Source organism: Chrysemys picta, chromosome 3 (genome assembly GCF_011386835.1).
Source record: "Chrysemys picta bellii isolate R12L10 chromosome 3, ASM1138683v2, whole genome shotgun sequence".
NCBI lineage: Eukaryota > Metazoa > Chordata > Testudines > Emydidae > Chrysemys > Chrysemys picta.
Window position 1 is genome coordinate 34,111,088 of NC_088793.1, and position 245,024 is coordinate 34,356,111.

Here is a 245,024-nt window from a genome sequence, read left to right on the forward strand (position 1 = left end):
TGTATAACAGGGAAGTCAATTAGAAGTTATACAGCATTGGGCAAAATATTGTAAACCGTAATGACAGATTTTACCTACTGGGCAATCCTTAAGGAAAGAAAGGGGTTGCATTCATACAGATTTATTTTAGTTTAGTGATAAAGTGAAGAAATGAGGCTAATGTTTGCAATCAAGTATGCTTATGTTATCAACTTAGTGAAATACATCTGTGCTGAAAGAGGCAATAAATAAAACCAAATAGTATTTGAAATCTTGGTATAGGCTCATTAGATGGAGATGATAAAACTGTTAATGATGCAGAAAAGACATGTTCAATAAATATTTCTGTATTTGGAAAGAAGGAGGCTGATGTGCTTGCATCACATGAGGCTTATGAAGATGAATTTGGTACCAGATCTGCAGATGTAGACTGCGCTGGAATTATCGGTGTGCATCTATGTGGGCAGGAGGCTGATGAAAACCCAAGGCCCTGGCTATAAGGCAGCACAGATGATAGTGACCACATCGAAAAGTCAGTCACCAGTACAGGGGGCTCCAAAGGCACCGAAGATGAGGCCACCACAGACGAATGCTCTTGAATGAGTGGCAAGTCAGGAACAGACTGGCACAGCAAGTCCATTGCTGCCTGATACATCCTCAGTGCACAAACTTTCGGTGCCGACATCACTATTGTTGATACCAGATTCAATTGTCACTCTAGGGGCGGTACCAGCATTGATACTATGGAGTCTAATTGATCAAGCCTCAGTACCAGCAATATGGTTGTAACAGGTTTGGTCACAGAGATCCCCTTGGGACTGTCACCTGACTTGCTGAAATTACCTCTGAGCTTCTCCCTGCCAGCTTGGGACTCCAGAACCCTGCCTTGTTGATCCAGACACGCTAGTCTGCTGCAACACAGACCCAGATCTGGTCCACGCCCCCAAAGCTGCAGACTTAACTGAAAACTGCTTAGCAGGTTACCTGCCTCCAGCACCCAGACACCCAGCTCCCAATGGGATCCAACTCCCAAATAAATCTGTTTTACTCTGTATAAAGTTTATACAGGGTAAACTCATAAATTGTCCACCCTCTATAACACTGATAGAGAGATATGCACAGCTGTTTGCTCCCTGAGGTATTAATCACTTACTCTGGGTTTTCTAATAAACAAGAGTGATTTTATTAAGTAGGATTTAAGTGGTTTCAAGTAATCCGAGGCAGAACAAAGTAAGTTACCGAGCAAAATAAAGCAAAAACATGCAAGTCTAAGCCTAGTACATGAAGAAACTGATTACAGGTAATATCTCACCTTCAGAAATGTTCCAATAAGCTTCTTTCACAGACTAGACTTCTTCCTAGTCTGAGCCCAATCCTTTCCCCTGGTACAGTCCTTGTTATTTCCAGCAGACATCTTACGTGTTAACTAAGGGTTTTCTCATGACTGGCCCCCTTTGTTCTGCTCCACCCCTTTTTATAGCTTTGGCACAAGGCGGGAATCTTTTGTCTCTCTGGGTCCCCACCCCTTCCTCTAAATGGAACTCTTTCTCTTGGGTGATCAATCTGAGTCCAGATGTGGAGCTGCAGGCCGCATCACTCAGGCACTCTTTGTGTGGGTGTGGGGATAAACATCCCTGGTGGTGATGAAGTGGACCTCATGGCCTGCTCCACAAAGTGCTGCTTCAAATGCAAGTCCCATCCACCTCCATTCTGTTCTTAAAAGACTTGCAAATAGAGCACTTAACCTTCCTGAAGGCACAATAAACATTGAGTTTGGAGGTTACTAGTAGATATAGCAACCCGGATGGACAATGTCTGAAATCCAGAAAAGTCATTACCCCTGGCTAAACTCTAATAACTACACTACACTAAACCAACCCTTAAGTTATTTTTTTATAGAATAAACCTCAGAAATGCTGTGATAATGAACATGAGGTTAAGACCACACTGAACGCTCCCACTCAAGCCACAAGTGGTGGGAAGGAAGTGCGGGAGGGGTAAGGGTTTGTGCAGTGCTGCCCTTATATAGCTATGAGAGGGGCTACAAGGGCCAGAGGCTGTGAGACTGCGGGTACTACTAAGCGAAGTTCTCTGGCTTAGGTGTGCTGGGTATTCATACACCCGAGTGGCATACATCTCTGCCACCACTCGAAGAACTATATTTTTCAGATCTAATAAATTGGACCCTTGGAAGGGGAATATTACTTTAAGTATTTTTGGCTGTGAACAAGTTACTTGTGAGAAGCAAGAGGGACTGATGGTGGTGTGCCTGCAAAGCCATGAGGGTTTGTGCGCTGGGATGGCAACCCTGTCACATATATTTTTAAAATAGTTTCTTGGAATACTAATCTATTATGTAACCTGTAACTGCTCTGATGGATATGTAGACCATCTCACAAAGACAATGCAGCACCACTTTATACAATATATTTTGAGGTTTAATTTGAAACTGATATTTTCTTTGTTTTAAAATAGTTTGGCTCTAAATCAAATGGATCCACTAAAGATGATAACCCATACATTTACCAGCACAAAAACTATATACATCTGATTTGTTGCTATTCTATCTCTCTAAACTGAATGGTGATGTCACAATGAAGTTATACAGCAGTGCCTCTTGGTGGCAAAAATAAATTCTGCAGCTATTTAATTATTACTTGTACAATTGGTTGCCTATTTAAGAGTCAAGTTAAATATTTTCTTTTTCTTTTTCTCCTCTGATTTTAAAATCAGCCCCACAACATATATACAGTGCTATCTATATGTAACTATATGTACATTGCACTATTTCTTGTACATTTAACTGTTTATCTAATGCTAGCTCTTTCTAGTTTCTTTCCCCCATTTTGGTGAAAAGCTCCATATTTGGTTTATGGAGATCTCTTTAAGTGTTTCCTGTGTGATCCCCTCTGCCTACTCAGGAGACTTGAACCAGTGGTCTCCCATATTCCACATGAGTACCCTATCCACTGGGCTAAATATTAGAAGGGAGACCCTTCTCCTGCCAGCTGTTTTGTGTGAAGTCAGATGGTCTCTGAGCATGCCTATCACATTGGGCCCCACACCTGAGTTAGGCAAAGGAACTGCCCATTTTCCCTCAGTTTGTGGATCCTTCTGGAGCTTAGACAGGAGATGGGTGTCTGGATGCCTAGAATGAGGCAGCAGCACACGGGGCCAGAGGCAGAAACATAAGCACTTAGGAGCTTTTACGGCAAAAACATAGGCGCTGAGTGGGTTTAGGTGCCTACAGGGTTAGGTGGCAGGGTTAGGTGTGGGTTTTGTGGATTACAGTGGCACAAAAAACCCCAGAACTTAGGTGCCTAAATATGGGGGTTGGGAATCTAAGTACATTTGTAGATCTCAGCTTTGGCTATCTCTAAGGCCCTACCAAATTTATGGCCCATTTTGGTCAATTTCATGATCATAGAATTTTTAAAATAGTAAATTTTATGATTTTAGCTATTTAAATCTGAAATTTCACAGTGTTGTAATTGTAGGGGTTCTGACTCAAAAAGGAGTTGTAGGAGGGGGGATCGCCAGGTTATTTTAGGGGGGGTTGTGGTACTGCTACCCTTATTTCTGCACTGCTACTGGTGGTGGCACTGCCTTGGGTGCTGGCTGGGAGCCCGGCTCTGAAGGCAGAGCTGCCACCAGCAGCAGCACAGAAGGATGGCATGATATGGTATTGACACCCTTACTTCTGCGCTGCTGCTGGCAGGGCGCTGCCTTCAGAGCTGGGTACCCAGCCACTAGCTGCCACTCTCTGGCCGCCCAGCTCTGAAGGCAGCACAGAAGTAAGGGTGGCAATACCCGCGACACCCCCACCCCCCAAATAACCTTGTGACCTCCGTGCAACTCCCTTTTGGGTCAGGACTTCCAATTTGAGAAATGCTGGTCTCCCCCGTGAAACCTGTATAGTATAGGATAAAAGTACACAAAAGACCAGATTTCACGGTCCGTGATACATTTTTCATGGCCATGAATTTGGTAGGGCCTGCCCTAGCTATCTCTCTGAGGCAAAGGGCACGCCTAGCAAAGGATTGCTCCCTACCCTCATGTAGCCACCCAGGAGGTGTGGAAAAAGAGAAGAAACTAAGACCCAACCAGCTCATTGATTCTCTAGATTGCAGCAGGTGGGGTGGGGGAATGCTCTAACTTGCATCAACTGGCAACAGTTCCTAAGACACCATACAACAAATGGGGATAGCTCAAGCACAGTGCACTACAGCCACTTGCCCTCCCCACCCTGACATATCCCATGTGGTGAATGCTGTTTGGAGGGAGGTATAAGGAGCTGGATATAGTGGCTCTATACACTGGAGACTGCCTCACAGCTGAGGACTTGTAGGTAGCTTCTACTCCAGGGGTTCTCAACCTTTTTCTTTCTGAGCCCTCCCCACCACCGCAACATGCTATAAAAACTCCATGGCCCACCTGTGCCACAACAACTGCTTTTCTGCATATCAGAGCCAGGGCCAGCATTAGCGGGTACCAAGCAGGGCAATTGCCCGGATCCCACACCACAGAGGGCCCAATGAATCTAAATTGCTCAGGCTTCGACTTGAGTCTCATGTGGGCCCTGAAAGCTGCTCACATTCTCCCGAGGACCGAGGCCCCCAGCTGAGAACAGCTGTTCTTCTCTATAAAAGCTGTCTGCTTCGGTGGTGCAAAGAAAGTGGACCTGGGCAGAGAATTCACCCCAAAGTACTGACTGTTGTCCCTTGACTTTTTTTAAATAATATTTGGCTGCCAGGGTGGAAAGGTTGGTCACCACTAAGCTACAGTATACAACAAAGTCATATTATTATATCCCTTTACTGGATGGTGCAAGCTTTTTTGTTTTGTTTTTTTGTTTTTGTTTTTTAAGACTCCAGAGGCGATCCCAGCAATTACAAGCCAATAAGCCAAACTTCAGTACTAGGCATATTGTTGAAACTATAGTAAAGGACAGAATTATCAGACACATAGATGAACACAATTTGTTGGGGAAGAGTTAACATGTTTTTTGTAAAGGGAAGTCATGCTTCACCAATCTACTAGAATTCTTTGAGGGGGTCAGTTATAGCATGTGGCAAGGGTGATTCAGTAGATATAGTTGTACTTAGATTTTCAGAAAGCCTTTGACAATGTCCCTCACCAAAAACTCTTAAGCAAAGTAAGCAGTCATGGAATAAGAGGGAAGGTCCTCTAATGGATCAAAGCTGGTTAAAAAATAGGAAACAAAGGATAGGAATAAATTATCAGTTTTCAGAATGGAGAGGGGTAAATAGTGGTGTCCCCCAGGGGTCTGTACTAGGACCAGTACTGTTCAACATATTCATAAATGATCTGGAAAAAGGGGTTAAAGAGCGCAGTGGCAAAATTTGCAGATGATGAAAAACTACTCAAGATAGTTAAGTCCAAAGCTGACTGTGAAGAGTTACAAAGGGATCTCTCAAAACTGGGTGACTGGGCAACAAAATGGCAGATGAAATTCAATGTTGATAAATGCAAAGTAATGTATATCGGAAAACATAATCCTAACTATACGCATAAAATGATGGGGTCTAAATTAGCTGTTACCACTCAAGAAAGAGAACTTTGAGTCATTGTGGATAGTTCTCTGAAAACATCCACTCAATGTGCAGTGGCAGTCAAAAAAGCTAACAGAATGTTGAGAAAATATCATAGTGCCTCTGTGTAAATCCATGGTATACCCACATTTTGAATACTGTGTGCAGATGTGGTTGCCCCATCTCAAAAAATATATATTGGAATTAGAAAAGGTACAGAAAAGGACAACAAAAATGATCAGGGGTATGTAACAGTTCCATATGAGGAGAGATTAATAAGACTGGGACTTTTCAGCTAGGAAAAGAGATGACTAAGGGGGGATATGATAGAGGTCTATAAAATCATGACTTGTGTGGAGAAAGTAAATAAGGAAGTGTTATTTACTCCTTCTCATAACACAAGAACTAGGGGTCACCAAATGAAATTAATAGGCACCTGGTTTAAAACAAACAAACAAAAGGAAATATTTCTTCACACAATGCACAGTCAACCTGTGGAACTTTTTGCCAGGGGATATTGTGAAGGCCAAGACTATAACAGGGTTCAAAAAAGAACTAGATAAGTTCATGGAAGATAGGTCCATCAATCAGTGGTCCCTCTAATTTTTCCCACACATATGCAAAATTCATGTGGTGGGGTGGGGCCAAAGGGTTCGAGTGTGGGAGGGGGCTCAGGGCTGGGGCAGAGTGTTGGAGTGCAGGGGTGTGGGGGCTCCGGCTGGGGTGCAGGCTCTGGGGTGGAGCTGGGTATGAGGGGCTCAGGGCTAGGGCAAAGCAGCTGTGAAGCACCTGGAATTGGCCACTGTCAGAAGACAGGATATTGGGCTAGATGGACCATTGGTCTGACCCAGTATGACTGTTCTTATGTTATGTTAGTTAACTTGCCCAATCTCACAGAGAAGATCAGCTGCAGAACCAGAAACTCATGACTCCCGATTCTCAGTGCTGATTTATATTCACAAGATTGAGGGGTGCCAGGCTCAGAGTGCTGTTTTTGTTGTTAGCGACAAAAGGGAAAACAGAATGTTTGAAGTAAAATGTTTCAGGTATTCCATATGTGGATTCATTTCACACTACCCTCCTAGAATGTTCTGGATCTTGGTAGAATCTTCCGGACTTTATGAGAACTACATTTTCCTTGAACTTCTTAGAATGTTGTCAGCCATGGCCTCGTGGGTATATGTGGGGCAGGACGTCACCAATCAGTGAGATATAAGAACAAAGTGAAGTGAAGTGAGAGTCCAACTGGAATATTGTGAACCTTGTTTTGTTGTGTAATTATGAGTGTACTTGTGTTTTAAGACTGGAAGAGTGTAAGTAGCAACTTATAAAGGATGTATTTAATGAGATGCCAGAGATATCTATCAAACCCCTATCTACCCAACAATATCAAAGAAATACTGTTACTTCTTTTGCCATGCTTAACACATAATGTTTGATGACTTTCTAAGTCTGCAGAACATAGACTTTTGCTCTCCCTAATATGGTCTGTCTTCTCCCGTAGAAAATAAAAGATGCCCCCAAAGAAGCCTTCAGGAGCTCAATTGCAATCCAGTTAGCACCAACGGGCACATTTCAAGGGAAAATATCTGAAATAGAATAACGGAGCCCGGGCTTTAGGCAGTAGCAATTGTCCCAGTGCAAAAGAAATTGAGGAGCAAAGTGTAAACGATGGAAGTCTTATTACTAAGGAATTAGCAGATTTACCTGAAGCTAAGGAATGGAAATGTGAGTAAAGTGATGGAGAATCGTCCAGTTTTCCTGGTGGCAGAAAGGAGAGTGATGATAAAGAAGAATGTGGCTCACATGAAAAGGAGAGTAATGACAAAGAAAAATCTGGTTTACAAGAAAAGGAGAGAAACAATAAAGAAGAATCAGCCTCACATGATGACAGAAACAGCAATGAGAAAACGGCACACTACAAATTGATATATCTGATCCTGCTTTATGGCAATCCTCATCTCTGCTGATATCGATCATACAATTTTGAATGGGCCAGGCAAAACTGAGGATATGACGTTTCCAGTAAATGAGCAGAACCGACACTTTTCAAAGTCACACTGCAAAAGAGTGCTCAAAAATTGTGAGAAATTGAATTTGATGTTGGCTACTTTACTTGAAATCAACTGACAAAGTGTTCTGGTTTTGTTGCAAAATATTTGACAAAAATGTGACATCATTGCTTGTGTTTTCTGGATACAATTACTGGCATAATTTAGCTGATGCTCTGAAGCAACATGAAAATTCACCTGACCAATTTATGGCCTACTCCAAATGGATGGCGATCAAGTCCAAGCTAAAGCTAAATAAATGCATAGACGCAAAAAAACAGCGCATTATTAATGTAGAAACCCTGCATTGGCGGAACGTGCTTAAGCCTCTGATCTTAATTACCCTCTTCTTTGCAAAGAATAATTTGGGTTTCCAGGGCTCATCAGATAAGTTGTTCACTGAACATAATGGTAATTTTCTTGGCTTGGTAGAACTCCTTGGGAAATACGACGATGTCATGTGTGAGCACCTACATCAAGTAGTTTGTAAAGAAGCTATGGACCATTACTGCTGCAAAACAATTCAAAATGAATTGATTGACCTTATGGCAAGGAAGGTGCGTGATAACATATAGATGCAGCTTGGCAAAGCCAAGTACTACACTGTAATAATGGACTGCACTCCCAACATTAGTCGCAGTGAAAAGATGTCATTTACAGTAAGATTTGTCGATGATGAGGATGGCTGTATCCAAGTAAAGAAACACTATCTGTTTCCAGTCTGTGGACGACTCTACTGGAAAAGGCCTAACAGAACTGTTTATGAACGCTTTGAATGAGAATAAAATAAAGGTTCAGGACTACCGCTTCAGGCTACGACAACAGTGCAAACATGAAGGGAAGAAACAGTGGTGTCCAGGTAAGGATATCTGTGCTGAATCCAAGAGCTTTCAGATGCAACATTATCTTTTTTAGATTCAGTATCTCTCTTCAGAGTACTGCAAAGCATATATGTCCTTTTTCAGCATCAACTATCAGACAATGTTACAAATCTGACCGTGAAGCCACTAAGTGACACTTGCTGGGAGAGCTGCATTGACAACATAAGGCCAGTGAGGTACCAAGTGACTGAGGTTTACGATTCCTTGATGGAATTGGCGCAGTTGAGTAAAGCCGAGGCTGGAATCCGACATGAGGCGCAAAACCTGGCAAACCAGATCACAGACTTCAAACTTCTGGTCTCAATTGTGGTTTGGTGAGAAAAAATATGGAACGATATCCTGTTCAAAGTAAACGCTGTAAGCAAGGCATGACAAACTAAGTGGATGGACATCGCACCCACTACTACTTTGATGAGAAGCTGCATTGATTTTGTTGTGACCTAGAGAGACAATGGATTTGAAGATGCCATCACTGCTGCCAAAGAAATGGCAGAAAACTTAGGAGTTGAGCCTGTCTTCAAGGAAACTTGTGTTCATCAAAAAAGAAACAATTTGGTTACAAGGACAGAGATGAGGTGATGGGACGCTCAGAAGAAAAATTTAAGAGGGAGCTTTTTGCTCACTTGTTGACACTGCTTGAGTCTCCATCGACGAAAGGTCTGGACAAATTAAGCACCACAAAAAGACCTGGGGCTTTTTGTATGACCTTAGTAAGCTGCCAGCTGACAGGAAAACACTCTTGAACAATTGTATGGACCTTCACTGGACGCTACCACATGGAAAATGTTTGGACATCAATGATAAAGACCTCTATGTTGAATTGGACAACATACGCACATTTTGCAACACAGGAAGCTCTCTCCACTCCAAGTTCTCCAATTCATTCATGATGCAGAGCTGAAGGACACTTTTCCTAATGTCTGGATAGCTTTGAGGATTCTGTTCACACCACCAATCACAGTCATGAGTGGTGAGCGCAGCTTTTCAAAATTGAGGCTCATTAAAACATATCTTTGCTCGATGATGGCTGATGAGAGACTGACATGGTTTGCTGTTTTATTGCCTGAAAAGGCCATTGGCCAGTCTTTGGATCTCTCGGATACTGTGCTTCAGTTTGCGAGGGCAAAGGTGAGAAAAGCAACCTTTTGAACTAAAGGACGAGGGTTAACATTCTAAGGCTGTTACCTACTGTAACACTATTTAATACTGGTCTACGCAATGTTGGCGCACAGTTCCATTTCTTCACGTTCGTATATTTCAGTTATTCTTAACATTAAAAAGTTTCTATAAACTTAGAGGAAATATATTTTTATTTGCTTATATATGTCATGAATAAATACAGATTCACAGATCCTCGCATGCAAATTTATCATTTTATATGACGTATAAATCATGCATCAAAGTCATGAAATGGGCTGCATATGCAATAAAATAAGGTATTCAAAAGTTTAACAAATGGAGACACTCTTCGCCTGGGGGGCCATTTGATCTAAGGTTGACCCTGTTCATTGTGATATTATATATCAAACCAAGAGGGGTTATTTTTTCTGTCTATATAGGGTCTGGTCACCACAGTGGTTCATCCAACCATATCGTCAATCCAGTGACCAGCAATGAATTTTTGTAATTAGCATATTTCCAAAAATGGAAGGCTAAAAAATAATAAGACAGGTTTACAGATTTATATGAGTAAACATGTAGGCATAGAGATGTGAAATTAGGGAGGGAGGGAGAAGATAACTTTATTAGATGAGAGAATAGAGTTACACAAGAAAAAGGTGCATTTTGAGCCTCACTGTGGGGCACATCTTTGATGATATTCTGAAGAATGATTTGCTAACGTGAGGCCTACCTTAACGTGCAGAACAAATAAACAGGTCTTGGCTTCTTTCAGGCAACAACCTGATGACAGACTGGAGTGAAACCATAGAAGAGAGGGACAGTGTGGTCCCTCGTGGAATACTTAATCAAAACCCTCCTCAGCATGGATTCAAAAACATTGGCTGACCTGGTTTTGAAGAGCAGGAAGTGCCTAGCTGGTCCAAGTACTGTCAGTTTCAAATGCAGCTGTTTCTTCTGACCACTTGCCAGCTCCGGTCATCAATCAAGGAGTACATCTGAGGAGCCCTCCTTGGTAAAGGGCCAAAGACAACTCACTGATTTGGATTAGTTTGTAGGGATAGACAGTCTTCATCTGTCCCTGTCCTCACAAGCCCAATCTCAGCTAATTGGTCTTCCCAACTTGCTTCAGACCTCACCCTGGGACTATCTTTGGGGTTGGTTTGGCAACAGTCTGCTGATCTGGAGCATACCATCCCATGTCAGATTGAGCAAAATGGTCTTGGCTTCTTCAGGCAATGGTTGTCAGACATCAGATTTCCAGGAGCTGGGGTAGATCTATCCAAAGGACTTCTCCTTGATAGTCCCTCTGACGCAATGGGTGCTTGAAGTTGATGTAGATATTGTTTTATAACAACCCCTAGCAGTTCTTCTAATGCAATGTTATGGTTTTGGCCTTCTAGCTTATTGTATAGCCATGTTGTCTCACTTCATATATGCAGTATATCAAGTACAAGGTGATGAGGGACACACACACCTAGCAGGGATTCAGACATCTGAGTCTCTGCTGGCCACCTCCTTGAAGACAGCATTATCAACAGGAAACCCAGGAAGATCAAGATCTCATTATTGCTGACCATTTAACTAGATTCCCCTAAGAGAATCAGCAAACATCAAGAAGAGGCATGCTCGATCCTGGCAGAAGGGGTGACCATATCATTTATCTGCCCTTCACGAGTTACTTAATGTTGCTAGGACCTTACCTGGTGTAAGGAGAACTCATTGTGTGAAAGTTACTAGTGACCCCCCCTTAATAGCTAGTAGCCATTATGTCAGCCAGCGGCCATTAGGGAGAAGCAGACACCTTAAATACACAGTAGCCTGAACTCTTCAACTGTCTTCCCTTTCAAGGCCTTAAGGTAGTTTGGAGCTGGTCCCAAGCCGGTTTTCACTGACCAGATAGCAAAAGCACGAGTCTGACAACCACCAATCAAGTGTTAACACGGCAAGGACCTTTGTCTGAATGTGTATAAAGGATCTGTAAAATGTGTGTAAGGCAGAGTTTTTGTACTCCTTTTTTCTGCAGAATAAAGCAATTCTTCCTTATCCCTGTCTGGCTGTTATTGGCTCTCAGCTAGGTGGACCCGATATTTCGGTGACAATTGTATGTTAAAGTGCTTAAGTTCTACTTCATTTTTAAACTCTGGATAACCTTTTTACTCTTTGTTTTTATTGGCATTCACAAACCTGACAGATTTTTAGTCTTTTATTCTCTTGGCAGCTAGATTCTGCCTGCTGAGAGCTTCCTTCACACATTGCAGGATGGTTACAAGTATTCTATATTCTTACTTTGAAATTTCTTTTACTCTGAGCATCTAATCCCTTACTCAGACTGACAGTTCAGACTTTTTTGAGTCACATTGCTGCAAGAATATTTCCTGAAGGATTTTCGTCCTAATAAGGAACTGTCAGCAAAGTATCACATACTGGTCTAGAAACCACATTCCCAAAACTAAAGCTCTGATCCTGCAAACACTTACACACAAGTATCCCCATACAACTTACTTGAATGAGTACTTGTTTGCAGGGTCTTAAAAACCACAGCAGAAATCTGGGCCCTGATGATCATAAGTAAACAGATCAGCACAATCAGGACATGGCTTAGTAGATGGGTGAAAACTCAAATGTAAACTCGATTCTTTATTTATGATATATTGATGCAGAATGTTAATAGGTAAAATCAGTGTAGTGATAAGGATCTGGTCTGAGTATTCTATTTTTTGCATATGAAGTAAAAAACAATAAAACAGGGCATGAAAAGCCTCAGAGAAAATGTTGCCCAAAGGCTCCTTCTGTGAAAGCATTTTTTAGCAGGAACAATTGCCTTTAGCTTTTAGTGTTTTGCAAAATGTAACTAGAATTTGTATGTTACACTCTTACAGATCTTGGTATCATATTCTTCTCTTTATTCAACAAAAAGTGCAGTCATAGTCTCAGTGAACAGCTACAATATCCAAAGAGTTGGGATAAGATTTTGTCATGGAGGCCACGGATTCTGTGACTTTTAGAGACCTCCGTGACATTTTCACTTCAGCTTCAGACCTGTGCCTCAGGTTCTCATCCCCCTACCTGCAGCGGGGCTCAGGCTTCATTCATCCCCCCATCAATCCTCTCCCATTATTTTTAGTAAAAGTCACAAACAGTTTGTGGGCTTCCATTAATTTTTATTTCCCGAAACCTGTCAATTACTTTTATTAAAAATAAGTATGACAAAATCTTAATCTTACCAATGAGCAAAGCCTTGAAAAAGAGTAGGACCAGGGAATTTATGTAAACTCTTATTGGCCTTACACAGGCTTAAAAAAAAGTACATTGATTTAAGATGGGTTTTTGTTTTGGATTAAAAAATATTTAATGCAGTACTCTTGACAAAACTTTGCAAAATAAATAGCATTCTCACTGCATGACACTTATTTTATTAGAGAAACAAGATGGCTGAAGTAATATCTTTTATTGGACCAACATCTGTTGGCAAAAGGAACAAGCTTTTGAGCTACACTGAGCTCTGACCTAAAGAAGAACTCTGTGTAAGCTTGAAAGCTTGTCTCTTGGCTTTCACCATCAGTCCAATACAAGATATGCTATCACCCACCTTGTCTCACTAATATCCTGGGCCCAACACAGCTACAGCAACACAGCCCACATTTATTTGGTTGGCAACGTCAAGTGTGGGTTGCTGGCTGGCCTTTAAGGAGAGTTGGGCTCAGCCTTGCCTTTGATAGATCAGTTACCACCCCACAGCTGATCCTGATGGACTGGAGATCAGATGTCTTGGGTCAATTATTAGACCCAGCTGGGAAGGAATCAGGTGATTTCCATAAAGGGCTGGGAGAGCTCAGTTGGGGAGGTGTGCTATTTCCTGTGAATGGCCCTGAGAGGAGAGGGCGACGGCAAGGTGAGGGTTTGGCTCCTGTGGCAGGCTCCACAGAGGGCCAAACCCCAGTCAGATGGCCTAGAGGTAGATTTGGAATAACAATCCCCCAGACTGGGGACAAGACTCAGGGAGGAAGCCAGGAGGATCAGGAGTCAGAAACTTGGGTAGGAAGGTTAAACCAGAGGGTCAGCACTTGAGAGAGCAAGGTGGAAGGCCCTTCTATTTTATGTTTCCACTGGCACTATTGCTCATCAGTAAAGTTAAGATTTTGTCACAGTTATTTTTAGTAAAAGTCACAGACAGGTTGCAGGCAAGCAACAAAAATTCACTGAAGCCCGAGACCTGTCCCTGACCTTTACTAAAAATAACTGTGACAAAATGGGGAGGGTGGAGGGTCCAGCACTCACTGCTGCTGTGGCTCTGGGATCCTTCCAGTGCCTGCGGCAGCTCACAGATCAGGGTCCTGCCACTCGCAAAGTCCCAGGGTCCCTCCCACTGCCTGCGGTGGCTGCAAGCTCCAGGGTCCACTCTGCCGCCTGTGATGGCTGGGAGCTGTGGGCCCCCACACTGCAGCTCAGGGCTCTGGGGACAGTGGCTGGGAGCTGCAAGAGCCCCAATTGCCCACAGCAGCTGAGAGCTGTGGGGTCCCTGCCGGTTGACAGTTCTAGCCCTGTTGCCCGTGGCTGAAGTGGAAAATGTAATGGAGATCTCTGGAAGTCATGGATTCCGTGACTAGGGTTACCAGATAGCAACTGTAAAAAAACGGGACAGGGGGTGAGGGATAATAGGTGCCTTTATAAGAAAAAGTCCCCAAAAATGGGACTGTCCCTTTAAAAACAAGACATCTGGTCACCCTATCTGTGACATAATCTTAGCCTTACTCATCAGTGACCTGCCTGAGATTGCTGAGATGGTAAGCCATGCGTAGGCCCTGTAGATGTTGACCCTGCCATAGAGGGCCAGAAAGCTTTGAATTTAGCTTAGACAGATAGAGAATATGGCCTTTTTATTTGGGAGGCCCCAATATCTGTGGAATTTCCCTACAAATCTCAGAGTATCCTTAAAAAGGCTAAGATTTCTGCTGAGGAACACTGCCTCTATGCTACTTGCTGGTCCATCAGCCTCCTGTAATTTCCTTCAGGATGAAGAAGAGACAGATTTGAGTGCAGTAAATATAGGGGATCTTTACTAAAGCTGTTGGGAATGCAGAGACAGTAGTTCTTCCAGACTAGGGAATCATCTTGTTCTACACAATAATCAGACAGGATCTATTTAAATCCTAGACCAGAGTAGGCATGGACAAGATTAATCAAGCCTATAAACAATAAATGTGTGATTTAATTAAATCCTATCTACCCTTACCTAGGAATATAAACATATATACTGATAGAAATTTTTTACAAAATGTTTTAGTGGTATAATAAACCAGAATGTCAATACCTCTGTCTCTGTGGAGTCAGTGATATCTCAGGATGAAGGTCTATACTGTATAGTAAGTCCTTTGGGGTCACCATTTTGTTGATGCCATAGTTTCTAGCACTGCTTGTCAATAGATGTCACCATCCTCCTCTTACTTGGCCAAAGGCTGCATCTGACCTCTGCTCTGAGGACTTTAATGTGCAATACATTGTTAGTTAGATAATGTCAACTCCTCTAGGCAGTCATGAGTTAAGACTTTGACATGGGTGACTATATAAAGAAGTCTGAATGGTGTCATTAATTTTCCTTCTAGTACAGAATCACCATTGTCAATACAAAGTGACAATGTTCAATATTTCGGATTAATGGTCTGTTGTATTTTAAGCTTATATAAATGATCAGTGTTATAAAGTGCTGTACTGTAACCTTAGGATGGAATATTTGGCAATTTGAAGCCATTTATTACTATGTTAAGCATAACCATCATGCTGGGTCCAGACATGCTTTGGACTTTGCATCTTTAGTCTAAATATATGTGGGTTTCCACAAAGTAATAAGTGAGAAAAGACTAGCTCTCTGTTCTATAATACCATGAAATCACATTGACTTCAATGGGATTGTACTGGAATGATATTAAACATCAGGGCCTGATTCTCTTCTCACACATGTGAAACCACTGACATCAGTGAAATTACTTTGGATTTACACCACGGAAAAAGAGGAATCAGGCCCTAGTGTCTAGTGAAACAGACGGAGTATGTAAAGTACAGAAGTATCAGAGCATAGGAAGAGATGAGACTGAGAACCTAACAGTTTTAAAGTAGCAGTTTTGGTAAATCAAACTTTAATTAGTTGTATCCAATGACCAAGCTCCTGGAGCTTGTCTTGGCAAACTTCATGCACTTGCTTAGCAGGATGGAAAAACATGATTCCTCTGTGGATTAAACTAGTGTCGCACTGCAGGGTGCTGATGTTTTGCTCACAAGAAACACCGTACTGTGCCCTTTTTTCAAGCAGGGCATCATGCTAACACAGAAGCTGATTATGATGAATTATGCATGCTCCTTTCTGATGCAAGCTACCATCTCCTAGCAATTCTGCAGACTCCATTTATTTGCAAAGGGGACACAAACAGACAGGAGTCTGACAAACAAACTCTTTTTTATCTACTTGATCACTCCATGCCTCAAAGAAGCTGTTTTATACAGAGATATAACTATCACAGAGACAAAGTGGGTGAGGTAATATCTATCTTTTATGGGACCAACTTCTGTTGGTGAAAGAAAAGCTCTTAAGCTACATAGAGCTCTTCTTCACCTACTAACATGGCTACAACAACACAGCAAACAAATATAGGTACCATGGCAGTTTCACTTACAGATTTGTTTGGAGGGTCATAGCCTAAGGAACCTTCCATTTTTGTCCTGCTTTTGTACTTTTCACCTCTAGCGCTCACAGCCACCATCCTTCCAGCTAAGGAAGGCTAGACTCCTTTCAGAGGCTGTCAAGGCTACACTCAATCTCAGTCACCCAGAGGGGTTTCCATCAAGTGACACTATTAGCAAAAATAACAGGAGTACTTGTGGCACCTTAGAGACTAACAAATTTATTAGAGCACAAGCTTTCGTGGACTACAGCCCACTTCTTCGGACCGAAGAAGTGGGCTGTAGTCCACGAAAGCTTATGCTCTAATAAATTTGTTAGTCTCTAAGGTGCCACAAGTACTCCTGTTCTTTTTGCGGATACAGACTAACACGGCTGCTACTCTGAAACCTGACACTATTAGGTTGACCATATTTCCTAAAGTAAAAATGGGAGGGCCAGGGCTCCCCCAAACCACACACCAACTCCCTCCCCCCATGCGCAGTGCTCACCACAGCTGCCTCCCAGGCTGAGTGCCTGAGCCCTGTGCTGCCCACGGCTGGGGCTGGGCGCTAGGAATGTAAAATGTTAACCTGTTAACCGGTAAGCATTAGTTTTACTGGTTAACCTGCCTTAACTGTTAACCCCCAACCCTAACGGCCCTGCGCCACCTGGAGCGGCCCCAACCGTGCTGCCCGGCCGGAGTGAGCCCAGCCCCAGCAGTGCCAGCCGGAGCAGCCCCAGCCCCAGCCATGCTGGCCGTATCGGCCCCAGCCGTAGCAGCCAGCTGGTCCTTTAATTGGTTAACCGTTTAAATGAAATATTTTAATAGTTTAAACAGTTAACATTTTAAATGATATTTATATCCCTACTGAGTGCCCGAACTCCATGCTGCCTGTGACTGGGGCTGACCCCCAAGCCTTGTGCTGCCCACGGCTGGGGCTGAGTGCCCCCCCCAAAGCCCTGTGCCACCTGGGGCTGAGGCTGACCCCGAGCTCCATGCCACGCAGGGCTGGGGCTGACCCTCCGGGACCCCATGCTGTCTGGGGCTGACCATCCCCCGAGCTCCGCGCCATCTGAGGCTGACCCCGAGCCCCACTGCCTGGCACCTCGCGTCGCACCCCCCAACATTCCTCCATGCTCCGAGCCACCCTCGGGGGTGCACCCAACTTTTTTAGTAAACTGGGCATTTGTTCATTTGCTTATGCCAACCGATCAGTTAGCAAGAGCAAACAGGACAAATGCCCATTTGTCAAAAAAGTTGACATGTCCAGGACAGGGCTTAAAAAGGGTACTGTCCCGGCCAGAATGGGACATATGGTCACCCTAAACATTATGTACCATACTCCAATCCCCACACACCCTTCCTCTCTCCAATCCAGGAAAACTGTGACCAGTCCAGTACTTTGATTAATTGGTGTAGTTTCCATGTGGTATAACAAAACAAATTGAAACCTCTCACTCCTATTCACTACTTCATTTTAATGTGCATCTACACAGGGGGTTGGCAACCTTTCAGCAGTGGTGTGCCGAGTCTTCATTTATTCACTCTAATTTAAGGTTTTGCGTGCCGGTAATACACGTTAAAATACCCCCATGCGCCCCCCGGCTCCCCCCTCGCCTAGGGTTACCATATTTCAACAATCAAAAGAGAGGACGGGGGGAGGGAGAGCCCTGCCCCTTTCCACTCCCTCCCACTTCCCACCCCCTGACTGCCCCCTTCAGAACGCCCAACCCTGCTCCTTGTCCTGACTGCCCCCTCCTGAGGCCCCCCCCTACCCTAACTGTCGCCCAGGACCCTACCTGTCCCCTGACTGCCCCGACCCTTATCCACACCCCCACCTCCAGACAGACCCCCGGGACTCCCACGCCCCATCCAACCACTCCCCACCCCCTGACAGGACCCCCAGAACTCCCGACCCTTCCAACCCTCCCCCTGCTCCCTGACTGCCCCCCAGGACTCCCCTTACTATGCTCATGCCAGTCAGACGCTGTCTCCATATGGAGGCAAAACATGCTGCCGGGCTGTCGCATGCACAGCCCCTCCCCCACAGAGTGCTGCGGCAGCGGGGGGGAGGGGAGCTCCGGGAGGGGCAGCGGCAGCAGCGGCTCACTTTCCGGGAGCCACAGAACCCAAGCGCAGTGGGGGGGGAGGCGCCGGGACACGCGCCTGCCCAGGCTGCGGCCCGGTGCCCCCCCTGGGAGGGGCTCCTGCAATGGATGCATGCAGGCAGTGGTCCCCGTGCACCCCCCCGGCTCTCCCCTCACCGCACTCAGGCTCTGCAGCTCCTGGGAGTGTGAGCCGCTGCCCCTCCCGGAGCAGGCTCAGAGCCCCGCGCCCTGGCGCCTCACGCTTCTGGGAGCCGCAGAACCCGAGCGTGGTGAGGAGGAAGATGGGGGGCGTGCCTGCTGCTGGTCTGGGGTTCCGTTCACTCAGCCGGCAGTGGCTGAGCGGGGCCGGCGGACGGGACCCTAGCTAGCAGTCGTGTGCCAGGCAAAATCGGCACACGTGCCGTAGGTTGCCGACCCCTGATCTACACTATCAGTTCTCTTTAGAAAGTAAGCTTTCCCAGTTTGTTGGATCCTGCCCTATCTCATATGGGCAACACTGTATCTCTGACTCTTAATTGGTTACCCTTTCCTCCCAACCTCAGAGCCCCAGTCTCTTCGGTAGAAAGGTGTTGTTTCTGTTAATTTTTAGACTAGTTTACTGTATTAATGTAAAATGTTTATTTCTTGTAACTTAAGGAGGTGAGAGGGTGGTGATGTGGAACATAGGAACAGTACAAGCATTCTGAAAGGTGTAAACATAAGAACTAGGGCTGTCAAATGATTAAAACAATCCCAGATAAAAAAATTAATCGCGATTAATTGCACTGTTAAACAATAATAGAATACCATTGTTTAAATATTTTTGGACGTTTTCTACATTTCAATTAGAACACAGAATACAAAGTGTACAGTGCTCATTTTATATTTATTTTTGATTACAACTTAATACAAGTTACTGTAGTGCAATCTCTTTATAATGAAAGTTGAACTTACAAAATATATTATGTACACAATATAACTGCATTTAAAAATAAAAACATGTAAAACTTTAGAACATACAAGTCCACTCAGTCCTACTTCAGCCAATCGCTCAAACAAACAAGTTTGTTTACATTTGCAGGAGATAATGCTGCCCACATCTTGTTTACAATGTCACCTGAAAGTGAGAACAGGCTTCCGCATGGCACTGTTGTAGCCAGCATCGCAAGATGTTTACGTGCCAGATGCACTAAAGATTCATATGTCCCTTCATGCTTCAACCACCATTCCAGAAAACATGCGTCCATGCTGATGACGAGTTCTGCTCGATAATGATCCAAAGCAGAGCGGATCGATGCATGTTCATTTTCATCATCTGATGCCACCAGCAGAAGGTTGATTTTCTTTTTTGGTGGTTCAGGTTCTGTAGTTTCCGCATTGGAGTGTTGCTCCTTTAAGATATCTGAAAGCATTCTCAACACCTTGTCCCTCTCAGATTTTGGAAGGCACTTCAGATTCTTAAACCTTGGGTCGAGTGCTGTAGCTATTTTTAGAAATCTCACATTGGTACCTTCTTTGCGTTTTGTCAAATCTGCTGTGAAAGTATTCTTAAAACGAACATGTGCTGTGTCATCATCCGAGACTGCTATGACATGAAATACATGACAGAATGTAGGTAAAACAGAACTGGAGCCATACTATTCTCCCCCAAGGAGTTCAGTCACAAATTTAATTAACGCATTTTTTTTTTAACAAGCATCATCAGCATGGAAGCATGTCCTCTGGAATGCGGGCCAAAGCATGAAGGGGCATATGAATGTTTAGTATATCTGGCATGTAAATACCTTGCAACGCGGCTACAAAAGTGCCATGCAAACGCCTGTTCTCACTGTCAGGTGACATTGTAAATAAGAAGCAGTCAGCAGTATCCCCCATAAATGTAAACAAACTTGTTTGTCTTAGCAATTGGCTGAACAAGAAGTAGGACTGAGTGGACTTGTAGGCGCTAAAGTTTTACATTGTTTTGTTTTTGAGTGCAGTTATGTAACCAAAAAAATATAATAATCTACATTTGTAAGTTACACTTTCACGATAAAGAGATTGCACTACAGTACTTATATGAGGTGAATTAAAAATAGTATTTCTTTTGTTTACCATTTTTACAGTGTAAATATTTCTAATAAAAATAATAATATAAAGTGAGCACTGTACACTTTGAATTCTGTATTGTAATAGAAATCAATATTTTTGAAAATGTAGAATAATATCCAAAAATATTTAATACATTTCAATTGGTATTCTATTGTTTAACAGTGCTATTAATTGTGATTCATTTTTTTAATCACAGTTCATTTTTTTGAGTTAATTGCGTGAGTTTACTGCGATTAATCGATAACCCTAATAAGAACATAAGAACAGCCATACTGGGTCAGACCAAAAGGTCCATCTAGCCCAGTATCCTGTCTTCCGACAGTGGCCAATGCCAGGTGCCCAGAGGAAATGAACAGAACAGGTAATCCTCAAGTGATCCATCCCGTGTCGCCCAGAGGGAGAATAATAATAAAAAGGAGCATAATTAGGGATAACAGGAAAAAACTAGGTTGAATATGAGGAAAATAACTGTTAGTTTGTGAAATAATCTCCCAAGGGAAATGATGATCACCCCTCCCCCCACACCAATGACATGGCACATTTAGAACTGATAGAACCCTACTGAAAGTACAATAGGGGATAATCCTGTACTGACAAGGATATGGACTTGATTACGTAACAACTGCGTTTCATCGCTGTAGCCTGATTGTTTTTCTTGAGTAGGGAACTAAACATGCAACTCGTGTTAGTGCCATTCCTCTTTGTTCTTTGGCTCTTGTCCTAGCTTGTGTTTTGACAATCTTATTTTGGACCCTGCTCCATCAGTTTCTTGTAGCTTCATACATGTGTCATAAATAGACTGTATTTCTGCATATTGTCTGTACAGCATCTCCACCTAGTCATTGACATGACTGAGGGGATGTAGGAGTGAAAAGTCCATTTGACCTGTTTTTTCTATATTTGTCCACTAAGGACTCTAGAAGTAGTCCTGGGAAGTACAGGTAGAATTCTGCTCCCCATGGCTGCAGAGTGGTAGCAGAATCCACCCCATTTGCCTCGCTATGACCAAATGTACCCTAGGGATGTAAAATGTTAACTAGTTAACTGGTTAAGCAGTAAGCATGAGTCTTACTGGTTAACCAGCCTTAACCATTAACCTCCGGGCCGGCCAGCCCCAGCAGCCCTGCACTACCTGGAGCGGCCCAGTCCCAGCTCCATCTGCATTGCATCGCTGGCACAGCCACACCAGTCGGAGCAACCCCAGCCGTGCCAGCCGGCTAACCCTTTAATCGGTTAACCATTTAAATGAATTTTTTAAATAATTTAACCGGTTAACTTTTAAAATGATATTTACATCCCTAATGCACCCCCGTATTCATACCCTGCACACTAATGTGCCTTGTGAGGTATCCTTTGAAAACTAATAACTCAATGGTCAATAATATCATGGTGAAAATGTGTATAGAATATTATATGTAGAATTATGAACGTAAACTGAAATGTATTTACCAGACAAGTCTGGGAGGGGGTAAACATGTTTCGCAAAGGCAAAGGATAAGCTAATGCCTCTAACTGTCATCAAAACTAATTGGCAATCATCAGTCAAATGACCATTCTTTGGCAACACAGGGGGAAGGAACAGATTGATCTGCATTTTAACAACCAGCAACACGGAGCTTCTTTCACTATGAGACTCCATGTCTTTGTCCTCACAGTAGGAGGGAACTTTATCTAGGGGTAACCCTCAGGAACGTGCAATTCAAAGGGTGACTGGACTATAAAAGTGAGGGGCAAGCACACCTCAAGTATTCTCTCTATCACCTAAGATGACAAAGGAACCAGCCTGTGGATTCTGGGAGGGGTTCTGACCTGAGAATTTGGTCAGCCCAGTTGCTGGGAACATGTGATAAGGATTTTACCTTGAATTGAGTCTAGATTGTTAAATTTTTGTTAGCAGATAGCCTTTTATCTTTATTTCTTTCATAACCACTTCAAACTTTTATGCCTTATACTTGTACTCACTTCAAATCTCTCTCTCTCTGCAGTTAAATAAACTTATTTTATTCTTTAATCAAAACTAGTCCACTGTTATGTTTAAACTGAACTGTTTGGGTAACTCCAGTTAAAAGCAAACTTTTGAATATTGGCCCATTACAAGGGCAACGGACCTCTAATATCTGAACTGTACAGGAGAAAGCTGGACAGTGAAGAACAGGTTTTTGGGGGAAATTCTGGACTGGGAGTGTGTTGGGGTCATCCTCCAGGTATTAACCAAGGGTGCTGAAAGCCAGAGTTTGACTGGAGTGTTGCTGACAGGCTTCTGGGGTCAGCGTTGCTGGACCAGGGCTGTGGTTCTGGGTGTGACCTGTGACCTGCGTGTGACACTCAGAGTGTGACCTGCATGCTGGCAAGCTGATTGTGAGGGACCCAAGTTGGGAACTACAACAGAAAAGTATTGTGAGGCACCCAAGGTTGCAAGCAAGTGGTGACACAACCCCTCACTGGTCTGGACTTCACCCTGGAATGTGACATTCCCCATCAGTTGGGGGCAATGGCCCTGGCTATTTTTATTCCCAAGCACCTACTACATGGTGTGGAGGCAGACCCTGAAGGGCTACAGCCCCTTGTGCTGTAGGAATTGTGCATGAACTCAGATGGAATCACAGTAGTTCCACTGTAGGCAGTAGTGTTAGTCCACAGAGAAGTAGTCAGGATTTATTTCTCTACGTGTATACAGTGCATTTTAAAACTTCAAGGTATAAAAACACTAGCAGTCCTGTAGCTAGAATTCTCTGACTGGAAATCTAACTAATAGTCAGAGTTTCAAGGCAACTGCACCTGTACTCCCCATCCATATGGGGTCCACTAAGGGCACTCACTTTAAGCTACCAGCTCCCAGCTGCCACCTCTCTTGGGCAGACTCACATCTCACTCCCTCCTGACCGGGAATTTTAAGGCTACACAGCTCCCTGCCTTACACTGTGATATCCCCGGCAAGCCAGACTGCCTAAAAGGCCAGAACTTGCACTTTGCTTTTTCTCTGAGGGCTATGACCAGTGTGTTATCTGCAATGATAAGTTAGCACACAGCTCCTTCTAAGCAAACATATTCATTCGTAAGGTAAAAGCATTACAGAGAAAACATTGTAACAATAAAAGAACTCACAAACATGCTAAAAAGCTTATCAGTGGTCACACCCAACTCCAACCTAGGGCTCTGGTAGGTTTCAGTCATTCAAAACCCACAGCTGGGTTTTTTCCATGGTTACAAATTCATATCTATCTTAGGAAAAACAATGAGGAGTCCTTGTGGCACCTTAGAGACTAACAAATTTCTTTGGGCATAAGCTTTCGTGGGCTAGAACCCACTTCATCAGATGCATGGAGTGGAAAATACAGGAGCAGGTATAAATACATGAAAAGATGGGAGTTGCCTTACCAAGTGTGAGGTCAGTCTAACGAGACAATTCAATTAACAGTAGGATACCAAAGGAGGAAAAATAACTTTTGTAGTGGTAATGAGAGTGGCCCATTTCAAACAGTTGACAAGAAGGTGTGAGTAACAAGTAGGGGGAAATTAGTATGAAGGAAATTAGGTTTAGGTTTTGTAATGACCCAACCACTCCCAGTTTTTATTCAGGCCTAATTTGATGGTGGCCAGTTTGCAAATTAATTCCAGTTCTGCAGTTTCATGTTGGAGTCTGTATTTTAGCCATCTATAAAATGGACGCAATGGGCCTCAAACTTACCTGCTTACATTAAGAAGGATGAACAATTTTTTTTCAAAATAAAACTAACTAAACTAAATAAAATTAAGTAGCAACGTACAGCCCCATTTGCTCTGTGTTAACCAGAGTGCACAGCTGGGGGTGCTGAATTAAGAGATTTTTCCAAGGGCCATTGTCCCACAAGAAGCGAGGTGGTTTGCAGGACAGAGTTTTTTTAATTTCTGTAGCATCTAGGCTGTGCTTATCTGTTTGAAAGAGAAAGGGGATATATGGTACATGACGGGCAGAAAAGTAGCAATTAGAGCTGTGTAGAGGATAGAAGTTGTTTCATGAAGGATTTTGAGATTCTGAAATTTTGGCTTCATTCTGAATCAGAACAATCCCCCTCAAATTTTGAAATTCTCCTGAGGAAAAAAATTGTTTTGGATTAATCTAAATGTTTAACTTTGACAAAATCAAAATATTTTGTTTTGATTATGACTTTATTTTGTATTATATAGTTCAAGATAACATTCAAAATGAGGAAACTTGTTTCAAAATGAAAAAAATCAAAACATTTTGCAACAATGTCAAAATAGTATGTTTTATCATTGTGCAAACTTTCTTCCGGTTTTCTTCCTAAATGAAATTCTCTTGAAATCGGCCTGATTTTTGTGAAGCGTTTCAATTTTGATGAAAGAAGAACAGGAGTACTTGTGGCACCTTAGAGACTAACAAATTTATTAGAGCATAAGCTTTCGTGGACTACAGCCCACTTCTTCGGATGCATATCTGTATCTGTACGAGTTTTTTCATGAGGTTGATGGATTTCCACTCCATACGGCTAAATGCAGTGCCTTGCATAATGATACAGACTAACACGGCTGCTACTCTGAAACCTGTCAATTTTGATGGAATGGCATATTCCAGCCAATCCACTGTGGCTCTATCCACGCTGGATTAGAGACTGGGAATGGATGAACAAGCAGCGAACTAGCAAAGGTTGCTCACCTGCTAGGTTTCCCAAATGCTGACAGAGAAAGTCACATAGAACCCATTCACACTCTTGCCTGCAGCATAATGAAGTGGATAGGGCATTAGAGTAGGATTCAAGAGACTGGAGTTCTATCCCTGGCTCTGACACTGACACAAGTATTGCCATAATTGATTAGACAAATATTCCATCATTCTGTCTCAGACAATAGCCAACTCTGGATGCTTCAGAGGAAAGCAGAAAAAATCCTGTAGTGAACAATAATGGAATAACTTGCCCACAAGGCCATTTTTTTCCTAACTTTCAATAATTATTGGTTGGTGTATGGCCTGCGCTAGAGCACTATGGTTTACATCCCTTTTAAAACAGTTTTTAATCCTACCTAATGAAACTGTGGATGTCCTCATTATTCATACAGATGTATAAGCCTGAAGTTTAGAACTGAAAACAAATACTTAATAGAGTGCATAGTTAACCTGTGGAACTCTCTGCCACAAGATATCACTGAGTCTAAGACATTAGTAGGATTAAAAAAGATCCAGACATTTATGACCTGGCATGTGAGCTTGGGCAAATCACTTCATCTTTCTATAACTCACTTTCTAAATGGGGATAATGACACTTACCCTCCTCTGTAAAAAGCAACAAAGAGTCCTGTGGCACCTTAAAGACTAACAGATGTATTGGAGCATAAGCTTTCGTGGGTGAATGCCCACTTCGTCAGACGCATGCAATGAAAATTTCCAGAGGCAGGTATAAATATGCAGGCAAGAATCAGTCTGGAGATAACGAGGTTTACCCTCCCCGATTGAACTAACCTCATTATCTCCAGACTGATTCTTGCCTGCATATTTATACCTGCCTCTGGAAATTTTCATTACATGCGTCTGACGAAGTGGGCATTCACCCACGAAAGCTTATGCTCCAATACATCTGTTAGTCTTTAAGGTGCCACAGGACTCTTTGTTGCTTTTTACAGATCCAGACTAACGCGGCTACCCCTCTCCTCCTCTGTAAAGTGTTTTGAAATCTAAACATAGAAAGCACAATATATGACTTACACATTATTCTCAGCTCAAGCACGGGAGTGTATTCTAAGGGTAACAGGAAAGGAAACTACAGGATGTCTCCAGTCCTAACTGGGGAAATAGGAAGGTGGTCTTTCTTCTCTTACCACTTTCCTTGAATGTTGTGACAGGAATATTTCAGATCTTCACTATCATCAGATGGCTCACTTTGTCCAGCACGACTGCCTCTCAAATACCAGCTAAGGAAATAGAACTGACTTCTCCTTCAATTGACTCCTTAGTTTGTTCCAGCATCAGGCAGAAAACTTGATTTACTAATGTGCTGTCTTGGGTTTCAATGATCAGCACACATTATTGTGCAAAACTTAAAAGCAGTAACTTAGCACTGGAATGTCAAACAGCGAACAAACCTACCCCTTTACTCAGGTGAGGTTTGTCATGTTCTTCTGTACCTGATATGGACTGGCTATAGAGCACCAGATGTGGTCATCATAAGATCCTTTAATGCTCTGCCAGGCATGGCTAAGGTTCATTTAAATAAGTTATTTTACACACAGTGATATATAATGGCTGAACAATCTGATACAGCTTATTACATCTCCCCCTTAAAGTTCTACATTCCTACCACTATCAATATTTACACTATCACACTGTCTTTAAAGTTAAGTACAGATCAGTCTGTTATGTGTCTCTGAATTGTACTGGTTTTCTAGTTACATGACTCCAATTCATAACAACTTGGTCATCTGGCTGTCCATTAGTTGCAACTAGGGTGACCAGATGTCCCGATTTTATAGAGAGAGTCCCGAAATTTGGGGCTTTTTCTTATAGCACCTATTGCCCCCCACCCCAGTCCCGATTTTTCACACTTGCTATCTGGTCACCCTTATTGCAACAATTGGCTATGGTTGGTTTGGAATCCCCAAGTTGTCATCTTCTTGTTCTCCATCTGACATCTGTAGAGAGTTTGATACATTGATTGTACTGAGGAAGAAACTGTAGATGTTGATGCTTTCTGTTGAAATCTCCACTATTAGTCTCAATCACAAATGAGCTTGGTGATGAATTCTTTTTTACGGGGGCTGGAGTTGTCCACCCTTTTTCTCCATCCAATTTGACATGAACAGGGTTGCCAGGTTCTAGATCTGGCAGTTTTCTGAGAGATATTTGTTGTAAAAGTGTTCCTGAGCTCTTTTAGCTGTTCCGTCCAATTTGGCTCTCTCTTCATGTCTGGCCACTTTGGAAATAGGCTCTTTTCCAAAGTAGGAACAGTAGTTCTGAATTCTTCCCATAAGGAGCTGTGCTCGACTATATCCATTAGCTACTATTGGTGTTGATCTGTAACTCAGAAGAGCAAGGACTGGATCTTCCTCCTGTAGGATTTTCTTGGTTGCCTAAACAGCTATCTCAGCCAGCTTGTGGATAATGTGGGCTTATTGTTTGGATGACTTAAATTCTGCTGCAGTGAATTGTGGTTCATTGCTCAGCTCTAATTGTTCTGAAATACTGAAGTGAGCAAAAGTGCACTTCAGTTTCTCGTTTACTCTGAGACATTATATCTTTCAAGTACATTATTTATATATACCTGGAAAAACAGTTCATGAACACCAGGTAATGATGTCTTCTGAATTCACATAAATCTGCAACTAGTCTCTTCCAAGATTTGTATGATAGAGTGTTGTTCTTAAAGGTTCTTTGCATTATGTTGGTCTGTTAGTTCTGCAATTTCCACATGCAGATACTTTATTCTTTATGTCTTTACTGATGCCCAGCCACCACACTGACTGGTTGGCTCATTTGCAGCATTTAGTTAATCCGCTATGTCCTTCATGGATGATTTCTCCTTTCATTTTGTTTGGAATTATGATGCAATTGCCTTTAATCATGAGTCTATTTGGCTTACTAAATTGTCCATGCACTGCAAAAAAGTCTCTTGTCCCTTCCTTAGTGACCTTTAGATACTTGGGCCAGACGCCCAAAGGGCGTGATAAATGTTGTCAGTTTAGCACTTTGTTTGGCTACAGGAATTTGGCAGAATCTGCTTGAGGGATGTAGCTTGGAGAATACTTTAGCTCCTTTCACTTTGGGAAGGAAGTCATCCAGTTTTGGGAGGATATATTTTTCTCTCACAACTGTTTCATTAAGTCTCTTAAGAGATACACAAATTAATATTTTCCCATTATTCTTTGTAATTGGTACCATTGGGGCACACCATGCTGTTGGCTCAGATTTTCTCAAATATGACAATCTCTTTTATTCTCTTCAACTCAATTTTCCATTCTATGGAATAATGGGATAGGAATCCTGGGAGGTGTGTATACACTATATAGATCAGCATTTGTACTGAATCTCCTTTCAGAAGTCCAAATATCACCAAATGTTCCAAGTTTCTCACTAGGCCCATGACAACTGCCACGCAGTGGCTGAGAAGGCTGTTGGTCTGTGGTCCTTTGATCACAAAGACAAAAGCTATGCATTCAGAGTGTAAGCTGTTTCTGTGGTGAACTGGCCCATGCAGTTCAGAATACCTCCAGGGCTAATTAGAGCTGTGTCAAGTGACCTCAGCTCTGGGAGGGGTTGAAGGTGATTGTAAAGTCCCTTCTGAGATGACTGTGATGTCTGTTGGGATATCCTATGTCTTCAGACACGACCAATGGACACACACAGGAACACACAGAGACTGGAGTCTTTGGTTACGGCTCAGTTTATTGTAGCAGAAGCTCAACTACACCCTGCAGAAGCATAGCTGTACCACACGTTCACCTCCCCCACATCATACAGGTTCTGCCCGTGGTTACCTACATTTCCCCTATGTCAATATACTTGAAACTAGTCTCTGGAAGAGGCTGTGCTGAGTGGGCATGGTCTGTAAACATAGCACTGTCCCTTATGACTCGTGCAGCTACCACCAAATCTTCCACCTTTGACACCAATTAATTGGGGACTAGCTGAGGCACAGTAGTGTAGTTTAAACACTGAAGATTGAGTATGGCCTAATGAGACTTGTAGTAGGGCTAGGGTGACCAGACGTCCCGATTTTATCGGGACAGTCCCGATATTTCCTTCTTTGTCCCGCGTCCCGACCGATGTTCGGTCGGGACACTGGACAAAAAAGCAATTTTGCCCTCCGCTCCGGCGCTCACACACCCCCCACCCCGACTCCGCCCCCTCCTTCCCCCATTGGATCTCTCCATGGAGGGAGGAGGTTAGGAGGAGGGTCGGGCAACTACCAGGAGTGTGGGAGGGGAAGGGAAAGTTGCCGCGGCTGCCGGGGGCTAGCTGGGCATGGCCCGGGCTGCGTGCAGGCAGCAGCCGGGGCTGGCTCTGGCCCAGGTGGGCAGCGTGGGCCGCCGGAGACACGCGGCGAAGAGGGGCTGCGGGGGCGAGACTTGTCCCAGGCAGGGAGGCCGGCGGACAGGGGCGAGGGGCCAGCCGGGGTCCCCATAAACTTCCCCGCCGCTGCCAGGGAGCCCCGCGCCTCTCTTGCTCGGCTGCGCTCCAGTGGCTCGCCCCGCCGGGAAGGAGCCGCTGGAGCGCAGCCGAGCGGGAGAGGTGCGGGGCTCCCTGCCGGCGGCGGGACGCGCCGCATGTGCCCATGGCGGGCTGGGGGGCGGGAGGCTCTGCGGGGCTGGGAAAAGCCCTGGCTCCTGCCGTTGCCCAGCCTGGAGCCCCGGGGAGCCCCTCAAGAGACCGGCCGCTGCTGTGGCTCGGCTGTGCCAGCCCTGGCCCCCTGCACGCCCGCGCCGCGCTGCCCCCGGGGTCCCCGGCTTACATGCACTGCCGCTGCCCCGCGGCCAGCCCCGGACTTCACAGTGCTTCTTATCGGTGTCCCCCCCAGCCCCTTCTGCATCGGGGCCAGCTTTCGCCCTGGGGTGGGCAGCCTGCTAATGCCCCCCGCCCCTGCGAAACTGCTTTTTTTTTTTGCTCCGCCGCCATTTTTTTTTTGCTCCGCCCCCCCTCCGCCCCTCCCCGCGTCCCGATATTTCATCCCTGTGATCTGGTCACCCTAAGTAGGGCTGTAGCAGGGCTGAAGAGAGAAATTCACTAGAGGCTCAGGTGAGCCATCTGTAGGCTGGAGTTTTATTGCCAAGGTTTTGGTTTAAACCCAAACTGACACCAATTTGGCAAAAATCTCTAGCTCTATTTCTTCCATACAGTGTAAAAAGTAGTAAGCTCAAAAATATAGAAAGAAGTAAAGTAGTTTCTGTTTTTCCCCAGAACTCTCGGTCTTGGTTTTAGCCAGCACAACCTTTGTATTTGTCTCTCTCCTGAAAGCAACACACTCTTCTCTGAAGAGATTGAGGCTAAAGTCAGGCCTACACTTGGAAGGCTTTGTTGGTATAGCTATACAGGTATACTATACCGGCAAAGCACTCCTAGTGTGGACACAGCTTATACAGGCAAAACTGCATTTTTGCTGGCACAGCTTATTCCATCCTCATAAAGTGATATAAGTTAGTACATTAGGAGCTTTTGTCGGCACAGCTATCTCCATCATGAATTATACCTCATCACACCCTTGACCAACATAGCTATGTCTACCAAAGTCTGTAATACAGACCTGGCCTAAATAGGCTGAGATCCACCTAATTTACCTCTGGCTGGAAGTAGACTCTGCTTGGCCTCTCCAACCAGGCTGGACATTAACTCCTGAAATTCCATTCTATTGTCTGACCCAACAGAGCCTTTTCGTAGGGCCAGAAGCCTCAGAGTCCTTACTGGGGGCACCCAAAGATGTCTTTTCTATCACTGTGCTTTGAAGGGGTACTGTAGAGTTTAATTCATGTTCGTCAAGTAGTGATTCTGGGGTGAAAAAGCATCACACAACCATCATTAATAGGAAACAGGTTTAGAATTCTGTACAGAAATGTAATTTTGAGGGGCAATAAAAACAAACATAAGCTTTAGCAATCCCCACTAAATCCAGGACTCTATTTTTCCCCAAACCCATCTTCCATGCTTATTAAAACAAATCCCATTACTTTCTTAAGTACCAATAAGACATGACAGGCAATGTATTTCTGGGGGATTATTGCACTTCTTGTATAGTTGAAAGCCTTTGGCTTTGCCTTACTGTTTACCGAAGGCATGCAATAATCCCCCCACAATGCATTGCCTGTCATGTTTTATTGCTTAATTAAGTGAACAGGGTGAGCTCATTAGCACTATAATTAAAATCCATTACCTGTTGTTCAACTTTAGTAATAAATCTTTTAGTATATTATTCTGATTTCAGTATCCCAACTCTCTGCTTTTCAGATGTTAACTCTTAAGGTTGTAGGTCAACAACAACATATTATAGAACATATAACTGTAAACCTTAGTGCTATTACACAGCCCATAGTCACTATTCAGAGCCCACCAGTGTGGTATCTGAAAAAATATCTGTGTCCTTACTTATATGTAAAAGAGCCATGACACCATACTGGTGATTTCTGATCCATCATGGCCTGACAGCATCTTGGTGACTGGCATGTCTCTAGGCCAATCAGAAAGATGATTGATATTGATATAGCATTAGATATTGCTAACACCACACTTTATGGTAACCCTAAAGCTGCAATTTGAACTGAGGAAACTCACTGCTCAAGAATGAGGAATGATCATGTGCAAGGAAAAAAACCAACAAAACCCCAAACTTTAAAAAATGTTCATGGATGAATTATTGACCAGATACATATAATAGGGTTACCATATTTCAACAATCAAAAAAGAGGACGGGAGGAGCCCCGCCCTAGCCCCGCCCCCGTCCTGTCCTAGCCCCGCCCCCATCCTGTCCTAGCCCCGCCCCTGCCCCTTCCACTCCCTCCCACTTCCTGCCCCCTCAGAACCCCCAACCCTCCCCCCCACTCCTTGTCCCCTGACTGCCCCCCAGGACTCCACCCCCTCCCTAAGCCTCCCTGCCTCTTGTCCCCTGACTGCCCCCTCCTGAGACCTTCCCCACATCCTAACTGGCCCCCTAGGACCCTACCCCCTACCTGTCCCCTGACTGCCCCAACCCTTATCCACACCCCCACCCCCTGACAGCCCCCCCCAGAACTCCTGACCCATCTAAACCCCTCTGCTCCCTGTCCCCTGACTGCCCCCTCCTGGGACCCCTGCTCCTAACTGCCCTCCAGAACCCCACCCCCTACCTAAGCCTCCCTGTTCCTTATCCCCTAACTGCCCCTTCCTAAGACCCCTCTCCCTAACTGCCCCCCAGGACCCTACCTCCTACCTGTACCCTGACTGCCCAAAACCTTATCCGCCCCCCCAGAAAGCCCCCCCCGAACTCCCGACCCCCCCCTCCACTCCTTGTCCCCTGACTGCCCCCTCCTGGGACCCCTGCTCCTAACTGCCCTCCAGAACCCCACCCCCTACCTAAGCCTCCCTGTTCCTTGTCCCCTAACTGCCCCCTCCTGAGACCCCCCCACCTGTACCCTGACTGCCCAAAACCTTACACCCCCAACCCCCAGACAGCCCCCCCCGAACTCCTGACCCATCCAACCCTCCCCCCTGCTCCCTGTCTCTTGACTACCCCCCCCCACCCCAGAACCTCCCTGCCGCTTCTCTGGCCCCCGGCCCCCTTACTGTGCTGCAGAGCAGCGCGCTTGGCAGCGGGGGAGGGGAGCAGGGTCGGAGCTCCAGACGGCCGGAGGCCGAGGCGATCTGTGAATGCAGGGAGGGAGGGGGAGGGAGGGAGAGGAGGGGAGTGGTGTCAAGTTTCAGGAGAGAGGAGGGGGGAAGTGCAGGAAGGGCTCTGGCTCTGGCTGTCGGAGCCCCGGCTGCTCTGTAAGCCGCGCGCACGCTCTGTTTGGGGGGGGGAGGAGGGGAAGTCCGGACATTGACAAATTCCCCCCGGACGCTATTTTTAACTCGAAAAAGCCGGACATGTCCGGGGGAATCCGGACGAATGGTAACCCTAACATATAACTAAAATAAGCATGAACAGTGTCAAGAGCTGTTGAGGCTCCTAGATGAGAAAATCTTAGCATAGATCCTAACAACTTTGACACAAAGCTTCCCTCCTTTAGCTCACCTGTTGGTTCTGCTGTCTAAAGCCATGAAGTACCCAGATGTTGTCTGCAGTGGTGATTGTATCACACCTACTGCAAGATCATTTGAAGGGCAGAGGACTCTGCTAACAAGCTGAAGGTCTTGGCTGGTGAGTACAGTGGCTCTAGGGAAGAGAGAAAATGTTCAATGTCTCAGTGCAGTTTACACATATTATTTAAAACCAAAAGACTTCTATTTAAAATTCAGCATAAGGGATAACACAACAGCATGAAAAGGCAGAAGTTCTAATTAATTAGCCATCATTACTCTGTTAGCTAGATGATAGTGTTATCTGCATCTTATTTTTGTTTAAGTACTATATACTCCTATTACCAGGGACCATAACATATTAACCTTTTCACTACTGTAGAGCATCCATTTGAGTAGGCGGCACAAAATGTCTATTAAAATTAATCAATGCCTTTCCTGAATGTACTGGAGCAGCATAAAAGCTGTTATAGAACATTCAACTTTGCGCAAAATCTTTCTTGGGCACTATTCTTTCTGATGGTCTATATTTTACTCCTATTTTATTTGCAAAATAATAACCCTCCCCATAATTGAAAGGGTTTTTAACAAGTTATTTACATTTTAATGAAATAGGATTATTGATTACATATTCGTTAATTAACTTTGCAAATATTACATGGAACAATGATACACAAGCACAAGGACCTAGAATATACAACCTGGGAAAGCACAAGAGGCATCATGGAAAAAAATAATTAAGGAAGGATTTGAAAGAGGAGAAGGGAGGATATTAGTGCACAGGGTATAATAGCAAGGCAGAACGTGAATAAATGCATACTAGGGAAAAATTAAGTGTTGATGGGAGGTCAGCTAGATCAGTGGTTTTAATTTTTTTTTTTTCTGGTGACCCAGTTGAAGAAAATTGTTGATGCCCGTGACCCAATGGAGCTGGGGATGAAGGGTTTGGAGTGTGGGAGGGGGCTCAGTGCTGGGGCAGAGGGTTGGGGTGCAGCAGTGAGGGCTGCAGGGTGGGGCCAGGAATGAGGGGTTCAGGGTGTGGGGGAGATCTGGGCTAGGGCAGGGGGTTGGGGTGCAGGAGGGAGTCAGGGCTCTGGGCTGGACGGGGGTGCAGACTCTGGGGTGGGTCCAGGGATTAGGGTTTTGGGGTGCAGGAGGGGGCTCCATATTTGGGGGGGCTTAAGGCTGGGGCAGGGGGTTGGGGTGACTTAGGAAGGGATCAGCTACATGGGAAGGAAGGTGGACAGGACAATGAGGAGAGGGGAGAAAGGGCAGGAGTAGAGTGAAACTGAGGTGAAGAGACTGTAGTTGAGTCCCCATTGTGTTACTAGTGCGAGCTTCAGCGGCACTTGAGCAACAACCCACCCACCCCCTTCCCCAATGGGCCAATCAACTCTAATTTAAAGCCACAATTACCTCAAGCTAGAGGGGGGCTGGAACCCCAAGCTCCGAGTAGGGCTGAAGCACAGAGGTGAAAGTGGGCTGGTACAGCGTACCGGTAAGAAGTGGCCGCTAGTACGGGCCCATACACAGTTGACGTTAAAGTGCTGCTGCGGCAGTACTTTAAGGATCCTCCTTGCCCAAGGCAGGGGGGCAAAAGAGGCAGCTGCCCCGGGGCCCAGCGATTTAAAAGGTCCCGGGGCACCCGGCTGCCGTTGCTACCGCAACCTTCCACCTGAGCACCTGCCCCTTCTGTCCAAGTCCCTGCCCCTTCTGGGGCCCCGGAGCCAGGCCCCCGTACCGGTAAGACTTTTAAGTTACTTTCACCCCTGACCAAGCCCTGAGAGGGACCGAAGCCCAGAGCTCTGGAACCCCAACCAAGGCTGAATCCCAAAGCCCCAGCCTATATTTGAAAATACAGAAAACCTCCAAAAATATTTCAATAAATGGTATTAAATTATTGTTTAAGAGTGCGATTAAAACTGCGATTAATCATGATTAATTTTTAAAATCTCGTGATTAATTTTTTAAATTTCTTGACCGCGCTACTTTGAACTAATGAGTTCAAATCTTGTGGCAGTTATATTTCTGGTAAAATTTATATAAACTTATTTTAGAGTCATTAAATTCTTACCAGTGTTCTCAAGCATAATAAAACAAAAATCTGATCTAAAATGTTTCATATGTAAATAGAAACAATCCAAGTTAGAAAAATAACAGTTCAGTCATAAAGATGGCAGCTACAAAAAAGCCACGTGAAAAAGGTTAGCTACTTAATTGGTCAAGTCAGACAATTCAGAACTGCCATGTGTCAGCTTAATGCTTGGGAAGCTTATGTGCATAACTTCTAATTTTGTTTGAAGTTAGTAACTTTTATAAATATTTCATGCAGTAATGGAAGGATTAATCCCAAACTTTATATCTTTGCATAGTTTCATATAGTTTATATATATTTAGCCATAGGTGACTCAAAGAAACACTAATTTCAGACTGTCCTTATCTCTGTTCCAAATCTGTTCAATTTCACTTTGTACACCAATGTCTTGATTACATTATTTCAGTTAATTACAACATTATTTACACTGACAATCTTTGTATCACATGTCAACAAGATGCTTAGAGTACACAAAGAATCTACTATAAAATGCTAGTTTTAGGTCCTGAGCAACACAAACTCAAAGAATGTGCTTGGAAAACTGCTAAGATATGACAGAAATACAAAAAATGGAATTTTATATTTTTGTCCACTGGATTTTATCATGTTAGAACATAAGAATGGCCGTACTGGGTCAGACCAAAGGTCCATCTAGTCCAGTATCCTGTCTTCCGAAAGTGGCCAATGCCAGGTGCCCCAGAGGGAATGAACAGAACAGGTCATCATCAAGTGATCCATCCCGTCGCCCATTCTCAGCTTCTGGCAAACAGAGGCTAGGGACACCATCCCTGCCCATCCTAGCTAATAGCCATTGATGGACCTATCCTCCATGAACTTATCTAGTTCTTTTTTGAACCCTGTTATAGTCTTGGCCTTCACAACATCCTCTGGCAAGGAGTTCCACAGGTTGACTGTGCGTTGTGTGAAAAAATACTTCCTCTTATTTGTTTTAAACCTGCTGCCCCCTAGTTCTTGTGTTATGAGACGGAGAAAATAACACTTCCTTATTTACTTTCTCCACACCAATCAAGATTTTATAGACCTCTATCATATCCCCCGTTAGTCGTCTATTTCCCAAGCTGAAAAGTCCCGATTTTATTAATCTCTCCTCATACAGTAGCCGTTCCATACCCCTAATCATAATGTTGACAGAATTTCTGGAAAAGAATAAATCTAATTAATCACTTAATTTAATTATCTATAATTAAATCAATCAGTTAATACCAATTACTCCCTGTAGAGTGGAGGACAGCAATTGACATAACATAGAACACTCTCAGTCTTGGGCCTTAGCTGTTAGCTGGCATTGCAAGGTATTTACATGCCAGATATGCTAAACATTTGTATGCCCCTTCATGCTTCGGACACCATTCCAGAGGACATGTTTCCATGCTGATGACGCTCTTTAAAAAATAATATGTTAATTACATTTGTGACTGAACTCCTTGGGGGAGACTTGTATGTCCCCTGCTCTATTTTACCTGCATTCTGCCATATATTTCATGCTATAGCAGTCTTGGATGATGACCCAGCACGTTATTCGTTTTAAGAACACTTTCACTGCAGATTTCACAAAAAGCAAAGAAGGTACAAATGTGATATTTCTAAAGAAAGCTACAGCACTCGACCCAAGGTTTAAGAATTTGGAGTCCCTTGCAAAATCTGAGAGGGACGAAGTGTGGAGCATACTTTCAGAAGTCTTAAAAGAGCAACACTCTGATGTGGAAACTACAGAACCCGAATCACCAAAAAAGAAAAATCAACCTTCTGCTGGTGGCATCTGACTCAGATAATAAAAAGGAACACGTGTCAGTCCACACCACTTTGGATTGTTATCGAGCAGAACCCATCATCAGAATGGACGCATGTCCCCTGGAATGGTGGTTGAAGAATGAAGGGGCAACCGAATGTTTAGCATATCTGGCATGTAAATACCTTGCAATGCCGGCTACAAAAGTGCTATGCAAATGCTTGTTCACACTTTCTGGTGACGTAACCAAGAAGCGGGCAGCATTATCTCCTGCAAATGTAACTAAACTTGTTTGTCTGAGCGATTGGCTGAATAAGAAGTAGGACTGAGTGGACTTGCAGGCTCTAAAATTTTACATTGTTTTATTTTTGAATGCCGTTTTTTGTACATAATTCTACATTTGTAAGTTCAACTTTCATGATGAAGAGATTGTACTACAGTACTGGTATTAGATGAATTGAAAAATACTATTTGTTTTTTTTTTTACTATTTAAATACCTGTAATAAAAAAAAATATAAAGTGAGCACTGTACACTTTGTATTCTGTGTTGTAATTGAAATTAATATATTTGAATACGTAGAAAACACCCAAAATATTAAAATAAATGATATTCTATTATTGTTTAACAGCACAATTAATCGCACAATTAATTTTTTTAATCGCTTGACAGCCCTTGTATTTTTGTTCTGTTCATATTTAGGGTCTCTGATCTGTATCCTACTCAGCAAGTCCCCAGAAATAATCCTGCTGCTATTGAAGCCAATGGTAATTCTCCTATTCATTTTGATGGGACCAGGATCAAGATTTAAATCATATTAATTATTATTAAAGAAAGTGCTAAGTAACCAGAACTAGAAGTACAGATTAGCTACATGACTAGAAATGGTTTTAATAGAAATTACTGGGTAATAGAAACAAATTACAGTGTGAAAAATTACTATGAAGTATGTCACCTAAGTTATTTTTCAATGTTAGCTAACTTGTTTAATACCACCAGAAGATATAATTATATTAAGACAATTAATTTGAAAAAGCTGATGTCTACGAATGCTCGAATGATCAGTATTTAATACTCTCTGCTTGTCTCTATCTATTATTCCATTGATGTCCTCTGGATATTTTTGATGATTCAAGCATTTAACATCTTCACCCCTAATAATGTGTTTTATAATAATTGTACCCTTCTAAGAAGTATTTTCTCCTCTCAGTGACAGCATATATTATAGTTCGCATTAACCCTCTCCCGTCGTCCCCAAGAGGAGTATACACACTAACGATGTGCTTAACTTTATGTTTGAATAATCCCATTAAAATCAATGGATTACTTGTCTGTTTATAGTTAGGCCTTAATCCTACAAACACACAAATGTTTAAAAGTGAATTAAGGTGCCTGCTGGTCATATTATAATATTAATTGCACTTATATAACATTTGCATAACATCACTAAGATATGGCCTTTCCTATCTATCCATACAGCTAAAACCCATCCAAGCTTTCATCATCTCTTGGTTGGATTACTGCAACATCCTTCCCTCTGGCCTTGACAAATGCCATTTTGTCTCACTTTCAAGGCCCTTCATACCCAATTCCCATTCTACTGATCATCTCTCATTCGCTATCGAGCTGATAGGCTCATGATGCCAGACTCTACTGCCCACTTGTTAAATTTTCAAACACCTTCATGCTTTCTCCCATGCTGCCCACATATTCAGTGGGGGCTCTTTGTAAACATCTGCAAAGCTACCTTATTATACTCCTCCAAATATCTCCTCAAAGCTCTTCTTTGCCATGATGCCTACAAAAAGCTTGACGACAGTTAGGCTGCTTATGTGCAGAGATGCTGCCTGGCATGCTAACCAATACTGTCTCATTGTTTACTTGTACTCCCCCATCTGTTGTCTCTTGTCTTATACTTAGATTGTATGCCCCTTTGGGCAGGGACCATCTTTTTGCTTTGTGTTTGTACAGCAGAATGGGGTCCAACCAGTGGTCCATGTCTAGTGCCCCAGGTGCTACAGTAATACAAATAATAAATGATAATATCTGTCACCTAAGAATCTCCAAGCACTTTATAAATATTAACTATCTAAGGCTTGGTCTACACTACCCCCCCTAATTCGAACTAAGGTACGCAACTTCAGCTACGTGAATAACGTAGCTGAAGTTCGAAGTACCTTAGTTCGAATTAGTTCAAACTTACCTTGGTCCACACTCGGCAGGCAGGCTCCCCCGTCGACTCCGCGGTACTCCTCTCGGCGAGCTGGAGTACCGCAGTCGACGGCGAGCACTTCCGGGTTCGACTTATCGCGTCCAGACTAGACGCGATAAGTCGAACCCAGAAGTTCGATTTCCAGCCGTCGAACTTGCGGGTAAGTGTAGCCAAGGCCTAAATGTCCGTTCATGCTCCTATTGAAGTCTCCAATTGACTTCAATGAGAGCAGGAGCAAGCCCTAAGCTTTGTAATACCTACAAAGTAGGTAAGGAAGTTGTATTCATTTTAGAGACTGACTTGTTCAAGGTCACACCATGAACAGGAAGCAGAGCTGTGAACAGAACCCAGCAGTCCTGACTGAGTACCTTCCCTGAACCACAAGACTATATTTCCATTGAAGTAAGTGTAACTTAACATTAGGGCCCCAAAATAAACCAGAAAGAAGCAGCTGCTCAGAAAGACATACACTAGCACTGTTCCAGTATGTGACTTTTTCCATCTCTCCAAAAATAGCAAACAAAACTGGCTGGCCTTCTTGGGATACTCTTCTCAACTGGCTACAATTGTCCTTTAAGTAGCACTCACAGTGAGGGTGCTATATCTTCCTTTCTCTCTGAAATCTATTTTATTTATTGGCTTTTTCACTTCTCTCTTTTAAACTTGCAAACATGTTTTTATGGTTCATTTTGAGAGTTGGGAAGAGCTTGTGTATGTGTGTTGTGTAGGGGAAGATATTAGAATCTAGTATTAGAAGAGTCTCTAGTAAAGGTATCCGGCTGCTTTTTAAACGGAAACTCTTAATGGAACTAATCCACTGATTAAGCTTTGTAATTTCATAGTGGCCTTCTCCTCTTCCTCACATTGGAGTGGTTAAATTGTAGCATTAATTACTGCTGCTGCTGGTGGTGATGATGGTGAGGTGGCAATTAATTTTTTTTTAAAATCCCATGAATCATGTTTATAATGGAATAATGTTTTATTCAGTCTAGGGGACTACTTCAGGGCATTGGCAATGAAAGAGGAAAACAGAATACTTTAAGGATCATTTAAAAGGTTAAAATGTAGAAATAGCTTTGAGAGCATATGCTGGAAGCTCTGTTGTGCTACTCCATGCAAAGTTAACAACACAATTCGAATATGTACGTTTAACTCAAGAAATCTCAAGATAGAAATCTAGAAAGAATAAGTGTGGTCTCATGATTGGGGATTCACATATTATTTAGGTTCCTATTCCCAGCCCTAGCACTCACTTGCTACATAACGCTCTCTGTGCTTCAGTTTCCTAATCTTTAAAACAGACAATATTACTTTGAGCAGGTGCCTGTCCCACCCTGCTCTACAACATAGTCCAACCAATATAACTCACTCTTTCTTGATCTTTTGCTTTATTAACAATAAAATTAATTACAATTAAATAAAACAGTAGAGGTAAGGTAAAGGTCAGCTCAGACATTCTACGCAGTTCTCATACGTTTCCTACCTCTCAATTTAGCCCTGGTCTACACTACGAGTTTAGGTCGACTTTAGCAGGGTTAAATCCAATTAACCCTGGACACGTCCACATGACGAAGCCCTTTCTTTCGACTTAAAGGGCCCTTTAAACCGGTTTCTTTACTCCACCTCCGACAAGGGGATTAGCGCTAAAATTGGCCTTTGCGGGTCGGATTTGGGGTAGTGTGGACGGAATTCAACGTTATTGGCCTCCGGGAGCTATCCCACAGTGCTTCATTGTGACCGCTCTGGACAGCACTCTCAACTCAGATGCACTGACCAGGTAGACAGGAAAAGCCCCACGAACTTTTGAATTTCATTTCCTGTTTGCCCAGCGTGGAGAGCACAGGTGACCACGCGGAGCTCATCAGCACAGGTAACCATGATGGAGTCCCAGGATCACAAAAGAGCTCCAGTATGGACAGAACGGGAGGTACGGGATCTGCTCGCCATATGGGGAGACGAATCAGTGCTAGCTGAACTCCGTAGCAGTAAACGAAATGGCAAAATATTAGAAAAGGTCTCAAAGGCCATGAAGGACAGAGGCCATAACAGGGACGCACAGCAGTGCGGAGTGAAAATTAAGGAGCTAAGGCAAGCCTACCACAAAGCCAGAGAGGCAAACGGAAGGTGTGGGGCAGAGCCGCAAACATGGTGCTTCTACGCGGAGCTGCATGCCATTCTAGGGCGTGCAGCCACCACTACCCCAACCGTATGCTTTGACTCCATCAATGGAGAAATACGCAACAGGGAAGCGGGTTCAGGGTATGCGGAAGATGATGATGATGATGAAGACAATGAAGATAGCTCACAGCAAGGAAACGGAGAAACCGGTTTCCCCAACAGCCAGGATATGTTTATCACCCTGGACCTGGAACCAGTAACCCCCCCAACTCACCCAAGGCGTGCTCCCAGACCCTGAGGGCACACAAGGGATCTCTGGTGAGTGTACCTTTGTAAATATTACACATGGTTTAAAAGCAAGCATGTTTAATGATTAATGATTAATTTGCCCTGGCAATCACGGCAAGTACAGCTACTGGAAAAGTCTGTTAACGTGTATGGGGCTGGAGCGGAAATCCTCCAGGGACATCTCCAGAAAGCTCTCCTTCATGTACTCCCAAAGCCTTTGCAAAAAGTTTCTGGGGAGGGCTGCCTTATCCCGTCCGCCATGGTAGGACACTTTACCATGCCAGACCAGTAGCACGTAGTCTGGAATCATTGCATAACAAAGCATGGCAGCATATGGTCCTGGTGTTTGCTGGCATGCAGACAACATCCATTCCTTATCTCTCTTTGTTATCCTCAGGAGAGTGATATCATTCACGGTCACCTGGTTGAAATGGAGTGATTTTATTAAGGAGGCATTCAGAGGTGCCCGTTCCTGCTCGGCTGAACAGAAATGTTCCCCGCTGTTAGCCACGCGGTGGGGGAGGGAGGGCTGAAGGGATCATCCCAGAGAATTTGGGTGTGTGTGTGTGTGGGGGGGTAGTTGGGTTTGTGCTGCATGTTAACCCGGAAACCCCAGCCCCTCCTTTTACATTGCAAACCCATTTTAAATGGCCAACCCAATGGGTCCTTGGTATGGGAAATGAGGGTGCTACTGTTTGAAACTATTCCCACATGTTATGAGGGTTAAAAAAGCCAAAAGACTGTGGCTTACCATGGCTGCCTACAAGCCGAATTCTGTTGCCTGGCACCGCGTGAGTGATCTCTCACACCAAACCGGCAATATAAGAGGAAAAATGTGACCTTGTAACAAAAGCACATGTGCTGTGCAATGTGAACAGCAAAATTTAACGTGAAAGAGTGTACCCATTGTTCTCTAAAATGTGTCTTTTTTTAACCACCTCTCCCTTGTCCTCCACCAGCTACAAATGTTTCTCCTTCGCAGAGGCTAGCAAAGATTAGAAGGAGAAAATGGCGGACTCGGGATGATATGTTCACGGAGCTCCAGATGTCCTCCCACACTGACAGAGCACAGCAGAATGCGTGGAGGCAGTCAATGTCAGACTACAGAAAAGCACAATATGAATGAGAGGAGAGGTGGTGGGCTGAATTGCGGGATGAACAGAGCAAGTGGCGGGCTGAAGATGATAGGTGGCGTCAGCTTGCAGACAGAAGGCAAGAGTCGATCCTCCGGCTGCTGGAGCATCAAACTGATATGCTCCAGCGTATGGTTGAGCTGCAGGAAAGGCAGCAGAGCAGAGACTGCCACTACAGCCCCTGTGTAACCAACAGCCCTCCTCCCCAAGTCCCATTGCCTCCTCACCCAGACGCCCAAGAACACAGTGGGGGGGCCTCCGACCACCCAGTCACTCCACCCCAGATGATTGCCCAAGCATCGGAAGGCTGGCCTTCAATAAGTGTTAAAGTTTTAAACTGCAGTGTGTCCTTTTCCTTCCCTCCTCCCCCACCCCTCTCGGGCTACCTTGGCAATTATCCCCCTAGTTGTGTGATGAATTAATAAAGAATGCATGAATGTGAAGTAATAATGACTTTATTGCCTCTGCAAGCGGTGCTCAAAGGTGGGAGGGGAGGGTGGGGTGGTTGGTTTACAGGGAAGTAGAGTGAACCGGGTGGTGGTGGGGGGGCGGAGGGTTCATCAAGGAGAAACAAACAAACAGAAGTTTCACACCATAGCCTGGCCAGTCACAAAACTCGTTTTCAAAGCTTCTCTGATGAGCACCGCGCCCTGCTGTACTCTTCTAACCGCCCTGGTGTCTGGCTGCGCATAATCAGCAGCCAGGCGATTTGCCTCAACCTCCCACCCCACCATAAATGTCTCCCCCTTACTCTCACAGATATTGTGGAGCGCACAGCAAGCAGCAATAACAATGGGGATATTCTTTTCGCTGAGGTCTGAGCGAGTCAGTAAGCTGCGCCAGCGCGCTTTTAAACGTCCAAATGCACATTCCACCACCATTCGGCACTTGCTCAGCCTGTAGTTGAACAGGTCCTGACTACTGTCCAGGCTGCCTGTGTACGGCTTCATGAGCCAGGCCATTAAGGGGTAGGCTGGGTCCCCAAGGATCACGATAGGCATTTCAACATCCCCAACAGTTATTTTCTGGTCCGGGAAGAAAGTCCCTTCCTCCAGCTTTCAAAACAGACCAGAGTGCCTGAAGACATGAGCATCATGTACCTTTCCCGGCCATCCCACGTTGATGTTGGTGAAACGTCCCTTGTGATCCACCAGGGCTTGCAGCAGCATTGAAAAGTATCCCTTGCGGTTTATGTACTCGGTGGCTTGGTGCTCCAGTGCCAAGATAGGGATATGGGTTCCATCTATCGCCTCACCACAGTTTGGGAATCCCACTGCAGCAAAGCCATCCACAGGACTATCGCCACTCGCTTCTCAACTGTGAGGGCTGCTCTCATCCTGGTATTCTGGCGCTTCAGGGCAGGGGAAAGCAAGTCACAAAGTTCCATGAAAGTGCCCTTACGCATGCGAAAGTTTCACAGCCACTGGGAATCGTCCCAGACCTGCAACACGATGCGGTCCCACCAGTCTGTGCTTGTTTCCCGGGCCCAGAATCGGCATTCCACAGCATGAACCTGCCCCAGTAACACCATGATTTGCACATTGCTGGGGCCCGTACCTTGCGTGAGGGCTGTGTCCATGTCAATTTCCTCATCACTCTCGTCGCCACGCTGCAATCGCCTCATCGGCTGGTCCTGGTTTTGCTTTGGCATGTCCTGGCTCTGCATATACTCCAGGACAATGCGCGTGGTGTTCACAGTGCTCATAACTGCCGCGGTGATCTGAGCGGGCTCCATGATCCCAGTGCTATGGCGTCTGGTCTGAAAAAAGGCGTTAAACTGACGGAGGGAGGGAGGGGCGACTGACGACATGGTGTACAGGTACAGGGAATTAAAATCAACAAAGGTGGCTGTGCATCAGGGAGAAACACAAACAACTGTCACACAGAATGGCCCCCCCTTGATTGAACTCAAAACCCTGGGTTTTGCAGGCCTTTGATTTCACGGAGGGAGGGGGAAGCAAATGAATACATCTATTTTTTACATCTTAAGCTGGCAGCAGACGATGCAGCATGACTGATAGCCCTCGGCATCTTCTGGATGCTTGGCAGAAGATACTGTACTACGACTGCTAGCCATCATCGTCAAGACGGTTCAATCGGACTGCCGGCAGGACTGAGTCTCCAGGAGACAAAGCATGTCTGCCCAGGTGCCTCTGATTGAACTGGAATACGATGACGACAGATATCAGTCTTAGTACACCATCTATTGCCAAAAGGCAAGGGGCTGCTGCTGTGTAGCAATGCAGCCCCACGTCTGCCAGCACCCAGATAGCCGATAAAGGCTACCAGTCATACTGCACCGTCTACTGCCAAAAGGCAATTAGCTGCTGCTGTGTAGCAATGCAGTACCACGTCTGCCGGCACCCAGATGACATATGGTGACGGTGAGCTGAGCTGAGCGGACTCCATGCTTGCCATGGTATGTTGTCTGCACAGTAACTCAGGTAAAAAGGCGCGAATCGATTGTCTGCCGTTGCTCTGACGGAGGGGCAGGGGCCTGACGGAATGTACCCAGAACCCCCCGCGACACTGTTTTGCATCATCAGGCATTGGGATCTCAACCCAAAATTCCAATGGGCGGCGGAGACTGAGGGAACTGTGGGATAGCTACCCACAGTGCAACACTCCGGAAGTCGACGCTAGCCTCGGTACTGTGGACGCGGTACACCGGCTTCATGCACTTAGAGCATTTTATGTGGGGACACACACAATCGACTGTATAAAACCGATATCTATAAAACCGGCTTCTATAAATTCGACCTAATTTCGTAGTGTAGACATACCCTCAGTCACTCTTAATACACACCTCAAACACTCCTAGCCCCAGAGCGTCGTTCCCACCTTCTTTAATCCTAGGTGGGGTAATAAGTCAACTGCCTTGGCAAATAAACAAAAATCATTAACTATTTCACTAGAGAATATGACATGGTATCAGGAAACATCTTCATACTGAGACTGTCCCCAACTGAAAAGTTTCTGATCTGTGTTAGAAAATTGATATATTATGTAGGCAGTGGCAGATTAGCCACTGGGCCAACGGGGCCTGTGCCCAGGGGCCCTGGCCAATTGTGGTGCCCCTGCGCCCTGACCCGTTCCACCCAGCACTCCTGCTGGGGGGCAGCGGGTCAGGGCGCAGGGGTTGCTCCACTCCACCCGGCGCTCCTACTGGGGAGCAGGGTCGGGGTGCGGGAGCTTGCTCCACTCCACCCATCCAGTGCTCCTGCCGGGGAGTGGGGGAAGCCCCCGCTCCCCAGCAGGAGCACTGGGGTGGGTACGAGGGGACTGCAGGCAGAAGGGGTGAGGAGGGGTTCCCATTTGCTCTAGCCCTGGGTCCCACAAAACTGTAAACCACCTCTGCATACAGGACTCAAATTCCTGTTACTGTGGTGTTAAGGAAGTGTCCTGATTTACTGCAATGAAATGAAGATAAAACAAATTCCTGTTTAGAATCCTGCTGACTGCAGCCAGTCAGACCCAAACAGTTTATGGGAGGCCTGCTGCAGAATAGAGTTCCACACAGGCACAGGAGTCCATCAGCATGCTATCAGTTGCAGAATCCAGGTCTTAATGTATTTCAGCATTATGGATACAAAACCAAATACCCACTATAGAAATATGGTTGAATAAAATAATTAAAAGAGAAATTGTGCCTAATGGGAAAATAGATCAATGGTTCATCTAATTCAGTATCCTCTCTCAAATGGTGGTTAAGATGTTTCAAAGAAAGGTGCAAGTAACCTTATAATGGTTAATCACATAATAACCAATCCAGGAGGGAAATTTCTCCCAAATCTCATTGTTAGTGTTTGTCTTATTAATACTAATTATTAAGCCCTGGAGAATAAGGATTTATATCTCTTATAACTGTATATCCTGTATAATATAATTATGTTCTTATTATTCATATTCATGTCTAACTCTTTTCTTTCAATCTTGTTAAGCTCTGAGCTTCTACATTGTGGCAGTGGGCTCCATAGATTAATTACATATTGTGTAAAAAAAAATACTGTTTTACATTTCTTTACTTAATTTCATTGGGTGTGCCCTTAAACTATTTTTGAGAGAAAAGGTATCTAGTAACTCTTTACTAACTTTTTCCACAGCAATAATTATATAACTCCCTCACAGTTAAAATCAAAACAGGAAATATAGTCCAAGGCAATGTTGCTATGGGAGCTTTAATTTTTACATTTCATTATTTTAGGAAAACTCCCTTTGTAACCAGAATATGGTATTGCCATAATTTTAAAAATGTCAGTGCAAAATAAAGCAAAACCCACACACAGTTAAATAAAATAATAATGAAGAAGTAAGGTGTCATGGTGGTTTTCTCACTATGACTATGCATGTGGAATGTTACGCACTGGAGTTGAACGTGGAGGGTGGAGTTGATTGTCATTACGAATTGTTTTTGTTGTAGGCAGATACAGAGATTTAATTTTTTTTTTAGGAAAAAATGAAGCTGTCAATTTAGAGTGAGAGATGAAATGATGCCAACTGACTCATGCTATTTAACCTTTCAATGCACCATTTAGAATGCTCTCCTCTTATTATACTATTTAGAAACAAGCAGATAAAGAATTCCAGATAAAGATAGCATTATAAACATTAATAAGGAAAATGGTGGAGGATATACTGAGCCAAATAATTCTGTTCTCATACACCGTGTATGTGCATCAACTCATATTTAATGCAGTACTTGCAGAAAAAAAGGTCTCATAATGATAATTTAATTGAACTGCCAGGACAAAAGTTTAACTTACCTTTATGTATAAATTAGTACATTTGCTGACTTATCAAACTGCATCCTCTTCTTTCTTAAATAGGTTTTTTTTTTTGTATACTGTAGATCTAGAGACAGAAAAGACTTACTGGATCACTGGGGCCAGGCTAACGAGCTACTTTAGCAAATGTCTAGCTTTAAGCACAAGTAGTCCCATTGACTTCAATGGAATGTCTGCCTTAGTCTATATGCAGCCTGAAACTCTCAGAGGTGTGCACTCTCCTATTCATCTTAGGCTTTGTCTACACACAAATGCCGTAGTGCTTTAACTATACTTGTATAGCTTTAACTATACTTGTATAGTTAAAGCGTAAACCACATGCCTCCCTAGGTATGTATGTAGTTATACAAGTTTAAATGTGTTTAGACTGGTATAACATTCTCATAATGGAAGGGGAATATTCTATACCTGCGTTTCTCAAACTGGGGTCCCTGATGGTGTCCCAGAGGGTCCACCGGCCCCACTGATCAACTCCTCCCACTCCCTCCCAGCACCTTCTGCATGTTAAAAGTCTCACGGCACAGCGGGCCTAATGCAGGCTTCCTATTTGACCCAGCTCTGCACCCCATAGTGAAAGTGAGTGAGGGTGGGAGAGAGCGGCGGAGGGAGGGCGGATGGAGTGAGCAGGGACAGGGCCTCAGAAAGGGGGCAAGGCAAGGGCTGAGCAGGGGGGACTTGGGGGTCCCTGAAAATTTTTAAAACAAAATGGGGGTCCTCGGGTTGCTAAAGTTTGAGAACCGCTGAGCTATACCATTATAAGGCCATTTATACCAGTATTATTGTGTCCACAATAGGAGTTGTACTGGTACAACTGTTATCAGTAAAAATCATGTCTAACTGCCCTAATTATCCTAGCACAAAAAGTGTGTGTAGGCCAGGCTTAAATGTGCTGCTAGCCCACTACTCTTGGGGCAGGGGATTATGACACCACCCCGGCAGAGGACTCCATCTGTGTGAGTGCCTTGTTTCCACCGCAACATGGCTATATTTGTGTGGTGTTGGCAAGGGACCCTATGCATGAAGTCCTCTAATCAGGTGGGTGGGGGCTAGTCCTCCCTTGTGAGATAGACCTCAGGTTGTCTGTGTAGCCTGATTTAGGGTGTAGTGATAATATTAATTTGGATAATATGGGAATTTAATTCGTTAATTTAATATTAATAATCAATCATCATCATCAATATTAATTAGTATGGGTCTTAGGCTCGCCAATCTGTTTGATCAGAAGATAAAAGTTCTTGTCCTGAATCAGGCTCCACAGAATTTACAAAGAACCCTCGGGGGTATGACAGGAAGCTCACACTGAGACAGATATAGTCTTAAAGACTTTTTATTAAAATCAATAATAGCAAGTAAATGGTAAAATACCCAGAGTTACAAAGTTACAATTGCATTACTGCTATTCAAAAGATACATATGATAATATAGTATTATATGCAACAAAGATTTGGTTAATATACTCACACCCTTCCTTGATAACCTGGTGGTAAGAGACACAGGAATAGCCTTGTGGTTCAGGTTTCTTAATTTTTGAGTGAGGGATGCAGTGCTTAGAAGAAACTAATGCTACGAGCAATTAAAAGTGAACTTAGGGTTTACGTGACTAACTTAAACTTAAAATCAAAACCTAACAAACAAACCAAGAACAAAACTTAGGGAAACCAAGCTTAGCCTAGTTCCCTTGAAACCTAAAGTTTAAAAAGAACAAGTACAGCCTACTAATAGTAGCAGTCATCGTAGATAGAGTGGAGGAAGTAAGTAAGTGAGAATGGAGATGGAGTAAAGTGAGAACTGGAGTACTCTATTGAGATGAAAGAACAGGAGTACTTGTGGCACCTTAGAGACTAACAAATTTATTAGAGCATAAGCTTTCGTGGACTACAGCCCACTTCTTCAGATGCATATAGAGTGAAACATATATTGAGGAAATATATATACACACATACAGAGAGAGCATGAACAGGTGGGAGTTGTCTTACCAACTCTAAGAGGCCAATTAAGTAAGAGAAAAAAACTTTTGAAGTGATAATCAAGATAGCCCAGTACAGACAGTTTGATAAGAAGTGTGAGAATACTTACAAGGGGAGATAGATTCAATGTTTGTAATGGCTCAGCCATTCCCAGTCCTTATTCAATCCTGAGTTGATTGTATCTACTTTCCATATCAATTCCAGCTCAGCAGTCTCTCGTTGGAGTCTGTTTTTGAAGTTTTTCTGTTGTAAGATAGCCACCCGCAGCTCTGTCAGGGGCTCGTTCACCTGCACATCTACCAATGTGATATATGCCATCATGTGCCAGCAATGCCCTTCTGCCATGTACATTGGCCAAACCGGACAGTCTCTCCGCAAAAGAATTAATGGACACAAATCTGACATCAGGAATCATAATACTCAAAAACCAGTGGGAGAACACTTTAACCTGTCTGGCCATTCAATGACAGACCTGCGGGTGGCTATCTTACAACAGAAAAACTGTTGTCACAAGTATTCCTGTTCTTTTTGCGGATTCAGACTAACACGGCTGCTACTCTGAAATCTATTGAGATGGGTCATCTCTTTTATAGGGCAAATGCCGGAAATCCTTCCTCTTATGCCCAAATTTCATTCCTCACCCACAGAAATGCTAGGGCACACCCACCCCACAGGCCAATATGTATGTGCGTATTGATGACAGGTACATACGCACATCAGTCTCTTGTGGTGTACTTGTTAAGTCCGTTGGCACAACATTGAAAAAACCCCTATCCATTCTCCATTAGTCTAAATAAAAAGTCATAGACAAAGGCGAAGGTACTCCATCTATTTGGGTATAGGATAAACAAGACAAAGGTCAGCTTTGCTTTCTGAGTAAAAGGTCTCAATATAGATATGCTATCTTTGCCTAAGCTTAACATACAGGATATGGCCTTTAGGTTTCTTGCATTACAGCCAAACTTACTTTAATATAAATCTATAAACCAAATACTTAAACTATAAGAAAAGATATATATATGCAAGCAAGCAGGTTAGTCCTATAGGCTACATCTGAAGATGGAGTGATGGATCAGCCTGCTCAAAGAGTGGTGATGGTGTTGGAACCCCACCACACAGCTCAGATGTGGGTGGCTCCTGTCACTACCACCCCAATCTGGAGTGGTGCCACAGTGCTAGGGGCAAGACTTACGGGGGGCCTCCTTGGGGAGGTTTGCCTAGGGGCACAGACAGCCTTAATTCAAAGTCCTCCTGCCTCCAGATGGCAAGAGGATGGGCATGGTAGTCCATGCCACCTTGAGGCAGGAAGACTTTGAAGCAGCCACATCTAAAAGGTCAGAAGTGATGAAGGGAACAGCTACTTCCCAGTCCTTCTGCTCCAAGATAGCAAGGACAGGGTGATAGTGACACATTTATTAATTAAATAATATGAAGAACATTCATATTTGCCTGTAGTGAAAGACATTACACTAAGTAAGTAGTGTCTTTGCAGAATTATTTATTACTATTTTACAATCCCATAAGTGCACATACTTAATAAATATTACAGTTTCAGATTCCATATGCTACCCACCATCTTATATTTTATGTCATAAAGCATTTTAAGATATATTCTGTAAAAAACTCTACAAAATATTTTTAAGTAATAGTTTGATGTTGTTAGTGTCAAATTTGATTTGCTCAAGGGCTTCTTGTCATGCAATAACTCCTATATAGTCTCATTTAAAATGTTTTATTCTGATGATGAACCTAACATCTCTATTGTCTATGAGCTGTCTGTCTCTAAGGTCTGTTTTCCTAGCTGGAAGGTTGGTGAGCTTTTGTGAATGATTCTTTTGTGTAAGTGCGTCTTGATTTCATTAGAGAGACAAGGTGGGTGAGGTGATATCTTTTATTGGACAAAATTCTCTCTCTAATTAAGGCAGTTGCAACCTTAATTATGGAGAGGCTATCACCTGTCCATAATAAAATAGACAAACCAGTAAGGCTGGACAAGGAGCCCAATAATTTAAACTCCAAAAAACACAGGTTTCCATTATGTGAGCTAAAGGAAGATCTCTGTTAGCTGCTGAAGGATGTTTATGTTCTTTCTAAAAAGCAAACAGACAATAGAGGCCAAGGTTAGGCTTATACACACATCTCAACTTGATTCTGCTACCACAGAAGACTGGCAAACAATTTCTATTGGCATCCGTGGGAGAAGGTTTGGGCCCCAAACTGTCCATGAAAAAAACCAACTCTAATTACAGCCTATATTATCTCAGAAATAGCGGGCACTCACATTTTGAAGGAGACTTTATTATATGGAATGTTTCAAGGGGGGATAGTAACAAGTAGCTTTTGAGCTAGACAGTGAAAAAGACATCAGACAAAAGTCAACATTTCAAATCAGGATATTATTTTACTACTCTGTACCTCAGTTTGCAAAGTCAGAAGAAAATTAAAAACCTTTTTCTTTACTTCACAGCAGATCTGACAATTTCCAGCCAAATTAATTTTCCAAACCAAAAGCTATAAGGGGGCTAAGTTAGGACTTTATAATGAAGACCTGCAACCACCTTTCTATATTAATCTATATAGCTACTTTTGAGAGGATTTTTTTCCTCCTCTTTATGCACTAGGCCCCCTCAAACTAGATTATTAAAATTAGGGCTGTCATTTAATCGCAGTTAACTCATGTGATTAACTCAAAAAAATTAATTGCGATTAATCACACTGTTAAGCAATAGAATACCAATTGAAATTTATTTAATATTTTGGATGTTTTTCTACATTTTCAAATATATTGATATCAATTACAACACAGAATACAGTCCTCAGTGCTCACTTTATATTATTCTTTTTGATTACAAATATTTGCACAGTAAAAATGATAAATATTATTTTTCAATTCACCTCATACAAGTACAGTAGTGCAATCTCTTTACGTAAATATCTTGTGACACCAGCTACAACAGTGCCATGAGAACGCCTGTTCTCACTTTCAGGTGACATTGTAAACAAGAAGCGGGCAGCATTATCTGCTGCAAATTGTAACCAAACTTGTTTGTCTGAGCGATTGGCTATAGTAGGACTGAGTGGACGTGTAGGCGCTAAAGTTTTACAATGTTTTATTTTTTAAATGCAGGGTTTTTTGTACATAATTCTACATTTTTAAGTTCAACTTTCATGATAAAGAGATTGCACTACAGTACTTCTATTAGGTGAATTGAAAAATACTATTTATTTTGTTTTTTACAGTGCAAATATTTGTAATAAAAAATAAATATGAAGAGAGCACATGACCTAATTAAAATATGTACATGTAATATAAACAGAGGAACAGGATGTGTATATGATGGATGTCATAATCTTCCACTGTTGTAACCCTGGTCTTCACCATATCCTTTCCTTGTCATCCCATCCTGTCAAATTTAAGGATTGTTCCTGCACAGTGATGAGCATCCTCAACTGTCACTGAACTAAATGCAATTTTCAGGAAGCACTCAAAACCTTCTTGGATTGGGCCCACGGGGTGATTGTAATCTCTTTAGGGTCGGGACTTGCCTTTATATTTTTCTGTAAAATGCCAATGAACACCTATGGCATGGTAGAAAGTTAAATAATAATAGAAGCACTTTGGCAGAGGTTTGTGTTATACGGAGTTATTTTCCTGTGATTAATCAATCAGCATAAATCTCTCCATATAGACACACCTTTTCTTCAAAGAGGGCCTTTGGTGCACAGATCTTTTTCCTAACTGGATATGTAACTGTTTTAAACAATTTAAAAAAAATATACCCTTTCCCCCAATTTGAGAGTGAATTGAATGCTTGTGGAATCGCTTGAAAGCAAAAGCCAAATTTCCCAGGCTTATAACTCTGACCACATCAGACCGCTCTTCTCATGAGTACAATGGTTCCCCCTTGTCCCCTAAATCAAATGCACAATTTGTTTATGTCTTTAAGTCCCTTCAAGATTTAGCCTTGCCCTACCTGCTTACTCTACTGATTTGTTGTGATGTCAACTGCCACCTTTGCTCTACCAAGATTCTCAGCTTCTCCCTCAAATACCTTGGTGTCTTCCCCCCCCCCAGGAAACTCCTCAAAAACATCCTAAAGCTATCTTCTTTCAAATCCCACCTAAGACTCATTTCTGCTGTGATATCTGCAAAAACCCTGTCCATTGACAATGGGTAGACAACTAGAAAATTGTTACTTCTCTTTCTCATTCAAAATGTGCTTGTTTCGCTGTAAACCTTGTTTGCCACTCACACCTGGTGTGTCTTATTATGAACCTAGAATGTAAGTTATTTGGGGAAGGGATTATTTTTTACTTCATGTAAACAGAACAACCAGTTTCCCTGGTTAGGTGCAAGGCACTATTGTTTTGAGACCTGTAATACACATTCCTGTAACTCCTGTCATAAGATGTCAGCCCAATTTGGTGCTGAAACATACTTTTCATACTTTCTGAGTACAGATAGAGCACATATACTGACAGAAGAGTATCAGAGGGGTAGCCGTGTTAGTCTGGATCTGTAAAAAGCAACAGAGAGTCCTCAGGCACCTTTAAGACTAACAGATGTATTGGAGCATAAGCTTTCGTGGATGAATGCCCACTTCGTCGGATGCATGTAATGGAAATTTCCAGGGGCAAATATAAATTTATACCTGCTCCTGGAAATTTCCATTACATGCATCCGACGAAGTGGGTATTCACCCACAAAAGCTTATGTGCCAATACATCTGTTAGTCTTAAAGATACCACACGACTCTCTGACAGAAGAGTATAAATTAAATTTTTATATTAAAATGACAGGCTATTAAGATACCTCTAAAAATGGCACTTTTTGTTGTGGCATGGTGAGTTTTCTTAAAGACAATTTGAGAATGAGAAATAAGGGCTACATTCATTGGGTAAATTATTTGCTATGAATAGTTTATGCATCATGTAATAACTATCAACACCTCTGTAAATTTCCATGTACTAGAATAACAACACTGATTGAGTCATTGTCTAGTGGCAGAGTTAGCTAAAGCTGTCTCTAAAGCAGTCCTTCTGAAACTTTACCCCAAAATCTCTAACTAAAGATTTCTAAATAGTTGTGCTTTAAATAGCTGGATTCCAGTAAAAAGTAGAAAATAACGTCTCAATCCTGTAGACACACCTTTGCTCCCTTTGACTTTAATGGGATTATTCACTGTATAAAGTTTAGGTGGGATTAGAATTTAGTTGTTCTTGGCTTCCAAACCTGTACGCATTTCTGTAAACCACACTGCATCTGCCTCACACTTTGTGTAACTTCTTTTTCAAAGTTCAGAATTTTTATCATCACTAATTTATAGCAATAATAAGCAGTGACACCAGACCAAGTTTGTTTGACAAAGGTACATTTGGGTCTACAATGAGTGATTGTACTTTGTTATCAGATACAGTTGAAAGCTATGAGTTTAACACCAAATGAATTTCTCAATAGAATCTGCCTTAGGCTGCAGGAAGAATTAAATAAAATATGAATGCAAAAACCAGGTAGGTATGTTGGGTCAATTCATCTCTGGTATAACTCCAATAAAATTCATGGAGGGTTAGCAGTAGGCACTTTTGTCCATATGGTATATGTGTCAGTGAATATTATGATGCTTAAACAGTCTCATTACTTGTTAATACTTTTTAGAAGAACTAATCTCTGTGCAATATTATGTCATGGAGTATATTTTTGCAGTAACTATGTGTGTGGTCTGAAGTCATGTTTCCAGATATATAACCAGCAGCATAAAATACAAAGGAACATACTTAAAAGAGCAAAGTATTCTGGTACTAGCAAACTTATTATACACCTTTTAAAAAGTCTTGTTGCTACTCTAAAAAACATTGTGTAATTTGGTTCTGAAATTAGAAACTCAGATACTATATTGATGAGTGGTATAGAAACAAATGGATTATCTTATTATGGATCAAATTATGTTCATCCTACTAATGCATGTACTCCCAAAGACTTCAAACTAACTACTTTTATGAATTAAGTAAACAGAATTATAGTATTTTTTGAATAACATGCAACCATCAGTGGCTTGCTTGATTATACATCCCAGAGGGAGAGGTAGTACTTCTGAAAATCAGGACAATCACACTTTTTTGAGTGGTGCTCTTTCATTGGTTCTCACTTCTTATCTAGCTTTTACCCATGGCTCCAAGTAGTTGCTAGTATGAAGTAGCGGCCAGATCCTGGAACACTGGTGAGCTAAACCAGGGAGAGACTAGCCATGAGAGGAAATGCCTATTCCCAGCATACTAAGTCTGCTTTGGCAGACCAGGTGAGGGATACCTCTTGGATCAACAGATGGAAAGGTATTGCAACAACATATTGTAGAGTATGTAATGCCTGACAAGGCACAAAAGATATCAACAGCTATCCACTGCAGCTAATGATGTTCTCAGTCATTGTGACCTTTTATGTCACTGGCCTTCGACTCCAGCAGGCAAGAGAGTGAGATTGCCTTTGTGCAATGGTGGTCTTACTTAAAACAAACCCCTCACACACAGGCATTCATGCATCATTAAGAAAGTCCTGCAGCGATGAGCAAGAGGTGTAGATCAGGGTTCTCAACCTTTTTCTTTCTGAGGCCCCCACAACATGCTATAAAAACTCCACGGCCCACTTGTGCCACAGCAACTGGTTTTCTGCATATAAAAGCCAGGGCTGGCATTAGGTAGTAGCAAGCAGGGCAACTGTCTGGCGCCCCATGCCACAGGGCTCCAGGCTTCAGCTCCATGCGGTAGGACTTGGGCTTTCTGCCAGGGACTCTAGTGAGTCTAAAACTGGCCCTGCTTGGAGGACCCCCTGAAACCTGCTCGTGGCCCCCCAGGTGGCCCTGGACCCCTGGTTGCGAACCACTAGTGTAGATGAACACTGGGAGTCACACTCACAAACCTGCACATAAGTAACCTGGGACTCTGTTTGCTCATCTTTGAATCATGGGCAGCAAGGATGTCTGACAACACCCCAGGTGACCGAGTAGCTCTTTTTCAACATTTCTAGAAAGGAAAGGGACTAGAAAAGGTGCCCTAAATATTGCCAATTTTAATTGGACCTATTGACCATGACTAATGTGCAGTCAGGGGGTGACATCATCAGCTAATGGTTTTCAGTGGCAACTAGAGTAAGGCAAAAGGTGTGTTATGCCCCACAATTGTTTGCACTGGTCATTGACTATGTCATGAGGAAAGTAATTGCAGAAGGCAACTGAGGAATTTTATGGACAAATGATAAAGCACAATTAGATGACCTCATTTTTGCTGATGATACTGTCCTGCTTAGTTCTACACATTGCTTAATGGGAAAGAGAAAGAAAGAAAGAAAGAAAGAAAGAAAGAAAAGACCAAGCTTTTGGCAGATGCAGCATAAACAAGTTGGTTTGTTTTCAAAAAGGGAAAGACAAAATATATGGCTATCAATGTCCCAAATGCAACCACCAGAGTAGATGGAAAAATACTAAAAGAATGAAGTCATGTTATCTATCTAAGGAATGATATGTGCAATGATGGTGACACCATACTAGATGTTAAGCAACAAACATCAAAAGCAGCAATCAACTTTTATAAACTTGAAAAAAGATTTAGAAAAAGTAGCATGATTGGCACCGATACAAATATATGAATTTTAAACATCAGCATCATGTCTGTACTCCTTTATGGAGCAGAGTCATGTAAACCTACAACAGAAATTGATAAGAAGATCAACTCATTCGAAAGTACATGCCTGCAGAAGATCTTCAGAATCCATTGGAAAAGGGTTTCTTGCAACATGAGAAATTCTAAGTAGAGCAAATGAATCCCAAGTAACAAACATGGTAAGAAGAAGATAAACACATTTAGGACATGATACCAACATGGCTTCCACATCAAGTGATAACATGAACATCACCTGAGAAGACAAAAAGAGGGCAACTTAGAGAAACATTATGCAGAACAATAGAGAAAGAGGCTAAATCCATCAACATGATACACAGAAGTCTGAACAGACCAGCACAAGACTGAAATAAATGGTGGAAACTATGGATGCCCAATGCAGGAGGATAAATGAAAGAAGAGTTCATTGCAGTTTGTGGATCATTTACACTGTGGTCGTTCTATAAGAAAAACAAAAGCTCTCACTGTGGGCAACTTGGAACATACAGATCCTAATGGACTGAGAGAACACATCAAGATTGAAAGATGTATACTGCATTAACTGCAAGGGAACTTGCTAGATATAGCACTGACATAGCTGCCATCAGCAAACCAGACTTTCAAAGGCTCCATAAAAGAATTAAAAGATGGCTATACATTCATGGAGGAGGGATAGCTCAGTGGTTTGAGCATTGGCCTGCTAAACCCAAGGTTGTGAGTTTAATCCTTGAGGGGGCCACTTAGGAATCTGGCGCAAAATCAGTACTTGGTCCTGCTAGTGAAGGCAGGGGGCTGGACTCGATGACCTTTCAAGATCCCTTCCAGTTCTAGGAGATAGGATATCTCCATTTGGAAAAGGAAGACAGAATATATAGCATTGGTTTTGCCATTAAACGCAGCCTCCTGAAATCACTGAAAGTCTTATCTATGGCTAAAAATGAATGCCTAATGACTCTGACTTCCCACTGGAAATTTATACTTTGTGATTCTTATCAGTGCTTATGCTCCAACCATGAGCAGCACAGAAGAAATAAAAGAAGAGCTGTATTCTGATTTGGATGACAATCAAATCTATACCCAGTGAAGACATGCTTCTAACAGACTTTAATGCCAGTGTTGAAAAGAGTGAAGCTTGGAGCGGTGTAATAAAGAACAATGGAATCAGGCATCTGAACGCAATGGTTTCCTTTTACTCAGCAAGTGTGCTGACCACGAGCTCGTTATTACGAACACAAATATTTGTCAGCCAAGTTGACAAATATAAAACGTTGTGGATGGATCCAAGATCAAAGCACTGTCACGTGATTGACTGTCATCCTATGGCCAAGGGACATCAACAGTATCAAAGCAACGTGAAGATCAGATTGCTGGATCAACCATAGAATGGATCAGAACCATTTTCAGTCTACATGTTGCTGCCCCCAACAAAACAATGCTGAACAGATTAAATCAAAATTAAGCATAGCAAAATTGAAAGGTGTTTCAATCAAGAAAAAACTGAGGTAAAATTTAAGAGGAAAAATTTGGTTGTACTGTATCATTATCCAGTTACTCACTTGAAAAGTGGAATATATTCAAGTTGGCCATCAGTCAAGCCTTAAAACAGGGGTGGGGAACCTTTTTTCTATCAGGGGCCATTGATCCACAGGAAAAAATCAGGCAGGGACCACACACAGCCCTGCGGGGGGTGGGGGGGTTGGCACGGAGGCTCGAGGCTTCCTCTAGGCTCTGGGGTGGGGCTGGGGATGAGGGGTTTGGGGTGCAGCAGGAGGCTCCGGGCTGGGGCCAAGGGGTTTGAAGTGTGGGAGCAGGCTCAGGGCTGTGGCAGGGGGTTGGGGTGCGGGAGCGGGTGTGAGTTCCGCAAGGGAGTTAGGGTGCGGGGGGGGGAGGGGGTTCTGACCTGGGCAGGGGACTGAGGTGAGGGAGGGGGTTTGGGATCTGGCTGAGCGGCGCTTACCTAAGATGGCTTCCAGTCGATGGTGCAGCAGGGCTAAGACAGTCTCCCTGCCTGCCCTGGCTCTGCGCTGCTCCTGGAAGTGGCCGGCATGTCTAGCCCCTAGGTGGAGGGGCCAGGTGGCTCTGTGTGGTGCGTGCTACCTGTGGCCGCACCCCCGCAGCTCCCATTGGCCACGGTTTCTGACCAATGGGAACGTGGAGCTGGCACTTGGGGTGGGGGCAGCACACGGAGCTTCCCTGGTCACCCTCCACCTAAGGGCTGCAGGGACATGCCAGCGAGCTGGAGCTCGCGACTCCTGCCCGGCGGGGGGTTGCCAAGGCTTGGGGCTTTCGGCCCACAGTGTGAAGACTTGCCGCAGGCTGGATGAAATGAAGCAGTGGGTCAGATCTGTCCCGCGGGCCGGAAGTTCCCCAGCCCTGCCTTAGAAGAAACTCTGAGCAAAAATCAGAGACAGCACCAGGATTGGTTTGATGAAAATGATGATGAAAAGAAAGCATTATGCCAATACTAAAAACAAAGTTGTTTTATGATTCCCTGAAGGCCATTTATGGCCTATTGAAATTGGGACCAGCTCCACTAAAGAGTTTAGAAAAATATTCCTTAATCAAGAACAAAAGAGGGATCTGAGAGATGGGTGCAGCACTTTACTAAGCTGCTCATCTATCCCTTTACTGTCAATCACAGTGCTAGCGGAGCTAACTCAGTACCCCATACATGAAGAAATCGCCCATTTACCTACAGCCAAGGAAGTGAAAAAAGCTATCAAACAAATTAAGTCAAGTAAATCATCAAACAAAGATTGCATGTCCCCCAAACTGTCAACTATTCATAAGAAATTACTGAAGATAGCTTGCAAATGGAAAATTCCTCAGGATTTCAAAGATGCAATCATAGTAACACTAAACAAAAGTAAAGCTAACAAATCTGACTGCGGCAATTATCGAGGTATCTCCCTACTATCTGCAGATGGTAAAATCCTTGCTAGGATTTGCTCTATTAGCTTGCTGAAACAGTATCAGGGAAGCTTCTACCCAAGACCCAATGTGGATTTAGATCAGGATGGAGCAACAAAAACATGATTTTTGTTAAGACACGAATTCACAAAAAAATGTATTGATGAAAACATGGAATTGCATGCTATCTTCATTGATCTAAAAAAAGCATTCAACACTGTAAGCAGAAATGGACTCTGAAAAATTCTAGAAAATTTGGCTGCCCAACCAAATTTGTTAACATCATACCTCAATTCCATGAAGATATGACTAGTCAAGTACTCTCAGATGCTGGTCATTCTAAGCCATTTCCCCCATCTAATGAGGTGAAACAAGTCTGTGTGCTGGCACCAATCATCCTTAAAAAGAAGAACAGGAGTACTTGTGGCACCTTAGAGACTAACAAATTTATTAGAGCATAAGCTTTCGTGGACTACAGCCCCATTCTAGAAGTGGGCTGTAGTCCACGAAAGCTTATGCTCTAATAAATTTGTTAGTCTCTAAGGTGCCACAAGTACTCCTGTTCTTCTTTTTGCGGATACAGACTAACACGGCTGCTACTCTGAATCCTCCTTAGTCTCTTTTTTGCAGCCATTTTGAATTATGCAACTGAGAGCCTTCAAAAGGGCAGCCATACAATATACAGAACTGATGGAATTCTCCTCAGTCTCCAAAGATTTACTGCAGAGACAAAAGTCCTTGAGAAACTCATGTGCGAAGCCCTTTTTGCTATGACTGTGCTCTACTCAATCAGTGAAAGTGACCTATAGCTTATCCCTGACAGGTTCTCAGAGGCAACTAAACAGTTTGGACTCACTATCAGCCTGGAAAAAAACTCATTCCTATTCCAACTGGCACCATAAACCACTACCATTTAGTCAAACATCACCATCAAGGGTACAAAATTAAAGAATGTCAATCACTGTACAAACCTTGGTAGTACCATCTGAAGTGACCGTTCCCTGGATCAAGAAATATAAAACAGAATACAAAAGGCAGACTTTTTCGAAGACTTCACCATAGGATATTCGACCAGCATACCATCAAACTATTCTTGGGATTTTGTGGTTCCCAATGAGTCAGATGCTGGGCAGAATCAAGGGACTTTGATGCGATGCGATTCACTTCAATGTGATTCAACAAGGCTTTATTCAATGTGCACAAAGGGAGAGCCCCGGTACAAAAATCAGGCAGAGTCCCTCCAGCAAGGAGCCCCTCCCATTGTTATTTTATAGCACATGGCTCTTACATAACAAGTTACAGAACACAAACCTTTAACCAAACAAATTTAACCTATCCATATATGGATTTGTTCATCAGATGCTTATACTTCTCCACTCCACATGCTGAGCTCACCCCCCTCCCTTTGGCCTTCTCTAGAATGTTCCTAGGGTGGTGAGCCACAGCATGCTTCCCTGCAAACCACATTTTATCCAAAATGAACACAAGCATACCCTTCACTGTCAACAAAATTGATGATATATGATACAGAAATGATGGCATTCCGTTCATACAGGTCTGAAACATGGACAGTGTACTGCAGGCATACCAGGCAACTTGAAAAATTTCACATGTGCTGTCTTTGCTCTATTGTGAAGGCCTGCTGGGAAGATAAAGTATCAAACATGAACATCCATGAAAGAGCAAAAACAGCCACCATGGAGGCAATGATCATCAAAACTTAGCTCAGCTGAACATATCATTTTATCAGGATGGGTGATGGTAGACTCCGCCAAAAAAGTCCTTTATGGTGAACTGAAACTCTAGGATTGGAGACAATTTAAGATAAGCTCCAAATCTGCCATTTAGTGGCCTAAGTCAAGCATCCACAAATCAAAGAATTAATGAATACCTATGATACTACTGTACAGAGTTCAGGGGTTCATTCATTGTTGTTGCTTGACTACACAGGGCACCGAAAACTCTATGGCAGCTTCACTTCACTTCCTAAGAGTTTTACTTTTGTAGTTTGTTGAATTCATCCTTATTCTGAGGCTTAACTTAGAAGTTGTTTCACCATTTCATTACAGTTGCTGGAAATAATCTAGTTAGTCATGGTGCACTGTAGTCCCTGGCTGACATTTTTTGAATCACACATAGCTGCTGAATATTAAGCAAAATGATAAATTAACTTCTGTAAAAGCAGGAAGAGAATATTTGTATTTTCTGGTATGTTCTAACCTTTTATGTCCTCCAAAACATATGGTTACAGTGTGAAGAAAACAACAGTTTCATATTATTCAGGCCATTGAGTGTCAATAAATATACACAGCTATCCATTTGTAATGTCATCATCAGAAGTACTCTTGATATGATGTTCCAGACAAGTCACTCTTTTGCTTGAGCTGCAGATGAACATTGCTGTTTTTGTAGCTATACCCCAACAATTATGAGTTTACAGGAACCTTATTAGATTTACTGATCACCAAATTTTGAGTGACAACTGGATACTCACTGTGAATATGTCCTTGAGCTCCAGTAAAGTCAGTGAAAACCACTTCATAGCAATAATTGGAGGATCTAGATAAAAACAGCGCACTCCTCCATAAACTCCTTCATTACACAAATTAGGAGAATGAAATATTTAATAAAGATAACCTTTAATACATAGGAGAAATCTAGCACTAACAGATTTCAGTGGGGTAGCCGTGTTAGTCTGTATCAGTAAAAACAACGAGGAATCCTTGTGGCACCTTAGAGACTAACAAATGCCACAAGGACTCCTCATTGTTAGCAACTAACAGAGTATGAAGAGGTAAAAAAGGTAGGCATATGAATACAGACTATTCTAATATATGTAACAACCCTGAGTGCTAGAGTATGTCTGTCCAGTAGCACAAAGGTTGCTGCAAGCCCAACTGCCTCCTAGCTCCACTGGTCACTGAAGACATCATTCTTGGTCTTACATATATGTACTCGACTTATGCAACCACTATATTAGTCATTGAACTGTCACCATAGGTTGACATACCTACATTGCTTTTAGTATCCCAAAAGGAAATTCCACTACCATCTTGCAACTACTAAGTAAATAAGTGGTGTCACTCTAAGTTTGGGTACTCAGGAAATAGCTTCTTTAGCAGTGGGTAAAAGTGAGTATGTAGCATAACACCTTTAGGAAGACTTTGTTAATATCAGTGTTGTTCAGTGGGAACAGAGTCCCCTTTGCCATCTTTTTTTTTTTTAAATTCTGTTACCAGGAACTTTGCTTGGCCATCGTATAACATGTAAAGATCCAAAATCTTACCACAATGATCCACTAATGTCTGCATAACCATGGAGTAATATTCCTTCCTGTGGAGCACATAAACTCTTGGACATTTGAGAGGAATTAGGAGAAGAATAGGCACATTGCTCCTGCACTGTTAGAAACAGCCAATTGTTTATATTCCTTAATAATCTCTGGTATCTTGTCCACCTTTATCCCATCCACATGCTCCTGCAACAAACAGTTTTGCAAACCTCCACCACAGTAGCATCCACTGTGATTTTACTAGCCCAAACTGGGCAATAGCTATTAGGGTAGCAGTTAGGTCCTCAGGCAATTGCTATTTCCTTTTCAGTAGGGACCAGTATTCTCAACCTTTCTAATACTGTGGCTCCCAAGCTTTTCCCATCCCATTGTGTCAAGGTACCAAACTCCTGTCAAGTGCTGATACCAATGTAATCTTTAGGGTAGGTACTACCCTCTATCTAGTGCTGCTGCCGCAGCACTCCCAGACTTGTCCCCCTCAAGTGCTGATATCCTCCACAGTTCAACCCTCCCAAGTACTCTCCTTAATCTACTGTCCCTTCTGCTCAGTGCTGGTGGCCCTCATTAACTTTGCTATTGCTGGTAAAGGCCCATTAACCCCACCATTGCCAGTACCACTGCCAATGCACAAACTTCCCCATAACCAGCCCTCTCCATTGCCTCCCCCAATTGCCAGTACCCCCCTCCAATGCTGAGACATCCTCATTAACCCCTCCCCCCATAGCCAGCACCCTCTCCCCATTGTCAGTGTCCCCTCTGCCATGCTGGGGTCTCATTACCTCCCCATTGTCAGTGCCCCCTCTCCAATGCTGGGGTGGGGCCTCCATTAACCCCCCCACTGCCACGCCCCCCATGCTGGGGTCTCCTCATTACCTCCCCATTGTCAGTGCCCCCTCTCCAATGCTGGGGTGGGGCCTCCATTAACCCCCCCCCACTGCCACGCCCCCCATGCTGGGGTCTCCTCATTACCCTTCCCATGGCATTGCCGTGGCCCCCTGTTCTGTTGACTCTTCTCCATTGTCCGCAGCCGCTCCCCGGCAGAAGGCAAAGGGGGTCACTATCCAACCCAGCCCAACTGCCCCAAACCCGGTCCCGCGGCCACCCTCGGCGCTGGGGGGAGGTGACGACTGGTGGCTTTGTCCCACCCTGCTGCTGGGCGGGGATTGGGAGACGCCGCCTGTCACTCTACCGCCTGGCCGCGTGTGGAGTGGGCAGCGGGACTGTCACTCCGCGGCTGGGCCGCTCCCGTTGCCTCCTCCGGCCCCTTGTTGTCACGACGTAGGTCGGGCTCTTCGCGCTGCTGCCGCTGTAGTGGGGAGACGGGAGGGAAAAGCGGCTTCTCCTCCTCCCCCCCCCGACCAGTCCCCATTCTCCCGGGCCGGGGGCGGCGCCCTCGCCATGGCCACCAGCACCACGGGCTCCACGCTGCTGCAGCCCCTCAGCAACGCCGTGCGGCTGCCCATAGACCAGGTGAGGATGGGGAGGCGCCCACCCTGCCCGGCTTCCTGTGGGGAGAGGGGGCTGGCTGGGTTTAGCCCCCTCCACTCCATCCCATCCCCCATCCCATCCCACCTCTCCCCTCCTCATCCCAGCCATGGCATCTCTCCCCGCATGCACCCCCCCGCAGCCCATGGCACGTCTGTGTGTGTGTCTGGGGACAGCCCCCAGCACCTTCTCCCGTGCGTGCCCAGGCACCGGAGTGCCTGTGTGTGCATAATCCAGCCCTTTGTGTGTGCAGGAACGCTTGTGCCTGCATCCACCCATCTCTGACACTAGTGTGTGTGTGTGTGTGTAAAATGTGATGAACATGGGTATGCATCTGGTATGAGAATAGGCGATAACAATGCTATTTGTGCAGGTGCACATGGTGTTTTGATAAATACAAAAGGGTACATTAGATGGTATTTTTAATTGCAACGCTTGTTCTAAACTGTATTACAGATCTGTAATAAAATTGTGTACATAATATAGTTATATGTGTATTTATAAATTGTTATGGTGGTGGTTGACCCCTGTGCGTGTGGGTTAGTAGTTATACCAAGGGACTAGTAGAAACCATACGTTCTTTTCCTGGCTTTGTAATTACCCATGTGGCCTCGGGGAAGACATTTAACCTCTTTTTTTTTTTCATCTGGAAAGGGGGGATAATATTGACTTGACCTCCCAGGAGTGTCATGAGTGTTAGTTAATTTCTGCAATTCATGGAACACGCGTACTCTGCATTTATGTATTACTTATTTTGTGCATATATGTATCTGTTTATATAAACAAAATGTTTAATAATTATTATATACACATGGGCACTACACTTCCCTAGTGGCTTTTATCTCAGGATGTGTAAATACCTGATGCCTTATGTCTCTTAACACATGTAAAGTAGAAAGTGTTATCCTTATCTTATGGGTGGGGAAACTGAGATGTACAGGTTGAGTGACTTATCCAAGGTCTTATAGTATGTTTGTGAAAGAAATGGAAATAAAACTTGGATCTTCTAACTCCAAGGATAAACAGTTTTATAAATATATATGTAATGTTCATAAGAAGTGTAGTGATACTGTGATGTATGGGTAGAGAAACAATTTTAGAAGGAAGAATAATAAGAAAAAACATGGTGTAAATGTGTAAAGGCTGATCTGGGGCAGTGTGTCCAAGTTTCTAAGGTGATAGTATGCAAACAAAGGAAACAAGGTAAGGAAAATAGAAGAACTCCTATTATATGTACATAGAAGGAGTGTTACATTTAAGGGGCGTCACCAAACTTCACAAGAAAAAATCAGTGGGGACTAAATATTGAGGAAAGGAAACTCTCTAGAAAAAAGAGTTTTAGTTTTAAATTTTTCTACTCCACTAATACAAGAGTCTAAAAATACCCTAATTCTGTGGCTACATATATATATAAAGATATGGCTGTTACAAAAACTCCCAAAAGCAGACAATTCTAGTGAATTCTGACACCAGGAGCTAGATCAGGGGTCGGCAACCTTTCAGAAGTGGTGTGCCGAGTCTTCATTTATTCACTCTAATTTAAGGTTTCACGTGCCAGTAATACATTTTAATGTTTTTAGAATGTCTCTTTCTATAAGTCTAAAATATATAACTAAACTATTGTTGTATGTAAAGTGAATAAGGTTTTTAAAATGTTTAAAAAGCTTAATTTAAAAATTTAAATAAAATGCAGAGCCCCCCGGACTGGTGACCAGGACCTGGGCAGTGTGAGTGCCACTGAAAATCTGTTCATGTGCCGCCTTCGGCTCGTGTGCCATAGGTTGCCTACCCCTGAACTAGATACTATGTAGAACTTCAGTTGATTTGGTATGCATCTCGTACAGGTAGCAAGGTCGGTATATGGCCTAGTGTCTGAACTCTCTTATTTCTAGATTTTAAGTTCTTAAAGCACGAACCACGCCTTCTCTATTTCTGTAAAGCACCTAGAACTCACTTGGATGTTGTAAAACAAAGAATAATAGATAACTCCTCACTTATGGCATGATTCCAGGATGTTGGCATTCGTTATAACTTTCATCACTTCGTGGCATATGGTCACTTGTTCAAACTCGTTTTTGTAAACATTGCTGATACATCACTTAAAATTATTTATCCAAAAGACTGGAAGGCCTCCATCTAGAATCTTAATCAATATACGGCTTATAACCTGTATTGTTCTAGTGTTCTGCAACAGATGCTTCTGTAAGATAGGTGCTTTATGAAAATTACCTTGCCCTTATCTAGCAAGCTACATGGAAGCTTCCAGGGCAATTTCAATGAAAACTGTGTGTAGTTTTAGAAGGTTTTTAACAAGAATGTTAAAATACTCCCTCCCCCCCTCATTTTTATATTGCCCTGCCCTATAGACAATTAATGTTGATATGTAGATGTGTACAAAGGAAAATTGCTGTGTATTTTCATTAGCCATGATTTAAGCAATAGTAATGTTGATTAGAGTATAGATTCAAGGCTTTGTGAAATTATACAACTTTGTAAGAAGTTGTATTTATTGGAGTACTTATTATACAAAAATCTCAGCTTTAAAGATTTTTTTTTAAACAAGTCTCATCACAAGACACATGCATAAAGATAAGTGTAATTAGGGAGAGAACATGAATGTTGGATGTAATCAAATGGGATGGAGCAGTGGAGGGAAAGGACTAAAAGGAAACAGAAAGTGTTCAGATCAATTGCTGTATGTGCAAAGGTTATGTATGCCATTCAACAATATTGTACAAACACTAGGGATTATAAAAAGCAGATCTGGCTGAACAAGGAAGTACAAAAGGAGTAAGAGCTTTTTGTTTATACTGGTATAGTTAAAGCTACACAAATCCCTTTTGTGGGAATTGTACCAGTTTGGCTGTGTCTTCACTGCCAAAAAAGGTGAGTTTTTACAGTGAGATAGGTAATGTGTGTTAACTATTTGCTGTAAAAATCATAGTGGAGACAAGGCTCTGTAGTTTTTATATTGATGTCGCTAGGTGAGATTAAACCCAGGTGGGGGGTATAATGTTGACTTTGTCTAACTATACTTTAGTAAAAATCTCTTGTGTCTTGTCTCCAGTAAAATCTTACAGAAATATGGCTAACACGTGTTGCTGTTAAAATAAATTTAAAGAAAAATATTTTTTGTCTGTGAAAACAGCCTAAAACTTGGATTAAGGGTATGATTTTTACAGAAATAGTTATACGAAAATATGCATGTAGACCAGGCTTTAAAAGGGATTTAGAGGTACTACTTAGAACAGGGGTTGGCAACGTTTGGCACGCAGCTTGCCAGGGTAAGCACCGTAGCAGGCCGGGCCAGTTTATTTACCTGCTGACGTGGCAGGTTTGGCCAATCGCGGCCCCCACTTGCCGTGGTTCGCCGTCCCGGGCCAATGGGGGTGGCGGGAAGCGGCGCGGACGAGGGATGTGCTGGCCGCGGCTTCCCGCTGCCCCTATTGGCCCAGGACGGCGAACCGCGGCCAGTGGGGGCCGTGATCAGCCGAACCTGCCGTGTCAGCAGGTAAATAAACTGGCCCGGCCTGCTAGGGTGCTTACCCTGGCGAGCCGCGTGCCAAATGTTGCCGACCCCTGACTTAGAAAAACACTCAGCACAGCCAAGGCTTGAAAAATTTAGGGGGGTCATGGTATTGCTACCCTTATTTCTGCACTGCCTTCAGAGCTGGGTGGCCAAGGAGAGTTGGCTGCTGGCCAGGCGCCCAGCTCTGAAGGCAGTGCCCTGTCAGCAGCAGCACAGAAGTAAGGGTGGCAATACCATACTATGCCATCCTTACTTCTGCGCTGCTGCTGGCAGCGGTATTGCCTTCAGAACTGGACTCCCAGCCAGCAGCTGCCGCTCTTCAGCCATCCAGCTATGAAGGCAACACAACCACCAGCAGCAGCGCAGAAGTAGGGGTAGCAGTACTGCAACCACCCTACAATAACCTTGCAACCCTACCCACAACTCCTTTTTGGGTCAGGACCCCTACAATTACAACACCATGAAATTTCAAATTTAAATTTCTGAAATCATGAAATTTATGATTTTAAAAATCCTATGACCAGGAAATTGGCCAAAATGGACCGTGAATTTGGTAGGGCCCTATTTATGTATTACTGTGGGCTGGGATTGTATGGAACCTCTCAAGAGTGGGAGATGTGACAAATGTCAGACCTGTGGTTTCAGAAAACTACATTGAACAATGTGCCAGACAAAAATGGACTCGTGGAACAAAAAGTGTTGTTTTCCTGGGGAATATCTAGGGGGAGGTGATTGCAAATTCCCCACTGCTGGTTATGCAAAAACACAGCCTTATGAAGCTATGCCCTGTGGAGTGGACTGTTGTTTGCTGATCCTCTTACCTGAGGCCAACATTAAAGACCCAAGCCGTATAAAGGAAAGCCTGATCTATTTATGGGTGTTCTGGTTCTAAATCTGTGACAGTTATAAATGTGTAACCATGATGAAAACCATGTTGTGGCTTTTGAAGGACTGACACCTACCAGAGCCCGAGGTTGGAATTGGTGTTGTCTCTAGTAAGCTGTTTAATGTGCATGTAGGTTCTTCTGTTGTCTTTAATATTTTTTCTCTGTAGTACTTTCACCTTATGAATAAATGTACTTGCTTATAAAGAGCCGTGTGGTAAAGTTTGTGAGTGTTGGCAGTGACAGTTGTTCATAGCCTTCGGAGAGAAAGTAAAGAGCAGCCTCTGACCTATTAAGGCATTCTGGCTTGCTGGGGAACTCACAGTATAGGCAGAGAATTGGGCAGCCTGAAAAAACCCTGATCGGGAGGAAGAGAGACGCAGGTCTCCTCTCAAAATGGATGACTGAGGGGCCGGGAGCCTAGACTGGGTGCCCTTGTTGTTGGGTGAAATACAGATGCATTTTCCCTGAACTGTCACAGCTGGGATTTTTATAAATTTGAAGTTCCAACTTCTCCAGTTGTTGGAAGGGTCAGGAGCTTTCTGTTTCGTTTCCCCCAACCCCATACATAGCCCCCTGATATCAGGATGGGAGTTTCTACTGCGCTACCTCTCCCAAAGGCTCTATTTTTAAGTCCTCCTGTTCTGGTTAACTGAAGTTGCTGCTTCAGAATGCTAATATGTTTCTTGATAGTTGCACTGCTCCTTGAAGGGTTTTGGATATCAGCAGAGAACCTGAGCAGAGTTTTGCTAATTTCACTCTGGTGATGCTTGGCAAAGTTCTGAGCAGTGGCAAAATCACCAGAGCTTTCTCTCTACAGATTTGGGAAGACAATTTGACATAAGTCATATATGAAATAAGGCATAAGGATTTGCATGTGGAAAGTTATAATTGCAATCTAGGGACTAGAAATGTAACTCTATTAAAAATAAAAACTTAAATTCTGCAGAAATTGATAGTGGAAGTCCCCTAACTCGTCTGGGAGACCGTCTCATTGGCCACTGTTGAGTGGATTTTCAAGCCTTGAAAATTACAGAATTAATCTGAATACATAAAGATACCAGGGCTTTATTTTAACTTTTGTTCGGAGCGTTTTTGCGGCCATCTCTGATAGTCCTGCAGATAAGTGTGGGATGGGTGAGAATTAAAAAAGAAAATCTGGGAGAGAATTAATATTTGAAGGGGATCGAACTTTAAGTACAGTAACTCCTCACTTAACATCATCCCGGTTAACGTTGTTATGTCGCTGATCTATTAGGGAGCATACTCATTTAAAGTTGTGCAATGTTTGGTTATAACGTTACTTGGCCATAGGGGCTTGGAGCCAGGGTGGGCCAGCAGCCTCGCTCTCGGGTTCCTCTCCCCTCCCCCCCGCAGCATCCCCCACCCACCGGCGGTCCCGTGGATCAGCAACTTCCCCCTTCGTCCCCACAGCAATCAGTTGTTTCGTGGTGTTCAGGAGGCTCTGGGGAGGAGGAGGGAGGAGCAAGGACGTGACACGCAGCCTCCTCCTCCCCCCCCCCCCCGAGCCGCCTGAATGCTGTGAAACAGCTGATTGCTGCGAGCAGGAGGTGCAGGGAGGGGAGGGAGGCTGCGCGCTTCCTGCCCGTAGCAAACAGCTGTTTGGAGGCGTTCAGGAGGCTGGGGGAGGGGAGAGGAGTGAGGACGTGGTGTGCTCAGGGGAGGGGGTGGAGCAGAGGTGGGAAGAGGTGGGGTGGGGCCCTGGGGGAAGGGGTGGAGTGCGGGCAGGCCTGGGGCAGAGCCGGGGGTTGAACACACCCTGGCACTTTGAAAAGAACAGCAAGAGGAACCGCCGGATGATGTACCCTCTTTCACCCTCTGACTCCACCACCTCAACCAAGCTTCACAATCATCATTGCTGAGTACGGTATTGCATTGTTTGTTTAAAATTGTTTAAAACTTATACTGTATATGTATATAATGTCTTTTTTGTCTGGCAAAAATAATTTCCCTGGAACCTAACCCCTCCCCCCATTTACATTAATTTTTATGAGGAACTTGGATTAGCTTAACATCGTTTCGCTTAAAGTCACATTTTTCAAGAACACAACTACAACGTTAAGCGAGGAGTTACTGTATTTACCTTCTTTCCCAATCTTCTTTCTCCTACAAGTCTGTGTTCCCTTTTTCATTGGCCTTCTGCCTCCACCATCCCATCCATACCCTTTCCCCTTGTCTTTGCTCATGGAAGAGGCTCCTGTATTGATTCTAGGTCTCTGTAGAGTGACACTTTGTCTATTGAAGGCATAGTGCCTCCCCCAGTGGCAGATAAAGATGACTTGTGGCATTTTTGCCTTTGTTGCCATAGACACAGGCAGCAGTGGTGGAGGAGATGCCAGGAAATATGGAGATGAGCTATGTGGTAGTTGGGAAGGTCACTGGGGGAGTGGAGGCAGAAGGAGAAGCCACTGGGCCTCATAGGGAGTTAGCTCCCCAGAAGGACTCATGAGTCCAGCACAAACTGGGTGTGGGTGGACAAAAGTTCCTCTGAGGATCATGGAAACCTCAAAAGGTCCTCAAATCTAGCTCTCTGCACTGAGGCAGGATAAAGTAAACCTAAACTATCCCTGACAAGTGTTTGTCCAGCCTGTTTGTAAAAACCTCCAATGGTGGGAATTCTACAGGCTTTCTTGGAGGGATATTTTGGAGCTAACTATGCCTGCATTTATCTATTGAACTGGGTATGTGGGTCTTATGATGACTGGAGAAACTCCAGCCCTCTTGTGAATTTCAGCTCTCTCAGGGAGAGGAGAGCTCTTCTGATTGGCTGGCTGCCTCCCTTGCAGCCCTGTCTCCTGGGGAAAAGCAGCCGATCAGGACTGCTGCAGAAAGCCTGAAGAACTTTCTGCCCTCCCTCCTCCTCTCAGGAGCCCACGCTATTCTAATAGGAAAGGTCAGGAGGGAAGGAGAAGAAAGAGCCCAGCAACTCTGCTCCGTCCTCTCCTTCTTATTCAAAATTTTGTAGATTCTAAGACCAGAAGGGGCCACTATGACCATCCAGTCTGACCTCCTGTATAACACAGGCCAGAGGATTTCCCTGAATTAATTCCTGTGTGAACTAGAACAAATCTTTTAGAAATGTGTCCAATCTTGATTTTAAAATTTCCAGATGCAGAATCCACCACAGCCTTTGGTAAGTTGTTTCAATGGCTAATTATCTTCACTACTAAAAAATTGTGTCTTGTTTCCGGTCTGAATTTGTTTAGCTTCAACTTCCAGCCACTGGATCTTGTTATACTTTTTGTCTGCTAGACTGAAGATCCCATTATCAAATATTGGTTCCCCAAGTAGGTACTTATCAATTGATCAAATCACCCTGAAACCTATTCTTTGATAAACTGACTAGATTGAGCTCCTTGTGTCTTTTACTATAAGACTTGATCTTTAATCCTTTGATCATTCTTGTGGCTCTTCTCTGAACCCTCTCCAATTTATCAGCATCCCTCTTAAATGATGAAAACTAGGGCTGGACACAGTATCCCAGAATCGGTTGCATCAGTGCAGAATACAGAGGCAATATAATCTCTCTGCTCCTATTTGAGATTCCCCTATGTATGCGTCCAAGGATTGCATTAGACCTCTTGGCTCTAGCATTGGGAGGGGAAGTCTGGGAGTTCATGTGCAGCTGATGATGCACCACAACCTCCAAATCTGGTTGAGGCACTACTTCCCAGGATAGAGTCCCCCATCCTGCAAGTATGGCCTGTGTTTTTTATTCTTGTATATATATTTGGCCATATTAAAATGCATATTATTTGCTTGAGTCCAGCTTACCAAGCCGTCCAGATCACTCTGTATCTGTAACCTGGCCTCTTCACTATTTACTACTCCTTCGATCTTTGTGCCCTTCATCAGTGATTTTATATTTTCTTCCAGGTCACTGATAAAAATGTTAAATAGCATGGGATCAAGAACTGATCCCTGCAGGATGCCTGTGACCAAAGGGGTGGCTTCTCTTCCCCTCCTCTCTCTCCCTCCCTGCAACATCATGACTGGGAAAGAGCAGGAAGAGAGGAGTGAAGAGCTTCAGGAGTAGGGTGACCAGATGTCTCGATTTTATGTGGACAGTCCTGATTTTTGGGTCTTTTTCTTATATAGGCTCCTATTTACCCCCCTCCCCCATCCCAATTTTTCACATTAGCTGTCTGGTCACCCTATTCAGGGGGCGTGGAAGTGAGGTGGGGGGAGCAGAATTGATGGAGGTTCTGGGCAGAACTGATGAGGGTAGAATTGATGGAGGGTTAGGGGAAGAATTAATTGCTGGGCAGGAGGAAGGGCTGATGTAGGGGTGAGAGCTTTGCAGCAGGAGCCAAAGTCATCTGGAACACTGGAATGCGTTACCTAGGGAGGTGGTGGAGTCTCCTTCCTTGGAGGTTTTTAAGGCCCGGCTTGACAAAGCCCTGGCTGGGATGATTTAGCTGGGAATTGGTCCTGCTTTGAGCAGGGGGTTGGACTAGATGACCTCTTGAGGTCCCTTCCAACTCTGATATTCTATGATTCTATGATCTTTATAAACTTGGAAGCGTAGGCAACACAAATTGTCACTGTCAGTGGCATTGGAGGGGGGTGTGGGGTTCAAAAATCAAGAAAACCAAAAACATGATATAATTTTTATTTAGCCCAAAAATCATGATTTTTTTTTTTAATCTCATGATTTTTGGAGGTTTGACTTGAGCTTTTTGAAACTTAAGGTTAACAATATTGAGTTACAATGCTACAGCTATAGCAGTGTGATTATATAGCTATAGTTCTGCCAGTCAGTTTTCCCATGTAGACAAGTCCTTTAAGTGCTTTTTTTCTGGTTTTGTTTAAGCAACATAAACTAAATCAGAAAAAGGCATCCTTATTCTGGAATAAGTGTGTCCACACAGGGAGCAATAGCAGAATACTCTAGTGACAAGATGCCGGTAAATTTCCCTGTATAGACATGTCTCTTGTCTCTGGTCTCTCTGACCCACCTGTTTGCTGAGCTCTTGATCTTAAGGCTTCCTGTCTCTCTGTGTTAAAAGAAACAGTAAAAGAAGCAGTAAGGATTAAGAGTGGCACCTGTATAAGGGGAGCTGAAGATCTGATACAGCTTGTGGGTTTGCCAGAATCTATGGTAATGTGAAGGAAAGGTGATGTGTATGGCCCCTTGCCAGTTGTGGCAACAAGTTGTATAAAGGGTCTAGCCTTAAACTACATGAACAAGTACGTGTCTTTAAAGGTATTATATGGACATAGATTAAGAATCATATTTCAAAAATACTATTACTAAAACCTTAGATTATGAAAACTGAATTCATTGTCTGTGAAGGTGGTGTAGGGGGAAACAACCCTAAATAATTTTCTGCTGCTTCTGTGGTTTGTTTTGTTTTTTTCATTTCACTAGGATGGTGGAAATAAACTATTTATTGCAGGAATACTGTGTGTGACTGATTAACAATCAGATCTCATCCCCAGGGAACAAATACTTCAGCAAGATGATTTTAAAAGGATAAATAGAAGGCTGACATTTGATAATAGAATAGATGGGGTCTGAGTTGGGGGCAGAGCAATGGAGCAGGCGCTTATGGACAAGCTTGAGTAAGCTGTGTGTGAGCATGTCAGGCACAGTCTTAAGTGAATTTCTGAAGCTAGTCTATTTAGTACACTTCATTCTATGGCTTCTGTGCATTAGCACAGTTGTTCAGTACTTGGATTGCAAACACTTATATGGAATGTTGAAACGATAATAAAAACAACAAAAGCTCTTCATCGAAAGTGTAAAAACCCATTTCCATTAGATTTTATGTAAAACTATTTAATCTCTTTTTTTCTTTTGCCTAGACCACTTAACATCATGTCCTTTTAACTTAGCTGTTAGAGATCATCCCTATTTTTTTCTTGAGACAACAAACCTGTTAAGAATTACAAGGACAAAATGAATAATATATATAAAAATGACTTGGTATGGAAAGGATAAAAGTTTTATAGGAAAATCTTCATATAATTACAGGTCTCACAGAACTGGATTTTGGTTTCTTTTCAATATGAAATAAGAACTATATCACTACATAACTCAGTAAGTGAAGCCATCTATAAAACTTGCCAGGTGTTAAATTAGTTATTAGAAGGGCTCCTTGATTGCAGCTGCAGTAAATGTATAATTATAGTTAAACATGTAACAAAGCATTTAATATAAGTACAAATAACTATATTAAGATAATGTAGATGCTGAATGATTAAGAACCCGAAAGTCAGGAAATTGCAAAGTTAGGGTTGCATATGGAACAATAACTTTACCTTTTGTGCAGTTAATTTACATGTAGAGCTTCACTGTTGACATTGCTTGCCTCTTGGGTGGTTAACTATTCAAGTGTAACATTATTTATGTAGCTTTCATACTGAATCTTCTAGTCTGTTGGAGGTTTATACACCTCTACCTCGATATAACGCTGTCCTCGGGAGCCAAAAAATCTTACCGTGTTATCGGTGAAACCACATTATATCGAACTTGCTTTGATCTGCCGGAGTACAAAGCCCCACCCCCTCGGAGCACTGCTTTACCGTGTTATATCAGAATTCATGTTATATCGGGACGCGTTATATCGAGGTAGAAGTGTACCTAATCTGAAGGTGGAAGAAGGCATTTCTTGCCACTGTTACTTCCAGGATGTCCAGAGCTAGCAAAGGGTCCAACAGAAAGCAGGAGACAACTGAGGGAGATGGAAAGTGAGTGGGCTGGGAAGAACAGGAGGTGACCAGAAATGAGGGGATGGCAGCAATGGAGAAGAGCAGTAGTCAGTCAAGGGAGGGAAATAATTAAAATGCCTCTCTATAATGGAATTGGGAAAAGGAGAAGTCAGGTTCTGCATTTTACAATCAGGATTTTGTCTAATACCTTTTTGCTGCTACGCGTATCTTGGATGAGTTTGACTTTCAGGTTCTCATGCATTAGTAGGATGTGGCAATATTCACATTGCAAACATTGAAGGAGGAATGTTAATTTCCCATAGGATTTAAAAAGGAAAAAAGAGAATATTTCTATAAATACTAAATTTTGTATAAACTTATTTTACAAAACCTAAATTTTGGGCCACATTTGACCTGACAAATTTGTTAGAATTTTATGCACTTAAATTTTTTTTTTATTAAATTAAAATAATAGGTTCTGATCCAGAAAATGAATATTTGAGTGACTTTTCAGATCAGTGGCATTCCTATATTGAAGTGTTTGCAGGATCAGGGTCCTAGTAGGTACTTATGTACTCCTTTGGTAGACTTATTCAGGTCTGTTAGACTTGTTCATGCAGATTGCCCCAACAGCTTTTATGGGACAGCTTGCTCAAAAAGTTCACTTGTAGGATATGGCCCAATGTAAACACATAACTAAGCATTTTTTAAAAAATGCAATGTTAACCAGGTTGCGTAAATCTATATTTATGGAGTTCATATATAGTACGAAGTATCTGGACAAACTGCCACATCAAGGCCTAGTCTAAGAAGAAAAGGAGAATATGAAATAAACATTGATATTTTTTCATGATACATTTTATCTCTGTTTCACACTTACTGTTTATTGTAGTCAATGATGAAGTTGGGCTAAGGAAATAGAAGAAGTAGTAATCTATGAACTACACGGAATAAGAAATGTTACTGTCGACTGGCTATGTGCCACTTCATAATCTGGACATATACAGTTAATTATGTTGCAGAGTATTGAAAATATAACTTTATTTCTCTAGCTTTCAATAATTAATTTGTAATTGTATATGCTTCTGCCCATTAGTCAAATAACTGTCCACAAATGTCACTGTTTGACTTACACCAGTAGTTGCAGGTTTTGCATGTGGAAATAGATTTGCCTGACATAGAGGCTTGTTGAACATTTGATGTAGCCTTTTATAATCTAATTTATGGGGTTTAATCAAATCATGGTTTACACTTTACACTGTAGTGGTGATTGATGCAGGTTTGTGCTCTCAATTGGCTACAGTATGAAGAGCCATAAGGTCAGAATCACCCACAGGACTATCATTAGAGTGAGGCTATGTCTACACTACAGACCTTACAGCAGCATTGCTGCAGCTGCACCACTGTAAGGCCTCCCTTGTAGTCGCTCTATGCCAATGAGAGAGCTCTCTGGCCGGCATAATTAACCCCCCTCCCTCCCCAATAAGCGGGAGTAGCTTTATTGGCGGGAGAACATCTCCCGCCTGACATGGAGCTGTCCGCACAACCCTGACTGACAAAAATTTTAGCAGCAAAAGTGCTAGTGTAGGCATAGCCTGAGAGACTCTAGAAACACCTCAGGAAACACACGTCCATTTATTAATAATTTTAGTAAGCAGATAATAAATGCCACAGTCAGAGAACCATAACAGAAGAAAGTGAGATAATAATGAACGTCCAGCATTAATACGTTTCTGTGTTGGGAACTCCAGAGCCTGGATGATCATCAGGTGATGGTCAGTTGAGCATCTTCTGATGTGTTTCCCCCCCCCCCCCCCCCCACAGGCCGAGTGACACCTTTTATGAGTTATGCTAATACCCACTGAGCTTCATACCTCTGCATGAAGCTTTCCGCCTCTTTTCCTTGTTTGTACTTCTAATTTAGTGTACCCATTAATTCATGGGTGCCCTGTTTTTACATAGGCTAAGTCATCAATTCCTTTATGTTAGTTAATATTTACATCAATTAATCACCATAGCAACTTGCAGTTAGCATATTGCTAACACCCTATTTTTACAAAAATTCCCCAAATGATACAGCTGGCTTTATTATGATTTGGACTGGTACATTGCAGTACATTTTCCTAAACATCAGCACTCAACACATCTATTTACTGTAACAGCATATTTTATAGTACAAAGTTTTTCATTGGTTATTGAGTCATGTTGACCTATTCTCAGGCCTGAGCCCTTATTTGGCTAAGCTAAATATCACATAGGAAGAACAGAGTTGGTATGTGGCTCAATTGGATGCAAGAATTAAGATGTTACCTAGCTGAACAGTAGTCCAGTATAAACTGCTGATACTTGTTTTGGTTCTTGACAAATTGAAACTTTAAATCACTTTGGGAAGCCTGCACTTGTTAATATCTATACCCTGTTAGACTTTGCAATCTTTCTTGTGGTTAATGCAAATAGCCTTCCAAATGCTGCATTTGCATCTAAGGTTATAGAAAATGGTGCCGTTCCTTTGTATATAATATTGTAGTATTTTATCAAATACTATGTCACACATCTGCTATTGTGTGATAATGCAATGTGTTGATGGGACCTCAGAAGAGTCAAAGGTTAATTTTCTTTTCTTTTTTGATGAGATCACACGTCCAGATGAGCACAGCTGATATGAGCTTCCCCTTCCCCCACTTGGCACTGTATTAACAATCTTTCTGAGTGAGTAAAGCAGGTCTGTCATCCTGCTGTGTGCAAGAATCTTCTTGATGAAAAGGCCTCTTTTGGACAGCAAGGTTCCCTATGCTGTCTCATCAGTTTGCCTAAACTCTAGCTATCAGTAGCAGGAAGAGAAAACAGTCAGCTATGGATTGGGGTCTTCAGTTGTTCTTTGCAAATAAAGATTGGGAAAGATGGGCCAATTGTACTCTAGGTTATGAACAGTAGCAGTTAGTAAGGAGACTTGAGCTAGGAATAAAAACATAGTTTTCTTGGACTAAGTTTTAAAAGGGACAGTTTTATTGGAGGCAAAACAAAAAAAGTCCTCTCCCCATCCCCGTTCCCAACAGCCGGAGTCTGGGGGAAGTTTTTGACACTCTTCTAGCAGCATGTGATTGGGCCTGCTGCATTTTGAAAGTGGACTGCTGTTGGGCCTGTCTGGCAGTGGTTTTACAAGGTACATGGGGCTTGGATAATCCCAGAAAAGATACGTTTCCGGCGGTTGTGCCGTTCTCCTCTTGCCTCCCTTGAAACCGTGGATTACATGCCATTTGGAGCTTTTCAGACTCTGTATATTCAAATGGGTCTCTCAAAGGTTAATCCTAAAAGGGAGCTGTGTAACAGGAAGCAGAGGTTTCTTCTTTTCTTTGTAACTCTTGTCTTTACTCCCCCCTCCCAAAAGTAGTACACAACATCCACATGATGCATGCCATCTATATGCAGCTCCCATTCCCTTCTTAGGCTGGTTAGTTACTGTATGTGCCGACTACATGTTGGCCAGCAACTCTTTTGGGTCTCCCCATTGCTCTTCTCAGCCTTAGGCTTCTGCTGTGCCCACTGCTCCTTTCTTCTCTCCTAACTCTGTCAGGTACCCCACATTAACTAAACCAAAGCCTGATAAGGAATGAAGGGGTTATGCTTGATGCATAAGGATAAGAGTTTAAACAAGCTCTTAACATTCTTTAACTAAGTTGGTAAGTTTAATTGCCTTAGTACTGCGTTAATAAGGTTTTCACAAGGAATTTCCTTGGGTTTAAATAAAAGTAACAACTGTCCAACATCCTCCTCCCTCGCCCTCTAACAAATTGCCTGTGTCCCTGTGCTAAACCTCCCAAATATGAGACGGGGAAATAATGTAGCCAGGGCTGCAGGGAAGTGTTCTGTCAGAGAGGGAAATAATTGCTGCAATCGGTTTTTAAGATAGGAATCTGTGGAAGGCATGTTTTGGAAGTTTCCCATCCATGTACGGACAGAGCTTTTGTTAATGTGCTTTCAGGATCTGGCAGTGCCTGGATTGTTCACTTTGGGATTTGTGTGTGGTGGGCTACTTTGTTCATGGATCTCCCCCTGCTGGTATAGAGAGGGAATGAGTGCTAACTTCATGGCACAGTCGCTCATAGACTTTAAGGTCAGAAGGGACCATCATGATCATCTAGTCTGACCTCCTGCGCATTACAGGCCACAGAACCTCACCCACCCATTTATTCTTCATTGTAGAAGTCCCTTTGCTGAGGCCCTTGGAGGGTTTGGAGCAGAGGAACAGTCATGTTTTGTGGCACTGCTACCTGCAGTCTCACTGGATTTCTGTGTTGAAATCGAATTGAGGCTGAATGATGGTCAGAGTTTCATTTCCACTGTGTCCCCTCCAAAGGCTGGTATCCCTTCTCCTCAAAGGGATAATTTGCAGAGACTTATGGGATATGCTTCTTACTAAGTTATCATGTCCCCTCTGCCATGTCCTGTGCAGGATGGGGTCTTCTGGCCTAATGTACTGTGTATTTTCTCCTTGCCTCTGTGGAGAAAATTTCTAGTGGACTCCATAGATAGATTAGCATGGGCATATCAAGCAGTGAATTTCAGAGGCAGAAGAGCTGACAACTTTTGGTATTGTACAGGGCTTCCTTCATGCTCCCCAAGACAGTAAAATCAAATGTCTTTCTATCCTCTTATTTTCTACACCCATGATTTGCCATCAGTCCTTTTTTAAACTTAGTCCAAGAAAAGCATTTTTTTTTAAAATTCCTGGCTCAAATCTCCTTCTTGAGGGGGGGCCTGGAATATATTTTATCAACTCTCTATCATTAATTGAATGGAGAGGCAGATAGAAATTCTAACAAACATTGTCTTCCAAGTGTTCATCAAGCATAGCAGTAAAGTGCATGTTGATGTGTTCTTGTTTTTTTTTTTTTTTTAAATCACTTCCCATCTCATTTGCCCCCCTTTACATTTCTTGTATTTACCCCAGCATCTCTATTTTGGAAGACTATAGTTATATTTTGATAACTAGTGAAGATTTAAATTTCTAATGTTAATTCTGTTTTAATGGACCTTTATGTATAAAATGGCAAAAAAGTCACAAGTTCATCTTTTTTTCCCCCTCCCTTTCAAGTCACCCTTGTAAAAAGCCAGGTTAATATGGATACTGTGAGTCTGTATTTCATGCCTAAATCTTTTTAAAGTTATGGTATAGTTAGGCTTGGCAGAATTTAATTTTTATTTTTAATAATTTTTATGAATATCAGTGTTTAAGCATTTTTAATTTTTTTTTATTATTTACATTTTCAAAGTTGCAGGAAATTGTGTGTGTGTGTGGGAAATCGGACAATAATTATTTCACGAGAGTAACCATTGAGATTCAAAAAGCCTTATAAGTATTAAAACACACATTGTCATTATTATGTCAAAAATATACAAAGTAAATATCCTTAAATCAAATTCTAATAAAGGTTCTCAAGCAGCGTTTTCCTCACTTTTCCTATCTGTAAATTTCTGTTACTATAGAGGGAAATATTTTTTGTTTGTTTGTGTGTGTGTACAGGGAAATGGACGTTAACTGACATTTTACTCATAAAAATCTAATCCTTCCAAGCCTAAAATGACTGGGAGCTGACTTACGCCATGTTATGTTAGATAGTCCCAGTATATTAGATAGACTAGGTTGGACCAACTTCTGTTGGTGAGAGAAACAAACTTTTGAGCTACACGAAACTCTTTTTCAGGTCTGGGAAATGTACTCAGAATGATTTTGCATTTAGCTATGACAAACAGATAGTTTAGCATAAGTAGTTAGCACATATTGTAAGGGACCATTCGAGATGATGTGGCCCATTAATACTCCTGTAGTCGTAGGACAAAAAACAGGGTTAGTAGGATACAGATTGTTGTAATAAGCCGTAAATCCAGATTCTTTATTAAGAGACATGATTTTTAGTGTCTAGCAGAATTGTGAATTTAAGCACCCAGGCTCGTCTTTTGGAAGTGCTATGCAGGTTTTCTTTGAGGATGAGGATTAATAAGTCAGATATAGAGTGATCACTTTGTAAAAAGTGTTCACCCACAGGTGATATGCTTTTTTTAATCTCTTTCCTGTGTGAGTTCATTCGAGAGCATAGTGATGGTCAGGTTTCACCAACATAGTTGTTATTGGTGCATTTAATGCACTGGATGAGGTGCGCTACATGCTGTGAGAGACACACATGTAAGACACCTGGATCTTGAAAGATATGTCATGTGGGGTATTGATCATTGTAGGAGTGGAGATATGTCTGCAGGTTTTGCATCTATTGTTCTGGCAGGATCTGGTGCTGCTTTGAGTTGGTGTGTCCTGGTCTGTGGAGAGCTTGCTTCGGATGATGAGGGTGGAGAGGTTGGAGGGTTGTTTTGAAGGCCAGAAGTGGGGGCTCAGGAAAGATTTCTTTTAGGATAGGGTCCCCATTGAATATAGGTTGTAGTTGTTTGATACCCCATATGAGTTTGAGTGTGAGGTAGTAGGTGACAACTAGGGGTGTGTGGTCAGAAGGAGTTTTATTTCTATATATCTCATGTTCTTTTGGGGTATTTGGGTGCTGACTTAGCAATTATTACTACTTGTTATTGTTAGTTTACCTCCCTCCTCATTGCTATGCCTGCCCAAAAACCAGGTAGAAAAGTGTTTGGCAAATGTTTAAGTGATATTAATCAGTTGCTTAAAGAATCCTAATATAGAGGCTGCTAAGAAAGGATAAAATGGAAAAAATCAGTGAATGTTAATTAAAAATTATGTAAGTACCGTTTTTTCTTTCCAGACAGATTCATACTACTTTGAAAAAAAGTTTTTAAATTTTGCTGTCCTTTCAGTCGCTTTGGGTATATCTGCATAGCATCTGGGAAGCTGCTTTCCAGAGTCAGTAGACATATGTGCTAGCTCTACTTGAGATAGCACACTAAAAATAGAAGTATGGCTGTGGTGGCATTGGCATTGGCTTAAGCTAGCCTCCCAAGTACAAGCCTGCCTGACCCCCTGGGTACACGTACTTGGGTGTCTAACCTGAGCCACTGTGGCCACAGACATTGCTATTTTTAGTGTGCATCTATTACTGCGCCAAAAAATAAAAAAATCAGCGCACAGTATTTTAAAATTTTATATTTTATTTGTCAAAATAACACAATATAATCACACCAGTTTCAATTATTTTGGTAATTTATTTAAAAATACCTGTCAGCAAGTATGTCCGTTACAATACGGACAATGAAAAAGATTCAGGAAATGGTTTTTGACAAATAGATTCCTTTCTAGGCATATTAATACAGAACTCTGAGTAATAATTCATTTAAACTACAATACAGAGCTGTATTTCCCCATCATTCAGAAACAGTGCAAAGGATTGGGGGAGTCAGGGGTAATGGAGGAGCTGAGGGAGAGGGAAGTAATTGCTGGGAAGGAGCCTGGGTGTGAACTTGAGGGTTGTTGGGTGTGGGTGGGAGAAATATGGAACAGGTTTTTTTGGGGAGTGGGGAGGGATTGTTAGGGAGCCTCTTCCATGCAGATCCTCGCTGACGCATAGCCTCTCCTATGCAGTCAGGTTCATCTGCCCGCTGTTCCCATGTGTACCTGCATCCCCACTCAGACATCCTCACTCAGACACCACATGTGTCACTGTGCACCTACTCAGCCACCCCCTATCTCCATGTGGCCCTGCCCCCCCACTCAGCCAACCCGCTCCCCTGCCCATCCCCTGTCCCCATTTGGCCCTGCACTCCTCCCCCATCCCTATGTGGCCCTGCACCTCCACTCCCGTTTAACCCCTGCCGCTGTCTGTCCTACCCCCATAACCCCAGCTTCCTGACCTGGCCCCACTGGGAAAGTGCTGCCTTCTTTTCCCTATCAGCAACTGGGGCTGGCTCGAGAATGTCTGCTCTGTTCTAGTGCCACAGCAGCCCCGGGTGAGCAAAAGGCACACCTGCAGCAACTTTCCAGTAGAAAGTTATTTTCTGTGGGGGGAAAAAAAATCTGCTCAGCACATGAATTCTGCACTTGCATAGTGACGCAGAATTCCCCCAGGAGTAATTTGTCTATCCTGCACTGGAAAGCATGGTCCCAGTTACTTTGTAGACATACCCTCAAAGTCTTTCTTTGTTTCTTTGTATCATACTCTTGACTATCAAACTGAGTTTGGGTTAGGCTTTTTGTACTAGAATGTTCATTTGTATCACAGTATTAAGGAATCCTAAAAACCCCATGTCTTTCAGTTACTATAAGTTAACATATATAAGGCCTAATAGTGGGTGATTTGTTAAGAAATACATAATTGTTTCCCTGACCATTTGACTACTCTGATCAAAATATAAATAACAATTTTCAGTATATTGTTTCTCAGTGAAATTCCATAACTTGTTTATGTAGGTGACAAAACGCATTTCTCTCTGTGAATTCAGTAGTTAAATTACTTTGCTTGGAAATGCATCTTGATCATTTAAACCGTACTCGTTTGTGTATTGAAGATGTAAATACTTTTCATTTGCAATCTGGGTTACTCAGCCCTTAACTGGCCAAACCAGTTTCCTTTCAGAAAAAGCACTACCATAGGTCATATTTTTCTTCTGTCTTATTGTTTTTAAAAAAGCATCAGCAGTCTTACTCCAATTCCACTTTTAAACCAAATTGGTTTCCTAGGATTTGGCTGTTCCTGTGCATAGGTAGCTGCATGGAGCCACATATGATTGCTGAGAACCAACGATGCTGAGTCACTGAGAGATTGGCTTACTGATCAGGGTTATTACCTTCTGCTTGACTCTCATCTCCCCTGATGAGTCTGAATATTGGCTTGTTCTCACTCTGAAAATGTATAAACCTACTTTTGCTCAAAATGACACATCGTTTTAAATCCTTAGTTATACATTTTTCTTTCCTTCCTCTTTTGAATAAAGACTTAGTAAGCCCTATTTAAAAGCCTCATTGGAATTGATGCTCATTTATTGCACAAACCAGATTATTAGTGCCTAGATCATATTCTTCATTACTTGTTCCCAGCATACTTAAAGAATTATTTGCCAAAAATTGAAAAAGTTAAACAGAAATAGAAATATATAGTTAACAAATTGTCTGTCTGTTTTTTCTGTATGTTCTTTTGGACTAAAATCAGCAAATACTGGAAAAGAAACATTAAGAATATGAATGAGATTGGCTAGCGATCCTGATGTCTGCCAACAAATTTATTTTAAAATGATAGGGTTTATTATTAGTTGGACAAAAAAAGCTGCTGCCAGTCTTGGTAAAGTTGAGCAAGACTAGTGGCGACTGCAGATCTTTAAAAAGCTATTTTATTTTATTTATTTATTTATTTATTTATTTATATTTTATGATTAAAGTAGGGCCTCCAAACTGAAATCGGGAGGGGGGTTCCCATCATGCTGGGCGCGACACAGACACCTGGCATGATGCTCTTTTTCTCCAAAGAACTTAGTCTAAATAATTTGGTTCAATTTCTTCCACCTCTGGACCCCCAAAATCTAGGAAAGGCAGGTTATTTGCAACCCACTGGTATCTGCTTGAGACCCTCCAGATTGAGAACCTACGCCGTAATATTTCATCATTGGAGAGAAGCTTTCAGACATGTAGAGTAAGGAAAATCCTTGCTTCATCTCTGAGCTTGACCACATGATTTAAAAATTTGCCACATTAAATCCAATGAAGTCTATTTTGGAAGAAGGACTGCTGATTTACACAATGAGTGTACTAATACCAATACAGTGATTGCAGACACCTTTCTTCAAGAGCCGATTGTTATAAAGCTTCAAATATCTTTTTTCCTATAGCATGTTCTGTCAAGCAGGCCTCATGTATGGCTCCTTCCAACTCATTCTGGAATAATGTAAAATGTTGAGTGGAATAAGACACACTTGTGGTTTTATCCTGTTGTGTGGAAAACTAGTGGTTCTCCTGATTTCTAAGCAGCTGTTCACAAATATCTGCAGCCATGTCATGAATCCATCAACTGACTACTTCATTGGAGAGGAAAATTGCATTGACTTAACTGACAGCAACAGATCCCAATCTAATGCTGATATTTGAGAGAAAAGATAGTCCATGTTTCCCTAATTATAATGAGGCTTGGCAGTTTTTGTTGTTTGCCGTGTCACCAAGTATGATGCCATTAATGAAATGGTTTTAGAATTTACATCACTGGAAGCTTTTGCTTGAAGAATTCCGTGGCTTTCTTCAGAAAGACTGCTTGCTCTACAAATGGCTTAATGCCTCCTTCCTTTTAATGGCCATGTGTGTGCCATGTAATTCTTCACCAGCTGCTTCAGAAAAGTTGTTTTGATATCATGGCAGCTGATAAGTATTCTGGGGCATGTTTCCTCAACTTTACCAGAGAGGAAAGGCAGGCTGCAAGCAGGGATATATTGTTGTTAATGATTTGGGATATTAAATAGCTTTTGCAGGTTGTGGGGTTTGGGTTTGTTAAAACTTAGTTCATTTTTAAGAAAAAGTGTTTGGCTTAATTGTGGGAAAGCATTTTTTAGAATGTATACTATTGATTGGGTTTCTTTCCTTAAGCCAAAAAGGCTGTACACAAAGTTGTTGCAAAGTCTTCTTTTCTTTTCTTTTCTTTTCTTTTCTTTTCTTTTCTTTTCTTTTCTTTAAAAACCCAGCTGTAGAAATATATGAAGATAGAAATAAATGGAAGGGGTGGGAGTGTGAGAGCAATTAATTTAACATCTCCCCAAATGATTTAGTTGGGGATTGGTCCTGCGTTGAGCAGAGGGTTGGACTAGATGACCTCCTGAAGTCCCTTCCAACCCTGATATTCTATGATTCTGTGATTCACAAAAGAGAAATCAAGGGAGTGTGCATCGCCAGTAGCACCCCGCATAAATGCCCGGCACCAGAGGGCACTAGAGCTGGCCCAATGAATACCACTGAGGGAGAAATCTCCAGCAACAGTGCATGCGACATGCACACACCTAATGTGGAATGGACATGAGCAACACCTCTCGAAGAACAACAGTTAGGAAAGGTTAGTAACTGTTTTTTCTGCTGTTGCTGCCAAGCTGTTAACTACAGTTTTGCTGCTGTGACATTGCAGGTCCTTAGTGAAATGTACCCTCTGCAGTCTGGGACACGTAATCTGTACCATCCAATTAACAACCATGTGTACAAGTAAATTTACTTTATTTTATTTTTTTCAATTGGGCAGGTGCCCCTTCAGTGATTCCTCCATTATGAAGTAGTGTGGGAGATTGGAGGGGTTTCTAGTAACTCCTGGCTACACGCAGACTGTACAGCTGCTGTTGAAAGGATAATGAGTCTAAACTCTTAGGCTTGGTCTACACGACAGAGTTAGGTCGATGTAAGGCAACTTATGTCAACCTAGCTCTGTAAATGTCTACACTACAATGTTGCTCCCATTGATGTAAGTTGCCCACTACACCAACCTAATAACTTCATCTCTGCAAGAGGTGTAGCGCTTAGGTCAATGTAGTTAGGGTGTAGACACTGTGTTACGTACTGTGTTACATACGTTGCCTGTCTGGAGTCTGGCCACCCTGCGCAGGCTGTCATCCCCGGGACAGGAAGCGGTGGAGCTCCAATTTTCAGTACCCAACACTTAAGTTGGAGGAATTGCTCCTGGTGAGGACGCAAACCAGGTTGCCCGTTCAAATTTTATTCAGCTATCTTGAGTGCATGCATTATGATGTAGTCTTTAATTACATGATCACTTAGCTTTTTAGAGCAGTGAAGTGGATTTATCGCTGCCTCTACCAGAGTACTTAAGTGATCTGGGCATGCCACTTAACCAAAACATTCACAGTCGGCCACTAATGATGTTCCTTGTTTTCTGGATGCCCAACATGAAACACCTGCGGCCAGATTTTCAGAAGTGCTGAATGCTCATAACTGCAACATTTGGAACTGTGCTTTGACATATAAAGTGGTAATAAAAATGCTAAGTACTCTGAAAAAATCAGGCCCTAGGTGTCTCAAGTTGGGCACCAAAAATTAGTAGACACTTTGGTCTTAATCACTCTGTACTTCAGATGCCAGTCTGTAAAATTGGGGTAGTAGCACCTAATTTTACAGGGGTGTTATAAAGGTGAATTCATTGTTTGTGCAGCACTCAGTCTGGTGAGAACTCCATGGAAATGAGGGTTGAGTGATGTGTGTTTTAAATAAGGCCTGAGGTCACACATAGAACGAGAAGGAAGAAACTGTGACTAAAGTAACTGTTCACTGAATGAGGCAGAGGTTCTGTGGAGGGGGGGAGGGGGAGTATTCGGTTGTGTAGTTAAAGACAATATCATAATGTGTATGTCCAAGAAGGGTGAATTGAGGTTCCATAGGCAACCTTAATTCTTACATTTTCTAACTTTTGAGTGCTGGATTTTGCAAACTTAAGATTCTTTTTAACATAGACATGCTATAATTAACTACAAGTATCTTGAAAACACAGTCTCTGCCCAGGAGAGATTGTAATCTAAGGGTATGTCTACACTATGAAATTAGGTCGATTTTATAGAAGTCAATTTTTAGAAATCTATTTTATACAGTCGATTGTGTATGTCCCCACTAAGTGCATTAAGTCGGCGGAGTGCGTCCTCACTACCGTGGCTAGCAATGACTCACGGAGCGGTGCACTGTGGGAAGCAGTATGTGCAGAACCTGGCTAAGAGACGGCAACATGAGGACGATTGTGATGAGGACATGAACACAGATGTTCCTGAAAGAACGGGCTGTGGCAATTGGAACATCATGGCGGCAGTGGGGCTGGTTGATACAGTGGAACCCCAATTCTCGGCCCGGCAATCAAGCACAGGCTGGTGGGACCACATAGTGTTGCAGGGATGGGATGATTCCAAGTGCCTGCGAAACTTTTGGATGCATAAGGCCACTTTCTAGGAACTCTGTGAGTTGCTTTCCCCCGCCCTGAAGCGCAGGAATACCAAGATGAGAGCTGCCCTGACTGTTGAGAAGCGAGTGGTGATAGCACTGTGGAAGCTTGCAATGCCTGACTGCTACCGGTCAGTCAGGAATCAATTTGGAGTGGGCAAATCTACCGTGGGGACTGCTATGATTCAAGTAGCCAATGCAATCACTGATGTTCTGCTATCAAGGGTAGTGAGTCTGGGAAATGTGCAGGTCATAGTGGATGGCTTTGCTGCAATGAGTTTCCCTAACTGTGGTGGGGCAATAGGTGGAACCCATATCCCTATCTGGCACCGGAGCACCAGGGCAGCCAGCACTGATGGGTCACAAGGGATGTTTCACCGACACCAACGTGGGATGGCCGGGAAAGCTGCATGACGCTTGCATCTTTAGGAATTCTGGGTTGTTTGAGCAGCTGCAAGAAGGGACTTACTTCCCAGATCAGAAAATTACTGTTGGGGATGTTGAAATGTCAATAGTTATCCTTGGAGACCCAGCCTACTCCTTGCTCCCATGGCTCATGAAGCCATACACAGGCAGCCTGGACAGTAGTAAGGAGCAGTTCAACTATAGGCTGAGCAAGTGCAGAATGGTCGTAGAATGCGCCTTTGGATGTTTAAAAGCTCGCTGGCGCTGTTTGCTGACTAGGTTAGACCTCAGCTCAACCAATATTCCCATTGTTATTACTGCTTGCTGTGTGCTCCATAATATCTGTGATAGTAAGGGGGAGACGTTTCTGGCGGGGAGGGAGGTTGAAGCAAATCACCTGGCTAACAATTTTGAACAGCAGACACGAGGGTGATTAGAAGAGTACAGGTAGGCGTGCTGTGCATCAGAGAGGCTTTGAAAACCAGTTTCATGACTGGCCAGGCTATGGTGTGACAGTTGTGTATATTTCTCCTTGATGCAAACCTGCCCCTTTGTTGATTTTAACTCCCTGTAAGCCAACCACCTTCCCCCCTTCGTTCACAGCTGGCAAAGGAAATAAAGTCACTATTGTTTGGAAACCATGCATTCTTTCTTTATTAATTAAAAAAAAAAAGGGAGATAACTGATAAGGTATCCCGGGTGGGGTGGGGGAGGAGGGAAGGACAAGGCCACATTGCTTATTGTAGCCACACTACAAATCAAAACTGTTTGAATGACAGCCTTCTGTTGCTTGGGCCATCCTCTGGAGTGCAGTGGCTGGGTTCCCGGAGCCTGCTCCCCTACCCCCCAGGTTCTTGGGCGTCTGGGTGAGGAGGATATGGAACTCGGGGAAGAGGCCAGACAGTTGTACGGTGGATGCAGCGGCGGTATGTGCTCTTGTTGGCTTTCCTGCAGCTCCCCCATTAGCTTCAGCATTGCATCCTGCCTCTTCTCATCATGCTCACTTAATGCTTTCATGGACACTGCCACTGAATGTCTCCATGCATTCAGCTGTGCCCTATCAGTGCAGGAGGCCTGCATGAGCTCGGAAAACAAGTCATCGTGAGTGTGTTTTTTTTTTTTTTTTTTTTTGCCTTCTAATCTGCGATAACCTCAGGGACGGAGATGATGGGGGAGCATAGAAACATTTATCCTACGGGGGGATAAAAAGGGAGAGTAAAATTTAAGATGATACATTTCTGAGAACAAAAGGGAGACTCTTTCACAGTGAATCAAGCAATTCACAGCAGACAGCATATTCGCCTTAGGTACAAGGTCGCATTTTGCCTTTTATATTGAGCGCCTGCCGGTATGGTGACACATCACACACAGCTGGGTAACAGAATTCGGTTTCCAGGCAGCCATGGTAAGCCACAGGGTACGTGGGTTTGGCTTCTAACACCTTCATAACAAGTGGGAATGTTTTCAAACTGCAATGTCCTCCTTTCCCTTAGCAAGTAATGCCGGTTGGGTTTTCCATTTAAAAGGAGGGGCTGCGGTTTTCAGGTGGATGTGCAGCACACACCTCCCCCGACCCCTGCACATGGCTATTTGGGATGATCCCTTTTAGCCAAGTGCAAACAGCCCAGCATGAACGGGGTCCTTTTACCGTTCCCTTACAAAAATTCCCCTGTTTCAACCAGATGACCATGAATGATATCACTCTCCTGAGGCTAACACAGAAAGATATAGACCGAATGTTGCTTGAATGTGACCAAAACCCAGGGCTATTCACTCCCATGCTTTGTGCTGCAATGATTCCAGACTACTTGCTACTGGCTTGGCGCGGTAAAGTGTCCTACCGTGGAGGACAAAACAAGGCAGCCCTCCCCAGAAACCTTCTACAAAGTCTTTCAGAGTACCTCCAGGAGAGCTTCATGGAGATGTCCCTGGAGGATTCCCACTCCATCTCCAGACACGTTAACAGACTTTTCCAGTAGCAGTACTGGCCGTGAATGCATCCCAAGTTTTCAGGGCAAATCATACATTAAACACTATTGCTTTTAAACCCTGTACTGTAGTTACAAATGTGCACTCACTAGAGGTGCCCTCTCTGCCTTCAGGGTCGGGGATCCCGCCTTGGGTGGGTATTTGCTCCAGAGTGATGAAAAGGTCCTGGCTGCCGGGGAGAACGGATTCACCACTTGCCTACTGCGCATTTTCCTCCTCCTCTTCCTCATCCACAAAATGCTCCTCTGTGTTGCATGAGACTCCCCCCTTGCAGGTGTCCACAGACAGTGGTGGGATAGTGGTAGGGTCCCCCCCTAGAATGCCATGCAGTTGATCATAGAAGCAGCATGTATGGGGCTCTGACCCAGAGCGACCGTTTGCCTTCTTTGTCTTTTGGTAGACTTGCATGAGCTCCTTGACTTTCATGCGGCACTGCTGCGTGTCCCTGTTGTAGCCTCTGTCCATCAAGGCCTGTGTGATTTTGGCATATATGTTAGCATTTCTTCTTTTTGATTGGAGTTCTGCCTGCACAGATTCTTCTCCCCATACAGCAATCAGATCCAGTGTCTCCTGTTCGCTCCATGCTGGAGCTCGTTTGCGATTCTGGGGGGACTGCATGGTCACCTGTGCTGCTGAGCTCGCCACGCTGACCAAACAGGAAATGAAATTCAAAATTTCCTGGGGCTTTTCTTGTTTACCTAGCTAGTGCATCGGAGTTGAAAGTGCTGTCCAGAGCAGTCACATTGGAGCACTCTGGGCAGGGTCAGCTCTAGCTTTTTTGCCGCCCCAAGCGGCGAAGGGAAAAAAAACAACAGGCTGCGATCGGCGACACTTCGGCGGCAGCTCTATCGCGCCGCTTCAGTCTTCAGCGGCAGTTCAGCAGCCGGTTCTTCCCTCCGAGAGGGACCGAGGGACCCGCCGCCGAATTGCCGCCGAAGACCCGGATGTGCCGCCCCTTCCCATTGGCTGCCCCAAGCACCTGCTTCCTGTGCTGGTGCCTGGAGCCAGCCCTGACTCTGGGATAGCTCCCTGAGGCCAATAACGTTAATTTGCGTCCGCACTACCCCAAATTCAACTCAGCAAGGTCAATTTTTAGCGCTACTCCCCTCTACTGACCAGGGCTAAGTGTCAGACAAGATGGAGTGAGGTATGTGTAATGAACCGGTGAAAAGAAACACAAGGTTGTGTACACATCTTGATTCCATTTTTGTGTGCATGTATGTGAATGTTTGTGGACTTTAGGTAGGGTTACCATATTTCAACACTGAAAAAAGAGGACACTCCATGGGGGCCCAGGCCCCACCCCAACTCCGCCCCTTCCCCGACCCCAGCCCTGCCCCAACTCCGCCCCTTCCCTGCCCCCATTCCAACCCCTTCCCCAAAGTCCCTGCCCCAACTCCGCCCCCTCCCCTGAGCACCCCGCATTCCCCCTCCTCCCTCCCGCCCCCCGGGCTCCGGCTGCTGCTGCACTGGGGAAGTTGCTTTGGCCCCCACCGCGGTGGAGAGCAGCGGGAGCCGGGAAAGTTGGAGCCCAGGGAGGAGGCGGCTGCGCGCTCAGATGCCACCGCCGCCTCTGTGCCCCGGCAGATTGGGGGAGATGTAAGTTTTGCTGCAGCCACTCGCACTCGGGGTCCCTTACCGTGTCTCCCTATTTTCCTGGACATGTTCGGCTTTTTGGAAATTCCTCCCGGACGGGGATTTGAGGACCAAAAAGTCGGACATGTCCGGGAAAATCCGGACGTATGGTAACCCTAGGTTGAGACACAGCTGCAGGAATGGGCAAGGTACAGGCCCCAGGAACTAGCTACATCCAGCTGGGAGATCTCTGGAAGTTGCAAAACTTCCATCAGTCAGGTTGTGGTTTTGCAAAAAAATAGCAAACTCAGCAACGGCTCCGATCCGAGCTCCATTTTATCCAGACTTCAGGAAGGATCAGATAAAAGACTCCAGTTGGGGGCCATCTCTGCACAGGATCAGCCATTTCCAAGAGAGACAGATCTAGGAGCGAATGGGAAGCGAGGGAAAGGCTCTGCTGTGTGGTGGGGTGGCAGGGAGCAGCACGGATGCACGGCAAAGATTGCTAACTAGCACACACAGTGCTTTGCCATTTATTATTTCCTAAGTGCTGCAAGGGTGCATGGTGCTGTGCAGCCCCATTGAAATAGCAAGTCTCTGCCCACAATTGTTTACAATCTAATGGCCCCAAGGACGGTGTACAAGGAAGCAGGGAGCTTCCCCCAATTTCTTGCACCCGCATGCCACAAGCTGACTCCTCTCTGCTAATGCCTCCAGGAGTGCTAGCTGCTTATAAGCAGATAGGGAGAGGGCAGGATGAGGGTGGAGTCGTGACCCCAACACCTCCTTCCCAATCAGTGAAGCTGGCCTGAAACAAAGGGGAGTGAAGATGCTTCTTCTTCAGCGTGCATGTCTCTGTTGCAGCAACCAGAATTCCTCCCTTCGGCTCTGTTTAAGAGCCGAGCTGCCCGAGCGCTACCGGCTTCGGGCAGCCCCCATGCCTCCGGACCCTGAGCCGCTGGCCGGGCACTTCCCCTCCCAGGCTCCGGGGGCGCAGGGTCCGGAGGCATGGGGGCTGCCCGAAGGCGGTAGCGCTTGGGCAGCTCGGCTCTTAAACAGAGCCGAAGAGTCAGGGCAGGAGCACAGCAGCCGCCGCCGGAGCCCGGGAGGGGAAGTGCCTGGCCGGCGGTATTTTTCCCGGACATGTTCGGCTTTTTGGAAATTCCCCCTGGACGGGGGTTTGATTACCAAAAAGCCGGACATGTCCGGGAAAAAACGGACGTATAGTAACCCTACTTTAGGACATATACAGCTAAAAATGCTCACTGTGAACTTCTGAGTCATTTTGGGTAGCTTTTAAGGAATAAGTTCAACAATATAACATTGGTAACAGTCCTACAACTCTGCACTTGGAACTTCTGTTGACATCAGTAGGAGTGTTTGCATGTGGAATGGATGCAGGCTTTGGCTCTGCTGTTCCTGAGGAAAGGTATGAAATCCTACACTCTTACTATGCTGTTTTCTCAAATAAAAATATCTTGAGGTGGGGGTGGTATTTGTTTCAGTTCCATCACATTTGATATTAACCAGGATGAATGTTGGTGTTTTCATTTGTTGTAATTACTCAGTTTAGCTCTACTTTATAAAATACAACTCAAGTCCATATTATTTTTTTTCAATGACGCCATACAAGATTTCCTCCTTTTACAAGAACAAGAATTTTTGTTTTTTTGTTTCCAGACTTGCAAACTCATCCTGGGCTATGACAGTCAAGCTAGGTCTCTTGTTTCTCTTGCTTCATCACCAGTAATGAAGATGCTGCAGTTCAGATTATGGCCTTAATTGACACCCTGTGCAACATCATTGTCTTCATTTAGGGTTGTGCAGGTGTTGCTGATAACATAATCTAGGGCAGTGCGGGTTGCACAGGTGTATATGAGGACTTAACTTAAAAAGACTGATCCTGGCAATTTACTATCCCATAACTCCTAACTACCTTCTCTACTAACATAATGAAATAGAAAATGGCAGGGGAACACAATATCTGCAGGATAATGTTAATATGGTTTTATAAAGAACATAATATGGCAGTCAAGTTTGTGTGACTTTGTTCGGTTAAAAATTAATTGAAGGAAAGCAATAGATATAAAATTTGAATTTACAACATCCTAGCTATAATAAACTTTGCACTTACATAACAGTTCATCTGAAGGTCTCAGTGTGGCTTACAAGGGTGGGCATTGTCTACATTTGTAAAAATGGGGAATCTGTGATACAGATTAAATGAGGGTTATAGAGGAAGCTGATGGTATTCAATTTCTACTTGAAAAACTAATCCAAATTAATTTAATATATGCACAGTCATAGATTGAAAACTGGCTGAGTGGCCATAAATACAGGGTCCTTACAAAGTTTGTATTTTGTTGTCAGAGATGTTTAGTGTGGTATTCCAGGCATCCATGTTAGGCCTGTTTTTATGAAACATCTTTAATCTGTTTTATCTGGATTGATCTTGAGCCAACTAGATTTAATTCAAGCATCTTTCTGTGCCAGACTGAAAAAACTGAGCAAATCTCCATCTGGGTCTGGAGAAACGGAGATGTAGAACAAAGTGTCATCAAAAATACAGATGGCTTTGCAACCCACCCACTCTTATGTATTAATAATATTTGACATGTATATTGGTGCCAAGTGGCTTCAACCAGGTTAGTGGCCCATTATGCTATGTACTGTACAAACATATAGTACATGACAGTCCCTGCCCCAAAGAGCTTAGAGTCTAAAGACAGTGCAGGTGGAGGAAACAAAGATGTGGTGATGGGGAAAGGGGTGGACAGAGAGAACAGGGCAACAAAAATAATAGTATGTTTTAGCAAAAACTAGCTTTGACTATTGTGTGAAATTGGTAGCAGTAATCACTACTCACTGCTTTCCTAGCTGTTGTCAGATTGCACTTTTGAAATGAGTTTTATGGAGGTATTGAAGATGGATGTGGGGTTGGCTTCCCCTATTTAATGGGAGAATGCATGGAGGCACTTATGAGTGAAATAGACAAGCTGGTGATTGAGGCTGGCGCGGATGTTGGAGTGAAGGCTGGGTAGCTGTTGAAAAGTTAAAATGGAGTATTTTGAAGTAAGATAAGAGAATGGATAAATGTGGATCAGACTTTCTTTTGTTGGCTGATTGTTGAGAGGAGGGTGATGCACCTGAACCCTTCAGTACCACCCATGAGAGAAGCTTTGGGGCAATGAACAGATTCTCAATGCTGGCCTCTGTGGCTTCCCAGAGAGGAAAGAAATGAGCCAATCCAATGCTACCCTTTAATTTGCTGCCAGGTTACCATGGCATATGAACAAGACTTCCATGTTCAGTTGAGTCTCAGCTTTCTGGAAGACCTGAGGGTCTGCATGGATATTTGATCTGTGTATGTCACCAGGAGATTGTCTAGCAACAAGACTAGAGCAGATTGAAAGGTGTTAAGGAAGTTTGAGGACTCTGGGTACACAGTTCCCAAAAAAGGAAGACTACAGAGTGTCAACAATAAGTGAAATGGCTTAACAGTTTCTCATATCTGATGTCGATACCATGTTTTCTCGAAGGAAAGCACAATAGTCTCTGCCAGTAAGAGCAGTGTATCAATGTAAACTTCAACCATTTTTATGAAAAGGAGGGGCGCGTATCCACATTTCAATTGCAGGTTGAAGCTACACAAACACCTACAGAACTTGTGTGGAAATGTAAATAGAGAAGAGACCACATTTCTCCCCAACCTGAAAGTGTTCATCTGCTATAAAAATAGATTTGGAATAATTGGATGAATAATCTGGTCTGCAAAATAGATGGAAAATTTGTGACCGTGAGAAACAGTCTATTCTGAGTAAAGAGAACTAGGTTTATCAGGCTGTCCATAGCCCAAGTCTCTGTGATTGCTATGGTAGAGGAAGAGAACCACTTCATCACAGCCTTGGCATAAGACTTTGACAACTCTTCATTCTACAATCAGTCTGACTCAGAATGTAACTTCTGTTTCCAGTGGTATGGCCGCCTTCCTAATCGTTTCACCCATAGCAGAATAGCAGGTCACCAGTATTATAAGTCAACTTGCCTGTGAGGACAGCAAAGTAAAAGGAGAGGGGTCTTTAGCAAGTCAAAGAACGTAAGAAAAACATAGTATCCAGCCATGCTGTTGATGTGAGGATCTGGCTGCACAACACCCTGCCTCTATTCAGCTCCAAAACTTCAACTGGTTCTTTTAGATCTGAGGACAGACCATCAAAGTAGGTTCTCTGCCCTATGGGAGCAAAGGTCAGTCTAGTCTCAGACTAAAGAAGGCAACATTCTAAAAATGATATCCCAATTCAAAAACAAAGTCGAGTTATCAGAAGTGGAAGAATGACCTTTGTGGTTAAGGCACTGGTCTGGGATTTATGCTATTTTGGTTCAGTTTCTGGATCTGTCACAGACTTCCTTTGTAATCTTGATGAATCAGCCTTTCTGCCCCTTTTAGTTTTCCATCTGTAAAATGGGTATAGACTTTCCTACCTTAGAAATGTGGTGTGAAGATTAATTCTTTAAAATTGTGAGATGCTTCAGTAATTCAGTGGTATAGAATATAGTACTTCGTTTTCAGAACTTTTGGTCCTATCATTAGTGGATGAGTGTTGTTGGTAAGGTTTTTGATTTGGAAGCAAGGAAGTATATGATTGTGTCGAATAACAGCTGTCTTTTCTCTGCAGGTTAACTTCGTAGTGTGCCAACTCTTTGCCTTGCTTGCAGCTATTTGGTTTCGAACATACCTTCATTCAAGCAAAACTAGCTCCTTTATAAGACATGTTGTTGCCACGCTTTTAGGCCTTTATCTTGCACTTTTTTGTTTTGGATGGTAAGTAACATTTTATCTTCTTTTTCAACCGTTTCATGTGTTTTGTTACATACATTTTGGTATTTAGTGCTGCTGAAGTTTATTACAGTTACATTTACTACTTTCTGTGTTCTCTTTTGGTTGTTGTCCACAAATGTACTGAAAGAATCAAAGTAATATATGCTCCATCCAATGTAACTGAGATGGAAAGTACTCTAAATGCCATATTATTTAATTCTCTGAAGGTCTTTTCAAAGGATTGTATCTTGCAGCTGTTTTTGGGAGGAGAGAGGAAGAGCTAAAATAAAAACTAATTTTGTAACTTGTACAACTTGTGACAAATTTGTGTAACATACTGCTCTGAGTAGGTGTGGCAGAAAGTAATTTTTTTTTATAGCTTCAATGGATAATTTCAGTGTCTATTTTTCCTGTTTTGATTGATTTAAATTTTCACAATTGCAGGAAATTATTTAATGACAGACATTGAGATTAAAAAAGTTAAAGCTCTATAACTGTTAAAACGCAAACTGTCAACATCACAGGTCAAAGTATACCAAATAAGTATTCTGAAATCAAACTCTGATAAATTCTCAAGCAGTATTTTTCTTACTTTGCTTGCGTGTAAATTTTGATTATCATTTATGGACATACTTTTGTGTGTGTGTATGTGTACAGTGAAATCAATATTTACCAACACTTATCAATAAAACTAGTACATCCAAGCATAGCTATGAGTCTATACTAAATTAATCACATGCCTAGATACCACTCCTTAATCTCAAAATATCAATTAGCTTGCATTGTTTTTTGTAAATACTGAATACAGATCTGAATACCATGGGCGAGGGCGGTGAACAGAATTGTTGCTATAGAGTGTTTCTCTGGCACCAGGAAGGGCCTGGAAGGAAGTTGGACTCCGGCGGGTATCTTTTAAGATTAAGTTGTGACTGCTGTTAGAATATCTCAATATATGATATTCTATATAGGTTCTTCTGCCACACTCTTCACCGTTGTACATACTCAAGGTGTAATTGGCCAGAACAGCAGGAGGGGCGATACAAGAAATGCATTTACTTTTATGTATGTAAATTACACTACAGACTGTATAATCTAGTTGTTTCGGTGCAGTGTGGTTCAGTACTTATCAGGCTAGTTCAGGATGAAATAAGAGGGAGTTGGCTTAATTGGTGTGTGGCACAACAGCTAGTCCAACTTTCTCTTGAGGCACCGGTATATAGGCTAAGGCATTTTCTTAATTGACTAAAATATTCTGGCAATGTTTTAAAAACATTAAGAAGATAGGATGAGCTAATGCCCCTCCCCCTTCTCTTTGCATAGTTCTTGAATTCTGAACTACAATTGTGGCCCCTATATTCAGTTTAGTCACACAGGTACCTAAACATTTGCTTGCTGCAGACATTGTTTATAGATTCAGGAAATCAGAAAGTTAGGCTTATTCTTAATTAATATTATCTTTCAGTTTTATGTGTATAAGTTTGCAGTTTATTTATACACATGCACATAATCATGGAAGTGTAGGTCTGGAAGGGACCTCGAGAGGTGATCTAGTTCAGTCCCCTTCACTTAAAGCAGGGCCAAGTATTATCTAGACCACCCCTGAAATGCATTTGTCTAACCTGCTCTTAAAAATCTCCAGTGATGGAGATTCCACAACTGCCCTTGTTACCTGTGGTTCTTTCAACCCAAAGCTCTTGGTAGCTTTACTCTGTGAAAGGTGGTGTCAGGAAATAAATCAATGGAGACATGGCTGTCCGACCGATAGATGATTGGCACAAACGGGACAATACAAGAGTGCTCTCACTTAAAGATATACTTAACTTAGTGTCAAGCACTTACACATGTCCGCAACAGGTTAATAAAACACCCTCAACCCCCAATAATTACTGAAGTTGGGTGTGGCTCTTGAGTGGCACAGTGGCAGCCTTCCGATGGCCAATCTTGCGTCTGCTGGTGAGACCCCCAAGATGTGTCCAGAAGAAGAGTCCCTGAAGAATCCAACTACGCCAAACTTTCTTCCCTTATTTATTCATTAGTATTATAACAACACGTCACTCAAATAAAACTTGTTAAGCAAGCAATTTCAAAGGTTAAGCAAGAGAATTCCCTCTGATTATCAATTTGCCAGATGTGTTTTTGCAGAGTTTGCGTGCCTTGAGCCCCTGACAGATACATTCCTGAGGGCACATATAGATAAGCTTCTTGTTTTTCTTAAACACATACCTCAGCAATTTCAACAGAGATGTTATCAGGAAGGACTCTGGGTCAAGCTGTCCTTTTTGTGGTAGTCCAAAACCCCTCCCTTCCTGACTCGGTCATGCTAAGGCTGCTGCATAGGCTCACTTATGGCCTGCTGGCTTGGTTAACGTTAGCAGTAAGCAGTAGTGGTCTGTGCACTTTACCTGTCCGCCAAGATCTCCCCATATATCCTCTGCAATCTATTCCGGTGCTTAACCACTCTGACAGGTTTTCCTAATGTCCAATCTAAACTGCCCTTGCTGAATTGAAGCCCATTGCTTCTTGCCCTCTCCTCAGAGGTTAACGAAAACAAATTTTCTCCTTCTCCTTGTAACAACCTTTTACGTACTTGAAAATTGTTATCATGTCCCCTGCCAATCTTCTCTTTTTCAGACTAAATAAACCCAATTTTTTCAATCTTTCCTCATAGGCCATGTTTTCTAGACCTTTAATCATTTCTGTTGCTCTTCTCTGGACTTTCTCCAATTTGTCCACAAATGAAATGCGGCACCCAGAACAATTCTCCAGTTGAGGCCTAATCAGTGCAGAGTAGAGCGGAAGAATTACTTCTCGTGTCTTGCTTACAATACTCCTGCTAATACATCCCAGAATGATGTTTGCTTTTTTTTGCAACAGTGTTATACTGTTGACTCATATTTAGCTTGTGATCCACTATGTCCCCCAGATTCCTTTCTGCAGTACTCCTTCCAAGGCAGTCATTTTCTGTTTTTTTAATGTGTGTAACTGATTGTTCCTTCCTAAATGGAGGACTCTTCCAGATTGGCTGTGAACCACCGATAACTACTCTCTGGGAAAGGTTTTCCAACCAGTTATGCACCCACCTTATAGTAGCTCCATCTAGGTTGTATTTCCCTAATTTGTTTATGAGACGGTCATGCAAGATAGTATCAAAAGCTTTACTAAAGTCAAGATATATCACATCTACTGTTTTTTCCCCCTATCCACAAGGCTTGTTACCCTGTCAAAGAAAGCTATCAGGTTGGTTTGACATGATTTGTTCTTGACAAATCCATGCTGACTGTTACTTATCACCTTATTATCTTCTAGGTATTTTTCAAATTGATTGCTTAATTATTTGCTCCATTATCTTTCTGGGTGCTGAAGTTAAGATGAGTGGTCTGTAATTCCCTGGATTGTCCTTATTCCTCTTTTTATAGGCACTATATTTGCCCTTTTCCAGTCCTCTGGAATTTCTCCCGTCTTCCATGACTTTTCAAAGATAATCACTACTGGTTCAATTATCTCCTCTATCAGCTCCTTGAGAATTCTAGGATGCATTTCATCAGGCCCTGGTGAATGAAGACATCTAACTTGTCCAAGTAATTTTTAACTTGTTCTTTCCCTATTTTAGCCTCTGATTCTACCTCATTGTCACTGGCATTCACTATGTTAGACATCCAATTGCTACTAACTTTTTTGGTGAAAACCAGAACAAAAAAGCCATTTAGCACTTAAGTAAGTACAGAGCTTCATTGGCAATCAGGTGAGAAATGAAATAACATAAAAAATTAGGCAGTAATATCAGTCAAAATTCATCCAGACTGATGAATTAGGGTGTCATTGGTTTTGACTTGGCTTCACTGAATGTGGTCCTAAGTAATTATCTCTTGCTTTAGAAAATAATAAATAATTTAAATAATTTGCAATCCGAAATGCTGGATATGAGGTTTGTCTTATGCATATTCTGATATTTTATTCATATTTAACTACTGGAAACTAACTTCATCTTTTTCCAAGGAAATAATTAAGCATGTTAGTTTACAAATTTCTGCTGCCTCTCATCTCAGCCAAAAACATCAGTCCTCTCTTAATTTAGGAGAAAAAAATAACTTTTTTTTTCTGTCTTTGATCCTTTCTGTTAGTCCAAATAGTTTGGTATCATTCCTGCCTGCAGATGGAGACAGTACAGAAAATATCTTTCGTTATGTCATCACCTATATACAGATTAGAGAGAACCTTAACCTATTATCTTCTACAGTGTTTAAAATTCAAAGACTCTCAAAAAGAAAAATTACATTTTAAAATGAATACAATTCCAGTACACTCAAATTTCACTTTAATAAAATCTACCAACCTCCTCTCCAGCTATTCAGTTGTCTGATTAGATGGCAGTTTATGGTCAATCCAGCTCCAGAGGGGAGTAATGCTTCTTTTTTCTGTCCTGAATCCCCAATTGCACTCTCAGAAACTCCAAATGCAGGGAACGGTTTGGAATCTGCCATCCTCCAAGAATGTACTTGATTAATAATATAACCTGCTTGCCTCAAGTGAACTCCACAGAGTCTTAAATCACCTTTATTACACTGGCATGGTGATTTGGGGTACAAAGAAAGGTCATAGTGTCCTCTTTGAAAGTATTGAAGCACCCTTAGATTGTACCTAGCACATAGCTAAAATGGGTTAATTAAAATATTTAGGTTTATAGTTTTCTATTCATTTGAATGCTATTGTAATTGAATTGCATATGACTCAAAGATCAATCACACTGCTAATATTACTTTTCTGTTCTTATATAAAAGAATTAATACTTTTAGAGACTGAGTGTTAACATACTAATATGGATTGCAATTCCACCACAAGGCATGCTTTTTACAATAAAGTATTTGTCGGGTTTCTTGAAGATACATAATCTTGTTCCTGATCTTTAGCTTTTGAATTAAAAAAGAAAATATAGTTATGGAATTCATTGTAACTAATAAGGACTTGAAATAGAAAATAGAATTGATAATTTTAGATTTGTTTTAAAAGAAATGCTTTTCCTTCTTAGTATTAATTGCCATAAAACGAGACGGATAAGTGGATAAAACATCTTTACAATACTCTTTTAAAATATTCAGTATAGCATTTCTTTCTTTAAAAAAAGTTGCAACAGTGTTACATCAAAGCCAATATGAATATTAACCTTCTTATATCTCTAATAGGCTAACTCCTGGTGATGCAAGGATCTTTTTGTAATAATGGAGATCCATGTGAATTGGACCTGCTTTTATATCAAAAAGGCCAAGCAGTTTTTGGAAGAAATGAATGCCCAAGATTTATAGGAAAACTTGCCTTATAAATGTCTGTGATAACTGAGCTGAAGGTGACTAGCAACAGCAGCTGATTTTTAGGCTGTATTTGTATGGGAAAGAAAATTTCCAAATAAATTAGTGGTATTTTAGCCATTTGATCTCTTTTGATTAAGATGGTCCCAAAATGAGAGAGAGTCTGCCTAATGAAGATCAAACACATTTTCCTCATAGATAATACTGTGACACGTTGACCCCCCCCTTCAGGGAGCCACCTGATGTACTGGGGTCCTACTGAGCCCGCCCGTTCCACCAGCCTGGGCTCACTCACCCTGTCTTGCTGTGCCAGGCCCTTAAGCCTCCTCTAATACACACACAGATGGGACCACACCCAGCTGCAAAAGGACACAGACACTGAGATCAGCTCTGTGTGGGAAGACTCAGCTTGGGGATTGCCCAGCATTCAAGTGCACCTCTCTCTGGAGTGCAAAATTGTATTGTCTTGCACTGCACAGAGATCTGTACCATGTAAGCTCATGAAAATCACGCCCTCCCTCAATGTGGAGGAAGATATGCACAGCTTTTTGCCCCCCCTCCCTGAGTTATGAATTGCACAAACTGACTGATAGAAAACAAAAACAAGTTTATTAACTACAAAGAACAGATTTTAAGTGATTATAAGGGATAGCAAACAGATCCAAATAGATTACTGAGCAAATAAAGCAAACACATCAACTAAACTTAATGCACTACTGGCTACAAGTTGTAATTTCTCACCCTAAATGTCATTTTAAGCAGGTTGCGGAGATTCTTGAAAACAAACTTTTCTTGCTTGCAGCTTAGAATTCCAGATATTCCTTTCATGGGCCAGACACCTTCTAGCCTGGTTCCAGTTGTTCTCTTCCCGAGATCAGTTTTAGGTGTTTCTAGCAGTCAACTTGGTTGGCGCTTCATTAAAGAACCAACCCTGATTACCTAACTTCACTGCCTTAAAAAAGGTTTACATATGGTGGGAATCTTTTTGTGTCTCAGTGGGATTCTCCCTCCCTTCCCCCAGTGAAAAAATACTAGTAATCCAAGATGGAATCCAGTAACAGGTGGTATGATCACATGTCCCTGCAGTGTCAAAGCAGCATCCCAGGAAACTTCTCAGGAAGGTGGGGGATTAGCATGTTCAAAGTCCTATCATTCTCCCTAATGGCCCATCCAGACCGATTGCATTCTTTCTGGTGGGTGTTCCCCAGATGTAAACACTTTTATAATTGATACATAGTTAATATTCCTAACTTCAGATACAGAAATGATACATGCATAGTAAATCATAACCTTTCCAATGAAATCTCACATGACCCATCTTGCATAAAATACATCTTAGTTATGCCATATTCATATCATACACCTATTTCTATGAAGAATATGGGGCATAGTGTCACAAATACTATTAAGAAAATAAACTTAAGAGGGAAATTTGTTACCAACGTCCTACTTCCCTGTTGAAAAATGACTTTCTACCACCACATTATTTGTAAAAACAATGAGGAAAATGCACAGATAGTCAAAACTGTTTTAATCACTGAATCTTCACCAACTGATGGTGATTTGGTTGCCAGTATGAAATAACTTGCTGGCACTGGCCTGGCCAGGGAATGATGAACTGTGGCCACTGGGAGCTGCAAGTGGCCGTACCTGCGGACGCTCAGGTAAACAAAGCGTCTTGCGGCCCACCAGGGGCTTACCCTGAACCAGCTGCGAACCAAGTTTGGGAACCCCTGCCGAAAGTTGCTGACCCCTGGTCTAGGAAAACATCATCGTTGCTGCCATGCTGTACCTGTTCTTTGGATAAGTAGAACATTAGTCTCCATGACTGTCAGTGTGGAACTTCAATTATCATATTTTGCCTTTATGTGAAAAGTGAACTGCAAAATGTGAACTTTACTTTCACCCTCTACTGTTTGTGTATGATGTGCAAAGACTAATTCTCACAATTCAAGCTGCCAGAATGCTCTTCTTCCTCAGATAAGGGAGAGCTCCACTCAGGTTATAGGCTTATGTAAGACAACTGTTCAGATCATTTAAAGATGTCAAGGTCCTCTGTAAAAGAGAGTGGATAAGGGACCTGATATTTTGAATGCAAAAAACCCTCAAACAGATACTTTTATAAGAAAATAGTAAAGGGCAAAAGTTGGTGGGTTTTTTTGCTTTTCAGTTACCTACCTTAAAGTAGGTTTAAAGGAGATCTTCTTGTTAAGCGTGTAACAACAACTGATGGCTTAAAAATCTAACTATCTTTTCATTTCAAGTAAGGAAAACATATATATGTGCTAGACTGTTGGTAATGAAAAATGATTGCCTGGAGTGACTATTATAATTTTTTCTAGGTATGCCTTACATTTTGTTGTACAAAGTGGAATTTCCTACTATATCATGATCATAATAGGAGTGGAAAATATGCACAAGTAAGTATTGGGTTTCTTTATTTAAATTTAAAGTTATTTAAATGAAGAATATAAACAGTTATTTAGAAAGTCGTTGTATAGCTGTTTATAAGAACAAATTAGGTTTATATCTGCATACATTTCTCTTACTGACACACTTTATGTCTTGTAACTATGCCTAGTATGTTATATTGCTATTGGCATTAGAATATCAGAACATTTCAGTATTTGAATTGCGCTAAAGATGGCTTGTTTGTAGGGAAAAACACTGCCCTTTTTGTCTGCTTTGTCTGTTTGAAATGCTGAGCACTTATTCCACTTACTGTCTGCAGAAAGAAACCCTAAGGCAGCATTGGTAATTCTCAATGTATAGCTGTTAATACATTTCTCATTGCTTAATCATAAATAGTCTTAGATTGCAAATACATGGTTAATCCATATTAATACAATTTTATAACTCTCAATACCAATGGAAGGAAAAGATCTGGGCATGAGAAGAGGGTTTGTGTGATGAAAGTGAATATTAATTCATTTAAAATGCCACTGTTTTTTGTTTGCTCTGTTTATAAAAAGGAAAAAGCAACACGTGAAAAGGTATTCACATTAGGACACTATTTTAGTCTGATAATAATAGTATCATAGAAATGTAGAATTGGAAGGGACCTTGAAAGGTCATCTAGTCCAATCCCTTGCACTGAGGCAGGACTAAGTATTATCTACATCATCTCTGACCAATATATTTGTCTACCCTGTTCTTAAAAAGCTCCAGTGACAGAGATTCCACAACCTCCCTAGGTGATTTATTCCAGTGCTTAACTACCCTTACAGTTAGGAAGTTTTGCCACAGCCTAACCTGAATCTACTTTGCTGCAATTTAAAGCTAAAATAGAGACCTAATTATGTAATAGCATTCACGTGTTTTTTCTTTTTCTTTAAAGGGAACAAACGAAAAAGGATATTTTAAAAATGAATTATGTGTTTACATTAGATAAAGGCCCCAACTGAGTTTAGGGCCCCATTGTACTAGGCATCATACAAATGCATAGTAAGAGACTTAATCCCCTGAAGAGGATACTTAAAAAAACAACACAGGCAAAACAAGGGAGGGGAAACAGAAAGGAGATGTAATTTTGGTCTTGTACTGCTGATGTCTCTCAATTGCCCCAGATTGTCTTTGAGGGGAAAGGGAGAGTCTAAGTGTTCAGTTCCGTGTGTGTGTGTTTGTGTGTGTGTGAGATACATGCGCACATGCACTTTATATTCCTGTGTTGGAGTCAACAGAACCCACCTAGTTTGATTTAGCAGCAAAAACTCTCCGCAAGATTTTAGAATCTGGCACCCTATTAACCTATTATACTTTCTTACTCCCGACCCCCACACAGGTTGGGGGTTCCTCTGTCAGAGCCCCAAGGTTCCTCAAAGTTCAACTCTCTGGTTTCTTGCCCCAACTCATTGTGGCTATGAAATTTTCATGTCAAAAGGACGGAATGGAGATCCCTTGAGAGCCAATCAATGCCATGTCCAAAACAGTTGCCATGTCATGCAGCACAAGAATCTCCCTTCCACTGTGGGCCGCATACATGTACCCTGTACCATTTCCTGCCACCGCCGAGAAACCCATATTTGATTTAGTGGTCTTGATTTCCTGCATGACAGGTGCAGGTATTTACTAGATTACAATTTAGATAACACCATGCAGCTTTTATCTTTTAATGAAAAATATTAATTTGTGCATATGAAATGTTCTTTTTTTCAAAGCTGATGCCAAAGGACAAAAGAAATATGCAGTTAATGTTTCATCTTAATCTTTTTTGTTCATAAAAAGCTCTGTCAATTGCAGTAAATCCCAAAGAGAATACATTTGAAATAAATAAATGGAAACATAAATTATTTTAGTATTGAAACATAGCTTCCTTTTAGTTAGCACAAATGCTGAAGGATTAAAGGAAAAATATTCAATCAGTATTTTTGTTTCAGCACCCTCTCATTTTAATTACCATTTTTAATTTAACTGTACGCACCCTAGTGAATCAAGTTCATCCCTAGTGTAAGGAGGCACAACTCCCTTGAAATCAGTGGAGTTGTGGTAAATTAAATCTGGGATAAATATGGCCCAGTGCGATGGAATATCTTCACTGCGTTAGGGCAAGAAACTACATCAGTATGCATGTAGAAATCAGTATTTGGACCTTACAGTAGGTAGCCTTTAAATGTACTAAAGCATCTGTACTATAACCGATTTAAAGCTAATATATATACTTGCACATCTTGTTTGGTGACTAGAATTATTGACATATTTCATGGTTCTGCTTCTGATAAAGGTAAAAAACTATGAATGAAACACCACGGTTGAGATTTTAAAAACCCAGGAGTGTGGAAGTTCAGTTATGGATTTCCTGCAAGAGAAAGTTGTTTTTTATTCTGTAATGCTCTATAGGGGAGAAAAGGAGTTGCTTCTGTTGCCAGTGCTTTCAGCCTTTAATGCACATAAGATGCCCTTGTATTTAAAAAATGCTCCTGGGTGTTGTACAACTGTTTTCAGTACTGGTCCAAGTTTATCTTCTCAGGGTAAGCCTGCTTCCTCTGCCTGCTGTGCTGTTGTCTATGCTAGTGTAACACCAATTTGGATGGCGAAACACATGAAGCCACACCTTGTGGTCCTCCCCAGTGCAGTCCAACAATGCTGCTTCCCACGCTGCACTTTAATGGTCATTCTGTTAGTGAACTGGATCAGCATCTGCAAGAGGTATCTGCTTTTGTTTAGTCTTGTTGATGGAGACAGATAACTACAGCTCAGTTACCTGTTCTTATTGGAATGTTTTTTATTTGTACCATGATAGGACGGTCAGCAGAGCCAGTCTAACTACCCAAAGTTTGAGTAGGTTTATGCAGAATATTTTCACCCGTTGAGAGCATGCTCTCTGGGCTGACTGTGATCCCATGCCTCCAATGCTTTTAGTCTTTCTTTGGTAATGTGCACTCTGGGTGAATCTTGAAGTCTTTAGATAACGGCAGTGAGAAGTGCATTTGTTAAGAAAGGGGAACTTTGAATTTCATTCCATGGTATCTAGCAGGGTGGATTTGATTTAAATCAAATTGATTTAAATCATGATTTAAATCACTAGTCAGGAAGACTTGATTTAATCATAGTTTTCTACATAAAAGTGCATTCTTCTTGGTTGTTATAACCTTAATACATATTCTTCACAACTCAGAGGTAGATGTAGGTTTCATTTTTAGAAGGTACAGTACACACTATACATTTTTAAACAGTGATTTATTTTGTTTAAGATTAGTTTTTCAGCTATATCAGAAAATGAATGATTGTTTGGTTATTTCATTTACCAAAGGTAATTGAAGCAGATATTCATGAAGTCATCAGGAGGTGGACTATCTCCAATTCAACAGGTTAATCATTAATATTTGGAGGATTTTCTTGCCATGCTGTATTAGGAGGAGAACATCACAGACAGACACTTAAATTGTTTTATTTAACTAAAACAACAATGTTAAGTATTCTGGATTTTTTTCTTCAACAGCAAATGTACAATATTTAACAAAACAAGCATATGTCCCTCGCTTCTCACATTTATCTCCAGACTTCTTCTCCTTGTCCAGATCTATTCTGCCCCCCAACAATCTTCTATTCATTGAACTTTTTGAAACTTTGCACTTTTAGAGAGAGATAAAGATTGACTCTCCGTACACAAATTTGCAGAAGGACAATAGAGTTGAGGTCTGTTATTTCTCACCTCTATATATTATTTATTTATTTAAAATTTTTTTTGCTGTTGACAAGCATGTTACCTCTGTAGACACAAATCCACAGTTTGAGAACTGCAAAACTAAGCACCTCTGATAGTATCTTCTAGACTGAGCTCTGAGTCCCATTGGGTAGATAGAAATATTAACCTGGGAATCTATACAGAATCTCCTGGAATCCCATAAAATTGGGTACCTAATCCATGAACTATTGGAACTAATTTACAAAACTGTTCTTAAACATTACATTAATATATTGTCTTATACTATAGAATTAGAATTTATAATCCCTATTCCATGGTGAGATATCTTTGATCTATAATGTATTTTAATTTAAACTATCTTTTTTTCCTCAAAAAGCATTTTATCAAAAAAAAATCCTATTTTTTGAAATTAAAAAAAAAAAATCCTTGATATATATATTTTTTTATCCATGCTGCTATCTAGACATTTGTAGCTTCTGTTAGTTAACCATCTGTAGCATTACATCAGACACTCAGGTTTGGCTATCAAATGTTAATCTATGTATTCTAACTTGGCTACATTTAAATCATGTTATATTGGTAGAATAAAAAAGCTGAAGGGTTAAACTGATGTTTTGAGAAGTTGTAGTATTCACAAGCTCAAATGTTTGGATTGATGGTGACTAAATTGTAGTAATGTTTGTTGATTGCCCTTACATGAAACAATGAATCTTGAAACTGAGGTGTTATTTTGAAAAGAAAATACATTCCTTTGGAATTAAGAAGTTTTAGAAGGCAAATGGCTCAGTAAGGTAATTGTAAATTTTCTGCATATGTTGCAGAACTCCTCTGTCTTGCTCTATGGTTGTGAAGTGCCCTTTATAGCTGAGTTATATACATTCTTCACTCCCCCTCCCCCTGCGGTGCTTGATTTTAAAAGGAAGTGTCTTTGTTCACTGCTCGAAAAGAGCTATATTAGCTGTTCTGACCCAGGTGACTTGATCAGGGCAGTTAAAGAAGCAAGAGGTTCCTAGGCAACTGTTTCTTTTCTGCATAATTACTCATTTTATGGTCAGTAAATAAGCTGCATGTGCTTATGGGGAAATGGAATTTAGTGTCAATAGCAGTCAGACTTTAAGGACGCAGTACTGTTCTGATGAAATCAATGGATGTTGTGTCATTGTCTTGAGTAGGAGTAGGAACAGGTCCAGGGAGCACTTGTGGTTTTTTGTATGTTTATTTTTTAAATGAGAAATTGCTAAAGTTGGTGTCTTATTAGAAGGTAATCTGTTGGTTGATGCTCATCCATGTTATTTAGGCCTGTCATTAGGAGAAGCCTGTGTTCTGCTTTGTGCTGAAAGTCTTAGGAATATTATGGGTCTCTTGCTTGTGGTGCTGAAAACGTAGGGTTAGGCTGTTTTTAATTTATATTAGAGTGACTTTCTGATTTTTAAACTGCTTACTGCATGGATTTGTGTTTTATCAATACATCTCAATTTGTTTTAATAACTGAAAAAGAAAGATAAGCTGCATTTATAAATCATTGAGAGGTTTGAAATATCTAGTGGCTATGCACAATTTTTCCTGTACCTATTTCATATGTTTTGTTTTTAGCAGACCTTGATTGTTGTCAATATATATAATATAAAATTTCCCCAGCATTTCACACAGTCTCTAGGTCAGAGGATTGTTAAATTGGTCCACACAAAGAGAGTTTTAATAGAGAGAGAGTCTTATGGACTGTCTTTCTTCCCACTCACTATCGTGTGGAACACCTCTCATTCAGAACTTGTGTATCCTAGAACTTGTGTATCCTCACTGTGGAACTACAGCAATTGCTTATGTGGAAAAGTACTATTAGAAAACTTGTTAATATATTTTAGCTATCTCTTAATCAGGGCTGCCGGGGGGGGGGGGGGGGCAAGAGGGGCAATCTGCCCCGGGCCCCACAGGGGCCCCCAAGAGAGTTTTTCGGGGCCCCTGGAGCGGGGTCCTTCACTCGCTCCGGGGGCCCTGGAAAACTCTTGCGGGGCCCGGACTCCCCGCCGCCAAAGACCCCAGCTCCCCTGAATCCTCTGGGTGGCCCTGCTCGTAATGCAATTTAGCAACTGGAAGTAAGGCAGAGATGTCAACACAATGTGCCTGCTTTTCATGGACCACGGTTCAAGAATCTCTGTTCTAGGTTACTTATCAGGTATGGATTCTGAAGTGTTGGTTGAACAGAACACTGTGCACTTTGCAGTGGTGCTTGAGTGGTGTTTTTGAGCTCTGTTATTGTTTTAAACAGATTACAAATAAAGCCTCTGGCAAATCCCTGTTTTTTACCTTTTATGGTAGAAGTACAGCTACAATTAGCACCTGAGAAATCTGTACAAATGGGCATTGAATGAAATTGGAGTCCTGCAACATCACTTTCTTATTGTGAATATTGGGGGGGGGGGGGACAAGTGTGCTGTTACATTTTTTAAGTGGATAAAGGCACAGAAAGACAAGGAGGCTGGAGATAGCGGTCTAGATGCACACACTTCTGCAGGTAGGTCAAAATGAAAATATTTTTCCTAGGTTTGTTTCTCGTAATCTTTTTAAAAATTTGGCATTAGAATTTTATATTACCCAGCTCAAAGAGCAAAATTACAGTCAATGAAAGATTTTTAAAAGTCTTGGAGTACACAGAAAAAATCATTGTTTAATGCCTAAAGTCAGGTTAAGCTGGAACAAGCAAAAGCCTTGTTCCTCAATTTGAACTAGCTCGCTTAGCAAGCTAAATGAGGTGCTTTATTGAACAAATAAAGCACTTAACTGACAAATTTCACTAAATGTCATGGGCTCAATGACAGACAAGTTTAACTGTAGGATAGAATATAATTTGAATTGCTGTGAAAGCTAAGATGGGAGTGAAATTTCTTTTTTCTTAAGTCATACTTGGAATGAAATATAGAATGGGCCAAGCAAACATTCCCAGCTTTGATTAAGGATAACAAGATGCGCCCCTCTCCCCTCCCCCCCCCCCAAAATCCCAACCCGGACAACAGCTGCAGAAGGAGAAAAGCATTAGAAATCTTAGCCTCTTGGAGCATGTTAAATGGAACAAACCTTTTTGTGTAAAGCAGATATTGTGCAGTTAGAGTCAAATTGTGATCATATATAGGTGGGAAACCTTTACTACAAAGCTCCCAAGGAATCTCACAAAGATAACTGAGGAACCTGACTAAGATGACTAGGGCAATAAATCTCTGGCTGCCAGGAAGAAGATGGAGATACTTTCTAAAAAACAAGATTATTTTCCCCCTGAACATCAGGCATTTGATCTGTGTTAAATGTGAGGGAGCTTTTAACAGTTAACTGTACTCTACAGGAAAAAAATATCTGAAATAGCCTTGCTACTTCCCCCCAAGTTGCAGTTATTCTCCTCCTCTTATGTCCCTCAGATATTTGGATCAATTTGCAAGTCAAGATTTTGGTGCTCCCCGGAGCAACATACTGGCACAGGCGCCAGTGTTCCTTCTGTTCTTCCTCTTTTAAGATTCAGATTTCTCTGTCCTCTGGACTCTTTCAACATGATGGCTTCTTCTAAACAAAAAAAAAGTATTGACTCTGTGAATTAGATCTCTGCTCAGCAGTTTTTCTTTTGTCATTGTGACCCTCTGACATCTGTCAGCAGCCTTTGATACCATTGACCAGACGCCAATCTCATTTTCCCCTAAAAAGGTATAAACGCACTTGGTGTATCTTTAAAAGATCAACAGCAAGACTATCTCAGTGACTATCTCTTGCCTTTAGAATTTACTTCCCTTGTAGCTGGCCAAATCTTATATGTGGTGCCTTTGGGACATGATGCAAGGCATTATCTTTGCATTGTGGTTGTGTGTTTATTAATAAACATGTGGTATATTAAAATGACACAATCAATTTTGAAGCTGAATCAATTTAAAAAAAGGGGTAAGTAGTAGTTTCAGCTGCTACACCTACTCCTGAGTCCCCTGGTTAGTTTTTGTGTATCTTTAATCAGTTTCCTATTTTAAATTGATATTTCTCTGTTGCTATGTAAACTACCTGCACAAACAGAAGAAACTAATTACACACAACTGTTGTCAACTACACATACTAGAAATATGGAAAATATATCTTCTTTGATCTTTCAGTTAAAGTAATCTTGAATGTTACTTGTTTTATACACACGTTTTATACATAAGTGATGTTTGTTTAAAACATTTGTTTAAAAATCTTTGTTTAAAGCATTTCCTTATTAAACTGCACTGCCCTAGTGTTTGAACTGAACCCTAGTTAGGTAGATTCTTTTATCTTGCTGTCATCTTCAAAGCTCTTTATTAACATACTAATTGATTAAGTCAGTTAGTTCTTTATCCCTTATTCCTGACAACATAATTGCTTCTACCTGAATAGCTGGTAGTAGAAGTTGGCAATAGGGGTTCTTAAAGAGGCTCCACCTGGGTTAGTTCTGTCTAGTTGATGGTTTTTAATTTAGTATAAGTACCTGATTACTGTGGCATTACACACACTATAAAGTAACACTATGCTAGTGTACTAAGCAGGTATAGCAGTTGGGAATGTTTGTTTATTGCTGAATAAATTTTTTGTTTTTTTAACTTGACTCTATTTAATAGAGTTCAGTCTTTAGGATTGTAAAGTAGGAAAACTATATTTTTCTGTTAGGAAAAGGACTTATGTGTATTGTTGTAGCACCTAGCAGCCCTAGTCATATACTAGGACCATTGTGCTAAGCACTGTACAAATGAAGAACAAAAAAGATTTGTCCCTGCCCCAAAGAGCTTATAGTATAATACTAGAGGCAACAGATGATGGATACAGACAGATGGAATAGGACAAGGAAACAATGACACAATGCTGGTCAACTTGATCAGAAGTGGTCTTAGCATACCAGCAGTCTAACTGCTGTCAAGCTTTCATGGAAAAGGAGAGAGTTAAGAAGTGGTTAGAAGGAGGATAATGAGGTAGCTTTGCAGATGTTTACTAGGCACTCCTCCCAAGTGTGAGGGGAGCACAGGAGAAAGCACAAGGGTTCTTGTTTGAAAATTTAACGAGTGGATGATGGAGGCTGGTGTCCTTGGCTGATTGGCGACAGGAGTCAACATCTCAAAAGTGATTTGAGAGACTGAAGGGCGTAGAAAATGAAGACAAGTTATTTATTAGAAGTGATGGAGAAGGGGAAACCAGGGGAGAGATGTGAAGAAACAAGTGACGTAGTCAACGTGATGTGCTAGGAAAATGATCTTTGCAGCAGTATGCTGAATGCATATGAGTGGGACAAGATGGCATTTGTCAAGGCCAGAAAGAAAAATGTTGCAATAATTGAGATAAGAGTCTGGAGAAGATTTTAGTTGTGTGGGTGAATAAGAAGTTACACATAAAGAATCAGTAAGATTTAAACATAGCCTGGATATGAGGGCAGAATGCGAGGTCTGAATTGATGACATCAGGTTACATGTCTGAGTGATGAGAAGCATGGTGCAGTTTTGTCGATGATGGCAGAGACAGAAGGTAGTGGTAGCAGAGAGGAACATGAGACTTTCTGTTTTTAGCCACGTTGAGCTTGACATTCACAAAGAGGTGTCCGAGAGTAAGGCTTAGATTTTAGTTAGAAGTAAGGAAGTAAATCTCTAAATTGTCACCATAGAGATGGTAGTTGAATTTGTGTTTGTGCATGAGGTATCCACAGATAAGATGTAAAAGGAGAAAAGAACTGGATCCAGGACAGCTCTGAGAAATCCCTTCTCCCAAAAAATTGAGGGGGAGGAAGATCTTCCAAAAGATGTGCTGAAGTAGCAATTAGAGAGATGGGAGGAAAAGCAGAGGACAGTCATGGAAGCCAAGGGAGATTTCAAGAGGAGCTTGGCTGATGGTGTCCAAGGTGGCTGACAAGTCACAGAGGATGAGGATGCAGTACTGGTTCTGGTTTTGATCTGGCTAGAAAGAGGTTGTGATAGGTTCCCGCCAGGGTACCACCAGGAACTGGGATACCACTGAGCCCCCTGATGTGGCAGGCTGGACTCCCTCTCACACTGTGCTGCTGTGACAAGCTGCAAAGCCCTCCAGCCTGCACTTTCACCAGCATACATGCAGGTAGGGACACACCCAGCTGCAGTTACATGGACATTCTCTGGCCAGCCCCTGCATAGGAAGGCTACAGCTAAGGCTACTCCCAGCTCCCCAGGTACACATCCCCTTTGGAGTATAAACCCAAAATTATACTGTCTTGCGCTGCACAGGGAACTGTACAGTGTAAGCTCATAAAATTCGCTCCCTCCCTCAATGTGGAGAGGAAAATGCAACAGCCTTTACCCTTGAGTTATGATTCCCACACACTTAACTCCAACTCACTGCTTTAAATAAAGCAAAAACAAGTTTATTAACTACAAAAGATAGATTATAAGTGGTAGCAAACAGATAGTAGATTACCTAGCAAATAAACAAAAAACGCAAACTAAGCTTAATATACTAAATAGATTGGATATGAATAGCAGATTCTCACCCTAAGAGATGATATAAGCAGGCTGCAGATTCTTATGGGGCAAGCTGCACTTCCTTTACTGCTTGGAATCCCCAGGTGTTTCATTCACAGGCTAGAAATCCCTTTAGCCTGGATCCAGCACTTCCCCCAGTTCAGTCTTTGTTCCTCAGGTGTTTCCAAGAGTCTTCTTGTGTGGGGAATGAAGAACACCAGATTATGTCACTCCCTGCCCTATATAACTTTTGCATATGGCAGGAACCATTTGTTTCAAAGCTTGGTTCCCAGATCAGTCTGTGGAAAAATACTGACATCCCAAGATGGAGTCCAGCATCATGTGGTCTGATCACATGTCCTTGTAGAGTTACAGCAGCCATTACTCACACTGTTTGGAGTGTTCTCAGTAAGGCACATCAGCTGCGAGAAAGCTTTTCCTAAGGCCTGTTGTTTTTACCTAATGGCCCATTGCCCACAATAGGCCTTTCCCCACCCACTATCTAGACTGAGAGCATCTTGTCTAGTGGGCGTTACCCAGGTGTAACTACATTTGAAATACAGGTACATAGTCAATATTCATAACTTAACAAAAATGATACATGCATACAAATAGGATAATCATATTAGCAAATCATAACTTTTCCAATGACATCTCACATGACTTATTTTGTTAAAATATATCCTAATTATGTGATAATCCTAATCATATCACTGTGAAGAATATGGGGCACAGTGTCACAGAGGTCATTAGAGACCTTGGTGAGAGGGGTTTCAGTGGGGTGCGAGAAGGTGCCAGATTGGAGGAGGTCTGGAATGGAATTGGAGGAGAGGAACTCCAGACAGGGATTGTAAACAGCATGTTCAAGGAGTGTAGAGATGAAAGGGAGATGAGATGGTAGTTGAAAGGCAAGTGGGGTCAAGGGTAGGTTTTTTTAAGATGAGAGAGACTAGATCATACTTGTGAAGGAAGAAAGGTTAAGGATAAGTTAGGGAATGGGAGTGGACACGAGAGACATCAGGAGATGAGATGGGGTCACTGGGGCAAGTGGAGGGTTACAGGTGGAAAGAAGATGAGAAACTTTGTGTCTGTGATGGGGAGAAGGAGACCTAGAGCGTTGTCGGAAGGGAAGGGTGACTGAGGGGAGAGGGAAGGTCACACTATATTTTGTCAATGTTCTCTTGGAAGAATTTGGGGTGGTCCTGTGTGGGGAGAAAAGTGGAGGCAGGAGGTAGAAGAGGGTTTAAGAAGTGAGTCAAATGTGCCTGGGATAGTGGGTGTGAGATTCAACTAATTTAAAGAAATGGAGTTGTTAGCTAGGAAGATAACAAATTTGTAGTGGAGGAAATCAGTCTAGTCATCGGATTTCTGCCAAAGAAGCTCTGCAGCATGAGAGGAAGCTAATGTTAGCAGTGAGCCAGGGCTAAGGGTTGGCAAGGCAGATCTTGTGATGGGAAAGAGGGGCAAGAGAAGGACAAAGGGAAGAAGAGTGGAGGAGGGTTTTCATAGGAATGAGAAGCTGTACTCACTTTTCCCATCCGCACTCATCCAACAAACAGAAACTTTATCCTTATGTATTACTGATTAGAAATGCTCAGACGTTCAGCTGGAACTTGCTATGGAAATGCCATTGGGCTTGTGCCCAGTGGTAGGAGGGAAAGTGTTACATTCCAGGGACTTCCTGCTATCTAAGAAGATGGAATGGCAGGGAATCATGCCTCCAAGGACCTGAGACATCAACTAATGAGTTTCAGAAGAAAAGCTCAAAATAGAATGTCTGTGAGAGGTTTTCTGCCTCTGCCAAAAAATTGTCAGGATTGCAGCAGAATGGAGCCATTTAATCTGTCTGCATGCAGTTAATTATCAAGAGTTAGTGGCTCAGCAGGAGTTCCTGTGGGGGAAGGCTAATGACAACAATCCTGTTCTCCCCTGGGAAGGCTTCTAACTAACAGCAGTGAGGTGTTTTAGATAAAGAAATCTTGGAAAAACAGGTAATCCTTTTGCTCTCTCAACACAGCCTGGCAGAAGTGGGATGGCCAAAGATGTGTCTTTAATGCCTCTCTCACTCCGAGTTGTACGTATGTGGTATATTAAAATGACACAATCAATTTTGAAGCTGAATCAATTTAAAAAAAGGGGTAAGTAGTAGTTTCAGCTGCTACACCTACTCCTGAGTCCCCTGGTTAGTTTTTGTGTATCTTTAATCAGTTTCCTATTTTAAATTGATATTTCTCTGTTGCTATGTAAACTACCTGCACAAACAGAAGAAACTAATTACACACAACTGTTGTCAACTACACATACTAGAAATATGGAAAATATATCTTCTTTGATCTTTCAGTTAAAGTAATCTTGAATGTTACTTGTTTTATACACACGTTTTATACATAAGTGATGTTTGTTTAAAACATTTGTTTAAAAATCTTTGTTTAAAGCATTTCCTTATTTAAACTGCACTGCCCTAGTGTTTGAACTGAACCCTAGTTACGTAGATTCTTTTATCTTGCTGTCATCACTTCAACAGACCTGTCTGTCTGTTTTCAAAATAAAAATATTTCCTAAAGCTAAGGCTGACTCTCCATCTTTATCTTAAAATATTGTGCTCTCTCATATACCTGCCCAATGGCATGAGTTAAGGACAAGTCTCAACCTCAATTTTTGAGTTCTCTAACTCTTCTTTTCAAAATGTATGTGTGTGAGTATTGGTATTAAACTTTTAGTCCCCACATGGTTGCCTAAATAAATACACACTAGTCATACATGTAAGTGTTCTTGAGTAAATAAGGGTTGCAACTCTGTTCTTTGTATTTGTGATAAGTTTGTAGTAGTAAGAATAGTGTGGATGTGTGGCAAAAGTGAAATGCATATTGGTTGACTCAACTATAAGAAATATTCTGGTGAGCTGCAGATTCAGTCCAGCTAAATTTTTAAACTTTCTAAACCTAACAAGTCATAATTCAACTTTTGTGAATGTTTATTTCTATTTTAAATGTTTTCCCTTACCGTTACCTTTCCCCCCAATTCTATTCTACTTTCTCTGCACTCAGTTATCTCTCCTTTATCTTTCTGTTCTAACTATCCAGTTTCCCCTCTTGTCAGTTCCTCAGCCTCTTGCCTTCTCCTTTTTCCAGATCCTTTCTCTCTTCTCCCTGGCTTTTCCCCCACCAGTTTATTCCTCTGGTTTTGTTTGTTTATTTTTCCTTCCTCCCCCCCAGTCTATAAATGGTTAGTTGGCAGCCTGTGAAAAATTTTGCTAGGGATAGCTCACATAATAATGAGGGTGGATGTGGCTCCTAGGATCCCAACAAATTGATAATTCTTTTGGTAATTTGGTGTTTTTAGGCTATTTTCTTACAAGGTACCTGGAAAAAGCAGAAAGAAACCAACCCAAATTGATGCAAATACACCTAAAATCTCTCCAGTGGTCACCAGAACATTTGCTGGCTTGAAACTTATCTCTTGAAAATAATACTGCTTTCCTTACTACTTTGTTACAAGAGAGACAAGGTGGGTGAGGTAATATGTTTTATTGGACCAACTTCTGTTGGTGAGAGAGGCAAGCTTTTGAGCTTACAAACAGCTCTTCTGCAGGCTGCATCTACATTACACTACTTACAGTGGTCCAGCTGCACCAATGTAGCACTTGTGGTGGAGACGCACTAAGGCGACGGGGGAGTTGATTATCTACTTTGGCTTAATTACTCCACCTCCCATGATGGGCGGTAGCTGTGTTGGCAGGAGAAGCTCTCCCGCTGACATAGCGCTTTCTACACCGGCACGTAGGTCGGTATAACGTAGGTCGCTCAGAGTGTGAATTATTTACACCCCTGAGCGATGTAAATTATACTGAAATAAATCAGTGTAGGCAGTGTTTTAGGGCTTGGCTACACTGGCACGTTATACCGCAATAAAGCCTCCCAGCGCTCTACTTTACTCCCCGTCCACACTGGCAAGGCACGTAGAGTGCTCTGACTCCCTGGCTAGAGCGCTCCTGGTAATACACCTCCACGAGAGGGATAGCGGCTGTTGCGTATTGGCTGAGATGCCCCAGGGCCAGTGTAAACAGGGAGTTAAGTTACAGCATTCTGACTGATCTCCGGAAACGTCCCATAATCCCCTTAAGTTAAGTGGCCTCTCTTCTCTTTGTTGTGAAATCGGCTGAGGAATGCGCAAGTGCCTTTTCAGAGCTCTGTTTCAGACAGCGTCTGCTTATCTGCAACGGGGCAAAGCAAATGTTTACTGAGGAGTGAGTGAGAGGTAGGGGATTAGGGGGATCTGAACTTAGAAGACAGCGTGCTGACACACTCTCAGCACTCCAAAAACCCACTCTCTCTCCCCCCACATACAAACAACATACTCCACTCCACCCCTCCCCCCTCATTTGAAAAACACGTTGCAGCCACTTGAATGCTGGGATAGCTGCCCATAATGCACCGCTCCCAATGCCGCTGCAAATGTGGCCACACCAGTGCGCTTGCAGCTGTCAGTGTGGACAGACTGGAGCGCTTTCCCTAGTGCGCTCTGCAAAGGCTGGTTTAACTCAAAGCTCTCTACAGCTGCAAGTCTGTAGCCAAGCCCTTAGAGTATCACAGCTAAATACAAGGGGGAATAGGTTGTTTAGCATAAGTAGTTAACACATATTTCAGAGAACCATTCAAGATGAAGTGGCTTGAAGTGGCTCCAGTCATAGGGAGGAAAGGAATGAAGGGGGCAGAAGCATCTCTTGGGGGTTGTTAGTGGGTTATAGATTGTTGTATTAAGCCATAAATGCAGTGTGTCCATTCAGTCCATGATTTTAGTATCTAGTAAAGTTTTGAATTTAAGCTCCCAGGTGTGTTTTGAAAGTGTTGTACAGGTTTCCTTTGAGGATGAGGACTGATAGGTCACTCATGAAAAGTGTTCACCCACAGGTGATGTGGTGTTTTTGTTTATCATTATCTTATGGGAGTTCATTCGAGAGCATAGTGATTGGTTTCACCCAAATACTTGCAATTGGGGCATGTGGTGCACTCCATGAGGTACACCCCATGTTGTGATAGGTATGTGTAGGATGAGGGATCTTGAAAAGTGTGGTGTGGGGCATTGTAGCAGTGGAGATATATCTGTAGGTTCTGCATCTGTTCTGGCAAGATTGGTGCCGCTTTGAGTAGGTGTGTCCTGGTCTGCGGGGAGCCTCTGATGCTGATGTGACCAGGGTCCTAATGGGGGCCAGCTCTGTCACTCAATTATGGTGAACTGCAAAGAATGGGGCAGCCAAGCCCCCAAAAGCAGGTGGATAGTCCAATACTTAAATTCAGCAAGCCAGCATAAAACAGCTTCTTTATTACCTTACTGGTTAATCAGAAGTCCAAACAACACAGTTCCCTTAACATGATCCAGCCTCAGGCCTCCTTCCAGGTACCCATGTCAAATATGCTGAAAATTTTTGTAAATCTTATTTCATCATATACAAGAAAAGGTTCTACCAATCCCAAAGGATCGGACACATTACCTCCCAGGTTAACAAAGGTTTCAGATGTTACCCAAATACACTCTACAGCCAATTCTTATTAACTAAACTAAAATTTATTAAAAAACAAAAGAGCGAGAGTATGGTTAAAAGATCAATATGCATACAGACATGAGTTCAGTTCATTGAGGTTCAGATTCACAGCAGAGATGGTGAACTTTGTAGTTGCAAAGAGTTCCTTTAGAATTCAGTTCAGAGGTCATAGTCCAATGTCCAAATCTCATATTCAGGGCGTACCAACATAACTGGGACCTCAGTCTTGCAACTCAAACTTCCCCTGATGAAGTCTAAGCAGATCTGAGATGACAGAATCAGGACCCAAGGATCTTTTATACAGTTTCGTGTCTTTTGACAAGTTGGGATTTCCTCGCGGAACACAAGGTAATTAGGATGACTTTGAAGGAGGTCCATCAGTGGTACTTAGCTATACGAATTAACATAAGGCCATTTGCTTTTTCCTCCACCATTCACAGTACATTTCAAAGAGAGATGAATACTGAGATAGCCCATGTTTACAATTCATTTAAATGCTAGGATCTTCTTTTGACTTCTGAATTATCAGAATATAGCATAGACAGGGACGTATGTAAATACACAAAAACTCAAACATTATCTCCCCAGGTGTCTTTTGAGGGTTATTTATTTTGCAGGATTTTTAACTCTTTCTAGTCATGTGTCACACCCCCAAGGTGAGACTAGTGTGGAACGGCGAAATTAGAGCTCCTGGATACACCTTAAGGACCTTCCAACATTGATATGAGCTGTGTTTATACTGAATTCTTTGTAATGCCAAATTATTGATGCATACTTTGGCCCCAGCCAAAAACTTAATCCATGTGAAACACTTTAGTGATTCCAAGGTTTGGTCTATGTGTTAACTTAACATAGCCAGCCATTAATGTTTTTCAGAAAGCACTTACTCTGGTATTCAGCCATGATGGCTGTGAGGTATTGTGCCTCAGTTTCCCTTTGTGCACAGCAGTTCAAGCTTGTAGTGGTTTTTCTGCTGTGGAAAGTTTTAGAAATAGTCTGTGCATTAGCTGTGAAGCCTCAACATTATTAGGCTTTTTAACACAAAGTGTGTTCTTGTTGAACCCAACAGCATAATCATAAGGGTTTCTATTATGTACCACTCTTAACGTGTTCAAGGGCTTTTCCAAAAGACCATGCATGTACATTTTTACAGTTCTTGGTATCAGCAACAAGTTAGTTACCATCATTAGCAATAACATCAGTTTTTTCACAAGTGTACATTTACAATTATTTTGTCATGCCAAGCCTTTGGTTTAGACAAATCATTCTTTAGGTCAGCTTGTTCAATATCCCTTTTGAATCTTTGTAGCTTTTTCTTGACCTCAGGGTCTTCCTTAACATAGGCTTTCAGTTTAACCACTTCCTTGGGGTTTTAGTGTTTTAGGGTTAACCTGTGGCTTTTATTTGCAAGGTTTAATCCTTCCCTTCCTCCCTGTCTAGTAGGATCAAAATCTGAACTCTTCTGTGTAACAGAATGCATTGGCTGGCTGGGTGCATCCTCTTTGCTAATGGCTATGGGCAAGTCTTTCTCCCCCCAGTCAGTCACGTAATTTGCATCAACACAGACACTAGCTTGTTTACTAGTTTTCAAATCCTCAACCAAATCCTTACCAATTCCGAAGCTGGACTCTGTCTTAAAGAGATACCATCCATTTTCACTAGCATATTCGACTCAAGGTTTATTTGTTCTTTCCTTACCAACCTCTGCTTCCACATGGAATCAGATGTCAATTACACTAAGGGCTAGTTTACACTGGCAACGTTAAAATGCTGTTGTGGCAGCGCTTTAACGTGGCTTTGTATAGTCGCGGCAGAGCGCTGGGAGAGAGCTCTCCCAGCGCTCTAAAAAACCCATCTCCACGAGGGGCGTAGTTACCAGTACTGGGAGCACGGCTTTCCGATCTTTCCTCAGTACCTGAATCACAGACTGCTTACTTAAAGAATCAACATGGAGACATTCATGTTCCAACAACATTGTCTCCCCAACAAGCTGGTTAAGCTTATAGGGCTGTTTAAATTCCCGAACAATTTTTATTTCATTTGAAACCTTTTCAAAGCCTTCCACACTGGGTCTTTCTAAAGCAAAGTCACCTCAGAAAAACTCTGGCTGTTAGGAACTGGAACAAGTCTCCCAAACAAACTCTTGCTTTCTCTATACAGCGATTCACCCTGAGTTAACTCAATCAAATCATTTTCACACCCATCAGTTGCAGAAAACTGCTTGCAAAAACTACCCTGAAGATTTTTCTCTTCAGGAATCTTTCTAAACAACAACCCATTTTTCACAGAAATTCTGCCCTTACCCTTTTCACCTAGGGCTTGCTCTAAAGCAGGGGTCGGCAACCTTTCAGAAGTGGTGTGCCGAGTCTTCATTCGTTCACTCTAATTTAAGGTTTCGTGTGCCAGTAATACATTTTAACGTTTTTAGAAGGTCTCTTTCTATAAGTCTATAATATATAACTAAACTATTGTTGTATGTAAAGTAAGTAAGGTTTTTAAAATGTTTAAGAAGCTTCATTTAAAATTAAATTAAAATGCAGAGCCTCCCGGACTGGTGGCCAGGACCCGGGCAGTGTGAGTGCCAGTGAAAATCAGCTCGCGTGCTACCTTTGGCGTGCGTGCCATAGGTTGCCTACCCCTGCTCTAAAGGAACATTTTCCTGAGCAACAACAGACTCTTTCTGGGTTTCACTTAAATCCAGAATCACCTCTGCCCCCTCAGGAGGATTTTCACAAAATCCCCTTTCAGGTAAACTGCTAGCCTTCAGAGTCACAAGCTTAGAAGCATTCTCTTCCTTGTTACAAGTTTCCACACTGTCAGTGGGTAACTTAGTCAAATCACTTTCATGCTTTCCTTGTGCCCTGGCTATATATCATCACCCTAGGGTGACCAGATGTCCCGATTTTATAGGGACAGTCCCGATTTTTGGGTCTTTTTCTTATATAGGCTCCTATTACCCCCCACTCCCGTCCTGATTTTTCACACTTGTTGTCTGGTCACCCTACATCACCCTGATCAGAGAAGGTTGTCATAACTTTACCCAGCAACATACTAACAACAGGCAAAATAGAAGCACCAGAATCGCTTGTTCTCTGGGAGCTATTTATGACATTAACTTGATGCATACTAGTTACAATGTCATCATCCCTAGCAGACACAAATTCAGGACCACTTCCTTCATGGTCTTTAGTTGTATCCAGAATCAGCTCTGGGTCAACTGATAAATTTTCAACCATCACAGGCTGACCGACTTCTTCTGTCTGCTTTACAGACAGAAAAGACCTGGGGAAACATTCCCCTTTAACAGACAAACAACTTGGGATATCCTTTCCGTTGTCCCTGCACACATGGCTGTGCATGGACAATTGCTTGGAGATTGGGGTAGCTCCCTTCATAGGCAAGTCATTACCCCTAACAGACAGAGGAACATTTCCTTCACTGACACAGTTCTCCACACTGGTAACAGGTAAGGTATAGGTATACTCATGGTCCACTGACCTTGCTTTTCCAAACCGCTGATTAGACAAAGCCATCAGCTCAGAAGGCTGCATATACTCATCTAAACTTCCTTTGCCTTTTCCCTCCCTTAACAGATAAACTGCTGTTTTCCACAAATAGTGTCTTATTACACTGAACTACTTGGAAGTACATCGCTTTTACCTGGGTCAGGCTTACTTTCCAAAGCTTTACTAGCCAACATTCCATTACCCATAAAAAATTTACCCTTTTCTTCCTCAATTAGGGCTTTAACTTGATCACCAACTTTAATTTGCTCTAGAGAAACATCTTCCTGAGCCTTATCTAATGCCGGATTCACTTCTGAGATACCAGAAAGACAATTAGGAATTTTTTCCACATATGCACTACTTTGCACAGATAAACAGCTATCTTCCTTATACAGGTTTCAGAGTAGCAGCCGTGTTAGTCTGTATCTGCAAAAAGAACAGGAGTACTTGTAGCACCTTAGAGACTAACAAATTTATTAGAGCATAAGCTTTTGTGGACTACATATATATATAGCATATATGCATCCGAAGAAGTGGGCTGTAGTCCACGAAAGCTTATGCTCTAATAAATTTGTTAGTCTCTAAGGTGCCACAAGTACTCCTGTTCTTCCTTATACAGACATTGGGAGAAACCCTCCACAGGCAAATCCTTGCCCCTAGTAGACACAGGTTCATGATTATTTCTTTCCTGTGAGTGATTTATGTCATCAACTGGATTGAACAAAATTTTAATATCCCCAATCAAAAGATCCTTAGGCAATAACTTCCTTACACCATTCCATTCAAGATGGGTTCTGGCTAAAAGCACACTTACTCATAGAGGATTATAATATTCACACTCTTATTTGGTAAATAATCTTCCTCTTTGACAAAATCTCTTTTAACAAGAGTGATGTTAGAAGCTGTAATTTGCCCTAAACAGCTTTTACCATTGACTTTTACCTTCTCTGCACAAGTTATGGGGTTACCTTCGCCGGAGCTCACAGTAAAAGCATTTACATAAAAGGTGGCAGTGTTGGGATAAATTTGGTTACACTGCTTAGAGTCAAACAATATACCAACATTGTTACAGACTGGATAGATTCTACCCCATCTTGTTGTTTAGAGGAACTGGTTTTTCAGTATAATACAGTTCCTGTTGTTCCCTTATTCTCTTGAATTAGAACTTAAGTCTGTCCACTTTTGCCTTAGCTTCTAGTTCCTGAAATCGAATATATGCCATTTTTTGTTCATGTTCAAAACACAGGCGTTCTCTTTCAGGAGCGTCTCCTTCCATATCAGCTATTTTTTGCTTTTGTTCAAGTTCTAGCTGCTGGTTTCTCACTGCAAGCATTTTCACTGGGTCTGCCTCCTTATCACTAGCAATTAACAGATTTTTCAGTTCCTGCTCCTTGGGGCCTTTTGCTTAAAATATAACCCTCTCTGTAAGCACAATTCTTCCAGGCTTTTTCTGTCAGGATCTTGGTCATGGGTCATGGTCACTGTAACTGATTTTTAACCCTTAAACTTTCCAATGTCAAAATTAAATTTTGAAAAGCATGTGGTTCTGATCCAAAAAACCCAATTAACCTGTGGTAATGTGTATCCAAGCATAACTACACCTCTGTGACCGGGATCCTAGTGGAGGCCAATTATAGTCACTCAATTATGGTGAACTGCAAGGAATGGGGCAGCCAAACACCCAAAAGCAGGTGGATATTCCAATACTTAAATTCACCAAGCCAGCATAAAACAGCTTCTTTATTACCTTACTGGTTAATCAGAAGTCCAGACAACACAGTTCCCTTAAAGTGATCCAGCCTCAGGCTTCCATCCAGGTACCCCACATCAAATATGCTGAAAATTTTTGTAAATCTTATTTCATCATATACAAGAAAAGGTTCTACCAATCCCAAAGGATCGGACACATTACCTCCCTGGTTAATGAAGGTTTCAGATCTTACCCAAATACATGCTACAGCCAATTCTTATTAACTAAACTAACATTTATTAAAAAACAAAAGATGATTTGTTCTATATGTTTATTACCTTTTGCATCAGATAGTTCTACCAGACTCCCCTGTTTATTCCTAGTTTTGTGAATGGAAGTGCTGCCTAGCAACAGGCAGAGTTCCCCTGTACCCTGCATGTGAATAATCATGTGACTACACAGGGGGTCTTGATATGAAATAAAGCACATGATCCAGTAAATAGCTGTGCAGTGGTTTCCTGATAATCATCAGTAATTTCTCTTGAAACAAGTGAGGTATCAAAAATATCTGTTACAGGTTTCAGACAGTTTGTTCACGTCCTTTAACTCTTCTGAATGTATTCTGGTGATTGGTGTTGTCAGACGCCACTGGTGTGGTGCTCTGCTCTGTTCAGTGTTGATAACAGTCGGCTGTGTGTGTGTGTGTTCCCTCTGTGTTCTGCCCTGGGTCTGCGCAGATAGCTGACACAGCAGACCCCAAGAGAACCCCCAATGACCATAGACTCCAATAAGGTACGAAGACACCCGGCCAGGTTTATTGTCAAACAAAGCACAGTAATAGTTTCCAGCAGACTCTACAGGACATACTATGAATTTGTACCCCCTGACAATGGACCGGCTCAGTCAGTGGCGGGACTCTCCACTGCCATCTAGGCCAGACAAAGACATCCACTCAGGGGTGCATTCTTATACACAGGTACAAACAAGTTACACATCACTCCTGACATATTGAGGCAAAACCCCGCTGCGTGTTGGGGTGCTGCTTCTCTCCTAGTACATGTTGGTTCGAACAAACAAGTCTATCCATCATATTATCCTTTTGACCCTGTCTTTTAGGATGGGTCAGCCTGTTCCTCATTATCTCTGTGGAATGTGTTCGTACCAGACTGTTCTGGTGCCATCCTGGCCCATGTTTATCCTATTAGTGCTTTAGATATGTGTATATGTCCAATTAGCAACCTTCTTCTTGCCAACTTCTGTGAGCGCTTAACTTTGTTAGCAAAGTCTTTACCATTACTTTAGCTCAGGCCTCAGGTCTCATACTGGGCCTCAGGGCCTCATTTTACCACAATTGGACTTGGTGCTTTGCCTAGATTCACAGATTCCAAGGCCAGATGTGATCATCTAGTCTGACCTCCTGTATAACACAGGCCATAGAACTTCCCCAAAATAATTCCTAGAGCAGATCTTTTAAAAGAACATCCTGTCTTGATTTAAACATTGTCAGTGATGGAGAGTCCACCATGACCCTTGGTAAATTGTTCCAATGGTTAATTACTCTCACCGTTAAATTTATGCCCTCTTTTCAGTCTGAATTTGTCTTGTTTCAATTTCCAGCCATTGGATCATGTAATATCTTTCTCTGCTAGTTGCAAGAGCCCATTATTAAAAATTTGTTCCCCATGTAGGTGCTTGCAGACTGTGACCAGGACAGCCCGTATTCTTATTCTTTTTGTTAAGCTAAATAGATGGAGTTCTTTGAGTCCATCACTGTAAAGCATGTTTTCTAATCCTTTAATCAGTCTCATGGCTCTTCTCTGAACCCTCTCCAGTTTATCAACATCCTCCTTGAATTGTGGACTCCAAAATTGGACACAGTATTCCAACAGTAGTCGTACCAGTGTCAAATAGAGATGAAATAACGTCTCGAGATTCCTGTGTTTATGCATCCCAGTATTACATTAGCTCTTTTGGCCACAGAATCACACTGTTTAAATTAAATGCATGTAGCCTTTTTATAACCATTTGTTATCTATGGCACTTAGCTCAATTTCACAAGAATGATAACTGACTTGGATATCTACCCCATTTCTCCATAATGACAGGAATAAAGTAGTGGAACAACTTGATTTCCTTATCTACTAGTATAAAATCATTCTGCTCTCAATTTTGAGTGGTTAAATAGATATTTTCTTTCGTTTGTTAAAAAAAATATTTAAAAAATCCTTATTGGTTGAAACTTTCTTTAATTTGGCAATCATTTCATCTGTTTTTCTAAGCATTCTTGTTAAATTTGTCATCTTTGTTCCCAGCACTTATATTTTAAGTATATATTTTATATCACTATTTATATTTGTTTTTGCCACATTGCCACATTTCTTTTTGGGTCATTTTCATGTGGCTGGAATGAATTTTGGTTGTTGTATCTTCTTGCAGAGGAGAAAAGACTCTAAATCTGTTAAGTGTTTCCTCTCTTTCTTAACCTTAAATTGATATCATTCAAGCCCAGAAATCCCCAGAAGGATAGTCCTTTTCATAATACTGCAGGCAAATATCCAGAAATGGAGTATAATATCCTGTAATCATACTTGATTGAATGCAAGTGACAGTTACTAGATTTCTTTTTATGATGTGGGTGTAAATTAAATGTATTTAAAATGTTTACTTAAAATGGGTTTTCCTAGTTCACTAAACTCTAAATTCTAAGCAGGTAGTTTTCTTCCTACCTTTTCAGAAATTTTAAATAGTGCTCAAATTGTATGTGTATCTAGACTGTGTTCATCCATGAACAGAAACGCTTTCTTGGAAAAGTAAGTGTCAAGAGAAATGAAAAGTGGCTGTATCTGAAATCCATCTGACTTACCGTACTGAGTGCATATCACTCTTAGGCTTTGGTGCATCATCTTCAGAGTACGCAAAAATGCCGCCCACCTGCTTCAACAGGGGCCGGTGCTGAAAGGGGACAGCCCCAGCAGAAGGGAGGGAGATCCTCTCTGAGAGACACAGGATAGCTCCTCTCCCCACTCCTTCCCCCCCATCCTATTGGAGTATCTGGCATCCATTGGCCAAATAGGGTGAGGGGTGCTGATTGGCAAGCATTCCCCAGCTCAAAGAATGTAACCTTTAGTAGGGGTGGTATGGAGCCTCTTTTGGTTCCATTCCAACAGAAGACCTGGGATTTTGGTGATGGGCCTTGGCCTTGTGGAGTAGGGTAAGAGCTTATGGCACTTGCAGGCTGAGGTTACCACCTTTCTGCACCTTCTGTCCCCTTCATAGGGAAGTGATGGTGCTAGGACTCAGTGAGCTGAGTCCTGGGGTGGGGGAGTAGGCTGAGGAGAACCTACCCCGAATCATGGGTTATATAGTAGAAGAAGCCTTGTAACCCCCACACTGGAATCACTTAAACACCTGGGATAGAAGAGCATGGGTGATGGGCAGCAGGTAGTGCCCCTCTCCTGTGTTTAGATTTACTAAAAATTGCAGCCTGCTGCTTAAAATCCATCCACGTGTCTGTCCTAATTTTGCTTCTGAGTCTGGATCAATAAAGCTGTGCTTTTAATCAAGCAAGAGAAAACTGCAAGCAACTTTTAAAAGAGAAAAGTCATGTTTTCTGGACACTATTTATTCAGTAATCCTTGAAAGGCAGAACGTTTACTGATACTTCTACACCCACATTACTTCTCCTGTCATGTTACCAAACAACTTGACTACAAGCAAAGGAGCTCTGAGTCATGGTATCACTGTTGCATGCTTTATTACCTCAACAAACTATTGCTGTCAAATAAATCAGACGCTCTACAAAATGAAGTGGCAGCATAAGTTGCACCTAGGAGAATTCAGTAAAACTTGTATTCCTCTTCAGCATCCTTATGGCATAGTAGTACTACTAATTAGATTTGATTAAAAATTCTGGTCCCACACCATTGTAAATGAACTAACTCAGTACTACTGTTGGGAATGGTGGGGGTAATACACTTACTGCTTTGATGAAAAGACTTGACTTTGAGTTTTACGGTGTCAGCTAGTATTTGCTAAGTGGGTGCTAAACACTTCTTTATATTCTTTTGTAGAATAACTTTTAGTTGAGACAAGCTTAAATTGACTTACTGAGTTGGTCATCAGGAGACATCATTTCAGTTTCTGTAGTAAAGCTGCTGAATGGGAACTATAACTACTTTCTGCAACAGTGTTGTGTGTGTTGCACACAAAGTATCTGACTGGGGAGTAGGGGACTCTATGTGCATAAATCTCATTTTCTGTCTAAGCTCTGGTTTGCAGACAATAATATATTTAGATGTAGAATATATTTAATTTTAAATGTGTGTTAATGTCTGACATTAAACTACTAAAACAAAAACAAAAAAATCAACTCATCCTGTAACTGTCCATCTTTATCTTCTATGTGTTGTCCTTAGGAATGGCAGGATTCTCAAATGTATATGTTGCTTTATATTGTATGTGGCACGTACCTTGCCTTGATATTCTATACTAAGGATGGTGTTGTGCCTTTCATTTAGAATTTCCTTGGTGCTGTGACTTTAAATTAATCAAGCTGTGTTTTGAAAACTATATTTAATAATTATTTTAAGGCTAAACTTTCAAAACTCTAGTTCTAAGTTGCACCACACAAAAATATATGTACAAACCAAACCCTAGTGCACCAATAATTCTGCAGACTCCAGATTTTCTCACAGGAGCAATGTTCTTCAGTTAGATGGAAAATAAGTTTGTACTTTTCCAGAATCTAAACTAATTAAAAGGCAGCTAAATGTGTAGGGAATATCTTCCTGATATTGTTGTGGTTACCAGATGGATGTTATGATTGTGCAGACTATTGCTATTCCCATTCACAATCATGGATTGAAGCCGAGGTGATTCATGAACCGTTCTGTTAAGATGGGATCTACATTACAAAAAGTATGAGCAGTAGTGTTGAACAATTTTTATAGCAGGGGTGCTGAAGGCCAGATCCATATATTTGGGTTGTGGTTACTACTTCAAGCCAGGGGATGTGGCAGCACCGCTAGCACTCCTAGTTCCAGCACCTATGAGCATGAGAGCTCCTGTTCTAGGAGAAGATACTTTATTCCCCCAAGAAGAAAATTGGATGACTTTGTAATTCTCTTTGAACTGTTATTACAGTTGTATCACCAGCCTCACAGACAATAAAATCTAGACACTAATAATAAATTCATATATTATAATAAAGCACTCTGCACAAAAAAAGTTCCAATGGACAAAATATTGAAAATGTTTATTTTTAACATCTCTAGGTTAACTGAACCTTTTTAGTGTGACATAGATTGGGTAATGAATACTAAAACACTTTTATTAAAAGGTTTTGTTTTTGAGGAATATTGTTACAATATCCCTTCCCATCCCTCCACCCCCGATATTATAATAAACAAAAATATACCCCTAAAATTTTTTGGGTGAAATCCTGACTACATTGAAGTCAATAAGAGTTTTGCCTTTGACTTCAGTAGGCCCAGCATTTCACCTTTTGATAGAAAAGCTTTGGATTCAGCACACAATCCTTAGAGTACTGAACAAGTTGTCTTCATTTTATAAAATCTAGAAAATATCAAACGCTCCCTTTACATGACCTTTTTTCCATGTCAAATCAAGAAAAAGACAAAGTTCTGCAAGCCTTACAATTAAACTTACAGTAACCACCCACCAGCATACATACATACAAATAAATTAACTCCATGAGCCTTGGGTATTTAAATGAAGGTGGTGATTTGCCTTAGCCAGCAGATGCTAAAAAATGAAAAACTCCAGAAAAGCCTTTCTTCGCTCAAATGACACCCAGGAATGTCCCCTTATCCTCCCCTCAAAACCCTGTTAAACGAATGGCTTTTGCATTATGCCCAGAAAGTCACTAAATCAAAGCCTATTGAATCTGGCCAAGTGGGAGGGAGCAAGTTCCAGAAAATGCAAGGACTATGCTGATAGATTCCTTTCTTTCATACTAAAAGTGATTCAGTTTGAATACTTCCACTGACTGCAGTTGTGGCAGGGCTCTCATTAAGAAAGGGAACGAAATAAATAAGGCAAAGCTTAGGTTTTTAAAATGCAATTTAAGTGGGAGCAAACAAGCAAAAACCATGTTTTGATGCTCTTAAAAGTGTTTTTAAAAGAAATAAAAAGCTTGATATTTTTTCTTTTCAAAATGTTATTTATGTTCCCTTGGACTAAGAACATTTATCAAGTCACAGTTAAGCAACACTAAAATGGAGCAGTAATAAAAGCCTCAAATAGTGTTTTTATTGAAAATGACAACAAACCCTTACAGATGGTCAGTTGAAATATTTTACAGATAAAATAGCTTTGTGGAGGAACAAAGCTGAAACTTAGACTTCCTCCTCCTTTACTGTTGCTATCTTGAAAACATAATTCACGTGCAGTACAGTTACTGCACAATAGACAGTGGATAACAGAGGAAGTGTCTAATGGCTTGGAATGCTGCCACCCACTTTGGTGGGAGGATGTTATGTGGAGTAGTGCTGGGCAAGTGTTTTTGAAAATGATTAAAACACTATGTTGTCAATTCAAAAAAGCACTTACGATGTAAATTAAGCACATACTTGTGCTTTAGTGCTGTCCTGAACAGAGATGCTTTCCTGAATTGGGAATCATAGGACTGGAAGAGACCTTGAGAGGTCATCTAGTCCAGTCCCCTGCACTCACGGCAGGACTAAGTATTATCTAGACCATCCCTGACAGGTGTTTGTCTAACCTGCTCTTGAAAATCTCCAATGATGGACATTTCACAACCTCCCTAGACAATTTATACCAGTGCTTAACCACCCTGACAGTTAGGAAGTTTTTCCTAATGTCCAACCTAAACCTCCCTTGCTGCAATTTAAGCCCATTGCTTCTTGTCCTATCCTCAGAGCTTAAGAAGAACAATTTTTCTCCCTCCTCCTTGTAACAACCTTTTATGTACTTGAAAACTGTTATCATGTCCGTCCGTCCGTTGTTGCCCCCTTCTCCCCCCCACCGTCTTCTCTTTTCCAGACTAAACAATCCCAATTTTTCCAATCTTCCCTCATAGGCCATGTTTTCTAGACCTTTAATCATTTTTGTTGCACTTCTCTGGACTGTCTCCAATTTGTCCACATCCTTCCTGAAATATGGCACCCAGAACTAGATACGATACTCCAATTGAGGCCTAATCAGCGCAGAGTAGAGCAGAAGAATTACTTCTTGTGTCTTGCTTACAATACTCCTCCTAATACATCCCAGAGTGATGGGTTTTTTTTGCAACGGCATTACTCCGTTGACTTATATTTTGCTTGTGGTCCACTATGACCCCCAGATCCCTTTTCACAATACTCCTTTCTAGGTGGTCATTTCCCATTTTGTATATGTGCAACTGATTGTCCCTTTCTAAACGGAGTACTTTGCATTTGTCCTTATTGAATTTCATCCTATTTACTTCAGACCATTTCTCCATCTGTCTCCTTCTGAAAACTTAGGAGCAATCTTTAAAAATGAAAAAGCCAAAAATGTACTGCAGTTGAGGCCTAACGATTAGGAGGAGGAACTGAAATATTTTCCTGTCTTCCCTGTCAATTTTTACTAAGAGAAGATAATATTAAATACTTAAAAAAAGACATAAGGCAAAATGAGACAGGAACTGGTTAAAGAAACTGTAACATCAGTATCTTGAAATCAGTAAGATCAGATGGAATTGAACCTGAGTACTGAAGGAACAAACAGAAACATTAGAACCACTGAAAACTATTTTTAAGTAGTAATTGAAAACAAGTATGGTTCAGGAGCAATGGAAATGAGAAATCACTATACCTTTTCTTTAAACAGGTGAGGGAAGCTCATATGGGTGATTTATTGCAGTATCAGGTAAATTGCTGGAAAATTAATAAAGCAGCTTAAAAGGAAACAAGAAATCTAGTGCACAAATAGTAGATATTAGTTTGTCTTTTTTTGTTTTCAACAAACTTTTGTTGCCTACTATTTTATGGTAGTGAATTTGGTATTCTGCCTGGACTTCAGCAAGGAGTTTGATATAGTTCCACTCTACTTTTTCTATGAAAACTAGAAAAACATGGATACTGTGCATGACACTACTCATAAGTACTCAACTGATTAAAAACAAATTAGACATTATTGATAGTTATTTGTGTGGTCCCTTGAACTCTTCTGTACTCAATAATGCTGAATGTTTTCTCTAATGATATGCAGGATAGAGTGTGTGGTAACCAATCAATTCGCAGATTGTATCGATCTGGGAGATTATATACAAATACCTTGGAGGTTTAAAATATACTGTGATCTTGAATTGCAGAAATGGGTTGAAATCAATAAAAGAGAGTCAATAAATAGTTATAAAGTTGTTTGCATAGTAAGTGCTAATCAGATACACGTTGGCTAGACAGTAGCATTACTAAGGAGGCTGTGGGTATTCTAATGCATGATAACTAAATGGGTAAATATCATAATGCTTTATTAATAGGTGTATCACATGCAAATTCACTATGTAAATATATCAAATATAACTTGAACAACAAGCTCATGAATCACTCTCCCTCCCTGTTGTGTTGCCCATTTTGGGATTGGCTGGGTTGTTCTCTTTGAGCCACATCTGGCACAGTCTACTTCCTCAGGGAATCTCCAGGCTTAATGCCTGATCAAGTTTGTTTCTCTTGGATCAGTTTATTTTTCCTGGTGTCACTTGAATGCTGGTATCAGTGTGCATTAATGGTACTAGGAAACAAGCCTGCCAAACTCTGAAAATATAGCTAATACAGTGAATTATTTTGTGGAATGATATTTAATAGACTGAGTCCCATGCTGGACAGAATGGTGAGCCACAGGAATTACTTCAGGACATTCTGCCATATAAGAATGTACAAGGGTTTTAATTTTGAGGGCATTTTTTTTTTACTAATAACATTACCACAATACAAACCTGATAAAATAGCAATCCCTAACATACTTGTAGTGCTTCAGTCTGACATAAGTGAAATGTGTCAACTTTAAATAAAACAAGGATAAATCTTTTAGGAAGTTTGTAAATGCTTCCTATTGTGTTAGGACTGGTTTACACCTAAATTCCCTGTAAGCTGCATGGCCATGCAGCGCCTTCTTCGTGCCACGCAGGCGCTCAGGGAACCCGCTTCGGGACCTGCTGCGGTCGGGGGAAGGGCACATCTCCCCCGGCCCCAACCTAGCCTGGCCCCCAACCTAGCCGCTGGGGTGGCCTGGACCTGCCAAGGCCGGGGCAACCCTCCCCACGACTCTGGCATGGCCAGGGTGCACCTACCCTGGCCTGAACCCAGCTGCGTCCAGGGTGCCCTTACCTCGGCCTGAACCCAGCTAGGGCGGCCTGGCCAGGCCCTGACCCAGCTGCAGCTGGGGTGACCTGAACTGAGCCCTGGCCCAAACCTGCTGCGGCACCCCTCCCCAGGCCCTGGCCTGGACCTGCCAGGGGAGGGGCACCTATCCTGCTGCCTCAACCCCGGATCGGCCACGGCGGGGAGAGGCACCTCTTTCTCCCCCTCCCCCCCAGCTCAGATGCTGCTGGGGGGAGTCCTCTCTCCCCGAAGCACCCTCCTGCATCCCAAACCCCTCCAGCTCCAAGCTTACCAGTCCGGCTCTCCTCTCCCTCCCCTCCCCCCTTCACCCCTTACCTCTAGCTGCTGGGAGGTAAGGGTGATATTAACACACATTTTGTAGATAATATAGCAAAACCATTATCTGATTCAGCACCACCCACATCATGTCATATCCTCCAAGTATGATGCCTCCTAACTTAAGTATGTGAGATGGTATTACTTCTCTTTCAGAAAGGCAACCCCTCGCCCCCAGGCTTAAAACAGAACGACCTTCTGATAAGCAAGTTGGAGCAAACACTTGGAATGAAACTTGAGCTCTGATTCTGGCGTTGCATGGACTCCATGGCCTTGGGCGACACAATTAACTTCTCTGGCACTTTTCCCCACCTGTACAATTGAAAAGATTAATTAGTTAATGTTTGTACAGTACTCTTATGATGTAAAGCACTTTATAAGTGCTAATTAATTAATACAAACATTATCTAAGCTAAGGCACCCTGGAGTAAAACTACCACTAGGAACAAATTGATCACCAAAAAAAAGCATAAAGTAGAATTTTAAATCCATAGTTAGCATCATGTGTTATTACTCAATGCATACTTCTATAGATCCTGACAGGGTCTGTTCTAGGTATTTATATTCTCAGTGTCTAAAATGGAAAAATGGAAGCTGAGATACAGTGTCTAAAAGACTTGCCCAAAAACTTACAGGAAGCTGGACACGACTTGCAATCCAAGTGCACTGTGTTTAACAGGGAACAATCAGTCTCCACAATCCTATGAAAGTAATAAATATTGATGTTCTATATCATGAAACAGATGTCTTTTTATGAATATTAATGTCTTCCTCCAAAGGTACACAGAATGGGCGCTTGTAGAAGTAATTGTAGGTATTGGGATGTTAATTTCATCTCTGTTACAAAGGGAAGACTAGCACCACAAACTAGTGTTTTTTAAAAAGAAACAAAACAAAAAACCGCACATGGACTCTACTTTAAATAGAACTCTTCTGCTTGTTCTGTTAATTCCAGTTCCAGTTTCTCATTTTAGTCCAGTTCATCTCCACTGCAACAAGAGCATCTTGTGTGTCCTTGGAGTGTTTCCCAGAAAGTTGTTCCTGAACTATGCACTCAGCATCCATTGTTTGGAATAGCTTATCAGAGCTGTGATGCTGTGTCATGAAGTTTATTTGTCGTAAAATGCAAATATACAGGAAGACAAGGAAGGAAATAGTTATCTGGTTAAAGATACCTCTTCACGAACATCCTAATCAAATACTTGATTCTGTTTCTTCAGGTGATAGATTCTCCTACTGCCAACGGTGAAGTGAAGACATATGAACAATCAATAAACCATTTCATATCTGTTAACAGCTGTACTTCCTCCATCACAACCTTTGAGCAGACATTTCTATATACATAATAGAGAAGAGTGAGGTGGAATGACTGCATAAATATTGGTATTGTTTCACAGGGTTTCTCAAGCAGCAGGGGAATTCAAGGGGGTAGCATGTAACTGTCTATAATTGAGTTTCATCAGGACACCCAGGCAGATACCTGGCTGACCCATGTGGCTTAAAATTAACATATTTATCTAACCAAGAAGTCACCTTCTGCAGACTGTCTAGCAGTGTCAGAAGTCTGCCATTGATCTTTTCATAGGTTATTCATAATTCTACTCCAGCAATATAGGGTTAGCCCCTGGAATCCTCTGGTGGTTCTTCTTTTTCTTTGAGAGAGATTTTCCTCATGGATTCCACTCTTGGTGAACATGCACACTGTGCTCGCAAGATCAGATTATTTTGGCCATAAGTATCCATTGGGGTTGTTCCTAGATGTCCTCATGACTCTACATTTGAGGGCATAAAGGGCAGAGTGGGCCCAAATGTCCCTCAGTTCCCTCTTATCACCAGTGACAGCGAGACGAAAATCTTGCAGTGTCTGTCAGCTTCTCTGTGACTCTGTTGTGATTGATTAGGTAGTTAACTTTTAGTTTGCCTGTTGGCTTACAATATTTTTTACTAAGTTTTTATCAGGGCTGTTGATTAATCACAGTTAACTCATGCAATTAACTAAAAAATTTAATCGCGATTAAAAAAACAAGTCGTGATTAATCGCACTGTTAATAGAATACCAATTGAAATTTATTAAATATTTTTGGATGTTTTTCTACATTTTCAAATATATTGATTTCAAGTACAACACAGAATACAAAGTTTACACTGCTCACTTTATATTATTATTTTTGGTTACAAATATTTGCACTGTAAAAAAATAAAAGAAACAGTATTTTTCAATTCACCTCATACAAGTTCTGTGGAGCACTCTCTTTATTATGAAAGTGCAACTTACAAATATAGATATATATATTTTTTTGGTTACATAACTGCACTCCCCCTCCCAAACCCTCTCCTCCCCCCCCCCAAAGAAACCTTTAGCTCCTACAGGTCCACTCAGTCCTACTTCTTGTTCAACCAGTTGTAAAGACAAACAAGTTTATTTACATTTACAGGAGATAATGCTGACCACTTCTTATTTACAGTGTCATCAGAAAGTGAGACTTTCTGCGAATTGATTGGTTACCACACACTCTATCCTGCAAATCATTAGAGAAAACATTCAGCATTATTGAGTACAGAAGAGTTCAAGGGACCACACAAATAACTATCAATGTCTAATTTGTTTTTAATCAGTTGAGTACTTATGAGTAGTGTCATGCACAGTATCCATGTTTTTCTAGTTTTCATAGAAAGTGAGAACAGGCATTCGCATGTGACTTTTGTAGCCAGCATTGCTAGGTATTTACGTGCCAGATATGTTAAACATTTGTATGTCCCATTCATGCTTCAGCCACCATTCCAAATGACATGCTTCCATGCTGATGACGCTCGTTAAAAAAGTAATGCATTAATTAAATTTGTGACTGAACTCCTGTGGGGAGAACTGTATGTCTCCGACTCTATTTTACCTGCATTCTGCCATATATTTCATGTTATAGTAGTCTTGGATGATGACTCAGCACATGTTGTTCATTTTAAGAACATTTTTGCTGCAGGTTTGACAAAAAGCAAAGAAGGTATCAATGTGAGATTTCTAAAGATGGCTACAGCACTTGACCTAAGGTTTAAGAAGAAAGAAAAGTGTTGAGCTAGAGTTCAGCACGTTCTTCTCCAAAAGCAGGAAAGCCTCAAGCAGGGTGACATATAAAGCTATGTGGAAGAGGTTTTCTATTTAGGCATCTCTGCACCAGCTGTCTCCATCAACAATTCCCATTTCAACAATACTAGGCTAGTCTCAAGCCCTGAAACAGTCTGGACTTTTTGTTGGTTCCATAAGGGTTCCTCTAGCAGCAATATCTACACATCAACTTCCTATCCAGACCACACAGTGTTTTCTCACTGTGCAATGTTTAGATTGCATATATGCCTCTTTCATATTTTACTCCCAGTTTGGGAGCCTCCTCCCTCTTGGGACCTCCTTTGAGCCCTTAGCAACTTGTTTCTTTTATCACTTATAGATGAAGACTGCCTACTTAGTAGTCATTACATCAGTTTGAAAGGTAAGGGAGATTTAAGACCCTCATGGAGGGTCCCCCTTACACAGTGTTTTGTAAGGACAGGTCACTCCCAGACCAAGTTTCTGCCCAAAGTTTTGTCAGAATTCAGTATGAAACAAGTTATTCATCTCCTAGTTTTCTTCCCCCAAGACTCACTTAACCCTCCCTGGGGGAAGCTACACCTGAGAAACTTGATAGAGTCGGAGCATTGTCATACTACTTGAACAGGACAGAATCCTTCAGGGACACATCTAGACTATTTGTGGCCTTTGCTGATAGGGTTAAGGGTCAGGCAATAATATCCTCTCAGAAGTTATTTAAGTAGGTTTCCAACTGTATAATGACATGATGGGGGTTAGCCATGTTAGATCAACCAGTCTCATTAGAGGTCATTTTCCTAGAGCTCAGGCAACCTCTGCTGCTTGTTTGAAGAATGTCCCTATTTCTAATGTTTGTAAGGCAGCTATGTGGCGCCCAGTCCACACATATACAAGACACTGCTCTTTGGTCGAGGCTTCCAGATTGTATGCCCGTTTTAGTAGGGCTGTTCTGTAGTAATTGTTTTAAGTAGGACTCATAATACCTGCCTCCAAGCAAACAGACAATGCCTTGTTAGTCACCAAGAGGGGAGGGAATGATAAAAATCTAGGTTAAGTAAATTTTTTTAGATTTTAAAATGAATGTAAGGGTGGTTTAGAGAAGCTTGGGAAAACAAATTTTCTATTTAACATTTTTCTAATCTTGTTCTGAGTTTCCTGAATTATTGTTCTTGATGATCTTCAGAGTACTGGTGCAATGATTGAAGAAACAAGTGAGACTGTGATTTTTGTAGCTGTAAAAAGCATATAATAATTGCATATTTGCCAGTCTTTAAAGTCAAACTTTTTCTAGAGCCTGCAGAACTTCTCAGAGCAGTTGCTCATGGCCTGAATCTCAGCAGTATTAGAAGGAAACCAGACCCAGATGCATGGATATGCATATGCATGTGTGTCACGTAGTGTTTTTGGTTGCATGGCAGCTTATCGAGTGTTTGGAGTAATCAGTCAGAGGTTAAACAGTAGTTCAGTGCTGTACAAAAAAAGGTTACTTTTGATAACTGCTTACTAATGCTCAATTCTACATGCTTGATGACTCATACTGTGAATAGTCCCATTTTCTTCGATAAGACTTATCACAGTGCAGAAAGTTTAAACATGGAAATACTACTTGGCAGGAGGGGCCCAAGTTGTGCCTGCTAAATGTGGTACTGATCATATTTAGCATAAAAATATTTAATTCAATTTAAAAAATCTGCTATGTAACATTTTTTTCAAATTTAAATACAAAAAACTCATGAAATTCAAAGCTATTGTGCCCACAGCCACCATAAAATTTCTTCCGCTTCCAGAGTTATCAGATGACAGAATCTACTAATAAGAATTATAGGTAAAGCTTTTCATAAACTTAATGCTTTTGTACATTGGAAAATGATCTTTAAATAAAACTTTTGCTAGAGATTTTGTACTCCCATTTTGCTCCTGTACATCACTGTTTTCTTAAGGTATGTCTACACTGCAATTAAAAACCTGCAGTAGGCCTGTGCCGGCTGTGGGGTTCAGGCTAAGCGGCTGCTTAATTGCAGTGTAGACACTGGGCTGGGGTCTAGGAGCCTGTGAGGTGGGAGAGCTCCAAAGTTCAGGCTGCAACCTGAGCCCAAATGTCTACACAACAATTAAACAGCCTCTTACCCTGAGTCAGCTAGCATGGGCAAGCTGCGGTGTCTAACAGCTGCAGTATAGACATATACTTTTTGATTGAATCAAAATTAGATCAATTGTAATCAAATCAGCTATAGAATGTGTGGTTGTAATAGCTGCCGAAATGTTTCTAGTGAAGGCAACCGTTCTTTCAGTTTTAGGGTGTAGGTCTCTGATCAACAGATTGAACTGTTTCAAAAGCAGTAAATGTCTAGCACAGGCCATGGAGAGAAATGGGAAAGCACAAAAAACGTCTTTTATCATCAGTTCCTTTTGGTCTTGTGATTAAGTCAGCTAACATGAATTTTTCTATTGCTCCTCCCTCCTTGACTTTTTGATTTCTTGAAAGAAATCTAGTGGGGTGAGAGAGCAAAGTCTTCTGAAGCACAAAAATGCATAGTAAAGGAGAAAAATTCCCCAAAGACACTAGGAAAATCTTATGGTGGGCTCCACTGGAAAATCTGCCCTCAAACATAAACAAGACAAGAGGGAATATTATGAATACACAACTAGTGACTTACAATCAAAGAAAACTGATTTAAAAAATCAGCAACAGTGTACCAAAGTTTTGCTCCTCTTTCCACTTTCTTGAAATCTCTTCCAGATTCTCATAGGATAAGACCAATGAAAATAAAACAAATGATATGACTGCATTAAAAGAAGGAAGAGAGGCAGCTCCAGAGTAACCAGACAAGGACAAGGCTTACATGTGCTTTTGATGCTCTGTGGTCACAGTCAGAAGAGGCCAGGTGGAAAGAGCTTTACTTCTAGGGTGACCAGATAGCAACTGTGAAAAAACGGGACGGGGGTGGGGGTTAATAGGTGCCTATATAAGAAAAAGTCCCCAAAAATAGACTGTCCCTTTAAAAACGGGACATCTGGTCACCCTATTTACTTCATGCAGCAGCTGTGAAAAGTAGTTACTGAAATTTACCATCTGTGCAGAAAACAGTTATGGAGAACATTGTTCTAAAGGAGAAGTTTTCTTAAAGTTAAAACTGCCTGAAAAACAATGCTGAAACAGGAAAGCCCCTTTAACCACAATTATAGTAGTGCTATAAAAAAAGACATTTATTGAGAACAGCTGCTTACTGGGTAACTTTCTACAGATTTTGTATCAAAGTTGTTACTTCATAAGAATGGCCATTCTGGGTCAGACCAGTGGTCCATCCAGCCCAGTATCCTGTCTTCTAACAGTGGCCAGTGCCAGGTGCTTCAGAGGGAATGAACAGAACATGCAGTTGTCAAGTGGTCCATCTGCTGTTGTCTAGTCCCATCATCTGGCGGTCAGAGGCTAGGGAGACCCAGAAACATGGGGTTGCATCTCTGACAATCTTGGCTAATAGCCATTGATGGACCTATCTCCCATGAACTTAACTAATTCTTTTTTGAACCCTGTTTATAGTTTTGGCCTTCACAACATCCCTTGGCAATGAGTTCCACAGGTTGACTGTGCATTGTGTGAAGAAGTACTTCCTTACATTTGTTTTAAACCTACTGCCTGTTAATTTAATTGGATGATCCCTGGTTCTTGTGTTATGAGTTGGAATAAATAACGCTTCCTTATTCACTTTCTCCACACCATTCATGATTTTATAGACCTCTATCGTATGCCCCCTTAGTCATCTCTTTTCCAAGCTGAAAAGTCAGTCTTTTTAATCTCTCCTCATATGGAAGCTGTTCCATACCCTTAATCATTTTTGTTGCCCTTCTCTATACCTTTTCCAATTCTAATGTATCTTTTTTGAGATGGGGCAACCAGAACTGCACACAATAGTCAAGGTGTGAGAGTACCATGGATTTATATAATGGCCTTATGATATTTTCTGTATTACTATCTATCCCTTTCCTAATGATTCGTAACATTCTGTTAGCCTTTTTGACTGCCGCTGCACATTGAGCAGATGTGTTTAGAGGACTATTCACAGTGACTTCAAGAACTTTCTTGAGTGGTAACAACTCATTCCCATCATTTTTTATGTATAGTTGGCATTATGTTTTCTGATGTGCATTACTTTGCATTTGCCAACACTGAATTTCATCTGCCATTTTGTTGCCTAGTCACTCAATTTCGTGCGATCCCTTTGTAACTTTTCGCAGTCTGCTTTGGACTTAACTTTCTTGAGTAATTTTGTATCGTCTGCAAATTTTACCATCTCACTGTTTACCCGTTTTTCCAGATCATTTATGAATATGTTGAATAGGACTGGTCTCAGTACAGATCAATGGGGGGACACCACTATTTACCGCTCTCCATTCCGAAAACTGACCATGTATTCCTACCCTTTGTTTCCTATCTTTTAACCAGTTACTGATCCATGAGAGGACCTCTTATCCCATGACTGCTTACTTTGCTTAAGATCCTTTGGTGAAGGACCTTGTCAAAGGCTTTCTGAAAGTCCAAATACACTGTACCCACTGGATCACCCTTGTCCAGGTTTGTTAACCCCCTCAAAGAATCCTAATAGGTTTCTGAGGCACGATTTCCCTTTACTTCTGCGTACTCTGAATGAGTATGCAGAAGCACATCTGCACCTTAATCTTGGTGTTAACCTTGCTACTGAACTTCTGACTTCTTCATCTGTGTTCAGTAGAGTAGGTCATGTTGTAAATAGCTGACTACAGTGAATGGATACACAACCTTAGTTTTTTCACAATTAAGATTTAACTTGAGAGGACTTGATTTCCTTAAAATCTCATGTTTTCATGAACTTTAAAAAAGAAATATTTTGGAGTCTCCCTAAATGTTAAACTAATGTAATAAAAATTTCTTTTCGATAAATATTAGATTTGAATTTCTAGAAGAATAAAATGAACTGCAATGAGAGATAATCCATTACCTTTTTTAGGCCAATAGTTCTTAGTGGGAAGATGTGTCAGATCTAAGTGGAGATTGCTTCAGATAAAAGACTTTATTTTAAATAGATTCCTGTAGTTCTAAGTCTAGAGTACAATGAGGTGGAACAAACTTATTCTTCCTATACAATCAGTGCTAGCGGTTATACCAGGAAGACTTCATTTCATGATGCAATCAAAGATAATGTTCTGGAAGAATTCATAATTCTGAAATTTCTCAGCTAGTTGATGTTTGTTCAGACAAGCCCTAAGATATTCTAAACTGCCTATTTATGTTGCCTGTATCATTGATATACTGACCACATTAGTAGGCATATTTATTTTGGGGGGAGAAGGAGGATGAAAGTGGTTCTGTCTGCTCCTCCCATTTTAGGCTGGGAGACATTTCTGAGTTCTCCAGACTGTCCCCCTCTCATCACGCTCACTTTGGGGATTTTCTTGAATTGTAGCTCTTTGAAACTACAGCAGCTTGTTTTAAACAACAAGTTCTGCTTTTGCCCTGTTGGAATTACTTCTTATGATCTCAACAGAGGAGAGTGGATAATAGGAGTGGTACTGAGGATGCCATTAAAATATCTGATGTAAATAAACCAAGATCATGTGAACATTCATTCTGACCCATCTCCAGAGTGAGGATCAGTGGGTCAAAAATACATTGCATTAAACAGCTTTACGCCCAGTGTTTGAAGCAGTTAACCACTTTAGGATTGTAGTTGCAGGGTTCCAATGAATGTCTGGCAAGAAATTATTGGCTACATCTTGTTGATGGACCATAGCTGTGGCCGGAAAAGTGTTCATTTCTAATCATACTACTTTTGTGTTAACACTTGTCTCAAAGAAAAAATATAATTTAAGAAATACAAGGAATGATTTTCTCTGAAGGCTGGACTCAAATAATCTTTTGCATTTTTAAACATTTCTTTCCATTTAGCTACCTGTACTTGAATTTCTTACATTTTAAAGGATACAGGAATAAAAATTTCTAGGATTATCTTCACAATGAGGAGAAAAGTAATATATACACTTTCAAAATTAACATATGCTAGAATATTGCTGGTGACTGGGAGACACATTATGAATGTGAGTGACTGAATTTTGCCAATTAATGTTTTAAAGGATTCCAGTTGTGCAAGGTACTAAGTGTCCCACAAATTCTGACATCAACTGAAGTTCAGAGTGTTGAACAGCTTGAAAAATCAAACCAAGGCCTAACAAAGTGTGTTGTTCACTTACTGTTGTAATTGTGGCTTTTAGTCTTAATTTGATATTTCTAATAAATATTTAGCATGTATTATAAAATTAGTCTTAGAGACACCACTAAATTGGGAGGACTCTTAAGTGTTCGCAGCAAAATGGGGACAGTGCCTCATTTTTGTGAAGATTATAAATAGTACAGATTAGCAAAATACAGATTAGAGAGGTTCTACTGTATTTGATCCACATTTCAAAATAAACCCTTTCTATACTCACAGACACTTTTTAAAATAAAATTTTTGCATATTGTGCACCCTCTATGTTATGATAAATGAGTATCGCCCCTTGTGAAACTGGCATGCTGCAGGTAATCCTAACCTAGAGTGTTGGTATAATTAATGGATTCCCTTCTTTGAGATATGCCTTAGGGAAAGAAAAGGACAGGAAGAGTTCAAATATATACATGAATTGTTGTGTGATTCTCTTAAAAACAAATAAGTGATTAGATACAACTGTTTCCTTTAAAGGCTAATCTCTATTCAGACATGAATAGGGGTTCTGAGAGAGCAATAGTGGGAAGTTTATACTTTAAAAAATGTTTTTGAATCTCTGCATCTAATCTTACCTACCATCCTTCAACAATGAAATCCAGGAGATTTAGCCCAATTTGATGGATAAATAAAATCAAGCTCTAGTCTTACTTTTAACATGAGGTCTCTCTTCTGCTAGAGATCTGAATGTTTCCAACCACATAAATGTATAATTCTCATTAATACTGAGATTTATGTGCATCTGTCCATTATTTTGATTTACAAGCAACTGAAGTTTAGTGCCTTCAATGAGATGCTAATCTCCCTCCATAATGCCTACATTAGAATGCCATTTTATCACAAAACAATTTTTAAAAATACATTTTAAAAGGGCTGTTTAATAGTTATTTCAAAGCTTGTTATTTAACTAACATTTAATTGAATGAAATAACTATAGTAAGAAGCTCTAGTCTGAAGGGTGCCTTTCCAAAATAAATAAATAAATAAAAGACACTATGGACAGTAACCAATTACTTTCTCCCGCCGTTTTTATTGAGCTAACTTCCTGTAATTTCTTTAAATATTAGCCTTTCAAATAAAGAGTTAGCCAAAGCTTCTGGCTGTGTCTGTAGTTGTATGGATTCTGTTGATATTTATTCTTCTGTGAACCCTTCGTCAATGCTAGTCTTGTCACAGCTTTCACAAATACCTCTGGAACAATTCATGCTTTTTTCCTCCCGCCTCAAAGTTTTCCAATTTAAAAAAATCCACACCTTTAACGTAGTCATTTATGGATTCTGTTCAACATTGTAAACCAGCAACTTTGTCCCTATAAACATTGTAGTGATTTGCTTTTTTAGTAAAGAAAGCAATCTTACACAAATGGCTCAGATTAAATTACACTTCATGCCATGTGTCATAGGGAGAAAATTGAAAGAGCAAATTTAGGTCCCCTTCCTGCTATGAGCTTCATGTGGGCAGACCTCCATTGACTTCAGTGAGGCTCTGCACAGGGGTCCACTTGGAATGAGATCATCCTGTCTTAATTCATTTGCTTTTTTAAAAAACATCTAAGATTTAAAAAAGGGAAACATATTGGTAATATTCAAAGCAAATTAATCATAATATGTTCCTGCTCTGAAATTTGCAGCTAAGAGACTGACAGTAGAAAATCTGCTCGAGTTGCAGACATTGTCTCTCTAAGTTTCAGCAGCCTCCCTGGGTTGCCCAATGGACCACAGCGCTGCTTGGAATGTCCACACTGCTGTTTGTATCAGGCATGCTATCTGAATCTCCACATGCTATGGCCCTGCCTCTGGCACATTTCTCCCACCCTTAGCATGCTATCTTTGCCAGGACTTGACGGAGTTCTCGGAAGGCAGCCTTAAGTTTGTCTTCTTCAGCAGCTGCGCCAGGGGAATCCTCCTCCAGCTAGAAGTCAGCTTTTAGAGATCCTTTATGTGCTGCCTTATGCAGCATAAAGGGACCAGTGTCAGGGTGAAAATCTCACCCATTGTGTTGCCTTTGTGCCATCTGGAACTTCCCTTGTTCTCACTTCCTGTTTTCTGTTTCGACTGCTGTGTTTCAGAGTAGGCTTTTGGCAGATAAAATATCTTTTGAGAGTGACATGACACTGACAGACAGAGAGATTTCCAATGTAGCGGGGTTCTACCTGCTTGTTGCAAGAGCTAACCTCCCACAAAGAAAAGTTCAGCTTCCAGCTTCCCACTAGAGATTTCACCTCTGCAAAGAAGACAATATCGTTGCAGAATCTAAGAGGATGGCATGGCAGCTGCTGGGTTGAAGATGGTTTCATCACAAACCCCTCCTCCAGCAGGCATCATGAGAATGCAGCCTAAGCTTAACCCCAGCATTATCAAAATATTTTTTTCATTGGAGACTCAACGTAATGACTCACCCTTCTGGATGGGAATATATGTAGGATTGTTGTCCCTCTCTTCTTCAAATTGTCTGAATGGGGGGAAGCTCTCAAAATCCTTTTATGTCTAAGAATTAGTTGAACACTGCTTTATTATGGGGAATTCTTTTCTCTCCTCAAATTAGTTGTTGATAGAAGGGAGGAGGAGTCTATCTTACAGTATCCATTATAGGACAGGGCTTTTTCTCTTGAGAATATTGACTTTCTTCATGTAATACAGTAAAAATGTTGTAGATAAGTTCAAAAACTATAAAACACAACTATTTTGCATAATTTCATATTTGACAGCTTTAAAGGTTCCAAAGGCTGTGGTGGAGACCAAAAGATTGGGATGTGTGTTTTTGTTTGTTTCTTTATTTTTACTACCCTGTATATAGGATGGGGACGCTTGGGCCCGACATGCCTGGGGCCTGGTACAATACCAGCTGGATCTGTGGCTCTATTGGATGCACTGGGGGATGCCCCCAGCAGTCAGATCTTCCTCACTGACACGTTGTATGGGTAGATCCCCCCCCGGGGAGCTTTCTCTTGCCGGTACTGAGAAACCTGTGACAGTTGGTACTGGACTCACCTCAACCTGCTCCGGAGCTGCAGCTGGTCCTGGTATTGCAAGAACAGCCTTGGGAACGGTCTTCTTTGCTTCTTCTTCGTGCTTCCCCCTCATTTCCTGATGAGGCTGTGATACTGGAGGCATCATCCCTGGTATCAAGAACTCCTCAGGAGAATGGCACCTTCTTGGAACATTCAAATGGAACTAGTGGAAGAGAATATCCTCAAGCTCATTGACATTTTCCATTCCACTGTGACAGAAAAGACGGTGTTACTTATAAATGAGACTTTTATGCAGCTGACCAAAACACTCTGGCAAAACCCTTCCTCTGTTTCACCTGTGGCAAAACGAAGAGAATGGAAATACCTAGTTCTGTTCCAGGTGTTTGAACAATTTTATTTGTTTTCCATGTTTAGCGTATTTGTTGTGGTGGTGATGAATGAGAGAAGCCCTAAGGGTCGGGCTAAGGCTACCCCCGAAGACAAAGCACTCGAAGAAGAAAATATGCTTACTCACCTTCTTATAAGTGGTATTCTTCAAGATGTATTGCCTATGTCCATACACGACTCACCCTTTTTCCCTGATGTACCATCAGCTTTTGGTGTGAAGGAACTGAAGTCTGTGTGTGCTGGGGAGAGGGTAGCTTTGTCCTTTATACCCTCCATTCGGAGCATGAGGCGCCCCGGCAGGTACTGTTAGGGAAAACTCTCTGGCACCAGTGCATAGGACATGGGTATAATGGGAATATGCAGCACATCTCGAAGAACCATAGTTATGAAAAGATGAGTAACTGTTTTTGAATCACACCAGCCTAAATTTCACTTGTAGAAAAACTCATTAAGTTACAAAATGACCATGTTTGTTGGAGAAATACATGTTACAGTAAAGAAACTGGCTTTTTTCTTGGCATAGACTTTAACTTTGTGATGGCCACAGATATAGAAGAGACAAATAATAGTTACCACAGAAAGGAGAAAGGCACCTGAAGTACTTATTTATTTATTTATTTATTTATTTTTCTTCAAGTGAATATCAGATTTTTCTATGTTAAGGACTGTGTAGCAGTGGGCATTGGATTAGACATTTCTTACCTGTGCAGCAAATCTCTCCTTCCTTGATTTTTTCAAAATCAGAAGTTATAATACGCACCAGTATCTATCTTGCCAGTGATTGTCAGATCACTCCCGTTAATATGACCTGACTTTCTAAATTAGCAAAATAGTCCTTTGGAAAGTAGCTTCAAGATAAACAACTTGTGTCTTTCAGTGTAATAGACTCATAGAATGTTATGAAACCAAAGCTATTTTCACTTTGAAGGACTGATTTAGTGCATGGGAAGTCTGAACTCTAGAAACTAAACTTTTCTGGTTTGGGCTTTAAAATGATTAAGAACTTTTATTTTAATTGCCTTATAAAAAAAGTTTAATTTTTTTTTTACTTCAAACTTCTCACAGAAATTGTGTTTTTATCTTGCGATTAATAATGAAATTGAAGACTAAAGGATTTTTTTTATGAAGATCAGGTGATGGTATTGCTATTTAAATATATGCCCACATAAGGGAAGCCAGTTTGTACTCTTGTGGCTTGTCTGTATGAGCGCTTAGTTTGTGTCAAGCTGGGATGTAAATCTACCTCTCACTAGCATGCAAGCCCCTCACTGTCCATGTTGAACTTGGTGCCATGCCCTAAAATTTCCCTAGTACACTTTGATCTACCCTGCTTTGAAATGGAGTAGATTAAAGCGTATTAGGGACATTTTAACACACAGTATTGCGGTCCACACAGACAGTTAATACATGGCAGGCTAGTGTAAGATAGATTTACTCCCCAGCTTGCCCCAAACTAAGTATTTGTATAGACAAACACTTATACTGGGGACCATTACTGTGGTCCCATAATATGAAACATTCTGCCGTTATAGAAACATAAGATAAAAATCCTTTTAGGAGAAGAAGCCAGCATAATCCAGTGTGGATATGCTATAGCTAGATATGAAGATGTTGACAAGGATGTAGCTAGCTTTTGAAATGTGTGTGCAGACCTATTTTCTTCAGTGCCGTGATATTTCTTCCCTCCCTCAAGAGCGCCTTCTCTAGGCCCTATCCTGTTGCCAGTTAGAAGGGAAGTGCTCTCTCTAACTGGATGAAATGTGTGTGTGCCAAAGCATATGCTTTGCTGGATGCGTGGCTAAATGGACCATTGCTGTGTTATAATAAGGCACTTTAGTATTTTAAAACTACTGTACACTTGTCACACGCACACAGAGCTTGGTAGAGCTATGCCTTGTTTGACACTCATCAGGCTGTTGTGTGTAGGCCCCACCTCAATGGTTCCCCTGTGCTTTAAACCTCCTGAGTCTGATCTATGCAGGTGCTGCTGCTGATTGGTGTCTGTAGGCACACTCTCAGGGTGCAGATTGTCCTAATTATCCTTCTGAAAGCTAAGACCCTGTGTTCCTGCTGCCTAGCTATTGGGACTAGTGCTGACCCCTCAGAATTTCCCATGGCTCCAGCCATGTGGGTTCACTGGGTTTATAATTTACCACTTTAGGTATATGTGATAGGGAAGCAAATAGACACAGAGACAGGATTCTAAACATAGTTACTCTTTAGTTATCACCAGAAATACACAGACTTAGACAAAGTAATCACACACCTGTATATATTTCCCTGCCTCAGTTTCCTCACCACTCTGGAGAGTTCTTTGGTCTTAGGGCAGAGTCCTCTGGGGAGTCCAGATTTCCTCTTCTGCACATGGCTTGTCTTCAAAATTATGGTGTCTCTCTCCCTCTTTCTCAAATTTAGGTCAGTTTCCTTACTTTCTACCTTGGCTGGTCCTTTAGGTAACAGAACACCCCTGCTATGAAAGCTTGCCCCTCTTTCCTGCCCAAGCTTTATCCTTGTTGCCTTGAGTATTCACTGACTCACAAAGCCGCTGTAGTTTTTAAATGCTGGCATCAACACATAGATTTATTTTAGAGCTGTTAAGAATTTTCCACTTTCTACTTCACCAGCCTCCTGCAGAGGATGAACTGGTTTCCCTAGGCTTCAGCCAACCCATTGCCCAAAGGTGCTTCCATCTTAATAGGTGACCAGTAAAGGTCTAACTACCCATTGTTGTACCTGGTCTGGGAGGGGTTTGCTAGAGCTGTTACAGCATAACTCCACATCCACATTGAGACAGTCCATAATACAAGAATTTCATAACTTCATAACATCAACCAGAATTTGCAAGCTGTACATAGACAGATTCCACAGGTTGTCACAGCACAGGAAAAAATAGAATATTTAAACAGTGACTTTGAAATAGAGAACAAACTATTTGCATTAAAAGAAGGATCAGGAGGGAAGAAGATAACTTCTATGCTTTCTGGTACGATTTGGGAGTGAGATTAGGGAAATATACATAAGGATACAGTTAAAGTTGGGGTTTTATCCAGTGTTATGTTCCCCAGTCTACCATATTGCTGTTTAACGTTCAGCTGAGCATTGAGCCTCATGAGCGGCTTTAGGTTGTATGGTATTTAGCCTTAGATGGAGTTTACCACCAGCTTTGGGCTGCATTCCCAAGCAACCCGACTCCAAGAAGACCCGGTCCCGGCACTCCGGGGGCCGCTACCGGCCTCACACCGTCCACGGGCACCTCTTAACGGTTTCACGCCCTCTTGAACTCTCTCTTCAAAGTTCTATTCAACTTTCCCTTACGGTACTTGTTGACTATCGGTCTCGTACCGGTATTTAGCCTTTAGGTTGTATGGTTACTTCCAAAAAATCATACACATTTTGTTTTTTATTGCTGAAATAATTTGCTCTAAACAAGAATTTTAATTAATACCACTTATTAATAACTGTTACTGCCAAGCAGATGTCAGTGCTCAGAGCATACATTTTTATACACAAACACATACTCAGACTCAGCATTAAGCAGATTGTCTTGTAATAACAGAATATTAATGACTGCTAATTCTTTGTTTAAAATTACATAACATTTATTAAAATACACATTAATATGCATGAAAATGGTTCCCCTGTTTGTTCCTTTAAATTCTGTATTCCTTCTATTGTCTCTGGTTTCTGGGACTTATTGCAAAGGATCTTATCCAATACTGGTTTCTATATTAATTTGTGACGTAAAGGGGTCATGGGCAAATGGACAAACATTTTTGCAAATCACTAGTGCCAAAGTCTCATTCTCACTTGCGTTCTAAACTGAAGTAATCTTTAAAAACAGAAAATTCAGCAACTGACTACCTGCCTTCACAATGTGACTGACCCTTGCTGCTCTATAGCAAACACTAATAACTTTTACTCTTAGTAGCTAAAATAGTTGGTTAAATTAATATAAATGAATACTTAGTGCAATATGCAAAAACTTTGCAGGATATTAGGCCCTCAGACTGAAATGATGATTAAAAGCAAATCTGAGTTTTCTGAAGATCTGGTTCTTTCTGTGTGATGTACGATCCAAATGTTCTTTATTGCTGGACCTGTGTTTTTTATTCCCATCAATTTTCTTCAGCTTTGTTCTGCCAGTTCCCGCAGTCTTGGTCATCTTAATTGCCCTTCACTGTAGCTTCTCCATCTCAATAATATCACATTTCTAATAGGCTAAATTAAAAAAAAATATTCCAGATGTTGCCTCACCTACATACTGTATTGAAATATCATTGCTGGCTCAATTTCAAGTGGGGCCCTACTTAGCTGTATGTGTACTGGTTAACTGAGGACACTTAAACATTACTCTCATTTTCTGCTGTGGCCATTTGCTCCAAGTTACAGTGTCACCTTTAAGAAGTGCTCAGATACCACTGTGGTGGATGTGGTATAAAATCGAGGTGGTTCTGTTACTGCTTTGGAGTCTTCAACTGAAACATTAGCATATAATTTGAGTCACTGGAGAAGATGCCCCCATAAGTATCATTCCTCTGCGAAGTTGAAATAGTAAACAGTTTTGAATAAGTGCATAACTGTAATGAAGATACATTTATTACATTTCAGTTTAATTTTCTCACTTTTTCTCGGGGGAACTGCCCTGGATGGCCTTATGATAGAACTATTGCTGTCTAAAATATTTTTCTTTTCTGTGCTTGGTTTACTTGTTCTAAGAATTGTGTTAAACTTTTTGTTAGGATTCTCTGCAATGAACTAGAACAGTTCTCCTGACTTCTGGCATTTGTAAAATGACTTTGATAATATATTCTCTTCTTGGTCATGGGTTTTTTTTGGGGGGAAGAGGTGTCCCCAGTTACCTGCACATTTGTTGTTCTAATTCTCCATATCATTCTGCATTTAGTTTCTCTCTTTAATATTAACTAACCTTCTTTCTGGTTGTTTTTCGCTGTTTAGAGTAACTTCTTACTGCATGGATACTTCCGGTTTGTTAGTGTATGCAGCAAACAAAATTAGAACTAGCACTAATACTAGTTGTACTCCACTTGATACCTCTGGATGGCTATAACTTAGTATAATGTTCTTTGGTGTTTGGGTAGTTCTTCATACCTCTATGCTGTGTGCGTTGACTTTACAGATACTATCTTGGTTCTTACCCTAACTAGCATGGTGTCTGCAAAGGGAAGTAGTCTCATTAATGTACTAGAAATCTTTTAATATGTCATTGTAGTAGTTAATAAAAGGTGAAATGGTCAACCATAATTTATATAGACTTTTGAAAGGCCTTTGACAGGGTCCCTCACAAGTGGCTACCCAAAAATATCAGCAGTCATGGAGTGAGACAAAGTGTTGTCATGGACTCAAAAGCATATGAGAGATGGGAAACAAATAGAGGGACCATTAGATCATCTAGTCTGACTTCGTATACAGACGCCCCCCAGGTTACGCAAACCTGACTTACGCAAATCCGCACTTACGGAAAGAGTTCTGTAAGCTAGAAATAGGAGGTTTTATTTATTTATTTATTTATTTGCATAATTGTCGGGTATATGTTTCCGACTTATGCAAAATTCAAGTTACGCAAGGCGTAACAGAACGCTTGCGTAAGTCGGGGAGTGACTGTATAACACAGACCCCACAGAACTCTCGTATTGAGCCCAGTAACTTATTTTTTGGCTAAAGCATATCCTCCAAAAAAGCATTCAATCTTGATTTGAAAACATTAAGACATACCGAGGGAAGTGATGGATCAGTTACTTTGTTCCAGTTGTTAATTACCCTCATTGTTTCAAAAAAGTCCCTTATTTCCAACTTAAATTTTGTCTCATTTTAAATTCTAGCCCATTGGTTCTTCTTACACCTTTGTCTGATAGATTAAATAGTATTTTGGTACCTGGTATTTTCTCCCCATAAATTATTTATACACTGTGATCAAGTCACCTTTTGATCTTGAATATCCCAGATCTGCCTATTGTGGTGTTCTTTCACTTACCTCTATGTCATTCCATGCTGGCAGTTGTCAGACAACAGACAGGACTACTTGAACAACGGGTCTAATCCAGTGTGGAAAATAGGAATTGAGTAAATAGTTTCAGAATATCGTTTGGGATTTTAAGATTTTAGACATAAATTTACCTTGATTAGGTATCTACGTTTTTTTTTGTTTTCCTCAGCAGAATCTTAGTAACTATTTTGAGCATAACTTATCTTTCTGAGAACAGTGCAAACCATTTTTTATCTGTATTCATTTCTCTCAAGAGCTCCTCTATCACTTCTCTAATTAGAATTTCCACTATCATCTTTTTATGAATCTGTGACATTTTTAATCACATTTTATGTAAGTGTTTTTGCACTTTCTCTAATCTGTCTTCACTGCAATGCTATAGTTAAGGATGAGATGACACTCTCATTCTCACCTCTATTTTTCAAATGTTCCTTTAGGGCTGAAATATCTCAAGATTGTGTTCTGGGAAGCAAGAAAACAAGCCTAAGACTTAGAACTGTGCTTGTAGAGCACTGCGCTCCAACCTTTTTATGCACAAGATCACTTTTTGAATTTAAGTGCAACCCAGGATCTATCCTGCCCCTTCCCTGAGGCCCTGCCCCTTCCCCAAAGCCCCGCCTCCTGCTCACTCTATCCCCTTCTCCATCCATCGCTCGCTCTTCCCCAGCCTCACTCACTTTCACCAGGCTGGGGCAGAGGGCTGGGGTTCAGGAGGGGGTGTAGGCTCTGGGCTGGGGCCGAGGGGTTCGGAGTGTGGGAGGGGGCTGTGGGCTGAGCCTGGGGCAGGAGGTTGGGGTGCAGGAGAAGGTGAGGGGTGCAAGCTCTGGGAGGAAGTTTGGGTGTAGGAGGGGGCTCCAGGCTGGGGCATAATGTTGGAGTGTAGGAGGGGGGTATGGGGTGCTGGCTTCGGGACGGGGCTCAGGGCTGGAGGTTGGGGTGTGGGCTCCTGCCAGACAGCACTTACCTCGGGCAGCTCCCAGGTGGCAGCGCAGTGGGGCTAAGGCAGGCTCCCTGCCTGCCCCGGCCCCACACTGCTCCTGGAAGCGCCCAGCATGCCCCTGCAACCCCGGGGGGGCACGTGTCTTAGTGTGCTGCTCCTGCCTGCAAGCACCGCCCCTGCAGCTCCCATTGGCTACAATTTCCTGTTCCCGGCCAATGGGATCTGTGGGGGCGGCACTTACAGGCAGGAACAGCATGTGGAAACCCCTGCCCCCCTCCAGGGGCTGCAGGGCGGTGCTGGCTGCTTCCTGGAGCAGCTTGGGGCCGGGGCAGGCAGGGAGCTTGCCTTAGCTCTGCTGCGCCACCGGACTTTTAGTGTCCAAAGATCACGATTGACTGGCAGAGGCTCCAGGATCAACCAGTCGATCGCAATCTATGGGTTGGTGACCACTGTTATAGAATATGTCTCCCAATCTCTTTTGCATCGTCTATCCTTTCCAGAAGCAAATTTGCTTGAGAAATGGTAAGTAATCCATTCAGCCTTTACTGCCGAATTACGTTTGTAGTTAAAATTGGTTTGGATTTAAAAGTTCATAATGGGCATGTGTGTACTGTTCTATAAACATGGTGTGCTTTATCACATTTACACACAATTACCTGGGGAAAAATGTCTACTGTTGGATAAAATTAAATGTTCGGCCTTCGCTGTTCTTATTTATATATAAGACTACACCCCTCCTGATGCTACACCGTAACTCCTACCAATACCCCAGTTCACCTTGGAACCTATTTTCCTCCAGACAGAAAGAGCTTTCATTTTATAGTTATTGAACTATTGACCATTTGGAAGCCAGGACAGAAAGATTAGGCTCCTGAGGAGGGTTAATTCCTTTTTTAAAAGAAATGTGTAGACATAGGCTCAAGACATTTAGTCTCTATTTTTTTTATATGACCTCAGTTCTTGCTCACCTTGACAAGATGCAACCCAAAGCTTATTCTGTAGTTCCTCGAACTTCATACCTCCAGAAAAACACAACTGTAAGTTCAGATTCCCAGGCTAGAAGGGACCATTGTGATCATCTAGTCTGACCTCCTGTGTAACACAGGCCATAGCACTTCCCCAAAATAAGTCCTAGAGAACATCTTCTAGAAAAACATCCAATCTTGATTTAAAACTTATCAGCGATGGAGAAGCCACCATGACCCTTAGTATGTTTTAATTAAATTTACTGAACAATTTTTTCATGTCATGCTTCTAACGCTGTTCCTTATTGCTGTCTCTCTGCCTTAACCCTGTTCCAAATGTCTGCTTACTCCTCAGCCAGACAGTCTCATGTCCATTTGGGAGCAATCGTCGGTTGGAGTCTTTTAGTCTGGTTCTTCTGGAGAAGGGAACACACCCACTTACCACATAAGAAAAGGAGCACTGCCTTTAAGGCTCTAGGTTTGCCAATGAATATGAATATATAAGAATATCACCCAAGTATCTCTTAATGCTTTTTGGGTTGGAAGTTGCTGCCTTACATCTCAGTCAGATACTGTTTTCAATAATTAGCTTTTCTTGCTACATTTGCCCCAGTACTGTTAAATGGATGTCCACCACTATGCAATAGCCTACAAGTAACCCACTGAGAGAATAGGCAGAAAGGAAAATCTTGGCCCTTTCTATTTGATTATATGTGACTTTGTGCCTTGAAAAAGAAAACACAAACAATTCTTTAGTTTGTCAGCATTCAATAAAAATGTATTTCAGTTATTTATTTTATTACCATTGTATGAAATACAACTTTAGTTCAGCAGGTCAGCAAAAGAAACCACAAAGCTGTGGGTTTTGCTGTGGTAATTCTGATAGTCAAAAACTCTTCCCCAGCCACAGCTCTAGCTTAACAGTGCTTTTCGCAGTAGTTTCATGATGGTTTGGACAGTGATGAGTAATTGTTTTTTATAGATATAAACTGCACTCTATCCTCTACCTTGCAATCATTGCTTTCAGCAGAAGCACAAACAGCTTATTCCTGCTTATGCTGCTTATGTCAGTGGAGATTTTTTGCTTTCAAAGGCTTTATTGCCTCATTGTTGAAGTCATTCCAGAAAAGGAAGTTAGTGGTAGAGGTGGAGCTCATCCATATCTAGTCACAACAGTGAACTTGGCCCAAAGGACAACTGTAACATGTCATAATTCCCTAATGGTGTCTCTTGCTTTTTTGGCATAAGTAAAAATAACTGAAGAGAATGCTGCTATTTTTTGGCAGTGGCACAGTTTTTAATTTATTAGTAGCCAAAGTTGGCATAGCTGCTGCTTCTATTATTATAATACAGATTCTGATGATATGACTAATATAGCATAGCTTCCTTGTAGGTTGTGTGTGGTGCTTCTACAAATACTACAGTAAACAGAGTTGAAAAGTTTAGGATTGTTACAGCTAAATTCCTATCACGAAGAGTGGCAAAAGTAGTGCCCTGTTATCTTTAGTCTTGGCTTTGTGTGGTGCTATCTTCTAAACTGCCTCTTGTAACCTTGAAAGTGGTATCTTGGGTGTTTAACTTGTTCTCTCCACTCCTGCTTGTCTTCCCCAAGTTGGAACATTCTCTCTTCTCCCTCCAGTCACCACTCTTTTTACCCTATTTTGTATCTTTGTCTTCAGAAGCAGAGAACAGTATAGGTGTGTTAAGTCATACAGGAAGTTGTGCATAGCCATGAGGTAGTGAATATTGATTCCACGCGCTAAATATTTCTCTTATGTCTGAAATATATAATTGATTGGAATGGATTGGAAAACATGCCTTATAGAAAGACTCAGGAGCTCAAATCTTTTTTAACAGAGAAGCTTAAGGGTTGATTTGATCGCAGGAGTAAAGATAAATTTCCCCTGGACACCAGGCATCCACAATCAGTAGCATAGTTAGTCCTAAATCATTACAGACTGTTTGGCTCCCCACTAGGTTGGTCATGTTATTGATGAGGTTAATAAGTAGAATCTAAACATTAATTTTAAAAGAATTATGATTGCAAAGAGAGCATTCCACACACTACGTAAATATGTGAATTAATTTAATGAATGGGAATGGGAACTTGATGGGATGGGAGTCAACTCAGTTTCTTGATGTGGGAGAATTTAATTGATTTGATTTAGGGGACAATGAAATGCAGGTGGGAGGAGGAGTTTGTGATAGGACAGTTATAGGAAATGGGTGGGGAAGAAGAAAGAAAAGAGACTTGGAGAGTCACAAGGAAGTTTGAAATTAAGTGATGGGGGGTGGTGGGATTGGTGTATGCCTATTGACAGGATGAGGTGTGAAAAGAGAATCCATGTGGGACAATAATGAACGTGGATAACAGGAATGAATGATAGTAGGAGAGAGGGAAAAGTAAAAGTGTGGAGGGGGAGAGAGAGAATGACAGAGGAGCTTCAGTTTGTAGAATTGAAACTTATTTTCTTCATATACGGAAATGTAGCCTCTTCCATAAGGGCCTGGCTCAGCAGGAAAGTGTAAGGGAACCCAGGCTGGTAGAATAGGTGGGTTCAGTGATACCCCAGTATATCAGGTGGCACCCCAGGGGTGGGGGGCAACCTGTCACAACATCTACTTAGGATTTTCTGATAGTAGGCATTATGTTTGGTGAATTGTTTCAATTACTGCTTCAGTGTAAAGGGACAGTGTTGTGGTTATGGGGTGTGGCTTCACTACAGAGTTGACGTGGATGATTGGCATGTGGTTGTGAGAAGCCACACTGCAAAGCCTTACCCAAATTCCTGTGACCTCACTGGCAATGCTTAGTGGTCTGAAAAAAAAGCGGGGTGGGGGATTATATCCCCAGACAAAGTAAAACTTTATGCACTTAACACAGATAATTCATAATGTTTTATACATATATTACATAATCACATTCAATTTTTAGCTCATTAAGCTATTTATACTTATTTATTACACTGGAACCCCGCTATAACGTGCCCCGTGATAACGTGAATTTGATTATAACGCGGGGCGAGTCTGGCCCCGGCGGCTGCAGCAGGCGCCGGGTGAGTCTGGCAGGCGCGGGGCGTTTGGGATCCATTCCCCAGCGGCTGCAGCAGGAGCGACTCTTCCTGCAGCCCTGGCCTGTCCCTGGGGTTCTCACCTCTGTCCCCGGCAGGGCCGGCTCCAGCCCGCATATTTCCCTCCGCGGACCGATGTAGGGGGCGGCAGCGCAGAGGAGGGAAGCGCCCTGCTGGAAGCGGGCTGCAGAGTGGCGCGGAGCCCTCCCGGTAGTCGGCGTGGCAGGCCGGCGGCGGTAGTCTTTGGGGGCCCCGCTCCCCTGGCCAGAGCACCGGCCGGAGCACAGCCAGCCCCACGGCCTCTCCCGGCCGGAGCGCGGCAGCCCCACTCTGCCGGCAGGACTCCGGCCGGAGTGCGGCCAGCCCCGCTCATCCGACGAAGTGGGCATTCACCCACGAAAGCTTATGCTCCAATATATCTGTTAGTCTTAAAGGTGCCACAGGACTCTCTGTTTTTTTAGGATTAGGGGTGTCTCTCTGAAGATATGGGACCGAGGGGATGGTGATACTCAGTGGGACTGGGGGTCCCTCAGGCTGGAGATGAAGTGACAGTGGTGTTGGGGTATCTCTGGAGCCAGGGTGAAGTGACAATGGGGTTGGGAGACTCTCTTGGGAATTGGGGAGTGAAGTGACAGTCAGTGAGGTTGGGAAAGTCTCTCTGGTGGTGCAGTGAGTTCCTGGGGACCATCATTGTGGTGCTGCTTCTCTTTCCACCCCACCTCATCTCTGTTGCTCCCTGCCCCACATACAGACACTTTAAATGCTGCTCACTGGTGCTGCACACACCCATGTTTGTTGTTATGACTCCTGGGAGCATATCCCATTGTTGTTTGTCCTGCGAGTCTTTCCCAGTGAATTGTGGAAGAACTTGTATGTCCTTGTGGGTACACAGGGAAACTATGGGGAAAGTATTGGAGGACCATCAGCACTCAGTGATTTAGTCTACATTCTCACTGCAAAGTGGGCTGTTTACCAGCCTATGTGAAAGAAGCACTGGGTTTTACCCTACAGCCCCAGATGAGCCAGCTAGTTAAAGGGAGAGGGATTAGGGGCAACACCTGAATAAAAACCCGAGTTAACTCTGCAGTGAATATATATGCTTACTGATGAATTTCTAAAGAAGTTAAATGTCGCTTTGAATCATTAAGTGCGTACTTGGGTTTAATGCGTGATGCTTGTGTGACTATGGGCGTGTCTACACTGCAAACCACCCCACCCCACAAAACAAGCTGCAGAGCTCATGAATACAGATGGGCTTGTTTACACTTACATTTTATAGTGCTCTAACTTGCTGGCTCAGGGGGGTGAAAAATCACCCCCCTGCGTGCAGCAAGTCTGAGCGCTTTAAAGCGCTAGAGTAAACAGGCTCCGAGCACTGGGAGCCATGCTCCCAGTACTTGGAGCTAATCCCCTCGTGGAGGTGGGTTACCAGGAGCGCTGGGAGCTCTCTCCCAGCACTCGCATGTGACCACACTCACACTTCAAAGCGCTGCCGCGGGAGGCTCACAGGGCTTGCACTATTGCACTACAGCATTAAAAATAGCCATGCAGATGTTCCCGCTCAGGCTGGAGCTTGGTCTTTGAAGCTTGGGGTGGGGAAAGGGTGTTACAAAGCCCAAGCTCTGGACTAAGCGGGTATAGCTACATGGCTATTTTTATTGCCGTAGCGTGAATCTGAGGTTGTAGACATGGGCTCTGAGACTCGTTGTTGTTTTTTTTGCAGTATAAACAAGCCCTGTAAGCCAGGGGTCCCCAACGCGGTGCCCGCGGGCACCATGGTGCCCGCTGGAGCATCTAAGTGCGCCTGCGTACTGGCCAGTGGACAAACATTCGCCGAAATGCTGCCGAGAAGCAGCGTCATCCAGAGGCGTTGCCGCCGAAATGCCTCTGATTTTCGGCGGCATTTTGGCAGCGACGCCTCTGGATGACGCTGCTTGTCGGCAAGCAGCGTCATCCAAAGGTGTTGCCCCTGAAATTTTGGCGGCGACGCCTATTGATGTTGCTGCTTGTCGGTGGCATTTCAGCGCATGCTCGTCCACCGCCACGGTCCTCCGTGGCTCGTTGTCTGGCACCCGCCAGACGGAAAAGGTTGGGGACCACTGCGCCACATGATTTTCATTGTCATATTAGTCTTGATGGGGAAATTGATAAGGGCTTGCTACATTAAATATAGGAATGAAAAATGTTTGTGTTCTTTCCTTATTTTGTTTCTCAACTATATACGGGGGAGGGGGAACGGTTGGCCCTGCCTACTTGTGCTTCCACAGACTTTTCTTATTCTTCCTCTGAAAATTAGTAGGGCTCCTACTGACCACAAACCACTGTTTTGTCAGAGGCTCACCATCGAGTTATTCCACTCTGATCCTCACCAGTTCCTGTGTGGAATCTTTCAAATCTGCACACTTAGCCAATTGATGCTTTTTCTTCTGTCTCAGAAAAAAAAATGTTATGATATAGGAAGGGGCTTCCTCAAAATGAAACTTGTTCTGTCAGGGATTGGTAGTGTCATTTAAGACCAGTTTGCAGGATGGAGTCACTGACAGTTTTCTTCTGTCTCAGTGGAATCCCCAGGCTAAGAGGCTGAGACAGCTCACTTCCTATGACTAAATGTGGCTCTATACTTGCCCAGCATAGCTTGATATTCCTATAACGCAGACATCTCCCTAGAATAGAGAATATTTTGTCTCTGCAAATATGCAGTTTAAAGGAAAATGCAACTGTGTTAACACAAGTTGTACAGATAGGTATGTATTAAAAGAATACATCAGTTAACATTCATAAATAACAGAGGAGATAAGTGGTGCATGTGAATGTTTCAGACTTTAAGTAGCTCTGACCTTCCATCTTGTAACTTCCATTTTGCAGTATGTGGGATGTCTTTTAATCTTTTCACTTCCCTCAATGCACTTTTCTGGCCACAAACCCACTCAACCTCAGCAGGTCAAATTCCACACATTTCACAGCTGCTGTCCTCCTCCACACATGCAAAAAATGTCTTTCCTGTTGCCTGAAGTTGAATTCCAGCTGACTTCATCCTTGGCTTTTGGTAAACTTTCTCCCTCACTCCTAACATTGCAGCAGCACTCTCCCTCTGTCCCAAAAGGGCTGCTGTATATCTGTGTAGAGGGAAGGGTGTGGGTAGTACTAGAATTCAGGAGTGGAGTCAGCTGGGATTCCTATTCAAGCAGCAGGAGAGACTCCCAGCCTGAGTCAGAAAAAGGCAACAGCTGTGATAAGTGGAATGTGTCTGGGTGTGAACATGGGTGTGTGTCCAGAGCACAGTGAGGAGCAGGTGAAGGAAAAGTATCAGCTCGTTTTGACTTTAGTGCTACAGGATGGTACTTGCTAAAATGATTTTGGCTTTTTAATGTTAACTAGGGTTACCATTCGTCCGGATTTACCCGGACATGTCCTCCTTTTCGCGCTAAAAATAGCGTCCGGGGGGAATTTGTAAAGCACTCACAATGTCCGGGATTTCCCCCTCCCCCGGCAGAGCGAGCGGCTGGGAGGGCTGCAGAAAAATCCCGGGCTGGACTCCTGAGCAGCTGTAGAGGAGCCGGAGCCGCCCTGCATTCTGAGTTGGCCTCTCCTGCAACCCGGTCCGGCAGCACTGTGCAGGGCCAGGGACCGGGTTTTGTTGTGCAGGGCCAGGGACCGGGTTTTGTTGTGCTGGGGAGCGCAGCCACGTGTCCGGCTCGGCTCGCACAGAGCCCAACACCCTGTTCTGAGCAGCAGGGTAAGGGGGACCGGGGGCAGGAAGGTTCTGGAGGGGGCAGTCAAGAAACGGGGGGGGGGGCTTTTGGGGGGGGGTGGAGAAAGTTTTGGGCAGTCAGGGTACAGGTAGGGGGTAGGGTCCTGGGGGGCAGTTGGGGGGGGGTCTTAGGAGGGGGCAGTTAGGGGACAAGGAACAGGGAGGCTTAGGGGTGGGGTTCTGGAGGGCAGTTAGGAGCAGGGGTCCCAGGAAGGGGCAGTCAGGGGACAAGGAGCAGGGGGGTGGGGAGCTGGGAGTTCTGGGGGGGGCTGTCAGGGGGCAGGAGTGGGGAGAGGGATCGGAGCAGTCAGGGGACAGGGAGCAGAGAGGTTTAGATGGGTTGGGAGTTCTGGGGGGGGCTGTCAGGGGGCAGGAGTGGTGAGAGGGATCGGAGCAGTCAGGGGACGGAGCAGAGAGGTTTAGATGGGTTGGGAGTTCTGGGGGGGCTGTCAAGGGGGCAGGAGTGGGGAGAGGGATCGGAGCAGTCAGGGGACAGGGAGCAGAGAGGTTTAGATGGGTTGGGAGTTCTGGGGGGGCTGTCAGGGGGCAGGAGTGCGGAGAGGGATTGGAGCAGTCAGGGGACAGGGAGCAGAGGGGTTTAGATGGGTTGGGAGTTCGGGGGGGGGGCTGTCAGGGGGTGGGGGTGTGGATAAGGGTTGGGGCAGTCAGGGGACAAGAGGCAGGGAGGCTTAGATAGGGAGTGGAGTCCTGGGGGGCAGTTAGGGGCAGGGGTCCCAGGAGGGGGCAGTCAGGGGACAAGGAACGGGGGGAGGGTTGGGGGTTCTGGGGGGGCGGGAAGTGGGAGGGGCAGGGGCGGGGCTAGGGCGGGGCTCCTCCCGTCCTCTTTTTTGCTTGCTGAAATATGGTAACCCTAATGTTAACGCTTGATTTTGGTGGAGTTTTGCTATCAAAGAATTTATTCCATTATATTTATATAAGATATTATGGCATGTTGGGCCAAAATTATGTTTAAAAATTAATTTTGCTACTTTTTACTCATACACCTTTTTGATATTGTGCCCCACACCAGTTTTAGATTAGATTTTCCAAGTCAGTAGGGGTGATAGAGCTTTGATACTTTTTTTAAAATGCTATCTTTATGCAAACATGGTGTCATCTTTGTAGGTAAGGTAGGGTGTACATAATGTATTTTGTATTAAGTTTTTTAATTCCTGCAGAATAAGTATTTTCTGTTTTGTTTTTCGTTAACCAATATACTGAGGTCCCAAAAGGAGAGGGCTAATTTATCTGACTTGCTCTCCAGCTGTGCAGTGTTCCTCAACCCTCTGCTAGTTTGCAATGGAGAATGTTCCTGGGTAACTATTTGACTACTACAGTTTTCTGTGTGTGCCACTCAAATGTCATGTGACTAAAGAAAAGGGAGAATAAAGCACTTGGCTGTTACAGTGCTGGTGGTGCCGCATCAGTAGGTAGGCAGATGCTGTAGGTAGAAATATGTGTGAGCGAAATTCTAGGATTATTTCACACACCAGTCTAGGAGCAAATTTTTGTGAATTACAAAATGGCAGGTTCAGGTTCTCCATTATGATACTTCACCTCTGTCGGAACAGTTAAAAACGTCTGCCATTCAAAGGCAATCTCTGAAGTCAACAGAGAATAATGCCTCAGAAATGCTACACATTGTAAAATGAATACGGGATTTTTTGTGTTTGTGTAGGGTGATTTAAGTACTGCCGAAGTACTAAAATACTGCAATTAATATTTTTTAAAAATTCTAAGATCAAATTTTATGCTAATATAGGCATGGCTGTTTGTTATCTATATTTCAAGTGATCTCAGAGATAAGGGTTATATTTATACATAGTAACGTTTTAATTAATAAGCTTTTTTTCTTGCTGTTCTGAACCTTGGAAAAAGCCTTATACAGCTCACTTCTTGTATTTGGGACATCCGATGTTGGTTTTTGGCATATTTTGCTCTAAAAAATTGGCTCTTTTATAATTTGTCAGTTCAAACAACTTTTCTGAGAAAACCAAAGAGATCCTAGAGTGCTGGGAAGTTAATCAGTAGGAATTATAATTAGCATAAAATACTGTGCACATCATAGTGCACCTCTGATCTCCACATGACTTACAAAGATGAACATAGGCAACGTGTAATGGAGGCTGAGGGAGGCTAAGCCTCCCCGAACCTTGTGCTTCTGGGGGTAGGGGCAGTGGTGGATTTGGGGCCCCCAGAAAAATCTCCCCCCGGCTACAGCCTCAGGGCTAGAGGAGCTCGGGGCACAGAACTTTTCTGGTCTCGGGGCCGCAGTGGGGATCGGGGGGGAAGGAGCGAGTGGGGGTTGGGTCTCGGGGGGAGGGAGAGGCAGAATGGGTGTGGAATAGGGCGGGGCCATGGGGAAGGGCGGGGCAGGGCCGTGGGTGGAATGGGGGCAGTGCTGCAGGGGAAGGGACAGAATGGGGTGGTGGGGCCATGGTCAGGGCTGCAGGCAGAAGAGGCAGAATGGGGGGAGGGGCTCCAGGCTCGGAGCTCCAGCCAGGGCCGAGAGCTTCACCGCAGTCCCGGCCAAGGCTGAGAGCTCGACCCTGACTGAGACTGATCTCTCAGCCCTCCGCCCCCCCAACCCCAGCCAGGGCCATGTTGGGGAGGGGCCAAGCTCTCAGCCGCCCTCCTCCACCCTGGCTGGGGCCACGATGCGGGGCTGAGAGCAGAGGCCTGGGGTGGGGCCTCAGCTGGAAGAGGTGGGGCAGGCGCTAGCCTCCTCAAGGGGAGGCTTCACCCGCTGCCTATGAAGATTAATATTTTCTTCAATTCAGAGACTGATCAATTGAAGCACAAAGAGGGTTGTGATTTGCCTGAGATCGTAAGTTCTTTTCTTGACTTTGCTGATTCACTTTGCTCTCCAGAATTCTTGTTCCCCGCTTCAGTGGCTACAGTTGCTGCATCTCAATATTGTATCCGTGGTAGGACTCATGGCATTTTTAAAGGTGTCTCCCAGAAGTGCAGCCAGCATTGGTTGGTGCTAGTTGACTCATGGCATGAAAACAAAATATTAGTCAAAATTATAAATATTTATTGGAATATGTATTGATTTATACTTGAAGACTGTCATTACAGTTTAGGGTGAGTAATGACAAATTATTGATTGTCTTGAGCACATAGGGTGTTTTCTCCTTTAGGTACGGTGAAGACAAATATGTGACATAAAGTACTCAAAACATTTTTCACATATCTTTTATTAATAATCTGAACCATGAAATTTAGTTATGATAAATAGAATTAACACAGTTCATGTGTATGCATATTACTACATATTCAGTTCTACCCGTGGAGACAAGAATTTGTTTTCTAATAAATGTGCATTGGCGCACACAGTAGAAGAGGCAACAGCATTTTGGGCACTGAAGTGGAGCATTAGAGGTACTGGCATGAGCAAATTATGCTGAGGCTATTCAGCTACATTTTCTAAAAAAATCAAAACAGTTTCACATTACACTGTGGTAGAGGCTGCCTTTTGAAGTAGAATAACTTAATATACATAAAAAGAAATTAAGATTCATGCTGTTGCCTTTATATAACAGAAGAAAGGGATCTTAACACAGGGATGTGAAATCCATTTTCAAATACAAATTCTGTAGAACTATGCCTACCATTCTTCAGGCAGAATATTATACAGTTGTCCTGCCATTACACAAAATATGTAGCCACCGCTAACCCCTACAAGAAAAGTAAGTTACTTAGTTGCAGTGTTTTTACTTTGGTAGAGCTCAGGTGCCCTGATTGGGTTTGGAGCCCCATTTTGCTAGGTGCTGTCCATAGACATAGATGTGGTCCTTGCCCTGAAGAATGTACAATCAAAGAAGGTGAGCAATACATGAAGAGTGGTGGAAGAGCAGGAATCCCACAAGTTGTTCATAATTTACGTATATATTTTTATAAAGCAAAAGAACATACGTATGTGTTTTGATTGTATCACCCTTCCCTACCATTTTTATGTCACTAGGCTTTTCTCTTCTGGGCAGGGACCATGCCTTTTGCCTCCTCCTCAGTTTCACTTTGTCAGGTGCTGTTCAGATGGTGAGGAAAGAAGAAACACACCTGTGCTCTATAGCACCACATTGACCAAGAAGCCCAAATCTCAAAATATAGCAGCACCTTCTGAACAGACAGGATATTTTGTCTCAAGGGGTCAGTGTTTCATCCAGGTTAAAACAGATAGATTTTTCATAGCCTGGAATATGAACAGGGAAAATTAATAAAACTGGGCTACTAAATAAAAAAAGGTAATATATCCAGAACTGTGTGGGAACTGGAATTTTTGTTTTGCTGGGAATTCTGTGATTTTGAAAATTTTTTATTCCAAATAAAAACAAAAGAAATTTTTTTTGAAACTTTCTGCAAAATGAAATTTTTGAAAAACCTTTATTTGGGGTCAATTGAAACATTATATTTTGTTAATATCAAAACATTTTCTGATTTTGACTTTATTTTATATAACTTACATTATAAAATACATTTCAAAACTGTATGATCCATGAAAGAAAAATTACAAATAACAAAGCGTGAGTGAAATTCTGGTCCCATTAAAGTCCATGGCAAAACTATTTACTTCAGTTGGGCTAGGATTTCACTGAAAATATTTGTTGTTAAAAATATCAGTTCTTCATTCCTTTCTGTTTGCTAAAGGATTTTCCACGTCTCCTTTAACCATAAAATATGCTCTTCATTGCATCAGTGATTCTCCAGGGTGTACAAGAACTACCAGTGGTAATGTAGTTCTGCCTGATGAGGTGTGACATATGCCTTTTTAGCAAATACAAAGGAAAAGTTGAATGGAAAAATATGCATAGATTTCTGTTCAGGTGGCCAGAAACAATGAAAGAAAAAATCATGTCATTTGAAAGGATTGGAGCTTTTTTGTGGAAAGGTCTGTAGATCAAAAACTCAGATATTTTTTCAACCAATGTAACTACTTGGCAAATAAATTATTAACAAGCAATGATATCATAGTGCATTACGTATGTGTAGCAGTGAGAAAGTCTTAGTTTCTTTTCTAGTCTCTGTAAAATTAGTTGCCTTGATCATCAACTAATGTGTAGTAGAGTATTGCTGAGGATTACAGATTGTCCAAAGTTTATGCTTTTAAAATTTTTGTAATAATGCAATTTTAAAACTTTGGATGGTGTATTTACTTGATAACCTGTTCAGTGCTTTGGGAAATATAAACTTTGGAAAGCACTAAAACCTAATATGAGAGACTAGTACAAAAATATCAGCAAACTTTAAATATACTGTTGCACATGTCAATCCTGTCTTTGCTTTACTGTGCTTTATGATTGGAACTTCATCCGGACTAGATTGACTAATATTTGTGGATGCACTCAGTTAACAGATAACCTGGTTTTATCTTGACAAAAAAATATTGTGAAATAATCCTAGATGTGTTTGCCCAGATATGTTCTAAATGAATATGCCTCTTAACTGTTTATTATAAAAGACTTAATTTGTAGAATTGCTGAATAAGTAGTCACATGCCAGTTGTTGTTTTTTTTTGAAGTTTTATCTGTAAAATAAATATTGACTTTACCTTCTGGTAGCCCACATTTAGAGTGAATTACTGCTATAATTCTAAAATGGAAAACATAATTCAATTCCTAGTGGTTATAAATGAGAAGATAATTTCTAATTCCAAGTAGGGTTGCCAACTTTCTAATCGCACAAAACCGAACACCCTTGCCCAGCCCCTTCTTCAAGGCCCCGCCCCATTCACTCCATCCCCCCCCCCCATCACTCGCTCATTTTCACCGGGCTGGGGAGGGTTCCTTTTCAACTGGGTGTTCCGGTGCTGGAGGAGGTGCTGGGAGGTGGGAGGGAGGGGGAGGAGTTGATCGGCAGGGGCTGTAGGTGCATGGGAGCGGGGGGGAGGGGGAGGGAAGGGAGCTTTGCTGTTGGTGGGTGCTAAGCACCAGCTAATTTTTTTCCGTGGGTGCTCCATCCCTGGAGTACCCACGGAGTTGGCGCTTATGGTTAAAAAAATATATATATATTTTTTTAACTACTAAGAAAGATAATGCTGCTTGGTACTTATACAGCACTTTTCGTCTTCAAAGTGATCTATTAAGCCTCAATTAAGTGACATGACATCCTTCTTAATGAGCCAATTTTCATTTAACCAGAAATAGGGTGACCAGATGTCCCGAATTTATAGGGACAGTTCCGATTTTTGGGCCTTTTTCTTATATAGGCACCTATTGCTCCCCACCACCTGTCCCAATTTTTCACACTTGCTATCTGGTCATCCTAACCAGAAAGTTCAAGACTATCACCATGTTTCCCTCAGTGCAGTTTTAACTAGCTCACTAGAGTTTGGGCCACTTCCTCATGTACAGTGATCAGATACTATGATGCAACTTTCTGATTGTTTGAATTCTTATGCAAGTCCATTTTAGAGCAGCTTTATTTTAACAATTTAAAAGCCAGTATCAGAAATGTTTTTCACACATTAGCTAAATTAGCTGTTTAGATCTGTCCAGAAATTTACCATCCTCAGCCCAAAGTCCCACTTATAACAATTGGCTTACTACAAAACTTACAAGCTAACCATAAGATCAGATTTCCTGACAAACAATTTTTCTTAATTAATTATGTATTCACCTTAAAGAGAGAGACGTGAAGGGACAGGTGGTAATGAACTACAGGTGATTTTTCTTAAAGCATCCAGGAAAGAGTATATGCAAAAGTCTTCCCTTATTGATGCTATTAAGTGTTACTCTGTGCCAAATAATTTTATTTTTATGTATTGTAGCCTTTTATTCTATTTAATGTTAATTATACTCCAGTGGATTCTGCTGTGGCAGCTACAGTCTCAAGTTCAACAAAGTTATCTCTGTTCTAGATCTAGAGCCTATAGGAACGCATGAAACCATAGGCAAATAACACATACAATTACAACAGCATTTATCTTTTAGTAGTTTTATTAAAGTTCCAACAAAGTTATAAATGTCACAGAATATACAAATCCTAAAGATAAGTACAATGTACCAGTTATACCTACAGACGTATTCACGTCCTCCTAGATGGTGTTAGTCTGTTGTCTCTCTCATGGATTGAGCATCAATACGGGAGTGGTTCCTGCTGGAGTTTCCCATAGAAAGCTCAATTTTCCTGGTCTGGGCGCCTTTTTTATACTGTCAGTCTGTCTATACCTACATTCTGCGCATGTACACGGAAGTGTCAACCTCTCTTTCTTATTGGTCTGTGTCCCTTAAAAACTCAAGTGACGCCGAATTCTATAGGCTGTGTAGGTCCTCGTTGACAAACCACCTTTATCTCACACTTAAGGCACATGTTAGAGACAAGATTTGTTGTTGCAGCATTTTATAATTTAAATTTAACTTTCCCAGCTACATTTTCACGATATTACCAGTTGGTACTTCTTTTCCCATAATTTTTCGGGTTATTTCTCGGTCATTAACTTACGCCATCATTTCTTGTCTCCAAGGTCTAAAATAGCTAAGCTAAAGTCTTGCAGGCCTCAGCCCACAGTTTCTTGTGTTTCAGCTTGTCTTACTCATATCTACTACATAATTCCTCTAAATATAGATCAATCTTATTCTTTTATAATCCTATAAATCAACTTTAATTAACAACCAATGAATATATATGTCATAACATATTGATTAATTATAACATCACACAATAAATGGATAAACTAAAATCATTAGCTACAATATGCTTCCTCTTAACTACGTGACATATGTTTAAATTTTGGTATATGCAGCCAGCCTTAAATACTAGATAGTGCTTAATTTTATAAAAATCTATATATGGTTTAAATACTTCTGTCATGTTGTTACCTATTTGTTTTAAGTCAATTAACTGGTCTCTTCATACCATTTATTATCTTAGTTCAGGGGTGGGCAAACGATGGCCCGCGGGCTGCATCCAGCCCATCAGACGTTTTAATCTGGCCCTTGAGCCTCTGCCGGGGAGCAGGGTCAGGGGCTTGCCTGGCTCCATGCATGCCGTGGCTCTGCGCGGCTCCCGGAAGCAGCGGCATGTCCAGCTCCTACATGTAGGGACAGCGAGGGGGCTTTGCATGCTGCCCCAGCCCAAAGCGCTGCCCCCGTGGAACCATAGCCAATGGGAGCTGCAGGGGCAGCGCTTGCAGATGGGTCAGTGCGCAGAGCTGCCTGGCCAGCACTGCGCCTCCATGGAAGAGCTGGAGAGGGGACGGGGCAGTGCGCAGAGCCACCTGGCTGCGCCTCCGTGTAGGAGCCAGAGGGGGGTATGCCATTGCTTCTGGGAGCTGCTTGAGATAAGCGCCGTCCAGAGCCTGCACCCCTGACCTCCTCCCATGCCCCAACCCCCTGCCCCAGCCCTGATCCCCCTCCTGCCCTCCGAACCCCTTGGTCTCAGCCTGGAGCACCCTCCTGCACACCAAACCCCTCATCCCCAGACCTCTATGTCTATCCAGAACCTGTGTCACAGCCTACAGCCTTGATCTTGCAAACATTTATGTGCATGCTTAACTTTACTACTGTGATTAGTTCCATTGTAACAATGGGACTACTCATGGTAGTGAAATATATTCTTAAGTGTTTGAAGCATCAAGGTTTAAGATTGTAAGCTGTTGGTGGTACTCCTGAGGGCATTCTCCACCAAAAAAATTAAAATTCTGCGCTAAAAAAATTAAAATTCTGAGCACAATATTTTAAAATTCTGCAAATTTTATTTTTCAAATAAATGTGGAGACTCCAGCATGGCATTAGGGAGCACAGGCCATGCTGCAGAGAGGTGGGAGATCACTGTGCAGCTCCTCCCCAACCCTACTATAAAAATTGTTCCAATGCCACTGCATACAATGTGTCAACATTTGTGTAAAATGTGTTTGTTATACATCTATGGTTTCTTATATCTCAATTCTAATTTGAGACATAAATGCACTGTTTTTCAATAAATGCACTAATGTGCTTGTTTAAAACAGAAGTTAATTGCCAGTTCTATTCCCTGCGAGAACAGCTGCAGTGGATGTTCAGTGCTCAGATTTTGAGTGTAGTAGAATCAAGGAATCATAGAATCATAGAATATCAGGGTTGGAAGGGACCTCAGGAGGTCATCTGGTCCAACCCCCTGCTCAAAGCAGGACCAATTCCCAACTAAATCATCCCACCCACGGCTTTCTCAAGCCTGACCTTAAAAACCTCTAAGGAAGGAGATTCCACCACCTCCCTAGGTAACCCATTCCAGTGCTTCACCACCCTCCTAGTGAAAAAGTTTTTCCTAATATCCAACCTAAACCTCCCCAACTGCAACTTGAGACCATTACTCCTTGTTCTGTCTCACTGAGGAGTTTAATATGTGAGTTAACAGAATATTTGTGTATCAATTTTTGTTGTTAAACTTTAAGGGAGATGAAAAGGATAAATGTTGTTGACTGGATTCTTTCCATTGTTATAGCACTTGCAGATTTTATAACAGCAGTTTGAATTATGGTTGCATGTATGTATATGAATGTACACACACTCTGAATAAATTGCCACAATAGATGCTTTCTGTGGTATGTTTTTCACACCTATGGAAAATGAACCAATGTTTGTCCTAGGATAGCAATTTTTTAATGGTATTGTGGGACTATATATAGAATTTGGGTGCATTAAAACTTGAAATTGTGTAATACTTGCCAAAAATGTATGAAAAATTAATCTACTTAACTGCCCTGCCATAATAGATAAAATGTTTTTAGTCCAAACACAAACTGCTAGTGACTTGGAACTTTGGAGCAATATGTTTTCATTGATTGATAGCCCTTTTGGAGTAACTAAATAAAATATAATTGTTTTTCCTTTTCAGATATTGCTTTGTTTTTGCTTTGGGATACCTCACTATGTGCCAAATTACTAGAGTCTATATCTTTGATTATGGACAATATTCTGCTGATTTTTCTGGGTAAGAAAAAATTATATACTCCATTTCCCCCACACCCCAACAACATATAGTAGAGCTTGTCTAATGTAATACTGTATTTATTCTGATAGTAAATTGTTGGATGATAGAACAACTTGAATTTCAGTTACTAAGTTTCTGTCACTACCTGCAATATTTTGGGCAGCAAAAAAATCCAATAAGTGGTTTTACAGCAAATCTAGTTTTGCAAGGCACAAATTTAAAAAGCACTAATTCAACAGTATTTAGATACTAATTTAACTTAAAAGTGAAAGTTTAGAAGTCAATAGCATTGAAGGCCATATTCCCTAGTGGAGCCCTGGATTGGGACTCAGGAGATGTGGGTTCTGCTCCTGGTTCTGTTGGTAGCCTCTTGGGTGACCTTGAGCAAGCCACTTTCCTGCTGCGTGACTCAGTTTCCCCATCTGAGAATTGGGATTAGGACACTGGCCTCCTTTAATTGCTTTGAGATGTACTGCTGAAAAGCACTATACAAGAGCTAGTTGATATTATTTATTATGCTATTTTTCTTCCCAGACTTCTGGATTTGAAGTCAGAAAGCAAAAGGGAGCACACAGTGTATTAATATTAAAAAATTCTGTCAGGAAATATAGAATTTATACTAAATTGTTCAAATAGTGCCATTTGCCCACCATGTATAAATAACTTCCTTCGGGTATATAAGTGCTCATCCAAAGCTCATTGAATTCAATGAAAGCCTCCCATGGAAGTCAATGGGTTTAGGATCAAATCCATAGAGTACTGGTTTGGGAATACTAGTGGAATCTGAAAAAGTGACAAGCATTTTTTGGCATAATTTGATTTATTTACAGTAGCTTCTGATTAAAATGTGAAAACTTATCAAGAGCTTCCAGTAGTATATGAAATGTTGTATCCTGTATTCTGCTATGATAACTGTTGGAATTTGAAGCACATTGATTTCAAACTCAACATTTTACTGAGTTTTACCAGAGTCACAAACTTATATAGTTCAACATATGTTTTCTGGGAACTTGTAAGTTGGTGGAATTTTCCATCAGAAAAACACAGAGGTAGATAGCATGTCTTTTATTTCAAGAAATAGTACTAAAACAAAAAATGAAAAGACGTTATCATAAGCAGGACAGGAAACAAAACTTTGCAGCTTGGGGTTGACCCTAATCCAATGATTCTGGATGTGGAGCCTGATCTTCTCAAAGGCATCCTCCTCTTAAGTAACCAATTTATAGAACGTCCATGAGTATTTGTGGAAACTGAATTGAGACCCCTTGTTCACCAGTGAGTGTCTCGGTGCTCTGTCGTGCGAATTTTACAGACTGAGAAATAAGATTTTGGGGTGCTAAAGCAAAAGATCTGTCTCAGCGTTGAGAGTGGCAAAGACAAAGACTGTTTCTTGGGGGGAAAGATTGAGGTTTTTACAGCGTTCTTCCTCCTTATCAGATCTGTGATATCCTGTTGGTGTCTGTTTTGCATAGAATCTTCTGCCAGATCAATGGCTGTAGGTATCACAGAAGATGAGAGTGAGAGGGACTTGTATTTGGCAAGACATGGCTGAAAGAATTCTTAGTAGAAGACTGATTGAAATGTTAATCATTATGAGGGGAAGTAGAAATAAAAAGATGATCAAGAATGGGATCTAGTGATATATCTATGGAGCTTTTGTAGGGGGCTACTGCTAGAGTCATCCAATTTAAGGCAGAGAAGGGACCAGTATATCATATAGAAACTGTTGAGTTAGTTTCCAAAGAAGCAGTCTTGCAATAATACTATAATCTGGCCATAATGTAGAAGCTGAGTAGGTTACTGTATTACTAAGATTGTGACTGTATATTAAATCTTAAGTCATCATGACCTAAGCAGCAGCTAACTTCACATTCCTACTGCTCTTTGGAAGGGCATTCCTGGGCATATAACAGCTAAAAGTCAAATCATTCAAGTATATAAATAGAGAAGGAATAATCACGAGTAGTGCTTTAACTCTGAATTTCCTCAGTTTGTAATGTTTGGTTTAGTGACAACTGCAACATCTCTGTAACTTGCTTTTTTAAACCTGTAACGGTATGTCTGCACTGCAGTCCGAGGTGTGTTTGCGGAAGCCTGTGCTGCTACACTGCTATTTTTGGTTGTGCTAATGTGAGTAAAGCTAGTGTGGACATGTGTACTAATGCTGCAGTTACACCTTGAACTGCAGTGTGGACATACCCTAAATTATCAATCTGTACTTTCAACTGTAACTCTATATCAATGTAGTATTTTTGTCTTGGAATAAATAAAAGGATAAATAAGCAAAGTAAAAACAAACAAAAAAAATTGTAAGGATAAGGTCAAGAACAGCATAGTTTGTCACATGCCTGCAATGTGACTTCAGAAATCACATCAGCATGAACTATAGCAAACTTCTTTAGTAATGTGATCATCTGTGAAAGTTTAGAACTAGCTGTTGTAAACTGAGAGGTATGTATATTAATACATACGTCTGCCTTTTGGTAATAATTTTCTAAACATTAGACACCCATACAAATGAAAGGTGGTTTATTAAGTTAAAAGTTCCAGCTGCTTGTATTTTCTTTCGAATATGGGAGGAAAAGCTTTACAACTAGTCAATATTATGTATTTACAGTAAAATCTTTATACAGAAAAATTAAATGTACAAAGATATCCTTAGATAGTCAAAATAAATAGTTCTCTGCTTCATATCTTGTTACTTTTTTATTACATCCAAATAAATTACTTCAATTTTTCAAAGTTAGTTACATATTATTAAAAAAGATGTTTTTGTTGTGAATATGTGCCCAAATTAATTCTTGAGATTTGCTGCCCTGGGTTTTGATTTCAGCTGAGCTTCTTAAGTGGGTTATAGCCTTATATTCACTTCAGGGATTGCTCTTGTCTTATGCATACTGCTGCTGTTGCTGATTTATAACAAAGAAATAGTCTTCTGTGCCCTTCGCCCCTTACTCCTCCCCCTTAAAATAAATAAATAACATACACACACACACACCATGAATTTATATTTTCTTCAGTTAAATTTCTGGAAATTTTCTCTTATTTATTTAAACATTTAGGACCCAATTCAGCAAAATGTATGCATTGCTTTACCAAACTGCTTAAATCCTGGACAGTTATAGATCTTGGCTCTTCGGTGGACTGACCTGCTGTATGTAAGGAATATTTTCTCCTCGCTGTGTAAACATAAGACCAAGATCTAAGCTTCAGCGGTTAGACATTTTGTCCTCTTCCAGTGGGGATTGCTAGTTTAACCTATTCCCAATTTTAAATGTGAAATTAAAACATGGATATTCTTATTTAAAATATCTGTATTTTTTTCCCTTGTTACAGCCCCATGATGATAATTACACAGAAGATCACTAGTCTGGCTTATGAGATTCATGATGGTAAGACTTTTTGAACTGCATTTTTTTAACTTTAATTCTTCACAGTGTATTTTTTATAATTTCCCTTCAGTTTATTTTTTCAGAAAATTAAACCATGAGTTTGTGCTGTGAATTTTATTATCCCACTACACTTTTTTTTTTTGGGGGGGGGGGGAGCTTGCACAGAATGCAAGCTCTGAAAACAAGTCTTATTGTTCAGAAGATACCACATGTCACCAAAAGATTGGCCTGCCATCCTCTCCGCCTCTTTTGGGCTGGGGCATGAATCTCTAATGAGTTAGCAAAACAGAATCTCCAAATTCAGAGATCAGCATTGGATTCACAAATTGGTAGAACAGGTACTAGTTGCTGTGACTTTACATGACATAAATACCACTTTTACTAAAAAGGGAATGAGTAGAGAAGAAAGACAATACTTTTTTCTTCTTTTCCTAAATTTGTTCTTTGCTATGTTTAATTTATCTTGTATAAGACTGTGAATTTTAATGTTTATTGGATATAATATGAACAGAACTATAATATGTCAATTGTATATTACAAACATGTTTAGGCATGAACAAAGAAGCTTCATAGTTGTATATATGTCTTAAATGGCTAGAGAAAAGTTGACAGGAGGTAAATTGTCCCAGTGTGTGACAATATATAGAAGTGAGTCTTAAGGGTGGGACTGAAAGAAATGATTGGTATCAGGTTATTTTATGAGCTAGTTTGATTTCTTGGTCACTTTGGCTTGGTCTACACTACCCCCCTAATTCGAACTAAGGTACGCAACTTCAGCTACGTGAATAACGTAGCTGAAGTTCGAAGTACCTTAGTTCGAATTAGTTCGAACTTACCTTGGTCCACACTCGGCAGGCAGGCTCCCCCGTCGACTCCGCGGTACTCCTCTCGGCGAGCTGGAGTACCGCAGTCGACGGCGAGCACTTCCGGGTTCGACTTATCACGTCCAGACTAGACGCGATAAGTCGAACCCAGAAGTTCGATTTCCAGCCGTCGAACTACCGGGTAAGTGTAGCCAAGGCCTTTGAGAAGTAAGAATGATAGTGTGGACCATGAAAAAGACTGACAATGTGCCTTCTACAAAAACGACTTTAATCAATTTTAAAATGCTTAGAGACAAGATTAAATATTGAAAGGATGACTTCTGGGATTATAGCCACAAGCGGCTGGGGTAAGCTACTTGTTCCATTGAAACAGGTTTAAGAAACTTACCTGTTCCATTGAAACAATTTAAGAAACTTCTGATCCACTGTTTTTAAAAGCCTTGTTTGTGTAAAATGAACTGAAATTGTGGCTAGACAATCCTCTGTTATTTCAGCTGTTGTGCATTGTATTTTTTGTATAGCACTGAAGTATGCTTGAATAAGCTCTGTGATTGTTTCCCCTTGGGAAAACTCATGAAAATGTGATGTATATCTCATGAGACTAATCCAGTGAGAGGATTTTTAAATAAATGCATTTGTTGTAAAATAATTGGGGTTTGTTTTGTAAATTATAAGTCAAATTTTCCAACTGTCTATAATGGTGTCCTCCAGTCTTTGTTGTCTGGCTCCATTTTATTTTATTTTATTGAATTGTAGAATATCAGGCTACAGGAATTAAATGTTATTGCTTCAACCCCCTAGATTCGCATGTCTCTTTACGTGCATAAGGATGGGCCTCTACTCTAAGTATCTTGCAATCTATGTTGAACACAGCTAATGTTGACAATGTAGGAGGGAGAGGAAAGAATGCCAATGACTGACTGGGCCTATCTCCAGTTAGTTCTGTATTTATACCTTATCAGTGTAAAGCACAAGGACTTTGCCCCTCCCATTCACTCAGTTCTAACTGCTGTCACACCTATGACTATTTCACTTCAAAGTCTCTCAGATTTCAGAGATTAATTCAAAGAGATGATTGTGTAAACTAGTGTGACAAAGTTCCTCCTCTATCTTGGTGGGTCCTGTGTTTATTGGCGGATTTTCTTGCCTCAGAGATTCACCATGTGGGTTGGGGAACAGCCCAGAGACCTTCCCCTCTGGAAGAACCCACAGTCCAGGTCAATTGGGAGGTTTGCGGGGAACCCGGGCCCGCCCTCTACTCCAGGTTCCAGCCCAGGGCCCTGTGGACTGAAGCTGTCCATAGTGCCTTCATTAACAGCTGCATGACAGCTACAACTCCCTGGGCTACTTCCCCATGGCCTCCTCCAAACACCTTCCTTATTCTCACCACAGGACCTTCCTCCTGGTGTCTGATAATGCTTGTGCTCCTCAGTCCTCCAGCAGCATTCACTCTCAGCTCCTTGCACCTCTTGCTCCCAGCTCCTCACACTCGCACCACAAACTGAAGTGAGCTCCTTTTAAAACCCAGGTGCCTTGATTAGCCTACCTTAATTGATTCTATCAGCTTCTTCTTAATTGGCTCCAGGTGTCCTAATTAGCCTGCCTGCCTTAACTGGTTCTAGCAGGTTCCTGATTACTCTAGTGCAGCCCCTTCTCTGGTCACTCAGGGAACAGAAAACTACTCATCCAGTGACCAGTATATTTGCCCTCTACCAGACTCCTGTACCCCACTGGTCTGGGTCTGTCACACTAGTCTTACATCTATTACAGCCCTAACAACGAGTCAGTACCTTTTTAAAATATCTATTTTAAAGATTACATTTTGAATTCCATAATTCCACAGATTCGTTTTAGACAATTCAAGTTAAGATATTCACTGGAATTCCCCTGCATCTTAAACCCTGCTGTGTCACTCTGTCAGTGACTTTCTCTCACTCTGTTTTTGGCCTCTCTTTGCTCAAAACAGCAAAGGTAAAATTTTTAAATGGTCCCCACTGTAGCAGTATCGTGTTTGCACTGGTGTGTAGAGATTAGCTTGTCACACTTTATAAAATAGTCAAACATTTGCTCCAGGCTGAGATATGACACAGAATATCTCAACTCACTAAACTTTCTTTCAATACCATGTTTTTATAGGGGAAAAGAGAAGTTGAGCTCTATTCAAAGTATGTACAATAGATCAGAGAGGGTGGTGGTTAGTTGGTGGGGTACATAATACAATAAACAGGGGGTACATTATACAATAAACAGGGGGTGCTGATTAAGTGTGATGGCGAGCATAAAAACTTCTGACTGAGTGTTCATTAAGGTGTACAGTTATTTGCAGTTAAATAAGTAATGTAGAAATATCTGGTGAATATGTGTCACAATTATGGGGCTAGCTGTACCTTTGTCCCCTTTCTGGTCTCAGGTGAAATGTTGTGATTCTTCTGCTCTTATATTGGGACCTGTACACTATTGAGTACTATTTATCAACTGCTTATTGTGGCAGAATATACCCTACACACTTTTGTAATAATGTATGTATGTATAATAAGGTATGCCTTGTAAGGTATAATTTGAAAACTCATACTTTGCTAGCCAGTATTGTCCTGATTGAATATGTGTGGCAACACTTCCCCTGTACGATGATGTTAATGCAAGTTCCAAACCCACAGCCCTGCCCAGGCTGAAGTCAGGTCTGTCCTAAACAGAGGAAGGAATTTGTGCTTGCCTTACTTTGCATTTAAGCACTAAACAGAGTCATAAAGCGGCGGGGCTGGGGTGGGGTGGGGGGGCAAAGGAAATTCAAACAGGTGAAAAAAACAGGGAATATCCTTTCACATAGACTTTCTGTCTCCTGTGTCTCAGCTGGAAATGTTTTTCAAGAGTGGGACTGGAACTATAAAAGGGAGGGACAAACGCCCCAGGTACCTGCCCCACCCTCATCCATCACATTCACTATGCCTGAAGAGACAAAGGAAACAGCCTTTGGGACTCTTCGGAGAAATCCTCCTGACCTAAAGAGTTTGGTCATTAAAACTGCTGAAAGCACGTGGTGAGAAAACTTTGCTATGAATCTAATGTAGTTTAAGTTAGGCATCAGTAAGCATTTTATTGTTAAACTTGTTTTATGGTTTTATCGAATCCAGTGTATTCAAGATGAAGTGTCTCCGTAACTCCATTTGGAGTAGCAAGTTATGTGCATATTATTCCCTTAAAGGAATAACAGACTCAGTATAGTTGTGCTGTCCAAGTTTCTGAGGGAAAATCTGGGATTGGGAGTGTGTTGGGGTGATTCTGAGGTAGTCTTTAAAGCTGGTAAGAATCCAGGTGTGGCTGGCTGGCTGCAGCACACACAGACAAAGTTGGGAGTGACTTACATGCGGGAGGCTGTTTGTGAGCAGTCCAGGCTCGTGGCTACCGCAGCAAGGTTTCAGGGCAGGGGTGACACAGCTCCTCATTAGTTTGCACCTGGTATGTGACACTTATCACCCTGCAGATGCAACTGGATTTTGGCCACCTGCACTTCCTCCCTGTAGGGACCTGTGACCAGTGATATTGGCCAATAACTTTCTTTAAACAAAGTATTTTTATGTAAAAAGAAGAACAGGAGTACTTGTGGCACCTTAGAGACTAACAAATGTATTAGAGCATAAGCTTTCGTGGACTACAGCCCACTTCGGATGCATATGCATCCGAAGAAGTGGGCTGTAGTCCACGAAAGCTTATGCTCTAATAAATTTGTTAGTCTCTAAGGTGCCACAAGTACTCCTGTTCTTCTTTTTGCGGATACAGACTAACACGGCTGCTACTCTGAAACCTATTTATATGTAGTAGTTGGGAAAAGCACTAGAGGGAAAAGGATTTTAAAACAAGTAATGTTAACTCTCATCTGATCTGATGCTTCACTACAATATAAGTTAGATAGGCTTTTCTTTTAAGTTATCAGAACAGAACCAGCTTCTCCTAATGAATCCAGAGCCTCCTATTTCTTTCCCAGCTTCTTGGAGAAGTCGTCATGATAGAACTTTGAATTCTGGGTTTTTGTCTTGAAATCCTGTTCCTTACCACCCGGAACCAAGGTGTCAGGCTATGGCCATCTGGTAGTATCCTGGGGATATGTCTTCCTGGCCATATTCCAATCAAGCAGAGTTCTGTACTAGAGCAGTACAAGTGCAGCTTGGAAGCACTGTGTGAATGTGAGTTTCAAAACACTGCATTGACCTATATGAATTGGTAGGTGACTTCCAGATTGGAAATAAAGAATAGGTAGATGGCAAGAGAATATGGTCCCAAGGAATAGTGGGAAGACATTGGAGGATTGGCAATATTTGAGTGGCACTAGCCACTCCCCCTTAGAGTGCCATATTAGTGGATGGCAAATTGTGTTAGCTCAAGCTTTAGCCTATGTCACCTCTCAAGGTAGCCAACTTGAGTTAAAAGTACCACCACCACTGAACTGGAGTTGAAGGGTTTTTGTTTGTCGACAGGACTTGAGTTATAACTCAAGTTACTTTTGCAGTGAAGACAAGCTCTTTGGGATTCTCAGTCTGGATCTGTCAGTCTGCCGCATCTTGTTCAAACTGCTTTCATTGTTCCCCCCACCACCACCAGGGACAGCAAGTTACAACCACTGTGCTACTCATTCTAGCGTTATCTCTGAACAACCCTTCAGTGTAAGTTATATGATTATTAGAAAGGGCCTCTTTCCCTAGGTACTTAGGCTCTGCTATCCTGTCATACCCTGACAGTGAAATATCCATTCCCATGTACAGTACAGAAACATCACACCAGTGACAGAGCCAGAGACCATATTAATAATTATTAAAGAACATTGCTACATTTGTTACAATCTATATTTGCACTTTCTGTGCGCCTAGTGTGCATTCTTTTAAAATGAAGACTCTGTGTGCTAATTTTGTAGGGGCATATTCTAACATGGCTCCCATTCTATGCTTCTCTGACTTCAGTAGTATTGCATGTATTGTAAATTAGCATAGAACTTTGAACATTATGATTAAATCTTAAGCTTCATTCTGTTGCATCTTTGGTATGACACACTTCCCTATTTAAAAGTTTGAGTACCTTAGGAAACTGTGTTCCCATTCATACTTATTCTTTGCTGCTTGAGGAAGACGTCTTAGATGAACCCTGTGGTGGGTTTTTGTGCGCTTGTGACTGTATAAATGGACTGACATCACAAACACAAAAATAGGAAATCTGGCTTGTACAGTGGCACAGACCTGAGTTATATGAAATGACTTATTTCGGTAATATACAAAACAATCAATACATTCAATAAATGAATTTCAATTGCCTTTTTTGTACCAAAAGGCCCATTATGAGGGAGATATTAAAATGAAAACATTCTTCTGAGGTGGCTACAAAAAATGGCAGACATTTGATTTTTTTAAAAGCATCTCCTATGTAAAGTAAATGGCAGAATGGAGGATTAAAGTTCTTTCGGTGTGAGTGTAAGATCTAAGAGAATAATAGGTAACAAAATCTGGAAATGAATAAGTAATACACTGGGCTGAGTGAGAGACTGTGAGTGGATATGTGGGTGGCTAGCTGCCTAGATGGATGAATGTTAGCATGGGTTAAAGTTGATTCTTCATCATGCTAAAATGTTTCTCATTTTCCTGTATAATTTTATATGATACATCAAATATATGTAAAAAACATTGTTTTCTCTCTCTGCTCCTAAAATGAAAACAAACATCTATCATGCCATTGACATTAAGGTTTTTATAAGTTGGGAACCCTGGATATTAGCAAAGCACTCCTTAGTGTGGATGCAGCCATACTGGTGAAGCTGTGCTTTGGACCAATGCCATAAAATCACCCTCACGAGTGAAATAAGCTGTTTGCACGGTGTCTAGCACAATGGGGTTATGGTCTATGACTTCACTGCCTGCCAACTTCAAGAAAAGTGCTGCAAGCAACATCAACCTCTGTACCTGGCCTTCATCGATTTCATGAAAGCGTTCGACTTCATCAGTGGTGAGGCTCTGTGGAGAATTCTTACATTTGGGCCCTGCCAAAATTTGTTGCCATCCTCTGACTCCTCCATGACAACGTGTCTGTGATGGTCGCCATGGACCGAAATGGACCCCTTCCTACTATAGACAGGAGTTAAGCAAGGCTGTATCATCGCTCCAACCCTTTTCTCCATCTTCCTTGCTGTCACCCTCCTTCTCTTGGCTGACAGGCTCCCCTCCGGACTTGACATTCAATACAGAATGGACAGCAAGCTCTTCAACCTCATTTGTCTCCTATCAACGATCAAGACTATCACTAAATTGGTCTTTTAACTCCAACTTGTGGATGACTCTGCCGTGTGTGTCCACTCAGAAGAAGATATTCAAAAAATAGTCGACGTTTTCTCTAAGGTCTACAACCAACTCGGCCTCATACTCAACAACAAGAAAACTAAAGTTCTCAGCAGGCTCCAGATCACCAGAATCCAGCTCCTGTAATTCAGATCAATAAAGAGACCCTGGAGAATGTTGAGCACTTATTTTACCTCAGCAGCGCTCTGTCACAGAAAATTCAACACTGCCTTCAATATGCCAGTGCAGCTTTCGGACACTTGAGAAAACATGTCTTCAAAGATCGTGGCATCAAGAATCAAACCAGGCTTCCTGTATACCAGTCCGTTGTTATCCCTGCTCTCTTGTACAGTGCCGAAACCTGGGTTATGTACAGTAGATGCCTCAAGGTTCTTGAACAATATAATTAACGCTACGTCTGCAAGATCTTCCGAATCAAGTGGGATGATTGACACACCAACGTCAGTGTTCTGTTTAGGGTGACCAGATGGCACAATTTTATAGGGACAGTCCCAATTTTTGGGTCTTTTTCTTATATAGGCTCATAGTTCCCCCTCACCCCCGTCCCGATTTTTCACACTTGCTGTCTGGTCATCCTAGTTCTGTTCCAAGCCTAAACCTCTAGTATTGAATCTATGATCATCTACCACCAACTCTGTTGAGCTGGTCATGTTCTTTAAATGCCAAAAAATCGACTCCCAAAGCAAGTCATGTTCTCACAACTGAGCCATGGCCAATAGATGATGATCAAGCAAAAAAAGCGCTTCAAAGACACCCTCAATGACAACACGAAGAAGTGCAATATTGACATAAACTCATGGGAAACCCAAGCCCTTGACTAACCAAAGTGGAAAAGGACCTTGTGGCAAGGATCCCAGTATTTCGAGAGCCAGTGGAGACAACAGGAAATGGTGAACCAGGAAAAGCGGAAAGAACGCGCCTCAGTCCAACTCAACAATCCAGATCAACCCTTTCCATTGGGAAATGTCTGCCCCAATTGTGACAAGATCTGTGGATCCCAGATCAGTCTCATTAGCCACCTGCGGATCAACCAGTGGTCATTTTATGGAAGACAATCGAGCTGCAAGGATCGCCGATGACAAGCACAATGGGATCCTGATCTGTGACTGGGGTCTCGATCTATGATTAGGGCTTCTAGGTGCCATGGTAATACAAATAATTAATAATATATTTTAAACGTGCGGTTCTTCCTGTATATCTGCATCTCCACTAGGGGTTTTTGCCAACATGACTAAGTTGGTCAAGAATCACACCTCTTCATACCCCTGACTGATGTCTACACTACAGACTTCTGCCAGTATAGCTATGGCCTAACAAAACTGGGTGTACAGGAGTAGAGCAGCAGAGAAATGTATTGTTGACAAATAAAAAGTAATGCACATGGGAAAGAACATAAGAACGGCCAGACTGGATCAGACCAAAGGTCCATCCGGCCCAGTATCCTGTCTACCGACAGTAGCTAATGCCAGGTGCCCCAGAGGGAGTGAACCTAACAGGTAATGATCAAGTGATCTCTCTCCTGCCATCCATTTCCACCCTCAGACAAACAGAGGCTAGGGACACCATTCCTTACTCATCCTGGCTAATAGCCATTAATGGATGTAACCTCCATGAATTTATCTCTTTTAAACCCTGTTATAGTCCTAGCCTTCACAACCTCCTCAGGCAAGGGGTTCCACAGGTTGACTGTGCGCTGTGTGAAGAAGAACTTCCTTTTATTTGTTTTAAACCTGATGCCCATTAATTTCATTTGGTGACCCCTATATTATATTATGGGAACAAGTAAATAACTTTTACTTATTCACTTTCTTCACATCATTCATGATTTTATATACCTCTATCATATCTCCCCTTAGTCTCCTTTTTTCCAAGCTGAAAAGTCCTAGCCTCTTTAATCTCTCCTCATATGGGACCCGTTCCAAACCCCTAATCATTTTAGTTGCCCTAATTATGGAGTGGTGGTTGGATAAATACCAGTGCAGAGATACAGAGATACTCCAGTGGTGTGTACATAGTGTAACCAGGCCTTTCTGTTTACTATCATAATACAGGAACCTCCAACATACAAAGGAATGTGCAATGAAAGTGAAAGGCAGTGGATCAAAAGCTGGTAGACAAATATTTTTCAATACAATGCAATGCCCGTTAAACTGTGGAACTCATTGCTATCATCATTGAGGCACAGAGTTTATAGAAATTTGAGAATGGATTAGACATTGATATAGGTAACAGCCATATTTACCAATTCTGGACAGTCTAATCATGGCATCTTCTAAAGATGAGTTGCACAATAAAAACTATGGAGACAGCTCAAGGAAAAATAAAACAAATAATAAACATAGTACAGTTCACATTGGTTGGTAGCTACTGGAAATTTGACTAATTGCCCACTCAAATTGTGGTACATAGTACCATATCAGACATATTTATAGCAATAGTTCTGGCAGTCATTATTAATTCTCATAAACTTAAGTTCTGAAGAATGTTTCTTTCCATAATTGGTATAAATAATTCCCTCCTATTTTCGTTTGTCTTGAGCCTTTCTTCACCCTCTTCTTTTCCCAACTGCAAACACTCTTTGTGTTTAGTAAAAGGACTCCAGCACATCATTCAAAAGCTTAAAATACCTTTAGCACTAGTTTAGAGTGTCTTAAAACCCAGGAATCCTATATGTAGCCCGCTGACCATTCACTTGCTTTCTAAAATATAGGTTTTTAAAAAAAAAATTCAAGACCATAATGACAATTTAATAAATTACGTTTTGTTTTCCAAGTCTACTACATATTACATCTCTTTTGTTCATGGACCATCATGACAAGATGAGTTCCCGTTTAATAAATGTTAGCTCGTTCACAACAAAAAGTAGCAGCTGTTTTCCCGACTGTGTTTCTCAAATGCATCTGCTCTATTTCAGTTTGTTTGGCTTTAAATAAATCAGTGAACCTAGATTATTTTTTAGTAATTTGACACCTCCTCCTCCTGGAAACTAGGGATTATTTCCTTTCTTTTAGTCCTTCTTGATCTAGAATTTATTTTGCAACTCTCATGCAACTTTTGCTGTATCAATGACATCATTTTGGTTAATGCCTTAGTATCACTTTCAAAAGAGTAACTTCATGATTACAATACATGCCTGTGCTATTTTATTCAACTGACATCTGTGTTCTGTTTGCTTTTGTTGCTGCCAATGCCATAGTGACAACAAAAACTGTTATCTCCTGTCTCTTCTTTCTGACTATAATGTATAATATTTTACAAACAGTAAGGATTTGAGTTTACAGGAAACTCCCGATTATCTGCATAGCAAGGGCAGTGGTGGATTAAGGTTTCCTGGGACCCTGGACCAGAGCACGTGGGGAGGGCTCCTCCTCACCCCTTCCGCCTGTGGTCAAGCCCCTTTTTGCTCCTTCCCTGGGGCCCACCCCTGTTCCACCCAGGATCCCACCATTCTGCCCTTATTGCGGCCTCTGCAGCCTATTTGCTCCTTTCTGCCCCAGCCCCCCAGGGCTCCAAGACTGGAGAAGCTCTGTCCCCACACCATGGCCCTTCGGCCACAACTAGGAGTCAGAGATCCTCCAGTCCTGAGTCCGTGACAGGGAGTGAGAGCTCCTTCAGTGCTGGTGCTGCAGAGGGGGTCTGGGTACTGAGACTTCCCCCTGACGCCCCCTGCGCTTCTGCAGGGGACCAGGGTTGGAGTGCTGGGGCTTCTCCCACTACCCCTTGGCTTCTGCTGGGGATGAGCCACATGGCTTCTGATGGGGTTGGGGGCGCTAGGGGCTTCCTCCACTACCCCACAGCTGCTGATAGGGTTGGGGGGTGCTGACGGCTTCCCCTCGCCACCCCGCGGCTTCTGCCTGGGTCAGGGGGTCCTAGGGACTTCCCCAACCCTGCTTACCCAACGCTGCTGCTGGGGAGCAGGGTCGGAGTGCGAGGGCTTCCCCTACTTCACCCAGCACTGCTGCCAGGGAGTGGAGGCTTCCCCCCATCCTGCCCACCTGGCACTGCTGCCGGGGGTTTCCCCTGCCCCATCCTGTCCACCCAGTGCTGCTGCTGGGGAGCAGGGTCGGGGCATCGGGGCTTCTCCTACCCTGCCTGCCTGCCAGGCAGCTAGCGCTTCGAGCTTCCACCACCCGGTATCAGATTTTTTCCAGGCCCCACAGTTGGCTGGGGCCTCTGGGCACAGTTTAGGTCTGATCTCTCAGGTTAGCAAGATTTTTCAGGAACTGAGAAACTACATTGGATCACCTAGGAGCGACAGATGTGGCAGTTTCCTGCAGTATTTTTGGGAGGCCTTATTGTATTAAGTGTAAGTATGTTATGGGGCCCATTATATTAAATCAGTGGTTTTCAACTGTTTTTCATTTGTGACCCCTAAAAAATTTCACTTGGAGGTGCAGACCCCTTTGGAAATCTTAGACAAAGTCTACGGACCCCTAGGGATCCACAGACCACTGTTCTATGGTAATGACACCCTTTCGCGGACTCCTTAGAGAGAGAGACACACACACATACACACACACACACACACACGTTGAAAACCACTGTATTCAATGATTGTGAGCCAGGATTGTATGTAACTTCCCTTTGAGAAGGGAGGCTGTGAACCCTGGGAAGTCATATGAAATTCAAAGGACTATACTGAACAATGTGCTGGACAAGAATGGACTTTTGGGACTAATAGCGTCAAATGGTTTACTTAGGTAACCTCTAAGGGGAGGTGAATGCAAATTCTCCATTTCCAGTTATGCAAAACCCAACCTTTAGAACAGGAGTTTCAAACTCAATTTACCTTAGGGCCAGTGCCAGTCCTCAAATCCTCCCAACGGGCCAATAATGTCACTGAAGATGGTGTTCAGAAAAGAAAACGTTTATATTGTATTTTTTATTTAGAATTTCTTAGAAATAATAAAACTGTCATACAACTTTATACAATTCTTTGCCTGCCAGAGAGTTTTTAGTGTTTGCCAGACACCTGGCAACGCTTCAGTTCTATCAGTTTGTTGATGTTTGGCCTCAGTGACTGAGCAGTTGAAACCTTCAGGATTGCAGCAAGGTGTGCATCAGATAGTTGTGTTCAGTATTTTGACTTATTTATATTCATTGTGGAAAAAAGTGACGCTGCCTCCATGGCTGACTCTGCCTGGCAACTAATGATGCTGCCTCCATGGCTGACTCTGCCCGGTGACTAGTGATGGTGTCTCTGTCCCTCTCCCCCAGCCAATGGGAGCTGCGGGGGGCAGCGCCTGCAGCAGACATCGGGCAGCGTGTCTGCATGCATCTCTCCTCCATGGATTGCAGTGGGGAGTTCTCGGGCTGCAGATGGCCCACAGGCCAGGACTTTGAGACTCCTGCTTTAGAAGGTACACCCTGAAGAGGGGATCATTGTCTACGGATTACTTGTTCCCAGAGTCTCAAGATCAAAAGCTCAAGCTGTAATAAAGGAAAGACTAACATATACATAGGTTGACTAATTCTGAGCTAAGGCTGTTATGAACTTGTAACCACAGAAAAACCCCATTGTGAGGGTTGAAGGACTGACTCATACCAGAGTCCTTTTTGGAGTTGGGAGGGGTGGTGATCGCTGGTAAACTTATTAGCATTAGTATACGTTTTTTAATTTTCAATATGTTTACTCTGTAATGTTTTCACCTTAAGAATAAAAATAAAGGTGCTCGCTTAGAAAGAGCAGCATGGTAACTTGTAACTGCAGGCAATGACAGCTGTTGATAGCCCTTAGAGAGAAAGCAAAGTGCAGATGCTGGCCTGTTTAGGCAGTCTGGCTTGCTGGGAATATCACAGTGTGGGCAGGAAACTGTGCAGCCTCCGGTCAGGAGGCAGAGGAATGTGAGTCTGTGCCTAAGAGAGCAGGGGTGCTGGAACAGGTTTTATAATGGGAGTGCTAATGATGGAAACAATGGAAACCATGTATGTGGTGTTTGTTCTTACTACTTCAAGCAGCACCCCTAGTTTCAGCACCACTTCAAAACGGGATGGCTGAGCAGCCGAGTATTGGGTGCCCTCGAAGGACCACAGAAGGGGGGGATAAAGGTACAGTTGCCCTGAACTGTGACACAAGGAAACCCCATTATCTCTGGCAAATAAATGGTTAACTAGTGCTTATTTCTTCCCTCTTCTACAGGAATGTTTCGAAAAGAAGAAGAATTGACCCCATCACAGAGATGCTTGGCTGTAAGGTAGGCTTTCCTATGCTTATGAGTATAGTTTCTGTTTTGAATGCTTTGCATGGATTATGAAGACTTTATAGCTCTGATGCAGTTGATACATAAGATGTCCAGTTACCTAGCTGGATCTGGTTTAGATTGCATGTACAGTATATTTGTAATTTAATTTCATGTGGGGTTTTTTTGCCCTTGGAAGATATCTCCTGAAATAGACTTTACATTTTACTTACAAGGCATTTCCTAAAACAGACAATTTCTTATTAAAGTTTTTTTTCTTGACAATGAAGAATAAAAGTATGTACTCTGCTTAGTAATTGATTAGTAACTGCATAGTACATGTGAGTTACAGCCATCAAAGAAACAAAATACTTTTCTCTGATTTCTCTTTTACGACTTTTAGTTTGATTCTTTCCCTCCTTTCTTTATTTGGAAGACTTGTTAATAGATGTCAGTACCCTAGTTTATGCTACGGTGTCTGTCCAATCAAAGAGTACATAAGTGCTTTGGGATTACTCTATTTGACATTATAGTTATATAGCTTTTGAAGGCTTTAAGTATCCAACATCTGAAATCAAGACCATTTTTGTGGTGAACAGATCAGATAAGTGGAAAATTTCTGCTCTTCAGAAATAACTTTCTTTTTAGTACCTATTATTTCAGAAATCTTAATGGCATGAAGATAATTGGACTAAAAAACACCCAGCAACTTCAAATTTTAATTTTAAATTTCTTACTATTTCCTTCACACATGAAATGAGAGAAGAGAAATCCTCTTGTTATAGCATTGTGGGATGATGAGTCTTGAAACACTAAAAGGAAGGAGGGCATTCTATTGCAGCATATTCATGCTGACCACATTTGTCATAAGAATGGAGTACAAAACTTCAAGTGCTTGCACATGTCCATTCCATTGTAGACATGTACACGCCCTGAGCACAGTTGCCGGAAATTTTTCCCTCGGTGGTAGCCGTTGGGGTGGCTTGGGGGCCTTCTCATACCCACGCACTCATAGTGCCAGTTTAAAGGGCCCAGACAACCCCACACCTCCTCTGTTCCTTTTTACCATCCATGACGGTCGCTGGAACTGTGCTTCTTGCTACGGCAAGCTTTCTCAGTGGGCGTCATTTTTCTGATAATTTTTATAGTTAGTAGTTGTAAATAGTTAATTAGTCTTTGTTAGTATAGTTTGTGTTTCTCTGTTTGTTAGCAGAATTTCGTCAGTACTTGGTGCCAAGGCATGCCTCGGTCACCAGGCTTCAAGCCTTGTGCATCCTGTAACAAGGCTATGCCCCTGAGCAACCCGTGCTCTAGTTGCCTAAAGTGCTTGGGAGAGGCTCATGTCAGGTATCGTTGTCAGATTTGCAGAGACTTTAAGCCTCGTATGAAGGAGGATCGGGAGGCCAGGTTGAAATTCCTGCTTATAAAGGCAGTGCTGAAACCTTTCTCTGAGCCAGTTGGACTTGGCACCAAGCACCTTGGCATCAGTGAGGAGCGCTCCTTCCACCAGGCAAGATTCCCAGCACTGTTCGCCATCCCCAGTGCCGAGGAAGAGGCATAAGAAACTGAGAGGATGTTCCCTGACGCCAAAGGCCAGGCACGGGGAGCAGAGCAGTGTGAGACCTAAGTCAGGCCACTCCTCTGCCTTGGCATCACAGCAGTCAGCACCATAGAGTCTAATACCGGATGAACCATCAGCACCTGAGGGACAGTGTGATACCTGTGTTATTGCAGTGCCATCCACACTGGAGGCATTTGCTGCTGCTGCCAGAGACTTGCTATCGCTGTCGGTACTGGCGTCACCAGCAGTATAGGAGTCAGTTGTATCGGTGCTGGAAGGCAGGAGGGAGCACATGGCCCCTAATTACGGTTTGGTTCCAGAGCCTACGGTACCATCTAATGGGAAACTGATCATGCTGGCCCGAATGCAGACTTCCCCACCTTGGCACTGGTCTCCAGCACTGGTGGGAACTGCACTTCCCTGATCACTGAGGGAGGCTCATTGTCACTGGAATCAAGAGGTTAAATCGCACTCCTCTCGTCCGAGGAGCCACCCCCGCTATTCTTTCAGTCATCCCTACCCTGCCGTGGACCTGGGCACAGTAATGCCATTGAGTGCTTGGCCGAGTGGGCCATGACCCTTTTGGAACCAGTGGGGGTTTCCTCCAATCTCCGGCCCCCATTTGAGACACTTTTATTCAGTGGCCTCCAAGAGAAGGGCACTTCCGTCCCATTGGGCAGCACCTGACCAGGATTCAGATACCAAACCCAGTGCCAACTTTCAGGAACCTGCTTTGTGGGATCCTGTCAGCACAGAGGGAGAAGAGGAGTGCCCTCAGCCAGTGCTGGACTCCTCTCCAGACGAGGCTGTGTCAGGGGCGGGCGTGTCGCCTTCCCACTGTAACTATAAGGCCCACCAGGATTTGCTGATGAGGGTGGCCTTAAATTTGGGCTTACAGATTGAGGTAGTAAAGGAGTCCTCCCTTAGTCTGGTTGACATTCTGGCCATCAAAAGTAGCCCTGTCAATGAGGCCATCATGGACCCTGTGAAAGCCTCTTTGCAAACCCCTGCATCTCTTCCCCCTATGTCAAAGAGAGCCAAGAGGAAATACTTCATTCTTGCTCAGGGTTATGAGTTCCTGTACACTCTTTCTCACCCAGTCTCTAGGATCTCTGGTGGTATCTGCTGCCAATGAAAGGGAAAGGCAGTGTCTGCCTGGTGCAACACATAAAGCAAAGGACTCCAAAAAGTTGGACTTTTTCAGTAGAAAAGACGACTCTACTGGGGGTCTGCAGCTCAGGATTGCTAACCAGCAGATGCTCCTGCACAGATATGACTTAAACATGTGGGACTTCATGTTGAAGTTCAGAGACTTGCTGCTGCAAGAGGCCAGGCTGGAGTACTTCTTGCTGGTAGATGAGGGGAAATGGATAACAAGGGCTTTCCCGCAAGCTGCCTTGGATGCAGCAGATTCAGCGGTCAGGTCCAGGCTTCCATGGTAGCCTAGCATAGGAGTTTATAGCTACAATCCTCCAGCCTCCTGAAGAAGGGTCCAGCAAACCCTGCAGGACCTTCCCTTCGAGAGCGCTTAGCTCTTTTCGGAGCAGACCGACGTGAAGCTCATGGACTGAAGGACACCATGGTGATCCTTGTGTCCCTGGGATTGTATATCCTAGCAACTTCAAGGAAGCACTACAGACCTCAGCAGTCCTTCTGGTACTCCGCCCCACCGGCCCATCAAGACCCACAGAGGAAAAGGAGCAGGGGCTTTAGGAATAGACCACCACCCCCTTCTACCTCAGAGTCAATGTCTGTCCCATCCAAACATCCGGAGACTCCAAAAAGACCTTTTGATGGGATGCTCGAGGATGTTGTACCAGGTTCCATGTTTCTGGATCCCGTTTTCCCTTTATTTGCAGACTGCCTATCCCACTTCATCTGTGTTTACTCTCTCGTATCATAACAGACCATTGGGTACTGAACATGGTGGAAGTGGGATATATTCTCCAATTCATTTCTACCCCTTCTTCCCACCCTCCCTCCCTGTTCCCTCTTCAGGGACCCCTCTCAAGAGCAACTTCTGGCCAAGGAGGTTCAATCTCTTCTTCAGGTGGGAGCTGTGAAAGAGAGTCCACAAAATCTAATGGAGAAGAGGTTCTACTCCTATTATTTCCTAATCCCGAAAATTATGGTCGGTCTCAGACCTATTCTAGACCTGCGCCAGTTTAACAGCTATCTCAAGAAATTAAAGCGCTTCATAGTCTCCCTGGCTTATATTATTCCCTCCCTGGATCCCGGGGATTGGTATGCTGCCCTCGATTTAAGAGACACTTACTTCCATATGTTAATCTTCCAAGGCCAAAGAAGGTTCTTAACATTCGTCATGAACCACATGCACTACCAATTCGCGGTACTCCCATTCAGCCTGTCAGCAGCTCCACAGGTGTTTACAAAATCTTCGGGAATAATGGCACCCTTCCTGAGGAGGTGAGGGGTGCAAGTCTATTCGTACCTGGATGACTGGCTAGTCAGAGGCTGGTCTAGGGCTCAGGTAAAGTCCAGCATCTTCCTCATCTAGTCGACATTTCAGGCCCTGGGCTTGCTAATAAATGTACAGACGTCTACCCTCACTCCAGTACAGAGGATAGAGTTTATTGGAGCGGTGCTCGATTCTACCCAGGCCAGACTTTCCTCCCAGAAAGTCAGTTTCAGACAATCATGTCCCTGATAGTATACCTCAAGGGCCACCCAATTACAACAGCCCAGGACTGTCTGATGCTTTTGGGCCACATGGATTTATGTACGTATGTAGTGCAGCACACAAGAGTACACCACAGACCCCGTCAGACACGACTGGCCTCGGTGTACTCGCCAAACCGCCACCATCTGGACTCTGATCTCACAGTACCTTCCCCGGTCCTCACCTCCCTCAACTGGTGGCTGGACCCGCTGGCGGTTTGTGTGGGCATTCCCTTTTCAGGGCCCCAACCATTGATATCCTTGATCTCAGATGCATCAGTGCTAGGCTGGGGAGCTCACCTGGGTCTCCTCAGGACTGAAAGCCTTTGGTCTCTGGAAGAGCTCTCGCTAAAAAGTCAGAGAGCTCAGGGCAGTTCACCTGGCCGGTCAGACGTTCCTGCCTCACATTATGGGCAAGAGCTTGTTGGTTCTTACGGACAACACTGCAGCCATGTTCTATCTCAACAGGCAGGGAGGAGCTTGCTCTCCCCCTCGCACCCCCATGTCGAGAAGCAGTTCAGCTATGTGAGTTCTGCATAGCTCACTCAATCCACCTCAAGGCTTCTCACCTTTCAGGAGTGCAGAACGGGTGGGCAGATCACCTCAGCAGGTCTTTCTCCAGTCATATAAGTGGTCCCTTCGCCTGGACATCGCAAGAGACATTTTCCAGCAGTCGGGGACTCCCTGGGTAGACCTTTTTCAACCAGGCACAACAGGAAGTGTCACCAGTTCTGCTCCCTGTGAGGTCTCAGCCTGGGATTGCTCACCGATGCCTTCCTACTCCCGTGGACAAGTCACCTGTATTACGCTTTTCCTACTATCCCATTCATGCACAAGGGTCTGCTCAAGATCAACTGGGACCGGGCATGGGTCATTCTAATAACTCCAGCTTGGCCACGTCAGCATTGGTTCGCCACACTGCTAGGACCTCCATGGTGGCTATGATGCCGCTCTCGCTACATCTGGACCTGATCTCTCTGCATCATGGTCGTCTGCTTGACCTGAACCTCAGCTCTCTCCACCCGACAGCCTGGAATAAATGCCATGGCTAAATCCCAGAAAGCTGGCTTGCTCGGAGCAGGTTTGTTAGGTCCTATTGTTACCGTGATTCTAAAAACCAAAAGCTCTTGGTAACTATTACTCTTGATGGGGCACTGGCAGGAAATAAATCACTGAAGAGACAGCCGTCCGACCGATAGGTGGCTGGCGCAAACAGTATAATACAAGAGTTCTTTCACTTAAAGCTGCACTTTATTTTAGTCTCAAGCACTTAGACACCCCAAAAATCAATAGTTACTGAAGTCTGGATGGCTCTTTGAGTGGTACAATTACAGCTGTCCAATTGGTCAGTTTTTCAGCTGCTGTTGGGGATCCTAAGCAGTTTCCCTGAAGAGTCCATCTACCCCATACTTTCTCTCCTTATTTATTTGGGTTAGTGTAACAATAACATGTCAATAAAAAAATCTTGTTAAGCAAACAATTTCAAATTTTAAGCAAGAGTAAGTTCCTCAAACCATTAATTAGACAGATGTGTATTTGCAGAATCCGCATGTCTTGAGGGTCCTCACAAACACATCCCAAAGGGTAGATATAGATAAGTTTCCTGTTTTTCTAAAACATATACCTCAGCAATTTCAACAGAGATCTTATCAGAAAGGACACAGGACCCCCTTCCCCTTCTGGCTTCTTGCTAGATATGGTAAAGCCATTGCAGAAGCCTGCTAAGACCTACTGATTTAGCTGCTTTTGGCAATAAGCATGATAATCGATATTCTAGTTATTGATAGTGGTCCAGGCATTTTGCTCGTCTGCTAAAATCTCCCCATACACTAGTAGGTAGCAGGAAGCCATCTATCAGTGCTACTTACCTTTCAAAGTGGAAGCAGTTCTCCATCTGGTCTTCCCAACACGCGCGGTCATCACTTCAGGACATTCTTGTTACACCTGAAACAGGAAGGTTTAGCGATCTCCTCAATCAAGGTTCACCTTGCAGTAATATCTGTTTTCTCAAGGGTCTAGAAAGACTATATCCCCAAGTGCGAGAACCTGTCCCTCCATGGGACCTAAACCCAATCTTATCAAAACTTATGGGTCCCCTATTTGAATCGTTGGCAACATGACCCTTGTTATACCTTTCATGGAAGGTGGCTTTCTTAGTGGCCATTACTTCTGCTAGAATGGTCTCAGAGATCCGTGCCCTCACATCGGAACCTCTGTACACAGTCTCCTTTAAGGACAAGGTGCAGCTACATCCTCACCCAAGCTTCCTCCCAAAGGTGGTTTCCCAGTTTCATAGCAATCAGGCAAGCTTCCTACCCGTTTTCTATTTGAAACCACATGCAAATAGAGAATAACAGCAGCTTCACTCATTGGATGCTAGACATGCTCTAGCATTCTACATAGAACATACCAAACCATTCCGTAAATCCACCCAATTGTTCATTGCAATAGCTGACAGGATGAGGTCTTCCCATCTCTGTTCAGAAAATTTAGTCTTGGATCACGTCGTGCATTTTCACATGTTACGAGCAGATGGTGTTCTGCCACCAGCTATCCTGACTGCCCACTCCACAAGAAAACAAGCATCATCAATGGCATTCTTAGTTCATATCCCTATTCAGGACATTTGCAGAGCAGCAACTTGGTCATCAGTGCATATGTTCTCTGCTCAGTATGCCAACAGTCTAGGGACGATGCCAGAATCGGTTGAGCTGTTTTGCAGTAAGCATGTCCATGAACTCCAATCCCACCTTCTATGCAACTGCTTGGGAGTCACCTACAATGGAATGGACATGTGCAAGCACTTGAAGAAAAAACGGTTACTAACCTTTCTGTAACAGTTGTTCTTTGAGATGTGTTGCACATATCCATTCCACGACCCACCCCCTCTATGTCGGGAGCTCTCCGGAAAGAAGAAACTGGGGGAATGGGGTCACTGGGCCCTTTATACGGGCACTATGAGCATGCAGCACCAGAGGGCGCCCAAGCTGCCCCGATGGGTATCATCGAGGGGAAAATTTCCATCGATTGTGCTTGGGGCACGCACACACCTACAGTAGAGTGGAGATGTGCAATACATCTCGAAAAACAACTGTTACCGAAAGGTTAGTAACTTTTTTTTTTCTTTTTTACTCTTTCTGGTACCTTTTCTGAGATTGAGGCTAGGGGCAGATCCTCAGCTGCATCTTCTGTAAAAGAAGAGTATGCTATATTCTGTTTAAACTCTTCAAAATTCTCTGTTTTGATCAGCTGACCACTCCAACTCTTGAGTTATGCATTAAGGGAATTTGAACGGATTAAAAATAATATAGAGATTACTTTTCTGTGGCATAAATGAAATAATAGCAGGTGGAAAACCGTCTTTGGGAAATTTGGTCACGGATTCCAGTGAGAATTGAACTGCAGGTGACAGTGTGTCTCATTTTGGAGAAGGGTTTAGTATAAATCTGTTCCTATCTTGCCTCTGGTGGTGATAGCCACACCATGTTTGCTGCAAGAATAATTTAGAAATACGTAGGTTTTGTGTGTGCATGAAGTTAATGAAGTTGGGAATTGAATTTAAGTTTAAATACAAGATGTTCTGCGACCGAAACTCTAGTAGACCAAGATGTCAACATATCCTAGTGTTTACTACACTGGAAAAATCATACTGATGAAGTATATAGGGAAAATGTGAACTAGTATATTCATTTGTTTGGATGCATTGATTTTAGGCTTCCTGTTATCATAAATTTGAGTCCTGATTGAACTGAAGTATTCAAAATTACTTGAGTGTGGAGTAGAAATCATTCTCAGCACTTTTTAAGTTACTGAAAGATTATGTTAGCAGTTCTTAGGGAAAGTAGCTGGTATGTAATGTGCTTTTCAAAAACTGAATAAGGGAACATCACAATTCTTTTTGTTACTCATTTTATTATCACTGAAATAATGGTTCAATGACAGCTACTGAAGAATTGAGTGCCTTCCTTCTCTTAAAAAAAAAAATCAGGGGAGAAATAAATACCAACTTACAGAATGGGAGGACCTATAATTTATGTGAGGTGTTGACATTTATGCTTATGTCCTTTCAAAAAGAAATCCCAAGTGGGGGTTTTACAGACCGTTCTCATTTATTTAAATATTGTTTTTGTACCATCTATTAGGACATAGAGGTAGAAAATGTCCTCCTTTATTCAATATTTTTCTATTCTTCATGTCACTTCCACAAGACAAACCATTTGGAATTCTTTGTCAATTTCAGGAATTTTTACCACAATTTTGACAGAGGACCAAAGCTGTTCTGTTTTTTTTTAATTATGCTTTTTTTGCCTGTATTAGTGTACTTAGGGTGGTTCAGAAGGGTGTGTGTGTACGTGTACACATACGTATGTATATACTATATATATAAAACCTGTGCTACCATGAAAAATCATTCAGTCTCTTACTCCGGACAAACTAAATTTAGACTGACAAGAGCCCTTTATCTAATTGCATACTTATATTATATCATTGATTTTTAAGCAGAGTTTCTCATTGATCACAGTGGGGAGATCTACTTAAAAACTGATGGTATGATTTTGGGCTTTGAGAAAGTCCCTGTGGGTAGGCAAATCAGTCTGGAAACGCTCAGTACAGACTGATGAAGAAACATTCATTTATATTTTAAATTGTAGTTATAAAAATGTAACTAGACTGCTTCAGTGTATGTGTTTTAATTGAAATTAGAATAAGTAATAAAATAAATGATTATTCCTACAGTGGACTGTTTTAAAAGCATAGAGTACCTCTCACAAGTTGCTTGTCTTTGAATTACAGACGCATGCCAAGTCTACTGGAGTATTTAAGTTACAACTGTAATTTCATGGGTATCCTGGCAGGCCCGTTATGCTCTTATAAAGACTATATTACTTTCATTGAAGGCAGATCATACCAACTGACACAGTCTGAAGCAAATGGGAAAGAAGATGTAAAATATGAACAAACAGATCCCTCACCAAATGTAAGAACTATGATTTTTTGCAGTGCTGCTATATCTATCTATCTATCTATATATATATAGTCATTGCATGAAAAGCTTGGTTTGCATTATTCATTTACAGACATAACTTCTCAGATATATCTGGAGTTTATTCAGTGGTACAGTTCTTTGTTTTTTGTTTTTTGTTTTTTAAAAAGTCTTTTTCCTGAAAGGTAGGTGTTCTGCATAGATTCCCACTGTTGGGTCTTCTGAACAAAAGTAAATAATCTTGGAGCTGCCTAATAAGCTTATATGGTAAAATACCACCTTCAGATGAAGCAGTTCATGTGCACTTCCTTACAAGCATATTTGTCTGCATGAACTGCTTCTGAAAATGAGCTGGAAATAATGGGAAAAACCGCATGCATTTTGTCCATGGAAATTGAATGGGAGCTACACCTCTACCCCGATATAATGCTGTCCTTGGGAGCCAAAAAATCTTACCGCATTATAGGTGAAACCGCGTTATATCGAACTTGCTCTGATCCGCCGGAGTGCGCAGCCCCCCTCCCCTCCCAGAGCACTGCTTTACCGCGTTATATCTGAATTTGTGTTATATTGGGTCGCGTTATATCGGGGTAGAGGTGTACTTCAAAGTCTCTTAAACTTTTTTGTTAGCTTCTTTCTGTAGTTCAGGCTAAAACTGCACATTTACATGTAACACGCCCCTCTAATCAGGTCTTTCTTAGGGGAGAGAGAGCTTTAACATATTTATAGGAACTTTTTCAGTCTTAATTTTTTTTCATTTCTTTATTCATATGAAGGACAAGTAAACAGATTGTTGTACAGACACAATACCAATGACATACTTTTATCATTATCATACCACACTGCACCCAGAATCCATGCACATTAGGGTTTTTTTATTTGCTCCCTTATCAGAGTGGGGGTCCAGGCACATATGGATGAAAGGCCTGTTGATCATCTGTTGCAAATGATGCACATATGATTTGAATTAAGACCAATGACTATTGACATTTTGTATATTGCCCTTTTTTAAAACTGATCCGTTTTACATTAAGGATGCGGAACATACGTTTCCATCATCCTGCACATTAATTCGTCTGACTGTATATATGTACACATATTTGAATTTTAGTCCAAGATACAGTTATCACCTCAAACAGAGAACACAAGGTTATTGTGAATGAACTGGAGATCTCCAAATATATTGCCTCCCCAAATCCATCTCCAACTTACCTTTTCCCTGCTTAACTTTGAATCTTATTTCTGAGCAGGTAGTTGGAAAGTGAGGGTGAGGCCTATGTTCTTGCCTGATGTAGATATGCTTGTGCATATGCCTCAAAGTGGTACTAAACTTTACCACATAATCTTGCTACCAAGCTTGCTATCTGAAGGTCACAAGGCCAATATATGTGTGAATCTATAAAGGATTCTACCTTCAAAATACTCTAGCTACAGGTAAGCAATTTCCCTTAAATTGTGTTGCTCATACAGTGCTTGATTTTTTTTAATTTTATTTATTTATTTATTTATTTATTTTTAATTTATGCTGCATTCGCTTTTTGACATTAAGATTAAGATAAACTGTCTGTGCTCCTGATACTTCATCTCCCAACTGGTGTTAGACAAATTTGGCTGCATTTTATAACACCAGTGAGTACTGCGTGCTTTTGAAAAAATTGTGGATTATCTATTTGTTTACTGCATTTGCTGTATCATTTACAACCTTGATTGTTTTGTTATGACTCATGTTACAATCCTGTTATCTTAATAAAATGATTATCTAAAGATATTTTCCTAGATTTTCATATTAATTTTACTTTTTAAAGAAAAACAAATCATTAGGTAACTCATCAAAATAAGAAACTTAATGAGGATCAGCAAATGTTAATATCTTAGACGGAAGAATCTTTCAGCTAAATTTACTATATGCTTCCTTTCTTGTCAAATTTTATTTCTATAACCTCAAATATTCATGCCAGCCTCCTCCTGTACACTTGTGTTAAGTGCATGACATGAATCTAGTCTAGCATTTTACTGTGTTAATTGCATGTTAACTGAATCTAGTCAACATTTTAAAATGATTTATTTCATATCTCCCTCCTGTTATGCCTTTTTACAAGCTATCATTTGTTGGTGCTCAAAGTGGTGTCAACAGTCAGAAATTAATATCTATCTTCGTAAGTTTACTTTTATTATAGCTGTTAGCTATCCTTAAAATACAGGATTCCTGTGGAAAAAGTCTCCCTGCTTTTGGCTTCTTAGGGTAGGTCTACACTACCTGGTAGTTCGGCGGCAAGCAAATCAAACTTCTGGGTTCGACTTATCGCGTCTTGTCTGGACGAGATAAGTCGAACCCGGAAGTGCTCGCCGTCGACTGCAGTACTCCAGCTCAGCGAGAGGAGTACCGCGAAGTCGACGGGGGAGCCTGCCTGCCGCGTCTGGACAGAGGTAGGTTCGAACTAAGGTACTTCGAACTTCAGCTACGTTATTCACGTAGCTGAAGTTGCGTACCTTAGTTCGAATTGGGGGGTTACTGTAGACCTGCCCTTAGACTATTTTTAGATGTTGATGCTGTTGCTAATTGCCTGCAGTTTTTAACTAACTGATTGTATAGTAATCTCAAATATAGTAAGCTTTATTATAGTTCATTAATTTACTGAACTAATTTTTGTGTGTGCATCACCCAAGAAGATGTAAAAATGAATCCATTTCAATAGAAGTGTAAAAGTTTGCCTGGAAGTTTTAATTGCTTAAGGACTGATCCAAAACTCTATGAAGTCAGCAAGAATCTTCCTATAGACATAAGAGGGCTTTGTATCAAGCCCTAGGTGCTGAAAGGATAACAAGATTGCCCAACAGAATTTTTTTGCCAGGTTTGGTGATCTCATTTTTCCAAATTCATAATGAAATAGAATTGTGAGATCCCGATTGGTTGGTCTGTTACTTAAAAGACAGTAGTCAGTTACTGGGGCAGTAAAAATCATAGCAAACTGAAACTTTGTGGTGATCAGGGCCAAGGACTACAAAATTGCATTCATTAACTTGAATGACTGAACATCTTTCAAGTATGATATTGATACTTGCGTAATGTTTTGTCACCATGAAACTATGGCAGTGTCTGACCAGTGAAATATGGTCTCTTAAACTGCTTTGTGTTTAGGTAACGAATACATCAGATCAGTGTTTTTAGAGAAGGGTATTTCTGGTTTATGCTGAAAAAAGCAGCTTTCCTGTTATATAGAGACTTTTTAAAGTAGAAGGTTTGACCAACATTTGTAAATGGCAAAAGCTAATAGCAACATCTCATCAGCCGTCCTCTAGAAAGGATTTTACTTGTTATATGCTTTGACAGACTACCTTGAAAACATGAACTGGTTATTCTGATACTCTTACGTGAATTAACATTTTTCAAAACCACACTTACATAGGAAATTGAGTTGCAGCTTTTGTGATCTTGGGTGAGGGTCAATATTCTTCTCACACAAACTAATTCAAAATCTATATGCTATGTGTTAACCTCAGATTCTGTTAGAGGCAGGGACTGTCTTCTCTTGTGTTTGTAAAGTGCTAGAATAATGGGTCACTGAACCTGACTGGGGATCTCTGGGGTTTACTGTCATACAAATAATACATAAGAACAATAGCAAAATGGTATTATGAACTTAAAAATCAACATAATGAGCAAAACCATAATAAAATTATGACAAGTTGTCATCGTCTTACCTAGACATTTATCCTAAAACATACAGTGTAAATATAATAATAAAATATTAAAACAGAATAATTTTTGGACACATTATTTTCTCACAATTGTAGACCAAAACCACCAGTTTCATAGTTTTATGGTTTGGATTTTAAAAAGTGAACTAAATTCCAGCAAAACTCGCAATGTTATCTACATTTCACATTAGACAGCATCCACTACCTAGCAGTCACTTGTGCTCATTTGTACTCAATTTGTGTGAGTACAAATGCCTTGGATTTGCACCCATGTATTTGCACTGACTGTGTGCACGTGCAAATAAATGGTTTGTGTGTATAGATTAGGTATTTGTTTATGTAAATTACACATGTACTAACATGTGTGAATAATTGTGAGTAACTTGTGGAAATTCAGCCCTTTGTTTACATCCCCAGAGAACAAGGGATTAATGCCATTCAGCCTTTCCCTTCCCTTGAACAGGAACTCAGGGGAAGGAATAGAAGAGTGGCTGAATAGGAGACAAAGGGAAGAATACTTTTGGGAAATTAAGGCTCCTCACCGAGAAGTCTCAGGATGGAGTTGAACATTAAAAAGGTTTTTTTTCTGCTTACTTTCTGATAATTATTTTACTTTCTTGATAAACACCAACCCTTGAGGAAGAAACCTTGCTGACTCCAACTGCTGAATTATCCAAGCTTTTCTGCTGAATTATCCAAGCAGTTTATTTAATTCTGTTGAATCATTCTGTTATCTTGCTCTAAAACCTTTTTTGAGACAATTCTCTCACAGAGTTCTGTGATATGTAAAAGTCACTAACCACACCCCCTCAATGCTCTCTCTGCTTACCATCTCCCTCACCACCAGAAAGCGCAAGAGCTCATGTGAACCACTATTAATGTTTATGCAGATATGCCAATATCTTCAGTAATCTAATCTTAAATCTTTGACAACATGAAGGATTTAAGAGTCACTTAGAGGAAAGGGGTCACATGGCAGTTTTGTAGGTTTGGGTACTTAACATTTTTTTAAGGATTATAAATTTGAAATATTGAAAGTCTGAAGTATTTAACCAGTATTCTTGGCCTCTGTTCTACATAGGTTTTTATACCACCTTCATCACCATGGTATCTGAGCTTGCCTTCCAGTCGCGCATTAAGCAACATGACTAATATCTGACACGTTTGTTCTTTCATCCTCTCCCCAGAAGGAGGTGTGTGTGCAGTGGAATGTATTGTTTTGATAGGGTTATTATTTTATAAACATACCTGTTGCTATGTGTTTTTGTTAAAGAAAGCAAGGTGGCTTGCAGTTGGAATGAAAGGTAGTGAGGTTTGTGAAGTTCCTTAGTTCCTGGGGGAGTTCATAACACAGTCTTGGACATTCTGGATAAGGTTTTGTCTCCCACGTAGACAACCTTTACTTTTATTGTTGAGAGTTCCATCGCTCCACAGGAGCAAAATTGTCAACCATGGTCTTTGACCTGGTATTGTGGCCTTTTAGGTATCCTGGACCCAAGCCATGGAGCATTTTGAAGATAAGGACAGAGACCTTGAAATTGATTATAAAGTCTATGGGAAGCCAGTGTAGAGAGCGGAAGACAGATATGATTTGTTCACAAATATTTGAGTAGCCTGTTTTGCACTGCAACATTTTGTAGTTGTTGGAGTTTTCTGAGTGCTGGCGGTTTCAGGCCCAAGTATGTAGCACTGCTGTAGGCCAGCCAAAAAGTGAAGAAGGCATGAATAACAGAGGCTAAGTCATTCTTCACCAGGATGGGAAGGAGACTCCTAGCCAACCAGTGCTTAGAATCAGTGAGGAGTCCAAGAGTACTCCTAGACTACAGACCTAATTGACCAATGGTGGATGTGAACATTCTGCCAAAGGAGACTGCATCATGGCTGAAAATTATTCAAAATACTTTCCTTTCTGCCCACCATCACCTCAGCTTTGCTTCAGCCAGCTATTCATTCATGAGCTGGTCTCATCCAAGCACTGACCATCTTGGTTGTAGTGGTGTAATCACATGTGGTGAAGGGAAGGTAGAGCGGTGTGTCAACTGAATATTGGTGACACTTGAGTCCATGATGTCTGACCAGTTCACCTAGTGGTTGCATGTAGATGCTGGAAAGGACCAGAGAGAGAATTGATCCTTGTAGAACTCTACAGATGAGGGGGTCTAGTAATGGAGGTGCAGTTTCCTGTCACTACTTGTTGGATATGCCCGTCTAGGAAGAACCCAAATAATTTTAGTGCATCACCTTGGATCCCTGCCACCTCTGAGATGATACAGCCATATCTCATGGTCAAAAATGTGAAGCACTGCTTCTGTCTGTTGACAGGAGGAGATATCCATCAGTGCCACTAAAGCAATTTCATTTCCATGTCCTGGCCTGAATCCAGAATGAATAATGTCTAGAATGTTAACTTCAGTTATATGTGCTTGTAGTTAGCCTTTTGCTAGCTATGAGCTTGTAAATAATCAGAAGGCTTGACACTGGTTGGGAATTGGCTAGGACTGAAGTATCCATGATGGGTTTCTTCAGTGTTGGTCAGATTTCTGCTTGTTTGAAAGAGGAAGGGAAGATTCCTTCTCTGAGTGACGCACTGACCTCATGGCGGAGGAGGCTTTAAGGAGGGATTTGAAGGTGGACAATCAAGTGGCTTTGCAGATGTTTACAGGGAGCTCATCCCATGTATTGGAAGCAGCACAGGAGGGAGCACGAAAGTACTTGTTTTGAAAATGTAGTAAATGGGTGAAGGCCAGCTGGCAAGAACAGAAGTAGCAGTCAGCATCTCAGTAGTGTATAAGATATGAATAGGTAGGGACCTTAAAAGCAAAGATTGGTAGTGTATTTAATATGCTAAAGGGTGGACAACACAGAGAGGGTGGTGTGGGCAAAACAACAAGCCAGGAAAATATTTGCAGCAGCATTTTGAATGGATATATGTGGAACAAAATGGAATGTGTCAAAGCCAGAGAGTAGGATGCAGTAGTTAAGATGAGTGCTTGGGAGAAGAGATCTAGTTGTGGTCAGAAAGGAAAAGCTGGATCTTAGAGATATTATGTAAGATATACAGAATTCATACATGACACGGATATGAGGCTCTAGAAGAGACCAAAATGAATAGAATGCCCAGATTACATGCCTGAGTGACAGGCAGAGTTGTGGTGTTGTCCATGGGGTCTGAGAATGGAGGGAGCGGTGACTATTTTGGAGTGGGAGGAAAGATTAAGAGCTCTATTCTGCTCACATTGAATGTAACAATGACATGCACAAGGAAATCTCAGAAAGAGAGATTTTAGGGTATGTCTACACTGCCCACGTTACAGCGCGGCTGTGGCAATGCTGCTGCGGCAGCGCTGTGACGTGGGCAGTTTAGACCCGCTTTATCGCATGGGGGAGTGCTCTCCCGGCAATAAAAAATAACCACCCTGAATGAGCGGTGGTAGCTTTATCACCAGGAGTGTGGCTTCCGGCAATAAAGCACTGTCTATACTGGCGCTTTTCAGCGCTAAAACTTGTGTCGCTCGGGGTGTTGTTTTTTTTCACACCCTGAATGACAAAAGTTTTAGCACTGAAAGTGGCAGTGTAGAGACAGCCTTAGTCTGGGCAGAAGGAAACAGGTCCAGAGTAGAGAGAGAGAGATCTGAGAGACATATCAGCATAGAGTTGATAGCTGAAATGTTTGCAAATGAGACTGCCCAGAGATGAAGTGCAGATGGACAAGAAGGGGGGGGGGGGCGAGAAAGGAGAAATGTGGAACCTCTTAGAAAGTTGGAGGGGGGATGAAAAGGATCCTTCGAAAGGAGAGATAAGAGGAGTGAGTAGGAGGATGAGCAAAGAGGGACAGGATCCTGAAAGCCAAGGGAAGACAAAATTTCACAAAGAGCCTGGTGAGCTACATCAAAGACAGACGACAACTTGAGGAGGAAGAAGGTGAAGCACCTATTCTTCTTTAAGTGGCTGTACACATGTATTCCATTCAGAGGTGTCGATGCCCAGTGTGCCAGAGCCAGAGAGTTTTCTGAAGCTGCGCTTTTGGGTCGTGCACATGTCGTGCAAATGTGGCGCCTCCTGAAAGTTATATAAAGGCACTGCCACTTTCTTCCCCTTCAGTTCCTTCTCTCACCAGCCCTGGCCTGAATCAGAGCTCCCCAGTAGTTTACCTTAGTCTTAAAAAAAAAAAAAAAAAAAAAAAGTGCAGTCAGCATGTTCAGCTCTCTTTTTTTCCTTTGAATAACTTCTTAGCAGTTAGTACCCAGTAGATAGGCTTCGTTTATTGTTTTAATTGTTTTTTTAGTCAGTTCATAATTAGTTTTTGGTGCGAGGCACTGTTGGTAAGCAGCACTCACTGCACTTTAAGTACTGCCCATCATATGAAGTGTTTATTCCAGTAGTAACACCCACCCACTCACCCACATGCTGCCTTTTGTGACTCGACAAGGGACACATTAAAGAGAGAGGTGCAGTATCTGCTGTTCTTTCAAGAAAAGAATGCAGCTTTCCATGGATCTGCACCTCAAGCAATACCTCCTGGAACAGGCTATGAGACCCAACTTGGCTCCAGGGCATTTGACTGAATGCCTTGCCTTCTGCACACACTATGCCAGAGAGACTGCAGTGGTGTCATGACAGACCCCTGGCTTCACATACTTCTCCTCAGAGCAAAAAGGGGTTGGGATTCCTCTGCCAGGATTCCTCAAAGGAGGACCCATTAAACAGACGAAAGAAGCATTCTTCTTTTTCAAAGGACTCAGAACCTTACCAGCACTCCTTGAACACATGGCAGAGTTGGGCCATTGACCTGCATCTCCCAGTACTGCAGAGGGAAGCTATTGGTACCATGCTGTTGACTCCGGTACCATCTGTGGGACAGCCATTGAGTCCAGTACCAACAGACACTGTTTCAGCACCAACATTACAAGTACTTATGACCTCACAAGCTTATGAGGCTGCAAAGGATTTGCTTTGCGTCTTCATTCCAGACTCTCCTGTCGTGCAGGAAGTCCATTGCATTGGTGGCGTCTCCTGCTCTTCCCGTCCTGTTCCAATCTTTGGCTCTGATACAGAGACTGTTAGTTGTACCAGAGTCAGTACCTGCTAAGAAATACAATAAAGTTTTGATCCGGGCACCTATGCACACTGGTTGGAACTGGTATAATTTTCCGTCTCTGCACCTGTGGCCTCAGTACCATGATACTGGGATGGTAGCCAGAATGGCCACTGACCATAGCGTATCCTTTGGCACGGACTACAAAATCTTTCCTCGTATCGAATCTCAATGCAATATCCTCCATATCTTGGAGCACATTTGTGGTATGACTATCATGCCAGCATTGGTTCTGATACTGACCTCTTCACATTGGACTACAGATAAATCAGATCACCTAAGGCCTCGTCAGGATTGGCATACTCGATACCTACTGATTATTATTCAGGTGGCTCCTCATAGTCGGGTTCAGAGTATCCACCACTGACATCCCTACCTAGGCACAGTTGGTCTAGCAAGTCTTCTACACCACTCCCAGAAGGAGAGCATTGGTACAGGGAGCAGGACCATTCGTATAGCTGGTCCCCAATGTCTTGATCACTGGCCCACTCAAAAGGGAAGTTTCCAGACTATTTGGCTATGCACCTTCCAAAGCCATCTATGTCAGAGACCTGCACAGACGCTGGTCCCCCCGATCAACCAGAACTGATTCAGGATGAATCAGAGGAGCTGGTTCTGCCACAAGTGATCTTTCATCCTCATGACTCAGTGACCCTGGATGACTCCTTTCCAGTTCTGGAGGATTTAAAATCTTATTGGATCTGCTGAGGAGAATGGCTGTGGCTTTGGGTATGCAAGTTGAGCTTGTGCAAGAGAACACTGATAAGGTTTTGGACATTCTCCAGGTGGTGGCCCCTGGAAGAGTAGATCATCCTATTATTAAGGCTCTTTTGGAACCTGCAAAGACCTTATGTAACACACCCAGCCTCCTTAGCTCTTGCGGCTAAGTGCATGGACAAATTATACAATGTCCCAATGCAAGACTTCAAGTATTTTTATTCCCATCCTGCCCCAAACTCCCATGTGGTCACTGCTGCCAATGAGAGGTCACATGATAGAATCATAGAAATGTAGTGCCAGAAGGGACTATAAAAGCAGCAAGGAGTCCTGTGGCACCTTATAGACTAATAGACATATTGGAGCATGAGCTTTCGTGGGTGAATACCCACTTCGTCAGATGCATGTAGTGGAAAACATGGGACTTTGAGAGGTTATCAAGTGCAGCCCCCTATGCTGAGGTAGGACCAAGTAAACCTAGACCATCCCTTCCAGGTGTTTTGTTCAACCCTTTCTTAGAAACCTCCAGTGATGGGGATTTCACAACCTCCCTTGGAAGCCTGATCCAGGGCTTAATTACCCTTATAGTTAAAAAGCTTTCCTAATATCTAATCTAAATGTCCCTTGCTGCAGTTTGTCCTACTTTCAGTGGGCATGGAGAACAATTGATCCCTGTCCTCTTTATAGCAGACCTTAACATATTTAAAGATTGTCATCAGGTCCTCCCTTAGTCTTCTTTTCTCAGGACTAAACATGGTTTTAACCTTCCCTCATAGGTCTGGTTTTCTAAAAGTTTTATAATTTTTGTTGCCCTCCTCTGAACTCTCTCCAGTTTGTCCCCATTTTTCCTAAAGTTTGGAGCCCAGAACTGGACACAGTATTCCAGCTGAGTTCTCATAGTGTCAAGTAGAGTGGGACAATTACCTCCTGTGTCTTACATACGATACTTCTGTTAATACACTTCAGAATATTAGCTTTTTTTGCAACTACAGCACATTGTTAACACATATTCAATTTGTGACCCACTATTATCCCCAGATCTTTTTCAGCATTTCTACCACCTACCCAGTTAGTCCCCATTTTGTAGATGAGCATTTGATTTTTCCTTCCTAAGTACTTTACACTTATCTTTATTTTTCATCTTGTTGATTTCATAGCAATTCTCCAGTTTGTCAAGGTCATTTTAAATTCCAGTCCTGCCTCTAACCTCCAGCTTGGTGTCTTCTGCAAATTTTATAAAAATACCCTCTGCTCCATTATCCAAGTCATTAATGAAAATATTGACTAGCAATGGATCCAGGACTGACCCCCTGAGGAATCCCACTAAATGCACTCTCCTAGTTTGGCAGTGAACCATTGATAACTACTCTTTTAGTACAGTCTTTCAACCAGTTGTACATCCACTTTATAGTAATTTAATTTAGACCATATTTTCCTATTTTCCTTATGAGAATGCCATATAGGATTGCATCAAAAACCTTACTAAAAATCAAGAAATATAATGTCTGCTGCTACCTCCTATCCATTAGTAACCCTGTCAAAAAAGAAAATTAGGTTGGTTTGGCATGATTTGTTTTTGACAAATCTTTTGGCTATTACTTATGACCCTATTATCCTCTAGTTGCTTGCAAACTGATTAATTAATAATTTGGGGAGGGGAGATTCAAATCAACTCCCGAAGAAAGAGTCCAAGAGACTTGATTTGCTAGGGAGAAAAATCTGTTACACGTTCTTTCTCCTGGTGCATAGCTTACCAACAGGTGCTGTTAACTAAATGTTAATTTGTATTGCTGAATTTACTGACAAGCTGCTGGAAGATGCATGGGAAGAATTTAGGACTTTCCTGGTAGAAGAACGCTTGGTGGCCACTCCAGCGTGCGCTTGATGTGGCAGATACTTCTTGGGTGATAGCCTCTGCAATAACAATGAGGAGAGCTTCCTGGTTACAAAACTGTGGTATAACCTCTGACAGCCAGCAAGTCTTAGATGATCTCCCTTTTGATGGTCAGTTTGTGTTTTCCTACTGATGAGACTTTGCATTCATTTAAAGGCTTCATTTGTTGGGAGCATATTTTTTAAACCCTCAGGAGGTTTCAGCATAGGGCACTACAACAACAGTGCTCCTAGCAATATTGTAGACAATCTGGATATCCACGAAGGCAACATGACTTTTTGAGGAGGAAGCAGAAGTCACAGAAGGATTACTCCAACTCCAACTAAAACCAGCCAGCCTGTCTGTACCTGTCCTCACTCAGTGGTACGGAAGCAGCACATTTGGCGTCTCCCTCGAGGACAGTGATACAGTAACGGGTGATCATTCTGCTATTTCTTCCCCATTTTGGGACAGATTGTCCCACTTCCTCAGTGTTTAGGAAGCCATAATGATGGCCAAATGTGTCCTGAGCACTATGAGAATGGGATATTCTATTCAATTCCTCTCCGTCCGCTTCTTCCACCACCTACCCCATTCCTTTTCAGGGACCCATCTTACAGTGCTCTTTCAAGAAGTTCAGACTCTATTCCCACTAGGGAACATAGAAGAAGTCCCCTTCAACATCAGGGAAAAGGGTTTTATTCACAGTACTTTGATCACCAGGTCCAAATGGGGTCTAAGACTCATATTCCACCTTCAAAATCTCAACAAGTATATCAAATATATAAGATTTCATATACTTTTCCTAGCATCCATCCTTCCCTCTCTAAATTACAATTGTTATGCTGCCCTCAATCTCCAGGATAGCTACTTCCATGTGGCAGTATTGCCAAGTCACAAGAAGTTTCTGATATTCATAGTGGCAGGCCAACATTATCAATATACAGTACTTCCTTTGTCAGGCCCATGAGTATTTACCAAGTGCATGGCAGCAATAGTGGTGGCCTACCTGAGGATGTAAGGGATTCACATCTTCCCTTATCTAGATGATTGGTTAGTGGGAGGCAGATCTGAGCATCAGGTTCTCTGACATGTCCAGTTTATAGTTTCTCTTCAGTCGTCTGGGATTCATGCTGAACAAGGGAAACTCCATGTTATTTCTGATGCAGAAAACATTGTTTTTCATAAATTCATAGATTCTAAGGCTAGAAGGGACCATTGTGATCATCTAATATGACCTCCTGTATAACATAGGCCATAGAACTTCCCCAAAATAATTCCTAGAGCATATCTTGATTTAAAAATTGCCAGTGATGACAAGTCCACCAGGACCTGTAATCAATTGTTCCAATGGTTAATTACGATCCAATGACTGGAAGTAGAAGCTAGCCAAATTCAGTTTGGAACTAAGGCATAGATTAACAGTAGAGTAATTCAGTTTGGAAATAAGACATAGATTTTTAACAGTTAAAAATCTATGCCTTAGTTCCAAACTGAATTTGGCTAGCTTCTGCTTCCAGACATTGGATCATATTATACCTTTTCTGCTAGACTAAAGAGCCTGTTATTGAATATTTGTTCCCCTGTAGGTACTTATAGACTGTGTGATCAAGTCATCCCTTAACCTTCATTCTATTTAGCTTAATAACAGGAACTCCTTTAGTCTTTCACTATTAGGCATGTTTTCTAATCTTTTAATCATTTTCATGGCTCTTCTCTCAACCCTCCCCAATTTATCAACATATTTTTCAAATTGTGGACACTAAAACTGGACACAGTATTTACAGCAATGGTTGCACCAGAACTAAATTAAAAAGTAAAATAACCTTTTTACTTCTATTTGAAGCTCCCCTGTTTATGCATCCAATGATTGCATTAGCTCTTTTGGCCATAATATCGCACTGTAAGCTCAGCTGATTATCCAACATGGTTTCCCCCCTCCAAATCTTTTCCCAAGATAGAGTCTCTGTGAAGTATGCAAGTATTTTTTTTATACCAGACATACATAATTTTCCTCATAATTTTACTTGACCCCTTATTTACCACATATGATCTTGTTACCGACTGAACATTCTCACTTTTAACCTCCACTTGTGAGTTAAGGTTGAAAGGAAAATTAAATCTGCTTGTGGTAGCTAAGAGAAAATAAAATCTAAATTACAAGGATTCTTCTAATAGTGCTTTTCTGTTATGCTAAAGAATGGCTCTCAAATCCTGTTATTTGTTTGGTTTATCTCTTACCTAATGAATTTCCTACATCAAAATCATCAGTATTGACTTCCTTATGCAGTAAAGGTCTACAAATTGTTGTATCCGATAAGATTTTTTTGTCTTTTGAAAATTGTTGGATGTTATAAATAGTTTCCACTATATTCTCCATTGCAGTAGTTCTTTCCATCTCCTGGAAGCAGCATTACTTGTGGATTATTGGATGTGATGAATTCATCAGGCCTCTTATTAATACACTTCAGTAAGGCCAGTAAAATAAAGCTTGCTAAAATCTTGATCTCTGAAGTGCTGCCTGTTAACATGTGAAATATCAGGATTATAGCAATCTTTTGCTGTCACTCTGCACATCACACAAGAAGGTAAATAACTTGAACAGAAGGCACAGGAGAGAACAGAGTGGTTGAGTGGGAAGAAGGAGAAACAGTAATATCTAAGCTGGGAAAACAATATTGAGCATTTCATTACTGGTTTTTTTTTTTTTTTAAGTACACCTCTACCTCGATATAACGCTGTCCTCGGGAGCCAAAAAATCTTAACGCGTTATAGGTGAAACCACGTTATATCGAACTTGCTTTGATCCACCGGAGTGCGCAGCCCCGCCCCCTCCCCCCGGAGCACTGCTTTACCGCGCTATATCCGAATCCGTGTTATATTGGGTCGCATTATATCGGGGTAGAGGTTATTTTCATTCATGGTGATGGTGAAGTTATCTTGTTATCTTACATCTTTGTGTATAATTACACAATATTTGAAATAGGACATTGTCTCTGAAAGTATGGGAAAATATTGGAAGTATGGTGGAGAGAACAAGGAACTAGCTACCTCTTATCTGTTCTAACACTTTTATAGCCAAAATCAGGCCACATTGAATTATTTTCCTGGCAAGTTTAACATTAATAGAATTATAATGGTAAATGTATGTCCATATTTTAGTCTCAATTAAATTATTGAGAGAAATGGAGAATTTTGAATACAAGTAGAGCCTAAACGACTGCAGCTCTTCAATGATTAACTTGTGCATGGACACTTTAGGTGCTTCTTTAGTATATTAAAGATACTTCAGCAACTTATACATCATATGGGACCTTTTGTCTTTGGTATATAGAGCAGACTATGTATTAAAACAGCAAATGTTATGTGTTACTCATTATGTGCAGGGGTGCTGGAACAATTTGTATAGTGGGGATGCGGAGAGCCATTGAACCTAACTGTAAACCCTGTATATGATGGAAAGCACTTCAAGCCAGGGGGTGCTGCTGCACCCCCAGCAGCCCTAGTTCCAGCACCTATGCTTGTGCGCATTTTATAATGGAACCTGATCTACGTTTTTTAAAAAATGGTAAGAGCAAAAGGACTGGGCTTCGAGGGACACTGGGTCAGAATCTGTGTGTCCTTGGGTGAGTTACTTGACCTTCTTCTGCCTTGGTCACTCTAGCTGGAAAACAAGGCCTCATAAAACCAGAGGGAAGGATTCCATTGTAAATCCCAGTTAAATACATTTAGAAATTGTTATAATTTCAAATCTTGTATATAGTACTATGAAACATCCTCCACAGTGGTGCTTAATATAATGATTTGGACAACATTTTACATCTTGTCTTTCTAAAAGTTACCGAAAAGGAACTGAAAACAAGGAGATATTAGTACTTATAGGCTTGAATAAACTCCAGTTGATGTTTGAGTGATATGTCATTAAAAATAGAGAAGGGGACTCTTTGCCACGGTCTGTCTGTGGGTACTGTGAAAAAGATGCACTAACCTCAAATGACCCAATTGATAATCTTGATAATGACATCTTAATTTTTATCTGTTTAGATAATTCTTGATACTATTATGAAAAGCTGGAAGTATGAATGGTGGTCCCATTTATTCAAGGGATTTTTCAAGGTTCTTAATTGCTGTCAGACTTTGATTTAACAATTCTTACTTTAAGAAGAGAGGGTCATAGCATAATCCAGGCAGGAATATTTCCTTTTCCTCTTATCCTTTTAGCTTGTAAATGTCATTAAAAATTTAAAGTTCATAGCATGTGTTTATCAGGAAGTGACATACATTTGTACACCTATTTAGGAAAGATTATCAATGACTTTTGTTTCAGAAAACTTAATAAAAAAGATGAAGCTCACAAACTCTCCTATATTGCACTTTTCAGATAGCTGTGACACAGAAACTCTTAATCTGTGGGTTCTCATTATTATTTCATATGACTGTCACAAAAACTTTACCTGTGGAATACAACATTGATGATAACTTCAGAGCTACAGTATCTTTGCCTATGAGGATTATCTACCTGTATGTGTCTTTAATGGCTGCCAGGCCCAAATACTATTTTGCATGGACTTTAGGTAAGCAACAAAAAATGTGTTTGTACTTTTCTTTACAGTTAAAAGTACTATATGTTGGGTATGAATTTAAAAGAGAGAGTGCCCTCTTGGGGTCTTAGAAAGAAGTAATTTTAGAACTGAAACTTTAGGCAAGGGACAATGAATGGGTTTATTTTATACTTGCCCATTAACATAAATTTAAGCATAGAAGTGTATTTTGCAAACTAGATTCCAGGGCCTGATGAATAGATACCTCAATAAAACATGTATTTGATTTATTTGAATGAGAAATGGTATTTTTATCCCTTTTAAAATTTTCTGAAAACTAGTTTAATTGCATAGTGCATTTTAATTTAAGACTTCTGTACTTTACTTTTCACACCCATTTATATCCATTCTAAACCTCTTCCTTGCAGTCAATTACCAAAAAAAAAATGCTATTTAGAATAGCCCAACTGCAAGAATAAACTGCATAACTCAATATGGATATATTGTAGTGTATAGTAATATGGTCAGCAGTAACTGCAACGTAAAGTGCAGTTGTTTCCTATATTGATGGTAAACATTTCACCTTGTTCTTATTAAAAACTTTAATGACCTGCTAAAAGCAGAATACATATATATTGCCCTTGTTTGAGGCACTAAATGGATGTTGTATTTTAAACAATATTTTTCCTTTCTAAGTCATTTAGAGAAAATATATTCAATTTCCGGAAGTTTGTGCCATGGAAATATTTATTATATTTTTGATTATTTATATATTTTGTTTATTATATATTTGTTGCATAACTCTGCATGAAAATTGAGGGGAAACCAATGCAGTAAAGAGTTTAGTAGAATAGCATGACTCACTTTCAGCTGCTAGTTTAATTCCTGCTCAGTGAATGAAGTATTTTCAGCCTGTCTGGGTACAGAATAATTCTAGGTTTTGTTAAAGAATGACATACTTTGCAATATTGTGCCTAAAAACACCAGTATTATCATCTGTCAAGGATGGAAGCCAGCTGAAAAGTGCCTAAACTTACACTGTTGGAGTATCTCCTCAGAGGGAGTTCTGTCTGTACTATGTTTGCTAGCAGAGTTGAACCAGCCTGGCTTTGATAAAATATGGAAGGACATAAACTTTATTGGACCAGTGCTTCATTTAGTTCTTGCCCTCTTTTGCTGCTACTTCATTGTAACTGCTCTAAGGGCCTGAGCAGAATGCATGATGACGCTGGTGTTTTGCTGAATGCAGTGCTTTGGGGTTTTTATCTATTTTTATTCCTTGCAAATGCTAAAACTCCTTTACAAATATGTTAAAATGAATACTGATGTGTATGCTATCAGCACTGTTTCCTCCTTTAGTTAGGAAGTTGTTATGGAATTGGTGTTACTTTCAGGTATTTCTAAAAAAGCGTGGCATGCTGATATTTCTTATGCATGGCCTCAAATAGAGCAGCAGGTTCTCTCCTTATTTACAAAATTTAATTTAATAAATGTTCATTGGTGGTGCTATAGAATATGAGAAATTATTAGGTTAGGTTACTTTTTTTTTAAATATCACAAATTTTGTCTTGTGGGCCAGTAGAGCTCAGAAGAATCTCTTAGATAAGCAGTGTCAGACTTCCTTGACGGCTGAATAACTGAGTGAAATGTATAGCTCAGGGATCGGCAACCTTTGGCATGCGGCTCGCCAAGGTAAGCACCCTGGCAGGCCGGGCCAGTTTGTTTACCTGCCGTGTCCGCAGGTTCAGCCGATCGCGGCTCCCACTGGCTGCAGTTCACCGCTCCAGGCCAATGGGGGCAGCACGAAGCGGCGACCAGCACGTCCCTCGGCCCGCGCCGCTTCCTGCAGCCCCCATTGGCCTGGAGCGGTGAACCGTGGCCAGTGGGAGCCGCAATCAGCCGAACCTGCAGACGCGGCAGGTAAACAAACCGGCCCGGCCCGCCCGGGGTGCTTACCCCCGGCGAGCCGCATGCCAAAGGTTGCCGATCCCTGGTATACCCTGTCCCTGACAGAGGAAATGTGTTGTGCAAATGGTAGCAATAGATATAAAAGGGGAAAGTTTTAATATGTGGCCTCTGAGAAAAAGAGAAAAAAATCTATGCCACTGACTTGCCTGACATCATAGGTATGAATTAGAGAGCAAAGGAAGTTAAGTTGCCTTAGAGCAGCTGTTAAGAAAAGGGGAATAAAAAGGTTAAGGATTTCAGGCATATTCCACTGTTATGTAAAGTACACTTACTTTAGCACAGTAGTATACTTCCAGTGTTCTGTCTTCTAAATTTGTATTTCCTATTGTAACTTAAATATATTGTTTTTATTTGCATAATATTTGTTTTATTCTAGACTCATACTGAACTACCACAGGTTAGAGGCAATTTTTCAAAGAAGAAAGGAAGGTTATTATCATAGAATATCAGGGTTGGAAGGGACTTCAGGAGGTCATCTAGTCCAACCTCCTGCTCAAAGCAGGACCAATCCCCAACTAAATCATCCCAGCCAGGGCTTTGTCAAGCCTGACCTTAAAAACCTCTAAGGAAGGAGATTCCACCACTTCCTAGGTAACCCATTCCAGTGCTTCACCACCCTCCCGGTGAAAAAGCTTTTCCTAATATCCAACCTAAACCTCCCCCACTGCAACTTGAGACCATTACTCCTTGTTCTGTCATCTGCTACCACTGAGAACAGTCTAGATTCATCCTCTTTGGAATCCCCTTTCAGGTAGTTGAAAGCAGCTATCAAATCCCCCCCTCATTCTTCTCTTCTGCAGACTAAATAATCCCAGTTACCTCAGCCTCTCCTCATAAATCATGTACTCCAGCCCCCTAATCATTTTTGTTGCCCTCTGCTGGACTCTTTCCAATTTTTCCACATCCTTCTTGCAGTGTGGGGCCCAAAACTGGACACAGTACTCCAGATGCGGCCTCACCAATGCCAAATAGAGGGGAATGATCACGTCCCTCGATCTGCTGGCAATCTTCCTACTTATACAGCCCACAATGCAGTTAGCCTTCTTGGCAACAAGGGCACACTGTTGACTCATATCCAGCTTCTCGTTCACTGTAACCCCTAGGTCTTTTACTGCAGGTCCTTATTCTGCTGTAACTAGTCTTATTTTCCTTTACCTTGTCCTGTCAATCGGGTCAACGGTTCTTGTTCTTCATCTCTAAGCATTCTTGTCAAATGTGCCATCCAAGATGGCGCCAACCTCCTTCATGTCTTCCTTCAGCATCTAGGTCTTCGTCTCGTGACTGTTAGTTCTTATACTCTCTGTCCAATGTATCTCACATCTTGCCATGTTATGTGACCTGGCCATCTCAATCTGTACTCTCTCAGCTTTTCCATAATGGAGGCTGCCTGCATCATAGCTCATGCCATTTAATTGAATAGCTTAGCAGCTGTTGTCTTACCCAGTGTTCACCTGAGCATTCTTGTTTTGGCAGTATGAAGTAGTGTTCTTCTCTCTTCCTCATTGACCAGTGTTCCGACTCATATGTCATGGCTGGCCTAATCATGATCTTCTACACTTTGCTCTTTAGTGTACTTGGCACATATAATCCCCATCAACTCCCTACATTTACACCATCTGCTCTTCATGCAGCTCCTAACATCTGCATTCACATTCTCACCATGGCTCAACACTGAACTGAGGTTCAGAGTTTAACTCCATACCATCTAACTTTATTGATTTTTTTCATTGTCCCTCTCAATTAAACTTTACATGTATTCTGTCTTTTGTAAGCCATTTTCTTCTATTGTAGCCCTCCATTGTTCTAGGTCCCTTTCCAGTTTGTATTAATTTTCATGGCACAACATGTCAGCAAAAACTATGCTCCAGGGAGCCTCTCTCCTAATCTCCTGCGTCAGTGTGTCTATTATAATCGGAACTAGGAATGGGCTTACGGCCAGGGGCAGCTCCAGGCACCAGCGCAGCAAGCCCTGCTGGTCGCTGTGAGGGTGACAGTCAGGCGGCCTTCAGCGGCGTGTCTGTGGGAGGCCTGCCGGTCCTGTGGTTTTGGCGGCAATTCGGCGACGGGCATGCCGAAGCCGTGGGACTGGCAGATCACCCACAGAAACGCCACTGAATCTGTGTGACCGTGGACTGCCCGCAGGCATGCCACCGAAGGCCACCTGACTGCCGTGCTTGGGGTGGCAAAAAACATAGAGCCGCCCCTGCTTACGGCTGATCCTTTTTATGTAGACCTATCCCCACAGTGAATGATTCATTGTAGCCACTGCTGCTTCTCACTATTGTTCTGCTACTCTCATACATGTCCATGATAGTTTTAACATATGTCTCTTGCAGATTGCATGACCACAGGCATTACCATAACAGTTCTCTAGGAACTGTGTCATAAGCCTTCTCTGAATCCACAAACACTAAGTGCAATCCCTTGCATTTCTCTCTGTACTTCTGTAATATTTGGGCTGAAAACACTGTATTCTATGTTGACCTTCCTTGCATAAACCTGAATTGGTATTGCTTGTTTGATGTTCCAGCTCCTCCCGAAGTCTTTTCTCGATTATTCTTACCAGCCATTTCAAAGTGTGACTCATTAATTTGATGGGTTGGTAAGTACTACTTTCTTGCATATCTCCTTTACACTTAAAGATAGGAACCAATGTGCTCTTCCTCCACTCATTGGCCTTTTTCCAGTGCAGAAAATTAAGTTGAAAAAGATCATCATTGTCCCCATTCCCTCATGGTCTAATGCTTTAAATGGCTCAATTGGTATGTTGGCCGGTCCCACTGCCTTACCAGTTTTGTAACCTTGAACCCTGTCTGAGTCTCCACCATGATGAGAAGTCTTGTGAGACTGTTTCTTGCACATACTTCCTTAAGTGGTTTCTTCATTGTCTTCACTGAGTAGCTTCTCATAAAACAGCTGCCACCTCCTAGTGATATCACCATCTTCCACCAGTACTCTTCCGTTTTCATCTTTGACACACTTTACAGTTCCCAAGTTCTCTGTGCTTCTATGCCTATTCTTGGCTAATTTATATATTCCTTTTCCCCCTTCCTTCATCAGTAGGACTGCTTACAAGTCTTTAAATATCTGACCCTTAGTTTCTGCAACTGCTCTTTGTGTTGTTATCTTTACAAGTTTGCATTCCTCATAACTTTCCACCATTTTTATTTTCTCCATTGCTTAAACCTTTCCTTCTTCACTGCCTCTGGCACATCATTGGATCATCACGATGTCTTGTTGCCATGACATTTCCCTCCTTTCATTTGGCTACACATTCGGGCATTATCTATAATATATTTTGATATTTCCTCCCAAACTTCACTGGTATCAGAAAGGAACTGTGGGCTGTTCTGATATCAGGACTTGTACTATTAGAAGAAATTTTGAGTACACATTAGAAATCATGTCTTTCTCAGTAGTTGATTTTTTTCCCCATTGATTTTTAACAGGAACATATTTAGAGCATCAGACTTTGGTATGCTATCTGAAACATCATGCAGTGAGACAATTTTATTTTTGTGTTTACATATTCAGCTCATGTAACCCTCATAAGTGAAGGAAGGCATCTGAATATTGGGACACTTTCTCAAACCACTGCAACCAATGAATACGCCTGTGCTTTGTAATCTTAAATTGAGTTCAGTTTATATTCAAAACAGAACTGATCAAATTCCAATTTTTCTCTTCTCTTTGGGTGGTAGTTAATACTATGCATCGCAGTGAGCTTGAATGGGTTCCTCTGTCAGTTTGATCAAACAGGCATATTGGAAGGCAAAGATACCCTCTCCCAAGTAGAAAGAAAGGACCAAATAGAAATGAATGCACTGTGACAGGAGAAGTTGCCTACATTGTGAAACCAATGGTGTATTATATGTCTGTTTGTTTGCTTTTCTTTTTTTATAAAAATTATTTTAAGATTGAAAATGACTTGGTTTGCAAACATATATCCTTATTTGTCTTATTCTTTTCTCTTGATAGTTAAGTGCCTAATCCAGTGACTCTAGGTGCTTCTAAACATTTAAATATACAGCCAAAAAATACATTAATACAACAAATCACGTGTACAAAGTACTTGTCATATGATGCACAATATTAGTAATGTAGGCAATTTATAACTACTTACGACAATTGTTTTCTCTTGTTTCATTGCAGCAGATGCAATTAATAATGCAGCAGGGTTTGGTTTTAGAGGATATGACAAAAATGGAGCATCACGCTGGGATTTAATATCAAATCTGAGAATCCAGCATATAGAGGTTTGTTCATGGCTCTTTCAAATAAAATTGTGCTCATACAGAAAAGTTTAAAGGCATTAAATTGTCTTACACTTTTTCTATTCTCAAGATTGCAAAGGTGTCACAAATCAGAGGTGACGATCAGTCTCTGGGGGAAGGAGTGACAAATCACATACATTTTGGATATCTTCTGCAAGCCAACTAGCTTGTGGGATTTTTTGTGATTATGAATATTCTAAGTGTAGAGTTACAAATTAAGGAATAAAAGCAGGCTCATAATAGTGGTTGAGTAAATTCCTGCTGTCCTTATTCAGCTCATTCCCAAAGAATACTTGGTTTGTGTATCACACTATTCTGAAATACAGCATGACTCTTTAATATGGCGTCTTTACATTTTGCAGAAATAATTAGTGTTTTGGTTTTATAGTTTTCAACAAGTTTCAAGATGTTTCTTGATAACTGGAATATTCAAACAGCTCTTTGGCTTAAAAGGTACTGTATTTAAAAGAAAACTTTTCTACTTTGAAGTTTCTTTATTGCTTATCTTTAAAAATAATTTATGAATACTTGTTATTAGAGATCCTAAACCAATGCAGCTGCATAATCGATGCTACGCTTTAATTATAGTGTTATCTGCCTCTGGCTGCTGGCCTGTGGAGAATCCTATGAGCTTTTTTAGCTACCCAGTCACAGAATCTTCCCTGTATTATGAATGCGAACTGTCTGCACCCTCTCCCTTTCTAGAAACTACACTGCAAGCTCTAAACCATATGGGAATGCAGTTGGGAGAGTATGCTGTGTACACATTGTCTTCTTCGGTACCCTTATGTAATTGGCAGATTTATTGTTCCCTGGCTTTGCCAGAAATAAAAGATGGTTCCCAATGGGCTAATGCTTCCCTGCTGTTCTCCCTTGGAATGGTTGTGAGGATGGATTAATAGAGCCAAATGAAACATCCCACTTCAGCTAGGTGAATAGAAGGCAGAAAATGCCCATCCTTCTTGGCAATTATATTGAGGCAGGTCCATTTTCCCCTCAGGAGATGACCTTTATTAATAGCTGGCAGTCTGGGTAGACCACCATCTTGGAGTCTTACATATGCCTTTACTAAACACTTTGGACTTCAGAAGCTTAATAGCCACACGTCCAGGAAATAGGATGTTGGTAATCAGGGGAAGCTAATTTATATAAGATTCCTGTTCTATGAAGTAACTTCTAGTTGTGAAGATGTCTTTCCTAAGTTTTGGCACTATGCAAAAGATGACTAGCATCTCTGAATAGACAACCTATGTAAAGACAGTAACTGCAGTCTTCTGCAACCTCTGGTTGATTCATATGTATTCCCCTGGATTGGCTTCTTGAATTAGCAGTGCATTTCCAATGGTATGGTGGAGATGTGGAATAAAGCCTGTAGAGTAGATTGATACTCATTCTCAGAGCAAGTATTACAGTCCTGCTGTGATACCAGATCTAATGCAGTGATTAGGGAATGCATACATGCTACTAGGAGCTCTATGGCTTTGTAGTTGCCCTGTCTAATCAAACTCCTCCCTCCAAGTCCAACCCAGTTTATAACAGGGAAAGTGCTCCCAGCAAATGTAAACCCGCTCTTCAAATAGTGGAACACATCATCAACTACCTCCTCCAGAGAGTAAGGTGTATCCCTCAAACTTGCTCTCCTTACAAGAGGGGTGTGTGGAGGGGTGTACACCCTCCTCCCCAAATATTTGTTCCATCCCTGAAAAGCAGAAATGGTTTTAATAATTTAAATTTTATTGCAGGGAAGATCGAACTATGTCTGCTAATGTAAACACCTATTTGCAAGCCAAACTCATGATGTCATAGAATTTATTGCCAGAGAAGTCAGCATGAAGGTGCACTCGCACATATAGCTGAGGGTCTAGAGACGTACTCCCTACTAGGGCTGGTTGGGAATTTTTCAACAAAATCTTTTTTAATCAGAAAATTCCAATTTGTCAAAAACAAAACTGTTTGCTGCAAAGAGTTGGTTTTAATAAGTTTCCCATTTTGAAAAAAAAAAATTTAAATTGTTGAGATGTCCCATTTCTGTGTTTTCCTATTTCTGGAAAAGCTCCAGTTTGGGGATCATAATGACTTCATTTCAAAATTATAGTAAAGAAAAAAGGCTTAAAAAAACTAAAGGTCAATATTGAAATTAAATGTTTTGAAATTATTGCAATGAAACATTTGAATTGACCCAGTCTGAATTTGTTCAGATTTTGGTTCATGAACATTTTCATCCAAGTTTGGGATGGGAACTTTTTTTTGGAAATCTCAAAAAATCTCATTGGACAGGTAACGCATTTCCCATCCAGCTATAGTAGCTAACCAGTAGAGTTCTGCCTTTCAGGAGTGGTGTCACGCCATTGTGAAGGAGCATACGTAGTAGTACTGAGATCTGGTATCAAAGCGGAGAGTAAAGTTACAGCATTTTCTGTAAATCATAATATGTTAATGTTTAAGTCCAAGATTCAATAGAATTATGTAATCAAATAGCAACTGCTATTTAATCTATGGCTTGCTAGGTTTTAAATGGTTATTGGCTCTATTGTTGATCATCTTCTCTCCCTTATACCCTTTGCCTTTAATACATTTACTTTACTTGTTAGAGTATGCTACGAGCGAGCTTCCTTCAGTCCTACGATCCAGACCTTCATCCTTTCGGCCATTTGGCATGGTGTGTACCCTGGATATTATTTAACATTTTTAACAGGAGTACTAATGACATTAGCAGCACGAGCCGTAAGTACCAACCATGTATTTTAATAAGTAGTTTTGTAAAAGCAAAGTGACTATGCTACAGTGCTCAAAGATGTGTGCATCACAAGGGAAACTCAGACACAATCTTGGGCCCAAAAAGTATAATATATATTTTAAATGTAACAGCAGTGGTGAACAGAAGGGAGGGATGGGAGGAAAGACAAAAGAGGAGGACTACATTGCTGTTAGTGCATTTGTAGCAAATCTTTCACGTGAAGTTCTCAAGCTTCACTGACTATCTTGTACAATATTACTGTGATGTGAACAGATATAGTTAAAAGTGATATTTAAAAGTCACTTACTTGCCAGTGAGGTGGAGGAATCTTTCATTAGGGTTTGGAGGCCTGAGCTAACAATTTCTGTAGAATTTAATAATCATTTTAAAATAAACTTGTATTTGGTACTTTTGTAAATATATTAAAGTAAAGCAGTGTTCTCCTCAGCCAGCAGACAAACGTCTCTAGTACATTTGCTGCTCAGAGTTCTGCCAAGCAACAGCAGATTGATGTTAATAAGATTCTGATCAATTTTACTGCTGCTATTCAGAACCCTGTGGATCCAGAAAAATGAACTCAGAAACTAAAGTAGTAAACCTGTCAAGAAATTTGTCAGTGTCACAGTGCTGCTTGGGAAAGGAGGTACTAGAGTTAATCAAGGAGGAAGAGGACCTCAAAAATGGAGGCTGAGCAGGGAGGGATACAGTAACAGAGACCTCTTTGCTATCAGATCAGGCAGGAGGCTGTGAAGGGGAGAGAGAGAGATGGAGCACAAGACTCTTTGCAGCTTCCAACTGCTAGTGGGAGCTGGAGCTTCAATTTATCAGACTTCTCCTACTACTAATAAAACATATAATACTTTCCTCCAAAGATCTCAAAGCATTTTACAAACATGGGTTAGCATTATTGTCCCATTTTAAAGCTGTGGCCCCTTTCCTAACAACAGTCAGGAGCCTCTGGAGGAGCAGTATATAGACATAAATTCCCTTCCCCTTTACTGCCACTAGAGGGGTGAATCTTCACACTTTTCAACCAGGCTTATACAAAAACTAGAGCCGCAGGCAAGGCCCGTGAACAGTTCCCTGGCACGAATCGCAACACTCCACTCTCCAGTGGCGCACCTCTCACTGTCATATTTCATCTCTCTCACAGATATGGTTAGCTCTCACGTTTACAGAGCTTGGGTTTGTGTGCAAGTGTACTGACTGACTATCAAAAACAGGTTGAGGTGTTTTATCATGTCAGTTATTTACTGTCCCTTGTTAGGTCTATGAAGATCAGATTCTCTGTGATCACCACCTTCCTCTCAATTCCTTATTAATGACATTTACTGATTAAAATCTAATCCTTTCAAGCATAAATAACCTAGATTTCTATATAGCTAATTCTGTAGAAGTTGGATGATAAATCTTAACTGGATTGATTTTTTTAAACTGCATATACAATTGTATCTAATTTACACTTCAGTGTACTACAGATTGGCACAAATGACCATGTAGATGCATAACTGACCATTTGCTTGAACAACTAAAGCAGAAGGTTGGCCCAGTGGATAGGATGCTAATTTAGGATTTGAGGAGACCTGGGTTTAATTCCCTGCTCTACCACAAACTTCCTGTGTGACCTTGATCAAGTCACTTAGCCTCTGTGTGCCTCCGTTCCCTTCTGTAAAATGGGGATAGTAGCACTTCCTACCTCACAGTGGGGTTGTAAGTATAAAAACTTAAGATTGTGAGGCACTCAGGTACTATGTTGATGGGAGCCATATAAATACCTTAGATAGTTACTTGAATTTTTTACATGCAGTTGTAGTTGTGCATACAAATTAAAGGCACAATGGTTTATGTATAATATATACATAATTTTTTTTCAAAAAGCCCTTATTTTTTATTGCATCATTAAAACATGGCATCTTTGGAGGGTGGGAGAGGAAGTGGACCATATCTTCCTATTCTACACAGGCTCCACACTCCAGGACAATTCAGTGATGGGTGTGATGCTGGGAGGAAACATGCTGAGGCATTTCATTAAACAGGATATGACAATCATAATAATCATATGTAGTAACTGTATAGCACTTTTTCATCTTCAACAATCTTCATAATCTTGTGAGATAGGAAAACCTTAATCTCATTTCAGTATTGGCTGAAATTTAGGTGCATGACTTTTCTAAAACCATGGAAGAAATTGGTATATAATCCCAAGATTATATGTGGAAATATTGGAAAGAGTCCAGCGGAGGGCAACAAAAATGATTAGGGGTCTGGAGCACATGACTTATGAGGAGAGGCTGAGGGAACTGGGATTATTTAGTCTCCAGAAGAGAAGAATGAGGGGGGATTTGATAGCTGCTTTCAACTACCTGAAGGGAGGTTCCAAAGAGGATGGAGCTCGGCTGTTCTCAGTGGTGGCAGATGACAGAACAAGGAGCAATGGTCTCAAGTCGCAGTGGGGGAGGTCTAGGTTGGATATTAGGAAACACTATTTCACTAGGAGGGTGGTGAAGCACTGGAATGCGTTACCTAGGGAGGTGGTAGAATCTCCTTCCTTGGAGGTTTTTAAGGCCCGGCTTGACAAAGCCCTGGCTGGGATGATTTAGTTGGGAATTGGTCCTGCTTTGAGCAGGGGTTGGACTAGATGACCTCCTGAGGTCCCTTCCAACCCTGATATTCTATGATTCTAAGATTTAGGTTTAGGAGTTCTTTTGAGTCATGTGCACAGGGCACTATGTCTGTGGCCAGATTGTCCACCATGATGTGACACCATTGCACTGCTCAGGTGGCACAAAGGGGCAGGATTCTGGTGATAAGTAATATCCCTTGTGAAGGGAAACTCTTTTGGTGGAAACTCACTTGGAGGCAGTCTCCTGTCTCAGCCTCCAACCGAGGGTAAGAGGTGTGACAGGAGAGTGGGGTAGGATGGAATGAAATTACACTGATCTTCCACTCTTGTGAGGTCCTTAATAGATGTTACTGTAACTGACCCTGCAGCTGGGCCAACTTGGCTGTAATGAGCTCTCTCATGCTCTCCACATAGGCGCCAACTCCATGGGTGGTCCAGGGCTAGAGCACCCACAGAAAAAAATTTAGCAGGTGCTTACCACCTATCAGCAGCTAGTTTCCCTCCCCTCCGCCTCCCCCCCCAGCACCTCCCACCTGCCGAGTTCTTATCACAGGCCTGGTATGGGGCCGTAGCTCTTAGGTTTCTTCCCAGAGGCACTGCCTTCTTCAGACACCTAGCCAGGGCCTATCTTGGTACCCTCTGTGAAGCTGTATTGAATTTGTGGGATACTTTAGGATATTATGAATACCAATATTGTAAAATTACAATGAGTTATGCCAGGTATACCATGTAAGGTATCTGCAAAAATGTTTTATCATACCTGGCAAATTATCCTTGTTTGGTTTTGTATCACCTTTATATTGTAAGTTACATGTATGGTATGTCTGTAGTTCAACTTGTGCTGTGCATCTGGGTGACACCCCCAGACAGATTGGCATTAGCACTGCCTAGCCTTCTTGATGGCATATCAAGGGACATCAGCTATACAATTGACCCATTGAGAGAAGGCAAGGGATACTCTTTATGACTCAGCAAGGCATGCAGGGGCATGCCTATGGACAGAACTCTAAGCTGCCCAGCACATGGCTTCCAGGCCATGTGTTGGGCAGCTTGTATTTGGAACAAAGGAAATACAAGCTGCATGGCCAAAGACTATAAAAGGCAGCTGCATCTTCTCCATTTTGTCTTCAGGCCTGCTTCTTACCTCTGGAGTAAGCTTTCTACAAACAAAGCTCTGAACTAGGGTGACCAGACAGCAAATGTGAAAAATCGGGACAGGGGGTGGGGGGTAATCGGAGCCTATATAAGAAAAAGACTCAAAAATCGGGACTGTTCTTATAAAATCGGGACATCTGGTCACCCTACTCTGAAAAAAACCGAATGACCCATCCAAGCTGTGGATGTGTTCCAGAGGGACTTTCAAGCCAGCAAACTCACCAATACTGCTAGAAACCTGAAATATGGACTTTGAAGTCTTTGTATGTATGTGACTACTTTACCATTTCTCTTCTTGTTCTTTCTTTGTAACAAACCTTTAGTTTTAGACACTAAAGGATTGGCTGGCAGCATGGTATTTTGGGTCAGATCCAAATCTATACTGACCTGGTAAAGTGGCTGACCCTTTGGGGTCAGAAGAACATTTTGTATATGTGAGCAGAGTTTTTTAAATAACTTCTCACTGTACTGCACCTAGGTGCTGATTGGGAGCCACAGAACTGGAATGCAATAAGGGGGCTGTGTGATTTCTTTTTTTGCTTCTTGATAACCAGCATGGGGGAATCAGAAGCACAGTTTGTGACTTTAAATTCTGTGTTACCCACCAGCGTTGGGAGTATCTGCTGTCCCTTTTGCAGCCTGCCCTGACCTTGGCATTTCCAGTGAGGGCTGCCCTAGGCACACTGGGTCACATCTCAACTGGTGTCCTGTTCAGCAGCCCTCCCTGGGCCCAGTCTGCTACCAGACCAGCAGGGCCCATCTTGGTACCCTCGTCTGGTCTAGCCAGGTTTTATGCTCAGTCCCCCGGGCTCAGCCTGCCCGCACTAACCTTTTGACAGCTCTGCTGCTATTCTATCCAGCCAGCCAGGCACCTGGTCTTTGGCAGCCTCTGCTGGACTCAGTTGTGTCTGGTGAGCTATCTACAGTACTACTGTTCGTCTAATCAGCCAGGCACTCAGTCCTCCCTTGTCAAGCTCCACACAGTCACTGAAGGCTCTGCTCTGCTGTTTGCCTTTTATCTGGCCTTTCTGACCCTTATTGGTTGCTCCAGCAGCCCCTCTGATTGGCCACTCTTCTACAGCCACTCTAGATTGCCTGGAGGATTTTTCGCTGCTCCATTCTGGGGCAGGGTGATACAGGACCATGAGGTCTCCAGCTGGGGGCCTCCAGACCTAGTCCACCCCGCCACTCTCACAAACATGATTTCTCTGAAATTTGTTACACATGCACAACACTAAGTATGATTACTCTATAATTTTCACATGCACAATTCCACTTACGCTTATCCTGTTAAACATGATCAGAACAGACACTTAATATTAACAGCAGGTTTCTCTCAAGCCTAAATGTACCTTTGCTCCCAAAACCCTGTAACCCTTATGCACCCCTGTGAACTCTGTCAGTTGGCACCAAATAGGGTTGCCAGGTATCCGGTTTTCAACGAGAACACCCGGTTGAAAAGGGACACTGGTGGCGCCGGTCAGCACAACTGACCGGGCCATTAAAAGTCCAGTCGGCAGCACAGTGGGGCTAAGTCAGGCTCCCTGCCTGCCATGACTCCACGTGGCTCTTGGAAGCAGTGGCATGGCCCCCTTCCACCTCCTACGCATAGGGGCAGCCAAGAGACCCCAAGCACCAGCTCTGCAGCTCCCATTGGCCGGGAACTATGGCCAATGGGAGCTGCGGGGGCAGCACCTGCAGACGGGGCAGTGCACAGGACCACTTGGCCATGCCTCCGCCTAGGAGTCAGAGCGGGGACATGCCGCTGCTTCCGGGAGCTGCCTGAGGTAAGCGGCAGCGAGAGCCTGCACCCGTGACTCCCTCCCGCCCCCCAACCCCGTGCCCCAGCCCTGATCCCCCTCCCACCCTCCAAACCCCTTGATCCCAGCCTGGAGCACACTCCTACACCCCAAAGCCCTCATCCCTGGCCCCACACCAGAGCCCGCACCCCCAGCCAGAACCTTCATACCCCCTGTACCCCAACCCCCTGCCCCAACCCAGAGCCCCCTCCTGCATTCTGAACCCCACATTTCTGGCCCCACCCCAGAACCCGCACCCGCAGCCCGGAGCCCCCTCCCATACTCTGAACCCCTCAGCTCCACCCCAGAGGCCCCTCCTGCACCCTGAACTCCTCATTTCTGGCCCCACCCTGGAGCCCACACCCCCAGCCAGAGCCCTCACCCCCTCCCATACCTCAACCCCCTGCCCCAGCCCAATGAAAATGAGCAAGTGAGTGAGGGTTGGGAGAGCAAATGACGGGGGGGGTGGGGGGGTGGAGGGGTAGATGGAGTAAGCAGGGTGCGGGGCCTTGGAGAAGGGGCAGGGCAGGGGTGTTCAGTTTTGTCCGAGTAGAAAGTTGGGAACCCTAGCACAAAGAGGTCCCTGAGTTACACAAGGTTCTCCAAGAAACATACAGGAGCTGTGTGTGAATGTGTTATGTACATATTTTGTTACATTAACTGTACTACATTATTGAGACTTCTGAAATACACAGTTAAAATTTCTTACATTTAGATAAAACAGGATGCTTTAATGCTTTGGACTGTAATCCTGTCAGTGAGTGTATGGGAATGGCTTACCTTAAGGAGACTTTTGTTGAAGTATTCTATTTTCATATTATTCACAAATGTACATTTACAGAAAATTAGACGTCACTTACTGTAAAACAAGGCTGTTTCAATCAGACAAGAAGTCTCAAATTAGATTGGATATATTGAAAATACTAAATTCTAATACTAAATTCTTAGGCCAGATAATGCATGGTAAGCTGAAGGCCCGGGTGTGCAAGCTATCTGTACCCAAAGCCAATGGATGCTGGGTATGGTTCGGACGCACATGTACCAGCTGCAGTGTTCTTGGATGAATCCTTTGATTTATGTATAGAGTGGCATTGAAATCTTCTTTCCAATAGGTTCCTTGTCTCAGCATAAAGTGTGTGAAACCCTTTCCCCACCAGATGTCCTCGAGGACAAAGTGAGAAGAGGAAAGAGACCGGAGATAAGATGAAGTCTTTAGTGCCAGTAGGCTTTCATGGCAATGGAACAAATAAAATACAATAAAACTAGCCCTCAATAACAATGTTTTAGTTACTAATACCGTTTACTGTTATCTGCTTTTTTTAGATGAGAAACAACATTAGACACTACTTTGTTGACTCTCCTCCTGTTAAATTATGTTACGATGTCATCACATGGATAGCAACTCAAGTAGCAATAAGTTACACAGTTGTGCCATTTGTGCTGCTCTCTGTAAAACCCTCTTTCATGTTTTACAGGTAAGTACACTTTATGGGTTTTTTAAAAATCACTGAACTCAGAGGCAAGTTGAATTATTCTTGTGGCAGGAGTTCTCCTTTGAGTGGTGAATAAAAATTTTAGTATTTGGATCACTATCTTGCCAGCTAAGTGAGTAGTCATCCAGTTTGAAAAAACAAAATAAATAACAATTTTCATAGTTCTTTAAGCACACAGAGCACAAGTGCACTATTGAATTTCCTGGAATGGGGCCATTCAGAGCGCACATCTGAGATTAGAAAATGGGTCAAGGGGCACAGAGCAACAGGAATAAGTGACCACTACCTAACGTAACTTTCATGAATAACCAGCCATAAAAGGGTAAATAGTTATATATTTCTTAAAAGAGAGAGTGCTTCACAGAAGGCTCTTAAATGTAGCAGGACAACCCTTCTCTTTTTTTTTTTTTTTTTTTTTTGCATTATTTGTTTGCAGTTTTAAAGTGACACAGATGTTTAACATACTATATAGTGTGTGTACATACACATATATAGTGACAGTATGTGTAACTATTCAGTACAGTCTGGCAGTAAGGTATACTTAGATAATTTTTTCACATCTTAGCTCATAGAGCCAAGAAGCTCATTTGGATAGCTCTCTAATTCCAGTGCTGGATTTTCTATAGTTAAAGCTAGTAAACATGGTTTGATATTAACAGGTTTAGTTCCGACCCTGTCCTTGGTGCAGCACACAAACCTGAGTTAGTGTCATCCCAATGCTTGGGTGTGGCTTTATTTGCAACCCCAAAATAACTCAATATAAACTTCAATCTAAGCATCTTCTATGCAGTTGGCTGCCCTGGGGATGCTCCAAACACTACTTGTAGTTTCCTCTCCCAAGAAAACCTTTTGAACCTTCCACCAATGGGTGAGTTATCAGGCCACACTTACAGTGGAACCTCAGAGTTATGAACAACTCAAGAATGGAGGTTGTTTGTAACTCTGAAATGTTTGTAACGCTGAACAAAACGATATGGTTGTTCCTTTTAAAAGTTTACAACTGAACATTGACTTAATACAGCTTTGAACCTTTACTATGCGGAAGAAAAATGCTGCTTTAAACCATCTTAGTTTAAATGAAACAATCACAGAAGTTTCCTTACCTTGTCAAAAAAAATTTCAACTTTCCCTGTATATTTTTAGTAGATTACATTTAATGCAGTACTGTATTTTTTTTCCCCGGGGGGGCGAGGGGGAGGGCTCTGCTGCTGCCTGATTGCATACCACCTTCCAAATGAGGTGTGTGGTTGACTGGTCAGTTTGTAACTCTGGTTTTCATAACTCTGAGGTTCTACTGTACTATAATGAATAAGCAGAAGTGCACCAGGGCTCTAACACCTGTTTATGGGGTTGATCAACTGGAGAGTCCAATAACTCAATTAGAACTGAAGTTTCTTTGCTATCGTTATTCTTCCCCTCCACTTCTCATTGCTCAAGGTTGTTATTTTTTCACTTTTGCTTTAGTTTTTGTTTCTACTGTTTCTCTTTTATTAATTAAATATAGTACATTTGCCAAAGTATGGAATACATCAAAATATATCATACTTCCCAAATACCTAATGGCATGTGTGACTACAAAGCTGGGTTAACAGGGTCGCCTGGGCCTCCTCTCCTCTCTTCTGTCCTCTGGCCCCCTCTGGCTGGAACCGCTGGTTAGGTCACTGGGGTCCCCTCTTCACAGCCCATTGTCCTCCACTGGCCAGAACCGGCTGTGACTCCTGAGCTGGGCCTCTGGGTCACCAGGTCATCAGTCGCTGGGGTATCCATTCTCCAGGCCATTGGCTGGAGTCCCAAGATCTGTCACGGGTCCTCTGTAACAACAAATTCCCTCTCCCATCAACTCATTAAACCAGTAGCACCCAGGGAAACTGAGTCCCACCCCCTCTGCATGCAAACCATTGAAAAAACAAGAAAATCCCCCACTTCGTCACAATGTCCATTACAGCTTATAGCAGAGTGGGAGGTCACCAAAAATGAAATTTTGCTATGGTAAATGTAGTATTTTACCTTGGAGCTGGTAACAGTTCAGAATTATCTACTTTACATTCTAGCAGTAAATATACTGGGAGAGGTTTCACTTCTTGTTGATTCCCACTCTACTCTCCAGTACAATAAAAGATATTTGAAAGAATGCCAGTGGAAATGATGATGCCTTGCTGCTAAAGATCATATATACAGCAAACTGCCTATGTAAGGGCAGTCAGGTATTTAAAGTAGCTATAATAGTGGCCAAAGTTCTGATTAATGATTTTTTTTTCTTCTTCTTTGTTTAGCTCCTGGTATTTCTGTCTTCACATTGCCTGCATCTTAGTGTTGTTGATATTGCCATTGAAAAGAACTCAAAAAGGAAGTATAGAGCAGGCAAGCATCAAGCCCTCATGGCCCAAAAAATTAGAAGAAGAAAATGTTTTGGGACAGAACAGTTATTCCACAACAAATAATAGTTTCAATCAGAAACAAGAAATAACCTGCAGATATCCAGCACTAAAACAATGATTGGGAAATACTATGATGAATATATTTTGTATGTTTTCAAAACCCATTTTTAGCACCTTTTAAAGGGGTTTGTATTTGTTTGCAAAGGTGTTTAGTAAGAAAAGAATGCTGTTACCTAGGGAATATCACATACAATAGCAAGACTGGAAACAAAGCAAATTAACCCCTCCTATGCCATGTCCCTGTGGGTCATGCCTTATATGAAAATATTACCATTATTTCAATGGGCACTCAGGACTTACAACGTATGTCCATAGGGTCAGATGTGTGCCCCTTTGCTGAATGTACGTTGTGTATCCCAAGGCACTGATGGGGTGGAAAACAGCTGTGTCAGTCTAAATTAACACATGGAAATTAACTTTTCCAAATGAATGACTTGCCTTAAACCCTCTATCTACTGAAATATTGTTTCTAAGTGATAATTTCATGTTTAATATTATGTGGAAACTGTATAATGTTGGGTGCTGTTTTTAAAAAAAGACAGGACTATGAAATGGGAAACTGTTGAAAGGTTGTGAATCTTTGAAAAGGTATTGCAATAAACATCTCAGTATTTGGAGGGTTTTCTTAGGCCTTGGCTACACTGGCGCTGTACAGTGCTGCAACTTGCTGCACTCAGGGGTGTGAAAACACGCACGCACACACCCCGAGCGCAGCGAGTGCAGCGCTGTAAAGCGCCAGTGTAATCAGCGCCTGCAGCGCTGCACGCTCGCTCGCAGCACTGCAAGCTATTCCCCTTGGAGAGGTGGAGTACTTGCAGTGCTGCGAGAGAGCTCTCGCAGCGCTGGCGGTGCGACTACACTCGCGCTTCACAGCACTGCCGCGGCAGCGCTCTGAATCCCCAAGTGTAGCCAAGACCTTAGATCTCAAACTATTACAGTACGTTGTGGAACTGTAAACATTACCAATGCCAAATTATAACTTAGTTTGATAAAGAGAGTCTAATTACAAAGAGCCCTTCTGAAAGGATTTTTTTAAAACTAAAGATTCACCTTTTTTTCCAGGGCTAATAGCTCTGTTCTAGGTTTATTTTATTTTGTTGTTTTTAAAAACACTAAGTGGACTTTGAAGCTAGAGACAAAATGGCAGCCATAACAGAATACAGATGAAGACACTGTGCGAGCCACCAGGCTTTCAGTGAAAGTGCTTCTTACCCTTAGCTACTGGAGTTCCTTATTCTAGCACTTAAATATTTTACAAATAGTGACTTTTTAATCTTTAAGAAGTCACTCTGAAGTTTCTCAGACATAAAATGGTTAGTTGAAGGTGCTTACAGTATCAAATAAATATAGCCAGATTACCTTGAGATTGTAACTCAAGTTAATAGAAAACAAAAGATGAAATCATATGTCAACCAGACACTGTATGCTTCATCTTGATAATCCATGGCCCTTCACCCCAAAATGCCTCTGGGCTTTAAGAAAAGTTTTTTTTTTTTTTTAATTAAGATTTCAGATGCAGAATTCACAGTACACTTTTAGGTAAGATTATGGGAGAAAGCAATGTTTAGGAATGTGAGACTGATATTTCATTTTGAAATTATATCAAGGAAGTAATGTTGTGATTATATCTGTAACAGACCATTTATTGTGGTAATGGCCTCTGCTAGAGAAAAACTGTGTTTAAAGGGCTATGTTTTTATTTGCTTATATTCTGTATTATTTTCATATGATTTTTAGTAAATGCAAACTGTGTTTATCCACATGTTGTTTTAACTTTAAAACTTATACAAAAAATGCCAGAGCAACAGTAATGAAACTTATTATCAATCAATAACAGCCAATGAGGTGAGTAATAAATTTCTTGATTAATATTTTGGATCCTAAAAACTTCTTGGTTGTGCATCTTACAACATTAGTTGACTGCATATTGTGAATGAGTACAAAGAAGGCAGCTTTCAGCTTTTAGGGACACTAACAAGAAAAAATATAGTCTTCTTATCATCTAAATGTCAGAAGGTTTCTTCAGCTCAGTTTCCACAGAACCTACACTTGAGTTGGTTCAAAATTATGTTTTTCTTGCTTGGAAAGTTCAGCATCTGGGTTTTGGTTCTCTTCCCAAAATTCCAAGGAAGATGAAGACAAGCTTCTCCTCTATGTGGATATTAGCACACGTCCATCAATCCACACAGCTAGGCAGAACTGAGTATACCCTGGATATGTCTTCACTACGTTAAAAAACCTGCGGCATCAAGTCTGAGCCCAGGTCAGCTGACTCAGACTCCCGGGGCTCAGGCTGCAGGGCTAAAAATAGCAGTGTGGGTGTTCGGGCTTGGACTGGAGTGCGGGCTCTGAGACCTTCCCCCCTTGCAGGGTCTCAGGGTATATCGACACCGTGGCTGGCATGGGTCAGGTGACTCCAACTCAGGGAGCTCAGGCTGTGGGCTATAAAATTGCAGCGTAAACGTTCGGGGTCAGGCTGGAGCCTGGGCTCTGACACTTGGTCCCCACTAAGCCCCCACTTCGGACTAAGGTACGCAATTCGAAGTACCTTAGTCCGAACTTACCGCGGGTCCAGACGCAGCAGGGAGGCTCCACCGTCGATGCCGCGTGCTCCTCTCGCCAAGCTGGAGTACCGGCGTCGAAGGCGAGCACTTCCGGGATCGATCCGGGATCGATTTATCGCGTCTTAACCAGACGCGATAAATCGATCCCAGAACATCGATTGCCTGCCGCCGGACCCTCCGGTAAGTGTAGACATACCCTGAGACCCCTCCAGGGGTGAGGATGCCAAAGCATGAACATGTACACTGCAATTTTATAATCCTGCAGCCTGAGACCTGCAAGCCCGAGTGAGCTGATTTGGGCCATCCAGAGCTATCCCAGGGGTTGTATTGCAGTGTAGACATACCCTGAGAGAGCAGTTAACTCTGCACTTCAAAAATGGCTTGGATACTGGCAGTCCGTGTAATTGAAAATGATCACCCTTAAAAGAAAATGAACAGATTTATAAACTCCTACCATGGTTATGCAAACAGACCACTCCATCCACTGGGCTATGGTTATCATAATATGCTTTTCCCAAACACATCTATCTTTTCACATTGTATATGGCTAAGGGCAGGCTGATTTATCTTATTCCACACAAAAGCAGGTAAGGATTTTACCCATAAATCTGTAACATCGCTTGCATTTTCTCTTTCTGAAAGGATATCAGACTAAACAGGAGACTAGTCAACATTGTACACACGTCTTAGCTTCTTTTGGTTTGTCCCCTTCTGTTATTGAGCTGGGTCCTCGCCTTCAGAATCCCTGCCCTCTCCCAAATGGCATAGAGTCTAATCTGGCACTTCATTTACATATCTACACATATAAGCATTACATATGCAAAAAGATTTGCCAGGATGCCAATGCAGTACAATCTATATTTGGTAACCTCAAACCAAAATGTCTCCTTCTCCCTTAGTAATCTGGTATTTTCTTTTGGTATGCATGCCAGCAGACATCATCACATTTAAAGAGGCATTTGCCATTAGTTGTGCATTTGCAGTAACAAGAGTAAATATCCTGTAGAAAAAAGCACTCACAGAATTAAAGCAAGAGTGAATATCCTGTAGAAGAAAGCACTCTCAGGCTTCTGATGCAAATACAATTTGTGCTGGCCCTTAACTTCCTGGGGAATTGGCATAGATACAGTCTCATTTAACACTTGGATATGAGGGAGTATAGATAGTTAAGCAACTATGTACAAGCACCAATTGAGCACTACCTGCAAGATTCCTAGCTTTAAATTGGATATAGCTGTCTGCTTCTGCATTCAATGTCATATTTATCATTCTTGATTCCAATTTGGAATTTTGAAATTCCACAAATGTTGCCATTGCTGCATAAGAAACAAAAGACAATGAATCTCATTAGTCTTGGGTAGAATTAGTGCCCTTAAAATTTTATCTCTTTGTAATATGCTCATTTGTGAACATGAAAATACATAGGGCCAAATTCTGCTCTTAGATGAGAGTACCTCCTATTCATTGCAATGGGAGTTGTGTATGTTTATCTCAGGGCAGCATTCAGCCTTCATGCATTATACTGTTGCGTTCTCTGTTTTTTGTTACTTGCTTTGCTATAACAAATTAAAAATACTGCACCAAATTCTGTTTGTGAATTAAGTTCAAGAGCAGCCTCAGTAAATTTAATTATTTAAAGATTATTCAGATAAATATTTAAGTAGAGTATTTCACTTTAAAGGCTTATATAATTACTATTTTAGATTACTATTTTAGTCATATTTTAATCTTTAAGAAGAAATTTGTGGTTTATCAGATACAAAAGTAACCTGCTTTTAAAGATTCGGTCTCATTTTATTTACCGCTTCATACACACATTAGATGAAGGATTATATTGGATTCCAATTAAACATTTTTATGAGGGCTAAATATAACTCATCCTTGTTTGTAATGTTAAGATGTTTTGTAGACAGTTGCATATTGAGGACAGTTCTTCTGGGCACTTAATGAGCTAATGCTCATTTTTAAATGTATTCCTCATAGTAACTGTTCACTAATTGTTTTTAACATTTTACACTTATGCATTCATTGAAGAAAAGAAATATAAAGAAGAATAGTTTGAGTGATGCCTACCACTGTCACTATAATGAAAGTATCAGAGGGGTAGCCGTGTTAGTCTGGATCTGTAAAAAGCAACAAAGAGTCCTGTGGCACCTGATAGACTAACAGGCGTATTGGAGCATAAGCTTTCGTTGGTGAATACCCACTTCGTCAGACGCGTGCATCTGAGGAAGTGGGTATTCACCCATGAAAGCTTATGCTCCAATACGTCTGTTAATCTATCAGGTGCCACAGGACTCTTTATCACTATAGTGAAAGATCTGTTAGTTTTAAAAATGTATATAAATCCTGTTTTATTCAGCCATAGACATTCCTTCAACTGACACTTATCCAAGATTTCAGCACAGGTAAAGTTTTTTTTTAAAGGGACATATGAAAAGATATTTTCTTAAAAAATAGTCTTGTCTGTGTTTCAAATAACACCTTAAGGAGAAGATGTTCAAAGAGAGATGCAATTATTTATATGCATGTGCCCTTGTCTATACACAGATTTTGTATAAGCATTTTGGTTAACGGTGTGGCTATTTTACCAAAATACATATATGGTATCCATTATACTGCTACTTTATATAAAAGTGCTTATACCACAGTAGTTTATTCCTCTGACCCTAGGCAAATAAGCCATACCAGTATAAAAACCTTTATACCAGTTTAACTGCATCCACACTGGGGAGAGAATTATACCATATTAATAATACTGATGTAGTTACAGTGGTACAACTGTTAAGTAAAGACAAACCTAGGTACTAAAATATCATGGGTGAAATCCTGGCCTCTTTGAAGTCAATGGCAAAACTCCCATTGACTTCATTGGGGCCAAAATGTCACCCCATGTGTGCAAACTGTATATCAGCATACACATATGGCTACCTCTTCTCCATGTGTGCATGCAAGTATCTGAATATGGGCCTACACCTGACTTTAAAAACCTGGTCTTAGATTAAAACATAAAGAAGCTTAAAAGTACCATGTAATTTCCTCATCAACAATTACAATGTTTGTTTAACTTTGCTTTGTAGCTACTCGAGTCTGTTTAATTTTTCTAATTCTCATTGGGGTTATGTGAAATCAGCCCTAAAACTTCAAAGTTTTTGCCTAAAAATAGATGCGTTTTCAAACGAAAAATTGAAATGTTGCCTTTTTTCCTGAAAATTAACCAATTTTACAAAATCACAATGAAATGTGAAGTTTTCAAATTTAATTGAAAATATTTTACATCCATAGTTCTCATGCATTAAGATTCCAGTTAAATACAGCATTTAAGTACATGTTTAGCCTCAGATATGTCCTTAACCCCATCCTTATTCAGCACAGCACTTAGGTATGTGCTTAAATCCAACTGAAGTCAAGGTGACTTAATAACTGTTTGCTTGAGGTGAAGAATGTGCTGAATAAGGGTGCTGAATAAGTTCTGTGCTGAATAAGGGTGAACTTAAGCAGGTACTTAAGTACACTTCTAAATTGGGGCCTTCCCCAATGATGCAGTGTTTCAAACAGAAAAAACTGCAAGGGATGATTAATAAAGTAAACTAAAATTACTTTTTAATCTTTTAATTTCATAGATTTCAGATGAGATTTTTGTATTTCTTTGGTTACCAAAACCTGTATTTCAAGCCTATTTGTATTCCCTTTAACAGTATTTTAAAAATTCTTTTGGAAGCATTTTGGTTACAGAAGTGTGCAAAAGTAAGCAAATAAATGCAAGTTGGCCAGTTCATCCTCTTGTATCTTTCTCCATGCCATTAGTCTCCAATGGATTAGGCCTGGTTTAGTATTTTAAAAATTACATGTTTTCATAATTTTTTTAATATGTATATCCTTATAAAATTGTGAAAATGCAACTCTCTGGACTGAGAAACTGTTATTGTCTGTGGTGTGCATAACCATATGTAAGTGTCTGTATAACTATTTACACAAGACTAGTTTGTCCCCTCAGATCATATATCATACACCACTAAATTAAGTTCTGTTTTTATGTTGCTACTTCAAAGAAAGGATAAATTAAACCTCAGAATATCAGAATAAAATGTATGAAAAGACTCGACGGCTATGCCAAAAATGATCTGGCCAATATCCTAAAGTGAAAATATAACTGTTAAGCCAGAATCCAAATGCAAAGTAAAGGTCTCAGATGAAGTTTCAAAACAATCTCCACTTAAAGATTGCCTGCAGCCAGTCTTTAAGCACAAAATTTGACTTCACATATCCAAATTATTTGAATGGAAAGCACTGTAGGGCTGCTTTCAGCTGGACCCTTTTCCGATTGCTCCATCAGAGAAGGGAAGTGAATAAGGAAAGATTTTGGAGAAAGAGGTTTCATTCACTGAGATGCTGACCAGGCATAGGAACTAGACTGAGTCAGGAAGAATCATCCAACTTGGATTCATGGTAGAGTTCTTACAAAAATGTATAATGTGAGCAGACATCATTGGTTCATCCAGGGTTATGATTTTAACTCTCTTTCTTCCAAATCCTGAAAAGGGTTTGTATGTCCAACACATTACAATCACAGCTTAATGAAACAGTACCCAGTACTGGAGATCTCAAAACAGTATGGCATTGCATATCAATGGTGCATCAACATTTTGTCACAATGGGTTAAAGAAAAGGATATTTGCCTACATGTTTCTTTTTTGCCTTTTTATGTGTTCAGTTCTCTTAACTTTTTTTATTAACAAGTTTCTCATTTCATACACGTTTTCTTGTCCAGTGATATTGACTATTTCTATGAAGAGTCTTCTGACATGTCTTAGAGTGACAAAAGGTGTCATATGCTTTCGTAGTGACTAGGTAGTTATTTTTAAATTCCAGACCTCAAGAGTATTCTAGATCAATTAGAAAAGAAAATTCTAAATGTATTGAATGGAAACTAGTTTAAGTCAAGATGGGTGAACATAGCGTTATTCAAACAATATAAGATGTTGTAATAAATTATTCAATTTAAAAATCTAAAATATGAAATTTAGTTCTTTCCTGTCTTGGTTACACTTCAAGGGTATATTATTTACCTCAGTGCAGAAGTAGTTATGCACCCAAATACCCACACATAGAGTTGAGAAAATACACCTAAAAGTGGATAGTTACGAGTATTCCTCAACTTGCATTTTCTGGTTCAGAATATAATGCATTGTCCGTGAATTTCATTTTTATTATTCCAAAATATATATTTTTTAAAAAGTGTTATTTTTCAACAGATCCATAAACCTAGATCTTGGTGTATGGTAAATTAAAATACCACTGTGTTAGTTACACTGTGATGTGATATTTTAATAATTACTCATTTCTAATTTGTCTCAGCATTGCTGCACAGATAGCAAGCTGTTATGTTTTAAAGGTGTTTTTAACTTGCCTATAAATGTTTTCTAATTTGTGTCTTTAAAATCTGATTAAACAGTAGTTTAAAGAAAACCTTGAATTTGTTCTGCTAATTTCATTAGTGTCTTAAATAACTGCTAAGTAGTAACATTATTCAATGCATTGCAGCAAACCATGAGATCTAACAAGCTAAATAAACCCTTTGCTAAAAAAAAGAAATGCTTTCTTCACCAGAGGATCACACCTCTGATACCTGAACTATTCAACATTACAGTTAGACTATCTAACAATGTTAAAAATAATAATTAAGGAATAGTAGGGATGGATGAAGAGCCTCCAAATAATTTAATTCAAACTCAATATTAAGGGCTATTGATTTTAGGAATATTGGATATGGAAAAAAGTGTAATGTAACTAATAGGGGGTGTCATAACTATAAAGGGAAGGGTAACAGCTGTCCTGTGTACAGTACTATAATATCCCTCCTGGCCAGAGACTTCAAAATCCTTTTCCCTGTAAAGGGTTAAGAAGCTCAGGTAACCTGGCTGGCATCTGACCTAAAGGACCAATAAGGGGACAAGATACTTTCAAATCTTGTGGGGGGGGGGGAAGGCTTTTGTTTGTGGTCTTTGTTTTGGGTGTGCGTTCGCTCTCAGGACTGAGAGGGACCAGACATCAATCCAGGTTCTCCACATCTTTCTAAACAAGTCTCTCCTATTTCAAACTTGTAAGTAAATAGCCAGGCAAGGCGTGTTAGTTTTCCTTTGTTTTCTCAACTTGTAAATGTACCTTTTACTAGAGTGTTTATCTTTGTTTGCTGTACTTTGAACCTAAGACTAGAGGGGAGTCCTCTGAGCTCTTTAAGTTTGATTACCCTGTAAGGTTAATTTCCATACTGATTTTACAGAGATGATTTTTACCTTTTTCTTTAATTAAAAGCCTTCTTTTTAAGAACCTGATTGATTTTTCCTTGTTTTAAGATCCAAGGGGTTTGGATCTTGATTCACCAGGAGTTGGTGGGAGGAAGGAGGGGAATGGTTAATTTCTCCTTGTTTTAAGATCCAAGGGGTTTGGATCTGTATTCACCAGGGAATTGGTGAAGGTTTCTCAAGGCTTCCCATGCATGGGAATTCTGGGGATGGTGGCAGCGGACCAGAGCTAAGCTGGTAGTTAAGCTTAGAAGTTTTCATGCAGGCCCCTACATTTGTACCCTAAAGTTCAAAGTGGGGATACAGCCCTGACAGGGGGTAAAATGTGAACTATGATGGGCAGTGTAGTTAGGATGGCATCAACACCAGCCTCACAGAAATAGTGAGAAAGAACTGAGTTTTTTCACCAAGTGTCTGTGTATGCTTCAGGAGGAGGTAATGGCAGAGGGATTCAGGCAGCACTGAGGGGACATGGCACATGACTAGATCCTGGTAGCAGGATCACAATAACAGGCAGAGAAGAAAGGAATGCTGTGTGTGTGTGTGTGTATTTATATATAAAAATTTAGTTTTTATGGCACGTGTGTAAATTTCACAATAGTGAGACTACAGGGCACAGAAACACTTCTCCCAGCCAGTACCCCAAATGAGTTAGGAATGACTTCAAAATAATTGAGCTACATAACTGAGCCTAAATCGACTTTACAAAGCTGTCATGAAAATTTACCAGACCAGTCACAAAATCAACTGACCTGTCATTTGCTGTGTGGGGATCAGTGAAAATGACCCCACAAAAAATAGTTTTCAGTATTGTTGTAGATATGTTGGACCCAGGATAGTAGAGTGAAATACCCTTCACATGTGGGTGAAATAAGACAATCACTGTGCTCTTGAATTAACTTACTGGATTTATGGCTCATTACAACAATCTGTAACACACTAGCCCCTTCCCCTTTTTTTTTGCCCTGTGACCGCAGAGGTGTTAACTGATCATTTCACCTAGAATGGTCTCTTACAGTATGTGAGAGACAAGGTGGGTGAGGTAATATATTTTATTGAACCAACTTCTGATGGTTGGAGAGAGAAGTTTTCGAGCTTACACAGAGCTTTTCTTCAGATGTGGGAAATTTATCTGAGAGGAGCTCTGTGTAAACTTGGAAAAAAGCTTCTCTTTCTCATGAACAGAAATTAGTCCAATAAAAAATATTACTTCACCACCTTGTCCTTTAATATCCTGGGGTCAACACAGCTACAACAACACTGCATCTTCCAATATGTGTTAACTACTTGTGCTAAATTAGCTGTGACACCAAGTAAGTTTCCCAGACATGAGGAAGAGCTCTGTGTAAGCTTGAAAGCTTGTCTCTCACCAGCGGAAGTTGGTCCAATAAAAGATATTGCCTCACCCACCTTGTCTCCCTAAAAAATAATTTTACAGACATGTAAATGTATTTGTGTGTGTGTAATTACCGTCAAACAATGGGTGGGTGAGCAGAATTTTGTAAGACTGCTCCAAATCCAGCCACTGACTGGTTGGATGACACTCTCACAAGACTTTGAAATCTCCCTCTCAACCCACCTAGGTGGATTGACTCCTGAATATCCAACAACCCAAATATCTTCAGCTTGATATTTGGAAATAGCCTCACTCAAATGGCTCAACATTCATATTGTTTAACAAACTGCTTATTTGTTCAACAATATGTTTTTTGTTTGTTTCTTACCCACCCCAAAGAAATAGGATTGTTAAAATGCATCTCCCATGGATCAGAGCTTCAGCAGTATTTGCTCTCATATTAGGACTCCAGTGTCAAAAGAGTAGTTGTCAACCATTTGCTGTCAAACTGGGGGCACATATCTTGTCAGGTCCTCCAGTCCTGTGTCCAGTATTTTCATTAATAACTTGGTAATGGAGTGGAGAGTTTTTGCATGTGACACCAAGGTTGGAGGGGTTGCAAGCACTTTGGAGGATAGGATTAGAATTTGAAGTGACCTTGACAAATTGGAGAATTGATTTGAAATTGACAAGATGAAATTCAATAAAGACAAGTGCAAAGTATGTTTCATTAGAAAGGAAAAATCAAATGCACAACTACAAAATGGGGAATAACTGGCTAGGCAGTAGTACTGCTGAAAAGGATATGGGGTTATAATGGATCATAAATTGAAAATGAGCCAACAATGTGATGCAGTTGCAAAAAAGGCTTATATCATTCTGTGATGTATTCACAGGAGTGTTATTGTTCCACACTACTTGGCATTGATAAGGCCTCAGGTGCAGAACTGTGGGAAAAAATTGGAGAGTCCAGAAGAGAACAACAAAAAATATAAAAGGTTTTTTAAAAATCTGAGGTATAGCTTTTATTTGTTCTAGAAATGCCTCATCCACCTCTACCTGATTTGGTGATCTGTAGTAGATCCTTACCATGACATCATGTTTATTTTTCCCCCCTTTAACTTCACCTGGAGACTCTACTGGTTTGTTTCACCTCCTTCTGGCCCTCAGAACAATTGTGTACATTTCTTGATGTAAAATGGAACACCTCCCTTTCCCCCCGCATGTCCTTCCTGAATAAGCTATACTGCTCTATACCAATATCCATTCATGAGATTTATCCCACCAAGTATGGCATCTGTGATGC

The 245,024-nt window shown here is 41.8% G+C and overlaps 1 protein-coding gene and 1 long non-coding RNA gene across 13 annotated transcripts; one reads left to right on the forward strand and one right to left on the reverse strand.

The window, feature by feature from the left end:
- Positions 1 to 1,526: 1,526 nt before the first annotated feature.
- Positions 1,527 to 64,476, reverse strand: LOC122173552 (uncharacterized). Of its 2 annotated transcripts, none has more exons than XR_010600058.1 (3): positions 64,278 to 64,476; positions 33,106 to 33,246; positions 1,527 to 1,728 (listed from the first exon to the last, which is right to left on the reverse strand). It is a non-coding gene; the product is annotated as an uncharacterized LOC122173552 (long non-coding RNA). The 2 variants fall into 2 exon arrangements; XR_010600057.1 differs by lacking the exon at positions 1,527 to 1,728 and adding an exon at positions 30,103 to 30,890.
- A 41-nt stretch (positions 64,477 to 64,517) lies between these two features.
- MBOAT2 (membrane bound O-acyltransferase domain containing 2) lies at positions 64,518 to 235,384 on the forward strand. 11 transcript variants are annotated; one of them, XM_065590141.1, is made up of 15 exons: positions 64,642 to 64,778; positions 94,078 to 94,135; positions 97,383 to 97,528; positions 102,706 to 102,866; positions 105,171 to 105,248; positions 173,052 to 173,147; positions 176,484 to 176,539; positions 189,838 to 189,892; positions 198,912 to 199,095; positions 214,867 to 215,059; positions 221,147 to 221,250; positions 221,657 to 221,721; positions 223,860 to 223,992; positions 230,906 to 231,057; positions 233,349 to 235,384. In XM_065590141.1, the coding sequence occupies exons 5-15, from the start codon at positions 105,217 to 105,219 to the stop codon at positions 233,569 to 233,571; spliced, it is 1,293 nt and encodes a 430-aa protein (XP_065446213.1). In that variant the 5' UTR covers positions 64,642 to 64,778; positions 94,078 to 94,135; positions 97,383 to 97,528; positions 102,706 to 102,866; positions 105,171 to 105,216; the 3' UTR covers positions 233,572 to 235,384. The 11 variants fall into 11 exon arrangements, with proteins under 11 accessions (XP_008178122.2, XP_042704662.2, XP_065446214.1 ...); XM_065590143.1 differs by lacking the exon at positions 102,706 to 102,866 and adding an exon at positions 118,777 to 118,941; XM_065590142.1 differs by lacking the exons at positions 94,078 to 94,135; positions 102,706 to 102,866 and adding an exon at positions 156,769 to 156,891 and having other exon boundaries at positions 64,618 to 64,778.
- Positions 235,385 to 245,024: the final 9,640 nt, after the last annotated feature.

Excerpts from the sequence above, each read along its gene's own strand:
- MBOAT2 (XM_008179900.4), top strand. The coding sequence starts at position 64,707 with ATGGCCACCAGCACCACGGGCTCCACGCTGCTGCAGCCCCTCAGCAAC. Across the intron at positions 105,249-173,051 it reads GGAGTGGAAAATATGCACAA|ATATTGCTTTGTTTTTGCTT; the intron begins GTAAGTATTGGG and ends TTTCCTTTTCAG. Across the intron at positions 189,893-198,911 it reads CAGAGATGCTTGGCTGTAAG|ACGCATGCCAAGTCTACTGG; the intron begins GTAGGCTTTCCT and ends TTTGAATTACAG.